This window comes from Lepus europaeus (genome assembly GCF_033115175.1).
Source record: "Lepus europaeus isolate LE1 chromosome 21 unlocalized genomic scaffold, mLepTim1.pri SUPER_21_unloc_6, whole genome shotgun sequence".
NCBI lineage: Eukaryota > Metazoa > Chordata > Mammalia > Lagomorpha > Leporidae > Lepus > Lepus europaeus.
The window spans coordinates 1-229,000 of NW_026909011.1; the positions used below are offsets into that span (position 1 = coordinate 1).

Here is a 229,000-nt window from a genome sequence, read left to right on the forward strand (position 1 = left end):
TGCAGGCATTTGGAAAGTGGACCAGCAGATGAAGAGATTTTTGTCTCTGCCTTTCAAATATGTAAAAATAAAATAGCATGTTTTTAAGTCCCCCCCCAAAAAAAAGGAGCAAAGGACACCACGAACTTGGCATGTTGGGGGGTGCAAGCCTGCCCCGCTTCCATTCGGCAAACATTCCCCACACGCTTCTTACAGGGAAGGACTTGAGCCAGGCACGGAGGGGTAAAGAGTTGCATAAATAAGTGAATCATCCCACTGCAGGGCAGAGGGTACCCGGAGAGAAAGGCTGGGCTGGGAAGACGGACAGGAGCCATAGGCCAGCCCAGCCCAGCCTACCCGGGACCCGAGCCGAGCCTTGGATCTTTACCTTTCTTGGTCTTACAGGGCCCACATTCAGGGTGAATCTCTTGCAAGGGAAGAGACACGACCTTGGCGAGTCCGGCATTCAGCATGTATTGGTACAGGCGCTTAAACGTCCTTTCACACAGCCCCTGCCAAGACAAAAGCGACTGTCAGGCGCAAGCGAGGAATCCGAAACCACTGGGAGCTGCGGACGTGAGCCAGTGCAGGACCTGAGCTACTGGGCTCTCGAGTGGAGAAACGCTGGAGGCACTGCCCAGCAAACACAGCCAAGGAATGCTCTCAAGGAATAAAACGAGGCCCAGAGCCCTGGTTTCCAAACACCACCTTCTGAGGCCAAGACGGGGACAGGTGTCTGCCTAATGAGATCCCCAAGGGGACCACAGGGTGGGAATGAGGCAGGTGGCCACAGAGATGGAAGCAGACTTTCCACATGGGCCCTTGCACAGTGTGTGGATCTTTTTAACCATGTAAGAATATTAATTAATCATTAATAAATACACACATACATCTCCTACAGGTAGGGGAACAAATAGGAGAAAATATATCTTAAAATGCCTTTTGGGATGTTTTTAAGAAAGTCGTTCAGCTATGAAGTTACAACAAAACGATGAGGGTACATCCAGGGTACTGCTCCTACTTCTGCCCAGGAGGAGAGGACCACAACGATCGCATTCACTGTCTCACCGCAGGGGCCGTCAAAGGCACGCCTTTCCCTCTACGTGTTTATGTATTGATTCGAAAGGCAGAGACAAAGAGGGAGCAAGTCAAAGACAGGGACAGAGGACGGTGCTCCTGTCCACTGATTCACTCCCCAAATGCCTGCAACAGATGGCGGCGGGGCCAGGCCAAAGCCAGGAGCCAGGAACCCCATCCAGATCTCCCATGTGGGCGGTAGAGCCCCAGGTACTGGAGCCATCCCCAGCTCAGGAAGCGGGAATTGATAGTGGCACTGGGATTTGAATCCAGGCCCTCCAATATGGGATGTGGACATCCTAACTAGCGTCTCACTTGCTCTGCCAAATGCCCACGGCTGCGTGTTTCTGAAAAAAGTAATTCACTTCCCAACATCAGGGTGGAAGATTTCATATCAGGGGGACAAAAAACCAGAAACCAGATTCTGGTTTCCCTTAAGATGTAAGATCTGGCAAGCAGTGCCAGAAGTGCAGCTGCCCGAGCCCCCACTGCCCCCGGAGTTGGCGCGAGCCGAGGACCGGCTGCTTCCGTTCAGCAGGACATGCTGTCCCCAGGGCCGCGGCCTTCATGCTCCCTATCAGAACCGCGGATGGTGAAACCGAAGGTCAGCTGCTGTTTATTCCCATTTCTGGGCTGCTTTTCTGTAGCTGTCATTGAGAGGAAAGGGCATTTCCTAAGGCGACCGCTATCACAGCGTTGTCCTACACTGGGCCCATCTGGCTCCTGTGTCCCACCCTCCTGACCACTGCTGCTATTGGATTGTGTAGCACCTGGAAGAGAAAGGCAAGGTGCCACTGCTCTAAGGTAGACTGGACCGGAGGAGGCACGCAGGACTGAGGGCTGCTCTGTGCCTCTCCTAGGCTTCCTCTTACCCTCCAAGAGAGAGGCAGTGAGCAGACAGACGCCTGGGGCGGCTTCCTCCACACAGGTGGACGCTCAGCAGAACATATGGGCACCCAAAACCACAGATGACTCCCACGGGGCCCATTCAGACGCAGTGGCTTGTAAATGGCATCCATCGTTAATCTAGCCGGGCCCCCAGCATCACAGAAAGACCCTATGGAAACTTATCCATCAATCCCCCAGCCCTCAACATATGGCACGAGGCCTGGACCACCCTAAGTGAGCAAGGATGATGTAATCCTGCCTTCCAGGGGCTGTCATCAAGGACTCGTACCATCTGCCCAGCAAAGAGAGGGAGCAGCAGCAGGAGCCTCCTCACTCTTCAAGAGACAGCACCCAAGTTCATGGCCCCAGCCTCATCCCAGACTGACTCTTCACCAAACCCCTCTCAGCCTTCTCTGACTCCTGCTGCTGACAGCCATGGCCAGCAGAATGTCCCAGAAGATCTGCACACTCAATAAATCTTAAAATCAAAATTGTCAGGCCAGTGCTGTGGCGTAGCGGGTAAAGCCTCTGCCTGCAGTGCTGGCATCCCATATGGGCGCCGATTCGAGTCCCAGTTGCTCCACTTCTGATCCAGCTCTCTGCTGTGGCTGAAGAAAGCCATTGAAGATGGCCCAAGTCCTTGGGCCCCTGCACCCATGTGGGAGACCCGGAAGAAGTTCCTGGCTCCTGGCTTGGAATGAATCAGCCTAGATCCGCCCCTTGCGGCCTTTTGGGGATTGAACCAGCAGATGGAAGACCTCTCTCTCTCTCTCTCTCTCTCTCTCTCTGCCTCTCTGTAATGCTGCCTTTCAAATAAATAAATACATCTTTAAAAAAAAAAATCAAATCGTCCTGTGCCTCCTTCTCTCCCAACTGCTGTGTGCTTCATTCATGCATCCATCTGACAAACATCCACCAGGCCGCAACACGGCCAGGCACTGTCCTCTCCGAGGAGCTTCGGCCGAGACCAAACTCCCAGGCACCTTGGCCAGCAGCACCCGCTCTGACCATGGAAGCTACATGGACTTCATCTTCAGGTCCTTCTGCTTCCTGCGCCTCGACATCCTGGCTCAACCACTCACCGGTTCGTTTCACCCCTAAAATGCTTCTCAAAACAGTTCAGGCCTCCCTGGCCACGGCTGCCACCCCCACCCATTTCAATGGCCCTCCCTTGGCCTGTCCATCTTCCCTAAACACTCAGCAGTGCTTTGGCCCAAGGACCAGCATCATAGGTCCCCTTTCTTTTCCAGCCATCCCCCCAGCACCCCAGCATCAGCCACCCCCAGTGACCTCTACAAACGTCCCATGGGCTCCCCAATTCCGGGCCTCTGCGTGAGCTGCTCTCCTCGGCTGAAATGCCAATGCACCTGTCCGCCTGGGCAAGGGCCCCCCTGGAGTGTCACTTGCCCTGTGAAGCTGTCCCCGGCCTCTGTCACTGAGCTCGGAGGCATTCTTCGCCTGCCCCTCCATTAGAACAGCTCTGTGACACAGACCCGTCACCCTGGTTCGCTGTTGCCCTCTTAGGGTGGAGCACGGTTCTGACTCAAAGGAGACACCTGCTACGGTGTTTGTTGAATGGATAAGTGAAAGAATGGCCTGCAGCAGTCAACTCTTGTCTCTCATGCAGTCCACAGTGCTGACCCCAGGGCACAGCAGCCCCAGCTCCCTGCCCCAGCGACTCCAGGGCAGAAGTCTCCAATCTCCGAAGTCAGCCAGGGCCAGTGTGGGGGGTCGGGACTTCCTTCACCTCTGCTAGGGTCTCCTGAGAGAGGCCTTCTCAAGCGGCCTTTTATTTCCTACTTTTGTTAGTCAGCTAGAAAGCACAGTGCACGTGATCACAGATGGCGCTGACGCTTGGCCTCGGGGTCTGAGGGTCACACAAAGGAGGGGGCTGGGGGCGGGGGCTGCCCAGTGCACACCTAGCTCCAGCTCACTGTTGTCAGGACAGGCTGCAGGCTCAGAGCTGCGGATTTTTCAAGAGAAGCTGGAGAAAGGAAAATGGAGGTTTTTTTTTCCCCAAATACACACCTAGGTGTGTATATGAAATCTCCATTTTCAAAAAAAAGAAAAAGCTAAGTCAAATTGATTTTTCACAAGCCAGGTGTGACCCACAAGCCTCTGGTTTATAACCTTGGCTTTGAAGATACTTGGGTGTGCAGTGACCCTGCAGCGAGTTCTGATTTCCGAACGAGGAAATCGGAGACCAGAGCTGCACCAGTGTGGCACAGGAGGACCAGTGGCAACGACAGTCCTCGTGGCTGTGATATGTGACCACAGAGCAGGTCCCCACGAACCTTCACCTCACATGCGACGCTCTGTGCTCCAACCTCCAGGGCTGTCTTGGCGCCCTCCTGTTCCTGACGTGCACTCCTGCAAGGAGCAGCACCCCACCCCCCTTCTGCTCTTCCTCTCGTGCTCACTCTGTGACTCAGTCACTGCTCCTGGACCAGAGATGAGGCAGGGCCGAGGTGCTCTGGGCCCTGTCCTCTCCTCTTCTGCTCCGTCATCGCAGCCTAAGCCCGCTGGGGACAATCACGGGAGGAAGTATAAACCTGAGGATTTACCACTCTCCGTGTGAACCTTGACAGCTGGGCCAAGAGCGACGGCTGGGAGGGCAGGGAAATCGGGCCCTGGCATTGAGCCTTTTCTCACCCTCCAAAAGGGAAGACAGCCCGATCCTTTGGGGTGCACCGCAGGGCTCAGGGCTGCAATTCCTTGTCTAGGCTGAGGCAGCTCGCCAGGCTGGGCACAGGTCAGGGTCAGCCTGGCACCCTGGGCCCCCCCCCCCCCCCCAGCTCACCAGTTCCTCCCTCAGCCTGCCCAGTGTCTCGATGCGGTTACTCCGTGCGCTCAGCATCACCGACAGCTTCTCCATGAGGATGTCGTATTTGCTCCTCCTGCGAGAGACACCACACAGTTGACTTCCTCAAACTCACCGTCTGGCCCAGGCTCAAGGTCTCAACCATCATCCAGGTTGGAAGTGGAGCAGCCGGGACAAGAACCAGCACCCATATGGAACGCCAGTGTTCCAAGTGGTGGCTCAACATGCTCTATGCACCACAATGTGAGCCCTGAGCCCTGACATTTTTATAACACTTTGAAGTCTAGGAAGCTTTTCTTACAACATTTCCTTATAAATCACCCAGCAAAGAAAGATGGAGATAATTACATCAAGAAGTGAATCAGCTTTTTCCAAACTTCAGGTCCAAGACGCTAGCCTGAGTCTTCCTTCCCTAAACCCAGTGCTTACTTCACGCCCTCCTGACACTTCGCTCAATCTGGAGCTGCTTTCCACCTGACTTCACAGCGTGCCCGATTCCACCTGTCAGCTCATTTCTATAATGAAGCGGATGTTACAATAAATACTTCCAAGCTCATGGTCACCAAAAGACTCAACTGAAGAGCTCAGGGCTCCTGGCTGCGTGTGCCCTGGGGAGCCCGGAGCAGGGACACAGGTCAGCCACATGAGGGCAGCTTGGCCTGACTCACATCCAAGGGGAAGGAAGAGCACACGGATGAGACCTCAACATTGCACCCACTTCTCAATCGGTGAAAGAATGGATGAAGGGGCAGATATGTACAGCACATGAACTACCATGCGTAGGAGCACTGAGTCATGGCCATCTTACACAGAAGAAACCACAGTCCGTAGTGGTCAGCACCTTTGTCCAAGGGAAAGGCAGTAACTGGAGTACAGTGCCTGACTTGATCCAGGGCTTCCTCCCCTTCCCCAGGATTCTCACCCTACGTTCTTTGTAGATTACAGGCCGCCCACCAACTACAAGTGCAGTAACAGCATCATGTAACTAATGGATGGTGTGACTAATTAGAAATCAGAAACCAATTCACCAAACAGAATTCTCTTCAATGCAGGTTTCCAAAACAGAGACTGAAAGATAAACTAGGAGTCTGGGACATTTTGATGGTGGGTGTGCTTGAAGGCGAGTCAGGACTACCAGACACGTGACCGGAGCACAGGGGCAGCTTTTGTTCCTGGAGGTTTGGAGTCAGGACAAGCTGCACATAAGTATCACTTATCCCAGTGGGTGGATTATCACGGTTGTGTTGCAAAAACCTCCAATCTGAAATGGACATAATCCAACCACAACTCTGCCACCACAGCAACTCAAGTTTGATGTTTTTTTTTTTTTTACACCTTTGGTTCTCACCTTTAATGAGAACTAAAAAAGTTCTCGCCAAAATGATAAAAGTTCCCATTGTTGAGCTACAGAGTAGCAGGCATTTTTTTTTTTTTTGTCCTTTTCTAATTTCCAGGCTTTCTAAGTGAGCAGGACTTATTTTCAACAGAAACAGACAACTAAATGTCTTCTTTGGAAAGCCACAGTCATATTCTCATTTGGCCTCTAATGATTTTTGAAAGCATCATGCTCGTGGCTGCAGTACAAGTCGCCGAAGGCTCTGTTCCCTCCAAGTGTACCTGTCCACGTGAAAGCGGTTGAGGAGGAGGAGGATCGAGTGCTGCTGGGCTCCAGTGGGCAGCCGGATCACGTGGGACTGCATTGTGATGAGCCCGTTTTTGTTCAGGATTTTCCTGTGATAGTGAAGCTTCCCAGCATCGACCCTGGAGGAGGAGGAGGGGGAAGGGGAGGAGGGTGTGGGTCACGTCGTTTTGGTTTGCTGGTAGTTTTAGCCCCACAGTGTAGGGAGTCTCTCCCTCAGACGTACGCACCGACACACACTGACCCAGCCAACCCAAGAGAACAGTCAGAGATTTTTAAAAATCCCCAGGGAAGACAAGGCAGCAGCCCCTGCATTTGGGAGGCAGGTTGTGGTGGTCAGTGAGCCCCACATGCAAATCCTCCCCCTTACTTGAAGGCACTGCTGTGCAGGTCTCGCTGCAGCTCCCCCTGCCACCTGGACCGGCCCAGTCGCTCCAGGATGCAGTAGGAGAAGTCGGGGAGCTTCAGGTCAGGATCCCCCTCCTGGCCTATCAGGGCCCGGTAACGCATGGCCTGGGAGGCAACGATGATCAGCTTCTTCCCCCACCTGCAAGTCAGAAACACCCACGTGAAGAAACAGGTCGAAGCGATTTTATGAAAATGGAAATCTGAAAAAGCAGATTTAGAACTATCGTTTTCTGGGTTCCCAGAAGGCCATCATGTTCCGAAGTGGGTCTGCCATCCTAGAACCCCACAGTGTGCTGAATGAACAGGGCTGACCTGTTACTTCCTGGCTGATGCCCTGCAGGGCTCGCCAAGGCACTCAGACCAAATCCACACCTTTGCCCCGGCCTGGAAGGCCCCCCCTGCCTCGCTCACTTCATCTTCACCCACAGGGGCCTTCTTGTGCCAGTAAGAAGTGTCAGGGTCACTGTCCTGGCTCTTCCGTCTGCCTAGCTGCTGCCCTGTCCCCGATCCTAAGACAGCTGATTCCTTCCCATCACCCAGGCCTTCCAGAAAACGTCAGCCAGAGCTCCAGTCCCACTCAACCATTCCCAGGCTCTTCACAGCACCTAGCACTCACAAACAGCCAAGGGGGGAGAGGGGGGCGGGCAACATTCTCGTCCATCCTCCTTAATTCAAACACAGGCACACCCCCAACTTGTTCATAAGGATATCCTGAGTGCCTAGAATGAGCTGGGCACAGGGTGGGTGCTCAGCAAGTGTACTTAAGTGAATGACCATGCCAAGTGCACTGGACTGATAGACCTTCAGAGTCAGCAACACCCAACTGTGCTGTCAGTGACTTCTCTCTGCTGGACAACAGATCTGATGGGTCAAAGATAATGTCCAGAAAGAAGTAAAAAGTTTGCAAGCAAGGTGCTGCAAGACGCCTCATTCCCATGCAGGGGCCCACAGTCCAAGCTGTCCACCGCTCCCACTGATAGCTGAAGCTCTACCTCCAGCAGAGGCTGGCCTGAGTTAGGCTCATGCCTGGGGCAGAGCGACCCTCCCCATGCACACTCTAGGAGCCCAGCCCTGGCCCTGCATCAGGGAGTTGTACAGGAGGTGCTGTGGAGAGCACGCCCCTTGCTCACCACGTGGTATCATGTTACTGGACCAGAGGCCTCCCTTTCCTGGGTGAAGGAGTCACCAAGGGTCCACATGCCACAGCTCATGGGCTGCCAAGCCCTCGCCTCTCCCTTCTTCCCGGCCCTAGCCTGGCCACACCGCCCAGACCTGTCTAGCCTGATGGCTTTCCTTCCCCCTGATTCCACCACCACGCAGACAAAAAGAAAAAGGAAGAAGCTGTGTCAATACACTGTTTGGGCCTATAATGAGTTGTCTGTGTAAGTCAGCGAGGACCGTATGGCCTGTCTTCCAAGTGGATGCTAACACATAGTAAACAGAGTCCACATGACGCTCAGGGTGACAAACTCAGGATCCTTTTTCTCAAAACCCTCACTAAGTTAAATTCTAAGAGGTCACTTGGGAGAAAGTTTGAACGCAGTGGAGTGGCTTTGCTGCTCTTTGTTTTCTTCCCCAGATGGCTTTCCTAGCCCACACCATTGTAATTCCAATGACTCTGGACATCATTGGCAATTATCTGGCTCAGTGACTCCTGCTGGTTCTGGTTTGCTGACTGTGACATCAGATACTGCCCAAGCATTGCGCCAAGTGCCAGAACGCTACGATAAACACAGCCGGTCTCTACCTTCAAGAGGCTGACCTCCTGAGGACTTGCACAGGGATGGCTCTGCGGCCCAGGGCCCAGCTAGGACAAGAGAACAAAAAGGCAACTTCCAAATGTCAGCTGCCTGCCGCAACCATGCACACAAACAGAGGGACAGATAGGAGCCCTGACCTCAATCAGCCCAGCTGCAGTGGGGTGAAGCGGGCTGAGAGCTGGCTTAGAGCAGGGTTGGCAACCTCCAAGAGACGCTGGGGCCAAAGACCCGAGCCGAGTGCTCTGACCACACCCCTGACGTGAGGGGTTCCTGACGGGGGTGAACCAGTTACCTGTCAAAGGCTTCCACCATCGTACAACGCGGCTGCAGAGACTTGGTCCTGATGTCGCTGGTGATGTTCTTCCTCTCCTTAAAGTACCGACACGAGCCCTGGATGCCATCCTTGTTCTCTAAGATCATGTGAATGGGGTAGACATCCTCCAGAGGGACCGGGTCCCTCCTGGACTCCAAAATGCCAGTTTCCAAGTCAATCTCCTCGTACCTAGGGGGAAAAGCACAGGCGGCAAACCCAGCTGAGCTTCGGCAATGACGCCTGCGCAGTGAGTGCCTCTGACAGGCTCTAGCCGAGATCAGAGAGAAAGAGCTGAGACTGCAGTGTCCCTACTGCAAGATGCAAACAGCCTTGACAAGCAGGGTCCTGCCTTTTAACAACAGAGAAGAGAGAATGCGGACCTTCCCAGGGTCTCCCAAGCTGGCCCCAGAAGTTGGGTGCTGGGGCCGGCGCCGTGGCTTAACAGGCTAATCCTCCGCCTTGCGGCGCCGGCACACCGGGTTCTAGTCCCGGTCGGGGCACCGATCCTGTCCCGGTTGTCCCTCTTCCAGGCCAGCTCTCTGCTGTGGCCAGGGAGTGCAGTGGAGGATGGCCCAAGTTCTTGGGCCCTGCACCCCATGGGAGACCAGGAGAAGCACCTGGCTCCTGCCATCGGATCAGCGCGGTGCGCCGGCCGCAGCGCGCCTACCGCGGCGGCCATTGGAGGGTGAACCAACGGCAAAGGAAGACCTTTCTCTCTGGCTCCCTCTACTGTCCACTCTGCCTGTCCAAAAAAAAAAAAAAAAAAAAGAAGTTGGGTGCTGGGACCCAAACTGCCTTACTGGCCCCAGTCACGGCTCCCTTTGGTTTCCCTCCAAACGTGGTTGTGGGACTCCAGGCCACCACATTGGGACTGAGCGATTCAGGGCATTCCTCCCCTAAGACATCATCTGTCCATCTCTTGGGTACCCTTATCTACTTCCATGGTGTTAACCATCACGCTCATGTGAACCATTCTCACCTCTGAACCCTCAGTCCTGTCTGTGCAATGTCTCCAGTTGTCTATCAAATCCAAGGTTGTGAGTGCCCCTCCCCCCTCCAATCAAGTACCTCCCTGGTGCGACACTGTCCCTTGGCCTCAGCATCTCTGACACGTGCTTTCTCTCCTAGCCAGTCAGCCCCGTAGAGTGAGCTTTCCTTTGAAATCTCATTCACACCCTGCACCAGTCTAGCTGAGGCTTGGTCCACATCCACTTTTCAAGCCTTTTCTTGCCCCCTCTGGGACCTTTGTGCTCTTCTATTTTTGTTGTTGTTGTTGTTTACTTTTATTTATTTGAAAGGTAGAGTTAGAGAGAGGGAGACAGAGAGAGAGGTCTTCCATCCGCTGGTCCATTCCCCAAACAGCTGCCAACAGCCGGGACTGGGCTAGGCCAAGACCAGGAGCCAGGAGCTTCCTCTAGGTCTCCCACGTGGGAGCAGGGGTCTAAGCACTTGGGCCACCCCCTGCAGAACCTCACAGCCGCACCAGCAGGTGGACACGAACCGGTGTCCATGCATGATGCCCTGCTACACCACAGCGCCGGCCCCCCTCTGCGTTCTCAAATCCCGACTTCTCCCCAGCTCCCAGGTAACCACTCTGGCCAGACTGCCCGGCCCCTCTGCAGTGACGCCTTTCTGTCTTCTGTTGAAGCTCCTCATCCTCCACTCTGTCTGCAATGTCCACGCACCTCAGAGCTCCGCTGAAGGCCGCCGACCAGGACACAGTCCCCACCACGTGCTGCTTTCACTTTTGACCTCGTGCAAAAGTCAACCCGCACACAACCACCCTGCTTGTCACTGCAGTACAGCATTCCATAAACGCCTTACTGCACACCGGGCTTGTGCTGATGATTCTGCCCAGTTGTAAGGTAAAGTGTCCTGAGCACGGTCAGGGTGGCTTGGCTAAGCCACGGTGCCAGGCCGGGTAAGTGGCCTGGATGCACTTCTAACCTAGCCTGGGTTCACTGGGACACAGACCTAACGCAAGCCCAGGAGCACTGGCCCCGCTCTCTCCTAGGGATCATCTCAGCCAACGGCTTTCATCACCAAGGACAGGGGATGACTCACCGACGTCTGGCTCGGTCCCTCCCTCTGACCTGCTTTAGCTCCCGTGAGGCCAGATGTTCACTAAACAGAGCTTGCACTTGGACAACCTGAAGGAGCCTCATCCCAACCCCCAGCCGTGTGCCCCCACCAGACGCACACCTCAAGGCTGCTCAGCTGTGTTCCCTGCCTCAGGGGAGGGTATCGGGATTCACTCAGGGGCCCAACATCCTCCTAGAATCCTGTCTCTCCTCACAGCCGATCAGCCACCAATCCTCTGGACTCCGCCGTTGTGGCTGTCTCGATCCTTTTTCCTTAGCCTCTGTTCCACACCTACGATGGCAAGCTGGCCCCTGCCTCGCTGCTATGACCAGACTGCAAAGAGGCTCTCAGCTTCACTCTTTGTCCGTGTCTGACCCTCCCTTGGGTGGCTTCCCACTGTCCTTTTGATAAGGGAGAAACTCTAGAAATGGGAATAAAGGATGGTTGATTAGCTTCTCCAGTGCAAGGCAGAGTGGATTCTGGACCTAGAATTTCTGCATTCAAATTCTGGGTTCTGTTCTTCCTTATTTATTTATTTAAGAGGCAGAATTACAGCCAGAGAGAGGGAGAGATAGAGAGAGAGGTCTTCCATCCTCTGGTTCACTCCTGAAATGGCCACAACAGCCAGAGCTGGGCCAATGCGTAGCCAGGCACCAGTTCTTCTGGGTCTTCCATGTGGGTGCAGGGGCTCAAACACTTGGGCCATCTTCTGCTGCTTTCCTAGGCCATAGCAGAGAGTTGGATCGGAAGTGGAGCAGCCAGGACTTGAACCGATGCCATGTGGGATACAGGCACTGCAGGTGGATACTTAACCTACTACACCACAGCGCTGGCCCTGTGGGTTCTGCTCTTGCTAGTTGATGACCTTGAACAAGTCATTTTGTGCCTTGATGTTCTTTTCAGGAAAACAGGGGTAACATTACCCACCTCTTAAGGTTGTTGTAAAAATGAAACAACTTACTATATGTAAGAAACTTAGAACAGGGACTGGTATTGTGGTGCAGTGGGTTAAGGTGCTGTCTGTGACACTGGTAGATGCCAGCTCTACTTCCAATCCAGCTCCCCACTAATGCACCTGGGAAAACAATGGAAGATGACCAAGTGCTTAGGCCCCCCGCACCCACCAGATGAAGCTCCTGGCTTTGGCCTGGCCCAGTCCTGGCCGTTGTAGCCACTTGGAGTGTGAACCAGCAAATGGAACACCTCTCTGTCTCTCTATGTAATTCTGCCTTTCAAATAAATAAATACATCTTAAAAAAATAAATAAATAAAAGAATCTTAGGGGGTGAGCCCTGTGGCACAGTGGGTTAAGCCTGGGTCTGCAAACCAGCATCCCATATGGGTACCAACTGGAGTCTTGTCTGCCCCACTTTCCATCCAGCTCCCTGCTAATGCACCTGGGAAAGCAACAGAGGAGGGTCCAAGCCCTTGGGGCCCTGCACCTACATGGAAGACCTGGAAGAAGCTCCTGGCTCCTGGCTTTGGCCTGGCTCAGTCTTGGTTATTGTGGCCATTTGTGGGGAGTGAACCAGTGGATGGAAGACCTCTCTCTGTCTCTCCTTATCTCTCTATAACTCTGCCTTTCAAATAAATAAAAATTTTTTTAAAGAAAAGCAAAATTTATTTAAGACAGAAACCTCCAGCCAGAGTGGCCTGGAGGGGAGCCCCAAGAGAGGCAAAATTCCAATAAATATATCTTAAAAAAAAAAAAAGAATCGGGGCTAGCAGTGTGGCATAGCAGGTAAAGCCACTGCATGAAGTGCTGTTGCAGCCAATTGGGGAGCGAACCAGATGAAAGACCTCCCTTTCTCTCTCTGCCTCTCCTCCTCTCTCTAACTCTGACTTTCAAATAAATAAATAAATCTTTAAAACAAATTAAGCTTCTAAGGGCCGATGCCATGGTGCAGGGAGTTAAGCCTCTTGCCTGCAGCATCAGCATCCCATATGGGCACCAGTTTGAGTCCTGGCTGCTCCACTTCCAATCCAGCTCTCTGCTCTCTGGGAAAGCAGTAGGAGATGGCCCAAGTCCTTGGGCCCCTGCACCGATGTGGGAGACCTGGAAAAAAAATGTTCCTGGTTCGGATTGGCACAGCTCTGGCCATTGCCGCCAATTGGGGAGTGAACCAGCGGATGGAAGACCTCTCTCTCTCTCTGTGTAACTCTTTCAAATGAATAAATAAATCTTAAAAAAACAAAGAATCTTAGAACAGTACCAACTCCTAACATGCATCTGTGTGCCAACCCTTATTCCTTGTTCTGTCCTTCTACCCTACACTCCAGCCAAACTTAGTTCTCTTCCTTCGGCCTTTCACATTCCCGCTCTCTGTCCACCGTTCTCTTTGCCAACCGGCTGCCTAAATCCAACTTCCAAGCCTTGTCTTGGGTATCACCTCTGGGGACTGCCCCCACCCTCACAATATGGCAGAAGAGCACAGACTCTGGGGGCCGGCACTTGGTTCAGGGATAAAGACACCACCAGGCCTGCATTCCACATGGAAGTCCCCAGGGCTCCTGCTTGCCTCAGCTTCCAGTCCAGCTTCCTGCCAATGCACACCCTGGGAGGCAGCCGATGGCTCAAGTACTTGAGGCCCTGCCACCCACGTGGGAGATCCAGATGGAGTTCCAGGCTCTAGGCTTTGGCTAGCCCAGCAGGCCCAGCTGTTGCGGGCATTTGGGGAGTGAGCAAGCAGATGGCAGCCCGCTGTTTCTGTCTCTTGTCTTTCAAATCAATGAAAAGAAAGAAAAAAGACTCCGGAGACATACAGAGTTCAAATCAATGCTCCTTGCTTATCCCCTGTGCACGCCTCAGTTTACACCCCTGTAAAGTGGGACAGACGACAGCACCTACTTCCAGGGGGTCACGGTGTGGACCGACCTCCCCAAGCTCCTAAAACGGAACTGCAGAGTCGTACCTGGTCCGTGCTCGGGTTATCAGCGCGATTCCTAAACTGGCTGCTGTGCGCACTTGCCCTGGTCCAACCCTGAGCGTTCCACAGGAACTGCCTTCCTGCTCCCGTCCTACGTCCAATTTCATGGAAATACTCTCTGAATGCAGCCCGCCCGGATATAACGGGGTTACCATCAGATGATCCCCAGCTCCTGGGCCCCACCTGGTCCCCACATCAGGTGCTGCCCACCACACTCCGGGTCTGGGTTTCTCCCGCCCCGGGTTCGCTCCATTCCCTGCCCCCTCCCCAACCCCATCAGGACCCGGGCCCTGCGCCCGCCCGCAGGCCCAGGCCGCTCACCGATCCTGGAGCTGGAGGTCTGGTCGCTCCCGAGGCTCCTCATAGAAGCTGATTCCTGGGTGCGTGGCAAGGGCCCGCCACAGAAACTCCTGCGTGTAGGGCTCCAACGGCAAAGGGAAAGGCGGCACGCGCGTTTCCAGGCGGCTCCACAGCGCGGGCAGACATAGGCCATCGAGCCCCTCCAGGGCCACCTCGTCCAACAAAGACTCCAAGCCGTCCATTGCCGCTTCACTTAGCAGCCCCCGCGGCGCCTGCGCACCGCGGCGCCAGGCGGCCTTTCCCAGCGCGCCTGCGCACAAGGATCTGTGGCCACCGGAGGCGGGTCGCACCCCGGGATCTGAGGAGGCGTTCTAGCGCGCCTCCGTGACGTCACTCGCTTTGGAGGCGGGCTCAGCAAGCGGCGCTCCACCGCCATTGGTCGGGAGCCCTGCAGTAACCAGGGGAACTGCAAACAGTGTAGGGGCAGCTTCCGGTTCGAGCACCCGTAACCGCCGTAACCGCCGTAACCGCCGCCTTTAAGGATGGACGGTGAGTGTCTAAGGGCCCCTCCGGGAGGGCGGGCAGTTACTCTTCAACATTCCTGAGTCTTCTTCAGACAAGGGCCTAGGCCGTAGACTCCTGGACCGCCAATTCCTGACTCAAGGCGGTCTCCGATCTGAGGGAAAGGGAGAGTTAGTGGTCCGGGTTGGGGAGAAGCGGCTGGGGGAGTGGTCAGCGGTACCGAACCTGTGGTCGTGTGGGAACCCAGGACTGGCCAGGGTCTCCGGGAAAGGAGAAGTAGAGGGCCGAGGAGGACCTTGCGTGTCCCGGGAGGTTGGAGCTGTGGGATCTGGGAGTTTGGGTAGAGGTAAGTGTGACTGTGGGTAGCTCAGTCGTCGCTCCTGGGAAGGGACTTAGCACGGGAGTGTGCAGTCTAGTGTTAGCAACAGCCCACGAGCACCTCTCTAAGCTTCCTAGCAGCCGTGTGAGGTCAAGGTTATCCCATTTTACAGCGAGGAAAACGGAGGCTCCCGGAAGTTCAGTAACTCCCGAAAGTTGGACAGCCAGCAAGCGGCAGAGTGAGCGGGGAACCCGGGCACTCTGACTCTGGAGCTGGATCACGGAGTCTGAGATGTGGTGTTGGACCTCTCAGTTGCAGAGATGCCCACTTGCTCGGGAGGACGCCCAAAGATCCAGACCAGTTGATGCAAAAAGCACGAGGTTTTTATTGAACGTTTGCGCAAACGGGCCCCCACCTCAGGCAGTGAGGAGCCCTGAGCGGCAGTTTCACACAGGTTATATAGGCAACGAATTAGCATATGGAATGCAGAGGTGGCACGGGATTGGCTGGTTCGGAGGGACAATTAGCATACCGGAGAGTGCTGAGGAGAGTGCTGAGGGAACCAGCTGAGGAGAGTGCTGAGGAGAGTGCTGAGGGAACCAGCTGAGGAGAGTGCTGAGGAGAGTGCTGAGGAGAGTGCTGAGGGAACCAGCTGAGGAGAGTGCTGAGGAGAGTGCTGAGGAGAGTGCTGAGGGAACCAGCTGAGGAGAGTGCTGAGGAGAGTGCTGAGACTTTCCGAAGGGGAGTGGCAACTCTGCTCTGGGCATGCCTAGAGGTTCTCTGAAGGGGATTGACTTTTCCTTCCCAGAGAACGTCCTGCCCGCTGGACTCTGGGGAACATCTAACCTCTTAAGAAGCCCCTGATATCTGCCCAGGCCTAGTTTCTTGTCCCTCTCCCCCATAAGGGTCCTTCAGTGGCAGGGTTTTCGGGGAGCCCTTGAGTCCAGAGGCTAACAAACGCGAGTGTCTGCAAGGATGAGGCTCCTGGGTTTGGGGCTGTGAACCGGAAGCTGGTCAGGCAGCTTCCAAGCCAGTTGTAGGGTGTTTCTCAAAATACCCAGTTGGCCCACCCGTCTGAAGGCCAGAGGTGGTCTGTGGGCCACCATTCAGGGATCCTTGATTGGAATCATGGCCTTGACCACGGGAAAGAACATGAATGTAAAGTGCAGTGTTATTTGACTTCGCAGATAGATGGGCCCGACTCATGCCTTAGAGTGAGCGCTAGATTCTTTTTATGCCACTGCCCCTGGCGTCTCTGGAATTTGTCCCTGAAGAAATTGCCTGCCTTTGATACACACTGAACACAGCCTGGAAGAGTGCTTTTACTGGAACGTTCTGGCTTGAGCTGTCAAGATACCTTTGCCCTTTGCCCTTTGCCCTTTGCCCTTCAGAGGTGCTCTAGAATGTCTCTCACCAGTTTGCTCCTTGGAAAGGACAACCCACTGTTGCTACCAAACAATACTCAATCCTTCCGGCCTCAGAAAGCCTTTATGCTCCTGCCTCCAAAGGGCTTTGCTTACATGTTTTACATCTGTGACATTTGCCATGTCAGAAATTGAAACAGAATTGCAACACGTTCATTTATGGATTCACTTAAACAGGTCAAGAATAAACCTGTTACATCCGAATATAGATACTATCTTTAATGGACAAGTAGTTGCATTTCCGCTAAAAATTTAGTAAGAAAAATGACTTTTTTTTTCTTTTTTAAGATTTATTTATTTGAGAGGCAGAGTTACAGACAGAGGGAGAGAGAGAGAGAGAGAGAGAGAGAGAGGGAGGAGTTTTCCATCCACTGGTTCTCTCCCCAAATGGTTGCAGCATTTGGAGCTAAGCCTATCAAAAGCTTCTCTGGGTCTCCCACTTGGGTGCAAGAGCCCAAGCACTTGGGCCATTTTCCACCGCTTTCCCAGGCCATTACCAGGGAGCTGAGTCAGAAGTGGAGGAGCTGGGACTCAAACCAGAGCCCATAGGGGATGCTGGCACCGCAGGCGAAGGCTAACCTACTGCACCACAGTGCCACCCCTGACATTGTTTTGTATTTTCTCAAATCTCTGTGGTGTCTGGTTTAATAGTAAGGAGCTAGACTTGTGTCAGCTTCAGCATCCCAACTGTTTTGTCATGTTATTTGGGCTGATACAGATGAAGACATACATACGAAGAAATACACACACATATGAAGAAGTACACAAGCACTTGCACACACACATCGTCGATATATCATTGGACCAGGGAGGGATATTTTTAATTGCCTTTTTAGGTAACTGTAGACACTCTTTGATAATATAACAGAACTTAGCAAGTGGCAGTATGTTAAAGCTTAGTCACAATATCTAGACCCTTATCATTAAGCTTTTGTATTCTGTTTCAGTAAAATTTACTGTTCTATCTTGCCCTTTGAAGATTTTATTTATTTATTTGAGAGGTAGAGTTATAGTCAGTGAGAATGGTCTTCCATCTGCTGGTTCACTCCCCAACTGGCTGCAATGGCCAGAGCTGAGCTGATCCAAAGCCAGCAGTTTCTTCCAGGTCTCCCACCTGGGTGCAGGGACCAAGGACTTGGGCCATATTCAACTGCTTTCCCAGGCCACAGCAGAGAGCTGGATCGGAAGTGGAGCAGCCGGAACTAGAACCAGTGCCCATATAGGATGCTGGCACCGCACTCAGAGGATTAACCTACTGTGCCACAGCGCCGACTCCCACTCATAGGATTTTATAACATAAACTATTGGTCACTGGGAAAATGTTGGTTCACTGAAGCATGCAAATCTTCCACAAGTTAACTTTTGAAATGTCATTGCACGGAATCAAAGTCACACTTGTTAATATCATCACCTATCTCACTTTTTAAAAGAGTTTTAAGTATAGGGAAGCCATTGAACTCCTGTAATGAAAACAAGTTTTCCACTTGAATAGTTTTGATCATTGACATAGATACTGTTGTTACCTTGAAGGGACAGACTCATTTGGTTCATATTTGTGAAAATGTCTGCCCCATGCCCAGCTGTGAGTGACTGTAATTTGTGTGTTAGTTGTTCATTCAAGGAAGAATGGCATTCCATACTGAAGGTGGTTAGTTCAGCTGGCAACTCAACCACATGTCGGTTTTCTAGGATCAGCCATTGTTCTTGGCTTGTAACAGAAACGCTTTATGTGTACTTCCCATGTCTTTATGCAGAATCTCATGGGCCGAGGCTCAATAGAATCATTGCTGTTTCCTGAGGACATTCTGAAGTGAAAGTGATTTTTTGTTGTATTACGAGGTTGGGACAGTAAACAATATAATGGCTACAGGTGTAGTTTGGCTGTGCTGCCTTGATTCAAGCTACAAGCAGTTCTAACCCAGGTTACTTGGCTTTGCTTAGGGAAGAAGGATTAGAATTATGATGAGAGCAGTTTTCTCTTTGCATTCCTCTCCTCCTCCTAGGATCTGTGGAACACACTTTGAGAAACGTTGCTGTACCAGGGAAGGCCCAAGAAATTTGGTCTGTCCCCAACAAGGTAGAACTTGAAATTTAGTAGATCTAAAGCAGGCTGCTTTAGTTGGTAATTTTGTGTGGCCCATGACTGATGTTATAAATGTCCAAATGGCCTTTGGTGGCAAAGGGTTCCCCAGCCCTGGAATAGACCATTTTCAAGAAGCCTGTCCTAGAATATGCCTGTGGCCCCGTGGAGGAATCTGTTGATTTTCAGATTGCTTACAAAGGGGAATAATTTATTCTAAGAAAGTATTTACCCTGAGATTAGCTATGACCTTCAAAGAATCCCATTTTCTTTCCCAATCTTTTTTTTTTTGTAAATAAATAATTTTTAAAAGATTTTATTTATTTATTTGAGAGGTAGAGTTAGAAAGGGAGAGACAGAGAAAGAGGTTTTTTCATTTTTTAAAGAAAGATTTATTTATTTATTTGAAAGTCAGAGTTACACAGAGAGAGAAGGAGAAGGAGAAGGAGAAGGAAAGAGAGTGAGAGAGAGAGAGAGAGAGAGAGAAAGAGAGAGAGAGTTCTCCCATTGCTGGTTCACTCCCCAATTGGCTGCAGTGACTGGAGCTGCGCCGATCCAAACCCAGGAGCTAGGGGCCTCTTCCAGGTCTCCCACAAAGGTGGAGGGTCCCAAAGACTTGAGCCATCTTCTACTGCTTTCCCAGGCCATAGCAGAGAGCTGTATGGGAAGTGGAGCAGCCGGGACTTGAACTGGCACCCATAAGGGATGCCAGCACTACAGGCTGTGGCTTTACACACTATGCCACAGCGCCGGCCCCTCCAAGTCTGTAAAATTGTGATTTATGCATAGTTGTATAGGCATGTATCTATTGGGTAAAGTGAAGCAGGCCTTAAGGAATTGTGATTCTAGCCACCCAGAGAAGCTAACCCTGGCCCTCTTAGAAAGATGTTTACTTCCGGCCGGCGCCGTGGCTCACTAGGCTAATCCTCCGCCTGTGGTGTGGGCACACTGGGTTCTAGTCCTGATTGGGGCGCCAGATTCTGTCCTGGTTGCTCCTTTTCCTCTCCAGCTCTCTGCTGTGGCCAGGGAGTGCAGTGGAGGATGGCTCAAGTGCTTGGGCCCTGCACCTGCATGGGAGACCAGGAGAAGCACCTGGCTCCTGGCTTCGGATCAGCGCGGTGCACAGGCCGCAGGGCGCCACCGGAGCGGCCACTGGGGGGTGAACCAACGGAAAAAGGAAGACCTTTCTCTCTGTCTCTCTCTCTCTCTCTCACTGTCCACTCTGTCAAAAAAAAAAAAAAAAAAAAAAAAGATGTTTACTTCCCAGACTGATGAAAGCCTCCCCATGTCTAGCAGGTGCCCCCATCCGGGTTATAGTCTGATTGATTCTGCATGCCAGGATCACTACAGCTTTCTAGGACATTCTCCCTGGCCCGTCGGATTTGACTTTGAGCAGCTCCCGCCTGTCTGTCTCGGTGACACAGTGTGTGATGCGCTGAGGTCTTAGGGGCCGTGCAGCCGTGGATTTGAATCCCAGACATGTCCTTTGTCCTCTTGGAGCCTCAGTTTTTCTGTCAGTGAAATGGGGATGATGAAGAAGACCCCCGTCAGTGAAGAGTGGATGAAAGAGCGTGCGGCCCCGTCTGGTGCATAAAAACACGGTTCTACATGGCGGCGGGTGCTGTGATTGTCTGCAGCTTCCCTCCGCCATGCTCAGAGGAGACGGAGGCACTTCTGAGGAAGGTCTCTAGCAATTAGTGACCTTTGTCATTAGCTCACTCTTTGCTTAAGTCAAAACCCCATGTTTGACATTTTTTTAAATTTACATAAAGGTAATTGGCAGGACTTGAGTCTTCTTTCTGAAAATGCTCACCTTTGTGTTAAAGTCAGGTTTTCCCCAGTGCTTTTAAAGTATGAGATGGTTTAGGGGGAAAAAAAGAAGTACTCGGTCTTTGAGGAACATAATAATTAGACAGCAGTTCAGCGCATCCGTGTAATTAGGGAGGATTTTAAAGCTGTGCATTTGCTTTTGCTGGCCCCAGAGCAAATACTCAACACTTGCCTGTTTGTACTGTTCATTTGCTTAGCACACTTTCTCAGAGAATTAATAATACCAACATGAAATTTCACCCGGCTTGTCCAAATAATCCCAAACTATAAAAAAGGCGCTGGGTGATTGGTAAGGTTTGGATGCAAGTCTGTGTGTCTGGCCTGTTCTGTCTTGTGTGATATTTACCTGGGCTCCTGGTGATTTGTGTGTTTCTCTTGCTACTCAGAATAAACCAGGCAAAAACCAGACAGAATAAACCCAAGCAAACATTCAGTAGGCCAAATAAATGTGCGTTCCGCGTGGTCTGTGTGTCTGTCCTGTTGTCTTCATTGCTCCTGTCTGTCCATCTGATGCCTGTCTTTTCCTCTCGAAGTTTTTCAGCGTGCGTTCTGCCCCGCCACTTTAGCTTGCTGCTCGCCGGAACCTGGCACACTTCGTTTTGCTTGTTTTTCCCTGATGGTGTTTGTTCCGTGAGTGAATAGCATTTCAGTGCCTTCTGTGCACTGGAATCCAGAGATGCCAAAATGAGTCAGCCGGAGTCCAGGGGAAGGGGAGATAGCAGCTCGCTGTACTGTTCTTGGAACTTTTCTGTAGAGTGAATTTGTTTGAAGATACAAGTCTTTAAAAACTTTAGCCTTGGGGGCCAGGCGCTGTGGCATAATGGGTAAAGCCACCGCCTGCGGCGCTGGCATCCCATGTGGGCAGTGGTTCAAGTCCTGGCCACTCCACTTCCAGTCCAGCTCCCTGCTAATGCACCTGGGAAAGCAGTAGAAGATGGCACGAGTGCTTGGGCCCCTGCACCCGTGTGGGTGACCTGAAAGAAGCTCCTGGCTTCTGACTGGTCCAGCTCTGGCTGTTGTGGCCATTTGGGGAGTGAACCAGCAGATGGAAGATTTTTCTCTGTTTCTCCTTCTCTCTGCAACTCTGACTTTCAAATGAATAAAGAAATATTAAAAAAAAAAAAAAACTTTAGCCTTAAAAATAGAGATGTAGCCAACTTGAAAATGAACCCTTTATCTCAGATTGCAAAATAGTCATCCATGGAAGTGTTTCCTTGGCCCGTGATGATTTTTTAAATTTTGAATTAGTTTTTTAAATTAGTTGTCAACATCGAAACAGTGGCAGATTTCTCGTAAGAATCTGATTATGAGGTTTTGTTGAAAATATCGGTAAAATCTGGGGCCAGCGCTGTGGCACAGTGGGTTAAAGCCCTAGCCTGCAGCGCTGGCATCCCATAAGGGTGCTTGTTTGAGTCCCAGCTGCTCCACTTCCCATCCTGCTCTCTGCTATGGCCTGGGAAAGCAGTAGAAGATGGCCCAAGTTCTTGGGCCCCTGCACTCACGTGGGAGACCTGGAGAAGCTCCTGGCTCCTGGCTTCAGATCAGCTCAGCTCTGGCCATTGTGCTCATTTGGGGAGTGGGCTAGTAGATGGAAGACCTCTCTCTCTGGCTCTACCTCTCTCTGTAATTCTTTCAAATAAATAAATAAATCTTTAAAAAGAAAATATCAGTAAAGTCTATTAACAGAGAGTCAGAATTCTGCCCGGTAGCCACTCACCACCAGAGCTGAGCGGAGACCGCCCCCTTTAGAAGGCAGGCACTCTCTCCCAGCCCACGGCACGCCTCACTGGCCAGCTCTCTAGTCGCGACTCTGCCCTGCCTGGGCCTGCCGGCATTTGAAGTTACAAGCCTGCTGTAGTGGCAACTTTGAGAACCTTGGAAGTCCCGCTGGGCCTCGTTGTGTGCCACACTGTGCAAGGCCTGGTTTTTCTGGTCTGAAAGACAGACTGTCACTACTGCCTGTAAGAACTTCAGAATCGGGTGGGAAAAGCCAGGCATAGATAACTACAGCCCATCGTGGCAGTCCCTAGGAGATAACGTTCGTCAAGTCCCTTTATTTGTAAATAAAGCTGTACCCACTGGCATCTCGTGTCTATGGCTGTTTTCACGGCATGTTGGCCGAGGTGACTGTGGTGACAGAGACTGTCTGGCCCACGGGGCCAGAATGTTCGCTGGCTGGCCCTTTGCAAGATAAACCTGCTGACTGCTGCCATAGAGAATGTGAGTTGCATTCTTGAAACAGCTCAGTATGGTACCGTGATTGTGCCCGTTTCACACCACACGGTTAGCTAGTGGATGCAGAGCCAGGGCTCCACCCAGACAAGTGTGCACTCTGGAGTATGTCATCAAAGGCCAGTTTCTCACTCCCTGGAGGCTGTGCCCATGGGCAGGGCTTGCCCCGCGGGCTGCTGAATGAACTCCTTGACTTGCCTTGGCTCCTGCAGGGTCTGGCCCTGGGACCACTCCTCTGTTTCCAAGTAGGAGAGGCCTTACAAGGAGCAGTGGTGTTGGTTAGGAGGAGGAGCTTGGAGCTGTTTAGAGAGCACTTTATCAAAGAGTGAGAAAGTGCGGCTGCTGATGCCCCATGGGGTTTTGAACAGCCTGACCCTTGCAGTCTGAACACTTGCCCTGTGGACATAGCACCTTTCCCTGGAGACTGCTGTGGGGAAGCAGTTCCTCTTCAGCCTCCTCTTTAGACACCTGCTTCAAGCCCAGAAGTTTTATACCAGACTGCCCTGGGCCCAAAGGTGTATCTTCCCAGAGTCAGAAATAGTGCTTATAAAAATCTGAACTCTTGTGTCTCCTGATAAACAAGGTGCTTTGGCGAGTGGGCATTTAGTGTAGCAGTTAGGATGCCCATGTCCCATATCAGAGTACCTGAGTTTGATTCCTGGCTTCAGCTACCAATTCCAGCTTCCAGCTAACGCAGACCCTGGGAGGCAGCAGGTGATGGCTCAAGTAATTGGGTCCCTGCCACCCCCGTGGGAGACCTGGATTGTGTTCCTGGCATCTGGGGAGTGAACCGGTAGGTGGGAGCTCTCTGTCCCTCTGCCTTTCAGAAAAGCAAACAAGAAAGCAGAATGCTGGCCCTGAATATGTCAGTAGCCATACTTCCTCATTCTTTGATAAAGTGCTCTCTAAATAGCTCCAAGCTCCTCCTCCTAAGCAACTGGCCCTGCCGTGCCAGCATTGTCACCCAGACCTGATCCCCCAGGGCTGAACAGGGCTCACTCCTTTGACCTTGGAAACAGGCTGATGGTTTGACTCCTTGTGGCTCGTGGTGCCAGTCAGCAGGTGCTCACTTCCTGCATAAGCATACTGGCTTCCCCATAGGCCCCTGAAGCCACTTCTTGAGCACACTACATCCTTTCCCGCCTCCACACCTTGCCCAGGCTGTGTTATCTGCAAGCTGGGTCCTTCCTTGAAGTCACTCCCCCTGCCACCACCCCACCCCCTGGCTACAGATTACAGTGACCTGCGTCCCCTCCCTGACGGCAGGATCCCCTAGAATTGGACTCCATGCCCTGTTCCCTCTTTGAGGGTCAGGGCCTGCTCTTGTTCTTTTGTATGCCCGACATCTGGCACACAGCCTGGCACGTGTTTACTGGGTCGACATGGTAGCCAGGAAAGGGCTGTACCAGCTGGTCCCCTAGCACCTGGCTAGCCAGGCTCATGACAGCACACAGAAAAAAGGCCCATGCTGGCCAGCCCTGTGGCTCAATAGGTTAATCCTCCACCTGCGGCGCCGGCACCCCGGGTTCTAGTCCTGGTCGGGGCGCTGGATTCTGTCCCGGTTGCCCCTCTTCCAGTCCAGCTCTCTGTTGTGGCCCGGGAGTGCAGTGGAGGATGGCCCACGTGCTTGGGCCCTGCACCCACATAGGAGACCAGGAGAAGCACCTGGCTCCTGGCTTCGGATCAGCGCGGTGCGCTGGCCGCAGCGGCCATTGGGGGGTGAACCAACGGAAAAGGAAGACTTTCTCTCTGTCTCTCTCTCTCACTGTCCACTCTGCCTGTCAAAAAATAAATAAATAAATAAAAATAAATTTAAAAAAAGGCCCACGCTTCTGGAGACCTTTGCTGCTCCCTTTGTTTCCAGTGGACAACCGGGGTCCCCTAGATACTGTCCTTTGAATACTTGGAACCTGTCCTAGTACCACAGTCTGGCCCAGCTGCCTTTACTGAACCCACAGCCTCTCCCCCTACTTTCCAGGGGGAATTCTTACCCTCCCCCTGTTTCCAATCCCCGTGAAGTTAACTTTCACTCCCAGCTCCTGCCTCACTTTGGAACCCGCTGTGACCTTGACCACCCTTAGCTGATGGATTCCCAGACTTAATCATCTTCAGAGATGGGAAAGCTGTGGGTGAATGCAATCTGGCAGGAAATTGCCCACCTGCAGAGACTACAGCGCTTTGCTAAACTCTCTGCACTTGCCATGCATTCTCTGTGTGTTCCCTCTTCTAACAGGCCCAGGCTACCTAGATGTAGGAACACACCCATGTCCCATATTAGCGTACCTTGGTTTGATCCCAGCTTCCTGCTGTCGCATACTCTGGGAGACAGCAGGCGGTGGCTCAAGCACTTGGGTCCCTGCCACCCCCATGGGAGACCCAAATTGTGTTCCTGCCTCCTGGATTTTGGTCTTCACCCTGTAAAGGACTTGATAGTTATGGTCAGGCTCCCATTCTGGGGCCCCCAAGGTCTCTCAGAACCCTGAAGACCCCTGCAGGGATCACAATCACAACGTAGAGGCCTGCAGGGCCAGGTTGTATATGAATGACAGCCATAGCAGGGTTAATGTCATTATGCTGCTTCTGTTGGTTTTCTTCCAACACCTAATATACTTCGCATATCTAGGAATATTATTCAGTCTCATAAAGAAATCTGTTGTCTGCTCATTTCTTGAAGCATGTGGCCTCTTCCATTTTTTTCATGTGTAATTAGAGCATGAAATGTGTCAATAGATACAAAGCCCTTAGGTTTGGGCCTGGCACAGTTAGTGTTAGCTGTGGTGATGGTGGTGATAACGGTGATGGTGATGGTAGTGATAATAGTGATAGCGATGGTGATGGTGGTAATAGTAGTGATAATGGTGATGGTGACAATGATAGTGATGATGGTGATGGTGGTGGTGGTGATGATGGTGACAGTGATGGTGGTGATGGTGACAGTGATGGTGGGACTCATTTGTGCTGAAGATGTGGACACATGGATCTTCACTTTCATCTTCTCTTTGGGGGGCACCTCTCAGACTTGCTGGTGAATGGCACCCTGGACTTGACTTTGGTGGCAGGGAGACAACCAGAAGAGCTAGGGTTGGGAATCAGAGAGCACCATGCCAGCTGGTGGGCTGCCACTCTCGGTTCCCTGTGACGGGTGCCAGGCAGGAAGGCAGGCCTTGCACTGCCAGATCTTTTGATTTTTCAAGAAAATCCAGATCTCCAGATTTTAAAATGTGAGATAGTCCAAGTTTTAAATGTTGGCTGAAAAAATTAATTTTTTTTTTTTTTGACATGGAGACCAGACAGATGTGTGTGGGCTGGATTCAGTCAGTAAGGGACTTTGGAGCAAGTCTGAACACTGTCATGTGGCAGATGCAGAGGCTCAGGCCCAGGGGAGTTGAGTAGCTGCCCATGGGCAGCCTGGGCTGTGGACACAAGGCCCTGATCAGTTTCAGTCTAGTGCCTTCCACGCTGTTCTCCCCCCCCCCCCAACCCCCCCACCAGGGGCCTGTGCTGTGCAAGGCTCTGCCCCTGGCTTCCCTGCACATGGAAGTTTCATTTTTAGGCCTGAGGAAGGAAACTGAAAAACCAGGACAGCAGATGAGTTGATCCTTCTCTCCCTCTCTCCGTGGGCTTGCTGCCCAGCCCTAGCCCTCCTGGTGCTGGAGAGGAAAGGGTGGAGCTTGTGGATGGTTTGCATTCTGACTCCTCTGCCCAGCTCTGTGGCCTCAGGGGTCAGTCACGCCCTCTCTCAATGTCTAGGCCCTTCCACTGCAAGTAGAGGTTGTCAAAAGGAGCCTCCTATGGGCGGCTGTAAGGATCACAGGACATCATCTGTCTGAAGCCCTTGGAGGGGTACTGGCGCTCAGTAGGCACACAGTGAACATCGGCGGGGCAGGAGCACATCTTTTCCCTTAGGATTCTGGGAGAGCTCATGACTATATCCCATATTACTCAAGGCAGTTTGACAGATCACTGTGGTGGGGGGGCAAAAAGGCACTTTAATTTGTATCTGTGTACACATGGGGGCTACAGAAAGCTTGTGAGGAAATGGACCTAATGGAGAACGTGAGTTTTTCATGAAGCCCCTCGTCCACACCCATTTTCACAAACCCACAGTCCTCACTTGTATCCTGTGGGGAGCTGGGGTGGGTGGACGGGGCTGGTTTGGAGCGCGGTGCAGGCATGGGTTTAGGTGCTTGTGTGATGGATACAGAAGCAGACGGAAATACATTTCCGCCTGGGAAGCAGTTGTCCCATAAGCCACTGACTCGATTACAGAAGTGTGACATTTACTTATCTTTACCGTTTCAAACAGAAAGAAATCAATACTTTCCAATTATCTCCAAGGGGGTATTAGACTTCCTCTGTCATATTTTGTTTCCACATCCCAGAGGGAGCAGGGGGAAAGGGGCAGGAGGGCACACCGTGAGAGAGCATGCAGTCTCTGTTGCAGCTCCTAGGCCCGCCCCCCGGCTCTTTCCGCAGCGTCCGTTCAGAAACCCCACCATTCACCCATTCGTGCCTGCACCTGTCCAAGCACTCTTCTGGGTGTGGGCCATTCAGTGATGATAAATTCAGGCAGCTGCCTCCGATTTTGTAGCGCTGATATTTAGTGGGGGAGACAGACCACAGACACATTAATAGGAAAGAGATCAGATAAGTGCTGTGCAGAAGATGCAAGTCGGAAGGACGAGTTCGCTGCAAGGAACCGAGTCCCTCTAGCTTGGATCTGATTGCTGAGACCGAGGGAAGCGAGGGCTCCTGAACAAGGGAAAGGAGAAGGCCAGGGCCGGGAGGCGGGGAGGAATCTTGGGTGGAAGGGGCCGAAGATGGGCAGGTGGGGCTGCAGGAGCGTGCCCTCGAGGAAGGAGAGGAGAAGTCTGGATTGTGCCCTGGGCCAGGCCATGCTGAGCCTGGGCAGCCAGGGCAAGCTGTGTGGGTGTTCACAGAGGGAAGCGTTGGAGAGTCAAGCCAGCAAGTGGTATGGTCTTACTGTGCTATGGCTGCTGGAGACCTACTAGATGCCCAGTGAAAAATTCCAAGGAGGGATTCTGGGGGCTTGGAGAGTGGGAGAATGGACACCCTCAGGATATATTTGGGAGCCCAAGTTGCCTAGAACTCACGGAGAGCCTCTGATGGTCGTTTCTGGAGGAGGGGATGAGCAGCTGAGCACCTGCACTACGTAGAGCCCTGTTCTAAGTGTTTGGCATGCGCTGTCTTAACCCAGACAGCAGACTCCAGTGTTGGGTCTTAGAGGACTCCCAGGAGGGAATGAGTCCCCAGCCACACGACGTCTTCCCCAGGCTCTCATCCAATTACGAAGCCGGCCCAAGAATGCCCGGCTAAGCATTCCTCAACGAAGCAAGTGCGAGGCGCGGTGCACAGGTTATAAATAACCGTTTCTAGCTGCCAGCTGCTGTTTGGGTTTGGAAAGGGAAAAAGGATCTTAGCATGACTTGTTTATCTCAGGTAATTTGGCAGTAAACCGGGCCCTGGGAATTCTGGTTACAGCAAAAATGCAAAGGAAGAGTGACAGGGATATTTTATTTATTTTGACAGGCAGAGTGGACAGTGAGAGAGAGAGAGAGACAGAGAGAAAGGTCTTCCTTTTTGCCGTTGGTTCACCCTCTAATGGCCGCCGCGGTAGCGCGCTGCAGCCGGCGCACCGCGCTGTTCCGATGGCAGGAGCCAGGTGCTTCTCCTGGTCTCCCATGGGGTGCAGGGCCCAAACACTTGGGCCATCCTCCACTGCACTCCCGGGCCAAGCAGAGAGCTGGCCTGGAAGAGGGGCAACCGGGACAGGATCGGTGCCCCGACCGGGACTAGAACCCGGTGTGCCGGCGCCGCAAGGCGGAGGATTAGCCTGTTGAGCCACGGCGCCGGCCGAGTGACAGGGATATTGTTTCAGGCTTTCAGCAGAAAGAATGGAAATTTGGGCTTGGAACCAGTCGGGAGGCGCACGTCGGCAGTGAAGGGAAAGGTTGTGCGGCAGAGCCAGTGTTCCAACAGCCCTGCCCTCTGTCCAGCAGACTTCTGTTCTTTTCATGGGATGGCCTTAAGGAGGTTAAGGAGGTGCCCTCAGAAGAGGCCCAGGGCATCCAGGTTTAATAAATACAGTTATTCCCGGAGTTGTGGGGAAGAGGGATAAGCCGCTGCCTCCAACACCTGCGTCCCATATTGGAGTGTCCGATTCAAGTCCCAGCTAGTCTGCTTCCTATCCAGCTTCCTGTTAATGCATCCTGGGAGGCAGCAGGTGGTGGTCCAAGTACTAGGGCCCCTGCCTTCTACATGGGAGACCCAGATGGAGTTCCTGGATCCTGGCTTGGCCTGTCCCGGCCCTGGATGTTGTGGACATTTGGCGAGTGAACCAGCGGATGGAAGATCTAAGATTGTTTTTGTCCATCTGACTTCCTCATTGTGCCTAGATGAAAATAAAATAAACATAAAAAATTAGTCATTTCCTGTTATCCATGGGGGACTGGTGCTAAGGCTTCCCCCTTCCCTATGCCACAATTCAAGGATGGCCAAGTGCCTTATATACCCTGGTGCTGTGCTAGCAGACCACCTAAACACATCTCCTATGCTTTAAATCACCTGCAGGCGACTTCCATTACCTCCTACGTGTAGATGCTGTGTGAATAGTGGTTAATACCAAGACTAGAAAGAAAGGCCGTATGTTCAGTACAGATGTAGTTTTCATCTGCATATTTTAACATTTATTTTCATTTAATTTAGGAGACAGAGAGACAGATATAGATTGTTCATCCACTGGTTCACTCCCCAAATGCCAGGCTGAAGCCAGGAGCCAGGAACTCCAGCCTCTGCCATGTGGGTGGTAGAGAACCCAAGTATTCGGGCCATCATCTGCTGCCTTCCAGGGTGTACATTAGCAGGAAACTGGATCAGTAGCTGGAGCCAAGACTGAAACCTGTCAATCCAGTGTGGGAGGTGAGCATCCTAACTGCTATGCCAAGCATCAGCCCCATCAGTATTTTCAGCCCAAGGTTCGTTAAATCAGTGGATGCAGAACCTGCAGATATCGAGGGCCGGCTGTCATGGTTTTGAAAAGTGGGATATTTTCTAATCTTTTGTCTTAATTGCCTACTAGATTGAAAATGAGAAGCCTATTTGTTGAGCTTTAAATTTTTTTTTAATTACTTGTCCACATTAAACATGAGAAGCCTCTACCAACGTTGGGACACAGTGGGTTAAGCCGCCACCTGTGACGCTGACATCCCATATGGTCCACAGTTCAAGTCCTGATTGCTTCACTTCCTGTCTAGCTCCCTACTAATGTCCAGGGAAGCAGGAGAAGATGGCCAAGTGCTTGAGCCCCTGCCATTCACACATGAGATCCAGGTGGAGTTCCAGGCTTCTGGCTTCAGTCTGATCCAGCCTGGCTGTTGTGGACATTTGGGTAGTGAACCAGCACATGGAAGATCCCTCTCTTCCTTTCTATCTCTCCTTCTCTCTCTCTCTCTCTCTCTGTCACTCTGCCATTTAAATAAATAATTATCTAAGCAAATAAATAACATTAGAAGCTTTCTCAGAAGACTGGATTTACAATTTATTAAGAAAAATTGAATTCACCAAGACCAAGTCTGTTTTGTCGGGGGGAAGCTGGCAGCTGAAACTAACCAGTTATTCCCTGGATAGGGTGGGCAGCTGCCTCCTCTCCAGGCAGTCCTGTTCCCACCCTGCCACTTCTGTCTGGCGGCTACAGACGTGAGTCTCAGTAAGTGCCAGAATCTTAGTTTCAGGGAGCTTGCAGGAAGTTGGGCTGGAGCTGAGGACGTGCTAGGGTGCGGGTAGTAAGGGCAGTGGGTCCAGGGCTGCTTTTGTTCATGAACTTGGTGTGCAGACAGGAAGCAGGGTGTAGTGAGTGTCCTGAGCACAGGGTAAACCCGTGTTCTTCCCGTTCCTTGCTCTGTAACCTTGAGCAAGTTGCTTTGCCTCTCCGAGCCTTGTGGCTTTGTTGTTGCCACAAACAGGTAGGAAAGCCCAGGAGCTGTGACCCAGGAAAGGACCCTGCAGTGGCAGGTGCACACGAAGCAATCATGAAACCTGACCCAGGTGAAATCACGATTTCCAGAAAGCCCATTTGGACAGATCTTGACTTTTTTTTTTGCCCTTTGTCTTTGTTCCTTTTTTCCTTTTTCATCTTTTCCAGCCATTTCGTAAGAACATGACCCTCACCAGTAGCAGATTGGCTTAGCGAAGAAACGGTTGTTTCAATTTCCAGAAACTGTATTTTGCCATCATTTTGTTCTTATCTCTCACACATTATAGATTGATCTCTTAAAAGAAGGCAATTTGTCCTCCAAAAATAAGGTTTTCTCTTTCTGGCAAGCTGCAGTGTCCTGGGGTTCAGGGAAGCCACTCCATTTCCCTGTGCCAGGCTGCCCACCCGCTCTGGGGTCTACAGCACCTCTTATTATCTTTTTTTTTAAATTGAGTTCAGCTGTATTAGAGTTTTTCATCACTGTAACAGAACACCTGGGGCATGCTAACTTTATAGAGAAAAGAGGTTTAGTTAGGTCACAGTTTTGGTGGTCTAAGCAGCATGGTGCAGGCTCTGGTGAGGACACCCACCCTCTATTGTGCCCTTTGGCAAATTTTAGAGGCAGGTGTGTGTAGGTGAATCATGTGGCAAGAGAGGAATTAGGAGCCCACGTGGGGCTGGGAACACCAGCCAGAATTCCATGAGAAACACCTGAACCCCTTTTTATAGCATACTCCCAGTTGCCCTAAGGATTTTCTACTAGGCTCCAGCTCCCAAAGATCTACACCATCATCCAGTGCTGCCACCCTGGGAACCATGAACTTGGGGAAGGGAAGGATGCTCAAACCTTATCCAAACCATAGCATCAGCTTTTGGCTGTGTAATATTTTAAGTTTGAGTTTATGGAATAGGAAATAGATCCAAATAAGTCATTCAAAAATTTAAATAATATTAAAGTCTACATGGAGAAGTCACTTCCCGGGTAATTGTTTATACAAATAAAATCAATACGAGTATATAGTCTTCCTCACCCGGTTTCTTGGAAAAGAGGTGCATGCCCCATATACTTTCTGGCCCCCTCTTTTCTTCATTTAAAATATGGCCATCTCTTAAGGATTTATATGTGGTAGACTATAAGGAGCTTGCTTGGTTTTTCTTCCAGCTTCACGAGCTCCCGTGCCATTGTGTGGATTCACCATATTTATTCAGCAGTTCCCTACGGGGATGGATTTCTGGTTTTTTCTGTCTTTGCTATTGCAAATTATGCTGCCGTGAACACCTTGTGCATGTGCGTCTTCCTGTTTGTGGAGGTGTTTCTTCACAGCACATTCCTGGTAGCAATTTAGCTGGCTCAAAGGGAAAATGCATTTGTGCTTTTGACAGTGTTGCCAAGATACCCTCCACAGGGCTGGGCCATTTTGTGCTCCACCAGACCTTGCCAAGAATATACTGGCAAATCTCTGGATTTTTACCAATCCATCTAGGTGAGAGAAAGCAGTCCCTCCATGGGATGTGTGTCATGTAAATTAAATTTCATAGATATATCAGGTGAGTGCAGCAGGAGCCCTCCAATGTGGCCAACAAAAGGACTAAGTTGCCTCGCGTTTTGGTAACCCAGTGGCAGCATTGTCACCCCACTGGAGAGAAGCATGTTCTTTGTGACCGGAAGGTTCCAGCCTAGGCTTTCTTTGCCTATAGGATTTCCTCTGAGCCACCTTTGTTCTCCCAAGTCCAGCCTTTGCTGCCACGGTGGGAGCCAGTGTGTAATGTCAAGCCCACCTCTCCGCATTTGGCTTTGCAGGCACCTTGCTGTCTTCTTTATTTTTATTTTATTTTATTTTTGACAGGCAGAGTGGACAGTGAGAGAGAGACAGAGAGAAAGGTCTTCCTTTGCCGTTGGCTCACCCTCCAATGGCCGCCGTGGCTGGCGCGCTGCGGCCAGCGCACCGCGCTGATCCGATGGCAGGAGCCAGGTGCTTCTCCTGGTCTCCCATGCAGGTGCAGGGCCCAAGCACTTGAGCCACCCTCCACTGCACTCCCTGGCCACAGCAGAGAGCTGGACAGAAAGAGGGGCAACCGGGACAGAATCCAGCGCCCCGATCGGGACTAGAACCCGGTGTGCCGCAAGGCGGAGGATTAGCCTGTTGAGCCTTGGCGCCGGCGGGCACCTTGCTGTCTTCTAGGGCTCCTCAGGGCACCATCTGGCTGGAAGGGAACCCCAACTCCGCTGGGGAGTCATTTTCCTCAACCCCCCTTATTAACTGCTCGGGGAATCAAAGCACAGTCAAAAGGTGCAGCACAGCAGAGTTCCTTCCCACGGGCTCCCTCTCCCCGTGAACTGTTGCGACTGACTTCGTTCTTGCACTGGTCTCAGGACCAGGCTGAGAGAAGTCTAGTCTGTGGTGGTTCGCAGTGCAGGCTCAGGCCGAATTGCCCAGATGGAAAGGGAAGCTCCTCCGCTTGCCAGCTGTGTGACACCGGGTAAGTGTCCTGAACTCTTTGGACTCACTGTGTGCCTCTGACAAGTAGAATAGAGAAGAGTGCCTGTTTCACAGGGTAGCTGTGGGGAGTCAATGAGTTGATGTATTGCTCAGCCTGGAGCCCGGGTGCCTGGCCCACTGTAGATCCAGACTAAAAGTGAACTCCCATGGTGATGGCGGTGGTGGTGATGATGGCCGTGGTGATGAGGCTAACATAATGATGGTAATGACGGCAGTTAGCCGCATGCTGAGCCCTGAATCTGCATTTCTGTGACCTTCTACAAGCAGTTCAATCACTGGCCCTCAGCTTGATTCTCTCCCTCTTTGCTTTGTACCCATGAGAACAGAGCTGTGCATCTAAAACAAGAGTCGGCCAGCCACAGCCCTTGGGCCACATCTGATTTGCTGCTTGCTCTTATAAGTGAAGTTGTATTAGAACACAGCCACACCCGTTTGTTTACATGTTGCCTGTGGCTGCTTTTGGGCTCTGGTGGCAGAGCTGAGGAGTTGCATCAGAGACCTTATATCCTTATAGCCTTCACAGTCAAGAATATTTTCTATCCAGTCCTTTACAGAATAAGTGTGCTGAGTGCTGGTCTAAAGGAGTGGTGGTAAAGACGCAGGAGATGATGCCTCTGCATAGGTGCTGGCCGCAGAGTAGGTGCCCAGTATGTTGAAGCTGCATCCGCCAGGCATTCAACTTCTGTGAACTTGGTGCTGGGCCCTTGCCTGCACCCTCATCACTCTCCTCCCACCCGAAGAGGGAAGATGGAGTAGTTACAGTATGAATAGTTTAATTAAGAATACCATAAAATTATAGCTTGCATATGTATTTCTATCATGTACTATACATTTCCATATGCACCAAAATTACACATGCACATTCATCACAGCAATGGCTATAAAAAGCTGTATCCCGAAGGCTGTACTTTTCGGGAGGTGAAGGCTCTTTTTCAAAGGTAATTTTGACACTGATTTTTCCCTCGCCTGATGACTTCTGAAAGTCCTCCGAGGACGATGTGACTCCCCTCTAAATGGAAGCAGTGCTTATTACCTGTATCTACAGAAAGTAAAACTGACGCATCACAGTCTTGGGACCATTGAAAGGAAATTCTGAGTGCAGATAAAACCCTTCTAAAACCGTACGTGGGAGAATAGGATTATATTTACAAAGATTCCATGCAGTCACTTTATTTTGTTCGTTCTCTTTTCCTGCAGGCATACATCTATTCTAGAAAGTATAGTACGCACGTTTCATTTACATTCGATCTTATTTATTGCTTCCCAGCCCAAGCAGGCAGGTCACCTTGCAAAATGCAGAGGAACACCCCTTAATTTTGCAAGCGGCATATATTGATATTAATGTCACCTTCTTCCACTTCCCTGCCTGAATTGTTGTGAGAATAAATGAGATAGAAGGTAGGAAGATACTCAAAGAAGCTAAGTGCAACAGACAGGCGTAGTGTAACCTGGATGCAGCGTCTAGCTACCTGGAGCAGAGAGGCTCAGGGGTGTGGGGACTGGGCCAACCTGTCTTCCAGGGTGGTTAGGTAACAAATGCTCATAATTAGAGCGAATTATCTTCATTGGAAAGTAAGCGAATTATTTTCCAATTTCATGAGTAAAGAAGCTTCTAATGAACTCCAGTGGAGAGATTTGCGTTCAAATTTCAGTAGTTAAGCTCTGTGTTCTTTGTAGTAATATTTTGTTTTTATGGACCACCTTAATTTTTTTTTTACTGTTCTTTATTGGTGTAATAGAATTTTAGAGATGAAAAGCAAACCTAGAGATGATTCAGCCCAACTCTCATTTGAAAAAGAAAATAGAAGGAATCTATGGCCCTACAAGATCCTGTGACTTATCCAAGGTCCCACAGGGAGTCAGCTTCGGCCAGGACTGTATTCCTTGGAGCTGGTGTGATCAGGAAAGCAAGGGCATCGGCCAGACTGCAGGCGTGGCCACGTTCTTGCTTGGACTGGCTGTGTCCTTCCCACTCTCTGCCCTTGCTCTGGGCCCTGCCGGTGTCTTGCTTGCCCCTCAGCACTGCTGGAACTCTCTGGGCCACTAGCCACCCTGGCCTCCAGCCCACTTTGTCTCTGCCAGCTCAGGCCTATCTCTGGCTCCTGGCTCTGCATCGTATGGCCTATATATGGCTAGCCTGAGGACCCCCTCGGAATCCTGGGGCTGACAGCCAGAGCAGGTGTAGCCAGGGGGTTCTGGGAGCTGGCCATACTAGCTCCTGCCCATGAGCAGCAGGCGTTGGTAGGTCATGATCAAATACAACTACCAGATCTTCTGGGCCCTAAATCCTGGCCTCTTTTTTAAAAAAATTTATTTATTTCTGTTTTGTGTGTGTGTATGTGTGTGTGTACTTAATTGATGGACTGTGTTTTAGAACTTTCAGCAAAATGGAACAGAATGTTCAGAGCGGTGTTTAGGTGTTCTTCGCCGTCTTGCCATGCTTCCAGAAGCTTCTGTGCAGTCAGTGCTCAGTGAGGACTTTGCCGACTCTGGGCCTGAATGCCCACTGCAAACCTGCGTTTGCCCCTTGGTGATGTTGGTGAAACCAGGGTGTTGTTGAACCGCTGGGAGGCGAGGTTGGGAAAACTGCAGAAGCAAAAGATACCTGGGCCCTCTCCTGGAGTGCTGGAGCCCTTCCCTGTATTTTAAAATTCAAATCAGAGGCAAAGCTGTCTTCTTCCCAACTCTCTCTCTCTCAAATTTATTTTCATTTTAAGGGAAAGACAGACAGAGAGAGAGAAAAACAGAGATCATCCATCCCCTGATGCTGGGCCAGGCTGAAGACTGGAGCCTGGAACTCCATCCAGGTCTCCCACGTGGGTGGCAGGGACCCGAGCCCTTGAGTCCTCTCGAGCTGCCTGCCAGGGTGCGTGTTAGCAGGAAGCTGTGATGGGAAGTGGAGAGGCCTGGGCGCAAAGCAGGCGCTCTGACATGGGACGCGGGCTTCCCAGGCATTGTCTTAGCTGCACCCACTGCCTGGCCCCATCCCGGTTCCATGACTTGCTCTCCTACGTTCAGCTGTGGCTGGGCCCAGCGGCTCAGACCACGTCAGAGGACGCATTGCTTTCAGCTCTGCTTTTCCTCCTGTGCCCCGTGGAGTACCGGGAGTTACCAGAAGCTCCCGCTTCCGATCTGACGCCTGTTGTTGCCTTTCTTGGGTTCCCCTGAACCAGTCACCATGAACCATGCTCTGATTGACCAGGCCTGCGTCACAGCTCCGTCTGCCCCTGGGAGGGAACTCAGTTCCACTTGGATTAGCAGGCCAAGGAGTGAGGAGAGGATTTCCCAGAAGAGCAGGGTGTTTTGCTAGGACACAGGGCATTGCGTGCCAGACAGCCAGACACAGTGGTTCTATTGTTAAAATGCACCTGCTGACTCCTAAGGTGAGGGGCCAGGGGCACTGAAATTCTGCCATCTTCATAAATCCCAAGGCCCTAGTCAAGGCCGCTCCCTTTCTAGACCAAATATCAGAACCCTGCGGGAGGGGCTGGGCCCCACCCGAGGCACTGGCTGGTGCTGGGGAGTCAGGCTCCTCCTTAGACCTGGGCTCAAACCTACAGGTCCTCCCCCCTCTTCCTCACACTCTCTCCTCCTCGCCCAGAAGGCTCCTGGCATTTGGACATTGCTAGGGGTTCCTGCAGAGGAGGGGGGGGGCGCTTGTTGAACATGTCCCAGGGAGTCCATCTCAGCAGTGAAGTCAGAGTCTTTACAGCCTCATCCTGGCTGAGGCAGGGGGCCTCCAGGAGTGTCCTGGCCTGGAAGCCTCCAGGGGACCTGCGCCCTGTGAGGTGCTTCCCTCCTCAGATCTTGCTGCTGGCACTTGCTCGGCTCTGAGAGCGAGTGGGCAGAGCCCGGGAGAAAGCCACGTGTCACTTGGTGCCAGAGCCCAGGGCAGCCAAGCACGTGGTCAGGAGGGCACAGCAGAGTGGGAGGAGGTGGAGGGAACGGCACAGGGCACTCAGAGTCCAGAGGGGCTTCTGGAAGGTTCTGGAAGCAAACAGTGGTACCTTCCTTCTGTACCTCTTCTCTCTGTTCGCAAACAGAGACTTCCCAGCTGCTTTTCTAGCCCCTTGCACTCTCTCGTTCCAAGCTCTTTGCCCTGAGTCATCTGTGGCTTACCCGCTGCCTGCCTCCTGTACCTCAGATCTTCGCAGGCAATTCTCTAAGCCCGCTTGGTCTCTGCTGTCGCCAGGTGGGGCACATTTATCCCTCTTGGGCCTGCTGAGGCAGTGTCCTGTGGTGGCTTAGAACAGGGATTGGTTGGCAAACTGCAGTCCCTGGGCCGAATCCGGCCTCAGCCTGTTCTTATAAACCAAGTGTGATTGGAACCTGGCCAGCCCATTTGTTTCGGCTTTGTCTGGGGCTGTGTTCGAGCTACAGTGGGACAGTTGAGTATTACAGCAGCGAGCACACACTGGCAGGGTGTGAGATGTGTACTCTCCAGCCGTTTACAGGAAAAGCTGGCCGGTCGCGGTGGGTTGTCTGGCCTCTGGAGCCACGCCACTGGGGTTTTTAACACTAGGCTCCGCGGCTTCTTAGTGGGGTGACCTTGGATGAGCGTCTAATGTCCTTGGGCCTCATTTTCCCCTGGGGGTGTGTTGTGAGCGAATGCACCGTGGAGTATTGGGTGACGTGGCAGCTGCAGTGGCAGCACTGAGGGGAGCAGGAGGCGTGCCACAGCGTGAGCTTTGATCACTCCGTGGACGTTTGGCACAGGGGTTAAGCCACCAGCTGGGACGCTCACGTCCTGTGTTGCCATGTCTGGTTCAAGTCCCGACTCTGCTTCCCATCCAGCTTCCTCCTAATGTGCACCCTGGGTGGCAGCAGGTGTTGACCCAAGTACTTGGGTCCCTGCCACTCATGTGAGAGACCCGGATGGAGTTCTGGGCTCCTGGCTGGCCCAGCCCTGGCTATTGTGGGCATTTGGGGATTAAATCAGCAGATAGGAGATCTTTTGCTGCCTACCTCTCTACCCCTCAAATAAGTAGATTGAATGAATGAATTTGAAGAAGAAGAGAGCCCTGGCCTGAGTTGCAGGTCGTGTGGGGCCATAAGGCTCCAACATGCTACATTTCCTAAGCATGTGGGGCAGCAGAACCTCACACGGGGTGGAAGGGTCTTGCCAGGGCCTCGGGGAAAGTAACGCCTGACTTGCCTTGAACTCAGGTTCTGGAGTCAGGACTCGGGCTCTGTGTCTTCTACCACTCAGCCACAGGACCAGGACAAGCACAGGCAAGGCGCCTCGCGCAGATCTGAGGGGGTCTCATAGTCAGATTTGCATACGTGCACGTTGGCACCCAAGAGTGAGGCCATTTCCAATAGCGCCCTGGGCACCACGCTCACCCCACACCAGTCTGGGCCCTGCTCACAGCCAGATCTGCCTCCAGCCTGGGAACACACAGCAGTTTCTCCAGCTGATGAGTGGATGATGTTGTTGGCTTGCTTTTAGGGTCCGTGTTGGAGGAAATGTGTCCCCTCCTTTGGTAGGGGGAGGTCCGGGCACCTGTGCAGAGCTGTTGGCACATGAGTGGGTGCCTCTCCAGCCCCAGCCTGCTCCCTTGTGTATCATCCTCACAGCGTGAGTGCCGCTTTGGCACATGGGGAAGCTGGTGCCTGGGGTGTCAGGGGACGTGCCCTGCCTAGGTCATACAGGGAGTTAGCATCAGGGTTCTGGGAACTGAGCCAGTCTGCCTGAGGTTAGATCTCAGGCTGTTCACCAGGCATGGCCCACTGTGATACAGCCACAGGAGTGTCACTGGGCTTGAGTTCCCCTGTAAGTAACCATGACGGCTCAGACTGCCATGTGGAGGCAGGCGGCCTATAGGAGACGGGTGGTTGGTGCCGCCAGCAACCCAGGCTTCCTCTGTTTTTCCTCCGGGCCACCCTGAAATGTGGCTTTCTTCCTTGTCCTCAGGCATCTTGCCACCTCCACAGAATCAGGCAGTGGACAGCTGTTGCGTGGGCAGAGAGCGCTGTCTCCAAACTTACCTAGGATTTGGGTACGTGGAAGAGATTTGGGAGAAGAGCATTCAAATTGGGTGAACAGCATGAGCAAAGGCACAGGGGTCGGAGAGGTTAGGGCACAGGTGAGGGTCAAGACTGTCAGAAGGAACATAATTGCTATTTATGTTGGTCTAAGCCAAAGAGAAAGGGTCACTGGACTTGCTTCAGGTGCAGCTGGATCCAGGGCATCTACACAAATTCATCAGAACTCCACTTCAGCCTGTCAGCTCCTTTCCTCTCTGTGTTAGGACAGGACGGCCCTTAGCAGCTGCTGGCACACTTTATCTTACCACTCCTACAGCAGAGAGCTCCTCCCCGTGGCTCTAGCAGGAGTCCCAGGGCCATCCTCCTTGGCTGCCGTGGCTCCAGGCCCATCTCGGAATCTGCAGGCTAGGGCCTGTTGTGAGAGGTGGATGGGCTGATCAGCCAGACCTGACTCTCACTCCCACGCTTGGGCCACACATGTGTTCCGAGTCAGGAGGGGGAGGTGGAGGTATTTCCTGATGGGCGCTCCTCGGCTACGGGTGGTTCTGTTTGGCCCGATTGCCAGGCGTGCGAGTGCGTGCCCAGGAATCAGAAGTGGGGCCATGGGCTGCATCACAGAGGACTCTGCCTTTCTCCATGAGGGCACAGGCCTGGCTGCTCTCACAGCAGGGCCCCGGTCACGCAGGCTTGAGCAGCACAGAAGCTCATGTCTCTGGCAGGACACGGCTGAGGCAGGAGCAGGCAGCCCGGGGATCATGGGAGAAGCCAGGCACCAACTCTGTGCCGTGGCATCTTCCAGATGTCCCTCCCTCCCCACAGCCCCGGACAGCTCACTGCCTCCTCCACCCAGGGCCAGGGGAGCCGAGCTTCTTCCTTTTAAGGGCACAGCCTAGAACAGGCACCCATCCTGCCTCCCACCTGCACCTCGGGGCTCCTGCCCAGCCGCAGGGGATTCTGGGAACTCAGTGCAGGAGGAGAAGGGGACATGGATATTGGGTGTCAGCCCACAGCCTGCCACACCAGGTGTATTAATTCTGCTTTGTGTTGCTCTAAATAAAGCAGCCCAGAACAGTGTCTTGGGAAAGAGAAGGTTTATTTCAGCTTCTGGTTTGCAGGTTGTTGTTCAGGCTCAGGAGGCCCCATGGGCTGGCATCCACGTAGGCTGCTCGTAGGAGGTGTGGACGATGATCATGGGGGGAGCCCGGAGTGGAGAGACAAAACCTAGGCTGATCTTGAACTCACAAAATGATCTTTTTTTTAAGATTATTTATTTATTTATTTGAAAGGCAGAATTGCAGAAAAGCAGAGGCAGGAGAGAGAGAGAGAGAGAGAGAGAGAGAGAGAGAGAGATCTTCTATCTGCTGGTTCACTCCCCAAATGACCGTTAACAGCTGAGCTGATCCAAAGCCAGGAGCCAGGAGCTTCCTCGAGGTTTCCCACGTGGGTACAGGGGCCCAAGGCCACAGCAGAGAGCTGGATTGGAAGTGGAGCAGCAGGACTTGAACTGGCACCCATATGGGATGCTGGCACTGTAGGTGACAGCCTTACCTGCTACGCCAAAGTGCCGCCCCCAAAAAATGATCAAAATCACTTGCTCACAAGGCCCTTTTTGAGAAGCTGAATACTTCCCAAAGGCCTGATCATCTCAAATGGAAAGGGTTTTTTTTTTTTTTTAAAAAAAGATTTATTTTATTTATTTGAAAGAGTTACAGAGAGAGGTAGAGACAGAGAGAGAGGTCTTCCATCCACTGGTTCACTCCCCAGATGGCTGCAATGGCTGGAGCTGGGCCGATCTGAAGCCAGGAGCTTCTTCCAGGTCTTCCATGCGAGTGCAGGGGCCCAAGGACTTGGGCCATCCTCCACTTCCTTCCCAGACCATAGCAGAGAGCTGGATTGGAAGAGGAGAAGCTGGGACTAGAACCGGTGCCCATATGGGATACCAGCACTGCAGGCCAGGGCTTTAACCCACTGCGCCACAGCGCCACTGCGCCACTGCGCCACAGCGCCAGCCCCAGAAAGGTTGTTTTTAAGAACTCTGCGGCACATACTTGGGAAGTTCCAGTAAGAGGCAGTGAAGACTTCTGAGCCCAGGTGGCCCGACCCACGTGGTGCCGGCCTGTGTGAGACCCCCCAGCTGCGCCAGACTCCTGTGCTCAGCCCCTCCCATGCTAGTCCACGTCCCTGGGAGGAACACAGACGTTCACTACCCCCATCTCTGAAGCTGTCTCAATTTTTGTGCATAGAGATCGGTGCAGATCCGAACAGAAGCCGGCTCGAGGCTCCACATCGAACCCCCCGGGGACTACTCGGAAGATTTTGAGTCGACTGAGGATGCCGATGCCAAGACCATGGATGTTTCTGGGGATCGTCCACAGGTAGGGATTGGCCGTGGCCTTGTGCCCTGAGCTCAGGGCTCCGGTGGCCCTTGGGACACTTTCCATCAGTTATTCATGCCATTGTCCTCACTCGCACCTGGGTCCCTCCCTCCTGTATTCATCTCAACACACTTTGATGAGCACGTGGGCTGGGTGCTAGATGCCGGTGTCCCCAGGTCAGTGAGGCTGGGGTCTGATACCCCACATAGCCCCTCGATGGCACAGAGCAGCTGAGGAGTGAGGACAAAGCATGGGGGGAAGGGAGGAGGGGACTGGCGTCCAGGAAGGCTCCCCAGAGGGAGTGACTTCGCCCTGGGTCAGAGTTTAGTGGGGAAAGGTAGGCGGGCAGAGCTGGCACTCAGTCTGTCTATATATGTAGACGTGCACTGTTACCGCCGTAGGCAGCAGAGAACGCAAGCACAAACTGCTGTGGCTCAGGGTCCTCGTGGTCAGTGCGTGACTTTGCCAGCTGCTCACTCCCATCGTACTCAGACTGCCATATCCTCTCAACTGCAGTAGTAGGAGGGAGTCTTCCTAAGTTCATGGGAACACAGAGTAGGAAAAAAATGCAAAAAATAAGAATCTTTCAATTCAATTTTTCTATGGACTTTAAACTTTTTAAAAATTATTATTTCCTTGAGAAGCAGAGAGAGAGCTCGCTCGCATCTGCTGGTTCACACCCCAAATGCCCACAATGGCTGGGACCAGGGCCCCACTGAAGCTAATCGTAGTCTGAAGCCACGTGTGGGTGGCTTCACTTGAACCATCACCTGCTGCCCCCCGGGAAAGGTACTAGCAGGAAGCTTAGGGTCAGGAGCCAGAGGCAGGCTCAAACCCAGGCACTGCGACATGGAATGAGGGCCTCCTACGCTGTGCCTTAACCACTAGGCTAAATGCCCACCCCTCCCCAAACTTCTGCAAGTCCCCTCGTGTATCCCAGTCTTGCCTTGAGCAGGCATCTGTCGTGCACCTGTTATTGGGCTTCAGGCTCTGTCCCAGACACCAGAGACAGAGCAATGGACAGAACTGCTGAGACATTTATTCTTAAACAACTTACATTATTATTCTCCAAACGGGAGACAGACCATAAAGAAAACCAAAGGAACAAGCAGTGAGATCATTTCAGGTACTGATGTATTCTCAGGAAGGTAGGACAGTAAGATGGTATGGGAGAGAGGGAAGGAGGGCCTCTCCTAGGTATGACATTTCAGCTGAATGGTGATGGGTAAGCAGGCGCAGCTTGGGAAGCAGCAATGGGAAAAGCATTCCAGGCAGAGGGAACAGCAAGTGTAGTGGGTGTGAGGCTGGGCTTATTTGGGGAGCAGGCATAGGAGAGCAATGGGATGTGGAATGAGGTGAGGGGGTGCCTGAGGATGGTTACCTGGCATTTACCCCGAGAGCATTGCTTTTATAGTCAAGAGTATGTGAGTAGATTGTCTACCTGGTTACGCACAGGTGGAATTCTCCAGAGATGGCAAGTGATGGTCAAGTTGGTAAGCTGGCCCCTGGGCAATGGGCAGATTGCACAGCCTCACCACAGGGCCCAAGCCTCACTTCCGCCCGGCGCTTCCATGCCCCCAAACTGCTTTTACAGAATGAAAGTGGGCATCCAGGCGAGTGGCCTGTGGTCCAGGGAACATGTGTCTGCTTTCCGTGGCGTGTCTGCACTGCCGTGTCTGCTGATGATGGAGGGCCAGGCGAGAAGCGGGCCTCACCTTGTTGTTCCACGTGGGGGGTCCCAGGGGGCTGGGAGTAAATTGCAAATTTTTGTCTTCCTCAAAAACAAAGAGTCCTTGTCCTTGCCTGTGGAACGACTCCGTGTCCTTGTTTCTCTGGCCCACCGGTGAAACGGGAATTAAGCAGTAGGAAAAGCTGTGGTCTTCGTCGACTTGAAAACTCCGGCCACACAACACACACATGCACACACACACAGTATGCTTTTGTCCTCTGCTCAGAATCAGAGTGAGCAAACGGAGCCGTGCGTTTGCCTTCGTCTGTTGGGGAGGCTGATCCTCAGCCACGTTGCACCTGCCGCAGGGCCGGCCTCGCATCCATGCCCCAGTATGCGTGTGTGCCCTGCAGACAAGGGGCTGTAGCAGTCTGCCGTCGGCCAGGCATCCAGCACCTGCTGTGCGGTGAGCCCGCAGTCCCTCCTACGCAAGCTCCCAAGCTCCCTGCCCCATAAGGCTCCCTCACCTGCTCCTGGGTTCCGTTAGTGTTCCTCTGTGCACCTGCTCAGAATTGGCATGGCTGCTGCTCTGCCAGCATTTCATTTTCTTCCCTGTGAGTGCTTGATTGTATTTCTTTCTCTCCCTTTTTCCAAAAACCCCATCTTGAGGGGGCTCTCCTTAAGGCTTCACAGTCCATTTCCCCTTGGAAATTTCCTGCTAAATAAAAGAGGCAAATGGCAGCACTAGTTTTCCGGGGATGGCAGAAGCCTTCAGGGATGCAGATGGAATAGGGAAAGAAAAAGAAAGCGTGGGCACACACACTCAGCCGCCTCTCACTGTTTGCAAGCGCAGCCCACAATGGAGCAATAGGAAATGCGTGTCCGCGGAGGTACTTGTCTTCCGACCCTCGCTGTTGAAACACACCGGCCTCTTTGCCTTCAATCAGACCCTCCGTGAACTTCAATTTCCCCGTGGCTGTGCGTTCACAAACCTGTGTGCTGCAGACATGTTCTCCTGGCCTCCACCCCGCCGACCTGCACGGTGCTTTTCAAAGATGTGATTTCCTAGCTGACATTTAAGACTCAGGAGATGCTGTGTGAAAGCCTGAGCCAGGGGCTTGCGCTGAAAAATCAGAAGGCTTAGGAGCCACTTTCTTCTACGATAGCAATGAGTGGGGCTGGGGAGCGGGTGTCCCCTTGGACAGGTGTGTGTTCCCCGGTGTGCCGCAGTCCCCACCACCAAGTTCTCAACACTGCAGATAAGATGGATGATGGGGCAGGCATCTGGTACAGCTGTTAAAATGCCACTTAGGAGGGGCTGGCACTGTGGCGTAGTGGGTAAAGCCACCGCCTGCAGTGCCGGCATCCCATATGGGCACTGGTTCGAGTCCTGGCTGCTCCACTTCTGATCCAGCTCTCTGCTATGGCCTGGGAAAGCAGAAGACGGCCCAAGTGCTTGGGCCCCTGCACCCACATGGGAGGCCCGGAAGAAGCTCCTGGTTCCTAGCTTCAGATCAGTGCAGCTCTGACTGTTGCGGTCATTTGGGGAGTAAACCAGCAGATGGAAGAACCCTCTCTCTCTCTGGCTTTGCCTTTCTTTGTAACTCTTTCAAATAAATAAAATAAAACTTCAAAAAAAAAAATGCCACTTGACACCTGCATCCCACAGCAGAGTGCCTGGTCTTGAGTTCAAGCTCTGTTCCTGATTCTAGCTTTCTGCTGTCGAGCACCCTGGAAGGCGAGGGAGCAGGTGAGGACTCAAGTAGTTGGGTCCCTGCCACCCATGTGGAAGATCCAGGTGGAGTTCCTGGCTCCTGGCTTCTTTGGCCTGGCTCAGCCCCAGCTGTTGTGGGCATTGGTGTGTGTGTGTGTGTGTGTGTTGTATGTCCATATCTTCTGGGTCTCTGCCTTTCAAAATAAAAGAATTATAAAAAGATGGTAAATGAGTATAGATCAGGAGGTGGTGGGGACTTCTAAGAAAGAGAGCTGAGGTGATATCGTGGTAGAGACCATAAGAAGGGAGAGAGTGAGCCACGCAGAGCAGAGCATCCAGGCCCCTGGAGGAGCAGGTGCAGAGGCCCGAGGTGGAACGCTGGCAAGGAGGCCAGCGTGGTTACAGAGCGGGGGCACGGTGAGGAAGAGGAGGTGCGGCCAGGGAAGCAGGCATGGATCAGGTTGCACAGGGCTTGAGGGCTGGGATGATGTGGGGCTCTCACTGACTGTGAGTCAGCTGGTTTAAACCCTCCAGACTAAAAATGAAAGGTGTCCTTGCACCTAAGGAAAGTCAACCAGGGATGTCCCGGTCCCCTGATGTTCCCCCAGTGGAGTTATCCAAGAGCAAGAGAAATAAGGGGAAGGTGTGACCCCCGTCCCATGGACGTCTCCTGGAAACCTTCAGGAGTCTGTTCCCATCGTGTGGGTTCTGGAGCTGGCGGCCCAGGGGTCTTCCCACGATCACCATTCAACGTTATTACAGATGCATACAGCTCTCAGGGCCAAGCATCTGTCCCCTGTGATCAGCGCACCCCACCCCACAGGGCCCTGTAGCAAATCTCTGCAGTTGTCCTTCATCCATTTCAACAGTGATTCTTGAAAAATGCGGGATTGCTTTTTCATAATATTGTATTTATTCATCTATCTATTTAGTTTGATTTGAAAGGCGGAGACAAAGAGATCTTCCATTCACAGGTTTGCTTTCCAAATGTCTACAACAGCCAGAGCTGGGCCAAGCTGAATCCAGGGTCCCAGAACTCCCACCTGGGTTTCCCAGGTGGGTGTCAGGGATTGAGGTACTTGAGTCATCACCACTGCCTTCCAGGGTGCACATGAGCAGGAAGCTGGAATCAAAAGCAGAGTCAGGACTCGAACCCAGGACTCTGATATGGGATGTGGGCATCCCAAGCAGCAGCTTAACCACTGTGCGGGACACCTACCCCTGAGGGACCACTTTTAAGGCAGTTCCATTGCTTGGATACTTCTGCCATTTGGGACTACCATGTAATAACCCTTAACTGGGTACCTTTGTAAAAAAAAAATATTACCATAATATAAAGGGATTGTACTATCCATGCCATTTGATGATTGTACTTTATTTACTTGACAACATCCCATAGCTATCTTTCCATGCCAGCACTCCCCCAACCATCATGCAGTTCATTGGGTCAGAGCGCTGTTTTGGGAGTTGGTAGCATGAGTTTGAATCCTGGTGTTGGTATTGGCTGTGCCTGCAGTGGCGCCGGGACAGCAAGAGTGCAATCAGTTCACCTTTGGGAGTGAGAGCAGAGGGTGAGGAGACAGAGAGGGGAGGCAGGGGCCCCAAAAGAAGAATGATGCCTCCCTCATATCTTCAGGACTGTAGGCTGCTTCTACCATGCCTAGGTCTCTGTGCTTGTCTCTATGGCACCACACCCTGTGACTTTAATTTCTCCCTTCTGAACCTACAAGGGCCTGACCCTCCCAGCAGTACAGAGAAAGAATCCTTTTAACTTCTCAGGGTGTAATGGTAAGGTGGAGTCCCAGCACCCTAAGCAGGAAGTTGCCAGCACTTCTCCCATAGCCAAGTTGCTGGGGCAGAAGATGGGCCCCACGAGAGCTTCTGTGACAACCACATAGATTAACAAAAGGATTTGGCTCTAACAGAAAAAACTCTGGCCTGCCCACCAGAAGACTTAAAACACATGAATTTTTTTTTGGCAATGTTTTTTTCCCCCCAGAAACTTTTGATTTAAAGAATACAAACTTCATGCATTTCATAAATACAACTTTAGGAACATGGTGATCCTTCCAACCATACCCACCCTCCCAACCAACACTCCCACCTTTCTTCCTCCTCACTCTACTATTCCCATTCTTATTTTTTACTAAGATTTGTTTTCTTTTTAAAAAGATTTATTTATTTATTTGAAAGGCAGAGTTACAGAGAGAGAGAGAGAGAGAGAGAGAGAGGTGAGACAAAGAATCTTCCATCCATTGGTTCACTCTCCAAATGGCCTCAAGGAGCAGGGCAGGGCTGGGCTAGCAGAAGCCAGGAGCCAGGAGCTGCTTCCCAGTCTCCCATGTGAGTGCAGGGGTCCAAGGACTTGGGCCATCCTCTGCTGCTTTCTCGGGCATATTAGCAGGGAGCTGGATTGGAAGTGGAGCAGCCAGGACTCAAACTGGTGCCCATGTGGGATGCTGGTGCTGCAGGCAGCAGCTTTACCTGCTTATACCACAGTGCCGGCCTCACCAAGATCTATTTTCAATTAACTTTACGCACATACGGTTAACTCTGTACTAAGTAAAGAGTTCGACAAATAGTATGAAAAAAACTGTTCATTAACAGTTGAGACAAAGGCTATACAAAGTCATTGCATCTCAAAGTGTCAATTTCATTTCTATAGATTACCTTTTAGGTGCTCCATTAGTTATCACAGATCAGGGAGAAGAGATGGAATTTGTCCTTTTAGCACTGGCTTATTTCACTAAGTATGATGTTTTCCAGTTGCATTCATTTTGTTGCAAATGACAGGATTTCTTTTTTTTTTAACCATTGTGTAGTATTCCATGGTGTACATATCCCATAATTTCTTTATCTGATCTTCAATTGATAGGCATTCGGGTTGATTCCATGTCTTAGCTATTGCAAATTGAGCTGAAATTAACATGGGGGTACAGATCACTCTTTAATATGCTGATTTCATTTTCCTTGGATAAATTCCCAGGAGTGGGATGGCTGGGTCATATGGTAGGTTGATATTCAGATTTCTGAGTTATCTCCATACTGTCTTCCATTGTGGCTATACCAGTTTATATTCCCACCAACAGTGGATTAGGGTACCTTTTTCCTGACATCCTCACCAGCATTTGTTGTTTGTTGATTTCTGTATGAAAGTCATTCTGACTGGGGTGAGGTGAAGCCTCATTGTGGTTTTGATTTGCATTTCCCTGATAGTTTGTGATCCTGAACCTTTTTTTCATGTGTCTGTTGGGCATTTGGATTTCCTCTTTTGAAAAATGCCTATTCAAGTCCTTTCCCCATTTCTTAACTGAGTTGTTTGCTTTATTGTTTTTGAGTTTCTTGATCTCTTTATATACTCTGATTATTAATCCTTTATCAGTTGTATAGTTTACAAATAATTTCTCCTGTCAGTTGCCTTTTCTTCATGATGGTTTTAAAAATGAGAGCAAGAGCTCACAGTACATGAACGTGTACTGAGTGCTAAGCACCACATTGAGGATGTACCATCCATCACTACATCAGACCTGAGAGTTAAATGCTAACTATCAGGACAAGCATCGTGGCGTAGCAGGTTAAGCCGCTGGCCTGCCACGCTGGCATCCCATATGGGTGCCGGTTATGTCCTGGCTGCTCCACTTCTGATCCAGCTCCCTGCTAATGTGCCTGAGACAGCATTGGAGGATGGCCCAGGTACTTGGGTTCCTGTACCCACATGGGAGACCTAGAAGAAACTCCGGCTCCTGGCTTTGACCTGCCTCTGCCTTGGCTGTTGTAGCCATTTAGGAAGTAAACCAGCGGATGGAGGTTTTCTCTTTCTCTTTCTCTCTCTCTCTGTAACTCTGGCTTTCAAATAGATAAATAAAAAAAAATTTTTTTAGAAAAAAAATGCTAGGTATCTTCATTGCCATGTTACAGTTTGAAAAAATTGAAGAAGGAAGAAGTGATGTTGTTCACTCAGGCCTCAGAGAAACCCCGGGCACCACGATTCCCTGTTCCTTGGAATGAGCAGTGACAGGCTGGGAACGACCCAGGCCTGCATTTGCTTGAGGTTGTGCCACAGTCTGTTGTGAATATTATCGATCTTCTGCCTGGGGGTGAGGTGCTCAGAGGTAGCCATCCATCAGTTAGGCTTCACAGTGTTTTATTTATTTTTTTATTTTATTTATTTATTTTTTTGACAGGCAGAGTGGATAGTGAGAGAGAGAGACAGAGAGAAAGGTCTTCCTTTGCCGTTGGTTCACCCTCCAATGGCCGCTGCGGCCGGCGCACTGCGCTGATCCGATGACAGGAGCCAGGTGTTTCTCCTGGTCTCCCATGGGGTGCAGGGCCCAAGCACTTGGGCCATACTCCTCTGCACTCCTGGGCCACAGCAGAGAGCTGGCCTGGAAGAGGGGCAACCGGGACAGAATCCGGCACCCCAACTGGGACTAGAACCCGGTGTGCCGGCGCCGCAAGAAGGAGGATTAGCCTATTGAGCCACGGCGCCGGCTTCACAGTGTTTAAGCCATAACAGAGGGAACCTCTCCTTAGCCAAATAGCTCCCCAGTGAAGCCGTAGCTGAGAATGTAGATGAGAAATGTTTTTCAAAAATGAAACCCGATGAGGAAACAACCAGACAGACCCAAGTTGAAGGACAGCTTACAAACCAACTGGCCTGGGGTCTTTGCAGACACCAATGGCCTGAGACCTGAGAAAGGCTTGGGGCCGCACCCGATGAAAGGTAGGTACAGCGAGTTCACCCTCCTGCAACGTGGTCAGAGGAATTGCTCCATTGAACGGTGGTTTCCCGAAATTCACAAGGCCTTGAAAATGATACTGCATCAACATTACATTTCCTGCATACATTCATGGTACCATGGCTATATTACTCAGCTTTTGTTACTACAACCTAGAGACGTGAGAGGAGCTACTCGGGAAGGAAGAAAGCTCACTTCAGCTTGCGGTTTGGGCCATTCACAGTCCAAGATCTCAGGGCCTCATTAGTGTGGCACCTGATAGTGGTGGGACACGTATGGAGGGGGGAGCCTGTGGGGAGTGAGGAAGAGAAAGAGAAGCTAGGCTGAAGTCAGCTGATAGCCAGGCCTCTCCCAAGGCCACACCCAAAGGACCTCCTAGAAGACCCACCTTTGGACTCCAGAATTGTATCCAGTCTCCCCCCTTAATCCGTTGACCATTTACCTAAGGCTTTAGGGACCAAGCCTTCAACTCATGGGCTTCTAGGGGACCCCCAGGCTGTTGGCAAAGCCTAACGGTAGCCTTGTGACGAGTGAATGTCCTGTGCTTGGGACACTGAAGAGTGCAGGCATGAGGGGTTGTGTGGTCAGCAGCCATGCGTCAATGGGTCAGAATGAAGGTTATGTATATAACACGGAAGAGGGGAAAGCAGGGGACGAATGTGGCAACATGGTAATTGGCGAACGCAGGCTAGGGGTATCTGGGTGTTAATTATACGATCATGATCAATTTTCTGTGCTTTTACATGGTTTCAAAATAGAAAGGGAAAAAAAAGCAGGTTAGGCATTTTGCAGAGCAGTTAGGACATAGGTGAGGTTGCCTGCCTGCATCCCGTATTGTAACACCAAGAGGCGCAGCTCTGCTCTGGACTCAACGTCCTGCTAATGCAGACCTTGGGAGGCACCAGGGTGGCTCAGGTGACTGAGTTCCGGCCACCCACATGGGACTGAATTCTTGGCTTCTGGCTTCAGCCCCTGGACTGTTTGGGATTTCTCTTTCTGGCTATCTCTCTCTCTCTGTCTCTCAAATAAATAAGTAAAATTAAATACAACACTAGCAGATTAAAGAAATGAGGTATATGGCCGGCGCCATGGCTCAACAGGCTAATCCTCCGCCTTGCGGTGCCGGCACACCAGGTTCTAGTCCCGGTCGGGGTGCCGGATTCTGTCCCGGTTGCCCCTCTTCCAGGCCAGCTCTCTGCTGTGGCCAGGGAGTGCAGTGGAGGATGGCCCAAGTGCTTGGGCCCTGCACCCCATGGGAGACCAGGAAAAGCACCTGGCTCCTGCCTTTGGATCAGAGCGGTGTGCTGGCTGCGGCAGCCATTGGAGGGTGAACCAACGGCAAAAAGGAAGACCTTTCTCTCTGTCTCTCTCTCTCTCACTATCCACTCTGCCTGTCAAAAAAAAAAAAAAAAAAAAAGAGGTATATCAGTAGAAGCAGAGGCACAAGGCAAGTGAGAGGAGAGACGTAGTTTAACCACCTACTAGGAATGTGTATCAATGCCAGTTTCCCAGTTGTGATGATGTACTACTGTTGTTACAAGACATTACCCTGACAAGAAACTGGGCCGAGGATAGATGGGACCTCTCCGGATTGCTCCTTACAAACTGTGCGTGAAATGGCACAAGCAGCTCCAAATCTAGAGCAAAAAAACAATCACGGAAAACACGACCGTGCCGGGCCTGTCCCTTGGAGGTTCTGATTGGGACTCTGTCCTGTCCCTCCCACGAGTCTGGCTTTGCAGCAGTGTTCGAGAACCACGGTTAGAAGGAAAGGAGAGCGGCGGTCCTCAAGATCTGACACGCACAGGCACCACTTGGGATGTTTGCTAAAGACGAGATCTTAGGGCCTGGCATTTGGCACAGTGCTTAAGACACTGCGTGGTACCCCCACAGCCCTTACCAGAGAGTTGTGGTTCCAGTCCTGCCCCCACATCCAGTTCCACCTTCCTGCTGGTGTGCACCTGGGAGGCACCGGATGGTGATCCCTGCCACCCCCCAGGGGAGACCTACATTGAGGTCCTGGCTCCTGGCTGTGGCCTGGCCCAACCCCAGCTTTTATAGGCACTTGGGGAGTAAACCCAAGTGGATGGAAGATCTCTATGTGTCTGCCTCTCTCTCTCTCTCTCCCTCTCTCTCTCTCTCTCTCTCTGCCTTCAAATGAAATAAAAATAAATAAAAATTTTAATGTTGCATATTTTAGGCTGGTTTTTGAGCTAACAGAATTGGCGTCTAAAAGGTAACACATTTTTTGACAAAAGAGCTGCCAGGGATTTTGATCCAGCAGCCTGAAGATTAGAGCACACCTCACATGGAAGGAACATTTTCTGAGTACTTTGAACTCTGTGGCTTGGATTTGGGGAACTACAGAAGAAAGATGTTTAAAAATCAAAGTTAACAACTCTTCTGCGTCATGCCAAATTAAGATGACTAAAAAGTGTGAAAACAACACAGATCCACAGAGGTTCGCAGGGGAGGGTTGGGGGCAGGGTCTGCCCTGCTCTTTGGAACCATATCCTACACTTCTGGAAATTCAGGTGGGAGATGAAGTCACAGAAAAACATAGACAAGAAAAAAAAATTGCTGTTGACAACGTCTCACTATAGGTCAACTTCTACACAAATCACTGACCATTAGTATCAAGAAAAGACTAAATGACTTCAAGCTACAGCAATTTCCCTCTTATCTGTGGTTTCACTTTCCGTGGTTCCAGTTATCTGAGGTCAACTGAGGTGTGAAAATAATACATGGAACATTCCAGAAATAAACAGTTCATCAGTTTTCAGTTGCATGCTGTCCTGAGTAGCGGGACAAGAACTCACACTGTCCCCTTCTGTCCCGCCTGGTGGGTGGGTGGGGATCATCTCTTTGTCCACGCATCCACGCTGTCTGTGCTGCCCATCTGTTACTCCTTGGGGGCTGTCTCAGTTATCAGATTGACCATTGAGGTATAGCACATGCAAGAGAAAGCGCATTCATAGAACTGTTATTACAGCATATGGTTATAGTTGTTCTATTTGATTGTTAGTTGCTGTATTAATCTCTTATTTGTGCCTAATTTATAAATTATGCTTTATCTTGGGTATGTATGTATAAGGAGAAATATAGTGTATATAGAGTTTGGTGGTTTAAAGAGATCCACTGGGGGTCCTAGAACACATCGCCCATGTATGGGGGAACTACAGAACTTTTAAAATTTACTTATTGGGTTAGTGCTGTGGTGTAGTAGGTTAAGCCTCCATCTGTGGTGCTAGCATCCCAAATGGGTGCCGGTTCGAGTCCTGGCTGATCTTCTTCTGATCCAGCACTCTGCTGTGGCCTGGGAAATCAGTAGAAGATGGCCCAAGTGCTTGGGCCCTGCCCCAGTGTGGGTGACCCAGAAGAAGCTCTTGCTCCTGGCTTTACATCAGCCCAGCTCTGCCCATTGCGGCCATTTGGGGAATGAACCAGTAGATGGAAAAGACTTCTCTCTCTGACTCTCCCTCTCTCCCTATCTGTAACTCTGCCTTTCAAATAAATAAATACATCTTTTTAAAAGTTACTTATTTATTTAAATTTTATTTGAAAGTTAAAGAGATGGAAAGAGTGAGACAAAAATAGAGTTCTTCTGTCCACTGGTTCATTCCCCCAAATGCCTACCACAGCCAGGGATGAACCAGGCCAAAGCTAGGAGCTTGTAGCTCCATCTGATTCTCTTTTGTAAGTGGCAGGGACCCAAGTACTTGAGCCGTCGTCTGCTGCTTCCCAGGGTCCACATGAGCAGGGAGCTGGTCTGAAGCAGGGGAGGTGGGACACGAACCAGGCAGCATCCTAGCCACAATGCAAACACCCACCCTTACTGTACATTCTAGAAGGCAAGAAAGTCCTGAGATATTCCTGAGACATTTTCATATAAAATTAATCTATGTCTTTACTATTAAAAAAGGTAAACTTAGATAAATTTAAAAAAATTAATGTTGTGTCATGTGAAGGCATTAATGTGTCAGTTAATTTTTTTTTCTTTTTTAACTTTGGTCATATTCAAAATATGGCTCAAACTTGAGGGAAAATAATCCGGAGAAAATAGAGGCATGTAGGAAAGCCTTTTTAAAATTTTTAAAAAATTCTTAGGGCTTGGAAAAGATATACCGAAATACAGAAATGAGTGCTCAGTGGGAGGGGGTATGGCCACAGGGCAGGGCTCAGACCTGGACCTGGACTAACAGGGCCAGCCTCAGCCCCCAGACCTGTGAGCCATCCTGGCGGAGAGCTGAGCTCATCGCTGGTGCTGCTTTATTGCGAATTAGGAAACTTATTCTGAGCACGCGTCTCAAGTTGTCCCTGGTCTCCACGCCACCACTCCCCTGGATGTTTTATATCACCTTACATCTTCTGAAGGCATTGGACTTGCAGTTCCTACCTGGGGGAGTAGACAGCAAGTGGCCTAGACTCAGCAAGCCTGGAGACCTTGGCCAAGTCACACAGTCCTCTGGAGGTTTTGGGAGGTTAGGTTATGTTTCCTATGCCTGCCAGGTCTGAAGTCATAAATTCTGGGTCAAGTTTAAAGGAAAACCCTATTCCTGTATGATAATAGCCATAGAGTAGAGGATACATCATAGTTCATGGAGCCCTTACCCACCCAAGAGCTATTTTCTTTAAAAGATTATTTATTTCAAAGTCAGGAGAGGCAGGAGCAGAAAGAGAGAGAAAGAATCCTCCATATGCTGGTTCATTCCCCAAATGGCTGCAACAGTCAGGCTGGGCCAGGCCGAAGCCAGAAGCCAGGAGCTTCTTCCAGGTCCCCCACATGAGTGCAGGGACCCAAGCACTTGTGCCATCTTCCACTGCTTGCCTAGGCTATAGCAGAAAGTTGGATCAGAAGTAGAGCAGCCAGACTCGAACCAGTGCCCACATAGGATGCCAACACTGCAAGAGGTGGCTTCACTCACTGTACCACCATGCCCATGCCGGCACCCTGTGGTCTATTTCTGTAGGTCATTTGTAAGGTATACATTTAGGGCCTGAAACATTCCTCCCCGATCCAGATCTAAGCTTTATAGAGAACAGAGATGAGCTGCCATGTTTCTGGTCCCTAGAAAAGTGCCTGGCATAGAGGGAGTATGCAAATCTTTGTTAAGCAAATGAATTGAATAGTTGATTGATTGAATCAATGAGGGAGGGAGGGAGGGAGTTGTTGGTTAGACATCCTGGCCAGCCCACACAAGCCGAGTTCAATCATCACATCACTATGTTATAATTATAGTGACAGTATTTGCCAAACCATGAATCAGGACCCGTAAAACGACAAAGATTTTTGTGCTGCTTCTGGTAGAGGAGTCAGTTGAGAGATACATTTTGGATTCTGAAATATTGGAATTTGGGGCACATGATGATAATTTCAAAGAACCGTTTTAGGCATTTTATTTCATTTACTTGAGAGACAGAGGGAGACAGACAGAAATCTCCCATCTGCTGGTGCATTCCCCAAATGCTGGCAACAACCAGGGCCGTGCCAGGCTGAAGCTGGCTGCTGGGAACTCATTCCGAGTCTCCTACGTGGGTGACCAGGGACCCAAGTACTTGGTCCTTAGCTGCTGCCTCCCAGGGTGTGTATTGTTAGCTGGAAGCTGGAATGGGGAGCAGAACCAGGCAACAAACCCAGGCCCTCCCATGTGGGATGTGGGGGTCGGAACTGCTAGATGGAATGTCTGCCCTAAAAGACTTTTAAATCACACGAGTGGGTAAAGCCACCGCCTGCAGTGCCGGCATCCTATACGGGTGCTGATACGAGTCCCGGATGCTCCACTTCCGATCCAGCTCTCTGCTATGGTTTGGGAAAACAGTGGAAGATGGCCCGAGTCCTTGGGCCCCTGCACCCACGTGGGAGACCTGGAAGAAGCTCCTGGCTCCTGGCTTCGGATCGGCTCAGCTCTGGCCATTGTGGCCATCTGGGGAGTGAACTAGCAATGGAGTGAACTAGCAGATGGAAGACCTTTCTCTCTGTCTTTCCCTCTCTCCCTCTCTCTCTGTAACTACCTCTCAAATACATAAATAAAATCTTAAAAAAAAAAAAAAAAGCAGTTAGGTGTGTAACAAGTAACAAACCTGGCCCAGGGCATGGTCTGGTGGGCAGTGGAGAGGGCTGTGCAGGACAGTGGTAGCCAGCTGTCACCATGTAGAAATACAAGCCCCGCAGGATTAAGCGCGTTCTGGTCTTCATTAAACATTTGACTTCAGGAGCCAAGTTGCAAGGCTGAGGGTGGAGGAGAGGGTAAGGTAAAAGCAGAAATGACATGAGATAGAGCAATAGACACATGAATAAACGGATGATAAGTCATGAAGTGTGGAAAAACAGAAGGCCGGATCTGGTGGACCAGAGGGTGGAGAGAGCTTTCTGTATTTTGCTCAGTTTTCTTCTGAGTTGTTTGACTGTTTTTTTTTTAAAAAGATTTGTTTATTTTGAGAGAGGGGGAGAGAGAGAGAGAGAGAGAGAGAGAGAGAGAGAGAGAGAGGTCTTCCATCCGCTGGTTCACTCCCCAGATGACTGCAACGGCCGGAGCTGCACTGATCTGAAGCCAGCAGCCAGGAGCTTCTTCCGGGTCTCCCATGTGGGTGCAGGGGCCCAAGCACTTGAGCCATCTTCTACTGCTTTCCCAGGCCATAGCAGAGAGCTGGATCAGAAGTGGAGCAGCCAGGACTAGAACCGGCGCCCATATGGGATGCCGGTGTCACAGGCAGCAGCTTTACCTGCTATGCCACAACACCAGTCCCTTGAATATTATTAATACTTTTGTATTAGATGTTATAAAAAAGGCTACAAAATAATGTGAAACTGCCTAACAAACTATGACGTAATGACCTCTGAACTGATGTGAGAATGGAGCATCTTCTTTATGGCCTGCATGTGTAGTCTACTTAGAGTTCTTAGGCATTTTCACATCATTTTGTAGCCTTTTTAAAATAACACTCAATATGTAAATGCTTTCTTGTTAAACAATATTCACACGGCTCAGAGGAAAACTGAGTAAAATACGGGTTTAATTTCTGCTTTAATTTTAGGATTTTCCACCCTCACCCCTGTAATCCTGGTTCATAAATTATATTTATTTTCAGTCTCCTAGCGTATGAATTTTAAGGTTATACATTTTCCTCTTTGTATAGCTTTGTCCTTGCCTCACAAATTTTACTGTGTAGTGCTTTCATTGTCTTTTATTTCTAATTGGTTTGTGACTTCAGGGTTTGTTTTTCTTATCCATGTTTAGGGAAATTTTTCTAAACATTCTAAGTAAATAGTTTTTTTTTTAAATAATGATATTTATATTTATAGCATTTGTTATTTTCAGATTTTCGAATAATGTTCATTCTTTTTTTTTTTTAAATTTATTTTAGACAGGCAGAGTGGACAGTACAGGGAGACAGAGAGAAAGGTCTTCCTTTTTGCCGTTGGTTCACCCTCCAATGGCCGCCGCGGTAGGCGCGCTATGGCCGGCGCACCGCGCTGTTCCAAAGGCAGGAGCCAGGTGCTTCTCCTGGTCTCCCATGGGGTGCAGGGCCCAAGCACTTGGGCCATCCTCCACTGCACTCCTTGGCCACAGCAGAGAGCTGGCCTAGAAGAGGGGCAACCGGGACAGAATCCGGCACCCCGACCGGGACTAGAACCCGGTGTGCCGGCGCCACAAGGCGGAGGATTAGCCTACTGAGCCATGGCGCCGGCCCAGTAAATAGTTTTTGTTTGATTTTTTACTATCCTTTTGTGTTAATTTCTCATTTTTACTACATTGTAATCAGAGAATGGCCTGTTTGTATCTTCCTGGAGTTTACTAAGGCTTTTTTTTTTTTTTTAACCAATTTATTTATTTGAGAGGTAGAGTTACAGATAGAGACAGAGACAGAGAGAAAGGTCTTCCATCCACTGGTTCACTCCCCAAATGGCTGCAACGGCCAGAGCTATGCCATTCTGAAGCCAGGAGTCAGGTGCTTCTTCCGGGTCTCCCACACGGGTGCAGGGGCCCAAGCTCTCAGACCATCCTCTACTGCTCTCCCAGGCCATAGCAGAGAGTTGGATCGGAAGAGGAGCAGCCAGGACCCGAACTGGTGCCCACGTGGGATGCTGGCACTGCAGGTGGAGGATTAATGTACTGCACCACAGCGCTGGTCCCTTTCTTAAGGTTTTGTTTGTGGTCAACCAGATCATTTTTATGAATCCTCTATGATATTTTAAAAGAATAATCATTCTCTTTTGGGCACAAAGTTCTCAGCACATCTGCTAAATCAAGCCCTTAGTTATTGTTATCTAGCTTAGAGATTCTTAAAATACAGTTCCAGACCACCCATATCAGAATCGCTGGGGCTGCTTATTAAAAATGTAAATTCTCATACCCTACATACAGAAGTGGATCCGGAGGGGGCATAGAGTACTCATCTTAATCTACATTTTTAATCAGGCTCCTGCAAGTTCTTATCCTCCTTAGCAAACTACTGCAGTAGATCCTTAGCTATTTTTGTGTATGTGACCTGATCAACTCTTGTGATCTTACCCATGTTCCCTTTTTTTTTTTTTTTTTGACAGGCAGAGTGGATAGTGAGAGAGACAGAGAGAAAGGTCTTCCTTTTTGCCGTTGGTTCACCCTCCAATGGCCACTACGGCTGGTGCATCGCGCTGATCCAAAGCCAGGAGCCAGGTGCTTCTCCTGGTCTCCCATGCGGGTGCAGGGCCCAAGCACTTGGGCCATCCTCCTCTGCACTCCTGGGCCACAGCAGAGAGCTGGCCTGGAAGAGGGGCAACTGGGATAGAATCCGGTGCCCCGACCGAGACTAGAACCCGGTGTGCCGGCGCCACAAGGCAGAGGATTAGCCTGTTGAGCCACGGCGCCGGCCACCCATGTTCCCTTATAGTTCTCCATTTGTGCTTCATCTATTTCCAATCTGATAGGGTGTACCTTTGATCCACATGAATATCTCAGTATCAGTTTGTTTATTGGTTTTAGCCTGTGGGTGAGCAGCTCTGCTGCCTCTTACCTAACACAGCCAGGGAGGGTCAAGCCCTTTAGGGGCTCCCCTCCACCCTGCCGCCAGGGGCTCCCCTCCACCCTGCTGCCGCTGCCGCCGCCATTGGACGCCTCTTCACGTGCTTCCTCTCCCTTGACCTCGACTCTGGGCTCAGTACCCCGCCCCGCCATGCACACACCCCACACTCGATTGCAAATTGTCCTGCCCGTGTCCTGGTCTGGAGCTCCTCTGCATTTGGTTCTTCATGGATGTGACCCCATCTGTCTTTCAGGGATTCCTCAGAATTTGTCGTGAGCCAGTGGCCTTCCTTGCTGTTGGGTCTCTGTCTTGCCTTCCCTGTCTAACTTCCTGCTGCGTGATCCTTCCTGCAGCGCACCTGCTCTGGGCAGTCTCGGGCCATAAGACAGGGTGGTCCTGAGGGGCCTGCCCAGGAGCCTGGCAGCCAGGAAACACACAGCAGATCCCTGTGCCTCTGCCTCCTTCGTCCCTGCTCTTTTCTCTTACGGCACTGCTTTCTCAAAGACAGGGATTGAATTTTTTTTTTTTTCTTCAGTGATGCACTTTAGAGACTGAACTCCAGAGTAATTTTGCTTCGAAAGAAAATTAGCTGGTGGGTAAAGCTGCTGCCTCCAGTGCTGGCATCCCATATGGGTACCGGTTTGAGTCCTGGCTGCTCCATTTCTGATCCAGCTCTCTGCTATGGCCTGGGAAAGCAGTGGGAGATGGCCCAAGTCCTTGGGCCCTGCACCTGCATGGGAGACCTGGAAGAAGCTCCTGGCTCCTGGCTTCGGGTAGACCCAGCTCCGGCCATTGCGGCCATTTGGGGAATGAACCAGCGGATGGAAGACCTCTCTCTTTCTCTGCCTCTGCCTCTCTGTAACTCTGCCTTTCAGAAAAAAAAAAAAAAAGAAAGAAAGAAAGAAAGAAAGAAAGAAAGAAAGAAAGAAAGAAGAAGAAGAAGAAAAAAATTAGAAAAAGAAATTAGACAGTAAAAGGTATCAAAAAGCTAAAAGCATTTGCACAGGTGTTTGAAGCCTATGTGTAACTCAAATTTTCTTAGCCATAGTTCCATCAAAATTGATGTAGGAGACTATGATTTTATCCATTTATTTATTATAGATTAATTTTATTTATTTGAAAGACAGAATTACAAAGAGAGGTAGAGTCAGAGAGAGAGAGAGACAGGTCTTCCAACTGTTGGTTCACTCCCCAAATGGCTGCAACAGCTGATCCGAAGCCAGCAGCCAGGAGCTTCTTCCAGGTCTCCCATGTGGCCCAAGCAGTTGGGCCATCTACTACTGCTTTCCCAGGCGCATTAGCAGGGAGCTGGATCAGAAGTGGAGCAGTCAGGACTCAAGCTGGCACCCATATGGGATGCTGGCATCGTAGGTGGCGTCTTACCCTGCTATACCACACAGCCCCGAGACAGTGAATTTAAAATACACAGGGGTTGCAAACAAGAACGTGGTCAGGCAATTTTCCCATGCTAGAGGTGGGGGCCTGAGGCTCAGCACTTCACCTGCAGGTGAGGGTAGCTAGCGTCAGGGCCAGAACTTGAACCTGACCTGCTGTCCTTCCTAAGTGTAAGTAGAGGTCCAGTGTTCTATCCACTGATGCTTACCACACGCTTTGACACATTCAGCGGCCTCGAGGTAGCTTTGAGTATGGATGGGCAGTTTCATCAGCTCCATGCCAGTCCGCGGCCCTGTGCACCTGACTTTCATCCCGCTCCGGAGACTGCTGATTACAAGTTGGTACCAGGCAGGGAAGAAACATGGTCATGAGGCTCAGGGCCCAGACTCTGGAGTCAGCCGTTCATTTATCCAAACCCCGGCCCTCCCATTGTGAGCCGAGTGACCTTGGACTTCCACTTCAGTGCTCTCAGGAGACCTCACCATGCAGTAGTGTGGGGTGCTGACTTGAGATAACGTTCCTGCAGAGGTTAGCTCAGTGGCTGATAGGTTTCAAAGGCCCGGCTGCTGGCAGCTGTCTCTGTTGCTATTGATGTTATCGTGGTTGTTATCATATCGCAAAAATGTCCTGTTTGATGGGCGCCCGGCTCTGCTCTTTGTCTAGCCTAGCACAGGGAAGATGGGGCATTCCAGGGACTAATCCCCTGATCACCAGCCACCTGCTGCTTCCTCCAGCAGCATCTTCCAATCTCTGCCTGTGTTGGCCATCCCTCCACAGCCTCCCTGGCTCTCAGCAAAGGGGCAGATCGGCACCCAGTCCTTGTCTTCTGCTCTGTTTGCAGCCGGCCGCCATGCAGAGGGCTTTTCTGTTGTGAGGGCTTGAACTTCACGTTTTAAACACTGAACACCAAAATTGAACATAACGGGGTTTTAAAGCACAGCCATAAAGGAAGTTTTCACAGAGAAAGTTCTGGATGACCACTTCAAAGCACCTGCTACATCTCACAGCACCGTGTCCCTTTGAAGTGTGGGCAGATTGGCTTTCAAAGCGACTAGCCCAAGGTCCTCATCTCCGCAGATGGACAGGTTTTGAGCGGCCTTCTCGAGAGGGTGTTGCTGCTGAGTTCGTCTGCCGTTTGCCTCCAGAGCAGCTGCCTTTACATCACGTGAGCCTCCCGGGAGCCTGGGTTCCTGCAGTTGGCTCATTCTTACCCTTTGTGAAGGAGGTACCAGCCCTACAAAACCAAGCCTTCTCTCTTCTATGTATTTCCTAAAGACACATGGCATCAAGTTCACTTGGATTTTTTTGCATACATTTAATTGAAAAAAAAAAAAAAAGAAACCAAATCTGAAACAGGAGAGATTATGGACATTCAAATCTATTACAAGAAATGTTATTTTAAAAAAAATCTATTAGTTTAGTACACTGTGAAATAATAGTAAGAGGCTGGAGTCGTCATCTTTTTTCAACTCTATTTGGATTTGACTGACTTGATGGCAAAGAAGTCCAGGAGGCATGTGTACTTATTATGCTCTCCTGGTTTTCCTGCCTAAACCGAGGGTTTAGGTTCATAACATGCATAACTTGGAGCCAACATTGTAGCACAGGAAGTTAAGCTGTCGCTGGCATCCCATTTCTGGGTGCTGATTCAAGTCCCAACTGGTCCACTTCTGACTCAGCTCCCAGTTAATGCACCTAGGAGAGCAACGGAAGATGGCCCAAATACTTGGGTCCCTGCTACCCACGTGGGAGACCCAGATGGAGTTCCTGGCTCTTGGCTTTGGCCTGGTCCAGCCTTGGCTGATGTGGCCATTTGTAGAGTGAACCAGCAGATAGAAAATCTCTCTAACTTCCTGTCTCTGTCATTCTGCCTTTCAAATAAATATTTTAAATAAGTAACCTAATGTGCATCCATACCTAGAATTTGTTCAGTCTCAGAATGGTGTTAGTGGTCACTTTTACTACAACTTCTCCATGGCTATATGTGTGTGTGTGTGTGTGTGTATTTTACTTTATACAAATTTTCTTAAAATTTGTAAAAATTTTTTCAAAAAGAAAAATTCATTTTATTTGTAAGATGGGAGACAGAGAGGGAGAGAGGGAACACTCTTTGATTCCCTGGTTTACTCTCCAAAAGCCCAAAACAGTCAGGTCTGGGCCAGGCCAAAGCCAGGAGGCAGGAATTCCATATGAGTCCCTCCTGTGGGTGCCGGGTGCCCAAGGACTTGAGCCATCATCTGCGGCCTTCCAGGGTGCGCGTGAGCAGGAAGCAGCAGGGACTCCGAGCAGACACTCCCACCTGGGACGCGGGGGGTGTTTCAAGCAGTATCAACCACGGACTTGTATCATAATTTTGATCTCTCCTTGTCTGGCCTTTCCCGCTTGGAACTTTTTTCAGGAGGGACTCATGGGAGCTATGTTTCCAGGGTTTCTTCTTTGAGATCGGTGCCCTGCTGCTTTTGAACTTGAACGTGTTAGCTGGATATGCTGTTCAGGAGTTGGTGGCTGCCCTGTTGTCTCCCACCATCGAGTGTGGCTGCTCACTGCCATTGCAGTGACTCTTCTGGGAACTGGATGTGTTCCAAGGGCAGTGAGGCGGCATTTTGCAGACCCCTGGCTGCCCAGGGTCCTCCACACCTCCATTCCCCACCTCTCCTATGGAGAATGTATGTGTAGGAGTGAAAGAATTTAAACATATATGTAAATGCATCCCACTTTTCTAATTACCAAATTGTGTCCATGCTAGTTCAGGTTGAGTGGCCCTTGTGGAACAAGATTGCGAGCAGGAGGGTTTCCAGATGGTGGAACGTTTGCATGGATTCTGCCAGTTGAACATCCGTGAACTGAAATGCTCCAGGGTCTCACTTTGAGCCGACATGTATTGAATTTAGAATTTTGGAGATTTTGGATTTTAGGTTTGGGGAACCTATCAAAAAAAAAAAAAAAAAAGTAGAGGGGCAAGCACTGTTGCACAGTGGGTAAAGCCATATGTGTGCCAGTTCAAGTCCCGGCTGCTCCAATTCCAAACCATCTCTCTGCTGTGGCCTGGGAAAGCAGTAGAAGATGGCCCAAGTGCTTGGGCCCCTGCACCCGCATGGGAGACCCGGAAGAAGCTCCTGGCTCCTGGCTTCAGATCGGCACAGCTCTGGCCATTGTGGCCATTTGGGGAGTGAGACAGCAAACAGAACCCCTTTCTCTCTCTAACTCTGCCTTTCAAATAATTAAGTAAATCTTTAAAAAAAAAGTAAGGCAGAAAATGATGGTCCCCATAACGTGAACCTCTAAAAGAACCCTGTCACTGGCTGGTGTCTGTTTTCTCAGACTGTTTGCATGCAACTACACGCACATATGTGCGTTTTCTGACATGCTTCCTTTCCCTTAAACATGTTTCTTGATATTGACCCGAGGCAGTACGAAAGTTCTACCTCATTCTTTGTAGGGGTTTCCTGGGGATCTGTGAATGCCCGTGCTATTTGTTATTTAATCCATTTATTGATCAACATTTGAATCATTCTCTCCTATAAAGGATGCCTGACTGATCTTTGCACACTTAAGAATAAAGCATAAATTCCTAAGATGGCTGGGTCCAAAGATGTCCATATTGTTAATTCCTTTTTTTTTTTAAATGATTTTTTAAAAAAAATTTATTTATTTGAGACACAGAAAGGAAGCTCCCATTCACTGGTTAACTCCCCCAAATGTCCACAATGGCCAGTCTGGGCGCTCCATCCAGGTTTCCCACGTGGGTGGCGACTACTCACACCAGCCACCACTGCTTCCCAGGCTCTGCGTAAGCAGGGGGCTGGCATCCAGCTCGGGTGCTCCAGTGTGGGATACAGGCATCCTTCCCGCTAGCCCAGATGCCTGCCCTCCCCTGTTCATTTCTAGCTAGCCATCACCTTCAAAGTACATCTTCAGGCCACCCCTGTCCCCACCTCTGCTGCCAGCACGGCCTCAGCCCAGCACACTTTCCACCCTGCCCACCTCCCACAGTGCACTGCGCATTCCAGGGCCAGCGCAGTCTCTGAAACAACAGAGATCAGAGAATGTTGACTCTGCCTGGTCCCTCCGTGGCCTCTCATGGTGCACAGAACACAATCCAGACTGCTCCACGAGGCCAGCAGAGCCCTGTCCCGCACAGGCTCTCCCTCCTGCCCGCCTTTGTCATGGGGCACGTGTGCCCTCCAGCCACTTCTGCCTCCCGGCCCCTGCTCTGCTGTTCCTGCCTGGCATGCTCTTCCTCCCCACCCACCGATGCCCCGCCTTCCTGAGCATCTTCCGCTGCGGCTCTGGAGCCCAGTCACTCTGTCCCCCCATCCAGGCTGGGGCCTGCCCTCCCAGTCCTGGCCACGTCTGGATGCCGCATTCATTTTTCTTTCTGCACCTTCTACCAATCTCCCCCACCGCCCCGAGTGCTCTGAACAGGGCAGAGGGTCTTGCCGTCCCATCCCCCACACTGTTACCTCAGCCCTTAGCACACGTGCGTGCATGAGTGCATTCACAAGGGGTGGCCGCCACGTGGCGCTGCCATTGGTGGAGCCGTGACAGTATGCAGCGAGGGCCTCAGGCATCAGGGCTCTGCCACTTACTTACTGTGAGAAGCTGGACCGGCTTAAAGGCTCATGGCCTCTGTTCCTCAAGTTTTGGGGACCCCAAAAAATTCAGTCGCTGAAATGTGGGGTTGCAACATTGTGAAGGTAATGAGGAGGCCAGCTCAGGTGTAAGAGTCTGGATACTGCCCCCTCCAGTCCTGGAACTGGAACTGGCTGTGGTCAGGGGCTCTCCAAGGCCTTCGACATCAGTGGGGACTGTTCTGGGCTCTGGGAACACCTTGGGTTTCCTAGGCCGAGGCCGGAAGCCCCTGCAGGCTGGCACCCGTCTTCTGATTTCCCCCACCCACGTGACTCAGAGAAGAGTATGGAGATGCAGAGACAGAGACTGGCCCTCTGTGGCTTCTTCACGCAGGCTCGTTTGCCCCACCCCCACAGCCCAGCAGGACTGCAGCTGACTCTCTTTGAGAACGGGGCTGGGCTAAGAACAGGAGCCACAGGGTTGTCCTGTCTCACCAGAACTCAAGTTGTGGCGGGGATTTTTCTCCCGGTCTGTCGGGCTTATTGCAAGGATGAGACAGGCACCGGTCGTATGTTTACGGAGGACCAAGCTGTGGTCTCCTCTACAGGACTGCCAGTTCTGTAATCACTGAAAGCGAGGTTGAGCTGGCTTTCCCTGGGGAGGAACAGTCACCATGTGGACCCCTCCCTGCACCTACTCACTACATTTGGACTTGGAAGGTGTGAGCCCTGACCTGAGTCTGGTTCTCATGAAGGTTTCTTGGGCCATCTCCTGCAGCCGGAACACCTCTGCTCCTCGTGGCTTTAACTAAAATAGCCGAGAGGAGCTTCTTGGGAAACAAAAGGTGTGTTTCAGCTTACGGGCCGGAGGCAGCAGTTCAGGAAAGATCGGGAAGCCCGAGAGTCCAGCACCCATGGAGGCTGGTCACTCGGCTGGTGTGGGGGCGTGATCATGTGGTGAACCCCCAAGGACAGGACGAGAACCTAGGCCAGACTTGAACTCTGGTCATCAAGCTCTTGTGAGAAGCACCCTCCAAGGGCACATCGCCAAGTGACCTACACACTTCCCACCTGTCAGGTGTCCACCCTTATCCAGCAGCTGCTCACAGAGGCATCAGAGTTTAAATGACTGCATGTGGTTTTATTTGAAAGGCAGAGTGACAGAGAGGGAGAGAGAGAGAAATCTTCCATCTAATGGTTCACTCCTCAAATGCACACAACCACCAGGGCTAGGCTAGACCAGGCTGAAGCCAGGAGCCCGGAACTCAATCTGGGTCTCCCTCGTGGGTGGCAGGGACCCACATACCTGATCCGTTACCTGCTGCTTGCCAGAGTGCACCACAAACAGGAAGCTGGAGTTGGAACGAGAGCCAGGACTTGTACCAGGCACTCCAGTATGGGATGCCGGTGTCCCAAGCAACATCTTAACCACTGTGCCAACTGTCCATCCCTTGTGTTACCTTGTAAGTATCAAATGCTGGGTATGTGCTCCTTGTCATCCTGGGTGGCTTGGCCTCAGCGCACTTGATGTTTGGAGCAGATTCCCCCTTGTTGTGCAAAGCTGCTCTGTGCATTCCAGGATGCCTAGTGGCGTCCCTGGCTTCACCTGCTGGGTACTGAGAGCACTGCCACGGCAGTTGCCACCCTAAAGGTTTTTAGTCATTGCTGTCTCCTCCAGGGAGAGTTGCAGTCATCTCTGGTTCAAGCCATTGCCTTAATAAAACTTTAAAAACAAATTTTTTAAAAATTTGCTTCTATGTATTTGAAAGGCAAAGAGAGAGACAAAGATTTCCCATTTGCTGGTTTACTCCCCAAATGCCCTCAACAGCCAGGACTGGGCCAGGCTGAAGCCAGGAACCCAGAACTCCATCCAGGTCTCCCAAGTATTGGAACCATCATCTGCTGCCCCCAAGGGACACGTTAGCAGGAAGCTGGAGTTGGATGTGGAGCCGGGATTCAAACCCAAGGACGGTGGTATGTGTTGCAGGTGCCCCAAACAGCATCTTAACTGCTGTGCCAAATGCATACCCCATTAATAAGACAATCCTGTGAGGCAGAGATTCAATTGCCCGTGTTTAAGCACGTCCAAATGCATCTCAGAGACATGAAGTCACTTTGCAAGAGTCACTGCACTGATGCCGCCTCCAGGGCGTGTGGGTGCATTTCACCCGTGCTTGCAGCCACCACTCTGTCGCTGACAGTTGCTCGGTCGTTCAGCAAATATCTACTAAGCACCTGTTATGTGCCATCAGTGTCTTAGCTGCTCACTGCTACTTGCTCTGGGGGGTGGGAGGGAGAGAACTGTAAAAGGTAAACAGGTGTATTAGTTCTTCCTGCTGCTACAAAAACACTTACCATGACCGTGAACTCAAGTGGATTTTGCTGATCTATAATCAGGTGTTGACATCTCTGTGTTCCTTTTTGAGGCTCTGGAGTAAATCCATTTTTTTTAAGCTTCTAGTCTGACCAGCTTCTTTAATTCCGTGCTTTCTTTCTCCCGGTTCAGTCCAAACCAGCGTTCTCAGTGGCCCTGTGTGACTCCTGTATCTGGCCCTCAGGTTCACCCTCTTAGACAAGAGGCTCCGCCCTGGATCACTTGGGACTGACCCAGCCTCTGTTCCTTGCATCTGCTTAGATGTCTAAGGAGATCGGTGGGCCCCGTCTATCTCTTGGACAAAGAGCCCACTATGTACTTGGACACTCTGAACTTTGGTCCCTCCTGGGATTCTAGCCACAGGTAGTGCACCACCCACTTGATTTTCTGCCAGAGCACACTTTCTGACAGCGAAGCTCCTAATCATCACATCTTTTTGCAGCCTGGACCAGCTGAGAGTCGCCCAAATCGTCAAATCCTAGTTCCTCTTCCCTTAGCAGCTCTTCCTCCAGTCTCTCTGCTCTTGCCTCCTACTCTCAGCTGGTAGAAGCAACTTCAACACCTTCCGTGGAAACCTGCTGAGTACATTTCCAGGCTCATCACTTACCAGTGTGCTTAGCCTGTAACTGCAGGCACAGTTCCGTGAGGGCTTTGCTGCCGCCTAGCAGGGTTCCCTCTCCCCCAGTTTCCGGTTCCCCGGACCTGAGCCCTCAACAGCGGCACCTTTGATGTCTGTATTTCAATTAATTATCTAATTAGTTTGAAAGGTAGAGTTACAGAGAAGCAGAGGCAGAGAGAGGGGTGGGGGGGAGAGGGAGGGAGGTCTCCCATCCACTGGTTCACTCCCCAGATGGCCACAACAGCCAGGGATGGGCAGAGCTGAAGCCAGGAGCCAGGAGCTTCATCTAGGTCACCCACATGAGTGTAGGGGTCCAAGCACTTGGGCCATCTTCTACTGCTTTCCAGGCCATAGCAGAGAGCTGGATCAGAAGTGGAGCAGCCGGGACTCAAAGCGGCACCAATATGGGAGGCTGGCACAGCAGGCAGCAGCTTTACCCCACTATACCACAGTGCCGGCCCCAATGTCTGTCTTTCTATCAAGCAGTCATTTTAGGATGATTTCCCTGACATATTTCAGGTTTTCTATATGGAGTTCACTTCCTCCTAAGCCTTCTCTGACTGACAAGTTCTAGAGATTAGAATCTAAGTATCTTTGAGGAGCCATTATTCAGCCTACCATAAATATAAAGGTTTATTGGTCAATCATCAAGCCTTCACCGATTGATTCTCATTTCTCCAGAAGTATGATAGATACGACAAGGGCTATAGGGCTAGTAGAGCTAGGGTGACTCCACGTACTGGCTCTCCCTGGCTGTTCAGTTTATCCTCTTTCATCTCATCACAAATTTAACCAAGCCTTTTTTTCCCCTTTCAGAGAAATGTCCTGGTTTGGATGCTACATTTTTCTGGTCACTCTAAGTATAGTTCTTAATGCCTGACCTACAGTCTCAGGAAGAAAAAAGAAACATAAACATTTGTTTTATCCAGCAGTTAATAGTTAAGTTCTAAAGTAAAAATCTTAACGCTTGGCCTATAATCCCAAGAAGACAAAAGCATCGTTAAAAAAAAAAAATCCGCAGGCAGTTACAGTCAAGTGGGAAATGTTCTGACATTTCACATTTAGATGCTGTGCCGCACCCTGCTAGAGGCAGGACAGCCACCAGCAGCTCCCTGCCGGCGTCTCACCGGCTGCACTTTCAGGGTCGTTTGGAGGCCCTTGGGATTTCATTTGCAGAGCTGGCTTCTGGGACCAGCAGCCTGAGCATCATTGGCTTCTTAGAAATGTAAATTCTCAGGCCCCACTGAGTTAGAGAATCTGAGGATAGGTCTCCACAATCTGTTTTGTATGAGTTTATGTTTGTATGTATGTTTGTGTTTCTAAGTATGCATTTATCTAGTTATTTTCACTTTTATTTGAAAGACACAGCGAGGTCTTCCATCTACTGGTTCACTCCCCCAGATGCTCACCACACCTGTGGCTGGGCCAGGCCAAATCCAGGAGCTTGGAACTCCATCTGGGTCTCCTGTGTGGGCGGCAGGGATCCAAGTACTTGAGCCATCACCTGCTGCCTCCCAGGGTGTGCAGTACCAGGAAGCTGGAGCAGAAGCAGAGGAGCCGAGACTCGAACCAGGCACTCCAATAGGGGATAGAGGTGTCTCAAGCAATGATATAAGCTGAGTACCAAATGCAAAAGCCCTCCCCGACAGTCTGTTTTACCAAGCCTAAGGGTCATCCCTCTTTCTCTCTCTCTCTCTCTCTCACACACACACACACACACACACACAGCATCTCAGGTATACAAACACCGCCATTGGTACTGTGAGCACTGCTCTGGCCAGAGAGTCGCTGGCTTTCCTCTGCTCTTGGTTTTGACCTTGTGGAAGGTGAGTGCGCTGGAAACAGATCTTTGGTTCAAATGACTTTCAGAAGAACGGCCCGCCAAGTGCCTTATCTCACTGTGCATCTCTCTTCCTGGCTTTTGGCAGGAGCTGAGAAGAAGCCTGGAACTCAGTGCAAACGCACAGAGGAGACAGGGGGATTGTCCCAGCGATGACTACGACTCTATCGAAGAAGACATCACCTCTGAGCCCGAGCCTGAGCCCGAGGGCTGTCCTGGAGGTGACTGCCCTCTGTCCACTGGGGACAAGGATGCTCCTGAGGACCGGGAGGCAGGTGGACGTCCCCCGCAGGGCCCGGACACCCTCGTCGTGCTGGAATTTAACCCCGCTTCTCAAAGTGAGTTCTGTCTTCCGTGGCATTTCGTTGCCTGTGGCGTCGCTGGTTCTAGCAGGAGGGCTTCGGCTTGCAACGCTGTTTTGAGTTGCGCTTCCAGGGTGGAGTTGTCCATCAGGTCCCTGTTGACTATGGAAGGAAGACTCCTGGATGCTTCCTGAGGCGCCTGAAACTCCAGGTGGCAAATGTCTGGCGAGTACTCGCGGGCGCCGTCCCAAGCCTTGGAGGGAGTGTGGCCGTGTCTCCCTTCCAGTTGGCTCACGCCGGGAAGTTAAGCCAAGGGGACTGTTGCTGGCTCAGATGACAGTAGGGCTCGTTTCTCTTCTCTTTTTTGGTGCAAAAAAAAAAAAAAAAGCATTGAAATCTACACACAATTTTTTTTTATAATATGCATTTTCAGTGAACTTTCTCATGATCCCTTGTATGCACTGATTTCAAAATGATCTGCTCCTTTAATGCCATTTTCCATGAAGATTTTGGGGTTCCCTTCACACTTAATAAATGGTAAAGACTCAGTATGCATTGACTATTATTATCATCGTCTTTTAAGGAGGCATAATAAATAAAGGATATTGTGATTTTTTTTATGCCACCCATATGTTGGGTTTGGTTACAGCAAGGCAAATCTCTTTCTCCAATATCTCAGTCTTATTTCTGCTCTTTTTTAAAAAACCATTTATTTATTTATTTATTTGAAAGGCTGAGAGAGAGAGGGAGACAGAGAGAGGTCTTGCATCTGCTGATTTGCTCCCCCGATGGTCACAACAGCCAGGGCTGGGCCAGGCTAAAGCCAGGGACCTGCAGCTCCATCAGAGTCTCCCTCGCGGGTGGCAGTGACCCAAGTGCTTGGGCCGTCATCTGCTGCCTCCCAGGGTGCACACGGGCAGGGAGCTGGACTCAGAAGCTGGACACCAACATGGGAGGCTCCGAGGCAGCGTCTTGGCCAGCACCCGCCTCTCCACCCCTTTCTGTCACTCTCAGGGATCCCTCCCGAGCCGTCCAGCCTCACTCTGCGAAAGCACTTTCTGCAATTACAAGGAGAGAGGACAGAGGGGGCCCTTGTCTAGTCCTTCTCAGATCTACTCCGGCGACGCTGTGAGATGACGGCCAGCAATGCCTCCCTGCTCTTTTCCTGGGGGACCCCCGCCCCAGCTCTGCTACAGGTGGTGGAGGGAGTGGCGATCATTAGGCACCGCCCTCATTTCTGGTGGAGAAGCCAAACAGCAGGGAGGCCTGCGTGTTCAGAGCTCACCCGTCAGGCATCAAGCTGAAGCTGGCAGCCAAGTCCTGAGTCTCGTGATCTAGGGTAAGGGCCCCACAATTCCTGGCTACAAAAACGCTAATAGTGGCCGAGACCAAGAGCGTACCATGGACCCAGTGCTGTTCCCGAGTTCCATGTGCATTCGCTGGTCTAATTCTCACAGCAGGTGCAGGACCTACTATTATTATTCCCATTGCACGAAAGGAGAAACTGAGGTGCGAGGAGGTTAAGGATTTTACTAGAGAGCACAGACATAGTATGTGATGGAGGCAGGCCCTCTAGCTCCAGGGCCCTCATGCTTTATTTCAGAGTTTATAGAAAGGAAGCCATTGATTCTGCTTGGACCCAGGAGGCAGCACCAAACCCGACAGACCTGTCCAAGCAATCGAAGAACAGCCCAGCCTCAGAAAAGCTCCTCTCGGTGGCATTCAACTTCCCAAGGGAGCAAGGCTAGGAAAGGCGTGGACCACCATGCGGAGCATGGGGATGGGCCAGGGTTTCCTCAGGTGCCTTGTTGGGAGAGGGGGGAATCATCCTGGGGGATTGTTGGCGTTCAGTTACGCTCACTGCCTTCCTGGGGTGCCAGTCACTGTTCTGTCCCTCCCAACCCTGCAGGTCACTTCCAGGAGAACCTGCAGCTCTGCGCCAGCCTGCCCCTACCATCGCACCCATTGTAACAGGGGTGAGAAAAGGCCGACATAGCCAGCTAGACTTCGGTAGGATCATCTCTGCTTTACATACACACGTGCACACGTGCACATGCACGCACACACAAGATGCATGTGTCTATGTTTCTTTACTCGATGGCAACTTGTTCTGGTTTTCCACTTCAAATCGCGATATGAAGCTTCCCTCTCAAACGTCCTTACGTAAGGCAAACATGAGTCAATGGGGAGCAACAACAACCAAACAATCCTAGCAGAACAGGAATTAATTTCTGAAGGTGACATAAAAATGGCCGAAGTCTGGGCGAGGCTAGGGCTGGGTGAGTTCTCCGCTTCTGGGCTCCATTCCAAGCCAAGAGCTTGCAGGGTCCCCACTCCACACGGGTGCACAACTCACATCAAGGTTTCTACCAGTGACGTTCCCTGGAGTCGTGCAGTGCTCAGCCTGCCCGAGTGTACACAGCAGCCATGGATATTTTTAGAGTTACAAGTATCCCAAACAGACACAGGAAGAGAGAGAGAGAGAATCTTCTGGCCGGCTGCCCTGGAGTTGGCAGCCAAAGTTCCTCACTTCAAATTGTATTATTTTCTATTCAGGATCCTCCTGTAGCCTCTCCAAGCACAGGCACCACCAGGCAGCCCAAGCAGCACTGGTCCCCAGCCTGTCCTCGGGGAGAGGAAGGGACGAAACAGGCACAGGGGATCCTCTCGGGGGAGACTCACTCCCGGGGAGCCTTCCAGGAAAATGCACAGCCAGTGAGCCCCCATTCAGGTCCCAAGGCACAGGTGGCTGTTGACAGGAGAATAAGGAAGGCAGGAGCCATCCCTTAAAAAACCAGCTGACACTGACATCCTGGTGGCTCCAGGGGGCGTGAGTCAGCTTTCCATTACTTGAACTAAAATGCCTGCAAGGTGCTCCTTAGGAAGGAAGAAGGTTTATTTCAGCTTATGTTTTTGGAGGTTCACAGTACAAGATCGGACAGACCCATTCAGCTGGTGTCTGTGCAGACAGGGACCCAACAGCAAGCCAGGAAGCAGAGAGACACAGGGTTTCGATAACCAAGCCTCTTGGGGGAACTGCCTTCTCCCAGGGTAAGCCCCAATCACCTAAACATTTCCCAGGCACCATGATTAGATCAGCTGTCCACCCTCAAGTCATCCACCAACCGTTAAACCATGACCCACTATCATAAGACTAAGGGGTTTATGTGTCTGTGGAGCCGAATCCTGATCAAATTCAGTAAAGAATAGAAACAATTCATGGTGTAAAAACACCATGGAGCCTACATCAACACACTACCAAAATTAAGCCATTGGAGGCTTCGTGGTTGTAACATCTTCATGTAAAAACCACACAAGCAGCACAACTCAGATGGGCAGACGCCAGTCACAGCGTGTTCCTTAGAAGAAATCTAATACTGGACACGCCCACTTAGAGACAGTGACAGCACAATCTCTTCCTCCTTCCAGAAAGCAGCAAAGTCCCTTAGCTAACCCAGCCAGAGCCAAAAGGACCAGACGGAACAGAATGGAGAGTAGAACTCAGGCCTGGCAGGTGAACCTAGACGTGGGACCCAGCCCCATGGGTGCTCTAACCCAGCACCACTGAAGAAGCAGCTCTCGTGCTGATTAGAATAAAGGCAACACCAGAAAATCAGCTTACACTCACCCATGCCGGCCAGTCCTGCACACCTTCCTGCCTCTCCTTGCCCCTTTCCCTCTCACACTCCTTCTCTCACACATACACACACGCATGCACACACGCACACGCATGCACACACACTCACCTCTCTCTCCAGCTCCACGGCCCCAGCCTCTCACCAGCCTCCCTGCCTCCATCAGTGGCAGGAACATCTGCAGAGCTGAGATGTGCCACCTTCCATCCGGGAGCCTCCAGTCGCCTGCCTTCCCACTGGGATGCTCCTGCCTTAACACACAGACTCCTACAGGTGCCTGTTCTCTGTGACACCGCAGTTTCGTTTCTTGGAATTCATCTGCCACGTGCGCATAATGACACAAGGTCAAGATCATTCGTCACAGCCTGATTTTAATAGCAAAGGGTTGGAAATAACCTAAATTTCCATTAATTAAATCAGAAATGTACATTCAATTTTTGGAAGATTCACCTTCATTAAAATGAACAAGACAGCTCTCTCTCTCAGAATATTAACCCAGAATATGAATAGTTATACCGAATGCTAACTCTACACAAAAGACGGGGCCCCCTACTGAAACCCAAGGCCCTCGGCTGTGGTGGACTGAATGCCCCCAGGGCCCCTCCTGTCCAGGGTGGGCTCCTGACATTCCCCCACCAGACACTGTATCCGCTGTCCACTGCCACTGTAACAACTTGTCACCAACGTGATGGCTTTGCCAATACAAAGTTTGCATCTTCAAACTCTACCGCCTCACTGGCCAGCACCAAGGATTCAGCACCACCCTGTTCCCACATGGCCGCTCCAGGGCACGTGCCACCTCCTTGCCCTTTCTGGCCGCCCCAGGCCACCCCCATTCTTTGCCTTCCTGCCTCCCCTCTGGAAGCCACCCCTGCCCATCTCTCTTCTTCACAGATGCGCCTCTTGCTCTGATGACAGCTGGGAAAGTTCTCCATGAGACAAGGACGGAGCCCATTTGGATCAGCTGGGACAGCCTCTCCATCTCAACCCCTCCATGTGGTCACCTCTGAAAAGCATCCCTCTCAACCCCGGGCAAGCAACACGGTGCCAACTCCTGGTGTTTATGATATGGACACGGTGGACAAGAGGGACGTCACTCCACCCATTACAGCTGCCCATGGCTCCAGCTACTGAAGCACCTCTCGCCTCCCATCAGACGGATCCATCCCTGTGCCCAATTCCTACCCAAACCTTCGAGGCTGACCTCCACAGCCCCCTCCTCCATGAAGTCCTCCCTGATTCTCCCAGGCAGATTCAGTGATGCTGAAGACCCTGCTTCATGACCCTTGTCACTCGGCATTTGAATTATGTGTCTCCGTACCCGTGGGGTCTTCAAAAAGTTCATGGAAAATGTGTGTTATGGAAAAACTATGCACAGGCTTCAAAACCTTTTTTGCACCAAAATAAACATTTTTAATTCCAGTTTTTGTCCCATGAACTTTTTAAAATTCCCTCATATATCTCTCAGTAGTTTGCAAACAATTTAAGAGTTAAGAACTGACTTTCTAAACCCTTCTTTCCTATCTTCAGTTGTATATCTTATAAGATGTGTTTACTTATTTGGAAGGTAGAGTGACACAGACAGAGAAACAGACAGAGAGATCTTTCATCTGCTCGGTCACTCCCCAAATGGCTGCAAACAGCCAGGGCTGAGCCAGGCCAAAGCTGGGAGCCACGAGCTCCATCCTGGTCTCCTGAGTGGGTTGCGAGAACTCAGGTACTAGGGCCTCTATGTCCTGCTTCCCAGGCACACGGCAGGCAACTGGATCGAAAGGAGAGTAGCTAGGGCCCAGTACAGCTTGCCGGCATCACAAGCAGCAGCTTACCCCAATGTGCCACAACCCCAGGCCTTATTTATTTTCATTTTTATTTGAAAGGCGGAGATAGAGATGAGAGACGGACAGACGGGCAAAGAAAGATCTTCTGTCTGCCAGTTCCCTCCCCAAACACCCACAACAGTCAGGCCTGGGCCAGACCAAAGCCAGGAGCCCAGAACTCCATCATGGTCTCCTCATGGGTGACAGAGCCCCAAGCACTTGGGCCATCCTCTGCTGCTTTCCCTGGAGCATCAGCGGGGAGCTGGACTGGGTAACTAAACCTGTGGCACCCTAATGCTGGGCACGTCCCCACCATGCACCACGATGCCTGCTGCACACCAGGGTCTAACAAACACTGGTGGAGCGAATGATTGAGTCCTTTCTATCTGACTACAGTATGCACTGGGTGCAGTGCGCAGCCCCAAGTAGGCTTTCACAAGCACTGCTAACCATCATGGCTGGCCCACGACGCGGACTGCACAAGTCAACACATTCATCCGCCTAGCTGACATTAGCAAGCATTTTCTGTAGAAGCCCCGCCTTTCTCATTTCATGTTCCACAGTAACTCTGCAGGCAGTACTGCCGTATGTGTTTGGGTAGCTCGCACTGGCTGCTGGGAGAAACAGCTCCACGTCATGGAGGCTTCTTTGTCAGCTGCCTCGTCAGCCTGCCTCTCCTCCATTCAGTGTCTCAGGGACCCAGGCCCTTTCCGTAGCATTAGCTGTGCCACACACGGGTTCCTCAAAAAGTTGGTGGGAAATGGAATTCCAAGAGACATTTATTTTGGTGCAAAGATGTTGAAACCCACAGAGCTTTTTCATAATACTCATTTCCCATGGACTTTTTGGAGATCCCTCTATGCATGGATTTCAATTTTTTTTTTCTGCACCATAATAAACTTATCTTTACATTCAATTTCCCAAGAATTGCTTAAAGTCCCTCAGATAGGAAAGCGATGCTGCAGACTCACTCACCCCAGCCCAGAAGTGACATCTATCTTCCTCTTGTACCCAACTGGTCAGTCTGGTCCAGTGGCCAATCCAAGGGCAAAGCAGCCTGGGAAACCAGAGCAATGAGTGGCTACTGTCACACAAAGCAGCCATAGCTGCAACGAGAATTTCCCCACCTTACAGCTGCAGAAACAGAGGTCGGAGGAACGGAGACCCCGCCCCAGGGCTTCCAGCTCGTGCATGCCAGGGGCAGAGTCAGCTCTCTCTCTCTCTCTCTCTTCTCTTCCCTCTCTTTCTCTATTTATTTATTTCATGTATTTGAAAGGCAGAGGAGAGAGACAGAGAGAGAGGAATCTCTCATCCACTCCCCCAAATGCTCTCAACAGCAGGGGCCTGGGCCAGGCTGAAGCCAGGAGCCTGGAACTCCATCAGGATCTCTCACGTGGGTGGCAGGGACCCAAGTACTGGAGCCATCACTTGCTGCCTTAGCAGGAAGCTGGAGCTGGGAGCAGAGCTGGGACTCGAACCGAGGCACCTAGCTAGGGGATATGGGCTTCCCGAACAGCTTCCTCACGGCGCTGCCCACCCTCACCCTGGCAAGGCAAGCTCCTGACCGCTGCTCTTGCACATCTGTGCGTACGATGCACTCACAAACTAGACCACCACGAAGACACAGCCTGGGGTCCCTGCGGCCTGGGGATGAGACAGCGCCCCCCAGCGGACAGCCCCCCCCCCCAGGAGGCAGCGTGGAGTTGGCTGGGTCTCTCCACTCCACCATCTGTTTACTGAGCCCGGTCGCTGTCAGTTTGTTCACTGGCGGCTAAATGATGGCACGAGACAACTGCTGGGTGCTGATTCTTCCCTCCAGACTGCGGTGAGAGGGGAAACAAAACCTAATTTTTTTTAAGCAAGCATCAGATGAAGCCTGAACAAAACCAATAACTCTTTGAAGACAAGCAGCTCCGGAGCCTCCCACAGACGCTCTCTGGGTGTCATTTCTGGGGTTTATTCAGCACTTGTTTACTGTTGGGAGAGAAATATTGCTCCCCTCCGGCCGCCTCGCCTCCCCTGGCCGCCACCTTCCCTAGCCAGGGGATGCCTTGGCCCTTGTGGTTGAAAATGTCATAAAAACATCCCCAAGCCTCCCAGGCCCTCAGCCCAGCCTCGGTTCTGCAGATCCAGGGTCCTCTCTCCAAACCCTGCCAAGCCCTTCTGTCTGGGCCCTGCCTTCCAGCAGCGGCTGCTCCACACTGAGACTCTCGCAGTGACAAGTCAGTTCCTCAATTGTTCAGGGTTGATTACTCATGGAGTGAACTAGTCAGGCATTTTGCGTTTGCTTTCCCCGCACACCTCCTTTCTCTGTGGGCTTCCTGCCACTCTCCACCCCCTCCACTGGCTGGCCAGCATGGAAAAGAAGTTTGCATAACTCCAGGGCTTCAAGGCCAAGTTGCTGGTGCCCCAGGTGCTCGACCAGGCCGGGGCCTGGGACTCTGGATTGCCCGTGTCTGCGCAGCCTCTTCTCTTGGCAAGGAAGCAGAATTTCCCATCCGTCTTCCGCAAAAAGACAGGGACTTTTGCCCCCAGGGCTGCCCCTGTGTGCTCGACAACAGCCTGTGTGCACGCGTGAGCGTGTGTGCGCCAGGCAAGGATGTTGTCAGCCGCCGAGTGAGGCTTGGTGGCAGGCGCTGTCTCTTCACAGCACGAAGCACGTCAAGGGACAGCCTGTGATGGCAGATCTAATAAATACAATGGCGCTTTTAAAAAACAAACCAGAGAGAGAGAGAGGAAGACGGAAGGCAAGTCACCACCCTCCCATGAAACAGTCTCCTCAATCGGCTTATCCAATGTGAGAATTGGCTTCAGACAAGGGGCCTCGTCCAGCCACAGCCCCCCACTCCCTGCAGGACTGTGAGAGCCACACACAGGCTCCTGGGCCCTCGGGACCAAGAACAGGCACTGGGCTGCTGGAAGGAGACCCGAGGGCAGCTCAGGCAGAAGCAGAGGGGCCCTGCTCTGGCCACCACCTGCTGCAGCCTGGAAGCCCGGTCCCCACCCCACTCAGCCTCCTTTAGCCTGAGACAACAGTAAGGGTCCTGGGGCCTGTGTTACCAGTGCAGTGGGTTAGGTTAAGTTGCTGCCTGCGATGCCCGTTTGACCCCTGGCTGCTCCCCTTCCCAGCCAGCTCCAGACTAATGCACCTGGGAGGGCAGCAGAACACGGTCCAAGTGCTTTGGGCCTCTGCCACCCATGTGGGAGACCTAGATGGTCCCCTGGCTTCCTCCTGGCCTAACCCTGGCTGTTGAGGCCAACTGGGGCATGAACCAGCAGAAGGGAGATCTCACCCCCACTTCCTGTAACTACGCCTTTCAGGTAAGTAAAGTCACTCTTTAAAAAAAAGAAACAGTCGGGGTCTTGCATGAGAGAATGACATCAGCTGAACTCCATGCTACCTAACCCCTTGACTTCCTTCTTGCATTCAATCAACAAACATTCATTCAGCACCACTTACAGGCTGGAGGCTCTGGGGAATCTGTAGTAAATCAGACATGAAGTTCTCGTTCCAACGTGGCAGCTAGACAGTAAACAAGCAAACAGATAAACAGCAGATGGTGATGTGCACCCCGAATGAAACAACACAGCCTGCATGATGGAGTGCCCCAGCGGACGAGGTGTCCTCCGTGAGGACAAGGCGGCCATGTGAAGATCCAAGGGCAGAACCTCCCAGGCAGGAGGCAGGTCAGGTGCAAAGGCCCTGCAGCAGCCATGAGCAGCCCCTGCCCAAGGAGCCACAGGGGCCGTGTGGGCACTGGGGCAACTGAAGGGTGGGGCGGCACTCGAGGTCTGAGCAGGCCTGGAAGCGCTCATAGGCAGGGCCGAGGAGCAGAGACATCTGGGGCTGGGGCAGCGCCCCTCGCAGCCCAACTTCACGCCTGGGTACCCAGCCAGGCCCTGTGCTGACTCCGCCCTGCAGTGCCTGATCTGCCTCAGAGTCCCAGGAGGGAGAAGCTCGGGTCACATATCCGGTTTGCGGGGCCAGTCAGAACGCCCAGAAGGGGCACGGCCAGAAAGAGCTGGGAAAAGAAAGCATGGCTGCCCGCAGTGGTGACGGCTTGAGTTGGGGAATCTGAGAAGCTAGATGGGGCTGGGAAGGGCCCTCCCAAGTGCCCGCTCCTCAGCTATGCCTTGGGGTGGTGGGCAGCGCCCAGCTTCGCTCCTCCTGCAGCTCGGGCCTCCTCTCTCAGACTGGGAAGCCATCGAGGGCAGTTTGGGCATCCTAGAACCCCCGTGTGGCTGGGCCTCGGTCAGTGCGGGGGGTGCCCTGAGAGGAGCAGGGGCTGGAGGGGAAGGGGGCGCATAGGTGGAGGAGCAGGGGAGGGGTCCTCAGGCTGCAGGGGGGAGAAGGGGGCTGAGAGAGCTGGAGGGAGGGGCAGAGACGAAGAACCCACAAAGGAGAGAGCTGGAGACCAGGCAGAGAGGGAAACCGGCCATGAGCCAAGGAGGATTGGAATCCAGCTTTGGCAGCTCTAGCCTGCGGGTTGGATTGGCTCACTAGGCTCTCCCATGATGGGCAGGGACCCAAGCACTTGGGCCATGATCTGCTGCGTTCCCTGGTGCTTTAGCAGGGAGCTGGATTGGAAGCGGAGCAGCAGGGACAAACTGGCTCTCGGATACGGGATGCAGGTGTCGTAGGCAGCGGCTTAACCCTCTGCAGCACAACGGTGGCCCCCGGAATGACTTGGTTTTAACTCAATCGCTTGTGCAAAGACCCCATGTCCAAATAAGCCACATCTGGAGGCACTGAGGGCTAAGATTCCAGCATATAAATGGGGGGGGGGGGGTAAACGCAAATCAACCCTTCACATCACCTGCCTTCTCTGTGCCTCAGTTTCGACACCTATAAAATGGGCACCTTCCGTGGCGGATCCTTCTGGGGCATAGTAAGCCTTAGTGCATGATAGTTATTATGGCACTCTAATGCCCTCCAAAAATGTCCACGCTGTACTCCTAGGAACCTATGGATATGGATGTGTTACTCTACACGGCAGAAGGGACCTTGCAGACGTGACCGGGGTTGCAGATGGAAAGATCATTCCAGAATACCCAAGTGGGCCCCACGAAATCAGGAACTACAGAGAACATCCCCTGGACTGACCCGACAGTGGGAGACACAGCCACAGCAGGACGAGGGCTTCGCCCACTGGGGCTGGCTTGGAGGATGGAGGAAGGTGAGGGCACCAGGGAGCCCGGAGAGCACCCCTCCCCCACCCCGTGCACAGCCAGCAGGGAAACAAGGACAGCAGGCCGAGCACTCCAGGGGGCTGGGTGCTTCCCAGAGCCAGGAGGCAAAGACCCCGCCTCCAGCGCTGCCTGCCAGCACTTTGGCTTGGAGATTGCACCAGACCCATGGCCTGCAGAACTGTAGGGTGATTGACAACACGAGCTCGGGGTCGCTGGGGACAGCAGCCGCAGGAAATGGGCACATTCTGAAAACACTATTGAGGTGGGAGGGGGTGATCTGATTGACCAGATGGAGGCCAAGCTGCCATGGGGTCCCAGGGAGGGGCCTGCAGCACCTGGAGGACCCTTAGGGCCAGGGCTGGAGGCTGCACGCTGGCCTTCTCCTTAGGAGTCGGCACAGTGTCTGAGCATGGAGAGGAGGGCCAGGGTGTCTCTGTGCCCACACAGGGAGATGCCTGAGGGCCCCTAGGGATTGAGGGAGCTCCCCCACATCTCCACATCACAGACCCACCCCTGCAGTCATAACCCTGACCGTGGCAAGCTGTGCTTCCCCCAGATGCGATCCTTGGCCTTCCATGGTGAAAAGAACTCCGCAGGGGGCTGGTGCCATGGCACAGTAGGTTAATCCTCCGCCTTCAGCACTGGCATCCCATATTGGCGCCAGTTCTAGTCCTGGCTGCTCCTCTTCCAATCCAGTTCTCTGCTATGGCATGGGAAAGCAGTAGAAGATGGCCCATGTCCTTAGGCCCCTGCACCCGTGCAGGAGACCCAGAGGAAGCTCCTAGGTCCTGGCTTTGGATCAGTTCAGCTCTGGCCATTGTGGCCATCTGGGGCATGAACCAGCGGACGGAAGACTCTGTCTCTTCCTCTCACTTTCTGTAACTCTGCCTCTCAAATAAATTAAAAAATCTTGAAAGAGAGAGAGAGAGAGAGAGATCTGATTAAGTTAATGATAGAGAGCGGAGGAGATCAGCTTGGATTTTCCCAGGCAGGAGGGCGAGGGTCAGAGGGAAGCAGAAAACGGGGTAACAGAGCCAGGGGGTGCATGGAGGGGCTTTGTAGATGGAGGAGAGGACCCAAGGCCCGGAGTACAGTCAGCCCCTAGCAGTTGGGAAAGGTAAGTTAACAGATCCCCACCCCCACCCTGGAAGCTTCCAGAAGGAATGCAGCCCCTGGTGACACTTTGCTTTCCGACTGCTGACCACCAGAGCCAAGCCCGGTTCCCTTGCCAGCTGCCACTGCCCGGTCAGCGGGGGCGGGGTCTCCTGGGGCCTCCCTGCCTCCACTTTCATGCCCCTTCCGTCTGCCGCAGCCTGGCTGGCAGAGGACCCCCTAGAAAGGTAAACTGGATCACACCACTCCCCTGCCTGCCCTAAGGACTTCTCATTGCACTTACACAAAAACTCGAGTCCTCACCGTGGCTTGCGGGGGTCTTAGGCAGGAGGGGCCCATCCTTGCTGTGTCACCTGGGGAGCTCTGGCCAACCAGTGCCCCCCAGGGTTGGGGTCCAGGGGACCCTAACGTGCGGCCAGGCCTAAGCTGTTGGCCCCACCCCACCCCTCTGCCTCATGTACTCCAGACCCCATAGCCACCTCGCAGCTCCCTGCACCTGTCACTTGCAGTCCAGGCTCAGGCACTGCACATGCTTGTCCGGTTTCCCAGAGGTTTTCCCAACCCTCCGTTATCAAACAGCGTCCCCATGCCCTTGATGGCGCCATGTGTGTCCCGGCAGCCCTCACCCCGCCTGTGGGAACAGATGTGTCTATGTGTGTGTGTTCATCACCTGTGTCCCCATTAGACCACCAGAAGGGCAGGTTTGTGGCTCAGCAGGTTAGACGGCTACTTGAGATGCCCATATGCCAACTGCCAATTTGTGTCCTGGCTGCTCCGCTTCTGGTCCAGCTCCCTGCTAAGGGAGAGGCAGCAGCTGATGGCTCAAGTACTTGAGCTTCTGCTTCCAACATGGGAGACCCGGATGGAGCGCCTGGCTCCTGGCTTCGGCTTGACACAGCCCTGGGGAGTGAACCAGCAAATGAAGGATCTCTCTCTTCACACCCCCCACCCTGTCACCTTCCTTCCAAATAAATAAAATAAAAAACAGCTTGGAACTCATGCACACAGAGGTCTTCACAATTTCACAGAAAATGTGTTTTCTGGAAAACAATGCATGGATTTCCAAATTGTTTTTGCACTCAAGCTCCTATTTGAATTCTGTTTCCACCACCTGTGTGAAGTCCCTCCTATCTGATTGCTGTTGTAAACCAGGGCTTTGCTGTTGCCCCCAGCCTCTGCCATCCCAGGCCAGGCTCACCACAGAAGCAAACTCAAGGCCGAGCCCCAGCAAAGGATCTCTGAGGAGGCAGAGCTGCAGCAGGAAGAGGCCTGGCTGTGAGGTCAGCAGGACTGCCCCCGAGGCTCAGGGCACACCTCCCCAGCGGGGGACCCTGGGGGAGTTGCTGCACTGCTCTCAGCCTCAGTTTCTTCATCTGTAAAATGGGCACAGTGGCCGACTTCTCAGCCCGCTACGCAGGGTGACTGAGTGAAGCGACTGTCTTGTCCTGGCTGCTGGCCCCAGGATTCCTCCCAGGGACAGAAATGACTCTGTTGAGAAAGTGTTCCATTGATGTGCCTGCACCAGAGTATCCCAGTGCGTGTGCGGGCACACACACACACACACCTGCACATGTCACACACCCCTGTGCACATGTGCGCACCTGTGCTCGTATACACACTATGCATGCCCACACTGCACATATACACACCTGTGCACACGTACACACACCTGTGCACATACACACACTGCACGCACCTATACACAAACACACGTGTGCACATGTACACACCTGTGCTCGTATACACACTGCATGCCCACACCGCACATATGCACACCTGTGCACACGTACACACACCTGTGTACATACACACACTGCACGCACCTATACACAAACACACGTGTGCACATGAACACACCTGTGCTCGTATACACACTGCATGCCCACACCGCACATATACACACCTGTGCACACGTACACACACCTGTGCACATACACACACTGCACGCACCTATACACAAACACACGTGTGCACTTATACACACCTGTGCTCGTATACACACTGCATGCCCACACTGCACATATACACACCTGTGCACACGTACACACACCTGTGCACATACACACACTGCACGCACCTATACACAAACACACGTGTGCACATGAACACACCTGTGCTCGTATACACACTGCATGCCCACACCGCACGTATACACACCTGTGCACATATACACACTGCACGCACCTATACACAAACACATGTGTGCACATGTACACACCTGTGCTCGTATACACACTGCATGCCCACACCGCACATATACACACCTGTGCACATGTGCACATACACACACACCTGTACACATATACACACTGCACACACTTGTGTACACACACCTTTGCACGTATGCACATTTGTATACACACGTACCCACACCTGCACTGAACATACACACACCTGTGCATATGTACACACATCTATGTGTACACACATACCTGTGCACGTATACACACTGCACACACACACACACCTGTGCCTATGGGGCTGCATGTCCACCGCCACAGGGAAGGCTTGGGGAGTGAGAGGGGGCTTTGCGTGAGTGAGGCAGGAACTCCTTGGGAAGCCCAGGTGGGAGGAGTGGGGCCAGCCAGGTGACAGATGCACCGTGGAGCCGGCGCTGTGGAGTGGGACCTCCCACGGACCTCCAGTGCAGTCAGCAGAATCCTCAGATGCTCTCTGAGAGGCCCTGTCACTATGGAAACCCAAAAGGGGGCAGCATCGTATTCTGATGCTCACTCCCCCGTCAGGAGGGGAGTCACCCATAAGCAACCCAGACCCCACACGCAAAGGAGGCCTCTGGGAAATCTGGGATTGGCAAGGAGGGCTGGGACCCCAGAGAGCCGGTAGTCAACAGGGAATGAGGCCACAGGTATGTGGCTCCCAGAGGCACAGAACCCATGATGGTAGCTGGGGCTCAGGTGGAGCAAACAAAATCAGAGTGCTATGGGGAAGTTTTGTACCACCACAGCCTTGAGGGTCTACCATCCCAATGCCATTTCCTGCCCACGGGGCTTCTGCGCCCGTGAGGAAGCAAGCTTGCCCATGCTCCAGGGGACTCACAGACACCTGCCCAGAACACAGACACCAGACACCCCTGTCCCACCTCACCCTGGGGTCAGAATAATGGAAATGACCACGGCGGCCAGTGCCCCTGTGCAGGAAACCATTCTTCAATGACTGGTCCCAGCAGGGATGGGGAGAACCCATGCCACAGCTCCCACGGGGCTGAAACACAAAACGCACCTGCAGCTGGGCAGGAGCGTGGCTCCCTCGTGCCTGCATCAGCCCCTTCTGGATGGCATCAGGGGTCTGAGAGCCCCACAGAGGACAGGCTGGGCACACTCCCTCCCCTCTGGGGATGCCCCAGGAAAGCAGGTGCACAAAATCCCACCCCTATTTCCAAGAAGGTTTCCTTGCAGTCCCAGGATTCTGCAGGTGACTGCACGTGCCAGGGTGGAGGAAGGAAGTGACACTTCCATCCCAATCCTGGGCTGAGACTGCCCTGAGCCAGTACTGCCTCGCGCCAGCCACTCTGCCTAAACGGGTCCCAGCTCCGTGGCCTCCAGGACATCCTTTGTTCAGGGCATGGCCGTGAACTCACGAGGGGCTGGTGTAGATGACTGATGCCAACCGCCACACAGGGTCAGGGACACAAAAGGTAGTGGCGGAGACTGCGGGAAATTGGAGAACAGCGGCCCACCCTGCGGGGCTGGAGTCCACTGTGGCCACATGCGACCAGTACTGCTGGGTTCTTCCTCCTGTCCCAGAGAAGGCAGAACCTCCTGAATTTGCAAGTTCGGCTGGGAGAAAGACTGTTCTCTGGGCACACTCAGCCCTTCTCTTTGGGGGACCGCCCATGACTTTGGCCACCTGAGACCATGTAGGCAAGGGAGATGCCTTTGGGCCGAGGTGCCTGGTTCCTTTAGATCATGCGAGAGAGAAAATCCGTGCTCCTGTGTCGTGTAAGCCTCTGTGATGTTGGGTGTTTGGCTCAGCAACTGGCCTTAAATCCATGCTAATACACTTGGCCACAAATTCCATTTTAAGATCCTGAGTGAGCCCGGCCAAGCCTGCCTGCCTGCCAGCAAGTGCCAGTTTGCAGCCCGGACCTCAGGCAAGGATCTTGACAGAACCTTCTGCTTCGCCTCACTCCTCAGCTCGCAAGTGCCTGGGAGTTCTCTCCCATCAGCCCAGCTAAGTCCAAACCCCCTGGCACCCCAGAGCGGGGGTGTCCCAGCCAGCGCTGCCTCTGGTCTCATTTCTCACGCTCCCACACATTCCCTGTAGCTGTTCCAACTTGCCCACGGTTTCTGAGCCTTCAAGGTCGCCGCCTCCTCCAGGCAGCCATCGCTCCCCCAGCCTGAGTCAGTCACACCCTCCTCTGCCCTCCCACCACCCCTTAAACATACCCTATTAATACCTCGTGAGAGCATGCACCGTGTGCTGCTCTAATTGTGCAAAGCTGTGAAGGCAAAGGCGCTCACCGGAGGCAGGCAGGCAGAGGCCCCAGTGCCCAGGCTCAGGCCCTGTGTGGGCCGAGGCCAGGGACCCAGCGCCTCCGAGCCTCAGCCTTCTCAGCTGTGAGCTGGTGACAGCGCTGCTTGGAACTTTAACAAGCACAAGACACCGTGTCTCTTGCACCCAGGCATTCTGCTAGGGCTCTGAGCAACCAGAAATGCACCTGTCATCATGGAGCTTAGAAACTCAACAGTGGTAACCGACCTGAAACTAGATTGGATGCAGGGAAAACATTACTTCATGCAGCTGTGCTAACATTTACAAAGGAGGAGTATTTGCATGGGTGAAGGGAACAGTCTACCCTGTCCGTGTCTCTTCCTAGGAAGAGACACAAAGTGGGTTCTGGCCAGGCAAGCGAAGAGGAGAGCTGGGGGGAGGGGATTCCAGGAAGCAGGAATGGCACGTGCAAGGGCCCTGAGGCATTAAGGTAATTTCCTCCTCCATGAACCCAAAGAAGAAAAAAAAATGTGTCAGGGCAGAGCAGCTGAGTGTGTCTTTGGGTCTCCATGGCCCAGAACAGAGCTTGGCATGTGGTAAATGTGACCAGATATTTGCCAGCTGAGTGAGGGACCCTGCTCGTGGCTCCACCCCTGTGCACTGGCCCTGTGTCCGGGGCTGTGCTGGACCAGGAGGAAGATGTGAGGCTGGACTTGTTCTGGATCGTGCTCTCTCAGCCTTTCCACTCCCAAAGCTGGACACACACGCGCGTGGACCCCAAACACCAGGTTAAGGCATCAGAGTTTGTGGCAAAGACCAGCCGCAGTCACCCAAAACCTGGGCCCCTTCTTCAATGGGGCTGAAGACATCCGGGCCTCCTGGGCAGTAACATGGCCCTGCACGGCTCTTGCAAATGGACAGTCCGAGTCAGGGCTGGAGACCCCGGGCAGATCTCCTTCACCCTCCTTCCCAGCTGCCCCCAGGAACTGGGGCCCTGGAAAGACTGGTGGGGTGTGGCTGTGCCACCTAGGAGAGAAACAGCCCTCTGCTCTGCCTCCCTACTGCAGGGTTGCTTTGTCTGCAGCACAGCCTTGCGTGCCTCACATGGTGTCTAGGAAAGGGACAGGGACCTTGGAGTTTGAAGCACTAAATGGCTGCGTCATGAGGCAGAATGGGGTGCGGCCTTGGCTTCTGGTGGCGCCAGGGATGGGTGGTGACTCAGAAAGGGGAGCTTGGGGCCGGCATTCTGGCATAGCGGGTGAAGCCACCTCCTGCAATGCCGGCATCCCATGTGGGTGCCGGTTTGAGTCCCGGCTGCTCCACTTCCGGTCCAGTTCCCTCCTATGGGCTAGGAAAGCAGTAGAAAATGGCCTAAGTGCTTGAGCCCCTGCACTCACATGGCAGGAGTTCTTGGCTCCTGGTTTTGGGCCTAGCTTGGCTATTGTAGCCATCTGGGGGAGTGAACCAGGAGATGGAAGCGCTCTCTCTCTCTCTCTCTCTCTGTGTTTGTGTGTGTGTGTGTGTGACTCTGTCTTTCAAATAAATCAATCTTTTTTTTTAAACTTATTTGACAGGTAGAGTTAGTGAGAGAGAGAGACAGAGAGGAAGGTCTTCCTTCTGTTGGTTCACTCCCCAAATGGCTGCTATGGCCAGTGCTGCAGCAATCTGAAGCCAGGAGCCAGGTGCTTCCTCCTGGCCTCTCATGTGGGTGCAGAGCCCAATCATCTGGGCCATCCTCCACTGCCCTCCCAGGCCACAGCAGAGAGCCGGACTGGAAGAGGAGCAACCAGGACTAGAACCGGCGCACATTGTAAGACCCCTTAAGCAGGCGTCCCACAAACCCACAAACCGGACCCCAGAAACACAGACTCCACTCCAATCGATGCAAAAGGCAAGAGGAAAGTTTATTACATTTGCAAATGGGCTGTCTCAGCAGCACCTACTGGTAAGGTGCAGAGAGAGAGAGAGCAGCCGCGAACAATAGCTTACAGAGTATTTAAAGCTTAAAACCACAGTATTAGCATACTTAATTGTGTTACAATTTTATTGGGCAAGCTACAGGATACTAGCATTTTATTGGGTAAGTTAATGGTTGCTAGGTAAGGGGCTTGGGAGGGGGGGTCACGGGCAGTTTCTTTTTCTCAGCTGAAGCAAGCAAGGACGAGGATGGCAGTACAGAACCTTATTGTAACTTTTTTCCGGACTCCTGCAAGTGTTATTGCGTGAGACCGTTACACAGACACAGAGCAGTTTCACAAGGCAGTTTCCCAAGGTTATTCTGCAGGCAGGTGGAGACACAGTTATCTTAAGAAATGGCTACTGTCAGCAGCCAAACTTTTTAACCCTTGCTAGAATTATTTTGCTAAAATTATTTTAATATTTACTTTTAGCAGGGGTCTTATATTCCCTCCTCTTCTTTTTGTACTAATTTTAATCTTAAAATTTTACAGGGCTTTTTTTAGTTTAGCCATAGAGTCTCTGATGATCCCTGAATGGATCAGTGTAGAAGTAGCACTTTTTTTTTAAGGCAGCACATAAACCCCCCTTTTTTTTAAAAAAAAAAAACAACAAGTCCATTCTCCTTCTGTTTTGCAATACTACTTTAAAGACTGTTTTAGCTTACCAATGGTCTTCTCTAGGTCCAGTATATCGTCTTCTACTGCTCTATGGAGGGCCTGATATTTTTGGCGTTGATTATTATTATTTTTTTGCAAGGGCGGCGGTGCTGTTTCCACACCTGCCGCAACCCCCTTTTTATTTAATTGAGAATGGCCTCTGTCTTAGGTTGCCCTCAGTCATTCCTGTCCTTACCCGTCATCGGTAACTCTGGCAGCTTGGCCTAGAGCCCTGTCTTAGGTTGGTACAGGATGCTGAGTGTCTTACCCGTCTTTGAGTACCATTCCAGTCTGACATTAGGTGAGAGATGAAACTTACAGCCAAATATTAATTATTTTTGATTACAAAGGAGGTTTGGTAGCAAACTTGAACCAATTTTTTTTGGCCATATTGGACAATCCAGTAGCAGTAAGATTGTTTTGGTCACTAAACATGCAAGCCTTCGCAGTCCACGGTTATTTTCAAAGGCCAGTCCAGGAACACTTACTACTGATACAGCCACGGCAAGGGCAGTGTCCTCTCCTATTAGGATGACGTTGCCATTACAGTCTTCAGGTGAAGCACGCCGCCGACATGTTCTATCCACCGCTGTAAATACAGATGTCAGCATCGGGGCCACATGGGAGCAATTGCGGAAGTTATCAGAGGCTAATGATGTAAAGGCCTATTGGCTGCATAGAAAAACCCATTTCTTAGGAGCCCGCGTCCCATTTTAGTACCGGATCAGGTCCATTCCATTGATTGGTGATAGGATTCCTCCATTTTACCATTGTTCTTTTAACATTTTGTAACTTTTTTACACCCTCTGTAACTTACTCGAACCTTTTGTAACTTACTCAAACCTTTTGTAATTTACAGTCATTTTTTTTTTTTTTACTGGCACCGATTGTAAACCTTAATAACTTGTGGAGGCTGTGCACTCCATAACTTGTCATCCCAATTTTTACTCAATCCTGAGCAGAGAGCCCATTCCTTTGCCAAAGAGGCCAACTGAGGGTCTTTCCAGCCAGGAACATTACAGGCTACATATGTAACTTCAGTTTTTTTTTTTAAAGAAAGGCATTGCTTTGTATACTTGCAGATCCTGCCAACTTTGTCAATTTGTGACAGCAAATTATTTTTTTTGTTGTCTGCTGTGCATAGACTTAGTTACTTTTAGTTTAATCTGCAAGAAATACGCTGCAAGCCTTGTAGTGCACACTAAAATTATTTAGAGGAAAGATGGTAAAGGAGCATAGATTAACAGAATGTTGCAATAAACACGGCTCCATTGCTTTAATGATACTATAGCAAGACGGTCCTCTGATCCCTGTAGGGAGGGCCCGAGGCTGGCCCCACTTCCAGTTTTCCGAACTCTGTTTTTTTAATGAATTACCTTCTTTATTAGTTTTGGAGTAACATTTATTGGCCCAATGCCTTCCCCTTTAACACCGGGGGAAAATACCAGGAGGAGCCTTATTTTGATTTTTAGAAAGTCTGTTAAAGGTACCAAGAGAACTTAGAGTATCTGGTCAAAATAGAATTCCTTAACATCCTGAAATGATAGCCATTTATTAGTTAGGGTGATTTTTACACTTTTAAACCAGATCTGATCATAATACTTAACAATGCTTTTCATTAACCTGAACTTAACAGAGACAGTAGAGTAACATGAATTCTATGTCTCTTGTTTGTCGAATAAACCAGAAATAAAAACCTTGAACATAAGGGTTTACATAATTTAGAACTATTTAACAGAGTCAAAAAGAGCTTACAGGACCTAACTCTAGAAATGGCAGAGCAACCGATTAAGCAGACACTGTTAAAATAGACATTACAGTTTTTGCAAAAACAGATTTCAAGACTTAGACCATTTCCAGATATTTACTAACATTAGTGCACTTTTTTTTTTTTAAAACCTCATTGTTGTAACAGAAGATCAGACTTTAACTTTAGGTCAATGTAATTTTGGCATTAGCACTTAAAGAAAACTCTGTAAACAATTTTAAAGTTGTAAACCTTTTAAAACTTTTTATGACTTGCTCACACCTTCTGAAACGTTATACCTGTAGTTACTTTTACATAGTCTTGAATTGTCATGTATGGACAATTTATGAGAATACATGCTAACAAACTTAAACAGTCTCTCTTATCGAATTTAAGATGTGAAAAGTACAATACATTTCCCCACATTTTGCTTAGCATTGATGCCTAGATGGCTTAAGACACTGAGTTATTAATGAATACCACACCATTATCTGAATTAAAAGTCAAAATTACATTTCCATGCTTTTAAGTAACATAAGAATAACTCCTCCTGGACAGCAAACATGGACACAACTTTGAAAAGATCTTCATCGTTAAGAGAAACATGTTTAAAGCATATCAAAGACATGTAAAACCGAGCAAGTGAGCTACCAAGCAAACCAAAGGGCTTTGGCATTAACTTAATTCTCTGAACCAATGTTAACAACATAAAGGCTTGTATACACAGAATTTACTCTTATTTTTATAAGACCACTCTAGCTGGAAAGCAAAAACATGAATACAGCATAGGTCTGACACCATTTACAACATTTTAATACATTTCACATAATCTGAATTGACTCAAGCAGCTGTTACTTTAACAAATTTTAGATTCTCATCCTTTGAGAGTTCCAGGGATCCAACTGGAAGCCCAAAGTTGGAAGACTTGGTTTAGAATTTAAGCTGTCAGAGTCAAGCGGTTTAGCCAACAATTAGTACACTTCTGATCAGTTGGGTAATCACTCAAACACTGAAAACAGATAAACAACATAAACAACTTTGCGTTACAGTTTTCCCAATCAAGACTCATAATGGCAATAGAAAAACGCGAAACCTTCAAGGCATGTGAAGGAACACTCTCATCAGATAAGTCAGGGACAGCAGCACAGAAAAGAACTAGACATCAGCATATGAACCATTGCTTAGGCTTCCATTAACTGCAAAGAGAAAAACCCATCAGGTTGGAAAGGGTTAATGGATTAAGGTTCTTGCTCTGGCTCCCTCTCAAAGCCCCAAGGACAAGGGTGGCTCATTGCTAAGATTTTAGGCAAGCATCCGTCTCGGATCTTGGCCAGAGAGCCGAGACACGAAGCATGCCCACCTGTTTATCAGAAACATTCCTTTATCCTCCTCCCCGGGAACTGGCCAGGCTCCCAAGGAGCAGGAGAAGGTCATCCGGCAGCAAAGTTACTTGTCTACCAGAGCTGAACCTAGATACAAGCCCCTTTATTTTAAAAATTTGTCCTTACATTTGGCCCTAGGGTTACATTGAGAGGTAGACATAATTAACACATTATAAGAATACAATATAAATTTTTTTTTGTAAAGCAAACCAAGCATAATCTGTTCAAGCACTCCTATTAATAATAGGGTAGAGTTAACACATAATACAAAAATAGAATGGGTAGTCCGGACACCTTGCCACCACAATTTCTCATTTCACATAGTAATATTAACTTTATAACAGATAACATTTACTTTAAATGAAATATTTAAATGCAGGGTGGGGGGTGTCCAGTGTGATCTATATTTTTTTTTACCCCGAGTGTTTCTTATCCACAACACCCTCTTCAGTAAACCAAGGACTAATTTTTTAACAGCGCTGATAAATAGCTCTATGGTTTGTTTCTTTAACCCTATCCTCTACATCTGCAATAAAGTTTTTCCAGCCTTTGTCACAGCTTGTTTTGTTTCTTTAAATGCACATTTAACTCTTTTTTGAGTACATTTTAATGTTGCTCATCCACGACTCCTTCTGCGAACCAAGGACTGACTACTCCTATGGCATCAATGAACTGTTCTATGGCTCACCTTTTTTTAATCCTATTTCCTGCATCTGTAATAGAGTCTTTATAGCCTTGACCTGTGAGATAATAGAAGAGTCAAAAGTTCCATCCCATGGCCACCCGACATTGAAGGCTGGCCAGTCGGAGGTACAGAAGACCGTCCAATTTTTCTTCCACACCTCCACAGACAAGTTTTGAGCCCACTCTCGGACCTCCTTCCAATGACCTAAAGTGAGGCTCAAAGGTGTAGTTAGACCTTGTCCCATGTTAATGACAAAAGGCAAGTAAACTATAACACAGAAAACAATCACAAGACACACAAACACACTGCGCGCGACGATGGAACGAGACAAAACTGAAACCAAAACTCCAGATGGGAGCGGCTGCCTAGCCAGCCCCTTCCCGGGGAAGGAGGAAGACGAAGTCCTTCCCTTCTTCCCAGCCAGGTGGGAGAGCGGCCTAGCCAGCCTCTCCCAGAACACCGCTGGAGCGTCCTCCAGGGCTTGAGCCAGGGGTCCTGGACACGTCTGTCCCTGCCTACTACTGGCTCTACTCTTTCGGTGCCTAGCGCCCGGACGCCTAGCGCCCGTACAGACAAACAATAGAACACACAGAAATACACAGAACAGGAAAGACTTACCTCCGATTGGGAGATGGAGGGTGGATCTGGAGTCCAATTTCCCGGCCAATGCACCAAGAAATGTAAGACCCCTTAAGCAGGCGTCCCACAAACCCACAAACCGGACCCCAGAAACACAGACTCCACTCCAATCGATGCAAAAGGCAAGAGGAAAGTTTATTACATTTGCAAATGGGCTGTCTCAGCAGCACCTACTGGTAAGGTGCAGAGAGAGAGAGAGCAGCCGCGAACAATAGCTTACAGAGTATTTAAAGCTTAAAACCACAGTATTAGCATACTTAATTGTGTTACAATTTTATTGGGCAAGCTACAGGATACTAGCATTTTATTGGGTAAGTTAATGGTTGCTAGGTAAGGGGCTTGGGAGGGGGGGTCACGGGCAGTTTCTTTTTCTCAGCTGAAGCAAGCAAGGACGAGGATGGCAGTACAGAACCTTATTGTAACTTTTTTCCGGACTCCTGCAAGTGTTATTGCGTGAGACCGTTACACAGACACAGAGCAGTTTCACAAGGCAGTTTCCCAAGGTTATTCTGCAGGCAGGTGGAGACACAGTTATCTTAAGAAATGGCTACTGTCAGCAGCCAAACTTTTTAACCCTTGCTAGAATTATTTTGCTAAAATTATTTTAATATTTACTTTTAGCAGGGGTCTTATAACATATGGGATGCCAGCGCCTCAGGCGGAGGATTAGCAAAGTGAGCCATGGCGCCGGCCCCCAATCAATCTTTTTTTAAAAAGGGGTGCTCGCCCCAAGAAAGGTGGTCAGCCAAGTCACAACCACTCCGATCGGTGACAATTCTGGTCTGGTCTGTCCTGTCACAAAGGAGAGACTGAGGCAGCTGGATGGCAGCCACAGAGCCTCCTCAGCCTGGGGCCTCTGAGCAGGATGTGGCCGTTCTGATCATTCTAGAACACGTCTTCTGGGAAGAGCTGGGTCATGAATGGATCAGGCTTGGGGCACCACAGAACCCCTGTCTCAACCACCCGGCTCGGATGCTATGGCCATGAAGCCTCCCAGGAAGGAAGCAGTGGGCGTGGCTGTGTTCCAATAAAACTTTATTTACAGACACAGGCAGGGGGGCCCCACGATGCGAGCAGGCCGAGCAGTCCGAGCTGCATACTTGCCAAAGGCTGTGTTGGGGGCGGGGCGTTGTGGCACAGCAGCTTAAGCCATTGCTCGGGACACGGGCATCCGGTGCTGGAGGGAATCCCAGCTGCTCCGCTTCTGATCCAGCTCCCTGCGGATGTGTCCTGGGAGGCAGCCAATGACAGCTCAAGTGCCTGGGTCCCTGTCACCCACTTGGGAGCCTCAGATGGCGCTCTGGGCTCCTGGCTTTGGCCTGACCCAGCCCTGGCTGTTGTGGGCATTTGGGGAGAGAACCAGCAGATGGAAGATTCTCTCTCTCTGTCTCTCTCTCTTACCCCCCCACCCGTTTCTCTGCCTTTAAATGGTTGAGATGCTAAGTTTCAGGTTATGTGCTTTTCATTGCAATTAAAAAGTAAAATTGAAGAAACAAAACAAAGCAGGATTTGCCTCCTGGGCTCCAGTTTGCCAGGCTTTGTTCCAGAACATCCAAGCCAAGAGCCCCCGCGAGGCACTGGCCGCCCAGCCACGAGGCAGGCTCTGCCGATGCAGCCGATGCCGCCTGTGAGCGGTGACTGGGAGAGGGGGGCTGAAACCATGGGGAGACTGCACAGCCACGGTCCGCCCGCACGTGAGTATTTCTAAACAGTCTGGAACAAACACAGCTGAAATGATCTTTAGCTGGGGCCGACACTGTGGCGCAGCGGGTTAAGCCACCACTTGGCGACACCGGCATCCCATATCGGAGGGCTGGTTCCAGTCCTGGATGCTCTGCTTCTAATCCAGCTCCCTGCCAACATGCCTGGGAGGCAGCAGAGGATGGCTCCAGTGTTTGGGCCCCTGCACCCACATGGGAGACCTGGAGGGAGCTCCTGGTTCCTGGTTTCAGCCTGACCCAGCCCCAGATGTTGCAGCCATTTGGGGAGTGAACCAGTGGATAGAAAATCGAGCTCTCCCCCCCCCCCTTTCTCTCTCTCTCTCTGTTTTTCTGTCTCTACTATCATCTATATCTCTGCATCAATCATCTATCCATCTATCTGTATCTCTCCTTTATATGTCTCTGCCACTCTTGTCTTTCAAGTAGATACATTTTTTATAAAGAAACCCGTACCAAGATTTAAGGAACTGAAGACAAAAGTTGGGGTCTATAGCAGCCTCAGTAGGTGCTGGTGGTGTTGGATTTGTGGCTTCAAGGACCTCTGAGCTGTCACTGGGCCCTCAGGGGATGCAGCAAGTGCAGATGGAGAAGCCACAATGCCATTCCTGCCTCTACCAAAGCCACCAACTCATGGCCCAGGCTGCCCCGGTGATCGTGTCTGGGATGTGGTTGAAAATGGGCCTGATCAGAGGCAAAGGCCCTCCAAGGAGAAAGCAGGCACCCCAGGGCTCAAGGCTGAGACGTCTGATTGACAGCACGGCAGGGAGCAAACGCTCCCCACCCAGGGTCAGCCCTGCTCACGTTTTGATGAGGATCGCTGTTGAGTCTGAGGGTGCTCGGGTGCACGCGTCCCCAGGTCTGGAGCCATCCACCCCCCTCAACTCCATTTTGCTCACAGCCTGGTTCTCGTTGGGATGAGCTTGTGGATTGCGACAACTCACAGGAGAAACGACCCCTCAGCCCCGAGGCAGCCCTGCCTGGGCAGGAACCGCTGACATTCATTCTGCCCCTACGGCATGCTGGCCTGGGCTACGTGATGCATACAAGCCCCGTCCTCAGAAGTGCCTGATGGGACCGTCCCCACGTTCAGAGAAGGGGAAATGGAAACTCGGGGCAAAGCCGTCTGCCTGAGGTCAGAGGCTGAGTCCTTACAAGTCCTCTCCCTGCCCGCCGGGGCCCAGGCTGCCTCTCCTGGGTTTGCCTCTGCCTTTGGAGATGACGACTCAAGGTGCCCAGACACAGAGAGCCCGGGACAGAAACGGGACGCTGGCCTTCTGGCAAAGCTCCTGCTGACTTCCTGGCAAACTGAGTGAGGGGCAGCTTTGATGATGGAGAACATCCAACTGGCCCCTCCCCTCCCATTAGAAACTCCAAGGGCAGCAGAACCCAAAGACGAAGGCCAGCGGTGAGGCCTCATTCCAGGGTCCCATGTCACTCGAAGCTGATCTTCTTTTTAGATTTATTGATTTGTAAGGCATAGTTACAGAAAGTGGGGGGGGGGGGGCTTCCATCTGCTGGTTCCTTCCCCAGATGACCGCCACAGCTGGAGCTGCGCTGATCTGAAGCCAGGAGTCAGGAGCTTCCTCCAGGCCTTCCATGTAGATGCAGGGGCCCAAGGACTTGGGCCATCTTTTCCTGCTTTCCCAGGCCATAGAGGAGAGCTGGATGGGAAGTGGAGCAGCCAGGACTAGAACTGGTGCCCATATGGGATGCCGGCACTGCAGGTGGTGGCTTTACCCACTATGCTACAGCATCAGCACCTAGGCTGATCATTTTTAAAAGCATGGACCTTGTGGCCCCTGCAATACCAGCATTCCACATGGGGGCACTGATTCAAGTCTCCATTGCTCCACTTCTGACGGAGCTTATCAGAAGTGCTTATATCAAAATGTGAGCACAGCCAACCCCGGACGGCATCGCTGGCTCCTGGCTTCAGCCTGGCCCAGTCCTGGTTGTTGCAGACATTTGGGGAATGAACCAGCAGACAGAAGATATTTCTCTCTCTCTTTCTCTCTCTCCCCCTCCTTCCCCTCTATGTCACTCTGCCTTTTCAAATGAATAAATCTATAAAAACATAATTCAGGCAGACATAGGTGGGAAAACTGTAAGGAACGGCAGGAAATGACTGACCCAGAATGGAGGAGCAACACCAGCCCTGGGGAGAGAACGGAGGGGCACACAGAGCATCTAAGACTCACTCACATTCTAACCCTTAGCTCAAGTAATGAGTACACAGGTCTTTCTTTATTATTCTTTAGACTATAGAGATGCATTCTGAACATTCTTTTGTATCAATGATTTTCTTTTTGAGGCTGAAAGCAGATGTTTAAGGATTGATCCTTAAATGCCCACCACCTGGGTCTTTAATAATCTGAAATTTCTCCTGGAGGCATAAGATGGCTGCTGCAGCTCCTGACATCACATTGTCACCCAACCATTTCCAAATACAGGTGTAGGGAACACCCAGTATTGTAAGGAAGACTTCACTCATCCGTCCTTGTCCTGCCTTCAGGGGAAACATTCCCCCCCCCCCAAAAAAAAAAATTCCTGCTTACATCCACCTGGCCAAAACCAGGCCACTCAACCACAAGGGAAGCTGGGAAAGCATCTTTTCCATCCATTTGTTGGACAGGAAAGAGGACTGAGAGGGAGAGGGCGTGGCCATTGGGCAGGAAGCCTGTCACAATCCACCTCCTCTTCTGGGCAGGTCAAGGGCACTGCCCCACTGTTGATGTCCTCCAGTCCATCAACAACCCTGGCTCCGTGACCCTGGAGCCTGCCCCAAATGCGCCATTGACCCTGAGTGATGCCCTGAGTTGCCTTTGACCTCTATCCCCCAGCTCATGACCGAGCACAGAAACGACAAGCCTCACCACACCAACTGGTGGACAAAGTCGGAAACCCCCCAGCCCCTGGCACAACGTGGCCTGGCTCAACTCTGCTGTGTGCTGGGCTGCCGTGCTAGAAGCATATACACTGGATGCAAATCGACCAGACAACTCCAAAGTCAAGTTCATTGCAGTGGTGAGCCAGGCTGTCACACACAGCAAGAAGGGGGTGGAAATTATGACGACACTGCCCAGTGGTCCTTGACCCAAGACGGGTGCTCCCCTGTTTGCCACAGTCCCTACCACTCCCTATTGTGCCCCCCATGACACACTCAGGGGCCAACTGCTGTGCCCACGTAGCTCCTCGCACCCCGGGCCACTTCCCAAATGTGGGTCAGTGTCTGGCATTGTGAGCTGACTTGCGTTTTGGTGCCTTGAACTCAAGCACTGAAGGCGGCCGAGTTTCCTGTGCCGAGGTGACAGTACCAAGTCTACTCTCACATCAAGGCCTCTGTCAGCTGCACTCAGGCATTGATGTCCTGAGTGATTGAAGTCAAAGACTCCCCAGGCCCGTTCCCAAAGACACGACCGCGGGGATCCCACTATCCCGCTGCCACCCTGCGGCATGGCAGACAGGAGAAGCAGCTCGGCGGGGGGCTCAAACACAGCCCCGGAGGCTCCTCCTAAACACTGCTACTCACAGCCACAGTGGGGTGTCTTTCGGGGAAGCCTGACAGAGCTACAAGGACGAAATGCAGAACGAGAACACGGGGAAGCGTGCGCCGGGGTCGGGGAGGCACCCGACTGTGTTCCTGACATGGCTGAGGTCACAGGTGTCCGTGACCCACACCAGGAGGCGTTCACCTGCACCTCCCCAGGGACTCTAGGACGCGGGTCTCAGGGTCTCTGTCTTAGAGATGCCACAGCCAGCACCTGTTGATCACAGCCTTGTGCGTCCCTGTGTGGCCAACAAGGAGGGTGCACGGCAATGGCGTGCGGCTTCCAAGGCTCCGTCATGGAAGGCAACACAGCGCCTGGCCTGGGCCTCCGGGTTGCTTGCTGTCTGGGAAGCTGGCTGTCATATTGTCAGGGGCCTCAGGAGGCCCTGCGGTTCATGTAGGGAAAAACCTGCTAGGCAGCCCCGGCTTGGCAGCCACGTGAGAGCCACCTTGGAGGGACCCTCCAGCCCCTGGACAAGGACTACAGACTTGGCAGCCTCATGAGAGACCCCTCCCCAAAGCCACCTGAAAATGGCTTCACTGGTTATTGGTGTTTTAAGCCACTATGTTTGGGGGGAGCTGGATGAGTGACAGAGGTGGTAAGGCCTGGGAAGCGAGGAAGCAGACATATGGCCTGTGGTTCAAATCCCTGCCCCCTACATCAGAGGACCTGGGTTTGACTCCTGACTCCAGCTCTTGGCTCCAGCACACCCTGGGAGGCAGCAGTGATGGCTCCAGCAACTGGGTTCCTGCCACCCACATGGGAGACCTGGGCTTGTCCCTGGCTCCCAGCTTCAGCCCAGCCCCAGCTACTGTGGGCATTTCAGGAGTGAATCAGTGGATGAGTGTCTCTCTCTCTCTCTCTCTCTCTCTCTTATACCTCAAATACATTTTCCAAAAAGAAAAAAAAAATCAAAACCCAGGAAGAGAGACAAGAATTAAGCAACGTGTCGGATGGTAGAGGGCAGGATTTGAACTCAAGCCCGGCGCTCCAGAACAGCTAGCCACTTGACCACACTGCCAGTCCCGCTGCTCCCAGAAGACTCCCTGCTGCTTGCCCGCGTCCCTCTCCTCTCAGCGAGTGCCTGCTCTGTGCTGCTTAAGCCCCCATCACACACTTCACCCTCCCAACAACTCTGGCCAGCAAGGTCTTATTTTCCCCAATTTATTCCTTCTATTAAAATGTAATCATCCAAATCACGCATCAATGCATTTCTCCCTGAGAAAAATTCAAACAGTGGCTAAGTCCCCCTAAATCTCCTTAGGATACTTCCAGCCCCGCTTGCAGGGCCATCTCCGCGATGGCCGTCATTGCCTCAGTGGGTGCCCTCCCAGACTTTCCATCCTAATAACCCTTGACGTTCCTGTTTATGTCCCCAAATACGCTACCTCGCAGGGCGTCTGCAGGGCGAAGTCCCACAAAGTGACACGGGCAAGGCGCTCTGTCCCAACAGAACCACTGATGAGGCGCTTGGTCCCAACAGAACCACCAATGAAACCGGGCAAGGTGCTGAAACCCAACAGAACCACCGATGGCACCGGGCGGGGTGCTCAAACCCAACAGCACCACCAATGACACTGGGCGAGGCGCTGGGTCCTAACAGAACCACCGATGACACCAGGCAGGGTGCTCAAACCTAACAGAACCACCGATGACACCGGGCAAGGCACTGGTTCCCAGCAGAACCATTGTGTCTATGTAGACACGACCTGCAGGGGACATGATGACACGCGTGCAGGCTCTGGTGGCGGCACCATAATGTGAATCAAAGAACTGACCACCAGAGATGCCAGGATGGCAAGCGTCCCCCATGGTTAAGGTAGCAGGGGCAGGGGTCACGGCCATGTGTCCAGGCTGGTGGCAGTCTCCTAGCTTTGCCTTTAGAGGTGGTTTCCTGAGGTTCAATCTGTCATTAGTCATTGAGCAAAGCCACATGCACATGTTAGGGCTCCCAAGTCTGAAAGATTTTTATCAGGGGGCAGGCATTCAGGGCAGTGACTGAGATGTCACTTGGACACCGGCATCCAGGATCTGAGTGCCTACGATCAAGGTCTGGATCCGCTTCTGGTCCAGCTTCCTGCTAACGGACCAGGTGGTGGCTCAAGTACTTGCGAGCCTGTCACTCACGTGGGAAACCCAGATGGAGTTTAGGGCTCCTGGCTTTGGCCTGGAGCAGCACTGGCTGTTGCAGGCATCTGAGGAACAAACCAGTGGATGGAAGATCTACATCGCTCTGCCTTTAAAATAAAATGAAAGAGGCTGGTGCTGCGGCGTAGCAGGTAAAGCTGCCACCTGGGATGCTGGCATCCCATATGGGCGCTGGTTCGAGTCCTGGCTGCTCTACTTCCAATCCAGCTCTCTGCTATGGCTTGGGAAAGTGGTAGAAGATGACCCGAGTGCTTGGGCCCCTGCATCCACGTGGCAGACCCGGAAGAAGCTCCTGGCTCCTGGCTTCAGTTTGGCTCAGCCCTGGCCATTTGGAGAGTGAACCAGCAGCTGGAAGACCTCTCTCTCTCTCTCTCTCTCTTTCTCTCTCCCTCCCTCCCTCTCTCTCTCTTTCCTGTAATTCTGCCTCTCAAACAAATAAAATATTTTAACAAAATAAAATAAATGAATAAAAATTGCTATGGTTTTTGTTTAAGAAGACACACAATCCTGTTCCCTGGGTTTATTTCAGATCAAATGTATTGTTCTACGCTTTCAGAATCTGGCACCCCAATTGGGACTAGAACCTGGGGTGCCAGCACCGCAGGCAGAGGATTAGCCTAGTGAGCTGTGGTGCCAGCAACCCCTGTCTCTTTCTTAACGCTGCTGTTTCTCAGGTGACAATAAGTCCACTTCGGCTGTCTACAGGGTCGCTCCCTTCCTGTTAGTAGCTGCAGCCTGCTCTTTGGAGAGAGGATTCCACCACTGACCGTGACGGGCACTGGGTCTGTCCACATTTCCCTCTATTTGGGGCGAGGCTGCCGTGAACGCCTTGTGCACCTGCACAGGCCTCCAGGTCGGCATCAGTCAGCAGCAGTCACAGAGGCATAGGGATGGCTGGGTGTGGTTCTAATCCACATGACCAAAATTTCCCACTGCAGCTACTCCAGGTGCTCTCCCAGCAGCCCCGGGTGGAGAGCCCCGCGTCCCCACACCCTTATCCACCTGTGCTATCCTCAAAGCACTCCTTCTGTTTTGCCATCTCAAGGAGAACAAAAAGTGCCCCATTTGTGCCCATTTCACAGGTGAAGAAGTGGAGGTTCAGAGAGCTTCAAGAATTTGCCCGAGATCACAAAGCAAGAAAGACGCAGGAAAGGGACTTGGATTCAGATCTTTGCCCCCAAAGCCAACTGCTTGCCAAGGTAGGAGGGTGTTGTTCCTCGAAGAACAAGCGTTCCTGAGCTCAACCTTCGAGGCTCACTGCTGCGGGGGCAGATGGCGACTTCACAGACCCGGGGCGCACAAGCAGAGGAAGTGTGTGGCACCCAGCTCCCGGGCCGGCAGAGATCCTGGGCGCTGAGCAGACCACCACCTCCCGGGAAAGCCTCAGGGAGGAAATGAGCCGAAATGGAATGGACAAGGTGTTGCTGCCGACTCGGAAGGTAAATTAGATCAGCGTGCCTCTGGCACGAGGCACTCAGAACCGCGCACTGCCGGGCTCTTGGCTGCTCCCAGGCAACAGCCGCTGGGAGGGGAAAATAAAACAATCTATGAGGCTGCACAACGCAATAATGAATGATAACAGGCCCCGGAACGGCAGGGGAGGATTATTGGGAAATCAGCTAAGAGCTTATGCTGATGGCAGGAGCGGGGAGAGTGGCTGAGTGTGGCCTTAAACTTGCAGGCGGAGATGTCTTGGTGGGGGTTGGCGGGTGGCTCCCGCACTTGCTGGCTGGGGACCTCCAGTTCCTGAAGCTCATGGAGACCCAGCTTCCTCGGCCGTACAACAGGAATGAAAACAGGACAAACGGGATTAAATGAGACACGGGCAGATGACACACCAGCCGGGGCCACCAAGCACAGCTGTTCCGGTTGTACATAAAACAAGGGCACTTAGAGCTGAGACTGAGAAGGGCTGCAAACCAACCCATTTTCCATGCCCAGAGCTGGGGGCTGGGGTGAGCACTGGGCGCCACAGCTGGGTCGCCACTTGGGATGCTCATGTCCCATGCCCAGAGGGCCTGGTTCAAACCCTGGCCCCTCCACTTCCCACCCAGCTTCCTGCTGATGCACCCTCTGGGAGGCAGCAGGTGATGGCCCAAGTACCCGGATGGGGCTCCTGCCTCCTGGCTTCAGCCTGGCCCAGCCCTGGGTGTTGAAGGCAACTAGGGACTGAGCCAGCAGATGGGAGACATCTCTCTCTTCCAAATTAGAAATAAACAAAGTGGGGATTTCCCAAATTTACTAAAGCCCCTTATACAGCACAGCAGCCCCCCAAAGTGCCCGACACGTGGCAGGTGCTCCCTAAGCAGGAGTGTTGTGATCCCACATTGGGGTTTGGGCTCTTCTGACCCCTGGAGCGACCGGAGCTCTCCAGTGTCCTGACAGCAACCCTCACCGGGAATGAACTGCACAGGAGCCACAGACGAAAGGCTGGGGTGGAGGGGAGCGGTCCCAAGAAGAGCAAATGAACCAAGATCATGCCCTGTGGACCACATCAACAGGCCTGGGGGTGCCAGAAGGGAAGCGAGGGAGCCCACTGTTGCTGGGGTCATGACCTTGCCTGGGAAAAGCAGCAGATGCAGGAGGATGGGAGCCCCACCTCCAGCACCTTCATTTGGGCTGGTCTCTGTCGAAGGTGCCCACCCCCCTCCCAAGCCCTCCTCCAGGAAGCCCTCCTTGGTTCCCAGAACCCTCACCATGACTACAAGGGCTGGCAGTGTCTTAGACACTTCTGCAACCTCCCCAGCAACGAGATGCAGTTTACTTTCAATACAAAGTGGATAAATGAATGAGAGAGAGAGAGAGAGAGAGAGAGAGAGGCGTGTGCCTCTTGGGCCATGTGAAAGAGCAGGGAACGCCTCCCCCAACTGACCCTTCATATACTAGGACAGGGAGGGTCTGAGACAGGAGAGGGCTACAGCTGGGTGTGACAATCCTGTTCCCTGTGGCCCAGGGACTGCGACAGGGGGAAAGGGTGACCCGCAGCCCAGGCAGAGAAGCACTAGGCAGGCACTGGGTGAGCTCTGGCAGCTGAGTCTTTGGATGAAACGAAGAACCTGCAGGGTCCCTTCACCTCGCTGGACCGTCGGCACGGTCAGGGTCATTTGCAAAGAGATGAATTGGAAGAGCAAAGGCTCTGGGTCCAAGGCTGGCCATGTTCAGCCATGCCGAGCTCCTGGGTGGGCCTGGGCGTGGGGCCACTGCAGCCTGGGGCCTCCTGCACCTTTGTCACCTGCCTGGGGCTCTGTCTTCCCATGGGCTGGGAGCCCTGGAAAGGAAAGGACAAGGGTGTGGGCAAAGCCACAGGGGCTCAGGGAACAGTGGTGACTAGATGAAGGCAGGGAGAGGAATCGGGAGAGGACCTCCCCAAATGCCACAAGCCCTCCAACTCCAGCCTGAGATAGGGCTGCAGGGAGCAGCATAGCCCGAGCCGGCAGCAGCAGCAAAGATTCCACGAGCTTTCCCACCCAGTGGCCGCTGGTCATGAGTGGAATGTGCCCGGGGCCGGTGAGGAACTCTTAATTTCACATTTTATTTGGGGCTTAATTTAAGCTTGATTTGATGTTCGTTAACTTACATTTCCAACTAATAGACGCAAGTGGCTAGAGGCTGCCATTGGATGGAACAGATAGAGACAATCTATCTAATAGAATCTTCTGTGCAGCTGGCATCGTGGCAAAATGGGTTAAGCTACCACCTCCAACACTAGCATCACGTACGGGCACCGGTTCAAGTTCCAGCTGCTCCACTCAGATCCAGCTCCCAGCTAATGCACCTGAGAAAGCAATGAGGGATGGCCCAGATGCTCAGGCCCCTGCACCCAGGTGGGAGACCTGGAAGAAGCTCTGGCTCCTGGCTTCCGCCTGGCCCAGCTCTGGCCATTGGGGCTATTTGGGGAGTGAACCAGCAGATGGAAGAGATCTCTCTCTCTCTGACTCCGCCTTTCAAAGAAAAAAAAATCTTTTGTGACATTTTGGGACTCTTTAACTAGTTGAACTTGACTCCCAGCTCGACTTTGTACTTTCATTCTTGTTGCTTAAAATACTCAGGAGTCTCCCTTAGGAGCCGAAGAGTCTGCTAATGCCAGCAGCAGCATCACCTCTACTGATTCAGCCCTACTGTGTGCTGCCAATCGCTGATCACTGTTCACACGTCATTATGTCAGTCTTTGCACATAAACCCACAGGGAGCTGGGCAGCCAGAGGCCCGGGCGTGAACCCTGCCTTCACCTGTTACAGGCTGTGGGCCTTGAGGCAACGTACGGTGCACTCACTGCCTCAGTTTCCTTATCTGGCCCTCAGCGGTGACAAGGTAGGGCTGGGCCAGGTCTCCCATGTGAGGTGCCCAGGACCAGGGCAGGCAGGGAGGAAAAGTCCCCTCCTGTCACCTGTCTTTGTGATTGCCACCTGACCCTCCAGGTATGCAAATGAGGCTGGTGGGGGCAGGGGGAGGGGTAAGTCACCATCCTGGATGCGAGAGCTAGAACTGACAGGGCTGGGGCTGGACCGAGGGCCTCTGGGGCCTGGAGGAAAGGCTTCACCGCCACGTGATCCTGCGTGTGGCTTTTAAACGCCGTCCCTGGGAGCCAGGGGCATCGTCTTCAGGAGGGCTGGCGCTCATTGTACACCCAGGAATTGACAGCCTGAGCAGTATGGCTACAGAGTGCAAGACGTTAACTCTCAGAGAAAGAAAATTACGCCCCTGTTAACACTGCTGCTGCTCCTGTCTTCATCCGCGGGAGCAAGCCTCCGCCCGCCCCGTGCTGCAGCATCTGGAACGCCTCTCGCACCTGCTAAGCGCTCCCCAAAACTGACCCTGAACTTAGACGAGGCCGGGCCTGAGAAAGCACCACGTGGTTCCAAGAACAGCTGCCAACCGCTGCCCATTTTGTTATCTGACCTGAAGGAAGTGGCTGGCACTAGGGCGCCGAGGGCTCAGCTTCCATGTCCCCTCCCTCCCTCACTCCTCGGGGGCAGGCCTCATCCTGCCCACCCCAGTCACTCACTGCCTAGGGTAGTGGCCGGCATCACACAGTCATCAACAAACATCTGTCCAAGGGGAGGATGTGGGCTTAAATGGGCAGCTGGAGGAACAGGAGTAGGGATGCGTGGAGGGAGGGAGGGTGACGGACAGATGGAAGGGGTGTGCTGGGTGCATGAACAGATGGGGGCTGAGCAGGCAGGGGAACCATGGATTCCTGGGTGATGGGTGCTTGATGGAGGGAGAGCTGGATGGGGGACAGAGGGGGACCACATCCAAGTGCTCTCTAGGATACAAGCCTTGGCCGAGACCAGACCTTGCTCTGGTACCAAATACTGACACGCAAAGCTCTCACACCACAAGGATAGTGTGAATGTGTGGGTGCACGTGTATGTGTCTGTATGTATGTGTGTGCATGCGTGTGCATGTGCGTGCCTGTGTGGCCTTGCTGGTTGTGCTGTCCTGAGGGTGAATGTGGCAGAGAACACAAGCCACAAGGAGTGGGAGTGAGGTGGGGTGATCAAACAGGAATGTATTTAAAAATGACTTTGGGGGTCTGGTGTGGTGGTGTAGCAGGTTAAGCCACCACCTGCAGCGCCGGCATCCCATAGAAGCACCAGTTCAAGACCCGCTCGCTCTGCTTCGAATGCAGCTGCCTACTAATGCACCCCTGGAAGGCAGTGGAAAATGGTCTGAGTGCTTGGGCCTCTGCCACCCACAGGGAGACCCAGATGGAGCTCCAGACTCCCAGCTTCAGCCTGACCCAACCCCAGCTGGGGATGAACCAGTAGATGGAAGATTCTCTCTCTCTCCGTGTGTGTGTGTCCCTCTCTTCTGTGTCAATCTGTCTTTCAAATAAATAAATAAATAAATAAATCTATCTTTTAAAAAGTAACAGATCTTGGGCTGGCGCCATGGCTCACTTGGTTAATCCTCCACCTGCAGCACCAGCATCCTATGTGGGTGCCTGGTTCTAGTCCCGGTTGCTCCTCTTCCAGTCCAGCTCTCTGCTGTGGCCCAGGAAGGCAGTGGAGGATGGCCAGTTTGGGATACCAGGAGGAGGCACCTGGCTCCTGGATTTGGATCAGCACAATGCGGGCCATAGCGGCCATTTGGGCGGTGAACCAATGGAAGGAAGACCTTTCTCTTTGTCTCTCTCTCTCTCTCACTAACTCTGTCTGTCAAATAAAAAAAAGTAACAGATCTTTTAAAAAAAACCAACAACTTTGGACATATGAAGAGTCCTTTACAGGGCTGGCACTGTGATGTAGTGGGTAAAGCCGCCACCTGCAGTGCCGGCATCCCATATGGGCACCAGTTCAAGTCCTGGCTGCTCCACTTCCAATTCAGCTCTCTGCTATGGCCTGAGAAAGCAGGGGAAGATGGCCCAAGTCCCTGGGCCCCTGCAGCTGTGTGGGAGACCCGGAAGAAGCTCCTGGCTCCTGGCTTTGGATCGGTGCAGCTCTGGCAGTTACAGACATTTGGGCAGTGAACCAGTGGATGGAAGACTCTCTCTCTCTCTCTCTCTCTCTCTCTCTCTCTCTCTCTCTCTCTCTCTCTCTCTCCATCTGCCTTTCAAGACAAATAAATAAATCTTAAAAAAAAAGAGTTCTTTAAAAAGTTCAGGGAGGGGCAGGCGTTGTGGTGCAGCGGTTAAGACACCACCGGGGATGGCCGCATCCACGTCCATGACACTCTGAATGCTGACCTCACCACAGGGCTGGCCCATCACGGTTCCACACTGCTCAGGCCTCAGTGGCAGGTGCAGGGCCTGGCACTGGACCCAAACCTGGTGAAAGAGAGCCTCCCCTGACTTGGGGAGACACAAACATGGAGCCATTTGGCCAGTGCCGCGACTCACTTGGCCAATCCTCCACTTGTGGCACCAGCACCCCGGGTTCTAGTCCCAGTCAGGGCGTCGGTTTTGTCCCAGTTGCTCCTCTTCCAGTCCAGCTCTCTGCTGTGGCCCAGAAAGGCAGTGGAGGATGGCCCAAGTGCTTGGGCCCTGCACTTGCATGGGAGACCAGGAGGAAGCACCTGGCTCCTGGCTTTGGATCAGCACAGCATGCCGGCTGCAGTGCCCCGGCCACAGCAGCCACTGGGGGCTGAACCAACGGTAAAGGAAGACCTTTCTCTCCATCTCTCTCTCTCACTGTGTACTCTGCCTGTCAAAAAACAAAACAAACAAACAAACAAAAAAAATGGAGCCGTTCACATCACTGCACAATCAGGGCTGTAAGCGAGCAAAATCAACAGAGATGGAGACAGACAAACAGAAAAAGGGACCAAAGGAGTTGAGACACAGAGAGAGAAGGAAACCCAGTGGCATTCTCTGAGCACCTGGATCCAGCCAAGCCTGAAGCCACACAGCCACTGTCCTCAAGGGAACTCATAAAAAATGGACCATTTTGCTTACCCTGGCTTGAGCCAGATTCTGTCACTGGGGACCGACCAAGTTTCTTCATTCATTTTCGCATTCCAGGGGCCATCCTAGGAACTCAGGACCATGGGAATGGAATGGGAAGGTACCAGACTGGACAGGATTCAGCCCCGTCCACGATGCTAACCAACCCACGCCACACTGAGACTGGGAACGCTGCTCCTTGTGCTCACCCTATGAACTTTCCCAGGGCAAAACATCCCAGAGCTCTGGGCCTGTGCAGGCTATAAACAGACAGGTGCACTTGACCGTGGAGGTGGCCTGTGGCCCTGTGACCCCAGCCTGGGCAGGGTGCTGTGCACATAAGAGGAATACACAAATGCCACCACGTGCAAATCTCAACATAAAGTCAAGACTCGCTTTCCCGGATGGGAGCAACACTGTTCGTGACAGAAGGCGGACTCCCTGCCAAGTGCCAAAAAGCAGCCACGGAGTATGGGGGCATGGCGGGGGGAGAGGAGCACTTCCCAGTGCCACGCCTGCCAGCTGAGTGGGGAGAAACACGCCCCAGGGCCCCGTGGACTCGGGTAAGCAGAGCTGGAAAACACCCAGCCGGGAGAGAGTGAGGACTTCTCAGGGAGAGGGAGCAGGATGTGTCCCGGCAAGGTGGCATCTCCTGGGGACACGGGAGCCACGGACGAGCAGGCAGTGCTGGCTCCTTGCTGGGAGGCTCCTGCCCGCTCAGCACCCCTGGCTTCCAGGCCAGAAGTAGCTGCAGGTGTGTGATGGGCGCCTTTTTTTTTTTCCTTAACGTCAACATCTGTCAGGCTTTCATTCCCAGCCTGGATTACGTGAAGTCACCAAAACACTCAGCAAAGGGGGAGGCATCTGGCTCAGCGGCCAGCCGGCCCCCTGGGACACCTGCATCCCATATCGGAGCACCTGGGTTCCAGGCCGGGCTCCAGCCTCCTGTGTGTGCCCCTGGGATGCAGCAGATGAAGGCCCAAGTGCTTGGGCCCCTGCACCCATGTGGGAGACCCAGAAGAAGCTCCTGGCTCCTGGCTTCAGATCAGTGCAGCTCTGGCCATTGTGGCCACTTGGGGAGGGAACCAATGAACCAATGGCTGGAATATTCTCTCTCTCTCTCTCTCTCTCTCTCTCTCTCTCTCTCTCCCTCTCTCTCTCTCTCTCTCCCTCTTTCTCTCTCTCTCTCTCTCTCTCCCTCTCTCTCCCTCTCTCTCTCTTCCTGTCTGCCTGCCTTTTAAATAAAATAAAAATCCGATTTAATACATACCAATCAAACAAGTAAGGAAGCCTCTAGAATCCAAATACAAGCAGCCACACAACCTCTTCACATTCACGACAGGCTGTGTCTGCTTTTGGAAATTAGAAAACTACAAAATAGGGGTCGGCGCAGTGGTGTAGAGGGTTAAGCATCCGCCTGCAGTGTTGGCATCCCATACAGGCGCTGGTTCGAGTCCCAGCTGCTCCACTTCCCATCCAGCTCTCTGCTAATGCACCTGGGAAAGCAGTAGAAGATGGCCCAAGTGCTTGGGCCCCTGCTTCCATGTGGGAGACCCAGAAGAAGCACTTGTCTCCTGGCTTCAGATCGGCGCAGCTCTGGTGTTGTGGCCATTTGGGGAGAGAACCAGTGGATAGAAGACCTCGCTCTCTCTCTCTCTCTCTGTAACTCTGCCTTTCAAATAAATAAAAATAGATCTTTTTAAAAAAGTACCAAATAAGTCACAAACATGAGTGAGAATGGCAGAGCCTGTGTGGCTAGGCTGAAACCAACAGAAACACAGTGCAGGGCGCGTCTTCCAGACTGTGGCCCCTGGCCTGGGCCCCTCTCTGGCCTCTGGGACATTTTTTTGCTGTTCCCCTGCAGACTTGACATTCTCTCAGGCTGTCCAAGGACATAACAAACTTCACACATCCAGCTCAGCACTCAAGACCCCTCTGCTCCACTACCTAACCAAACCAGAACAAAACCCACTCCCACCTCAGTCTTCCCCATCTCAGCAATGGGCACAACCTCTGAGGAGCGTCCTCAGAGCCTTTTTCCCTCACTCCACTTCCAATCTTTCAGCAGGTCCTATTGGCTCTCCTTTCAAACCATATCCTGCAGCCTTCAGGTTCCTTCCATCTGTGCCCCAGGCCAAGCCACCAGTGTGCCTCGCCCACACCACCACCTGCCCACCCTGCTCTGTCTGCCTCACCCGGTATCCCCACTCATGCAGAAGGATCTCTGATCAAGCGCAAGTCATTTCTGACCAAAGCCTTCGGAGTCCCCCCAGTGCCTTTACAAGAAAGTCCAAATTTGACACCGCAGCCCATGAGGCTCTGCACGCCAGGTCCTTCCCACGTGATGTGGTCTCTCCCGGTCTGCAGCAGCTCACGGGCCTCCTTAGAGTCCTCCAGATCTGCCCACTGGTTCCTGTCCCAGGACCTTTGCACTTGCTGCCCCATCCTATCCCACTCTTGCACCATCCTCTAGGTAACTCCAGTGTCACCGCTCCAGAGAGGCCTTCTCTGTCTGCCCCCGACAGGACAGCGGCAGAATAGAGGACAGACAGCAACACCACTTATTAACCATAGAAGCCAATGAAGGCCTGAACAATGCTACTGATGGCTGCCCCTAGGAGAGGAAGTATGTGTCTGGGCACAAGGGAGTTTTGTGCCATGCATGGTTCTGTTCCTCTGAATTTTAAACCATGTCCACTTATTATTATTCCAAAAATGCTTAATAAAACAGTAGGGGGAAGGCTACATCCCAGTAATAGTCCCGACAACCACGCCCAGCGTCTCTGCCACTCCATAGGAGCTCAGATAATAAGTGTATCTCGAGTCTTAGCCAACGTTTGCCCGGGACTGTAAATGCCAGCTCTGGGATTAGAGGCAGGATCACAGTGCAGATGGGGAGGGAAGTGACCTGGCTGGAGTCTCCAGGCTCAGAAGAGAGAAGGCTGGGAGGAGAGCCACTCCTCCCCGGCTTCCTAGGAGACCTCAGGCCCCAGAGAAAGCACCGCTAATCAGCACAGCGTCTGCTTGGGTCAGCAAACTGGGCATGTGGCCAGCAGCTGGGCGACGGAGTGGACTCTCTGGAGTGAGGCTGCAGCGGGTGGCTTAGGGAAACACAGAACAGCTTGGGAAAGTTCTTCCTCCCCACGCCCACCCACCTGCACACACCCAGCACATCTGTGGGAGGAGAAGGGCTGGGATGACGTCATCTCTCGAGTGGCCAATGCCCCTTGGAGGCTCCGGGCTCACAGAGGAGACTCAGTCTGCCGCCCTGCCAAATGGGCAGCCAGGCAGGCACCACTCATGTCACCCCATGGCCAGCTCCCAAAGTGGCCCAGGCCCTCCAATGCCACAGGTTTCTTGCTGCACAGCATGGTGCTTCCCTCTGCTCTGGTCTCAATGGATGTTGGTCCACAAAGACCCCAGCTTCATCCTGCTCTCAGTGTCCCAGGCCCTCCACAAGGACCCCCATTTCCCAGAGGGACCTGCCCAGGGATGCACACTGCATTGGCTTGCCACCCTCTCCCACCTCACTGTCCCCTCCTTCATTAGGGGTTGCTGAAGACCCACCCCCCAAGAAAACTGCTCATCAAATCCCCAAATCCTAGTTTCAGGGTCAGCTTCTGGGGCCTCCCTGGACAGAGGAGTTGAATAGCCCTGTCCAGTTGGAGCTCAGTTTCCTTTCTCCCTCTCTCTTGCAGTGATTCTGGGGTGGCAGAGGCCAAGCCAGGACCCTTTGCCGCACAGAAGCCCTTGACACACCTGAAGGCAGCCCCAGATGCTCCCAGACCGCCCCCAGGGCCATACTTCTCTTTCCCTGGTTTAAAACACTTCTCCCCCCAGCCCTGCCCCCTACCCCCTTCTGACTTTACTCCCCATGACCGTGAGTCATGTGCCTGGTTTACACTCCCTGGAAGGTGTGCAGTCAACGAGCGCAGGACCTGTCTCTGCATCTTCTTGAACATGAGAACCACAGGCTGCTAGTGGAGGAGTAAGACACAGCCTCAGTTTCCCTGTAGCTAAGTCACCCCCACCCCCGGTCCCCTCCAGAAGTCCAAGTCCCATTCACTAGCACTACTCTCAGTGGAGGGCAGCCGGGACTGAATCTAAACACCAAGAGCAGAGAGGAGAGTGTCCCCTCCCTTGTGCTACAGGTAATGGTCCTATTGATAGACCCCAAGGACACACTCTTGGTTTGTGGAAACCATTTTTGACTATTGGTGCACAAGAACAGGAGCAGGCACAGTCACAACCACAATAATATAAAAACCCAGACTCCTCTCTCTCGATCAGCTGCCAGACCCTGTTATTATTGCTGTTGCTGTTGATGATGATGACCCCAGGCCTGCCGAGTCTCACATGTTGCTGGACCCACCCACCATGCCCTGTTTGTTGTCACTTTGGTCCTGAGTACTAGGCAGGACACTGTTTCCTCTGTGTCCCACGGTGGGGTGCTCACATTTGGGATCAGACCGTTCTTGGATGTGAGGGCATCCCGTGCATTGTGGGGTGTCCGGGAGCCTCCATGGCGTCTTCTGCATGGGAACCACTGTGAAACCTCTATAGGCACGTTGGCTGCTGTCCTAGGAAGGAATGGGAAATACGGGCACAGGTGCCAGCCCCGCCCCTTCCTCGACACAGCCCGCATCCCTGACTGATTCCTACAGATCTTGGATGCTGCCTCAGGATCCTTCTTAACACAGCTGCCCAGGGACCATTGTCAATGACCAGGACTGGCAGTTAGAGGAAGCCCCTTTACTCTCCCTTTTTCTAGGAGTGGGAGAAGAACTGACTTGCAGTCAAGCCCTCAACCACGGTCCCTGCCCCTCTGGGCCTCGGTGTCCCTGCGGGTGTGCGTGGGGACCATCCGGACTGCTTCCCGGAGCTCCGACAGGGCCTTAAGTGGGAGGATCAATGAGACAATCTTGGTAACTCAGAATATTACAGAAATGCACAGCAGGATCCTCTCTCGCGGGGTGCTCTGAAGGTGAACCCGTAAATAATTAGAAGACATTGGGCTGTTATCAAGTGCCAGGTTTAATAACGGAACTAATGAAAAAGGAAGGCGCTGGGAGCGGGCGGGCAGGGTGGAAGCCCTGGCAGTCGGCTCTCGCAGGCTGCTGCCGGGAGGACGTAGCCTGACGCTCAAGGCTACGGCAGTCTGTGTGTGGTGTTTTGCTCAGGTGCAGCGTAACCATGGAGACAGACTCCCCTCCTCCCTGTGGAGTGGATTCCACCTCCCATGTGTGTCCACCTCACACGCGCACCCCATGCCCCTGCACCCCGGCTCCTTCTGGCTTGTGCAGAGGGGAGGAGACTCATGCAGGGGCAGCCTCTGGACCCCAGGGTTGTGGGTTCAAGTCCTGCCTCTGCCCCTTCCTGAGTGTGACCTCAGCTAAGCCGCGTGGCCTCTGGGAGCCTCATGCTCCTAACCTGTACACTGAAGATAAAGCACTTTCCCCCCAGCAGTGTGGGATCCGATTCCGTCAGGAGTAAGGGCCAGCTCCGGGAGGCGGAGGACCAGGCAAGAATGGCGGGAATGAAGGCTCCCTGAGCTTTGTGTTTATTCTGCCAAAAATTGGGGACGGGAAACTTCCTGTCTTTGTGAGCAGGGAAGCGTTCCGTGCCAAGCTGATGCCCGAGGCCATCGTCCCCACTCTCCTGTGAACCCTTTGCCCTGGGCCAGCCCTCCCAGAGGTCTCCGAAGGTGGCCTTGATGTTCAGTACCCTGAACTACTTTACTGCTTGCCAAGAGGGGTTGGGTTACAGGGCCCAGTCTCTCAGTGCTCCATCCTTGGTGTAGCATCCCTGTGTGTACACATCAGTCTGCTGACTAAGGCTGGTGGGGAAACTGCCTGGGCTGTTGTAACAGTGCAATGCTGTGAAGGCAGCTGGCACTGGCCACCACCCACCCAGCCATGCCCCTTTGGCTCTTCCTCTGGTCAAACCCCTCCCAACCCCTTGTCCCTACCATGGCACTCACAGGGGCGACCGACTGCTCCTGATAACAATACTCGGACCACTCGTCAGCGTGAACCAGGTCCTGGGCACTGCCCCAGCTCTCTATGACCCACGATGACCATCCTACAACCCTAGGGAGGCGCTATCATGCCCATCGTCCACGGGGTGAACGTGACACCTAGGAGCAGTGGATCTGCCAAACCCACATCCCTGAGACGGTGAGGGGCTGGGGTTTACCGGGCTGTGTGGCTCTGCAGCCTCAGGTCTAAACCTTTGATGAGGTGCACCCTGGTTCCAGGAGGGCGAGGGCACTGGGGACAGCCGAGTGGCTCAGAGGCCAGGGGCTCCAGCCTCTGCCTGAGCAGTGGTATAAGACAGCACAGGGGGGGTGGGGGGGTGGGGGGCAGACCTGGGAGGTGCAGCCCGCAGCCAGCATCATTCCTTCCTTGGGGGGCTGATGAGCCAGGAAAGGACACAGCCCCAAAGGAAACATGGGGGGAAGCGGAGCAGCGTGGCTGGCGGCTCCTGCTCTTCTCACGGTAAGGGAGCCAAGTTGCCCGCACCCTACGGCAGGCCTTGGCATCTGCCATCACTGCCATCCTGGAAGGGCGCCACAGCCTCCTCTACTGACAGCCGGGGTGGGTGTCTCAGGGGGTGCAGGGATAAACTGGGCTCCGGGGGCAGGCAGGCAGGGTTCTCAGCCCAGCTCTGCAGCCTCCTATTCCAGGGGCCCTGGGAGTCCCTGAGTGTAACACCCTTCACTTTCCGGTCAGTAAACGGGCTCACAATGACAAACGTTAGGGGCTCAGAGAGAAGGTGTGGGTAGGGAGGAACCGAGTACCTGCTGTGGGCCAGGCACCATACCAGCGCAGTGCACAACTTAACCTCTCACAAGCCTGCGGCAGGCAGGACCCTCTAGGCTCCATTTTTACAGAAGTGGAAGCTGAGGCCCAGAGTGGTAAGAGGACGGCTCAAGGCGGCAGAACTAGGATTTAAGCCCAGGCTCTCTGCCTCCAGACAAGCTTCTCAGCCACTATGAGCTCACCACACCTAGCATGGAATCGGTCCCATCTTTCTGTAGGCCAAGCCCCTTGCTGGACAGTAGTCACAGTGGCCTGGCTCCTGGACAGGAGTGGGACCTCATTCCTGCTCTGCTTCAGAGCACGGGGTTTAGGAAGACAAAGGTGGCTGAGGGTGACAGCTGAGAGCTACGAGCTGTTGCCAGCCTTCACCTCAGCCCAGGACTGACAAGGAGCACCCCACGCAGAAGAGAGCTGCAGGTGGGTCTGCTCACGCACATCTACACTGCGCCCAGTGAGGTGTGCTGATTCTGGGAGGCCTGGAGTGCTGCACCCACGGGGCAGCTGCTGAGCTTTTAAGGCCACGTGCTGTGTGGCTCTGATGTGCTGCTGTTTCCGTCAGACAAGCAAGCCCTGTTTGACTTCCCAGGCTGTGTCTGTCTTGTCACGCTGACCACGGAGCTCTCTCCCGGGGCCTCGTCGTTTGGCATCCATGGCAGCAGAGCAGTTCACGGATTGGGGTGTGAGCCCTGCCTCTGTCAGAGAGCTTGGGAGGCTGGGGGACTTCCAGCAGCCTCTACCATCTTGCCTGCAAACTGGAGCTAGTGATGGCATCCAGCCTCGTGGGGCTGCAGGGGGCACCCGGAGAGACAAAGCAGGTAAAGGAAGAACAGTGCCACCCACATGTCCTGAGTCCACAGGGCCATGCTCAGGGAGTTTCACAGCCCTCTCATCCTTCCCCACTGTCCAGAGTTGTACCAGCATTGGGTTTTCCATTTTCATGGTGAACCATTCTCGTCTGGCTCATGGGCCTGTCACTCTGAGCTGCCCCGCCACTACAAGGAAGGCCCTGGGTGGAATTGGGGCCTGCCTGGTCCCCACACAAGTTAAGGCTGGAGGGGGCAGCCAGCCACCACGCATGCTCACAGACACCTGGGGCTTTTGGCAAGACAATAGCAGAGCGGGATACATCCAGACACTCCGAAGGTGCAGAGGGGGAGAGGGGATGCAGCAAATCCTTACCGAGCGCCCAGGAAGAACCAGGCATCATGCAAGGTGCTTTTAAAACCAATTTTACCTATCATACAAACTGTGCCATGACCGCCATTTTGGGAAAAAGATGAGGTTCTGAGGGGTCGTGGGATCGGGCTTGGGTCTTGCAGGTGAGGTCACCTGGCGAGGCTACCTTCAATTTCAGTTTCTGCCAGAAAGCACCGCTCAGCATCCAGGAAAAGCCAGTGTGGCTGTGAAGGGGACCCAGCAGCCAGCGCTTCTCACATTCCCAGCGAGCATGCGCATCGGGGTGCCTAGCCAAAGGGCGTGAGTAGCCCGGGGAAGAACCAGGGCCAGATGAGAACAGAGGGACTCCAGGGTCACAGGCAGAGGCAAGGTCTGACTGGTGAGCTAGGCAGATGCCCCAGAATGCAGACAGTCATCCCCTTTTCCCTGCCCTGACACACACAGACACACACACACACACACACACACACACCGACGCAGGGCTCGGCTGGTCGGTGCTGGGAATCATTCTGACAGTCTGGGAAATGCCTACACGTGCTCCAGGGACAATCTGGAGGAGGTGACTGCTTTAGATGACTGCACAGAGACCTGATCAGAGGCCGGGAGCCCAGAAGTGAGGGTGGCACTGGAATAATGGAGGAGGGCAACACCCAAGTTAAAAGCCCGGACTCCAGGGTCAGTGTGTGGTGTGCACCTGCTTCTACCAGTCTTTGCTGGCTGTATAACCGTGGCCAAATAAAAGCAGGCAAGAAAGTAGAACTGCAGGGTCTTATTTCCTGCATGCATAGAGCTTGGAAAGGACAAAGAGACAGGCTGGGGCCAGGCAGGGGAAGGGTGAGCAGGGAGACGACATCTGGGTGGGGTATTAAAGGACATGTAACATCGGGCTAATGAGACAGAAGCAGACAGGCATTCTGGGCAGGAGGAACAGTCTGAGCAAAGGCTCAGAGGTGGAAACGGCCAGGCCTCTTGGGAAGTGGGTGGTGGGGCAGAGGGGAGGAGAGAGAAGAACGAGGAGAAAGGCAGACAGCGGAAGTTGTGCGTGCCATGCAAAGGCCACCGTATTTTTATTTTGTAGGCTTGATGTTCAGGCCTGACTGGCAGCTGTCACTGTGGTGGATGAGGACAACGGGCCGGTGGGATGGAGGCTGAAGGGAGGCCCCGCCTGCAGACTCTCAGGCCCCTGGGAGCTGTCCTCAGCCTCGCTCAGACCCCAGGCACTCCCCTGCCTGACTCCCCCTTTCTCAGGAGTCCCGCCCAGTGTCCCAGGGAGGCAGCACAGGGTGTGGACAGCTGCCAGGCTCCAGACACACACTCCACCCTCTCTGCGGCCTTTAGGCTACTGAACTGTGCCTCTGCCTTCTGAGCAGTGAGAGAAAAGAATAACCGGCAGGCTGGGCTGGTAGAAGGATTAGAGTAAAACAGAGAACACGCAGCGCAGGGCCTGCCGCAGGGTCTGCCACAGGGTCTTGATGGGCTTTCTATCCCCACTCCCTTGCCCGCCCGAGAAGGAACACAGTAGAACAGAAGAATCTGCCATTATCTCACCTTGTCCCTTCCTCTTTTAAGCAATTATGTCCCATTGTCTTATATACAGGACACCTATAAAGACTTCCACTGGGCAACAAATGTACCACTTATGGTAACTTTGTGATTGCCCCTACAGTGAGCATGGCAATGCTAACCTCTATTCTGAGAGTTTTCACAGGAAGTCACAATTCAGAAACTAGTCCCCAAGCGATTCTCAGACCCAGACAGACTGGAGTCCACCTTTGCCGTCTCAAAGGAAAGCTGGCCCTCGTCGCTGACCAATGGAAGGCAGGCCAAGCGCACTGGGAGCTACCAGAGGCCCACACCCAAGCCTACCCACACAGGGCTCAACCCAGCTTTGAATGGCAACACCCAACTGCCTTGACTCCCCCAGACTGTGCACTGGCAGCCGACTCCTTGCCCTGCACCTTGCAATAAACATCTTTTCCCACCACCCCCCTGCCAGGCATTGCCTCACTTTGCGGTAGGCAAGTGGACCCAGTTTTGCGGTTCTAAGCCAACCCCGCCAACCAGTTTTGGGGATGTCTGACAGCAAGAATCTACGGTTTTCTTCCTAATCACCTGAGCAAAGAAGGGTGCTGACAATAATCCACACGGGGGCTTGTGAAGGTTTAGGGACCTGTACGAGTCTGAACGTTTTTGGTCTAGCATTTCAGTGTCACCAGGAGACACCCTGTGCATCATCACCCCTCCAAATCCGGGGGCCGAGTTAGTGACTGACCCCAAGGACCGTAGCGGACCTTTCTCAAGGGCTCGGAGTCTAAGAAGGTAACAGCAGCCAACCACACCTCTGCTGCCAGACCTGTCACCCTGGATGGACATCCATGTGCCCACAAGGGCCTACACTTGCCTTTGGCTCCTCCTGTCTCAGGAAGCACCACTTCTCAATCCCCCTAAGCCATCAGCAGGCCACATCCTAGAAAGGTCCCTCCTGTCCCAGTCTGATCCCCGGGGATTTTTCCCAGTCCCTTCTGGCCTCCCACCTGCCCCCAGCAGGAGCTTTCCAAAGCAGTTTGGCCAAGCACGTTTTCCTGCTGAGAGGTGATAGCTCCCACTGAGGCAAGCAAGGAGGTAGCTAAGTAAGCAGCGAGGCACTAAGAGCCTGCCAGCAGCACCTGCGCTGTGGCCGCACACTGCACAGCCCCCGCCCCCTACCTGCTGATCCACACCCATTCCCCACCACGTACCAGACCCCATGACACCTTCCCTAGAGATGATGGCAGGTGTGCTCCAGCCCCTGCAGAGTTACCATGGATGCTCCTGAGATTCTCAAAGGGCCAGGGAAGTGAGCAGTACAAGCCCCACCCAAACCCCACCCCATCTGAATAGCTAATTAGGGCACACCCTCCTACCTACAGAAGCAGGATTAAGGAAGAGGAAGGAAAAGCCCAGTTCCTGACAGAGAGCTTCCCAGGTGCCCGGGCATCCTTGGGAGAGCAGGAGGGGAATGTTACACTTCCTGAGTTCCAGTTCTTACCTTTCTTTTACTTTTAAAAATGGTATTAAAATGTTCTTGTTTCTTTTACTCATTTAATTACTTACAGTAATTACTTTTTTTTTAAAGCTAATGCCACTTTTGTCACTTTTAACTTAAAGAAATTATGCTAATTTTAATTGTTTTAACCATTTCCCACTATCACCACTACTTTGAGAGGCTTTTAAAACTTCTGATCATTTTTCCCTATTCCTTTTATGTTTGTTTCACCTTTTATCCTTCTTGTTTGATTTTCAGTTTCTTTGGCTTCAAAGTGGTATAAGTCTTTACATTTTATTTCATTTCACTGTAGTCATTCATAATATGACTCATTTCTCTTTTTTCTCAGCTTGTACACTTTAATCCTATTACAGCTTTACAAATGTCCCCTTTTGCCATTTTAATGACTGTAATTTACTGCACCCTGTTCTTCACTTTGTTTTTACTTAAAAATTTAACAGTCTTATTGAATTTACCCATTTAAGGTGTACATGGCAATGGCTCTTAGTGCATTCTCAGGCTGCATTCCTCACCTGTCCCTTTTAGAACCTTTTCATTACTCCAACCCATTTAACTGTCAGTCCTCTACCCTTGAACTAGCAATCGGGGCCAGCGCTGTGGCGTAGTGGGTAAAGCCGCCACCTGCAGAGCCGGCATCCCACATGGGTGCCAATTCGAATCCCGGCTGCTCCACTTCTGATCCAGCTCTCTGCTGTGGCCTGGGAAAACAGCAGAAAATGGACCAAGTCCTTGCGCCCCTGCACCTGCGTGGGAGACCTGGAAGAAGCTCCTGGCTCCGGATCAGCACAGCTCTGGCCATTGCGGCCAACTGGGGAGTGAACCAGCAGATGGAAAACTTCTCTCTCCGCCTCTCCTTCTCTCTCTGTGTAACTCTTTCAAATAAATAAATAAATCTATAAAAACAAATAGCAATCACTAATTCCTTTCACATGTCCCTATTCTGGACTTGCCTGTAAAGTGGAACTGTTACAGAATTACCCCAAAACTAGCTGAGGGGTTGCCAAAGAACCCCCCAAACTGGGCCTGCACACCCAGAGTGCAGTAAACCAATCATGGGCATCGGGTGATTGGAAAAAAGGAGACATTTATTGCATAACACACAGCACAGAGTCAGGCAGCCAAGGCTCAACACTTGGGTTCCCCACGGGAGTCAAGGCAGTGAATCTTAGAGTTCCAAGCTGGGGAGGCACGGTGGGATCTGCTTGTGTGTGGGCCTCTGGTTGGTCCACAGTACATGTGGCCTTCCTTTGATTGGCCAGCCTGCTTCCTTTGGAATGGCAAAGGTAGACTGCAATCCATATGGCTCTAAGGGTAGACTGGATATTAGTTTGTTTGATCAGGGCTGTGAGTTCCTGAAAACATCTCGAAGTCTAACATCTGAAGTCTAACACCGGGATATCGGCTTTGGGAGAGACGGATGAACCTTAAGGCCTGCAATCCTGCCTGTGGGTTCTCGCAGAGGCTCTGATTTACAGAAGCAGCACTGAGACCTTCCTCAATCACGCCACTCCCTTAGCTTCCCAGTTAATCTTTCCAGGGGCACTGTGGGCTGAGGTTCTGGGCCTGATAAAATCCACATCAAAGGCTACCAGCGACTCCGTACAGAATCTGAATGGACCTTTGTGAGCCGTCACTCTTTCTCCAGGAAATGACCTTGCCACCCTGTGGAAATGAGCTGACTACAGACCAATGGGTTGATTTCTGGACTCTCGATTCTACTCCACTGATCTACATGTCTGTCCTTGAGCTAGACCGCACTGTTCTGCTTACTGTGACTTTACAGTGCGGGGTTGGGGAACAGTGAGCCCACAAGCCATTTGCAGCCTGCAAGACCATTTGGTCTGGCCCCGCCAAGGCAACCACAGGCAGAACTCGAAATTCAATAAATCTACAGCAAGCTAATTTTAACAAAGCTGATAATTTTGAATGGCTGGCAAATGATGTCATAACTACCCAAATGGCCCGTGGCAGAAAAAGGCTCCCCATGTCTGCTGCAGTGAGCTGTGAAAGTGAGAAGTGTGAGTTCTTCTGGTGTATTCTTTTTCAGGATTGTTTTACCTTTCTGGGTCCCTTATGATTTTCCTTATGAATTTTAATTTAGAAACAGTCTGACTGCTTCCAGAAAGGACTCAGCTTGAGATTCTGAAATGGACTGTGTGGAATCAGATTAATTTGGGGGAGAATTACCATCCTCATGATGTTAAGCCTTTCGACCTGGGAACATGGGATGTTTTTCCATTGACTTCAATTGTAAATTTCTACTCACCACGTTCTGCGGTTTTCAAGGTATACATTTTGTTCTTCTTTCGTTAAATTTATTCTTAAGTTATGGGGAACAGAATTGTTCTCCAAATTTCATTTTCAGATTGCTCATTAGTAGTATTTAGGAATAAAGTGGATTTTCAAACATCTGGTGTCCTGAGATTTTGTTGAACTTGCTTATTTTTGAAGAGTCGCTGTGATGTTGGCAAGGAGGAGCTGACACCACCAGCACTTCCCTGAAGCCTCCCCTGGGCTGTAGCCCCACCTGCGGCATCCAAACCCTCCACCCCGTCCACGTGGCAAAAAACAATGCAACTTCTGCAGTGTTTGCTGCTAGAACTGGCACTGGCTAAAAGCATCCGATACAGCTACTGGCTGCATCCCTGTGCTAACCTTCTGCTCATTATGCTAAAATGACCATGGCTGACACTCCCACTCCCATCAGGCACCTGACGCCATGACGCTTCGGCGATTTCTAGAAAAGGCTATACCCTAATCCTGCCCCAGACACACTCTGTATGCCTCTAGGTCAAATAAAGGGATGGACCCTGACCTGGTGCGGTGCAGCTGTCCTGTGAGCACGCCCACACTCCTTCCTGTTACACCCACTTTGATTGTAAATCACTCTTTAAATCTTGCTTCCTTGCTGCCTTTCATCTAAGTTACATCCTTGAATTCCTTCTGGCAATGCAGACAACAGCCAGGCCCCAGCCATCCTCACAGCAAGGCAGAACTCCACGTCATCACCAGGGGAGTGCGGACCCTCACCATCTGCCACGCACCTCGGTGCAGGACTCTCCTTGTCACCGAATGGGAGAGTCTACAAATGACAGCCGCAGGCCTCAGGCTGCAGGAGCACAATGCCCGTCAGTCACTCCCACCTGTGATCAATGCAGTTCTGCACTGCCTGATTCTACTGTGCTTCTGCGGGACTGTCACGTTCACATCTATTTCCCTGCATTCCTTCTCTACACAATTTAATAAACACAGGATGACTGGTAACACTTGCAGGGAAGAATCCCGATTTGCAAAACAGATCAGCTCAGGGTGCTTGTTTTCAAGACCAAGGTTTTTTAGCTTTGTGCAAAACCGAGCACTGCATCTCTTCACACAGTGAAATATGCATTTGGAAGGTGCCTAAACCCAAACTCTTTGTTTCAGGAATGTTCACGCGAATTCGTGTGTATTCAGGCACACCTGCAAATTTACATGACGTGATGCATCATCTTTATTTATCACTTAAGCCTTTGCTACCCCACAATGCCTAGAAGGAAGGTTTTATGTTAATCTGCAAACCAGAATGACAAGGCTCAAGGCAAAACCCCCTGTAAACTGCAGCCAACCCTTCCACCTGTGCAGGAAAAGTAACTGAAGTGGTGCTTAATTAAATCACACTGGCTACGCACCGACTTAGCGCTTGAGCTGTGCCATGGAGATACTGCACAGGCCTTATGGTTAGAAAGTACATAGGGTGCGGCTACCACCCTCGAGAAGCTCACGTCCTAGCTGGGAAAAAGCCACACAGATAAGTAACTGAGACTCCGTGTGCCAGCAGGGGTGGGTGCTGGGACCACCTGGGAATGGGCGAGCCTCTGCGTGCACGTGTGTTACTCATTCTAACCGGAGGCCTGCCCTCTTCATCACGCGAGGAGACACAGCCCCCATTCCTGGTGCTCCCAGTCATGCTGACCCTTCTTCCAGAAGTCTCCTTCTCCCATTCCCATGGATAGGTTCTATGGACAGATACCCCTCCGGGGGCCAGGCAGAGAGCAAAGGGGGTGGTGCTTCTCTGCCCAGCCAATCGCTATTAACAAACTGTCACTCAAGGTTGCCTCATGTTATTTTTACAGAGCACTTCGGGGTCAGACTTTTTGGGTGAAAATTTTTCTTAAATACCCGCAACAAACTCCATGAAAGGAGACAGTGGGAGCCTCAACAAACACACTGGGACAGCTGGCCTGCGGGCGGCCAGTGTGCGGCCCCTGTTCTGTGTACGCCGTGGCCTGTAAGCCTCACAACACCCCTGGAATACGTGTACTGTGGGGAAACTGAGGTGCCGAAGGTCACCCTGACAGGAAGTGAGGAGACGAGATCTCTGCGCACAGGGCTCTCGCGTCAGTCTGCTCAGGCGCCTGTGACCTTCAAGGGGTTCCTTGCATCTCCAGGGGCCTGCAGTCACACAGCAGCCTTCCCTGGGGCTTCTCTAGGGAACTGAACTTGCTCCTTGCTTTCTTTCCACTTTCAAGCAAAACAAACAAACAAACAAACAAAAAAACAAAGCCCAAACCAGTCTACACCGAACAACCTTTATCCTGCAGGTCAGGGAATAAGACAGGCCCCAGTGGATCAGCCCACCTCTGCGGCAGGCACTGGAGAATCCCTTAGCAGCCGTGTTCTCCAAGGCACCGCTCGGTTCCGGGAGCTTTTTCCTCCTCACCATGGGACCCAGCCCTCCCTCCTCACCTTCTCCCCACGTCAAGGCTAGCACCCCGCCCCCCGCGAGCCCGTCATTTAGTCAATCACATGTCCTCGCGGCACTGAAGGGGGTGTGAACAACCAGAGATGAAGTTCCACTCCAGGATGGCTGCCCTACCTCCCAGAGGCTTCCTTCCGTGTGCCCACCCCTGTGGCCTTGTACTACTGAGGCCCCACCATCTCCCCTACAAGACTGCTTAGCCCCAGGGAAGCTAGACAGGGTGGCCGGGAAACCAAGGGGCAGAGTTCCCATAGACCGGCACTCGCACTCTCTCAACAAATGGGGCTGCCGGCCCTGGCGAGGACACTGGTCTAAGTGTTGGGGACGCTGTGGGTTGGCCCTGGCTCAGTGCACATCCTACTGAGGACGTTGCTGGAACCAGTCTCCACCCACAAGGCCAAGCCCATGGGTCCAAAGCAGTTTTTTCTTGTATACCTTTTCCTTCTCCTTGGAGTCAGTGCCTTTGCTTTTTCATGTTTGCTTGGTTTCCTGCGTGCCATCCACTAATTCATGCTGACTCTGACAGACGAGTAGCTAACCCTAGACACACACACAGAGCCAGGCACCTGTCACTCAGGGCTTTGCTCTCCCCAGGGCCATCTCGCTAGCCACTCGCTGGCCTGGCTTCCTGCCCCTGCTTCTAGAACCCCACAGTTCCCCATCTCTTGGTGTCACCCATCGTTGCACGGTGTACATCCGCCAGGAGCCTCTAACAGGAGGCCCTGAGTACAGACATGCCTGAACTTGTCCTGGTTCCTGACCGATGGCAAGGCTCAACACCTCGAACTTCCAACTCCCCCAGCTTCGGATACCCCAGGGCCCTCGGAGGTCTCCTCTCTGGAGGCTTCTTACTCTAGGTTTTCTGAAGTTGCAGGGCGTGAATTTCTTTGTGTTCATTAGGACAGGCACTGACAGGCCTCGGGATCTGGAAACGTAGTTCTTTCAGAGCCGAGAAAACGCCTTGCGTCGTTTCTCATAACCTCCTCTTCAGTCCTAGGTGTGCTCCCTCCTCCCCACCCCCAATTATGTAGGTGGAGGGCCTCTAAGCTCAGTCTCTTCAACTTGCTTCTCCCATGTTCTATCTCTTCTGAGTTTTTGTTCTCTCTGGGAGATTTGACTTTATCTGATGGTTTTCTTCACTAAATCTATCATTGCGATTAGTCCGAATTCTTTTATTTCCAAGTGTTCTTTCTTATTTTCTGCTCATAGCCCCTTGCTCTACTTTCATGGATGCTATACCTTCTCTTTTCTGAGGATCTTTTTCTTATTTGTAAATTTTCTTCTGCTCCCCACTTTGTTTCTACTTCCTGTTTGTTATTTTCTTTCTTTTTAGATTTATTTAATTAGAGGCAGATTGACAGAGAGGGATGAAGAGAGACAGAGCTCTTCCATCTGCTGGTTCACTCCCCAAATGGCCACAATAGCCAGAGATGGACCAGGCTGAAGTCAGGAGCCAGGAACTCCATGCAGGTCTCCTATGTGGGTGGCAGGGGCCCAAGCACTTGGGCCATCTCCCTCTGCCTTCCCAGGTGCATTAGCAGTGAGTTGGATTAGACGTAGAACAGCCCGGACTGGAACCAGCACCCATATGGAATACCGGCATGGCAGGCAGTAGCTTAACCTGCTATGCCCCAACACAGGCTCCCGCCACTCTTTTAATGTTAGTTTCCACAAATATTTGGTGAAGCATTAAGATGCTGCCTAGGGGTGGGCATTTTGTCAGGTGGTTAAGATGCCCATGGGGCCTGTGCTGTGGCGCAGTGGGTTAAAGCCCTGGTCTGAAGTGTCAGCATCCCATATGGGCACCAGTTCTAGTCCCAGCTGCTCCTCTTCCGATCTAGCTCTCTGCTATGGCCTGGGAAAGCAGTAGAAGACGGTCCAAGTCCTTGGGCCCCTGCACCTGCATGGGAGACCTGGAAGAAGCTCCTGGCTTCAGATCGGTGCAGCTCTGGCTGTTGTGGCCATCTGGGTAGTAAACCAGCAGATGGAAGACCTCTCTCTCTTTCTCTACCTCTCTCTGTAACTTTTTCAAATAAATAAAAATAAAACTTTAAAATAAAAAAAGAAGATGCCCATATCCCACAGTAGAGTACCTGTTCCACCGCTCGCTAGCCTAGCTTCCTGGGACTGCCCCTCACAGTGGAGTTCAACATCCGACTCTGACTCCAGTTTGCTGCTAATGCAGACCCTGGGAGGCAGCGAGATAGCTCAGTTAACTGAGCTCCTCCCACCCACACTGGGGACCTGGACTGCATTCCTGCCTCCTGGCCCCAGTGGTTGGGGCATTTAGGGAGTGAACTAGTGGCTGGGAGATACCTTTCTCTATTTCTTTCTCTTTCTGCCTCTCAAATAAGTAAAACTATATACATATATACATAAACTAAAACACTGCCGAGGTCCTGTGTTGTGGAGTGGGGGGAGCAGGAGGAGACAGGCTGTCATCGAGTGGGCACCAGTGTGGGCTGAGCCAGCACAGGTGGCTGTTTTGCTGGGAGACCCCCAGATTTCAGTATTGGGAGGACTCTTCTCTCAGAACAGCCAGCCTCCAGCCTTGGTCTAGGGGGCTGCAGTCTGCCTGTCGGTGTCCCAGGAGTCCACATTCCCTCTTAGGAAGCTACCAGAGGATGTCACCATCAAACGACAGGAGAGACCAAGAGGCAGCGCCACTGGGAAAGGAGACTGAGGGAACTCTCACCAACAGAGACTGTCACTGTCCCCATTCTCTGCACCGCAGTGGCCCCGGCCTGGTCCTATGTCTGCCTTGGGATACCGCCAGACTTCTGTCTTTGTGGGAAAGGCTGAGCACTATAGGGAAAGGGGCCCAGGGGGACGTCTTCTCCCACAGATTGCCAACCAGTCTTCTCCCCGCCAGGCCCATCCACCCTTGCGCCTTCCAAGGTGCCTGCAACCTGCAGCTGTTCCATTTATTTCCGGTTCTGAGCCATCCATCCACACTGCCACCCTTCACAGGCGCCCAGCTCCCCCAGCTGCTCAGTCAGTCACCATCAGTCCACCTGTGTCTGACGTCAAAATCCTGTCACCAGCCCTCCCCCCGCCACTTCCTGTCCCATCTTCTCTTGCCAGTCCCTTCTCTTCACGACCGGGGTGTCTGGGTAGAGGGCAAATGAATGCATTTATTCCTCCTCTTTTACTGAAAGCTCTGACTCCCAGCTTTTAAAATGGTTCTGGCTCATCCGGACTGACAGTGATCAAGAAGGGACCCCAGGAGGTTTTAGGGCGTCCCGTCTTTCATTTCGTTGCTTTAGAAGCTTCAGATCCTATCTCTACCATACAGAGCGCTTGACCTCTCCTAAGTTACTCGGCATTTTCACTTGAATTTTCTGACATGTGAAACAGTGACAACAGCACCGGGGCCAGGCGACAAGGCCACGTGGCACAAAGAGAGGTTCTTGGAGAAGGCTGGCTGAAGAACAGAGAGGCTTAGTGGAGGCTGCACCCAGAGTAGCTGCAATGCTGCTTTCAATGACCTCTGGAGACTTGACCTAAATAGCAAAGAGTGGATCCGACCTTTGGCGTCAGATTCTGCTAATGCACACCCTGGGAGGCGGTGGTGATAAGCCAAATACTTGGATTCCTGCACCCACGTGGGAGACTGCATTGATTTCATGGTTACTAGCTTCCACCTGGCCCAACCCTGGCTGTTGCAGGCATTTGGAAAGTGGACCAGCAGATGAAGAGATTTTTGTCTCTGCCTTTCAAATATGTAAAAATAAAATAGCATGTTTTTAAGTCCCCCCCCCAAAAAAAAAGGAGCAAAGGACACCACGAACTTGGCATGTTGGGGGGTACAAGCCTGCCCCGCTTCCATTCGGCAAACATTCCCCACACGCTTCTTACAGGGAAGGACTTGAGCCAGGCACGGAGGGGTAAAGAGTTGCATAAATAAGTGAATCATCCTACTGCAGGGCAGAGGGTACCCGGAGAGAAAGGCTGGGCTGGGAAGACGGACAGGAGCCATAGGCCAGCCCAGCCCAGCCCACCCGGGACCAGAGCTGAGCCTCGGATCTTTACCTTTCTTGGTCTTACAGGGCCCACATTCAGGGTGAATCTCTTGCAAGGGAAGAGACACGACCTTGGCGAGTCCGGCATTCAGCATGTATTGGTACAGGCGCTTAAACGTCCTTTCACACAGCCCCTGCCAAGACAAAAGCAACTGTCAGGCGCAAGCGAGGAATCCGAAACCACTGGGGAGCTGCAGACGTGAGCCAGTGCAGGACCTGAGCTACTGGGCTCTCGAGTGGAGAAACGCTGGAGGCACTGCCCAGCAAACACAGCCAAGGAATGCTCTCAAGGAATAAAACGAGGCCCAGAGCCCTGGTTTCCAAACACCACCTTCTGAGGCCAAGACGTGGACAGGTGTCTGCCTAACGAGATCCCCAAGGGGACCACAGGGTGGGAATGAGGCAGGTGGCCACAGAGATGGAAGCAGACTTTCCACATGGGCCCTTGCACAGTGTGTGGATCTTTTTAACCATGTAAGAATATTAATCATACATCTCCTACAGGTAGGGGAACAAATAGGAGAAAATATATCTTAAAATGCCTTTTGGGATGTTTTTAAGAAAGTCGTTCAGCTATGAAGTTACAACAAACGATGAGGGTACATCCAGGGTACTGCTCCTACTTCTGCCCAGGAGGAGAGGACCACAACGATCGCATTCACTGTCTCACCGCAGGGGCCGTCAAAGGCACGCCTTTCCCTCTACGTGTTTATGTATTGATTCGAAAGGCAGAGACAAAGAGGGAGCAAGTCAAAGACAGGGACAGAGGACGGTGCTCCTGTCCACTGATTCACTCCCCAAATGCCTGCAACAGATGGCGGCGGGGCCAGGCCAAAGCCAGGAGCCAGGAACCCCATCCAGATCTCCCATGTGGGCGGTAGAGCCCCAGGTACTGGAGCCATCCCCAGCTTAGGAAGCAGGAATTAATAGCAGCACTGGGACTTGAACCCGGGCACGCCAATATGGGATGCAGACATCCTAACTAGCGTCTCATTTGCTCTGCCAAATGCCCACGGCTACATGTTTCTGAAAAAAGTAATTCACTTCCCAACATCAGGGTGGAAGATTTCATATCAGGGGGACAAAAAACCAGAAACCAGATTCTGGTTTCCCTTAAGATGTAAGATCTGGCAACCAGTGCCAGAAGTGCAGCTGCCCGAGCCCCCACTGCCCCTGGAGTTGGCGCGAGCTGAGGACCGGCTGCTTCCGTTCAGCAGGACATGCTGTCCCCAGGGCCGCGGCCTTCATGCTCCCTATCAGAACCACGGATGGTGAAACTGAAGGTCAGCTGCTGTTTATTCCCATTTCTGGGCTGCTTTTCTGTAGCTGTCATTGAGAGGAAAGGGCATTTCCTAAGGCGACCGCTATCACAGCGTTGTCCTACACTGGGCCCATCTGGCTCCTGTGTCCCACCCTCCTGACCACTGCTGCTATTGGATTGTGTAGCACCTGGAAGAGAAAGGCAAGGTGCCACTGCTCTAAGGTAGACTGGACCGGAGGAGGCACGCAGGACTGAGGGCTGCTCTGTGCCTCTCCTAGGCTTCCTCTTACCCTCCAAGAGAGAGGCAGTGAGCAGACAGACGCCTGGGGTGGCTTCCTCCACACAGGTGGACGCTCAGCAGAACATATGGGCACCCAAAACCACAGATGACTCCCACGGGGCCCATTCAGACCCAGTGGCTTGTAAATGGCGTCCATCGTTAATCTAGCCGGGTCCCCAGCATCACAGAAAGACCCTATGGAAACTTATCCATCAATCCCCCAGCCCTCAACATATGGCACGAGGCCTGGACCACCCTAAGTGAGCAAGGATGATGTAATCCTGCCTTCCAGGGGCTGTCATCAAGGACTCGTACCATCTGCCCAGCAAAGAGAGGGAGCAGCAGCAGGAGCCTCCTCACTCTTCAAGAGACAGCACCCAAGTTCATGGCCCCAGCCTCATCCCAGACTGACTCTTCACCAAACCCCTCTCAGCCTTCTCTGACTCCTGCTGCTGACAGCCATGGCCAGCAGAATGTCCCAGAAGATCTGCACATTCAATAAATCTTAAAATCAAAATTGTCAGGCCAGTGCTGTGGTGTAGTGGGTAAAGCCTCTGCCTGCAGTGCTGGCATCCCATATGGGCGCCGATTCGAGTCCCAGTAGCTCCACTTCTGATCCAGCTCTCTGCTGTGGCTGAAGAAAGCCAATGAAGATGGCCCAAGTCCTTGGGACCCTGCACCCATGTGGGAGACCCGGAAGAAGTTCCTGGCTCCTGGCTTGGAATGAATCAGCCTAGATCCGCCCCTTGCGGCCTTTTGGGGATTGAACCAGCAGATGGAAGACCTCTCTCTCTTTCTCTGCCTCTCTGTAATGCTGCCTTTCAAATAAATAAATACATCTTTAAAAAAAAAAATCAAATCTGTCCTGTGCCTCCTTCTCTCCCAACTGCTGTGTGCTTCATTCACGCATCCATCTGACAAACATCCACCAGGCCCCAACACGGCCAGGCACCTTGGCCAGCAGCACCCGCTCTGACCATGGAAGCTACATGGACTTCATCTTCAGGTCCTTCTGCTTCCTGCGCCTCGACATCCTGGCTCAGCCACTCACCGGTTCGTTTCACCCCTAAAATGCTTCTCAAAACAATTCAGGCCTCCCTGGCCACGGCTGCCACCCCCACCCATTTCAATGGCCCTCCCTTGGCCTGTCCATCTTCCCCAAACACTCAGCAGTGCTTTGGCCCAAGGACCAGCATCATAGGTCCCCTTTCTTTTCCAGCCATCCCCCCAGCACCCCAGCATCAGCCACCCCCAGTGACCTCTACAAACGTCCCATGGGCTCCCCAATTCCGGGCCTCTGCGTGAGCTGCTCTCCTCGGTTGAAATGCCAATGCACCTGTCCGCCTGGGCAAGGGCCCCCCTGGAGTGTCACTTGCCCTGTGAAGCTGTCCCCGGCCTCTGTCACTGAGCTCGGAGGCATTCTTCGCCTGCCCCTCCATTAGAACAGCTCTGTGACACAGACCCGTCACCCTGGTTCGCTGTTGCCCTCTTAGGGTGGAGCACGGTTCTGACTCAAAGGAGACACCTGCTACGGTGTTTGTTGAATGGATAAGTGAAAGAATGGCCTGCAGCAGTCAACTCTTGTCTCTCATGCAGCCCACAGTGCTGACCCCAGGGCACAGCAGCCCCAGCTCCCTGCCCCAGCAACTCCAGGGCAGAAGTCTCCAATCTCCGAAGTCAGCCAGGGCCAGTGTGGGGGGTCGGGACTTCCTTCACCTCTGCTAGGGTCTCCTGAGAGAGGCCTTCTCAAGCGGCCTTTTATTTCCTACTTTTGTTAGTCAGCTAGAAAGCACGGTGCACGTGATCACAGATGGCGGTGCACGTGATCACAGATGGCGCTGACGCTCGGCCTCGGGGTCTGAGGGTCACACAAAGGAGGGGGCTGGGGGCGGGGGCTGCCCAGTGCACACCTAGCTCCAGCTCACTGTTGTCAGGACAGGCTGCAGGCTCAGAGCTGCAGATTTTTCAAGGGAAGCTGGAGAAAGGAAAATGGAGGTTTTTTTTCCCCAAATACACACCTAGGTGTGTATATGAAATCTCCATTTTCAAAAAAAAGAAAAAGCTAAGTCAAATTGATTTTTCACAAGCCAGGTGTGACCCACAAGCCTCTGGTTTATAACCTTGGCTTTGAAGAGACTTGGGCGTGCAGTGACCCTGCAGCGAGTTCTGATTTCCGAACGAGGAAATCGGAGACCAGAGCTGCACCAGTGTGGCACAGGAGGACCAGTGGCAACGACAGTCCTTGTGGCTGTGATATGTGACCACAGAGCAGGTCCCCACGAACCTTCACCTCACATGCGACGCTCTGTGCTCCAACCTCCAGGGCTGTCTTGGCGCCCTCCTGTTCCTGACGTGCACTCCTGCAGGGAGCAGCACCCCCCCTCCCTTCTGCTCTTCCTCTCGTGCTCACTCTGTGACTCAGTCACTGCTCCTGGACCAGAGATGAGGCAGGGCCGAGGTGCTCTGGGCCCTGTCCTCTCCTCTTCTGCTCCGTCATCGCAGCCTAAGCCCGCTGGGGACAATCACGGGAGGAAGTATAAACCTGAGGATTTACCACTCTCCGTGTGAACCTTGACAGCTGGGCCAAGAGCAACGGCTGGGAGGGCAGGGAAATCGGGCCCTGGCATTGAGCCTTTTCTCACCCTCCAAAAGGGAAGACAGCCCGATCCTTTGGGGTGCACCGCAGGGCTCGGGGCTGCAATTCCTTGTCTAGGCTGAGGCAGCTCGCCAGGCTGGGCACAGGTCAGGGTCAGCCTGGCACCCCGGGCCCCCCCCCCACGCCCCCCCCTCCCAGCTCACCAGTTCCTCCCTCAGCCTGCCCAGTGTCTCGATGCGGTTACTCCGTGCGCTCAGCATCACCGACAGCTTCTCCATGAGGATGTCGTATTTGCTCCTCCTGCGAGAGACACCACACAGTTGACTTCTTCAAACTCACCGTCTGGCCCAGGCTCAAGGTCTCAACCATCATCCAGGTTGGAAGTGGAGCAGCTGGGACAAGAACCAGCACCCATATGGAACGCCAGTGTTCCAAGTGGTGGCTCAACATGCTCTATGCACCACAATGTGAGCCCTGAGCCCTGACATTTTTATAACACTTTGAAGTCTAGGAAGCTTTTCTTACAACATTTCCTTATAAATCACCCGGCAAAGAAAGATGGAGATAATTACATCGAGAAGTGAATCAGCTTTTTCCAAACTTCAGGTCCAAGACGCTAGCCTGAGTCTTCCTTCCCTAAACCCAGTGCTTACTTCACGCCCTCCTGACACTTCGCTCAATCTGGAGCTGCTTTCCATCTGACTTCACAGCGTGCCCGATTCCACCTGTCAGCTCATTTCTATAATGAAGCGGATGTTACAATAAATACTTCCAAGCTCATGGTCACCAAAAGACTCAACTGAAGAGCTCAGGGCTCCTGGCTGCGTGTGCCCTGGGGAGCCCGGAGCAGGGACACAGGTCAGCCACATGAGGGCAGCTTGGCCTGACTCACATCCAAGGGGAAGGCAGAGCACACGGATGAGACCTCAACATTGCACCCACTTCTCAATCGGTGAAAGAATGAATGAAGGGGCAGATATGTACAGCACATGAACTACCATGCGTAGGAGCACTGAGTCATGGCCATCTTACACAGAAGAAACCACAGTCCATAGTGGTCAGCACCTTTGCCCAAGGGAAAGGCAGTAACTGGAGTACAGTGCCTGACTTCATCCGGAGCTTCCTCCCCTTCCCCAGGATTCTCACCCTACGTTCTTTGTAGATTACAGGCCGCCCACCAACTACAAGTGCAGTAACAGCATCATGTAACTAATGGATGGTGTGACTAATTAGAAACTAGAAACCAATTCACCAAACAGAATTCTCTTCAATGCAGGTTTCCAAAACAGAGACTGAAAGATAAACTAGGAGTCTGGGACATTTTGATGGTGGGTGTGCTTGAAGGCGAGTCAGGACTACCAGACACGTGACCGGAGCACAGGGGCGGCTTTTGTTCCTGGAGGTTTGGAGTCAGGACAGGCTGCACATGAGTATCACGCACTGTCTGGGCCAAGCCCTGGGCAAGGCAGTAGGCACTGTCAACTTGAAAGGGACACTTAATCCTGACTGTTCACTCCCCTTCCTTTTGGAGGCTGGCCCTGGCCACCAGGGTCAAGGGCAGGGACTTCCTCAACCACCCTGTCCGTCTGCCCACCTCCACTCCAGGCACTGGTGGCCAGGCGTGGGCCACTCAAAGGCACCCACTTGTCCTTCACTCCCTGCACTTGGCTTCTGTTCTTCTCACTCAGGAGGGCATGGGGCTGCCAGAATTAGAGTGAGACCTCTGCGGGGTGGTGGAAGCTTTCTTTCTCCCATCGCTGTGCCAGGAAATTAGTCTCCCCAACAGCAAGGATTAACGGGTGAGAGGTAACTTACTCTCAGAGACATCCTGGTCCTCAAAAAGGAGTGTGCCTATTACAACAGCCTGTGCAATAGCACAGCCCACGCTATGATACCCAGCTAGAGTATCCTGCACTGTAAGCACTTGGCAGAACCTTGCCTTCTTATCCCAGTGGGTGGATTATCACGGTTGTGTTGCAAAAACCTCCAATCTGAAATGGACATAATCCAACCACAACTCTGCCACCACAGCAACTCAAGTTTGATGTTTTTTTTTTTTTTACACCTTTGGTTCTCACCTTTAATGAGAACTAAAAAAGTTCTCACCAAAATGATAAAAGTTCCCATTGTTGAGCTACAGAGTAGCAGGCATTTTTTTTTTTTTTTTGTCCTTTTCTAATTTCCAGGCTTTCTAAGTGAGCAGGACTTATTTTCAACAGAAACAGACAACTAAATGTCTTCTTTGGAAAGCCACAGTCATATTCTCATTTGGCCTCTAATGATTTTTGAAAGCATCACGCTCGTGGCTGCAGTACAAGTCGCCGAAGGCTTTGTTCCCTTCTAGCATACCTGTCCACGTGAAAGCGGTTGAGGAGGAGGAGGATCGAGTGCTGCTGGGCTCCAGTGGGCAGCCGGATCACGTGGGACTGCATTGTGATGAGCCCGTTTTTGTTCAGGATTTTCCTGTGATAGTGAAGCTTCCCAGCATCGACCCTGGAGGAGGAGGAGGGGGAAGGGGAGGAGGGTGTGGGTCACGTCGTTTTGGTTTGCTGGTAGTTTTAGCACCACAGTGTAGGGAGTCTCTCCCCCAGACGTACGCACCGACACACACTGACCCAGCCAACCCAAGAGAACAGTCAGAGATTTTTAAAAATCCCCAGGGAAGACAAGGCAGCAGCCCCTGCATTTGGGAGGCAGGTTGTGGTGGTCAGTGAGCCCCACATGCAAATCCTCCCCCTTACTTGAAGGCACTGCTGTGCAGGTCTCGCTGCAGCTCCCCCTGCCACCTGGACCGGCCCAGTCGCTCCAGGATGCAGTAGGAGAAGTCGGGGAGCTTCAGGTCAGGATCCCCCTCCTGGCCTATCAGGGCCCGGTAACGCATGGCCTGGGAGGCAACGATGATCAGCTTCTTCCCCCACCTGCAAGTCAGAAACACCCACGTGAAGAAACAGGTCGAAGCGATTTTATGAAAATGGAAATCTGAAAAAGCAGATTTAGAACTATCGTTTTCTGGGTTCCCAGAAGGCCATCATGTTCCGAAGTGGGTCTGCCGTCCTAGAACCCCACAGTGTGCTGAATGAACAGGGCTGACCTGTTACTTCCTGGCTGATGCCCTGCAGGGCTCGCCAAGGCACTCAGACCAAATCCACACCCTCGCCCCGGCCTGGAAGGCCCCCCCTGCCTCGCTCACTTCATCTTCACCCACAGGGGCCTTCTTGTGCCAGTAAGAAGTGTCAGGGTCACTGTCCTGGCTCTTCCGTCTGCCTAGCTGCTGCCCTGTCCCCGATCCTCAGATGGCTGATTCCTTCCCATCACCCAGGCCTTCCAGAAAACGTCAGCCAGAGCTCCAGTCCCACTCAACCATTCCCAGGCTCTTCACAGCACCTAGCACTCACAAACAGCCAAGGGGGGAGGAGGGGGCGGGCAACATTCTCATCCATCCTCCTTAATTCAAACACAGGCACACCCCCAACTTGTTCATAAGGATACCCTGAGTGCCTAGAATGAGCTGGGCACAGGGTGGGTGCTCAGCAAGTGTACTTAAGTGAATGACCATGCCAAGTGCACTGGACTGATAGACCTTCAGAGTCAGCAACACCCAACTGTGCTGTCAGTGACTTCTCTCTGCTGGACAACAGATCTGATGGGTCAAAGATAATGTCCAGAAAGAAGTAAAAAGTTTGCAAGCAAGGTGCTGCAAGACGCCTCATTCCCATGCAGGGGCCCACAGTCCAAGCTGTCCACCGCTCCCACTGATAGCTGAAGCTCTACCTCCAGCAGAGGCTGGCCTGAGTTAGGCTCATGCCTGGGGCAGAGCGACCCTCCCCATGCACACTCTAGGAGCCCAGCCCTGGCCCTGCATCAGGGAGTTGTACAGGAGGTGCTGTGGAGAGCACGCCCCTTGCTCACCACGTGGTATCATGTTACTGGACCAGAGGCCTCCCTTTCCTGGGTGAAGGAGTCACCAAGGGTCCACATGCCACAGCTCATGGGCTGCCAAGCCCTCGCCTCTCCCTTCTTCCCGGCCCTAGCCTGGCCACACCGCCCAGACCTGTCTAGCCTGATGGCTTTCCTTCCCCCTGATTCCACCACCACGCAGACAAAAAGAAAAAGGAAGAAGCTGTGTCAATACACTGTTTGGGCCTATAATGAGTTGTCTGTGTAAGTCAGCGAGGACCGTATGGCCTGTCTTCCAAGTGGATGCTAACACATAGTAAACAGAGTCCACATGACGCTCAGGGTGACAAACTCAGGATCCTTTTTCTCAAAACCCTCACTAAGTTAAATTCTAAGAGGTCACTTGGGAGAAAGTTTGAACGCAGTGGAGTGGCTTTGCTGCTCTTTGTTTTCTTCCCCAGATGGCTTTCCTAGCCCACACCATTGTAATTCCAATGACTCTGGACATCATTGGCAATTATCTGGCTCAGTGACTCCTGCTGGTTCTGGTTTGCTGACTGTGACATCAGATACTGCCCAAGCATTGCGCCAAGTGCCAGAACGCTACGATAAACACAGCCGGTCTCTACCTTCAAGAGGCTGACCTCCTGAGGACTTGCACAGGGATGGCTCTGCGGCCCAGGGCCCAGCTAGGACAAGAGAACAAAAAGGCAACTTCCAAATGTCAGCTGCCTGCCGCAACCATGCACACAAACAGAGGGACAGATAGGAGCCCTGACCTCAATCAGCCCAGCTGCAGTGGGGTGAAGCGGGCTGAGAGCTGGCTTAGAGCAGGGTTGGCAACCTCCAAGAGACGCTGGGGCCAAAGACCCGAGCCGAGTGCTCTGACCACACCCCTGACGTGAGGGGTTCCTGACGGGGGTGAACCAGTTACCTGTCAAAGGCTTCCACCATCGTACAACGCGGCTGCAGAGACTTGGTCCTGATGTCGCTGGTGATGTTCTTCCTCTCCTTAAAGTACCGACACGAGCCCTGGATGCCATCCTTGTTCTCTAAGATCATGTGAATGGGGTAGACATCCTCCAGAGGGACCGGGTCCCTCCTGGACTCCAAAATGCCAGTTTCCAAGTCAATCTCCTCGTACCTAGGGGGAAAAGCACAGGCGGCAAACCCAGCTGAGCTTCGGCAATGACGCCTGCGCAGTGAGTGCCTCTGACAGGCTCTAGCCGAGATCAGAGAGAAAGAGCTGAGACTGCAGTGTCCCTACTGCAAGATGCAAACAGCCTTGACAAGCAGGGTCCTGCCTTTTAACAACAGAGAAGAGAGAATGCGGACCTTCCCAGGGTCTCCCAAGCTGGCCCCAGAAGTTGGGTGCTGGGGCCGGCGCCGTGGCTTAACAGGCTAATCCTCCGCCTTGCGGCGCCGGCACACCGGGTTCTAGTCCCGGTCGGGGCACCGATCCTGTCCCGGTTGTCCCTCTTCCAGGCCAGCTCTCTGCTGTGGCCAGGGAGTGCAGTGGAGGATGGCCCAAGTTCTTGGGCCCTGCACCCCATGGGAGACCAGGAGAAGCACCTGGCTCCTGCCATCGGATCAGCGCGGTGCGCCGGCCGCAGCGCGCCTACCGCGGCGGCCATTGGAGGGTGAACCAACGGCAAAGGAAGACCTTTCTCTCTGGCTCCCTCTACTGTCCACTCTGCCTGTCAAAAAAAAAAAAAAAAAAAAAGAAGTTGGGTGCTGGGACCCAAACTGCCTTACTGGCCCCAGTCACGGCCCCCTTTGGTTTCCCTCCAAACGTGGTTGTGGGACTCCAGGCCACCACATTGGGACTGAGCGATTCAGGGCATTCCTCCCCTAAGACATCATCTGTCCATCTCTTGGGTACCCTTATCTACTTCCATGGTGTTAACCATCATGCTCATGTGAACCATTCTCACCTCTGAACCCTCAGTCCTGTCTGTGCAATGTCTCCAGTTGTCTATCAAATCCAAGGTTGTGAGTGCCCCTCCCCCCTCCAATCAAGTACCTCCCTGGTGCGACACTGTCCCTTGGCCTCAGCATCTCTGACACGTGCTTTCTCTCCTAGCCAGTCAGCCCCGTAGAGTGAGCTTTCCTTTGAAATCTCATTCACACCCTGCACCAGTCTAGCTGAGGCTTGGTCCACATCCACTTTTCAAGCCTTTTCTTGCCCCCTCTGGGACCTTTGTGCTCTTCTATTTTTGTTGTTGTTGTTGTTTACTTTTATTTATTTGAAAGGTAGAGTTAGAGAGAGGGAGACAGAGAGAGAGGTCTTCCATCCGCTGGTCCATTCCCCAAACAGCTGCCAACAGCCGGGACTGGGCTAGGCCGAGACCAGGAGCCAGGAGCTTCCTCTAGGTCTCCCACGTGGGAGCAGGGGTCTAAGCACTTGGGCCACCCCCTGCAGAACCTCACAGCCGCACCAGCAGGTGGACACGAACCGGTGTCCATGCATGATGCCCTGCTACACCACAGCGCCGGCCCCCCTCTGCGTTCTCAAATCCCGACTTCTCCCCAGCTCCCAGGTAACCACTCTGGCCAGACTGCCCGGCCCCTCTGCAGTGACGCCTTTCTGTCTTCTGTTGAAGCTCCTCATCCTCCACTCTGTCTGCAATGTCCATGCACCTCAGAGCTCCGCTGAAGGCCGCCGACCAGAACACAATCCCCACCACGTGCTGCTTTCACTTTTGACCTCGTGCAAAAGTCAACCCGCACACAACCACCCTGCTTGTCACTGCAGTACAGCATTCCATAAACGCCTTACTGCACACCGGGCTTGTGCTGATGATTCTGCCCAGTTGTAAGGTAAAGTGTCCTGAGCACGGTCAGGGTGGCTTGGCTAAGCCACGGTGCCAGGCCGGGTAAGTGGCCTGGATGCACTTCTAACCTAGCCTGGGTTCACTGGGACACAGACCTAACGCAAGCCCAGGAGCACTGGCCCCGCTCTCTCCTAGGGATCATCTCAGCCAACGGCTTTCATCACCAAGGACAGGGGATGACTCACCGACGTCTGGCTCGGTCCCTCCCTCTGACCTGCTTTAGCTCCCGTGAGGCCAGATGTTCACTAAACAGAGCTTGCACTTGGACAACCTGAAGGAGCCTCATCCCAACCCCCAGCTGTGTGCCCCCACCAGATGCACACCTCAAGGCTGCTCAGCTGTGTTCCCTGCCTCAGGGGAGGGTATCGGGTTCACTCAGGGGCCCAACATCCTCCTAGAATCCTGTCTCTCCTCACAGCCGATCAGCCACCAATCCTCTGGACTCCGCCGTTGTGGCTGTCTCGATCCTTTTTCCTTAGCCTCTGTTCCACACCTACGATGGCAAGCTGGCCCCTGCCTCGCTGCTATGACCAGACTGCAAAGAGGCTCTCAGCTTCACTCTTTGTCCGTGTCTGACCCTCCCTTGGGTGGCTTCCCACTGTCCTTTTGATAAGGGAGAAACTCTAGAAATGGGAATAAAGGATGGTTGATTAGCTTCTCCAGTGCAAGGCAGAGTGGATTCTGGACCTAGAATTTCTGCATTCAAATTCTGGGTTCTGTTCTTCCTTATTTATTTATTTAAGAGGCAGAATTACAGCCAGAGAGAGGGAGAGATAGAGAGAGAGGTCTTCCATCCTCTGGTTCACTCCTGAAATGGCCACAACAGCCAGAGCTGGGCCAATGCGTAGCCAGGCACCAGTTCTTCTGGGTCTTCCATGTGGGTGCAGGGGCTCAAACACTTGGGCCATCTTCTGCTGCTTTCCTAGGCCATAGCAGAGAGTTGGATCGGAAGTGGAGCAGCCAGGACTTGAACCGATGCCATGTGGGATACAGGCACTGCAGGTGGATACTTAACCTACTACACCACAGCGCTGGCCCTGTGGGTTCTGCTCTTGCTAGTTGATGACCTTGAACAAGTCATTTTGTGCCTTGATGTTCTTTTCAGGAAAACAGGGGTAACATTACCCACCTCTTAAGGTTGTTGTAAAAATGAAACAACTTACTATATGTAAGAAACTTAGAACAGGGACTGGTATTGTGGTGCAGTGGGTTAAGGTGCTGTCTGTGACACTGGTAGATGCCAGCTCTACTTCCAATCCAGCTCCCCACTAATGCACCTGGGAAAACAATGGAAGATGACCAAGTGCTTAGGCCCCCCGCACCCACCAGATGAAGCTCCTGGCTTTGGCCTGGCCCAGTCCTGGCCGTTGTAGCCACTTGGAGTGTGAACCAGCAAATGGAACACCTCTCTGTCTCTCTATGTAATTCTGCCTTTCAAATAAATAAATACATCTTAAAAAAATAAATAAATAAAAGAATCTTAGGGGGTGAGCCCTGTGGCACAGTGGGTTAAGCCTGGGTCTGTCTGCAAACCAGCATCCCATATGGGTACCAACTGGAGTCTTGTCTGCCCCACTTTCCATCCAGCTCCCTGCTAATGCACCTGGGAAAGCAACAGAGGAGGGTCCAAGCCCTTGGGGCCCTGCACCTACATGGAAGACCTGGAAGAAGCTCCTGGCTCCTGGCTTTGGCCTGGCTCAGTCTTGGTTATTGTGGCCATTTGTGGGGAGTGAACCAGTGGATGGAAGACCTCTCTCTGTCTCTCCTTATCTCTCTATAACTCTGCCTTTCAAATAAATAAAAATTTTTTTAAAGAAAAGCAAAATTTATTTAAGACAGAAACCTCCAGCCAGAGTGGCCTGGAGGGGAGCCCCAAGAGAGGCAAAATTCCAATAAATATATCTTAAAAAAAAAAAAAGAATCGGGGCTAGCAGTGTGGCATAGCAGGTAAAGCCACTGCATGAAGTGCTGTTGCAGCCAATTGGGGAGCGAACCAGATGAAAGACCCCCCTTTCTCTCTCTGCCTCTCCTCCTCTCTCTAACTCTGACTTTCAAATAAATAAATAAATCTTTAAAACAAATTAAGCTTCTAAGGGCCGATGCCATGGTGCAGGGAGTTAAGCCTCTTGCCTGCAGCATCAGCATCCCATATGGGCACCAGTTTGAGTCCTGGCTGCTCCACTTCCAATCCAGCTCTCTGCTCTCTGGGAAAGCAGTAGGAGATGGCCCAAGTCCTTGGGCCCCTGCACCGATGTGGGAGACCTGGAAAAAAAATGTTCCTGGTTCGGATTGGCACAGCTCTGGCCATTGCCGCCAATTGGGGAGTGAACCAGCGGATGGAAGACCTCTCTCTCTCTCTGTGTAACTCTTTCAAATGAATAAATAAATCTTAAAAAAACAAAGAATCTTAGAACAGTACCAACTCCTAACATGCATCTGTGTGCCAACCCTTATTCCTTGTTCTGTCCTTCTACCCTACACTCCAGCCAAACTTAGTTCTCTTCCTTCGGCCTTTCACATTCCCGCTCTCTGTCCACCGTTCTCTTTGCCAACCGGCTGCCTAAATCCAACTTCCAAGCCTTGTCTTGGGTATCACCTCTGGGGACTGCCCCCACCCTCACAATATGGCAGAAGAGCACAGACTCTGGGGGCCGGCACTTGGTTCAGGGATAAAGACACCACCAGGCCTGCATTCCACATGGAAGTCCCCAGGGCTCCTGCTTGCCTCAGCTTCCAGTCCAGCTTCCTGCCAATGCACACCCTGGGAGGCAGCCGATGGCTCAAGTACTTGAGGCCCTGCCACCCACGTGGGAGATCCAGATGGAGTTCCAGGCTCTAGGCTTTGGCTAGCCCAGCAGGCCCAGCTGTTGCGGGCATTTGGGGAGTGAGCAAGCAGATGGCAGCCCGCTGTTTCTGTCTCTTGTCTTTCAAATCAATGAAAAGAAAGAAAAAAGACTCCGGAGACATACAGAGTTCAAATCAATGCTCCTTGCTTATCCCCTGTGCACGCCTCAGTTTACACCCCTGTAAAGTGGGACAGACGACAGCACCTACTTCCAGGGGGTCACGGTGTGGACCGACCTCCCCAAGCTCCTAAAACGGAACTGCAGAGTCGTACCTGGTCCGTGCTCGGGTTATCAGCGCGATTCCTAAACTGGCTGCTGTGCGCACTTGCCCTGGTCCAACCCTGAGCGTTCCACAGGAACTGCCTTCCTGCTCCCGTCCTACGTCCAATTTCATGGAAATACTCTCTGAATGCAGCCCGCCCGGATATAACGGGGTTACCATCAGATGATCCCCAGCTCCTGGGCCCCACCTGGTCCCCACATCAGGTGCTGCCCACCACACTCCGGGTCTGGGTTTCTCCCGCCCCGGGTTCGCTCCATTCCCTGCCCCCTCCCCAACCCCATCAGGACCCGGGCCCTGCGCCCGCCCGCAGGCCCAGGCCGCTCACCGATCCTGGAGCTGGAGGTCTGGTCGCTCCCGAGGCTCCTCATAGAAGCTGATTCCTGGGTGCGTGGCAAGGGCCCGCCACAGAAACTCCTGCGTGTAGGGCTCCAACGGCAAAGGGAAAGGCGGCACGCGCGTTTCCAGGCGGCTCCACAGCGCGGGCAGACATAGGCCATCGAGCCCCTCCAGGGCCACCTCGTCCAACAAAGACTCCAAGCCGTCCATTGCCGCTTCACTTAGCAGCCCCCGCGGCGCCTGCGCACCGCGGCGCCAGGCGGCCTTTCCCAGCGCGCCTGCGCACAAGGATCTGTGGCCGCCGGAGGCGGGTCGCACCCCGGGATCTGAGGAGGCGTTCTAGCGCGCCTCCGTGACGTCACTCGCTTTGGAGGCGGGCTCAGCAAGCGGCGCTCCACCGCCATTGGTCGGGAGCCCTGCAGTAACCAGGGGAACTGCAAACAGTGTAGGGGCAGCTTCCGGTTCGAGCACCCGTAACCGCCGTAACCGCCGTAACCGCCGCCTTTAAGGATGGACGGTGAGTGTCTAAGGGCCCCTCCGGGAGGGCGGGCAGTTACTCTTCAACATTCCTGAGTCTTCTTCAGACAAGGGCCTAGGCCGTAGACTCCTGGACCGCCAATTCCTGACTCAAGGCGGTCTCCGATCTGAGGGAAAGGGAGAGTTAGTGGTCCGGGTTGGGGAGAAGCGGCTGGGGGAGTGGTCAGCGGTACCGAACCTGTGGTCGTGTGGGAACCCAGGACTGGCCAGGGTCTCCGGGAAAGGAGAAGTAGAGGGCCGAGGAGGACCTTGCGTGTCCCGGGAGGTTGGAGCTGTGGGATCTGGGAGTTTGGGTAGAGGTAAGTGTGACTGTGGGTAGCTCAGTCGTCGCTCCTGGGAAGGGACTTAGCACGGGAGTGTGCAGTCTAGTGTTAGCAACAGCCCACGAGCACCTCTCTAAGCTTCCTAGCAGCCGTGTGAGGTCAAGGTTATCCCATTTTACAGCGAGGAAAACGGAGGCTCCCGGAAGTTCAGTAACTCCCGAAAGTTGGACAGCCAGCAAGCGGCAGAGTGAGCGGGGAACCCGGGCACTCTGACTCTGGAGCTGGATCACGGAGTCTGAGATGTGGTGTTGGACCTCTCAGTTGCAGAGATGCCCACTTGCTCGGGAGGACGCCCAAAGATCCAGACCAGTTGATGCAAAAAGCACGAGGTTTTTATTGAACGTTTGCGCAAACGGGCCCCCACCTCAGGCAGTGAGGAGCCCTGAGCGGCAGTTTCACACAGGTTATATAGGCAACGAATTAGCATATGGAATGCAGAGGTGGCACGGGATTGGCTGGTTCGGAGGGACAATTAGCATACCGGAGAGTGCTGAGGAGAGTGCTGAGGGAACCAGCTGAGGAGAGTGCTGAGGAGAGTGCTGAGGGAACCAGCTGAGGAGAGTGCTGAGGAGAGTGCTGAGGAGAGTGCTGAGGGAACCAGCTGAGGAGAGTGCTGAGGAGAGTGCTGAGGAGAGTGCTGAGGGAACCAGCTGAGGAGAGTGCTGAGGAGAGTGCTGAGACTCTCCGAAGGGGAGTGGCAACTCTGCTCTGGGCATGCCTAGAGGTTCTCTGAAGGGGATTGACTTTTCCTTCCCAGAGAACGTCCTGCCCGCTGGACTCTGGGGAACATCTAACCTCTTAAGAAGCCCCTGATATCTGCCCAGGCCTAGTTTCTTGTCCCTCTCCCCCATAAGGGTCCTTCAGTGGCAGGGTTTTCGGGGAGCCCTTGAGTCCAGAGGCTAACAAACGCGAGTGTCTGCAAGGATGAGGCTCCTGGGTTTGGGGCTGTGAACCGGAAGCTGGTCAGGCAGCTTCCAAGCCAGTTGTAGGGTGTTTCTCAAAATACCCAGTTGGCCCACCCGTCTGAAGGCCAGAGGTGGTCTGTGGGCCACCATTCAGGGATCCTTGATTGGAATCATGGCCTTGACCACGGGAAAGAACATGAATGTAAAGTGCAGTGTTATTTGACTTCGCAGATAGATGGGCCCGACTCATGCCTTAGAGTGAGCGCTAGATTCTTTTTATGCCACTGCCCCTGGCGTCTCTGGAATTTGTCCCTGAAGAAATTGCCTGCCTTTGATACACACTGAACACAGCCTGGAAGAGTGCTTTTACTGGAACGTTCTGGCTTGAGCTGTCAAGATACCTTTGCCCTTTGCCCTTTGCCCTTTGCCCTTCAGAGGTGCTCTAGAATGTCTCTCACCAGTTTGCTCCTTGGAAAGGACAACCCACTGTTGCTACCAAACAATACTCAATCCTTCCGGCCTCAGAAAGCCTTTATGCTCCTGCCTCCAAAGGGCTTTGCTTACATGTTTTACATCTGTGACATTTGCCATGTCAGAAATTGAAACAGAATTGCAACACGTTCATTTATGGATTCACTTAAACAGGTCAAGAATAAACCTGTTACATCCGAATATAGATACTATCTTTAATGGACAAGTAGTTGCATTTCCGCTAAAAATTTAGTAAGAAAAATGACTTTTTTTTTCTTTTTTAAGATTTATTTATTTGAGAGGCAGAGTTACAGACAGAGGGAGAGAGAGAGAGAGAGAGAGAGAGAGAGAGAGGGAGGAGTTTTCCATCCACTGGTTCTCTCCCCAAATGGTTGCAGCATTTGGAGCTAAGCCTATCAAAAGCTTCTCTGGGTCTCCCACTTGGGTGCAAGAGCCCAAGCACTTGGGCCATTTTCCACCGCTTTCCCAGGCCATTACCAGGGAGCTGAGTCAGAAGTGGAGGAGCTGGGACTCAAACCAGAGCCCATAGGGGATGCTGGCACCGCAGGCGAAGGCTAACCTACTGCACCACAGTGCCACCCCTGACATTGTTTTGTATTTTCTCAAATCTCTGTGGTGTCTGGTTTAATAGTAAGGAGCTAGACTTGTGTCAGCTTCAGCATCCCAACTGTTTTGTCATGTTATTTGGGCTGATATGGATGAAGACATACATACGAAGAAATACACATACATACGAAGAAATACACACACATACGAAGAAATACACACACATACGAAGAAGTACACAAGCACTTGCACACACACATCGTCGATATATCATTGGACCAGGGAGGGATATTTTTAATTGCCTTTTTAGGTAACTGTAGACACTCTTTGATAATATAACAGAACTTAGCAAGTGGCAGTTTGTTAAAGCTTAGTCACAATAGGATATCTAGACCCTTATCATTAAGCTTTTGTATTCTGTTCCATTAAAATTTACTGTTCTATCTTGCCCTTTGACTGAATATTTTACTCATAGGATTTTTTTTTAAAGATTTTATTTATTTATTTGAGAAGTAGAGTTATAGACAGTGAGAATGGTCTGCCATCTGCTGGTTCACTCCCCAACTGGCCGCAATGGCCAGAGCTGAGCTGATCCAAAACCAGCAGCTTCTTCCAGGTCTCCCACCTGGGTGCAGGGACCAAGGACTTGGGCCATTTTCTACTGCTTTCCCAGGCCACAGCAGAGAGCTGGATCAGAAGTGGAGCAGCCGGAACTAGAACCAGCGCCCATATAGGATGCTGGCACCGCACTCAGAGGATTAACCTACTGTGCCACAGCGCCGACTCCCACTCATAGGATTTTATAACATAAACTATTGGTCACTGGGAAAATGTTGGTTCACTGAAGCATGCAAATCTTCCACAAGTTAACTTTTGAAATGTCATTGCACGGAATCAAAGTCACACTTGTTAATACCATCACCTATCTCACTTTTTAAAAGAGTTTTAAGTATAGGGAAGCCATTGAACTCCTGTAATGAAAACAAGTTTTCCACTTGAATAGTTTTGATCATTGACATAGATACTGTTGTTACCTTGAAGGGACAGACTCATTTGGTTCGTATTTGTGAAAATGTCTGCCCCATGCCCAGCTGTGAGTGACTGTAATTTGTGTGTTAGTTGTTCATTCAAGGAAGAATGGCATTCCATACTGAAGGTGGTTAGTTCAGCTGGCAACTCAACCACATGTCGGTTTTCTAGGATCAGCCATTGTTCTTGGCTTGTAACAGAAATGCTTTATGTATACTTCCCATGTCTTTATGCAGAATCTTATGGGCCGAGGCTCAATAGAATCATTGCTGTTTCCTGAGGACATTCTGAAGTGAAAGTGATTTTTTGTTGTATTACGAGGTTGGGACAGTAAACAATATAATGGCTACAGGTGTAGTTTGGCTGTGCTGCCTTGATTCAAGCTACAAGCAGTTCTAACCCAGGTTACTTGGCTTTGCTTAGGGAAGAAGGATTAGAATTATGATGAGAGCAGTTTTCTCTTTGCATTCCTCTCATCCTCCTAGGATCTGTGGAACACGCTTTGAGAAACATTGCTGTACCAGGGAAGGCCCAAGAAATTTGGTCTGTCCCCAACAAGGTAGAACTTGAAATTTAGTAGATCTAAAGCAGGCTGCTTTAGTTGGTAATTTTGTGTGGCCCATGACTGATGTTATAAATGTCCAAATGGCCTTTGGTGGCAAAGGGTTCCCCAGCCCTGGAATAGACCATTTTCAAGAAGCCTGTCCTAGAATATGCCTGTGGCCCCGTGGAGGAATCTGTTGATTTTCAGATTGCTTACAAAGGGGAATAATTTATTCTAAGAAAGTATTTACCCTGAGATTAGCTATGACCTTCAAAGAATCCCATTTTCTTTCCCAATCTTTTTTTTTTTTAAATAAATAATTTTTAAAAGATTTTATTTATTTATTTGAGAGGTAGAGTTAGAAAGGGAGAGACAGAGAAAGAGGTTTTTTCATTTTTTAAAGAAAGATTTATTTATTTATTTGAAAGTCAGAGTTACACAGAGAGAGAAGGAGAAGGGGAAGGAGAAGGAGAAGGAGAGAGAGTGAGAGAGAGAGAGAAAGAGAGAAAGAGAGAGAGAGGTCTCCCATTGCTGGTTCACTCCCCAATTGGCTGCAATGACTGGAGCTGCGCCGATCCAAACCCAGGAGCTAGGGGCCTCTTCCAGGTCTCCCACAAAGGTGGAGGGTCCCAAAGACTTGAGCCATCTTCTACTGCTTTCCCAGGCCATAGCAGAGAGCTGTATGGGAAGTGGAGCAGCCGGGACTTGAACTGGCACCCATAAGGGATGCCAGTACTACAGGCTGTGGCTTTACACACTATGCCACAGCGCCGGCCCCTCCAAGTCTGTAAAATTGTGATTTATGCATAGTTGTATAGGCATGTATCTATTGGGTAAAGTGAAGCAGGCCTTAAGGAATTGTGATTCTAGCCACCCAGAGAAGCTAACCCTGGCCCTCTTAGAAAGATGTTTACTTCCGGCCGGCGCCGTGGCTCACTAGGCTAATCCTCCGCCTGTGGTGTGGGCACACCGGGTTCTAGTCCTGATTGGGGCGCCGGATTCTGTCCTGGTTGCTCCTTTTCCTGTCCAGCTCTCTGCTGTGGCCAGGGAGTGCAGTGGAGGATGGCCCAAGTCCTTGGGCCCTGCACCTGCATGGGAGACCAGGAGAAGCACCTGGCTCCTGGCTTCGGATCAGCGCGGTGCACAGGCCGCAGGGCGCCACCGGAGCGGCCACTGGGGGGTGAACCAACGGAAAAAGGAAGACCTTTCTCTCTGTCTCTCTCTCTCTCTCTCTCTCACTGTCCACTCTGTCAAAAAAAAAAAAAAAAAAAAAAAAAAAAGATGTTTACTTCCCAGACTGATGAAAGCCTCCCCATGTCTAGCAGGTGCCCCCATCCGGGTTATAGTCTGATTGATTCTGCATGCCAGGATCACTACAGCTTTCTAGGACATTCTCCCTGGCCCGTCGGATTTGACTTTGAGCAGCTCCCGCCTGTCTGTCTCGGTGACACAGTGTGTGATGCGCTGAGGTCTTAGGGGCCGTGCAGCCGTGGATTTGAATCCCAGACATGTCCTTTGTCCTCTTGGAGCCTCAGTTTTTCTGTCAGTGAAATGGGGATGATGAAGAAGACCCCCGTCAGTGAAGAGTGGATGAAAGAGCGTGCGGCCCCGTCTGGTGCATAAAAACACGGTTCTACATGGCGGCGGGTGCTGTGATTGTCTGCAGCTTCCCTCCGCCATGCTCAGAGGAGACGGAGGCACTTCTGAGGAAGGTCTCTAGCAATTAGTGACCTTTGTCATTAGCTCACTCTTTGCTTAAGTCAAAACCCCATGTTTGACATTTTTTTAAATTTACATAAAGGTAATTGGCAGGACTTGAGTCTTCTTTCTGAAAATGCTCACCTTTGTGTTAAAGTCAGGTTTTCCCCAGTGCTTTTAAAGTATGAGATGGTTTAGGGGGAAAAAAAGAAGTACTCGGTCTTTGAGGAACATAATAATTAGACAGCAGTTCAGCGCATCCGTGTAATTAGGGAGGATTTTAAAGCTGTGCATTTGCTTTTGCTGGCCCCAGAGCAAATACTCAACACTTGCCTGTTTGTACTGTTCATTTGCTTAGCAAACTTTCTCAGAGAATTAATAATACCAACATGAAATTTCACCCGGCTTGTCCAAATAATCCCAAACTATAAAAAAGGCGCTGGGTGATTGGTAAGGTTTGGATGCAAGTCTGTGTGTCTGGCCTGTTCTGTCTTGTGTGATATTTACCTGGACTCCTGGTGATTTGTGTGTTTCTCTTGCTACTCAGAATAAACCAGGCAAAAACCAGACAGAATAAACCCAAGCAAACATTCAGTAGGCCAAATAAATGTGCGTTCTGCGTGGTCTGTGTGTCTGTCCCGTTGTCTTCATTGCTCCTGTCTGTCCATTTGATGCCTGTCTTTTCCTCTCGAAGTTTTTCAGCATGCGTTTTGCCCCACCACTTTAGCTCGCTGCTCGCCGGAACCTGGCACACTTCGTTTTGCTTGTTTTTCCCTGATGGCGTTTGTTCCGTGAGTGAATAGCATTTCAGTGCCTTCTGTGCACTGGAATCCAGAGATGCCAAAATGAGTCAGCCGGAGTCCAGGGGAAGGGGAGATAGCAGCTCACTGTACTGTTCTTGGAACTTTTCTGTAGAGTGAATTTGTTTAAAGATACAAGTCTTTAAAAACTTTAGCCTTGGGGGCCAGGCGCTGTGGCATAATGGGTAAAGCCACCGCCTGCGGCGCTGGCATCCCATGTGGGCAGTGGTTCAAGTCCTGGCCGCTCCACTTCCAGTCCAGCTCCCTGCTAATGCACCTGGGAAAGCAGTAGAAGATGGCACGAGTGCTTGGGCCCCTGCACCCGTGTGGGTGACCTGAAAGAAGCTCCTGGCTTCTGACTGGTCCAGCTCTGGCTGTTGTGGCCATTTGGGGAGTGAACCAGCAGATGGAAGATTTTTCTCTGTTTCTCCTTCTCTCTGCAACTCTGACTTTCAAATGAATAAAGAAATATTAAAAAAAAAAAACTTTAGCCTTAAAAATAGAGATGTAGCCAACTTGAAAATGAACCCTTTATCTCAGATTGCAAAATAGTCATCCATGGAAGTGTTTCCTTGGCCCGTGATGATTTTTTAAATTTTGAATTAGTTTTTTAAATTAGTTGTCAACATTGAAACAGTGGCATATTTCTCATAAGAATCTGATTATGAGGTTTTGTTGAAAATATCGGTAAAATCTGGGGCCAGCGCTGTGGCACAGTGGGTTAAAGCCCTAGCCTGCAGCGCTGGCATCCCATAAGGGTGCTTGTTTGAGTCCCAGCTGCTCCACTTCCCATCCTGCTCTCTGCTATGGCCTGGGAAAGCAGTAGAAGATGGCCCAAGTCCTTGGGCCCCTGCACTCACGTGGGAGACCTGGAGAAGCTCCTGGCTCCTGGCTTCAGATCAGCTCAGCTCTGGCCATTGTGCTCATTTGGGGAGTGGGCTAGTAGATGGAAGACCTCTCTCTCTGGCTCTACCTCTCTCTGTAATTCTTTCAAATAAATAAATAAATCTTTAAAAAGAAAATATCAGTAAAGTCTATTAACAGAGAGTCAGAATTCTGCCCGGTAGCCACTCACCACCAGAGCTGAGCGGAGACCGCCCCCTTTAGAAGGCAGGCACTCTCTCCCAGCCCACGGCACGCCTCACTGGCCAGCTCCCTAGTCGCGACTCTGCCCTGCCTGGGCCTGCCGGCATTTGAAGTTACAAGCCTGCTGTAGTGGCAACTTTGAGAACCTTGGAAGTCCCACTGGGCCTCGTTGTGTGCCACACTGTGCAAGGCCTGGTTTTTCTGGTCTGAAAGACAGACTGTCACTACTGCCTGTAAGAACTTCAGAATCGGGTGGGAAAAGCCAGGCATAGATAACTACAGCCCAGCGTGGCAGTCCCTAGGAGATAACGTTTGTCAAGTCCCTTTATTTGTAAATAAAGCTGTACCCACTGGCATCCCGTGTGTATGGTTGTTTTCACGGCATGTTGGCCGAGGTGACTGTGGTGATAGAGACCGTCTGGCCCACGGGGCCAGAATGTTCGCTGGCTGGCCCTTTGCAAGATAAACCTGCTGACTGCTGCCATAGAGAATGTGAGTTGCATTCTTGAAACAGCTCAGTATGGTACCGTGATTGTGCCCATTTCACACCACACGGTTAGCTAGTGGATGCAGAGCCAGGGCTCCACCCAGACAAGTGTGCACTCTGGAGTATGTCATCAAAGGCCAGTTTCTCACTCCCTGGAGGCTGTGCCCATGGGCATGGCTTGCCCCGCGGGCTGCTGAATGAACTCCTTGACTTGCCTTGGCTCCTGCAGGGTCTGGCCCTGGGACCACTCCTCTGTTTCCAAGTAGGAGAGGCCTTACAAGGAGCAGTGGTGTTGGTTAGGAGGAGGAGCTTGGAGCTGTTTAGAGAGCACTTTATCAAAGAGTGAGAAAGTGCGGCTGCTGATGCCCCATGGGGTTTTGAACAGCCTGACCCTTGCAGTCTGAACACTTGCCCTGTGGACATAGCACCTTTCCCTGGAGACTGCTGTGGGGAAGCAGTTCCTCTTCAGCCTCCTCTTTAGACACCTGCTTCAAGCCCAGAAGTTTTATACCAGACTGCCCTGGGCCCAAAGGTGTATCTTCCCAGAGTCAGAAATAGTGCTTATAAAAATCTGAACTCTTGTGTCTCCTGATAAACAAGGTGCTTTGGCGAGTGGGCATTTAGTGTAGCAGTTAGGATGCCCATGTCCCATATCAGAGTACCTGAGTTTGATTCCTGGCTTCAGCTACCAATTCCAGCTTCCAGCTAACGCAGACCCTGGGAGGCAGCAGGTGATGGCTCAAGTAATTGGGTCCCTGCCACCCACGTGGGAGACCTGGATTGTGTTCCTGGCATCTGGGGAGTGAACCGGTAGGTGGGAGCTCTCTGTCCCTCTGCCTTTCAGAAAAGCAAACAAGAAAGCAGAATGCTGGCCCTGAATATGTCAGTAGCCATACTTCCTCATTCTTTGATAAAGTGCTCTCTAAATAGCTCCAAGCTCCTCCTCCTAAGCAACTGGCCCTGCCGTGCCAGCACTGTCACCCAGACCTGATCCCCCAGGGCTGAACAGGGCTCACTCCTTTGACCTTGGAAACAGGCTGATGGTTTGACTCCTTGTGGCTCGTGGTGCCAGTCAGCAGGTGCTCACTTCCTGCATAAGCATACTGGCTTCCCCATAGGCCCCTGAAGCCACTTCTTGAGCACACTACATCCTTTCCCACCTCCACACCTTGCCCAGGCTGTGTTATCTGCAAGCTGGGTCCTTCCTTGAAGTCACTCCCCCTGCCACCGCCCCACCCCCTGGCTACAGATTACAGTGACCTGCGTCCCCTCCCTGACGGCAGGATCCCCTAGAATTGGACTCCATGCCCTGTTCCCTCTTTGAGGGTCAGGGCCCGCTCTTGTTCTTTTGTATGCCCGACATCTGGCACACAGCCTGGCACGTGTTTACTGGGTCGACATGGTAGCCAGGAAAGGGCTGTACCAGCTGGTCCCCTAGCACCTGGCTGGCCAGGCTCATGACAGCACACAGAAAAAAGGCCCATGCTGGCCAGCCCTGTGGCTCAATAGGTTAATCCTCCACCTGCGGCGCCGGCACCCCGGGTTCTAGTCCCAGTCGGGGCGCTGGATTCTGTCCCGGTTGCCCCTCTTCCAGTCCAGCTCTCTGTTGTGGCCCGGGAGTGCAGTGGAGGATGGCCCAAGTCCTTGGGTCCTGCACCCGCATGGGAGACCAGGAGAAGCACCTGGCTCCTGGCTTCGGATCAGCGCGGTGCGCTGGCCGCAGTGGCCATTGGGGGGTGAACCAATGGAAAAGGAAGACTTTCTCTCTGTCTCTCTCTCTCTCACTGTCCACTCTGCCTGTCAAAAAATAAATAAATAAATAAAAATAAATTTAAAAAAAGGCCCACGCTTCTGGAGACCTTTGCTGCTCCCTTTGTTTCCAGTGGACAACCGGGGTCCCCTAGATACTGTCCTTTGAACACTTGGAACCTGTCCTAGTACCACAGTCTGGTTCAGCTGCCTTTACTGAACCCACAGCCTCTCCCCCTACTTTCCAGGGAGAATTCTTACCCTCCCCCTGTTTCCAATCCCCGTGAAGTTAACTTTCACTCCCAGCTCCTGCCTCACTTTGGAACCCGCTGTGACCTTGACCACCCTTAGCTGATGGATTCCCAGACTTAATCATCTTCAGAGATGGGAAAGCTGTGGGTGAATGCAATCTGGCAGGAAATTGCCCACCTGCAGAGACTACAGCGCTTTGCTAAACTCTCTGCACTTGCCATGCATTCTCTGTGTGTTCCCTCTTCTAACAGGCCCAGGCTACCTAGATGTAGGAACACACCCATGTCCCATATTAGCGTACCTTGGTTTGATCCCAGCTTCCTGCTGTCGCATACTCTGGGAGACAGCAGGCGGTGGCTCAAGCACTTGGGTCCCTGCCACCCCCATGGGACACCCAAATTGTGTTCCTGCCTGCTGGATTTTGGTCTTCACCCTGTAAAGGACTTGATAGTTATGGTCAGGCTCCCATTCTGGGGCCCCCAAGGTCTCTCAGAACCCTGAAGACCCCTGCAGGGATCACAATCACAACGTAGAGGCCTGCAGGGCCAGGTTGTATATGAATGACAGCCATGGCAGGGTTAATGTCATTATGCTGCTTCTGTTGGTTTTCTTCTAACACCTAATATACTTCGCATATCTAGGAATATTATTCAGTCTCATAAAGAAATCTGTTGTCTGCTCATTTCTTGAAGCATGTGGCCTCTTCCATTTTTTTCATGTGTAATTAGAGCATGAAATGTGTCAATAGATACAAAGCCCTTAGGTTTGGGCCTGGCACAGTTAGTGTTAGCTGTGGTGATGGTGGTGATAACGGTGATGGTGATGGTAGTGATAATAGTGATAGCGATGGTGATGGTGGTAATAGTAGTGATAATGGTGATGGTGACAATGATAGTGATGATGGTGATGGTGGTGGTGGTGGTGATGGTGACAGTGATGGTGGTGATGATGGTGATGGTGACAGTGATGGTGGGACTCATTTGTGCTGAAGATGTGGACACATGGATCTTCACTTTCATCTTCTCTTTGGGGGCACCTCTCAGACTTGCTGGTGAATGGCACCCTGGACTTGACTTTGGTGGCAGGGAGACAACCAGAAGAGCTAGGGATGGGAATCAGAGAGCACCATGCCAGCTGGTGGGCTGCCACTCTCGGTTCCCTGTGACGGGTGCCAGGCAGGAAGGCAGGCCTTGCACTGCCAGATCTTTTGATTTTTCAAGAAAATCCAGATCTCCAGATTTTAAAATGTGAGATAGTCCAAGTTTTAAATGTTGGCTGAAAAAATTAATTTTTTTTTGACATGGAGACCAGACAGATGTGTGTGGGCTGGATTCAGTCAGTAAGGGACTTTGGAGCAAGTCTGAACACTGTCATGTGGCAGATGCAGAGGCTCAGGCCCAGGGGAGTTGAGTAGCTGCCCATGGGCAGCCTGGGCTGTGGACACAAGGCCCTGATCAGTTTCAGTCTAGTGCCTTCCACGCTGTTCTCCCCCCCCCCCAACCCCCCCACCAGGGGCCTGTGCTGTGCAAGGCTCTGCACATGGAAGTTTCATTTTTAGGCCTGAGGAAGGAAACTGAAAAACCAGGACAGCAGATGAGTTGATCCTTCTCTCCCTCTCTCCGCGGGCTTGCTGCCCAGCCCTAGCCCTCCTGGTGCTGGAGAGGAAAGGGTGGAGCTTGTGGATGGTTTGCATTCTGACTCCTCTGCCCAGCTCTGTGGCCTCAGGGGTCAGTCACGCCCTCTCTCAATGTCTAGGCCCTTCCACTGCAAGTGGAGGTTGTCAAAGGAGCCTCCTATGGGCGGCTGTAAGGATCACAGGACATCATCTGTCTGAAGCCCTTGGAGGGGTACTGGCGCTCAGTAGGCACACAGTGAACATCAGCAGGGCAGGAACACATCTTTTCCATTAGGATTCTGGGAGATCTCATGACTATATCCCATATTACTCAAGGCAGTTTGACAGATCACTGTGGTGGTGGGGGGGGGGCAAAAAGGCACTTTAATTTGTATCTGTGTACACATGGGGGCTACAGAAAGCTTGTGAGGAAATGGACCTAACGGAGAACGTGAGTTTTTCATGAAGCCCCTCATCCACACCCATTTTCACAAACCCACAGTCCTCACTTGTATCCTGTGGGGAGCTGGGGTGGGTGGACGGGGCTGGTTTGGAGCGCGGCGCAGGCATGGGTTTAGGTGCTTGTGTGATGGATACAGAAGCAGACGGAAATACATTTCCGCCTGGGAAGCAGTTGTCCCATAAGCCACTGACTCGATTACAGAAGTGTGACATTTACTTATCTTTACCGTTTCAAACAGAAAGAAATCAATACTTTCCAATTATCTCCAAGGGGGTATTAGACTTCCTCTGTCATATTTTGTTTCCACATCCCAGAGGGAGCAGGGGGAAAGGGGCAGGAGGGCACACTGTGAGAGAGCATGCAGTCTCTGTTGCAGCTCCTAGGCCCGCCCCCCGGCCCTTTCTGCATCGTCTGTTCAGAAACCCCACCGTTCACCCATTCGTGCCTGCACCTGTCCAAGCACTCTTCCGGGTGTGGGCCATTCAGTGATGATAAATTCAGGCAGCTGCCTCCGATTTTGCAGCGCTGATATTTAGTGGGGGAGACAGACCACAGACACATTAATAGGAAAGAGATCAGACAAGTGCTGTGCAGAAGATGAAAGTCGGAAGGACGAGTTCGCTGCAAGGAACCGAGTCCCTCTAGCTTGGATCTGATTGCTGAGACCGAGGGAAGTGAGGGCTCTAGAACAAGGGAAAGGAGAAGGCCAGGGCCGGGAGGCGGGGTGGAATCTTGGGTGGAAGGGGCCGAAGATGGGCAGGTGGGGCTGCAGGAGCGTGCCCTCGAGGAAGGAGAGGAGAAGTCTGGATTGTGCCCCGGGCCAGGCCATGCTGAGCCTGGGCAGCCAGGGCAAGCTGTGTGGGTGTTCACAGAGGGAAGCGTTGGAGAGTCAAGCCAGCAAGTGGTATGGTCTTACTGTGCTATGGCTGCTGGAGACCTACTAGATGCCCAGTGAAAAATTCCAAGGAGGGATGCTGGGGGCTTGGAGAGTGGGAGAATGGACACCCTCAGGATATATTTGGGAGCCCAAGTTGCCTAGAACTCACGGAGAGCCTCTAATGGTCGTTTCTGGAGGAGGGGATGAGCAGCTGAGCACCTGCACTACGTAGAGCCCTGTTCTAAGTGTTTGGCATGCGCTGTCTTAACCCAGACAGCAGACTCCAGTGTTGGGTCTTAGAGGACTCCCAGGCAGGGAATGAGTCCCCAGCCACACGACGTCTTCCCCAGGCTCTCATCCAATTACGAAGCCGGCCCAAGAATGCCCGGCTAAGCATTCCTCAACGAAGCAAGTGCGAGGCGCGGTGCACAGGTTATAAATAACCGTTTCTAGCTGCCAGCTGCTGTTTGGGTTTGGAAAGGGAAAAAGGATCTTAGCATGACTTGTTTATCTCAGGTAATTTGGCAGTAAACCGGGCCCTGGGAATTCTGGTTACAGCGAAAATGCAAAGGAAGAGTGACAGGGATATTGTTTCAGGCTTTCAGCAGAAGGAATGGAACTTTGGGCTCGGAACCAGCCGGGAGGCGCACGTCGGCAGTGAAGGGAAAGGTGTGCGGCAGAGCCAGTGTTCCAACAGCCCTGCCCTCTGTCCAGCAGACTTCTGTTCTTTTCATGGGATGGCCTTAAGGAGGTTAAGGAGGTGCCCTCAGAAGAGGCCCAGGGCATCCAGGTTTAATAAATACAGTTATTCCCGGAGTTGTGGGGAAGAGGGATAAGCCGCTGCCTCCAACACCTGCGTCCCATATTGGAGTGTCCGATTCAAGTCCCAGCTAGTCTGCTTCCTATCCAGCTTCCTGTTAATGCATCCTGGGAGGCAGCAGGTGGTGGTCCAAGTACTGGGGCCCCTGCCTTCTACATGGGAGACCCAGGTGGAGTTCCTGGATCCTGGCTTGGCCTGTCCCAGCCCTGGATGTTGTGGACATTTGGCGAGTGAACCAGCGGATGGAAGATCTAAGATTGTTTTTGTCCATCTGACTTCCTCATTGTGCCTAGATGAAAATAAAATAAACATAAAAAAAATTAGTCATTTCCTGTTATCCATGGGGGACTGGTGCTAAGGCTTCCCCCTTCCCTATGCCACAATTCAAGGATGGCTAAGTGCCTTATATACCCTGGTGCTGTGCTAGCAGACCACCTATACACATCTTCTCCTATGCTTTAAATCACCTGCAGATGACTTCCATTACCTCCTACGTGTAGATGCTATGTGAATAGTGGTTAATACCAAGACTAGAAAGAAAGGCTGCATGTTCAGTACAGATGTAGTTTTCATCTGCATATTTTAACATTTATTTTCATTTAATTTAGGAGACAGAGAGACAGATATAGATTGTTCATCCACTGGTTCACTCCCCAAATGCCAGGCTGAAGCCAGGAGCCAGGAACTCCAGCCTCTGCCATGTGGGTGGTAGAGAACCCAAGTATTCGGGCCATCATCTGCTGCCTTCCAGGGTGTACATTAGCAGGAAGCTGGATCAGTAGCTGGAGCCAAGACTGAAACCTGTCAATCCAGTGTGGGAGGTGAGCATCTTAACTGCTATGCCAAGCATCAGCCCCATCAGTATTTTCAGCCCAAGGTTCATTAAATCAGTGGATGCAGAACCTGCAGATATCGAGGGCCGGCTGTCATGGTTTTGAAAAGTGGGATATTTTCTAATCTTTTGTCTTAATTGCCTACTAGATTGAAAATGAGAAGCCTATTTGTTGAGCTTTAAATTTTTTTTAATTACTTGTCCACATTAAACATGAGAAGCCTCTACTAACGTTGGGACACAGTGGGTTAAGCCGCCACCTGGTGACGCTGACATCCCATATGGTCCACAGTTCAAGTCCTGATTGCTTCACTTCCTGTCTAGCTCCCTACTAATGTCCAGGGAAGCAGGAGAAGATGGCCAAGTGCTTGAGCCCCTGCCATTCACACATGAGATCTAGGTGGAGTTCCAGGCTTCTGGCTTCAGTCTGATCCAGCCTGGCTGTTGTGGACATTTGGGTAGTGAACCAGCACATGGAAGATCCCTCTCTTCCTTTCTATCTCTCCTTCTCTCTCTCTCTCTCTGTCACTCTGCCATTTAAATAAATAATTATCTAAGTAAATAACATTAGAAGCTTTCTCAGAAGACTGGATTTACAATTTATTTAGAAAAATTGAGTTCACCAAGACCAAGTCTGTTTTGTCAGGGGAAGCTGGCAGCTGAAACTAACCAGTTATTCCCTGGATAGGGTGGGCAGCTGCCTCCTCTCCAGGCAGTCCTGTTCCCACCCTGCCACTTCTGTCTGGCGGCTACAGACGTGAGTCTCAGTAAGTGCCAGAATCTTAGTTTCAGGGAGCTTGCAGGAAGTTGGGCTGGAGCTGAGGATGTGCTAGGGTGCGGGTAGTAAGGGCAGTGGGTCCAGGGCTGCTTTTGTTCATGAACTTGGTGTGCAGACAGGAAGCAGGGTGTAGTGAGTGTCCTGAGCACAGGGTAAGCCCGTGTTCTTCCCGTTCCTTGCTCTGTGACCTTGAGCAAGTTGCTTTGCCTCTCCGAGCCTTGTGGCTTTGTTGTTGCCACAAACAGGTAGGAAAGCCCAGGAGCTGTGACCCAGGAAAGGACCCTGCAGTGGCAGGTGCACACGAAGCAATCATGAAACCTGACCCAGGTGAAATCACGATTTCCAGAAAGCCCATTTGGACAGATCTTGACTTTTTTTTTTGCCCTTTGTCTTTGTTCCTTTTTTCCTTTTTCATCTTTTCCAGCCATTTCGTAAGAACATGACCCTCACCAGTAGCCGATTGGCTTAGCGAAGAAACGGTTGTTTCAATTTCCAGAAACTGTATTTTGCCATCATTTTGTTCTTATCTCTCACACATTATAGATTGATCTCTTAAAAGAAGGCAATTTGTCCTCCAAAAATAAGGTTTTCTCTTTCTGGCAAGCTGCAGTGTCCTGGGGTTCAGGGAAGCCACTCCATTTCCCTGTGCCAGGCTGCCCACCCGCTCTGGGGTCTACAGCACCTCTTATTATCTTTTTTTTTAAATTGAGTTCAGCTGTATTAGAGTTTTTCATCACTGTAACAGAACACCTGGGGCATGCTAACTTTATAGAGAAAAGAGGTTTAGTTAGGTCACAGTTTTGGTGGTCTAAGCAGCATGGTGCAGGCTCTGGTGAGGACACCCACCCTCTATTGTGCCCTTTGGCAAATTTTAGAGGCAGGTGTGTGTAGGTGAATCATGTGGCAAGAGAGGAATTAGGAGCCCACGTGGGGCTGGGAACACCAGCCAGAATTCCATGAGAAACACCTGAACCCCTTTTTATAGCACACTCCCAGTTGCCCTAAGGATTTTCTACTAGGCTCCAGCTCCCAAAGATCTACACCATCATCCAATGCTGCCACCCTGGGAACCATGAACTTGGGGAAGGGAAGGATGCTCAAACCTTATCCAAACCATAGCATCAGCTTTTGGCTGTGTAATATTTTAAGTTTGAGTTTATGGAATAGGAAATAGATCCAAATAAGTCATTCAAAAATTTAAATAATATTAAAGTCTACATGGAGAAGTCACTTCCCGGGTAATTGTTTATACAAATAAAATCAATACGAGTATATAGTCTTCCTCACCCGGTTTCTTGGAAAAGAGGTGCATGCCCCATATACTTTCTGGCCCCCTCTTTTCTTCATTTAAAATATGGCCATCTCTTAAGGATTTATATGTGGTAGACTATAAGGAGCTTGCTTGGTTTTTCTTCCAGCTTCACGAGCTCCCGTGCCATTGTGTGGATTCACCATATTTATTCAGCAGTTCCCTACGGGGATGGATTTCTGGTTTTTTCTGTCTTTGCTATTGCAAATTATGCTGCCGTGAACACCTTGTGCATGTGCGTCTTCCTGTTTGTGGAGGTGTTTCTTCACAGCACATTCCTGGTAGCAATTTAGCTGGCTCAAAGGGAAAATGCATTTGTGCTTTTGACAGTGTTGCCAAGATACCCTCCACAGGGCTGGGCCATTTTGTGCTCCACCAGACCTTGCCAAGAATATACTGGCAAATCTCTGGATTTTTACCAATCCATCTAGGTGAGAGAAAGCAGTCCCTCCATGGGATGTGTGTCATGTAAATTAAATTTCAAAGATATATCAGGTGAGTGCAGCAGGAGCCCTCCAATGTGGCCAACAAAAGGACTAAGTTTCCTCGCATTTTGGTAACCCAGTGGCAGCATTGTCACCCCACTGGAGAGAAGCATGTTCTTTGTGACCGGAAGGTTCCAGCCTAGGCTTTCTTTGCCTATAGGATTTCCTCTGAGCCACCTTTGTTCTCCCAAGTCCAGCCTTTGTTTCCATGGTGGGAGCCAGTGTGTAATGTCAAGCCCACCTCTCTGCATTTGGCTTTGCAGGCACCTTGCTGTCTTCTTTATTTTTATTTTATTTTATTTTTGACAGGCAGAGTGGACAGTGAGAGAGAGAGAGACAGAGAGAAAGGTCTTCCTTTGCTGTTGGTTCACCCTCCAATGGCCGCCGCGGCTGGCGCGCTGCAGCCGGCGCACCGCGCTGATCCGATGGCAGGAGCCAGGTGCTTCTCCTGGTCTCCCATGCAGGTGCAGGGCCCAAGCACTTGAGCCATCCTCCACTGCACTCCCTGGCCACAGCAGAGAGCTGGACAGGAAGAGGGGCAACTGGGACAGAATCCAGCGCCCCGATCGGGACTAGAACCCGGTGTGCCGCAAGGCGGAGGATTAGCCTATTGAGCCTTGGCGCCGGCGGGCACCTTGCTGTCTTCTAGGGCTCCTCAGGGCACCATCTGGCTGGAAGGGAACCCCAACTCCGCTGGGGAGTCATTTTCCTCAACCCCCCTTATTAACTGCTTGGGGAATCAAAGCACAGTCAAAAGGTGCAGCACAGCAGAGTTCCTTCCCACGGGCTCCCTCTCCCCGTGAACTGTTGCGACTGTTTCCTTCTTGCACTGGTCTCAGGACCAGGCTGAGAGAAGTCTAGTCTGTGGTGGTTCGCAGTGCAGGCTCAGGCCGAATTGCCCAGATGGAAAGGGAAGCTCCTCCGCTTGCCAGCTGTGTGACACCGGGCAAGTGTCCTGAGCTCTTTGGACTCACTGTGTGCCTCTGACAAGTAGAATAAGAATGCCTGTTTCACAGGGTAGCTGTGGGGAGTCAATGAGTTGATGTATTGCTCAGCCTGGAGCCCGGGTGCCTGGCCCACTGTAGATCCAGACTAAAAGTGAACTCCCATGGTGACGGTGATGGCGGTGGTGGTGATGATGGCCGTGGTGATGAGGCTAACATAATGATGGTAATGACGGCAGTTAGCCGCATGCTGAGCCCTGAATCTGCATTTCTGTGACCTTCTACAAGCAGTTCAATCACTGGCCCTCAGCTTGATTCTCTCCCTCTTTGCTTTGTACCCATGAGAACAGAGCTGTGCATCTAAAACAAGAGTCGGCCAGCCACAGCCCTTGGGCCACATCTGATTTGCTGCTTGCTCTTATAAGTGAAGTTGTATTAGAACACAGCCACACCCGTTTGTTTACATGTTGCCTGTGGCTGCTTTTGGGCTCTGGTGGCAGAGCTGAGGAGTTGCATCAGAGACCTTATATCCTTATAGCCTTCACAGTCAAGAATATTTTCTATCCAGTCCTTTACAGAATAAGTGTGCTGAGTGCTGGTCTAAAGGAGTGGTGGTAAAGACGCAGGAGATGATGCCTCTGCATAGGTGCTGGCCGCAGAGTAGGTGCCCAGTATGTTGAAGCTGCATCCGCCAGGCATTCAACTTCTGTGAACTTGGTGCTGGGCCCTTGCCTGCACCCTCATCACTCTCCTCCCACCCGAAGAGGGAAGATGGAGTAGTTACAGTATGAATAGTTTAATTAAGAATACCATAAAATTATAGCTTGCATATGTATTTCTATCATGTACTATACATTTCCATATGCACCAAAATTACACATGCACATTCATCACAGCAAGGGCTATAAAAAGCTGTATCCCGAAGGCTGTACTTTTCGGGAGGTGAAGGCTCTTTTTCAAAGGTAATTTTGACACTGATTTTTCCCTCGCCTGATGACTTCTGAAAGTCCTCCGAGGACGATGTGACTCCCCTCTAAATGGAAGCAGTGCTTATTACCTGTATCTACAGCAAAGTAAAACTGACGCATCACAGTCTTGGGACCATTGAAAGGAAATTCTGAGTGCAGATAAAACCCTTCTAAAACCGTACGTGGGAGAATAGGATTATATTTACAAAGATTCCATGCAGTCACTTTATTTTGTTCGTTCTCTTTTCCTGCAGGCATACATCTATTCTAGAAAGTATAGTACGCACGTTTCATTTACATTCGATCTTATTTATTGCTTCCCAGCCCAAGCAGGCAGGTCACCTTGCAAAATGCAGAGGAACACCCCTTAATTTTGCAAGCGGCATATATTGATATTAATGTCACCTTCTTCCACTTCCCTGCCTGAATTGTTGTGAGAATAAATGAGATAGAAGGTAGGAAGATACTCAAAGAAGCTAAGTGCAACAGACAGGCGTAGTGTAACCTGGATGCAGCGTCTAGCTACCTGGAGCAGAGAGGCTCAGGGGTGTGGGGACTGGGCCAACCTGTCTTCCAGGGTGGTTAGGTAACAAATGCTCATAATTAGAGCGAATTATCTTCATTGGAAAGTAAGCGAATTATTTTCCAATTTCATGAGTAAAGAAGCTTCTAATGAACTCCAGTGGAGAGATTTGCGTTCAAATTTCAGTAGTTAAGCTCTGTGTTCTTTGTAGTAATATTTTGTTTTTATGGACCACCTTAATTTTTTTTTTTACTGTTCTTTATTGGTGTAATAGAATTTTAGAGATGAAAAGCAAACCTAGAGATGATTCAGCCCAACTCATTTGAAAAAGAAAATAGGAGGAATCTATGGCCCTACAAGATCCTGTGACTTATCCAAGGTCCCACAGGGAGTCAGCTTCGTCCAGGACTGTATTCCTTGGAGCTGGTGTGATCAGGAAAGCAAGGGCATCGGCCAGACTGCAGGCGTGGCCACGTTCTTGCTTGGACTGGCTGTGTCCTTCCCACTCTCTGCCCTTGCTCTGGGCCCTGCCGGTGTCTTGCTTGCCCCTCAGCACTGCTGGAACTCTCTGGGCCACTAGCCACCCTGGCCTCCAGCCCACTTTGTCTCTGCCAGCTCAGGCCTATCTCTGGCTCCTGGCTCTGCATCGTATGGCCTATATATGGCTAGCCTGAGGACCCCCTCGGAATCCTGGGGCTGACAGCCAGAGCAGGTGTAGCCAGGGGGTTCTGGGAGCTGGCCATACTAGCTCCTGCCCATGAGCAGCAGGCATTGGTAGGTCATGATCAAATACAACTACCAGATCTTCTGGGCCCTAAATCCTGGACTCTTTTTAAAAAAAATTTATTTATTTCTGTTTTGTGTGTGTGTATGTGTGTGTGTACTTAATTGATGGACTGTGTTTTAGAACTTTCAGCAAAATGGAACAGAATGTTCAGAGCGCCCCCATGTACACCGTCCCCATATACAAACTCCCCCACCACCATGGCACGTCCTCCTGGGCTCTTTTCCTCCCCAGATCCTAGGCTCTTTGTCTTAAGAGAAAAGAAAATGCATACAGAGAGAAAATAGTTTCCAGTGGGTGCTGTGAGACACAAAGGCAGGCATGCCATCCGTTTCAGATGACTCCGTTCTGTGCCAGCATCCTGGCCTTCTCTGCTAATCTGCCCTGAGGCGGGAGGCCAGTGGCTGCTCACAGCATCAAAATTCCCCATGAGCCTGCCCTGCCTCTCTCTCTCTCTCTCTCTCAGAACCAAGTCCAAATTCCTGGGCTGGGATTCTGATCAGCTGCATTTGGGTCAGGTTTGGAGTGTGGGCTCACACACAGGGATAGCTGCCCAGGAGACCCCATCCTGTGTCTAGGGAGTCGAGGGCGAGAGAAGAGGTCTGTTTACATTGTCACTAGGAGCTGAGCAGATAACCCAACAGGTGTCTACCACACCATCATACTGTTTACCTCATGCTTTCTAAATTCTCCAGCTGCATCTTTTCTGAATCTTTTTTTTTAAGGTTTGTTTATTTATTTATTTATTTGAAAGTCAGAGTTACAGAGAGAGATCTTGCATTCACTGGTTCACTCCCCAAATGGCCTCAATGGCCAAGGCTGGTCCAGGCCAAAACCAAGAGCCAGAAACTTCATGCGTGCCTCCCATATGGGTACAGGGACCTGAGGACTTGGACCATCTTCTGCTGCTTTCCTAGGCGCATTAACAGGGAGCTGGAGGGGAAGTGGAGCAGCAAGGACTCAAACCAACACCCATATGAGATGCCAGCACTGCAGGCGGCAGCTTTACTTGCTGTGCCACAATGTTGGCCCCTTTTGAATCCTTTTCTAATTCGGCTCCAGAGTTTGGCCATTTCTAGAGGCCCATCCTTGGTTCTCTTGGAGAACGCTCATCCCTTGAGCTTGGTCATAAGCCATGCCTTCGCCTTGCCCCTCGCTCATATGTAGCCCCCTGTAAGTGACCACATCCAGAGATGAACGTCTGCCTTGGGTCTTGGTCCCTACCTGTTGACTCTCATTAAGCTGTCTCTGCCTTCTGAGTGCGCTGACCCGGCGGGACACATGGTGTGGCAGTTTGGGAGATGCACTGATGACAAGCAAGTGACTCTTGTGTCGTATTTTAAAACCAAGGCTGGCCATCAATTTTCCACCCAGGAATCCTGTGTATAGTGGACCCCTCCGTAACAGTTGGGAAAACTGCATTGGGAACAGCCTATTTAAACATGATGATATCTGGCCATTGAATTTATGCTCGCTACCTTCAAATGTTAGTCTTCTGAGTTTTCCGAGAAAGGCACCAATTGTCTCAGAAATTGCCCATTACGCAGACTGCCAGTGACGACCGCTCATTCGCGCCCGCACCAGCACGGAGGCGGGGCAGCGCCTCCGTACGCACTCATCAAAGGTTATGTGTATGCACATGGTGGAAGGCATTTTTGCGGAAGGCGTTTTGTGTAATTCCAAACAATTTAATAGAAACGTAATTCAGCTGGGAAAACTACAGTCCGTGGGCCCTTTCCGAGTGCAGATGATGTTCCAGATTAAAGGGCTGCAGGTTGGTTCATTATAGTCGAATCACATGAGTGTGCGAATTACCACTTTCCCTGCTGATGGCCCATTTCCAGAGTGTGCCATTTCCCCATTATAATAATAGGCTGCATTTTCTTAAAATCATTTGATTATGATTGGTCTCGTCTATTCAGTTTGCAAATAAAAAGCTTTCATGATCATAAACTAACGGTGGCTGCACAGTCTTCATCTCTGGTTCTGCTTTTGAACCGCTACAGGTCAGAGCCTGCGAAAGGCTGAGAGAGGCCGGTCCTGCTCCCAGGAGAAAAAGGAGGTAAATGAGTCCCTGGTGAGGGCTGGTGGGCGGCACCCCGTTTGAAAGCACCCAGGGGAGCAGGGTGGTGAGCAGATATTCCTGTGTCTCCCACTCTTTTTGTCCCTTGAGTCACGAGTTGGAATCCCAGACCTGATGGTAGTAGATAGCTTACCAACCTAGTGTCGCTTGTCCTAACAATCTCTCACTGAGTGTCTCAGTAAGCTTCGCCTCTGTGAGAAACCACTCCCAATTTGTAGTGACTTAAAACAACAGCCACGGAACATGGCTTCCAGTTCTGTGCGTCAGCACTTTGGGTTTCCGTGGCCGGTCCTCCTGGAAGTCTGGCTCTGCAGAGCTCAGCTGCAGCTCACCCACGCACATGCACTTGACCGACTGTCAGTTGGGGTGCCTCCGTGCCCCTGCACGTGTTCTCTCATCCTGCAGCAAGCTGGCCAGGGGTGACCACATGGCCGTGTTTCAGAGGTGTACTGAGGGCGGCAGCCACTTCTGAGGCCCAGGCCCGTGGCTGGCACAGTGTCACCTCTGGCTGCTTAGATAAGCTTCACATTGCAAGGTCAGCCCTGATGCAAGGGCTGGGGAAGCAGGCCTCCTCTCCTGATGGGAAAGAGGACAGAATGTAGTGGCCATTCTTGAAACCTCGCCCGCTGAGTATGCCTGCTCCGGGGCCAGGCCCCCTGGGGACTGGAACTAAGGGCTGGAGTTGGAGGAGAGGTGTAGCAGGATGGTTAGAATCAGCGTGAGAAGTGCCATCATGGAAGGATGCACAAATCCGGGCACTGCGCTCTGCCAGCAATGTCAAGCAAGGCTGACAGAAACAGGGGTGTGTAGGCTGCCCCTCAAAGGGGAGTTTTCCAGGCCAAGGAAACAGCGTGGTCAAAGTCAGATGCCACTGAGCTGAGCGTTAAGAGTCAGGACCCACAGGTTGTTAAAGTGCCTTTTTTTTTTTTTTTTGTAAAGATTTATTTATTTGAAAGGCAGAGTTACAGAGAGGCAGAGAGAAAGAGAGAGAGGGTTGGGGGGGGGGGGGGAGAGGTCTTCCATCTCGGTTCACTCCCCAGATGGCTCCAACAGCTGAAGCTGTGCTTATCCGAAGCCAGGAACCAGGAGTTTCCTCCGGGTCTCCCATGTGGGTGCAGGGGCCCAAGGACTTGGGCCATCTTCCATTGCTTTCTCAGGCCATAAGCAGAGAACTGGGTTGGAAGTGGAGCAGCTGGGACTCGAACCAGCGCACATATGGGATGCCAGCACTGCAGGTGGTGGCTTCAGCTGCTGTGCCACAGCGCCGTCCCCAAAGGGCCCTTTCAAAAAGTCCCAGGCTATTGGGGGTGTGAATTTGAGCCTTAGTGGCCCATCATAAATGTCCACCCACCAGACCTGAAATTCATCCACATCCACATACCGTTTTCATTGTGCAGTGACCTCTTCCCAGTGATTGACAAGGCAAAGGTGGCAGCAAGACTTGTTCCTTCTCTTTCTATCTCTTGGTTCCGCTTTCCTCGCCATTGCCTCCCAGGCAGCTCTGGGGAGGGACCTCGGGTTGGACTGCGAAGTGCCTGGTGCCCTTGGCAGTGACTCTCGCCCTCCTGTTGTCTCCTTTCTTGACTGTAGCCAGAACAGCCAATGCAGGTTGAGGGCAGGGAGATCATTTTGGAACTTTAATGCTGCTGGAAAGATCCAAATAGTGGCCCAAGTGGACAATCCAGAGGCTGGGCCAGAGTAGACTCTCCCAGTCCCTTGTGGGAAGGTCTGCCTTCCTGGAGGCAGAAGCAGGTATCTGACTTCCTGCAGAGCCCTTCCCGGGGACTCTCAGGCCGAGAAGCTAGCATAGGAGTGAACACAGGCCAGAGGCACAGACCAGCCCCCAAGCCAGATCGAATCGCGCAGGCCTGCCTGGGCCTTGGGCCCTTGAACAGCAGCAGCCTGTTCATCTGCATCCAGAAATTCGCTGGGACACCAAGAAGCAGGGCAGGAGGGAACTCACTGAGATGCTTTTTCTTCTCCCCCAACCCGGGATATCCCTCCCCCTCCCCCCCGCCCTCCTTGTAACAGGACTCCCCTAATTGCTGCTATCCTTGTGCTGGTCACCAGAGAGCATTTCACATCAGTCTTCTGAAAAGTGCTCAAAGTAAGGGAAAACAGGGAGGCTGCTTGTAACTCTACCCAGGTCTAACCTTGGAAGGTACTTAAAGCGGTTTCAAGCCCTCTGGAAAAGAGGATGCACTTGCTCTGTCTCTTTTGTTGGCTTTTGTTGGGTTAGAGAAACAAAAGAGAAAAGCCAATAGCGAGCCGCCAGCCCTCTCAGCCGAGAGATGGTAGCAGGCCTTTGCCACCCGCACCTCCCCTCTCGTCTTGGCATCTGGGCTTTTTGGCACGACACGCCTTCTGCAGGATGCCAGGTGTAGATCAAGCTGTGTCACGTAAAAAGCAAGGGAGGAGGCAGACTGTCTCTCCCAGAGAGGGTTGGAATAGCCAGCTGGGGACACACCACGCCTTGTGTTTCCTGGGAGATGAGGTTCTGTGGGCTGGGCCGGCCCATTCTCTGGCAGGTGAGTGTGCTGGTTCTAGCCTGGGGCAGGATTGGGTGCTTCTCTGCAGGGCTGAGGCCTGACCCACAGTGCAGGGAGGGTGGGAGTCTGCTCTAAAGACCTTGCCGAGGCCCAGCACCGTAGTGCAGTGGGTGAAGCCACTGCTTGGGACAACGGCATCCCATATTGGAGTGCCAGTTCGAGTCCCAGCTGCTCTGCTTCTGCTCCAGCTCCCTGCTAATGTGCCTGGGAAAGCAGCAGAGGATGAGCCAAGGGTTTGGGCCCCTGCCACCCACATGGGAGACCTGAATGGAGTTCTAGGCTCTTGGCTCTGGCCTAGCCCAGCTCTGGCTGTTGTGGCCATTTGGGGACTGAACCAATAGCCAGAAGATATTTTCCTTTCTCTGTCACTCTACGTTTCAAATAAATCTTTAAAAAAAGAGAAGAGACATGCAGTCCGGCGCTGTGGTGCAGTAGGTTAATCCTCCACCTGCGGCACCGGCATACCATAGGGGCACCAGTTCTAGTCCCATCTGCTCCTCTTCCAGTCCAGCTGTCTGCTATGGCCTGGGAAAGCAGCAGAAGATGGCCCAAGTGCTTGGGCCCCTGCACCCACATGGGAGACTGGAAAGAAGCTCCTAGCTCCTGGCTTCGGAATTGCGCAGCTCCAGCCATTGCGGCCATCTGGGGAGTGAACCAGCGGGAGAAAGACCTTTCTCTCTGTCTCTTCCTCTCACTATCTGTAACTCTACCTCTCAAATAAATAAATAAAATCTTAAAAAAAAAAGGAGAAGAGAAGCAAGAAAAGAGAAAGAGAGAAAGACTTTGCCAGATCAAATTCAGCCCGAGGATTTGTTTCTAACCTGTATCCTATATAATCCTATAATTTTTAAAAATTAGATGTTTGTATTTAAATGTTGGGAGATTTGTATAAAGCTGCATACTTCTGGCTTGTTTGGAAAATTGGGGGTTGCCACACTGAGTCCTTATTCCCATATGGCCACATGGATGACTGTCATTCGTAAGGCTACCCTCTTTAAACTTTGTTTTAAAATTTACTTTATTTGAAAGGCAGAGAGACGTAGAGAGCTTCTATCTACTGGTTCACTCCCCGAATTGCCCACAAAAGCCAGGGCTGGGCCAGCCATGGTCAGGAGCCTGGAACTCAATCTGGGTCTTCCACTTGGGTGGCAGAGTCTACTTGAGCCGTCATCTGCTATCTCCCAAGGGACACATTAACAGGAAAATGGGTGGGAAGTAGAGCCAGGACTTGAATCAGGCACTCTGATGTGGGATGTGGGCATCCTAAGTGGCATCTTAATTGCACCAAACACCTGCCCCTGGCTGCCCCCTGTAGATGGGGCGGGTTGCCCTCCCTGCCCTGTGGCACATGCCTGCTTCATAGGAAACAGGTATACAGTGAAGAGGCCTGTGCTGAGGTCACAAGCTCACGTTGGAATTCCACAGTGGCATTGCCTGTCCCAGTGGCCAGGCCCCTTTGCAAGGCAGCTAAGTCCAAATCTGTGGGGCTGTAACTCGGGCAGCAGGGTTTTTTCATCCCTTCCAAGTGGTTCCAAAGTGCACATGCAACCAGTGCTTTTCCATGTATTAAATAGCCCTCGCTCTTGGTCAGCTGTTGACCATACACGCCCTGCCCGGCCCCAGGTGTGCCTCCCTGCCTCGTCCCTCTCAGATGCCAGTAGGCACAAATCAAAAAAGATCAGGGAAAATCCCAGGTAGTGCCAGAGGAGGGAGGGAAGACTTCCTGGAAGAGGTGGACTGAATTGAAGCAATGGGGGAGTTATGGTCCTTGCTGAAAAATGGAGTTCTGATGGTTGGCGTGGAGTCCACAGGTACTTCCAGCTCAGCTGCTTAAAATATTCTCCGCCTCATCTCTTAGCAAGTATTCATGGTTCCTGCCTGTGGATATTGTATAGTGTTTATGGTCCTTGCTCATGAATTATTAATGATTTTGAAATTGTGGTCATTGTAGTTTGCTCAAAAATCATTAGGAAGTAAATTTATCATACAGTGTTTTTAGGAAAAGAGAGAGAGGAGAGAGAGCGGGAAAGAAAAAAAATGAAATCACAGAGGAGGAAGAAATCTTATTCATTATCTAATTCATCCCGCCAGGATCCATGCTGGTGCGCAGGCCGCAGTGGTGCTCACGGACAGGGGACAGCAGGCTGCACAGGCCACAGAAGCCCCTGCGACTCTGAATTACCTAACGTAGAGCATCTAACACTTAGCAGAGAACAGCAGGCACTTCCCAGGCACCACTGCATATCCCAAGAGGGGTGCCTCCCTACCCGCCCGCTCCAGGCGCACTTCAGGCTGAACATAGCCCCTCCACTTCCTGGCTATGTGTCCCCAGGCAAGTGGGCCAAGCAGGCCAGCTCCAGGGCCGCCATCCTTAACCACTCCGAGGGGTGATCGCCTGTCATCTTGTACAGTTTATTGGAAATTCCTCAAAATGCTGTGGACAGCCCACTCTTCTACAAAATTATTAACCTCATCCACTTAGGAGAGGTTAAGGCTTCCCCTTGCCTGCACGCACAGGTGTGTACACACACACACACACAGATGCGCAGACTCCCTGCTTTTAGCAGACTTGGTAGAAGACTAGTGACTAATTTCATTTTTCCCAAGCAAAGGAGTTGGGGGTCTCAGGACCACCACAGAGGTGGGGGACCAGGACCAAGGTGCTCTCTGGGGATCAGGTTATGTGGACAGCCGTGTCTGTCCCCGCCAAGCACCCCCATGAACAAACCTGGGCGCTGCTCTGAGTCTCTGTACCTTGTTGCCGTCTTGACGCTCTTCTCTGAGCGGGGCCGATTCTTCTCTGGAAGCCCAGCTCCGAGGCCAGAGTCTGGTCAGAAGGATCTGGGGGCGTGCAGTGCCTCAGCCCTCAATTCTTCTTTGTGGTCAGTTTCTGTGTCCTTCCAGACATACTGCACAGCTCTGCAACTGTACAGAGCATGTAGTCTGTCTCCTGTGCCCACCCATTCACAGCCTCCCCCGCTCACCACTATGTGGCATGTGGCACACGTTGTCTTGTTCCTGGACACGCCTTGGAGAGCACTCCCTGGTGGGCCATGCGGGCAGATCTTTCCATGGCTGCATAGCACTCCCTTGTGCATGTACAGGATCATGCTCCTTTATTTGGAACCAAGCAGATTTAATTTTCAGAAAGTAGCCTTATCCCAGAAGGACCAGGAGAAGCACCTTATGATCAAATACACTAATACAGGGGCTGGCCTTGTGGTGCAGTGGGCTGAGCTCTTGCTTGGTGTGCCCACATTCCACATTGGGGTGTCTGTTTCAAGTCCTGGCTACTCGGCTTTCAATCCAGCTTCCTGCTAATGCACACCCTGGGAGGCAGTAGGCGATGGCTCAAGTAACTGGGTCCCTGTCAGCTCTGTGGGAGACCCGGATGGAGTTCTGGACTCCTGGCTTCGGCCTGTGAGTCAGCAGATGGAAGAGCAGACTGGGGAGTGAATCAGCAGATAGAAGAGCACACACTCTTTTTCTCTCTGTGTTTCTTTCTCATTGCCTTTCAAGGAGATAAAAAATAAACATCAAATATACCAAGATATGTACAGCAAAATATGAATATTCACACTAAGTGAGAGAAATAAAGGCTAACCAAATGCCTGTCATGTCTATTTGGATCAGACTTTGTACTAAACAATTGCATAAATGTATTACTGGTTCCCGCTTAATGACTATCTAAGCTGTTAATGGTCTTTTGCTACTACGAGAATACTTTAAAGAATATTCTAAAGCAGATATCTTTGTGCATTTGCAGGAATAGCCAAAGGTTAAGTTCTTAAAAGTGGAATTATTGGATCAAAGGTTATGGGCTGGATTTAAACAGATGTTTCCAGTTCGTCTCCTAATGATGCGTAAGAGGGGCAGAGTTTTGATCCAGGCTACCCTACAAAGAGCTGGCCAGATTCAAGTCCGACCAACCATTTTAGCCGTCCCCTCCTGGGAACCATTCAGTGGCCACCCCTACAGTTCCCTAGTCTCCTCGTCTCCAAGAAGGTGGGAGGAGAGCGGTGCCCTCAGGGTCCTGGAAGTCATCTCAGGTGCTCCCAGCACCTGTCTTGGCTGATGGCAGGAGGCCCCAAGCATGGCGACTCTTGGTGTACGTTTCCGACTTCACTATCCAGCGAGCAAACCAGACTTCTGACTTCTCCCTCCTCTTTCTTCCTTTTCCTCAGTTGCGTCCTCAGGGTTCTCGCAACTAAAGCCTTCTGAGGAGTCAGGAGCTGCCCTTTCCGAATTTGCAGATCTCAAGTGCTTTGTTTAACACATTTTTTTTTTTTTTAAAGAAAATGCATGCTGATGAGACTATATTACAAGAGCCTGCTATGACAGTTGACATTCCAAAGTCTGTGCTTTTCCCAGAATTAGTTCATCCTTCTGGGCAGCAAAGAGCCAACTCCACTTTAGATCCAGTTGCCAAATGCTTTCCCAGTCGCGAACGCGTCATCCTTGGTCTTCCTGCTTTTGCGGGTCTTGATCTCTGGCTTTGAGAGCTCCGAGAGCGGGGCCACTGGTGACACTGACAGCTTCTGATTTATGCGGGGCGGATCAGTCCAACGGAAGGTTAAAAGCCGTGGAGCAGAGTATTGGAGCCTGTGGACCTTGGAACCAAACAGCCCGGATTCCTGGGCTGGCTGTGTCACTCAGGCAAGTGAGTTACACTCGTGTGACTCAACTTCACCCCGCTATAAGGGAGAGAGAGCATAGAACCTGCATCACAGGGTTGTGGAAAGGGTTCCAGGAGTTCCCATGTGTTGTGGCCAGTCTTGTGGTGCAGTGGGTTATGATACCAGCATCTCATATCAGAGCACTGGTTCTAACCCCAGCTGCCACACATCCAACCCAGCTGCCCGGGAAAGTGGCAGAAGATGGTTCAACATGTGAAGTGCTTCAAACAATGCTAAGGGGAAGGCATGTGCCACAGTGTTAAGACCACTTGAGATGCACATGTACCATATCAGAGGGCCTGGTGACAGACCTGGCTCCTCCAGTTCCAGCTTCCTGCTACTGCACACCCTGGGAGGCAGCAGGTGTTTGCTCAAGTAGATGAGTCCAATGTGAGAGATCCAGATGCAGTTTCTGGCTCCTGGCTTTGGCCTGACCAAATGCATTTAGGGAATGAACCAGAGGATGGAAGATCTCTCTCTCTGTTGGTTTCTCTTTGTCTCTATGCCTTTCAAATAAAATGAAAAAAAATTTTTTTTTGAAATTTAGAACAGTGGCTATTATAAAAAAGATGAGTTTATTTTGGTACCAAATATGTATTTTAATATGTATTAATTATTTGAAAGACAGGATGACAGAGAGAGAGAGAGAGAGATATCTTTCATCCACCAGTTCATTCCCCAAATGATGGCAATAGCTGGGACTGGGCTAGGCTGGGGCCAGGCTGAAGCCAGGCTCCAGGAATTCCAGGCTGGTCTCCCATGTGAGTGGAAGGCACTAAAGCACTCGCGTCATCATCTGCTTTCTTCCAGGCGCCCTAGCAGGGAGCTGGATCAGAAGCCGAGTAGCCAGGTCTCTCACTGGCACTCTGGTATGGGATGTGGTTGTCACAGAGAGTGGCTCCACCTGCTGCCCCACAATGCCCACATCATGATGCCACATACTTAGAAATCTGTGTTTACAGGGAGGTCTTCAGAAAGTTCATGCAACCTGTGGATCAGGAATAAACAGCTTGTAGATTTCAAAATGTGGGGGGCTAAAGCCGACTTAGCTTTTCATTCCATTTTCCCTGAACGTTGTGAAGTACCCTCGTGCTGGGAGCTAGTAGCCTGCTTACTAATCCCTTCAAAGTCCGAGGGGGAGGAGAAGTCAGCGCAGGATGAGGCCTGGGCGGGCGTGCCTGCCCCTTCCTCTGTCTGAAGAATGGCCGGCTTTCCTTGCCGTTCCCTTGCCTCTGAATCCGCGGCCCAGATGTAATCCGGTTGGGAGCTGCAGGTGTGTCTGCAAACGTGGTGCCCAGACCCAGGGTTAACAATGGCCAGGCCTAGCCGCGTGCCTCGGAAAGCAAGGAGAATCAGTTTCTGATAAAATGCCAGGAAGGAGATTGACACGTTTAAAACCTTCCTGATATCAGCTTAGCTTCCTGCGTGAGATTAAACTCTAGGGAAAAAAAAAAAAAAATCAGAGAGCTGCAGTTTGCGGCCGGAAAGAGAGAACGTTGACAGCTTCCCCTTCCCAAGTCTGCTGTGGATAAGCTGCGTGCCTTCAACGTAGCATCATCAAAGCTGCCTCTATCCTGAGATCTTGGGCCCGAAATTGCCTTTAAAATGTCTCCTTTTGCTTCCTCCCTCCTCGCCAAAAAAACACTCTGGGGAAGAAATACGGAACAAGTATAGAAAAGAGAACTGTGCAAAGAGAAGGCGATTCCTGCAGGTTCAACCAGCCTTGTGAGAACCGTCCCTCAGGGTGGGGTGGGGCGGCTCTGGGGGAGCAGGGCCAGGGCCACAGCAGTGCCATGGCACGCGGCCTCCAGTCCAGGCTGCCGCCCCCCACCCCGATGGTCCTCCTCTTCTCTGACGAGAGCCAGTGGTTCTATGGTGTTGACTCTGCGGAGAGTCACAGGCCACAACTCTCAGACTCTGCTCAGTAGACAGAAGCCTCCCTCACAGCAGCTGCAACCAGAAAGGGGAGATTTGTGGCCTTACCTAACTGAAAAGTGCAGGGGCGGACAACATCAGGCGTGGCTGGATCCAGGTGCTCTGACCCAGTTCCTCTGGACTCTGCCTTCTTCTCCCCCAGCCTGTTCCTTGTCGGCGGCATGGTGACTGCCAGCAGCCCCAGGCTTACCCCACAGAGGCCAGATAGTGTAGAGGGACGAGCTGCATGGCCCAAGGAGGAGTCCCACCTCATCACTTCCCCCCAAAGCATCCCTCCCACTGAGCTTCAGTCCCTTCAAATACAGAACAGGGATAGTGCCAGCCCCCGCCTCACTGGGGTGTCAGAGGTGCTTAGAAAATGTGCCTGGCACATCGAAAGCCCCTTTTTCCCCCTCTCCTTCCTGTCATTGGTATCATCCTCTCAACAGCTGCTGCAGCACGAGAGCTCCTGGGCCAGGGCAGCTGTTGAGGCAAGCCTGCGAATTGAGACGCACTAGTTAGTGTCTGGCTGCACAGCCTCCCAGGGAGAAAGGGCGGCTGGGGTCAGTCTTGAAGTAAGCGCACGGTACCGAAGGGTGCTTTCCCAAGGGAGCAATCAGGAGCCCCATTGCCAGGAGAAGGGAAGATGGATCGTGTGTAGGCAAAAAGCAACAGCTGTCAGCGTCCTGGCTGCTCCGCAGTGGGAGCGGTGCACCTGCCAGATGGCTGGTGGTTAAAAATGGCTTTCACGTCCATTGTCTCCCTCACTCCTCGTGGTCCCCTGGTGAGGTAAGCAGTGTTAGCCGCATCTTGCAAGGGAGGCCATCTAGGCTCAGCGCAGGGAGGTGCCTGCCTCGGTTGACACAGCCAGCGCCAGGCAGAGCTGGTTCCGTGGATGCTGGCAAAATGGCAGGAGCGTGGATCGCTTTTGGAGGGCGGCAGCAGAACCTTAGGCAAGTTCCTTAATCAGCCTGGGGCTCAGGCTTTTTTTTTTTTTAAACTTTTGAAAAAGATCTGTTTGCTAGTTTACTCCCCAATGCCCACAACAGCCAGGGCTGGGCCAGGCCAAAAACCAGCAGCCCCAGCGCTTGCTTTGGTAGCCCATGTACTAAAACTGGAACCATGCAGAGAGGATTAGCATGCCTCTGTGCAAGGATGACATGCAATCTCATGAAGCAGTCCATATTTTTCTGACAACATGCTCTTCTTTCCCACAAAAAAAGAAAAGGAATGAAGAGGGGGAAATAGCGAGGACTCTAGGGGTACTAGTAATATTTTGTTTCTAATTTGGGTGTTGGTTATGAGTGTGAACAGGGAACAAAAAACTCATCTGTATACTTCCATGCATGTCTTCAGTATGTATACTGCATTTCAGTAAAATGCTTAAAAAAAAAAAAGCCAGGAGCCCAGAACTCAGTCTGGGTCTCCCATGTGGGTGGCAGGGGTCCAAGCCTTTGCGCCATCATCACCTGCTGCCTCCCATGGTGTGCATTAGCAGGAAGCTGGAATTGGGGGAGAAGAGCCCCGACTTGACCCCAGGTGTTCCATTATGGGGTGAGAGCATCCCAAGTGGCATTTTGTCTGCCGTGCCCAATACGTGCTCTAGTTACTGTGTCTGTACAATGGCGCATGGCAGTGCTTCCTCCCCGAGGTGTGTGAGGACCCTGCGCGGAAGAGGAGGGAGTTAAAGGTAGGAAGCCTAGCCCTGCTTGGGACGCTGGCTGGCTGTCCTCTTGCCAGGAGCCTGCCGAGGCTCCTAACCAGACAGGAGGATCTCACGCCTAGGACTTCAGGCTTGGACAGGTGACTAGGCAGGCAGGGATAATGGAATCGGGCACGGTCTGATGCTCACCGCCCCCAACTCAGTGCAGTTAACAAGACCTGGATCCTAACTAAAGAGACTGAATACCACCTCCCCACCTGCACTGAATAATTCAAACAAAACCCATGAAGTAAGGGTAGTGAGGTTTAGCAAAGTTCTGGGCTGCTTTTACTAGGATAACTGCTTCAACTTTTTTTCTTTTTTAATATATAAAAACAACTCAGAAAATTTTCTGGGAAGTGGGGGGTACAGATGGGCATTTGGCGCAGCACTTAAGATGCCTCTTGGGATGCCCACACCCGCATATCCGAGTGCCAGTTTGAGTCCCAGTCCTGCTTTTAATTCCAGCTTCCTGCTAATGAGCACCCTGAGAGGCGGCAGGTGTGTTGGTTCAAGTACTTGGGACCCTGCCACGAACACAGGAGACCCAGGTTGAGTTTTTGGCTCCAGCCCTGGCTGTCATGGGCATGTGGGGACTGAAGCAGTAGATGGAAGATCTTTCTTTCTGTCTCTGTTTCTGCCTCCTGGCTTTTCAAATAAATAAAAATAGCTAAATCTTAAAATAAGTATCCTTTGGGCCACCCATGCTTTGTTTTTGCTCTGGGAGGTGACTGGGTACATAAGAGGTAGAACGGCAGAGTGGGCCAGGCCAGGACTAGGGTCTGGGTTAGGCGGCCTATGTTTGCTTACTTTCCAGTGTTATTTTTAATTTATTAATTTATTGATATATAATTTATGTACAATAAAATGGACAATCCTAAGCATATACTTCTAGGATTTTTATAGATAAGTACCTCTGTGTTAGCACTGTCCACATAAAAAATAGAATATTTCTTTTTTAAAAAAAGATGTATTTATTTTATTTGAAAGGCAGAGTTACAGAGAGGCAGAGGCAGAGAAAGAGAGGTCTTCCCTCTGCTGGTTCACTCTCCAGATGGCCACAACTGCCAGAGCTGTGTCAATCCAAAGCCAGAAGCCAGAAGCATCTTCCAGATCTCCCATGTGAGTGCAGGGGGCCAAGGGGTTAGGCCATCTTCTACTGCTTTCCCAGGCCATAGCAGAGAGCTGGATCAGAAGTGGAGCAGCCAAGACTTGAATCGGCGCCCTTATGGGATGCTGGCACTGCAAGCAGTGGCTTTACCCACTATGCCACAGTGCCAGTCCCTAGAATATTTCTTGCACCTCAGGGGCCTTCTGTATGTCTCTCCCAGTTAATATACCTCTTCAAAGATAACCACTATGTTTTATTTTTAAGATTTACTTATTTATTTGAAAGGCAGAGTGACAGAGAGGCAGAGGCAGAAAGAGAGAGAGAGAGAGAGGTCTTACATCTGCTGATTCACTCCCTAAAAGGCCACAACGACTGGAGCTGGACCAACCCAAAGCCAGGAGCCAGGAGCTTCTTCCAAGTCTCCCATGTGGGTGCAGGGGCCCAAGGACTTGGGCCATCTCCACTTCTTTCCCAGGCCATAGCAGAGAGCTGGATCAGAAGGGCAGCAGCCAAGACTTGAACTGGCGCCCATATGGGATGCTGGCACTGCAGGCAGTGCTTCACCTGCTTTGCCACAGCGCCAGCCCCAGTAACCACTATCTTGACTCAGGTTGCTATAAATGGAATCACAGAATAAGTACTTTTTGTGTCTTTCTTTTGCTAAACGTATCTTGAGATTCATTCACATTTTTAAATGCATCAGCAGTTTCTTCTTAGACCTGCAGTTCTTAGAAACATTAAATTGCAAATTAATTCAAGTTCATTGTCATTATTAGGTTTTCACATTTGCACATGTAAATAACCTCTCCCCTTCAAATTCTGCTCAGTCTCCTTCCTCTCCATAGAAATAACCTTTGTTACCAACTAGATGTTCATTCTTTTAGAGGTTTTTCTAGTCTTGCATCTCCATTCATTGTTTCAGTTAGGAGTCCAAGTATCAGAAAACCCAACCAATAATGGCCTAAACCAAGGGTCAGCAAGGTTTGTCTGTAAAGGACATTTGAACATTTGCGAGGTACCCACTGTATCTCACAGGCACTCAACTCCACCACTGAGCGTGAAAGCAGCCAGAGACACTATGTGAATGAGTGGGCATGGCTGTGTCCCACTAACACTTTATTACAAAAGGAGGCAGCTGGCCAGATTTGGCCTGTAACCATCATTTGCTGACCCTTGCCTTAAAAATAGGGGTTGGTTGGGTTCCTACTGCAAGAAACCTGGAAATAGCCTCATGAGGAAAGCAATTTACATCTCTACCAAAAATATTCGAGAAAGCCTATTATCTAAACCTTGCCCATAGTGAATATGGACATCGTTCCCACTTTTTGTCAGTCCTCTTTGCGTTTACTCCTGCATTTTGGGTAAATGCCTCCACCTTGTCTTCCAGAGCACCGATTTTCTCTCTATCTGTTTCTATTCAGTGTCTTTTGCTTTTTTTTGTTTTGTTATAATGATTAAATCTTTTATTTGTGATTTCTTTTTTTTTTTTTTTTTGACAGGCAGAGTGGACAGTGAGAGAGAGAGACAGAAAGGTCTTCCTTTGCCGTTGGTTCACCCTCCAATGGCCGCCGCGGCTGGCGCGCTACGGCCAGCGCACCGCGCTGATCTGATGGCAGGAGCCAGGTGCTTCTCCTGGTCTCCCATGGAGTGCAGGGCCCAAGCACTTGGGCCATCCTCCACTGCACTCCCTGGCCACAGCAGAGAGCTGGCCTGGAAGAGGGGCAACCGGGACAGAATCCGGCTCCCCAACTGGGACTAGAACCCGGTGTGCCGGCGCCACAAGGCGGAGGATTAGCCTAGTGAGCCACGGTGCCAGCTCTTATTTGTGATTCTAATTCATCCTTTTCTGTAGTGGGCTCCTCCTGCTTCGTGGTCACGATGTCTTCTCCCACCCATTTGATCATACGTGATTGTTTTAAATGCCTCCACTTGCATTGTCACCTGTTGTGTGGTTGTTAGTTTTTATACAGGTTGAATATCCTATATCCCAATTGCTTGGGTCCAGAAGCGTTTCAGATTTCAAGGATTTTTGATTTTGGAATATTTGCATACACTTTACTGTTTAAGTGTATCTTATCTAAAAGCCTTGTTTTATTTTTATTTATTTATTTTTTAGTATTGTATTCTCCTTTATTTCTCTTTCCTGTGTCTAGCACAGTGGCAAACAAATGGTGGATACCTTGTAAGTGTTTGCCAAATTAAAAGCCTTGTTTTATAAAGACTTATTTATTTATTTGAAAGGCAGAGTTATATAGAGAGAGGAGGTGACAGAGAGGGAGAGAGAGATCTTATACCTTCTGGTTCACTCCTAAATGGCCACAACAGAGTAAAAAGGAGAGGGAGGGAGAAAGAGAGAGAGAGAGAGAGAGAGAGAGAGAGAGAGAGAGAGAGATTTTCACCTGCTGGTTCATTTGCCAGGTCAAATCCAGGAGCCTGTGGCTCCATCTGGATATCCCACGTGGGTGACAGGAGCTTGGGCCATCTTCTCTTGCTTTCCCAGGCACATTAGCAAGGAGCTGGATTGGAAGTGGAGCAGCTGGGACTTGAATCAGTTCTCTAATATGGGATGCCAGTGTTACAGGTGGTGGCTTTACACTGGCTCCCAAATCTAAATATCTTTTTTTTAAAAATTTTTATTTATTTATTTATTTTTAATTTTTGACAGGCAGAGTGGACAGTAGAGGGAGACAGAGAGAAAGGTCTTCCTTTTTGCCGTTGGTTCACCCTCCAATGGCCACCGCGGTAGGCGCGCTGTGGCCGGCGCATCGCGCTGATCCGATGGCAGGAGCCAGGTGCTTCTCCTGATCTCCCATGGGGTGCAGGGCCCAAGCACTTGAGCCATCCTCCACTGCACTCCCTGGCCACAGCAGAGAGCTGGCCTGGAAGAGGGGCAACCAGGACAGAATCCAGCTCCCCAACCGGGACTAGAACCCGGTGTACCTGCGCTGCAAGGCGGAGGATTAGCCTAGTGAGCTGCGGCGTGCCGGCCTCCAGATCTAAATATCTTCGGTGCCCATGTGATGCTTAAAGAGTTTCAGCTTCTGGAACACTTTAGATTTGGGATTTCTGGTTAAGGCTGTTCAACCTGTATTTGTTAAATTGGGCCCTGTCTTCCATGGTGTTGGTATCCCTGGACCACCTGGAGCTCTTGTGTGTATTGTGACACGTGCTCTTGTGTGTACTGTGACTTCCTGTTTCCTTGTCTGTGGATGGATTGTATGCAGAGGACAGAACTAGGTAAAGAAGGGTGATGCCAGCCGTACATCTTCGGAGCTTGCTGTCTTCCTTTTCCCCTGGCCACGTCCTGCCTTTCTGTCTCACAGCACCACAGTCAGAGCTGCAAGGGCTGGATGGACCTTAAAGAGCTTCCTGCTGGTATGCCCATGAGTTTTCAACGAATCTCTTTGACCTTCAGGCTGGACCTTGTCTCCCTGGGGAATGTGCTGTCTCCCTCCTGCCTTTGTAGCAGTCCTGCCTGGCTTCTGCTTCGGCCTGTGTTTCTTTTCATTAGTCCAGTCCTGTCTGCCGGCCATTTCCCAGGGCTTCTTCAGCAGTTTTCACCAGCTGGTGACACCACATGCTGTCATAGATGTTAAGTGGTGTCATTTCTGGGCACTCGGGTAGGAGAGGCTGAGGGGTGTCCTTGCTCTGGGTCTTCCCAGCTCAGCTTGGTCTCAAGGGGACTTCTTGATAGAGTTTTCACCTTCCCGGTCACCTTCATCTGGACAAGTCCATCCATCTCCAAAAATACACTGTCTCAGGACCAAACAGAATATTCCAGCTGTGAACCGCTGAGCGCAGAATGCAGGGATGAAGGGCACATCCTAATGAGCACCGAGTTCACAGTCTGTGCTCCCTCAGTCAGGTCTCCTCACCTCCCTGAGCCTCGCCAGCCTCACCTGTCAAGTGGGGAGGACGGTGATAACGCCCACATCACAGGGCTAGCGAGTGGATCGTCCGGAACAGTGGCTGTCAGGTGTTCAGTGCAGGGCCTGGCACACAGTAGGTGCTCAAGCATGTCTGTGCCCTTCCTCTCTCTCAGTGTGAGCAAGTAGTTGTGTTGGTAGGAGTTTCTGGCAGCCACACCAGCCTGTTGGCTCATACTGAGCAAGCCCAGGAACTGGAAAAACCATCTTGCGTGTCATGAACCTTTCCCGTGCTACCTACCCCTCCCAGCAGCTCCCCTTGTATGGAACCTTTATCTTGGCAGTGACACATTTTACCAAGCTGTTCTCACTCCATCTCCAGCCTGTAGAAGTTGATCTGAACTCAGATTCCGTCACCCAGTTTTTCCCATGTGTTACTCATCTGAATATCATCCACAGACTTAATAAACAACCTTCCATAGCCAGACCCAGCCATTGATAAAATTACAGTGCTGTAGGACCAAGGACAGGGCCCCTTGGTATGCCCCGCCCCCCTTTCCAGGGAGGACTAATTTAGATGCCTGGGCGAAGTGATTCATCTGTCCCGTTCCTGTAATAGCGTGTCCTTGTGGCTTGCTTATCATAATAATATTAGAGACCGTGTATTGGTTGTTATTTACCAAGGCCAGACACTGAGGGAAGTGTTTTTCATACATTGCTTTCTTATTTCTTAGAGCCACTCTGCAAGGGATTTGTATTACTTAGGACTTGGTTAAAAAAATAATAATAATAAACTCCATCTAGTTTAGCAGAAAGGGAACTAAATTACTGCATCACAGGGCCCTGAAGAGGGGATGTGTCACAGGAGCCCAGAGCGAGGATGCATCTGGGTGTTAAGAACAAGTGAAGGGGGCAGCACTGTGGCGTCCTACGCTAAGCCTCCGCCTGTGGCGCTGGCATCTCATATGGGCACCGGTTCATGTCCTGGCTGCTTCTCTTCCAATCCAGCTCTCTGTTTATGGCCTGGGAAAGCAGTGGAGGATGGTCCAAGTGCTTAAGCCCCTGCTCTCAAGTGGAAGACCCAGAAGAAGCTCCTGGCTCCTGGCTTCAGATCGGCTCACCTCCAGCCATTGCGGCTGTTTTGGGGGTGGACCAGTGGATGGAAGACCTTTCTCTCTGTCTGTCCCTCTCTCTGTAACTCTGCCTCTCAAATAAATGAATAATTTTTTTTTAAAGCAAAAAACAAGTCAAGGCTGGCATTGTGGCACAGCAGGTTAAGCCACCACTTGCAATGCTGGTGTCCCATATCAGAGAGCCAGTTCAAGTCCTGGCTCCTCTGCTTCCAATCCAGCTTCCTACCAATGTGCCTGGAAAGCAGCAGATGATAGCCCAGGTACTTGGGCCCCTGTCATCTATGCGAGAGACCTGGACAGTTCCTGGCTCTTGTTTTGACCTGGGCCCCAGGCCTGGCTGTTGCGGGCATTTGGGGAGTAAACTAGGAGATGGAAGATCTGTCTATCTCTTCCTCTCTCTCTCTGTCTCTCTCCCTCTCTCTGTCTGCCTTTCCCTCTCTCTGTTGTTCTGCTTTCAAATAAATAAGTCTTGTGTCACTGAGGGCTGGCCAGTGACTCAAGCCAGGGAGCCACCCTGTGTCATCACCATGGTTCAGTTCTGGATCAGGGCTCTGCAATCCATGGTTGGTTGGTTGGTTGGCTGGTTTGCTTATTTCTTTGGTGGTTTGGCTCACCTCAGCCTGGCCAAGGGCTCAGAGCCAATTTCATGGAGGGACTTGATACTAAAATTTACCAGCACAGACTCGAGTCCAGCAGGGCTCGGTTCAGACACTAGCTCTGTCACCTGTCATCAGATGACGCTCTGTGCCTTGGTTTCCTTAACTGTGATATGGCGATAATAATGGCTACTTTGGCAGTTGTTGCAATGATTTAATGAAATAATGCCTGCAAGCCACTCAGCAGAATTGATGACTCAGCACAGAGCAATGGACTCTGTAAACAGTAGCATTTTAACAACTGTGCAACAACACAACGGAAAGCATGGGAGGCTAGAGGACAAAGACTTACACTTTAAAACTTATTTATTTAATTGATTTGAAAGGTAGCAAATGGTTCCCTTTCTAACTGCCTCAACAGCCAGGGCTGGGCCAGGCCAAAGCTGGGAGCTGGGAACACAGTCCTGGTCTCTCACACTGGTGGCAGGGACCCACATATTCAGTCATCACCTGCTGCCTGCCAGGCTGGACGTTAGCAGGAAGTTGGCTCAGACTCCAACCCAGGTACTCTGAAATGGGATGCAAGCACCCCAAGCATCTTGTTAAACATTGCACCAAACGCCTACTCCAAAGAGAACGTCTTTAACTCAGCCCACAGGACAAGGGGTGGGAAGTGGAGTGGCCAGAAGGTCAGGAGGAAGTGACATTGAAGCTTGCTGGTCTGGAGCTTTGGGGTAAGGTTCAGAATGATGGATAAGAAGTGGGGTGGTGGGTGGGGATGGCATTGTGACACAATGGATTAGGCTACCACCTGCAACACCAGCATCCCTATGGGCACTGGTTTGAGTCCTGCCTGCTCTGTTTTCAATCCAGCTCCCTGCTAACGTGACTGGGAAAGCAGCACAAGATAGACCCAGTACTTGGATCCCAGCACCCAAGGGGGAGACCTGGCTCCTTGTTCCTGGCTTTGGCCTGGCCCAATCCTGCCTGTTAGGGCAGATGCAGATCTCTCTCTCCCTCTCTCCCTCTCTCCCTCTCCCTCTCTCCCTCTCCCTCTCCCTCTCTCTCCTTTCAAATAAGCATATCTTTACACAAAAGAGAAGAGAGGTGGTTACATGAGCATATGTGGGAGTTCACGGGACCCCTGGGTAGTTCACTGTGGTGGAATCCAGCACGTTTGGAGCAAACGGGTCACTGAAGCTGCCAGCATTCCTCTGGGCCCTATGAAACAGGCTCTGCTCATCCACTTGGCAGCTGCCAGGTGCCAGGCACTTTGCCCACGCCTGGACATTCCCCATGAACAGCAGACACAGAGCCACACCTTCATGGACTAAATGTGAGGTATCCAGAAAGCCCACGGGTCTTCAGGAAGGCCTCACTGCAAACCTGAGCAGAGACGGCAGGCAGATGAGAGCAGCTGTGCAGATCTCTGGGAAAAGAGTGTGTTGGCAGAGTCAACAGCCAGTGCCAAAGCCCTGGGGCCCTCGGCATCTGTGTGGCTAAAGCAGAGAGGACTAGGGACAGAGGGCTCAAGGGCAGGCCGTGGAGGGCCTCATGCCCATCTGTCAGGGCTTGGGCTTCTGCTCTGTAGAGCTGGGAGCTGTGCTCCCCGCTGTGTGGGGGAACGGATGGGGCAGAGGGAGGGGTTCAAGGCAGACATTGCACAACCTGGGAGGGGTGATGGGGGCTTGTTCTGGCGGAGGGAAGCAGGTGAGGTGCTGAGAAGGGGCGGGGCCGGGGCTTGTTGGGTGGGAGAGAACAAAGGAATTCAGAAGGTGCTGAGCTTGGTGTCTGAGTGGTGACAGATTTCTGGTGTCCTGAGATGCCAAGGATTGAGGGCAGGTTGGAGGGGATGTCCGGAATTTGGAGTAAAACCCACAAAGCCCTTGAGTGGGTGATGGATAAGGAACTGGATTCAGGGGAAAGCGTGTTGAGCCGAGAGTGTCTGGAATGTGGAGCCACTGATTTTTTTCCCTTTTGGAGGAGAGACATGGGAGGGGCTGAAGTTATTACTCACACACGTGATACCAGAAAGCACCTTCCTCTGAGACGTTCTTTGTAGCCTTCTGCATAAAGCTAAAATCCCTCTGCCAATTCCCATCCCTTCCTGATCCCTTCCTGGAGGAACTGTTGCCATAAACTTGGCATGGATCCTCCCAGAACTTTCTCTGTGCATTTATATACCTGAGTATACCCATAAAATATACAAGGGAGTCTTCATGGAAAATGTATGCTATGAAAAAATTTTGCACCAAAATAAGCATCTTTTAATTCTATTTTCCACAAACTTTTTGAAATTCTCATATATATATATATATATATATATATATATATATATATATATTTAATGTGCATTTTCTTACTTTGTCATCATATTGAATGTGTTGTTTGGCAGTATGCTCCTGGAACTTGGAACTGGCCTATTCTTCTTAGACTGTGTGTCTTGAAGATTTGTCCTTGTTGTTATCTAGCCCTTTTAAAAGAACCTATTGCACAATATTCCCTGGTTGCACAGACTGTGGGTCACAGAGCTATTCCCCACTTGGAGGACTTGGGGCTTATTTCCAGCTGGCATTTGGCACATTCTTGGCCAGGCACCAGTGTGACTCTTTCCTTAGGTTGGATTGCAAGGAGCGGCATGGCTGTGTCTGAGCAGGTTGAAGCTTTGCAGGGTTTGGTTTGGTTTTGTCTTGTTTTAGGGGAGACTGCATCATGGCTCCCCTGAGCGCCTTTGTTAACTTACTTGCCCAGGCACGGGCAGGTTCTCAGTGAAGGAAGCCACCAAGCTCTGAGCAGAACACAGTGGCTGTGGGCTGGAAGGAGTGAGCAGGAAGCTGAGAGCACGTGGAATGTGTGGGCTGCTCTTCCACTCTTGGGGATCTGTGTTTGGCAGTGGGCATTTGGCACAGTGGTAAAGACTCAACTTGGGAAACTCACATCTCATATCACAGGGCCTGTATTCAAGTCCCAGGTTTGTACTGATTCCAGCTTCCTGCTAATGTGGACCCTGGGAGGGCACAGGTGATGGCTCTAGTCATTGGATCCCTGCCACCCACGTGGGAGAGCTGGATTGAGTTCCTGGCTTCTGGCTTTGGCCTGGCCCAGCCCTGACTGTTATGTACCTTTGGGGGCGTGAACAGGTGGATAATAGAGTGCTTTCTATCTCTCTGTGTGCCTTTCAAGTAAAATGAAAATAAAGGACTGGTATTGTGGCACAGCAGATTGAGCCATGCATGGCCTGCAGTGCTGGCATCCCATATGCACGCTGATTGGAGTCCTAGCTGCTCCACTTCCTATCCAGATCCCTGCTAATGCACCTGGGAAAGCAGCAGAAGATGGCCCAAGTGCTTGGACCCTGCACCCGTGTGGGAGACCTGGAAGAAGCTCCTGGCTCCTGGCTTAGCCTGGCCCAGCCCTGGCTGTTGTAGCCATTTGGGAAGTAAACCAGCAGTTGGAAGCGTGCACTCACTGTCTCTGTAACTCTGCCTTTCAAATAAATAAATCTTGTTTAAAAAAATAAAAGTAAGTAAAAATGAACAGAAAATAAAGAACATGTGTTTGGAGAGGACACAGGCCACCACGCTAGCTAAGGAGACTCTCCCAGTCCTTTGCTTCCCTCCTAAAAACAGCAGCACAGCCTGCGTGCCTGGCCTTCTTCCCCGCCTCACCAGCTTCAAGTCATCCCCTTTTGACAAACACCGGCAGAGACGTTGTCAGACTCTGTTTTCATCAGAGTAGACCAAGCCTTCTGTCACCGGGCCCCTTACTCTGCCTTGGTGTCCTGGATCCTGCCTCGTGCCACCACCTGGTACCGTTCCTTGCCTGCCATCCGCGATGACACCTTCAAGGGCTGGTGCACTAGTGAAGTGGTGATTGTCACCGCCTGGTGCCTGTTCTGAGGGTGTGATTGCAACCCCTCTCCCGGAGCCAGGCCAAATCCTACAACCAGCTGCTCTCCCAGAAACAGTTTAGCTCAGCCACTTCCTACACAGAGAAAGGGAAGTTACATCCTTAAAAAAAAGAGAGAGATGTCATTTTTTTTTTCTTTGCGTGAATTTCAGGTGGGTGTTGGCTTTGTGGTGAAAACTGCTTGCAGGGTTAGCTGAGGGAGCTGGTCTGGGATCACCTGTGAGTTTAGCATTCACCATAATTAGAAATAGTAAAAATACCCTTGCTTGCTTTATTTAAGTGGCAGAGAGGCAGTGACAGAGCCTAGAGCCCCTATCCACTGATTCACTCCCCTACATGCCCACAACAGCCAGGGCTGGGCTAGGCTGAAACTGGGAGCTGGGAATGCAGTCCTGGTCTCCTCCATGGGTAGCAGGGACTCAGGTACTTGGTGCCATCACCTGTTGACTCCCAGGGTCTGCACTGGCAGGAAGCTGGAATCAGGACCTGGAGCTGGGAATCAAACCCAGGTGCTCCTATGTGGAATGTGAGCTTATTAACCAGTGCCTAAACCACGAGGCTGGGCACCTGCCCCTAGAAACATTTCAGTGTTTCCAGTCTAGTCGTTAACATTTATCAGGCATACATTAGGGGCCAGTGCTGTGACATAGTGGGTGAAGCTGCTGCCTGCAGTGCCAGCATCCCATCCCATATGGGCTCCAGTTCGAGTTGCGGCTGTTCCACTTTCGATCCAGTTCTCTGTTATGGCCTGGGAAAGCAGTGGAAGATGGCCCGGGTCCTTGGGCCCCTGCACCTGTGTGGGAGACCCAGAAGAAGCTTCTGGCTCCTGGCTGTTGCAGCCATCTAGGGAGTGAACCAGCAGATGGAAGACCTCTCTCTCTCTCTCTCTGCCTCTGCCTCTCTGTAACTCTCCCTTTCAGATAAGTAAATAAACCTTTTTAAAAAAAAAATCATACATTATGTGCCAAAAACCATTTTATATTTATATAGTGGAGGTTTCTAATTATCATCCCATTACTTTTGCACATTTTTTTGAGATACAGTTCACATAACACAAAATTTACTTTAAAATGTACAATACTTAGTATATTCACAATGTTGTTCAGCCATCGCCACCATCTGTTTCCAGAATGTTCTCATCACTTCACACAGAAATCCTGTACCTATCAGCTGTCAGTCCCGATGCCTGCCTTCCCCATCCCTGGTGACCAGTGATCTCCTCTCTATCTCTATGGATTTGCTTGTTGTGGACATTTTGTAGAAATGCGATCATAAATATGTGACCTTCTGGGTCCCACTTCCCTCTCGGCATAACGCCTTCCATTCCCCCCGTGCTGTGGCTGATAGCAGTGCTCTCCCGCTCCCTGTGACTGCTGTGCACTGGATGTGGTTGGTTCCCAGCGTCCGTGTGGTGCTGAGAGACTGAGGGCCTAAGAGGCATCTGGATCATGAGCGAGCTGCCCTCAGGAAGGGGTTGATGCAGTTCCCATGAGAGCCGGTTGTTAGCAGAGCGAGCGTGGCTTCCTTGCCTTCCGGTCCTGCCAGGCGCTCTTCTCTCCCATACACGCCTGCTTGCTCTTCTGCCCTCCGCCCCGAGGCTCTGACCAGAAGCCAAGCACATGCCATGCTCTTGGCCCTCCAGAGCCATGAACCAGAATCAGTCTGTTTCCTTTGCACATGACCTAGCCTCAGGTGTTTTGTTATGGCAACAGAAAACAGAGCAAGACAGTGAGCAAGTAAGAGTCCACTGAATGGGCGTACCACAGCCTGTTCACCCAGTCACCTGCTGACTGACAGGTGGGGCCCTTGCACCTTTGTGGCTGTTGTGAATAGTGCTGCTATGCATCATCATGTGGTTTTGTAATTCATTTTATTTATTTATTTATAAAGTCAGAGAGAGAGAGAGAGAGAGAAAAGGGAAGTGAGAGACAGAGGAGAGAGCTGTCATCCACTGGTTCACTCCCTGAATGGCCAAGCACTGGGCCTTCTGTCCAGCTCTCCTTGCTGGGTAGCAGGGCCCACGTGGCTGAGCCAGTACCTGCTTCACCTGCTGACCCCAAGGGTGCACAGCATCAGGAAAGTGGCATTGGAAGCAGAGCTGGGACTTGAACCCTGGCCCTCCAGAATGAGATGCAGGGATCCATGCTACACGGCATCTTAACTGTGCAGCCAACGCCCACTCCCGTCATCCCCGCTATGACAGTGCAAGTGCCATTTTCCATTCCTCCTGCCAGGCCAGGGTCCGCAGGCTGAGAGCCTTTGGCATCAGTGGACTCCTCTTCCAGGTGCCATTTCTAAAGGGGCCTCAGCATCCTGACCACCCCCTCGGCTGCTCAGCTGGCAAAGGAAGACCCGGTGATTGAGGGCCCTGTGTCCCACCCCTCTACGGTGACCATAGCTCAGAATTAAAACCCGGGGCTGTGACCTGAGGAATTCATGGTGTTTTTGAGACTTGAGTCTGGCCTCTCTGAATTCAGGACTGTGTAGCAAATCCTCGCTGAGTCACGATGATCTGTCCAGTTCAGAAATGCAGGCACACGCAGCAAGTCTCAGCCCTGTCCTGGGAGCTCGTGGTCAGGGAGGAAAGATGCGCTGTCTCAGGTTCTGCAGGAGCTGTGCCTATGGGTTTCCCGGGGAGGGCTCTTGAGAATGAGACCTGTAGAGAGTGAAGGGATGCCACAGGTGCTGGTGGGGCTGGCTGGTTCTTCCCAGATATCCCCAGCTGAGGCAAGGAGCTGGGGTCTTTGTAACCTTGGCACCAGGCAGTATCCCATGGCAGGGATAACCCTGGGCATGACGGGTTTCCACCTGGGAAGGGGCCCAGCTGTGAGCCACCAGGTGCCATCCGTGCTCCGGCAGCTGGGGTGTGATGAGTCACCTGGGGCTGCACTCAGCTCAGTGCCTAAGGCCATGTCTGTGTGCCCTGGACAAGTGCTGAGCAGAGGGAGGTCTGGAAATACGTTGGGAACTCAGCTGAGGCAAGGCAGGACCCTGCCTGGGCTGGGTACTAGAAGAGAAGAAGCAGTGTGTCACTGTGCTGCAAAGGCCTGAACTCCAAATGTCCACATGGTGCCAGCCCATGGCTGCTCCCCTTGGGGGCTGTAAGGGCCCTCAGCATCAGTGGTGGCACTGCCTTCCAGTTCCACAGGCCAGAGCCAGACTCATCCGCATTACCTGCCTCCCGACCGCCACCTCTTCCCAGCCCGTCACTAGGCACTTGCCGTGGCCCTGAAAATCCCTTCTCCCTATCTCCTCCAGGCTGGGGACCCCTGCGGTCAGAGCACCTGCAGCAGCCTCCTGCCTGCTCCCAGCACCCACTCTTGGCCACCCCAACCCTTGTTCCAACTCCCACCCACCCCTCCAGTAACACAACATAGCTTCCTTAGGGTCTGGGTGTCAGGCCAGTACTCCCTGCCATGGCCACGTGATTCTTGTGGTCAGTGCTGGCTGCTCCCTTTGTCTCCTGGGCTGTAACCCCGCTGGTCTTCCTGCGCCTACTCTGATTACTCGTGCTGGTCCGTGGCCTTCACGTGGGGTCCACTTTGCTGGACTCACTCTCCTCTCTCTTCTACTTCACCTGCGCAGGCTGCAGGTTTTGGTTGTGTTGTCATCCATGGGGAGGCTTCATCTGTCCTCGTCAGGCATGTATAGTCAGGTCTCCCTTTTCATTCCACTCATATAACATGCACCTCCACCTCCGTGACGTTGGCATCATGCATTTGATGGTTGGGCGTATCGGGGGTGGACTTGTTTAAAATCCGCCTTGCTCACTCACTAGACCGCTGGCTCCATGAGGCCAGGGAGTGTGTCTTGGGACAGGATTGGAGGTGCGCCATCCGTCTGGGAGAAAGTAGGCAGCAAAGGAGCTGGGAAAAGGGAAAATTCCTTAGACCAATTAAATTCAGTAGTGTTTATTTGAGCAAAACCAAAACAATTTGAGTCAGGCAGCTCCCAGAACCAGAGCGGGTTCTGAGACACCAGCCCGGGATGTGATCAGACAGCATTTTGTAGAACAAAGAAGAGACTAGAAAACAGTTTAATTGGCCACGGCTTAGTCGACCAGTTGGCTGGTTGCAGCTTAACTAGTTCATTGTTTATAGCTTAGTTAGTAGGCCACGGGCCCTCCTGCAACAGAGCAGAGCTCTGTGATTGCAATTAAACTCTGTACCGGCTTGGTCTGTTGGACCCATGCGCAGTGCCAAGTCCAAATAAATCCGTGGCCTCCTACAATAATCTTATTTAACAGAACAGAGTCCCAGACAGTCAGGGAGGGGACGGGGGCGGTGGTGAGAGGGAACTTACATTATATTTCACGATGGACCTTATCTCACATGGCCAAAATCGTGATTGTGGGGTGTGCAAGCATGAGTCCCATCTGGGGCCCTTGAACCCCACCTAGCTGCCCTGGACTTGAGAGCGAGGTCTCCCTCAGCACCTTTGCCCTCACCGAGCCTAAAGCGGGCCCACGATGTCCAAAGCCGGGATCCAGCAGCGTTCTTTGAGCCCACTCCATCCCAGCCCCAAGCCAGGCTCCAGGGTCTCTTGCACGCTGCTTGTGCACATGCCGTTCCCTTCCTGTGTGTCTTCCTAGCCCCTCCCAGGGCCTCCTCACCCTCCAGGTGAGCCCCTTGGCACTTCAGCGCTCTGTCAGAATCCTGCACAGCCCCCGCAGAGTACAGCCAGACCCCTCAGCACAGCCACTGCCCATGTGGCTGGGAGCCTCCTCTCTGTAGCACCTCCCGCTCTGCCCTAGAGCACCAGCTTTCCCGTCTCCATGCTCTTTGAGGATGGTGACTTGGCCTTCCGCCCTGCCTTTCCTCGTGCTCCTCCTCCTTCCTTCCCATCAACAAATCCCTCATAAGCTCCTTGCAAATGCCAGGAACCCATGTGGTGCTGGGAGATGAGGAGCAAACAAGCTGGCGCTGCCCGTGGCCCCGTGCATCTGGCATCCCCATGGGGGCTTGGGGAGACCACAGACAAAGGAGGAGAGATGCTCTCAGGGCTGGGGCAATCAGGAGAGGCTCCTGGAAGAGAAGGCCCTGGGCCAAACCTGCTCACTCTTGGGTGGGTGGGGGGCATTGAAGGCTGGAGAAACAGCCTACTGGGATGGGGCCGGGGCCAGACTAAGTTCATCTCTGTCTGTAATCCTCGGCACAAGGCCCAACCAGGAGGAGCTGTAGAAAATCAGCAGGAGAAGTAGGCTCCTCCCTCTTCAGGGCCAGGGGCAACATGTGGGGATGGGCGCCATCTTGGGAAGGATATGCTGGTTGGGCAGTCCATTCCCTGAGAAGGAAAAGTTCCCTGATGCAAATCGGGTGGATGGAGACGGATTCAGCCATGGCCGCCACTCTGCCGGCAGGCGCCTGTCCTGTCCTGCAGGACTGACAGGCTGTGACAGGTGGCAGCTGCCCTCCGTCAGTGTCGCTGACAGCACCGGCCTGGCCTAGCAATGTGGAAGCAGTGCTGGCCTGCTCAGTCACTGTCACAGGCTGTGCAGCACCGACCTGGACCCTCTCCCAGCTCTCCTAAGGAGCGGGGCGGCCTCAACCCTGCTGAGCTGCTCTGGCCCTGGCCTTGGCCTTGGCCTTCACCTTAGTAACTTCAGGACTTGCATGAGACTTAGGGGAGATGAGGTCAGCTCTGCCCAAAGCCCCCAGCAGCTCCTGGGCTACCTCGGATGTGGCAGGAGTCCCAGCCCCTCTTCTGGCCACACTGGACTCTGAGCGCCTCCGAAGACATGCTGAGCACATCCCAACCTCAGCACCCTCCTAGAAACCCCCTGTGTCTGGACCCCCTCAGGGGTTCACCTCCTGCCTTCTCTGATGCCCCTGGCCGAAAACAGCCTCTCCCCTCCGTCCCACACTCCATAACACTTGGCCATGGACATGCTGTATTCGCGGTACTTACTTCTTGAAGTGTTGAGTATTTGGGAAGCAGAGAGAGACAGACTTCTCCCATGTGCTGACTCCCTTCTCAGATCATCACTAGCACACACACCCATGACCTCAGAGACCTGTGCTCCTTGTTGTCTGCATTGTCCAGATCAGGGCCTGGCCAGAGCAGGTGCTCATTAAACACTGAACAACTGTGAGAATCCCCGCCCCCCCCCCCCCCAAGGTTGTGTGAACTCGGTCCCCTGCGTGTGCTTTGCTCAGGGGGCCTGGCGGCCTTCCCTGTCTTAGCAGCTCCGTATTTATGTCTGTACTTACCTTCTATTTATGGCACGCGCTAATGATTTTCCATTTACGGCGTTAATGGAAAGTTTCCTTTTTAACGTAAACTCATTCAGGATTTACAAAGTCTTCTCTATTTGCCAGGATAAGAGAGTTGATAATACACAATTGCAATCTCGCAAGAAAACTTCCCTGAGCATAAAAAGCAATGCTGATTATTTCCCATCAGATTTGTATTGAAAATGAGTTTTTCAGGGAGCTGTGGAAGAAAACATATTCCTAAAAATACAGTGTCTTTTGTCCTGGAATCTAAGAAATAGATTCTGGGCCTCCATGTATACATTGGTAGTGGTAAAGAGAGGATCATAGCAGGAAAGGTAGTAATAAGTGTGAGGCTAAGACACTCAGAGATAACGCAGACTCCGCCTCCGACGAGCCGCCAGGCGTGTGCACAGCATGCAATATTTTGTTAGGACATAACCCACCCCCCAGACTCCGGGAATGCGAATGTTTGCTGCAGGGTTTTCTTGTCTTTCTTTCCACCTGAAGGGGGCAGTATCAGCCACCGCTTTAAGTCTCTGTTGCCTGGCTTTTGTTTGCAACATTAAGAACACTGGATACAAAGTGTTTGTGGTTGCTTTTGGGGGAAGTGTCAGCAAATGTAGTGCAAATAGGCTTAGCCTAACAGCTTTTCATTGGACTAACATTCCCTATGGACTTAGCACCCAGCACTGGGACGCAACAAAATCGCCACAACAGAGGGGCTGTCTTTCAGGGCAGGTTTTGAAGGAAGAGTAGGGGTTTGTATTGGCAGGGACGTCTGTGTTGCCTTTTACTGGGGGTAGGGCCACTGAGAGCATTCATTAAGGTGTCATTTAATCCTCTAGTAAATGCTTCTCTGGTTCCTTGGATTCCTCTGATTCGTTTAGTGCAGACACTGCTGAGTATGAGCCCCACCTCTGTGCCTCCCAGGATCAGGTCTCTCTCTCTCTCTCACACACACACGCACACGCACACGCACACGCACACGCACACATGATTCAAACCGGTTTGAGGGAAGAAATGAACATATTGGGCCATGCGCCTGAATAGTCCAGGCATGGCTGGATCCAAGTCCTGACCACTGTTGCGAGGATCAGGGTCCCTTCAGGTCTGTTTCTCACCATCCTTGACTCTGCCGCCTCTGTGTGGATGTCACTTGGGGCAATGTTTCCTCGTGGAACTAGTTATGTCAGAGGGAGACTTTACCAGCAAGCTCACCTGATGCCTGGGTTAGTCTGTTGGCTGGGCACGCACCTGGCCTGGCATGGGTCATGTGCCTGCCCTTGGAGTGTGGGCATGTTCTCCGTGTGCGCTGTGTGGGTTGAGGGTGGAGGACAGGGGTTTTCCAAAGGGAAACCAAGGTGATGTAACCAGGAGAAAAGGAACAGAAACTGAGCCGACAAAAATCATGCATCTGCTGTCTCCAGGCATGGCCTTCAGGCAATTTGCTGCAGCTTTGTAGGCCTCAGTTTTCTCCTCTGTGAAATGGGGGCGTGCTCCCAGAGCACAGGATTATTGTGGGACCTGACTAAGCACCCACAGAGAGCATATGGGCGGCCCAGAGAGCTGGGCCCCAGGAACCAGGAACATTCTCTTATTACTCATAAATCGTCCCTCAGCTAACGTGGAGCTATGTCACAGCAGATTAAGTCGCTGCTTTGGGACAGCGACATCCCACATCAGAACACTGGTTCAGGTCCCGGCTGCTCTGCTTCCGATCCAGCTCCTTGCTAATGTGACTGGGAAAGCAGTGGAGGTTGGCCCAAGGACTTAGGTCCCTGCCACCCATGATGGGAGACCAGGATGGAGTTCCTGGCTCCTGGCTTCAGCCTGACCCAGCCCTGGTTGTTGTGGCCATTTGGTTTGGGGAGTGAACCAGCAGATGGAAGACCTCTCTCTCACTCTTTGCCTTTCAAATAAATTAATTAATTTTAAAAAAAGGTGTGGAGCTGGGGGAGGGGGTGGGGTTGCTGGAACCCAGGGAGGTGAAGGGGCCCTGTGAACCCCGCCCTGGCTGCAGACGCTGCGTCTGGCAGCCTCCTTGTTAACGCACTCTGAGGTGCTGTTTTTCTCTGCCGGGGGCTGCTGCCTGCGAGGTGGAGCTACAGCGTCCGCAAGCCCTGGCTGCCGACTCTGTGCTCGCTCTCAACAACTCGTTAATGCAGCGCAGGCCTCCGCACTCACTAAATCAGCCGCGTTTAGGAGAATTCCAATATTCTGGCCTCAGAGGAATACGTGATCCCTGAAATATGGAGTCTGTTGCGCGTCTTTAAGTATAACTGATTTATGATGTTTCTTTCCAATTCAGTTTTCCCTTTTTTTTTTTCTTTTGCCCCCAGAGAGAATTAATAACATGGCCATTGATAAAATTCTACGCCTCTTCTAGGGCTAGCATTAGGGGTAACAATGACAAGGGTAGCAAGAGCGACAATGAGAATTTGCCTTCATGTCACATCTCAACTCCTTAGACTGTTCACTGGCCATAGCTCAGACCTGCTAATCCCTCCTTGGTGAAGTTGGGCACTGCCTCTGCCTGGTCGGTGAGCAACTCATGCTGTGTCTGGTCCCCAAACCCATGCAGGTGCTCGTCCTGCTGCCTGGAGGCCCTGCCCCTTGCTTGCTGCCTAGGCAACCTTTTCCACTTTCAAATCCCAGTCTGCTTTCAGACAGTACTTATCAAAGGGCCCCCCTCGTGGTCAGGTACTGTTCTGGGGGCTTGGAACACACCAGGCACAAAACAGACAGAGCTCTCTGGCATCCAAGGATTTTCATTCTAGCATAGGAACCACGCGGAGGCCTCGTACATGGAAGGTAAATTGGACGTTGTGTCAGCAGGGTTTGAAAGGCAGGTGCTGGATGTGCACAGCTTGCAGTGGTCAGGGAAGACCTCACTGAGAAGGAGGCCTTTTTGTTTCTTGTTGTGTGTGTGTGTGTGTGTGTGTGTTTGAAAGGCAGATTAACAGAGGCTGTTCATTTGCTGGTTCACTACCTCAAATTGCCACAAGCCACAAGCCAGGGCAAAGCCAGGAGCCAGAAACTCCATCCGGGTCTCCCACATGCATGGCAGGGGTCCAAGCACTTGGGCCATCTTCTGCTCCTTTCCCAGGCTCATTAGCAGAGAGCTGGATCAGAAGTGGAACAGCCGAGACTTGAACCTGTACTTCGAAATGGAATACTGGTGTCAACAGGAGGCGGCTTTACTGATTGTGTCACAACACCAGCAGGGCCAAGTCTTGAAGAAGGTCTGCAGGTGGGGCAGTTTCCTGGCAACAGAGCACTCCGAGTGGAGGGACTCATGGGTGCTGGCAGTACTGGGATGAGGAGGAGGAGTGGAGCGGTGGCAGGCAGGCCAGAGGCGGGAATTGAGATCCCGTGTACAGGGCCCTGGGAGGGCCTTGTCCTTGACTCTGAGGGGGATGAGAATCCACGTGGAGTCCTGAGCTGGAGCCACGTGATTCCGCTTTAAATCTTCTGGCCCCTGTGTGCAGTAAGGAGCGCTGACAGCAGGGACGAAGGCAGTGCAGGCGGCCAGTGTGGGAGAGGAGGCAGGGAAATGGTAGATTTTGGATAGGGTAGTTTCCCCTTATCCACGGCTTCCCTTTCTGAGTTTTGGTGAGGACTGTAAACCCTACATGGAAAGCTCCAGGAGGTCCCTGAGTGGCAGGATGAAACCCCACACCCTCCTGTTCTGTCCTGCCCAGGACGTGAATCATTCCTTGTCCAGTGTGTCCACGCTGTGTAGGCTGCCTGCCCGTAAGCCATCTCGTGTCTACTGTTGCAGTCTAGCAGGGCTTTTGTTCACAGAACCCTTATTTTACTTCATTTGGCCTCAGCGCGCAAGAGTGGTGATGCTGGCAATTCGGATAGGCCACGGAGAAGCTGCTCAGTGCGGTGTGTGTAGGGTTGGTACTCCCCCTGGGGTCTGGGACCGCGTCCTCTGTGGTTAAGGGCGGGGGTGGGGGCTGTATGCAGTAGTTTTCAGGTGGAGCTGATGGATGCAGTGTGCGGGGGGGAGGGAGGGAGGCGTTGAGAATGGCTGCAAGGATTGGGGCCTGCCTGAGCCCTCAGAGACCTGCCTTGTCCTCTCATTCTGACCGTTGCTACATTTTGTGTGTTTTGTTAGAATTATTTCTCCCCTTTTCTGGGTCACAGGTGCCTTAAGTAGGCTGATGAAGGTTCTGGACCCTGAGACTGAAACACCCTTGTGCATACCTTTATATATTTATTTAAGATTTATTTATTTGGGGGCCAGTGCTGTGGTGTACTTAGCTAAGCCTCTGCCTGCAGCACCAACATCCCATATGGGTGCTGGTTTGTGTCCCAGCTGCTCCTTTTCTGACCCAGTTCTCTGCTGTGGCCTGCAAATTCTGTGGAAAATGGCCCAAGTGCTTGGACCCCTGTACCCACGTGGGAAACCCAGAAGAAGCTCCTGATTCCTGGCTTCAGATCAGCCCAGCTCTGGCCATTGTGGCCATTTGGGGAGTGAACCAGCAGATGGAAGGCCTTTGTCTCTGTCTCTCCCTCTCTCTCTCTTTGACTCTACCTTTAAAAAAATTATTTATTTATTTGCAAGGCAGAGTGAAAGAGGAAGAGACACAGAGAGAAGAGTGATCTGCCATCTGCCGGTTAGCTCCCCAAATGATCACAACAGCCAGATCTAGGGCAGGCAGAACCAGGCCTAGAAACTCCATGAGTGGCAGGGCTCAGTTACTTGTACCATCTTCTGCTGCCTTCCTAGGAACATTAGCAGGGAGCTGGATCAGAAGTGGAGTGGCTGGGACTCTTGCCGGCATTCTGATGTGGGCTTCCTGGGTTGCAGACAGCGGCTTAGCTGTGTCACAATGCTGGCCCCTGTGCATTCCACTGAATGGGTGTTCCCAGCACTGGTAAGAGCTTGCATGCTCCATTGCAGTTGCAGCCTGCACATGCGCAGCAGAGGGAGCACTTTGCACACCATACCCGACATGCCTGGGGGTCATGCAGTGTGGCCCTGGACCATGGACCATAGGTTAAGTACTATCCACACAGGCAAGTTGGAATCTGAATATACACTAGCTCAGAGCTTCTGGTAAACCCTGCCTACATCCTTAAAGGGGTTGGCCATAGGGTATGCACTTGATAAACATTTGCTGAAAAGCAATGGTGATAAAGTTGGCATTTTGCAGAGCCGCCACCCCTCTGTTGGGTGCCTTGAATGTACATCCCTCCATTCTAGACAACAAACTAAAACCTCAGCAGAATGAAGTGTGCCAGGCTAGCGAGAGGCAGCGGCTGGTGTGTGACCTAGAGTTGTGCTGAGCCAGGTTAGGTGTGGAAAGGGTTAGTGCTGTCGACACACAGGGAATGCTTAGGCACCCTATGCAGTTAGCATCAAGAAGCCGGGCAGCAGGGAAGCTAGGCCCAGAGCCCGGGTGTCCTGGCTCCCCGTGTCATGTCCTCTCCTTCCCCATGCTACAGTCTGCCCCCGGGAGTTTGTCATCCACCTGGAGACTCAAGAAGAAGAAGGAAAAAGACCCTGTATTACCTGCACTTGTCTCGTCGTAATCTCTGTAGCAGCCCTGTGGGGGTAGAGCGGATTAAATACCCCCGTTTGACAGACGAGGACACTGAGTCTCAGGAGAGACTCACCCCCAGGCTCCAAATCCCCAGGTAATTAGGGAGCAATACAGACTGTAGTTAAGTGCTAGCAAGTTAGCACTTAATTACATACTATTTCACACCGTGTTGTATATAATTTAATACTAATTGCAGGGTTTCAGGAAGAACTGCAGTGAGTGGGGATGAGGGGAGGACTTCGTGGAGACTTTGGGGACTGAGCTGGGCCTTGGAGAGTCTGAGTGGAGAATGGAAGGGCATGGGGAGGGGTGGACTAGGACAGGGAATGGAATGGTGAAGGCACTGGGTTAGGAGCTGGCAAGGGGAAGGGCTCTAGGTAGTGCTATTCCCATGATGGAATTCTGTAAGTGCAGCTGTAACTTTATAGGGCCAGGTACCACGCTAAGTCCTTTCCACCATCACTGCATCCAATCAACAGTTAGCCCCGGCCGGCGCCGCGGCTCAATAGGCTAATCCCCCGCCTTGCAGCGCCGGCACACCAGGTTCTAGCCCTGGTCAGGGCGCCGGATTCTGTCCCGGTTGCTCCTCTTCCAGTCCAGCTCTCTGCTGTGCCCCAGGAGTGCAGAGGAGGATGGCCCAGGTCCTTGGGCCCTGCACCTGCATGGGAGACTAGGAGGGGCACCTGGCTCCTGGCTTCGGATCAGCGCGGTGCGCCGGCCGCAGCGCACTGGCTGCAGCAGCCATTAGAGGGTGGACCAACGGTAAAGGAAGACCTTTCTCTCTGTCTCTCTCTCACTGTCCACTCTGCCTGTCAAAAAAAAAAAAAAAAAAAACCACAAAAAACAGTTATCCCCATCATGGAAACAAAAGTCCAACCGGACGGCTACTGCTGTTACTCCCATTTTACAGATAAGGAAGCTAAGTGGCGGCATTGTGCCTTGGAACCATGTCTAGACTCCATGTTCTTCCTGACTCAAGTTCAGAGACAGTCTGGCTAGAGGTGAGGGTATTATCAGTAGTGGGGAGTAAGGTCAGCTAGCTCAGGGGCCTTGCTACTCAAGTGAGCCTTACCCAGGAGCTCATTGGAAGTGCAGGTGTGGGGGGCAGACGTTTAGCCTAGCAGTTAGGACTCCTGCATCCTACTTCAGAGTTCCTGGGTTCCATACCGGGCTGTGGCTCCCGACTCCAGCTTCCTGCTAATGCCAACCCTGGGAGGCAGCAGCGTGGCTCGAATGGTTGAGTTTCTGCCACTGATGTGGGGGACCTGGATTGAGCTGTCCCAGCCCTGGCTGTTGCAGGCATTTGGGGTGTGGATGGGATCTCTCTCAAATAAAATATATATATATATATATATATATATATATATATATATATATATATATAAATTCAGGCTTGGGCCCTCCCCAGAGCTACTGAGTCAGGTTCTGCATTTCCCTGCAATTCCAGGTGACTTGTATGCATGTCAGTGTTTAGGAGGCTTCTAGTCTTTCTGATGCTATCTCCATCCTGGCGGAGGAGAGATAATGCCTCCCGTGGAGGGTCTGAGGTGACAGCCCTGAGTGGCCCCTTACTGACGGACATGTCTTTGAAGTCCTGCATTTCATCTAAAAATGTCACTGGAAGTCTCATTCCACACCTTAATACATCCGTGGTCATTTTCCTATTTCAAAATGGTTATGTAAATTGCCATGGAGTAGGCTCCGTGTTCTGGAAGGCTGCGTGGATGGGTCTCCTTGTATCTCAAATGGGGTAATAATAACCACTTCAAGAGCTGCTATGAAGATCAAAGGAGAAACGTGGATACGGAAATGCCACATAAAACTGTTTGCACAGGACACATGTTGTTGTTCTGGAAGGAACCGAGAATCCTCCCTGGACTCAGTAGCCTGCAAACCACTTCTTCCCCAGGGCCAAGGTCTCCTGTGCTTGCCACAGTGCGGGGTGAGGCAGGGCTCAGTCCCAGCAGGGCCCGAGTAATCTCCGTGGGCACCTCAGAAAGCCAGGGAAAGTCACTGCTAGCTTTTTCTTTTCTTTTTTTTTTTTTTTTTTATACTTTCCTGTAACTTCATAGTACCCTCCTTCCGTATTATTGCTCATTTCCTAGTGGTCAGATCAGCCAGCAGGAAGCTCCGGGGAACTCAGGCTCCAGAGACATCAGGAGAGACAATGAGGGCACTGCATCCTGTTCCCAAAGGGAGTTAGGGTTTGAGCAGGCTTTGGTTCCCCAAACTCACGCTGACATGTAAACCCCCGTCTTAGGTTTACTGTCATTGGTTAGTGGTCAGTGGATTAGGGTGGAGGCTTCATCCAATTACGGTGTCTGTAGGTGGGACCTTTGAGAAGTGACGGAATTGGATTCAGCTGCTAGGGTGGAGCCAGTGAGCAAACCGTGATGGCTTTGTTAGGAGAGACTAAGAGGTGGTAGATGTAGAGGGTGTTTCCTATGTCTCTGCTTGAATCGCCGTGGGGTCCTCTCTCCCCATCTTCTGTCCTCTCCAGATGCCTGAACCAATGAGGCTTGCCCAGTCTTGGACTGTGAACTTCCAAAATACAAGCTTCTTCCTTCCTAGGAAGCAACTCGGGCCCAGGAGGCGGGGGGCTGGGGTGGTGGGGAAGGCGCTGTGGCACATCCCCTATGGGCGCCAGTTCAAGTCCTGGCTGCTCTACTTCCCAACCAGCTCCTGGCTTCAGCCTGGCCCAGCCCTGGTTTTTGCAACCATCTGGGGAGTGAACCAGCAGATGGACGACCTCCCTTTCTATAACTCTGCCTTTCAAAATCATAAAACTTAAAAAAAAAAAAAAAGCAGCAGCTACTCCGGGGTATTTTTTCCAGTAGTAAAAAGCTAACTAATGCGTGGGGACAGAGAGGAAGGACTCAAGGAGGAGAAGTGGAGGTGACACAGGAGGAGGGAAGCAGATGGCAATAAGCTGGGCTCATCTAGGAAATGGGAGGAGAAAGAGCAGGTTGGCTGTCCGCGCTGATGTCAGATCGACCTCTGGGTGCCCCGTCCACAGGGTCTTGTTTCCCGATCAGAGGGGGAAGCAGATAGGAAGAGACAGGCAGATGCTGACTGTCCTCACCTGGGGCAAGGATGCAAGGGCAGGCAGAGAGCTTGTGCAGTCCTGTAGACCGGGGAGGGTAAGAGGGCAGCCTGGGGAAGGGCGCCTCGGCAGTTCCCCCTGGCCTGGAGCGGTTGGAAAGGGTGGAGAGAAGAGACAATGTATGTAGCTAAGGCGATCCTGATTCAGCCTTGGGGAGTGTTCTAGTGGAATACTGGGGTTAAAGACAGATTTGGAGAAGAAAAGAATGATGGGATTGTCTTCTCCCTCCTCTCCCCCCAGCCCCCGTGTGCTGTGATAGTCATTAGAATTCCCTCACAAATTGCATTTCCGTTACAGATGTCCTACCTATCAATTAAATCCTCACCTCTTTAATTTGTGGTAACTTGTGACCCCGTACCAAGGTGATACTGTATCTTCAATCCATTTCTTGGCCAAAAGTTATTTAAGAAACAGCAGATTGCAATGCATCATTTATAGTCCGAGTTCGTTTTGTTTGAAAGCAGCTGTGTGTATTTGTGTGTAGCTGGGTATCTATGTATATTATGGATAGAAGGAAACATCCAGATGAGCCCCTATCATGTCAGTGGAGGGCTATCTTGGTGTGTGCCTGGGTCCCTTGAGATAGGCATAGTTGATTATATATATATATATATATAATATATTTTATTTGATAGGTAGAGTTATAGACAGAGACAGAGAGAAAGGTCTTCCTTCTGTTGGTTCACTCCCCAAATGGCCGCCACGGCCAGCGCTGCACCGATCCGAAGCTGGGAGCCAGGTGCTCCTTCCTGGTCTCCCATGCGGGTGCAGGGGCCAAAGCACTTGGGCCATCCTCCACTGCCCTCCCAGGCCACAGCAGAGAGCTGGACTGGAAGAGGAGCAACCGGGACTAGAACTCGGAGCCCATATGGGATTCCGGCGCCACAGGCGGAGGATTAGCCAAGTGAGCCACAGTGTCGGCCCCTTATAGTTGATTATATATTAATTATTCCTCCGTGAAGCTGTACTAAATCATAATAGGGGTTATGTCTGATGGTCAGATCTTGGTGTAGTTCCTAAAATCGTTGACTGTGGATAATAGAAACTCAGCTGAAACTTATCAAGCAATAGCTGAGTTGTCCAGATAACAAAAGGCATGGAGTGGCTCCAGGGGCTCAACTTACGTCATGAGGAATCTCTCTCGCCCTGTGTTGGATCTGCTATTTGTTTATGAAATGCAGAGAGAGAGAGAGAAAGAGGGATTGTCCATTCACTACTTCATTCCCCAAATGCCTGCAACTGTGGCCTGGCTTGCCAGGAAGTCAGTCCTATCTCCCACATGAGTAGCAAGGACCCAACAAGATGAACCATCGCCTGCTGCCTCTCAGGGTGTGCATTAGCAGGGAGCTGGGATTGGGAGCAGAGGCAGGACTTGAACCCTAGCACTGATACAGAATGTGAGCGTCCCAAGCGGTGCTTTAAACTGCTATGTCCAATGCCTGCCTCTGCTGCCTTTTTTCCCAGTTTCATTCTTGGGCAGTTCCAGGCCTGCAGCTCATCAGCTCAAGCTCCCCCAGGAGAAAGAGAGCATCTCTTTCCCAAGGGTATCCGCAGAGCCCCGGGGCTGACTTGGGTCTTGGTGGCTGGTGGGGGAGGAGTGTGTTGATTGGCAAGGCCAAGGCCATGGGGCTCCAGAGGAGAACAAAGGCACGTTCAAGGGCATGTCAGGAGGGCAGTGAGCTGCCAGAAGGTGTGGATGTTTCCTGCAGGCAATCCAGAGCCGTGCCAGGGAACCACAAACATCCCCTCCATAGGAGCCTGTGCTCTGGGGGGGCCATCTATTTCTGTAATGACTCCATGGTTTATAGTTAGCCTGAGGTTCTCTTGCAGCGGCCAGGAGAGAAGGAGCCCCCCTTTGAAACAGCTGATTCAGGTCGCATCTGGTCATAATGATTGCCATCACCAAGTGAGAAAACCATGAAGCCCCCCTCTCGTCCGAGCCGCAGTTTTTCTGGGGCACCAGGAGGGACAAACAGTAGCGACGCTGGGGACTCAACTTTCTCCTCTGTGAAGATGATGAAAGCTGTGTGCGTGTGAGACCCGCTGGGCCATCAGCTGATCTCCGGGGCTCCAGGTCGCCAGAGCGACGCGCCCAGGGAGCTGGGCCTTCATCAAGGTCGCCACTGCCGCTGGGCGCGATGCGCGGCGCCCTGGCTCCCAGCGAAGACTTCCCTGCATTCCGATGTCACACGGCTCTGTTTCTTCCTTTCAGGGTTACACTAAGGACATGGTGACAGACTTTGATGAGAAACATGATGAGTATTTAATATTGCTTCAGCAGAGAAACCGGTAAGATGAAGCCGCCCGTCGGCAGCCCTGGCTATTAGCCAAATAAAAAAAAATCTGTTTAGATTTATTAACAGCACGTAGGCTCTGCTTCATGTGGGAATGGGATGCTGGCCCACCCTCCCCTCAGAGGCTTGAGAGCATTGTCTGCCAGCCCGGCTCCGGCTCCTAGTTCCCCATTCACCGATTTAATTGCCTCTTTTGATTGAGCCATAGCAAACTGTGGGACGTGTAAGTACCACCCCCTGCCTCCCCGCCTCTGTTGGGGGAGAAGGTAAGATTGTCAGGAAAAGGAATTTGGCAGGGCCTGCACAATAGCCCAGCCTGGGATCTCACAGGCTTTGACAGTCCCTTGAAATCTGAGCCTGTAATCACGCCACCGTGTTATGTAAAGGCGGAGCCCTTTCACACCGGCATTTTGAGATAGGTGGAGATGGCATTAAAGTAAAGCGGGTGCTGGTGTTTGGAAGAGCTTGCAGCAGGTGCAGGGTGTGGTGATGGGAGGGGGGGAGGTCGCAGCAGCATCGTCTGGTTTTCCAAAGAGGCACCGTGAACATGAAAGTGGTTCCTTGGCAGAGCAGAGAGAAAGCTCGTTTTCAGGCCGCCGTGGTTTGTCTGCAGGCCTGGAAACTTGCCGTAAGTTAGCCTTGCCGACCTGGGTGCTAGGAGGGGGCCAGGCGGCCAGCGAAGAGCTCCCACAGCAGGGCCTGATCGGCTCAGGTCAGCCGTTTGTGGGAACACGGGCCTCCAGGGGGCCGGATCCTCTGAGTTTGCCAGACAAGCTGCAAATCCAAACCTGTGTTGTGAAGCCTCTGGAGTTTTCAAATGTTGGTAATGAATTCCAGTGTAGGCACAAAATAAACAGAAGAACACTGCAGGCCCACAAGACGGATCTCCAGGAGGGGGAGGCTAATTTGGGCCTTTGCGCTAGGAACATGGACTTGCGGGCTTGCAGGGAAGAGGGGAGGGCCGTCGTCCTGAGTGTGGATTCAGCTTGCCTGACTAATTGGACCACTGGTAGTTGTCAGCAGCTGCTCTGGTGGCGCATGGTGCTGGGCACGTTTTATGGCTCTAGGTAGTCCTGTGCGGTGTAGTGGAGCCTCTTTACCCAGTTCCACCCAGAGTCCTATGTTCATGGCAACATCTGCCCACATTGCCAGATGCCCCCTGGTGAGGTGGCACCACCTTCCAGGGACAAAATTCTGAGTGGGTGAACTTCCCGGGACCGGCCTGAAACGGCAGGCACTGTCCTCTGTGCCTAGGGACCCACCCTGGGGCCAGCTTGAATGTTGATGAGCCCCACGTGAGATTTTCTCGGAGAGGGGCATTTTTATTCCATTCTGACAGGCCGGGTGGTGCCACCGCACACTTGGGTGACGGCTGTAATCATGTGCATGTGACGCGTCTGGGGAGAGAGTGTCATTGTTCTTTAGGAGCAAATGGCTTCTTGTTAATGAGGGGATCGATAGATGTACAGCTAAAGAGAGACCCGCAGGTAGCATCCCGAGAATTTCCAGAGATGAGGTTGGAGCTCAAAGGCAATGAGAAATAAATCAAAACAGCTGCCATCAAATGGGATGGGGGTGGAGGTAGTTTGTGCTGTCTACAAGCAGGAACCATCTTTTTTTTTTTTTTAAGGTTTGTTTATTTATTTATTTGAAAAGCAGAATTAGAGAGAGATCTTCCGTGTGCTGGTTTACTCCCCAAATGGCTGAAGCCAGGAGCCAGGAACTTGATCCAGGTCTCCATGTGGCTAGAAGGGGTCTAAACACTTAGACCATCTTGCACTGCTTTCCCAGGCAGATTAGCCGGGAACTGGATCGGAAGCAGAGCAGCCGGGACTTGAACTGGTGCGCTCCTGTGGGATGCTGGTGTCATAAGCGGCAGCCTAACCTGCTGCACAATGCCAGCTCCAAGTGGGTGCTGTCTTGGTGGCAGGAAATTAGAAGACAGAGCTGGAACGCAGGAACTTCAAATGGAGAGCTGTGAGAGATGGGCGTGCCCCTGAGCTCTGGTCAGGGAGAGCGTGGGCCAGACACCACAGCCCGGCTTTTTATTTTATCTCCACACTGCCCAGCAGGGCAAATAGTAATCATACCCATTGTACAGAAAGGAAGTGGAGGCCCGGAACAATGAGCAACTTGCCCACGGTCTTGCAACCAGGAAATAGAGGAGCTGTTTTATTTTCATGTTGTCAGAAATACCCAAGAGGACAGAATCCTGCACAGTTGCCAGAGGGCCTCAGTGCACAAAGGAGGCGTTTATTGGGCAATAAGCTGCAGTCGACTTGGGAATGTGTAGAATCAGGCAGAAAACCAGTCTCTGAGCTTCACAGTGGGCGTCGAGGGGGCCGGAAACCCAGGCTGTGCAACCCCGGGAAAGGGTGTGCAATCACGGGGTGGGATCTTGGCAGAGGTCTGTCCATCAGGGCAGGTAACGTCAGTTCTTTGATTCAGCAAGGTCTCACTGAGGGCCCCTAAGTTCTGGCATCCCATTCCATGTAGTGGGAAGAGGGGAGTGGTGCCAGCGAGGAGCGAGAAGCGCACAGATTGCCTTATTTAGTGTTCCTTTGTTGTAAGACAGAAACCCAAAGCAAAGAACTTCAGCTGCTAGGAAACAGTTTACTGATTTTTTTTTTTTTTAAGATTTTATTTACTTGTTTGAGAGGTAGAGTTACAGACAGAAAGGGAGAGAGAGAGAGAGGTCTTCCACGCACTGGGTCACTCCCCAGATAGCCTCAATGGCCAGAGCTCTGCCAATCTAGAGCCAGGAGCCAGGAGCTTCTTCCAGGTCTCTGATGCAGGTGCAGGGACTCAAGGACTTGGGCCATCTTCCACTGCTTTCCCAGGCCATAGCAGAGAGCTGGATCGGAAGTGGAGCAGCCAGGACTCGAGCCAGCGCCCATATGGGATGCTGGCACCGCAGGAAAAAGCTTAGCCCACTATGCCACAGTGCCAGCCCTGTTTACTGGCTCTTGAAGTTAAGAAATGCAGCCTGAGACTGTGGCTTCAAGCATACCTGGATGTAAGTGCTGAAATTCCATCACCGAAGTCAGTCCTTCTGCATCTATCATCGGCGTTTTTCCAGGGGACAGGTGCTCCCCTCACAGTAGCCAGGGTAGCCAGTGGAAGCCTCTGCTTAGATCCTACCTCAGAGGGAAGCGAGTAGTTCCTCTAGTTCCTTCCTGTCGGCCGGGTGGGCTCTCACCCTGAGCCAGTCACTCCCTGAGTCCTGCTGGCTGCCCTGCTGAGTTGGGTGTTGGAGTGGGTTCCACCAAAGCATGGAGTTGGAGAAGGAGTGGCCGTGTTTCCAAAGGAGCCCTGAGCAGCTATGTTTTGAGGGAGAGCTGCTGGGCAGCAGGGAGACCAGGTGCCCGTCACCCAGCACCTGTCCCTGGGGAGCACCCTGGCCACAAGGCCACCTCTAACTACTGGAGTGATGGTGACTCTGGGGGAACACAAGGGTGGGATGGGGCAGGGGGAGGCTCTGCACAGACCCTGCTGCGTACCCCCCTCCTCCCCACGCCAGCCACATATCCCTGCAGACTCTTAGTGACTCCAGTCACTCCACCACATGCAAGCTGCAGTCACACCCAAAGCGATATCGAGGGCCACTGACAAGGTTAGGGCCCTTGCCCCCGAGGAGCTGGCGACACAGGGACCATCCCACCTCTCTCCAGGGAGTCAGTGCAGCAGGTCCAGGCACTCAGCAGTGGTCCTATCATTTGATCCTTGAGAAAGATCGATGGAGGGAAACCTATAGGGAAACATGTCCAGGAGCCGTGCGTGCTGGCCCCAGAGGAAAGTACCAAGATCTTTGCCTGCTTCCCCTCGGCCAGCGTCTACTCTGGGGTCTTCACTCGCTGTCCTTTGTGTCCTCATGGCAGCCCGTGGAGGCACAGGCTGCCTCATGCCCTTCTCAGTCTCTTTTCTTTTCTTTTATTTAAAGATTTACTTATTTATTTGAAAGGAGAGTTAACAGAGAGGGGGAGGTAGACAGAGGTCTTCCATCCACTGGTTCACTCCCCAGATGGCTGGGGCTGAGCTCTGAAGCCAAGAGCTTCCTCCAGGTCTCCGACACGGATGCAGGGGCCCAAGGACTTGGGCCATCTTCTGCTGCTTTCCAGGCCATAGCAGAGAGCTGGATCAGAAGTGGAGCAGCCAGGATTTGAACCAGTGTCCATATGGGATGCTGGCACTGCAGGTGGTGGCTTTCCCCGCTACGCCACAGCACCAGCCCCAACTGTCTCACTTGTCAAAGAGGACATGGGGTCTGGGGAGGGCTAGTGGCTCACCCAAGGTCATAGTCCTGAGCTCCGCCCTCCACATGATGCTCCCTTGGCCTCTCCAGGTGACTGCTAGAGGCTTTACGCTGCCTTCCCTCTCTTCATCCTTCAAGGCTGGCTGGAAATGGCACCACCTCCAAGAAGTCTTCAGAGGGGAGTATTTGCTCCCTCGCATGAATTGCACTTGTTTGGAGTCTCCGTGCAGTGATGCCTGGGGTTGGAGGCAAAAAAATGCCGAAGGGGCTAGGTGAGAGCACAGGCTCTGGAGCCCTGCAGGCCAGAACTCAGTTCCTGGCTCAGCTGACTGCTCTGGCCTTGGGGACGTTTATCTGTAAAGCGGGAAGAACCCATGTCTCCCGGCCACTGAAGGATGAAGTGAGACAGGTGCTGGAAGGCCGTCGGAAGCCCACCGCCAAGCCAGTGATTCCCATCACCGTCCCTCTCCTTCCACCCCCCACCCCAACCCTGAACTCTCCCATCTGCTGGCAACTCTCTCCCCACCTGCCCGCAATAGCTGAAGCTGGGCCAAGCTGAAGCCAGGAGACAGGACCTTGATCGGGGTCTCTCACTTGGGTGGCAGGGACCCAAGTACTTTGAGCCATCACCTCCTACCTCCCAGGGTATGTGTTAGCAAGAAGCTGGGATTGGAAGCAGGGCCGTGACTCGAACCCAGGCACTGTTGTATATAGTGTGGGCACCCCAAGCCGCACTGTAACTGCTGTGCCAGGTGCCTGTCCCTCCTCTTGATATTGAACCTGACTTCTCCCTGAGAAGAATCCAGAGAATCCTTGGCCTTTGGTGAACTCTCAGCTGATCTTTGGGACAACTATGTCTCAAAAAACCACGTGGCTGGTGTATGGTCCTGTGGCACCCACACCACCCAGAGCCCAGAGACAGCTCAGTTATGAAGGTGCTCACAAGTGGGCTGGCATCCCATGAGCAGCAAACACGCTGACCTGCCCTTTCGATCCCTAAGTCCTTTTCACCATCTTGAGTCCCTTCTTTGGTGGCCCGTGAGATGGGGAGTCCTCCCCAACCATCCCGGCCATGTCAGCTTGCCACCACATACCCTTATGACCCGAGGAACTCCTAAGTCAGCCTGCCTCCACTTCCCCCTCTGTGCAGCAAGAGCTCTCTGTCCAGGTAACCCCAGAGGCAACCCGGGGATCACAGGAAAGGGATGGCTGCGACGTTGGAGCCTTGGATACCCCTCCATGTTTCCTGCTAGACCTTGAGGTCCTCGGGGCCACTTGTTCCAGAAATGGGCCTCGAGGGCCTCTCCCCCTTGTCCCTCACCCTCAGCAGGCACCGTGGCTGGTGGGACAGATGCCCGTGCCCTGGGGCTCAGATTCCCGTGGGGACAGGAGGAGGAACAGCGAAGCCACAGATCAGTCGGCAGTGTAATAGCAGTCATCCGGGTGCCCTGGTGGCAGGCGCAGGCGGGCAGGGCCCCGCTTCACATAGGGCAGGGGCTGCGTCTGATTTATCTGAGTCTCCTCCACAGAGGACAACTTCTTATGCAAAGCAGGCCATCAATTAAAACAAAAACATTTTTCTTTGATGCCACCTGGATGCTACCGACACGCTCAGCGGCTAGAGAGGAGTTCCTTTAGCAATTCTTTTCACAAGCTGAATAATTATCTCCTAATTTATCAGTTTCATAAATCCACATTTTCATAAATCACTCTGCTAAAGGCGAGGCACACATGGAGTGTCAGCCTCAGATCCTGGGTAAGGCTATGGCGTAACGGCTAGTGTGGCATCAGGAGACAGAGCAGACTCCCGGAGAAAAGTCGAGGCAGGCTCTCTTCCTGGGTGATCAGACTTCCCACCCCATCGCGGGGCCTCCGCGACCCCGGTCTCCTTCCCTCTCCATGGAGATGCCGGTGCCCTCCTTGTCCGTTGTTGGCTCCTGGGAGTGAGCTCAGCGGTTGTCGTGTTTAGAAATTGCCTCTTGGTTACTTGTGTTTTCCTGTTGTTGCCCAACAATCAGGCATCTCCCCAGCTCCTAAGGCTGGCAGGAGATAAGCAGGCTGTAATAAATGCTCCTGCCGCGATGGTGGGTAAGATGGATGGCCCAGTCGTGGAGAAACATTTAAAAGTAAACAAAGAAATCACCAACAGTGCCACCGCCGTGCTTCTCCCGCCGATTGTAGCTTTGCACTCAGCACCTTCCACTCTGGGACCACAAACGCCATTCTCCAGCTTTGCATTGACTGCACTGGTGCCCCCTTTATTCTGTCCCTTCAGCCCACCGCCCCCCAGAGCCAACCCATCTCCTGTTCACCTGCGGCTTTCACAATGACAGCCATGCACTGCCCGCTGATGTCTTAGCCAATGGTGGACCGCCTATATGACGGCGGTGCCATAAGATGGTCTCAGCTGGTGACACTGGAGCTGTCTTAGTAAGCATGTCCCATGATGTCGACACAACAGACTTGCCGACGCATTGCTCAGGGACACACGACTGTGTAACATAACATCCCAGTCTCTGCTTCCCTGCTGTCAGATGTTGGGGTTATTGGCAGGGTTCTGTTATGACTGAACACTGACCATCTTCTTTTTTTAAAAAAGAAAGAAAAAAACCCCTACATATATATATTTGAAAGGCAAAGTGCAGAGAGAGAGAGATGTTCCGTCCCCTGGTTCACTCCCCAAATGCCTGCAACAGCCAGGTCTGGGCTGGGCTAAATCCAGGAACTCCATCCGGGTCTTCCATGTGGGTGGCAGGAACTCAAGGAGTTCCTCGAGCCATCATCTGCTACTTGCCAGGCACATTAGCAGGGAGCTGGATCGGAAGCAGAGTAGCCAGAATTCAAACCAGCACTCCGATACAAAATGCAGGCATCCCACGCAGTGGCTTAATCTGCTGTGCCCCAACACCCACCTCCTGCTTGTCTTCTTGACCAGAGCTGATGCTTGGGAATGTGCTTACTGGACAGAGATGGAACACGTGGCATTTTGTATGTTTTCATATTATTTCTGGATTGGGTCTGTGAGTTTCTGGCAGTGTCCAGCTTGCTGGATTCAGCATCATCTCATTACCATTAGAGGCTGTCTTTGTTGTGGTAATGCCTAACTTGGAGCCTTGCCCAGATGCCTAACTTGGCACCTTGCCCCGCTACTGTGTGACCTTGGACAACTTACCCACCCTCTCTGTGCCTCATCTGTAGGGTGGTTGTGAAAACTCATTGTCCTGACACAGTTGATCCTCCTGGGTCCCGGGTTCCCTATCTGTGACTTTGTCTGCTTGGTGGAACTTAACCTGTTACCCAGTAATCAATGTGGGCTGTGCTTTTGTGGTCACTCAGTAACCCGTGAAGAGTCCCTTGACACAGCCGAGGTGGTCCGAGGCAGTACCCTGCTCTCCTACTGTGAACAAGTGTTCTGTCTGTGCCCCATGCTTCCCAGTTGGGGGCTGTTTGCTGGTGATCTCACTGTCTTGGCCAGCCCCCTGAAAGAGTGCCCACAGCCGTCCAGAATCCCTAAGCATGAGAAGGCTGCAGTGCGCCTGATGGAAACAAATATGTGCGTTGGGTAAGCTTTGCGCAGGCGTAGACCAGAGTGCTCTTGGCCGTGAGGTCAATGCGAATGAGCCGGCAAGGTCCCAAGGTTACGCATTGATTGCTTCATGAAAATGGAAGGAGACGCTTGCAAGAAGCCACCCTGTATTGGCCCCAGGAACAGCGGTTCTGCGTTGGCTAATTAAGCATTCCCAGTGAACTACCACGCATGATGAGACTGTCATACATGCACTGCGAACGGACTTTGTCGGGCCTGCCTTTTATGTGATTCCCGCCATTGAGACATTTTGTAATGTTGCCCGTTTGGTGGGTACTTACTTCGTGACTACAGAGGACGCACACCTGTCGCCAGGTTGTTTGGTTGTCCGTGAATCGAGTTGAAGCGGGGGTGGGTACAGGTGTTTGTTAAAGACACTGGCCCGTTTGGGGTGACAGGAAGCAGTTCTGGGGAGACTGGAGAGCCACGTCAGGAAGGTGGACAGGACCACGCTGCAGGCTTGAGGTTTGGGCTTTAGGGAAAGCTAAACCGCAGCCCTGGCCACGCTCACGCTCAGCCCCTCCCAGCCGGAGTGTGATAGTCGTAAATTACTCGCAAGCCAGGGCCTGCGCTGACGCGGGTTTTGACTGCATTAGAATACAAAATAATACGGCATTTGAGAAATCAAGAGTGAGCGTTTGAAACACATGTATTCACTGACGCAAAAACATTGGCTGCCCAGTCTGACAAGGGGTGTTTCCTGATTTGTAGATGTGTTGGGTGAAATTTCTTAGAACCTGGGGCCCTAAAGCCCCTGTTAGCTACACATCAAAGTGTCGCCAAGGCCACAAAGTTGCTTTATCTTGGAAAACCCAGCTGTAGGCTCGCAGGGCCCGCTTGCTACCTGTGCCCCAGCCCTCCCGGGGCAGGGACCACATGCATTCCTGCTTGCTGATGTGCAACACCTTCCCTGCAGGGCTCTGTCCCCCGTGGGCATCGTGGGCCTGAGGAGAGACACTCAGCCATCACCACGGTGGTTCACTCCTCCCGGCTTGGGGGTGGCTTAGCAACAAGTGACGGTTTCTCTTCCAGGGTGCTGAAGCATTTGAAAGCCAAGGACCCCATGCAGCTACACCTGGAGCACTTGGAACAAGGGTTCTCTGTCTACGTCAACGGGGCCAATTCGGAACAGAAGCCATCGCCTCGGAAGGCCGTGCGCTCCGACTTCTCCAGGAGTGCCTCGCACGCCGAGGGGACCCACGGTGAGCGCAGCCCCTTCCCAGCCAAGCAGCAGCGCTGCTGCATGGAAGCAGTGAGGGGCTGTGGACCACCGCCTGTGTGCCGGTGACCCTGCCTGCAGAGGCCTTACTGCGCATGCATGCACTACACCTACTTCACCAGAGAGGGCGTGAGAGCGAGAAAGCGAAATCCTTGTTATTTTTCAAATGGGTCTTGGCCTCCGCTATCCTAGAGCAACACATTTCTAGCTTTTACATTTCCTGGTCTCCAGCGTCAGTCAGTTAAGGAAAAGTGTAGGGTCTTTTCGATTATTCCTGATGTTCGCTCGATCTGTCTTAACTTTAACCCAGATGTAATATTTGATTCATCATTCATTTTTGTATTTAGTTCATCCATACTGTGCACCCTGAAACAGATTTCACATGGCTAAGAAAAACACAGGCATCCTGCAGGTGTCGTAGGAAAGCTCCCAACTTAGTGTCTGGCCTAGTGTAGGCATCAGAAATGACTGGGGGGGGGGGGGGCGTTGTGGTGCGGTGGGTTAAACCGCCACTTGGGACACCCACATCCTGCAGAGGGCTGGGTTGAGTCCTGGCTCCTCTGCTTCCCATCCAGCTCCATGCTCATGGGTCATGGGAGGCAGCAGGTATTGGGTTAAGTACCTGGGCCCCTGCCACTCACGTGGGAGATTGGGATGGAGTTCTGGGGGCTCCTGGCTTTGACCTAGCCTAGTCCTGGCCATTGCAGGCATTTGGGGAGTGAGCCAGCAGATGGGAGGTTCCTCTCTCTCCCTCTCTCTCTCTCTCTCTCTCTGCCTTTCAAGTAGATAAAACTGAAACACTAAAACATTTTTTAAAATGATTGATAGTTGAATAAACAGAACAGCAGAGCACGTGGTATCAGGTCTTGATTGGGACATGTTACTGTGGGGAAGCCATTCAGTCTCCCTGTGCCTTTATTTGATCGTCTTTTAGAAAGATTTTTTATTTATTGAAAGGCAAAGGGGTGGGAGGAGGAGAGACAAAGAGAGGGGGGAGGGAGTAGATCTTACATCTGCTGGTTCACTCTCCAAATGCTTGCAACAGCCAAGACTGGCCCAGCCCAAAGCCTGGGGTCTGAAACTCCATCCAGGTCTCCCACATGGGTGGCAGGAACCTGAACTCTTGTGTCACCACCTGCTGCCTCCCAGGGTTGTGCATTAGCAAGGAGCTGGATCGGCAGTAGAGCACTCCAAGCAGTGGCATCTCACCTGCTGTACCTGCCCAGCGTCCACTCTGTTTGCCCGTCTTTAAAATGGAAACTAAAGAGGGTGCCTGTTCCTGGGTGCCAGGGTCCTGTAAGACGATCCTCTTTGTCTGAGTTGCTAGCGTGCTACTGAGCCACAAGAGAAGCATCTGAAACAAGACAGAACGAGATGGGAATGGACCCCGTCGCACCACGTTCTAGCTTGGACATCTCAGGCAGTCGGGTCCTGCCTGATCCTCAGTTTCCTCCCCTGGAAAATGGGAATAACTACACCCATGTTGCGGGCTGGCCAGGAAGAGGAAATGCTGTGAGAACCGTAAAGGGTGCGGCACATGGTGACCTCAGTGCGCGTTACTCTGATGCGCTGCTGCCTCACACACATGCAAGATCCCGCGCTGTTCAGAAACAGTGAAAATCACAGCCACACCAAGGGACAAGAAGAGGAAGTGGTGTTCCAGCCTGTTCCCCTGGGAGAACCAGGGCAGCTCAGCACGGCTTAGTCTGAGCTTCCTGGCTCCAAGGGCTGCAAGGGAAACCTGCGCCCCTCCTGGTCCAGGTTTCAGGGAGGAGCAGAGAGCAGGATTCACCATCCTGGGCGTGCCAGCAATATATTCATTCATTCACCAGTTAAATCTATCCTGTTTCCCTGGCTAGTTCAGCTAGTGACCTGGTGCACAAGCAGTGCCTTCCCAGGCCCCTGTATCTTGGAGATACATGGTTTGCACATCTCCATCTGCCTGATGGGACAGCACATTTTGCTTGTCGCCCTGCAGTGCTGACGTGCTGTGGCTCAGTTCCCCTGGTCGCTGGGTGGTTAGCCTGCTTCCTAACCACACACTCACACACACACACACACACACACACACCGCCACTGCACACAGCACTGCAGGGAGCGTCCTCCCATACAAGACTTTGGGGCACGCTGACACGCACCTTAGATGCCTGTTACGAAACACCCCTGGGCGCAAGCGAGCCATCAGCGCCTCACCAGTGTCCTCGCTGCCTCTGCCGCAGATTGTGCACGAAGAACCCTGCTTCGAGAAGCCGAAGACGCCTTGCGACACGGTTCACAGACGGCCCCCAGCAGAGTGCAGCGCCGAGGATGGCACCAGGTCTGTGGCCCCGGCTCCTGCTTTAAAATAGGGCGTGGGACGGTCGAGGGGCTGGAAACAGATCAGAGCGTTTCAGATCCCCCAGGGCAGCCGGTGGGTGTGGCTGGGCGCCCTAGTGGTGCCCGTTCTGGGCGCGCCGTCCTCTTTCTGCCGTGTGGTCCTCCCTTCTGGATAGGGTCATCCCGGCCCCACTCGGGAGCGTGGGGAGGTCAGACTCTGCTCCCTCGCAATGACTTAGTCTTACAGCAGATTTTTTATTGAGCACCTGCTGTATGCCATGCATGCTCCTAGACGCCAGGGGCAGAGTGAGTGAGTGGCACAAAGCCCTTGCCTCAGAGGATCCAGAGGTCAGTTTGAGTTGCTGCGGATGCGGCTCAGGTCAGCAGCCTGCCTTTCTGAGCAGCTATCCCGGGGACCAGGCGGGACCAAGCTTAGACACCACGTGTGTCTCCTCTCCTCGATCCTGCCAAGAGACCTCCAGGGTGCAGCCCAGTGCCTTCCTGCATGGGAGCTGAGGGGACAGGTGCTCTGAGAAGTTCAGCGAGCTCTTCAAGGTCACAGCTAAGACGTGGCAGGGTCAAGACTCCAACCTAGACCTTTGATGCCAAGTTTCTCGCTCTTGCCTGTGTTGTCCTTGATACCATATCCTGCCGCCACTCGTTCCATACCTGGCCTCAAGGTGGTCTCTGCCTTGACTACCTATTTGAATCCCCTGGGCAGATTTTTCAAACGTGGGTACCCAGGGGCTGGTTGAGCCTTTGCCTGCAGCGTGGGCATCCCATGTGGGTGCCAGTTTGTGTCCCAGCTGCTCCTGTTCTGATCCAGCTCTCTGCTATGGCCTGGGAAGGCACTGGAGGATGGCGCAAGTCCTTGGGTCTCTGCACCCACATGGGAGACCTGGAAGAAGCTCCTGGTTCCTGGCTTCAGAGGGGCCCAGCTCCAGCCATTGTGGCCATCTGGGGAGTGAACCAGTGGATGGAAGGCTTTTCTCTCAGTCCCTCCCTCTCTCTGTAGCTCTACTTCTCAAATAAATAAATAAAATCTTAAAAACAAACAAACAAACAAAAAAAAAAACACAGATACCCAAGCTCCCCTCCCAGAGACCTAACTTGGTGAGGCTTACACGGCAGGTTTTTAAATTATTATTATTGTTGTTGTTGTTATTGTTATGAACCTTGTGTTCACCAGCATTCAGAGCTGCATTTTGCCCTGTTGCAAAGGTAGGGGGCGATATAAAGGCATTCCTGGGCTTTCTGCACCCCTTTGTGCGGTTACCCTGAAGGTCATTGTGCTGCTGTCCAGACTCGGGTGCCTGGCTGGGATTGGAACCCTGGGCCGGGAACCCCAAAGCCGGTGTGATCTTTCTGCCTCCCGACAAGGGCACGCTCAAGTGTGTGCTTCCTGGGGGAAGGCTGTCCCTGCCTTATCTCCACACCGGTGCAGGCGGCCCTGAGGCCTGCTTCTGTCCCCAGCCATGAATGTTAATTTCTCATTAGCGAGGCCTTTTCTCCACCTCTCACTCCTGACAGTTCTTGGAGTGGTTCTGAGTGCCTTCTATTATCAGGAGCCATATTTGTGTCTTCCTGGCTGTGACTTCATGGCCGGCCCCAGACTCCGCGCCATTTAAAAGACTTGGCCTCGGATTAATTAGCGTCCTTCCCCAGCCTCTCCTTGAGGTCCTCGCTTCGCAGCACCTAATCATGCCTAATTTCCTGGCTTCCCGAGGCTCCGAGGGCTGTGATTGTCCTTCTGCACTCCATCAGTCGGGGTCACTCAGTGCCTGCCCGAAGAGACCACTCCGGCTATTTTAAGCAGAAAGGGCTGTGGTGCAGAGAATCCGGGTGCTGGCACAAGCCTTGGGCCAGCGTGAGGAGTGGGCTCTGAGCTGAGCCTGCAGGAATGATGATGGGAGGGAAGCCACTTAGCCGTCAGCTGCCTGGCGGGGACCAGAAGCAGAAGGTCTCCTGAGCTGCTGTCTGGGAATCAGGAAGCCAACCTTTGGCCTCAAGATGTCCCTGTGCCTGTGAGCACTGCCCTGGAAGGAAGACCCTGCCCACGGCCTGGCCACCTGTGCTCAGCACTGAAACAGCCTGCGTCTGTCCCCTCCTTTCCTCACTTCTGCTTTCCCTGTCTTGTGAGGCCACCTGATTGGTGACCCTAAATCATACCTGGAGCCCAAGGGAAACTGAGAAGTACCGCGTTTGGCTCTCTGATCTCTACCAATCAGCCGGGCCCCCTAGGAGGAGAGTGGCACAAAGCCTAATGCCCTTCCCCTGCCATGGGCTCTAGGCCACCCAAATGTGGCTCCCAGAGATTTAGACAAATGGGGACTGGATGGAGGGAGCATTCATTTCGTGAACAAAATCATCCACTAATTTCACCTGCCAGGGCCCAGGCACCGTGCTAGGCTCTGGAGTTACAGAAAAAAAATCAAAGAAGGCTCAGCTCCTGCCCTGGGAGTGCTGGCTGTGACCCCGTGGGGAGGCTGCCCAGCCGGGAGGAGGGTGTGACGGTTATGTAAAGCATATGGCCTGCTGGAGCCTGGAAGTCAGCAGCTTGAGGATGATGGGCACACTTGCCTCCAGATCATGCGTGGTGCCCGCAGTGTAACAAAGACCTCGGTTCCTGCCAACATTTATATTTCAAAGTTGTTGTTTAAGTTTTTTTTTTTTTTTTTTTTTAACTTTGAAAGAGTTATAGCGAGAGAGGGAGAGACAGAGAGATCTTCCATCCGCTGGTTCCTAATTCCCCAGATGGCTGTAATGGTCAGTGGTGTCTAGGCTGAAGCCAGGAGCCAGGAGTTTCATCCAAGTCTCCCATGTGAATGGCAGGGGCCCAAACACTTGGGCCATCCTCCGCTGCTTTTCCTAGGCCATTAGCAGGGAGCTGGATTGGAAGTAGAGCAGCTGGGACTAGACCGGTGCCCATATGGTATGCCAGTGTCTCAGGTCGTGGCTTTACCTGCTACACCACAACACTGGCCCCGAAAGATTTTGTATAGAAAATATCTGGAGTCCTATTTCCTTGGAAAAATGGAAGTTGTGGCTCCCAAGCTGGGCTGTCCTAGTGTTAGGCAGCCACCAGCAGTCGTCCCCTGGGAGCAGGGCACAAGGCCTCTTGTTGGCCGCAGGCCCCACCACTCCCTTAGAGCCCCGAAGCTGAGGCCTGTGGCCATTGCAGTTTATTCTCAGGCTTGGGCCGCTGCCTTTCTCCTTCCAGGTTTCCATTTCCCACTGGCTCATGGGGGCATTTGGGTTTTGGGGTCCCCAGACAGTGGGAGGGAATAGGCTTTGGACACTTATTAACTGTGTGTCCTGGAGCAGGTAACACAGCATCTCTGAGCCATGCGCCTTGCTAACCCAGCTGTGTGCCCTGTTAGGCGACACAACCTCTCTCGGCTTTGGTCCCGTGGTTGCTGTGAAGGCTGTGTGCAGTGTGCAGTGTGGGAAAGGGGTGGTCCATCAGAGAGGGACTGTCTGCAGTGTCAGGGTGGGAGCACCTGGGGCAGGTGGCACGTACACCCGAGAAATTGTCAAGAGCAGCCTGGGTTCAAGGCCGTGGCTCCACCCCCCAGTAGTTGAGCGGTCTCAGGTAAGTTGTGTCACCTTGTGCTTTGTGGAGCAGAGTCGGTAACATCGCCTGCCCTGGGTAGAGTCGCTAAGGATCGGCTGGGCCAGTGCCTCGCCAGTGCCTTGTGAATAAGAGGCCTGACCACTGCTGGATTCCATCGGGTCTGGACGGGGAGGGCAGCTGGCCTGGAGACCCCGGGGCTCCTCGCTGCAGCAGGGCCCTGTACCCACTCGGCCCTTCCCTCCGGGCTTGTCCTGGTGCCCCTCCTAAGGTTGGGGCACAGGATGGGTGCTGGGGTCGCAGCAGGCAAGTGTGGCTGGCCTGGGCCCTGCGCCCCTGGAGCTCCTGCTACAGGGAGTTGGTAGGAGGCCAAGGGCAAGCACGTTGATACACAAGGAGAGAAAACACACGCGTCTGCCGCAGCTTCGTCCCCCGGGGCCCTGGCTGCGCGGAGACTGCGCGGCAGCCCGTGGCAGCCCCAGGGAGCTACAGGGGAGTGTGCCCCAGGTAGAAGGCACAGTGGGGGGCGGGCAGTGGAAGGGGCTAGGGCAGGCAGCGGGCATGACCAGTACACTGCAGTGGAGAGGGCGCGGGGGGCTTTGGGGTCATAGATGGGCGGGGCTGGATCACACAGTACCTGGAAGACAACCACAAGGAGCTTGGATTTTAATCCAGATGTGAGGAGCTGCCCCAGAGGGTTGAAAGAGGAGGCCACGTCTGGGTGCTTCAGGGATGGTTCCCAGCTGCTGTGTGCAGGAAGCACTTTGCAGAGGGCGCTGGGAGCCAAACGCAGCTCTCTTCTCTCCACCTCCCGGCGCAGCCCCCCACTCTCCGGCCTCTGTTCTCTGGCCCCCCGCACCTGCTCCATGTCAGGTTTTCACTCCCTCAATATGCGGTAGTTGACATTTTCCAAGAGCGAGACCACCTGACTCTGCCAGCCCCTCTTCGTTCCTCGGGCGCACAGCCTGGGTGTGCTGCTCACTCCTGCGTCTGCGGCTGCAGCTGGAGCTGGGGCCAGGTTGTCCGAGGCAAAGCCCCCTGGCCCTCGAGCTGCCCGTGAAGCAGGCACTGTGGGCCCAGAGCTTCTCCCGGAGGAGACGAGAGCCAGGATGGCACAAATAGACTTGGTGTGCCCACCACGCCGATGTCACTGTCACGAGGGAGAGGGGGCTGGGCTGGTCCCTGAGAAGCAGGGTGCTGTGGGGCACATAGACAGTCTCTTTGTCCTAGCCCCTTCCTCATGGGCCCCGCCACCCTCAGAGGCAGCCAGGGGTGGGCGGAGTGGTTAGGCAGCAAAATCCCCAATGCCCAGTGACCAGTTCTCAAAAGCCACGCCCTCTGGAGAGAGACCACAGCCTTCTCCCAGTCTGGGGGCTTCTCCCAATGACAGTGCCCACCAGGAGTACCAGCAGGACTGATCACTCCATTTAGGCACAGCTGGGATGACAAGGGACACAGTGGTATGACACAGTGGTCCCAATACACAGCAAGTGCCTGGAGTCGCAGCTGTATTTCCAGCCAGCCCTGTGTTACCCACCCCTCCCAGCTCACCCTCTTCCCTCCTCTACTGGCTCCCCAGAACTCTGTGGCACCCCACATCCCAGGGTCACGGACCACACACAGTACGTTAGCCTCTTCCTGTGGCGCAGGTTTCCCTTCTGATGGTCTTGCACAGCACTAAGGGAGCCCTCTGGGGTAGAGCTGCCTCACAGGTGCCCAGGCCTAAAGGTCCCCGGATCACCAAGTCATTCAGACACCCGTGCCGCTAACACCCTTTCCCAACACCCCGATGCCAGGGCTCTGGAGGTTAATGGTGGCGGCCGTGCAGGCTTCCAGGCTGCCACTTTGGCCGTGGAATAGGCTGTGGTGATAAATGGGCTCTTGCTCCTACTGTCCTTCCCCCCCACCCCCACCCCCACCCCCACTTCCAGGCCTTAGATCTTTCTGCTGCTATCAGTGGATTAAGATTTATGGCTTCCTCAGCCTTGTAATACTTGGGTGGACAGCGGCCTAATCAACACAGCCGTCGTTTACCAAAATGCTGTCAGATTTGATGAACGTCGGCGGCGCCCAGCATTAAATTGGTAGTGAAGGGATTGGCCTTCCACAATTTACTGTGGGGTGGGCTTTCCTTAAAGGTCTCAAAAGCAAGTTCATTGCGATGATTAAAGCAGAGGCTCTGCTCCCCCTCCTCTGCCACATCCGGTTTCTTGTTGTGGCCAAGGCGGCCGAAGTACCTTCTGGAAAGCTCGCCGGTGCAAATGTGAAGCAGTGGGGGCCCTTTCCTTTGCCATCCTCTTTCTCTTTCTGAGCTGCGAAACCCCCACAGTGAGGACAATAAGCGTCGGCCTTTCCCGTGACCTTGCCCAACACAGACTGTCCGCGCAGCAAGCGCTGTTACTTGGAGGAGATCAGACAAATACGGGAAGGACAGATCAAGCGAGGCGCTCCCCACCCCAGGCCTGCCTTGGTCCCCGGTGTCAGGACCCTTCTACCTCTAGAGGGAGCCATTGACATAGCGCACAACCTGCACAACCCTACAGGGCCGCCCCCAGCTTTGCTCTTTTTTTTTTTCTTATGGTACTTGACAGTAAGCTTAGAGCCCGCTGCAGAGAGGGGCGGCAGATACAGATAACCCTGAGTGTGCACTGGGCCGAGCGTGGCCTTGGGCCGGCCAGCGGGGACGTGAGGATTTGGGTGGCAGGGTTCTGAAAGCCTCCCCCTTTGCAGACGTCTCAAGAGTCCGCCCAGGTCTGGGCGCTGCGAGTAGGCAGGAAAGAGCAGCCGCTTGGGAACGCCCACTCCTGGTGGAGCAGCGTGCCAGGCAGGGAGCCAGCCAGGATCGAAGTCACCATGCCGTGCAAGGGCGTGTGGAGGGTGGGAGGCAGGGAGAGCAGGCCTGCTCGTGCGGGCCGAGTGAGAACCTGCCTGTCTCCTCCCAGGGCCTCCCCAGGGCTGGCGGCGGGCGAGCGGGCCAGATGGTGGCTCTGTCTACTCTTCCCTCCCTCCTCAGGCACCCACTCAGCATGAGACACTCTTTCTGGACCCTGGTCATTTTTTTATATGTCGCTTCATAAGCACATTCTTCCGTTGTGGGTGCAGGGCAGGGCCTCGGTGTTTAGGTGTTCTTCGCCGTCTTGCCATGCTTCCAGAAGCTTCTGTGCAGTCAGTGCTCAGTGAGGACTTTGCCGACTCTGGGCCTGAATGCCCACTGCAAACCTGCGTTTGCCCCTTGGTGATGTTGGTGAAACCAGGGTGTTGTTGAACCGCTGGGAGGCGAGGCTGGGAAAACTGCAGAAGCAAAAGATACCTGGGCCCTCTCCTGGAGTGCTGGAGCCCTTCCCTGTATTTTAAAATTCAAATCAGAGGCAAAGCTGTCTTCTTCCCAACTCTCTCTCTCTCAAATTTATTTTCATTTTAAGGGAAAGACAGACAGAGAGAGAGAAAAACAGAGATCATCCATCCCCTGATGCTGGGCCAGGCTGAAGACTGGAGCCTGGAACTCCATCCAGGTCTCCTACGTGGGTGGCAGGGACCCGAGCCCTTGAGTCCTCTCGAGCTGCCTGCCAGGGTGCGTGTTAGCAGGAAGCTGTGATGGCAAGTGGAGAGGCCTGGGAGCAAAGCAGGCGCTCTGACATGGGACGCGGGCTTCCCAGGCATTGTCTTAGCTGCACCCACTGCCTGGCCCCATCCCGGTTCCATGACTTGCTCTCCTACGTTCAGCTGTGGCTGGGCCCAGTGGCTCAGACCACGTCAGAGGACGCATTGCTTTCAGCTCTGCTTTTCCTCCTGTGCCCCGTGGAGTACCGGGAGTTACCAGAAGCTCCCGCTTCCGATCTGACGCCTGTTGTTGCCTTTCTTGGGTTCCCCTGAACCAGTCACCATGAACCATGCTCTGATTGACCAGGCCTGCGTCACAGCTCCGTCCGCCCCTGGGAGGGAACTCAGTTCCACTTGGATTAGCAGGCCAAGGAGTGAGGAGAGGATTTCCCAGAAGAGCAGGGTGTTTTGCTAGGACACAGGGCATTGCGTGCCAGACAGCCAGACACAGTGGTTCTATTGTTAAAATGCACCTGCTGACTCCTAAGGCGAGGGGCCAGGGGCACTGAAATTCTGCCATCTTCATAAGTCCCAAGGCCCTAGTCAAGGCCGCTCCCTTTCTAGACCAAAGATCAGAACCCCGCGGGAGGGGCCGGGCCCCACCTGAGGCACTGGCTGGTGCTGGGGAGTCAGGCTCCTCCTTAGGCCTGGGCTCAAACCTACAGGCCCTCCCCCCTCTTCCTCACACTCCCCCTCCCCCAGAAGGCTCCTGGCATTTGGACATTACTAGGGGTTCCTGCAGAGGAGGGGGGGCGCTTGTTGAACATGTCCCAGGGAGTCCATCTCAGCAGTGAAGTCAGAGTCTTTACAGCCTCATCCTGGCTGAGGCAGGGTGCCTCCAGGAGTGTCCTGGCCTGGAAGCCTCCAGGGGACCTGCGCCCTGTGAGGTGCTTCCCTCCTCAGATCTTGCTGCTGGCACTTGCTCGGCTCTGAGAGCGAGTGGGCAGAGCCCGGGAGAAAGCCACGTGTCACTTGGTGCCAGAGCCCAGGGCAGCCAAGCACGTGGTCAGGAGGGCACAGCAGAGTGGGAGGAGGTGGAGGGAACGGCACAGGGCACTCAGAGTCCAGAGGGGCTTCTGGAAGGTTCTGGAAGCAAACAATGGTACCTTCCTTCTGCACCTCTTCTCTCTGTTCACAGAGACTTCCCAGCTGCTTTTCCAGCCCCTTGCACTCTCTCGTTCCAAGCTCTTTGCCCTGAGTCATCTGTGGCTTACCCGCTGCCTGCCTCCTGTACCTCAGATCTTCGCAGGCAATTCTCTAATCCCGCTTGGTCTCTGCTGTCGCCAGGTGGGGCACATTTATCCCTCTTGGGCCTGCTGAGGCAGTGTCCTATGGTGGCTTAGAACAGGGATTGGTTGGCAAACTGCAGTCCCCGGGCCGAATCCGGCCTCAGCCTGTTCTTATAAACCAAGTGTGATTGGAACCTGGCCAGCCCATTTGTTTCGGCTTTGTCTGGGGCTGTGTTCGAGCTACAGTGGGACAGTTGAGTATTACAGCAGCGAGCACACACTGGCAGGGTGTGAGATGTGTACTCTCCAGCCGTTTACAGGAAAAGCTGGCCGGTCGCGGTGGGTTGTCTGGCCTCTGGAGCCACGCCACTGGGGTTTAACACTAGGCTCCGTGGCTTCTTAGTGGGGCGACCTTGGATGAGCACCTAATGTCCTTGGGCCTCATTTTCCCCTGGGGGTGTGTCGTGAGCGAATGCACCGTGGAGTATTGGGTGACATGGCAGCTGCAGTGGCAGCACTGAGGGGAGCAGGAGGCGTGCCACAGCGTGAGCTTTGATCACTCCGTGGACGTTTGGCACAGGGGTTAAGCCACCAGCTGGGACGCTCACGTCCTGTGTTACCATGTCTGGTTCAAGTCCCAACTCTGCTTCCCATCCAGCTTCCTCCTAATGTGCACCCTGGGTGGCAGCAGGTGTTGACCCAAGTACTTGGGTCCCTGCCACTCATGTGAGAGACCCGGATGGAGTTCTGGGCTCCTGGCTGGCCCAGCCCTGGCTATTGTGGGCATTTGGGGATTAAATCAGCAGATAGGAGATCTTTTGCTGCCTACCTCTCTACCCCTAAAATAAGTAGATTAAATGAATGAATTTGAAGAAGAAGAGAGCCCTGGCCTGAGTTGCAGGTCGTGTGGGGCCATAAGGCTCCAACATGCTACATTTCCTAAGCATGTGGGGAAGCGGAACCTCACACGGGGTGGAAGGGTCTTGCCAGGGCCTCGGGGAAAGTAACGCCTGACTTGCCTTGAACTCGGGTTCTGGAGTCAGGACTCGGGCTCTGTGTCTTCTACCACTCAGCCACAGGACCAGGACAAGCACAGGCAAGGCGCCTTGCGCAGATCTGAGGGGGTCTCATAGTCAGATTTGCATACGTGCACGTTGGCACCCAAGAGTGAGGCCATTTCCAATAGCGCCCTGGGCACCACGCTCACCCCACACCAGTCTGGGCCCTGCTCACAGCCAGATCTGCCTCCAGCCTGGGAACACGCGGCAGTTTCTCCAGCTGATGAGTGGATGATGTTGTTGGCTTGCTTTTAGGGTCCATGTTGGAGGAAATGTGTCCCCTCCTTTGGTAGGGGGAGGTCCGGGCACCTGTGCAGAGCTGTTGGCACATGAGTGGGTGCCTCTCCAGCCCCAGCCTGCTCCCTTGTGTATCGTCCTCACAGCGTGAGTGCCGCTTTGGCACATGGGGAAGCTGGTGCCTGGGGTGTCAGGGGACGTGCCCTGCCTAGGTCATACAGGGAGTTAGCATCAGGGTTCCGGGAACTGAGCCAATCTGCCTGAGGTTAGATCTCAGGCTGTTCACCACGCATGGCCCACTGTGATACAGCCACAGGAGTGTCACTGGACTTGAGTTCCCCTGTAAGTAACCATGACGGCTCAGACTGCCGTGTGGAGGCAGGCAGCCTGTAGGAGACGGGTGGTTGGTGCCACCAGCAACCCAGGCTTCCTCTGTTTTTCCTCCGGGCCACCCTGAAATGTGGCTTTCTTCCTTGTCCTCAGGCATCTTGCCACCTCCACAGAATCAGGCAGTGGACAGCTGTTGTGTGGGCAGAGAGCGCTGTCTCCAAACTTACCTAGGATTTGGGTACGTGGAAGAGATTTGGGAGAAGGGCATTCAAATTGGGTGAACAGCATGAGCAAAGGCACAGGGGTCGGAGAGGTTAGGGCACAGGTGAGGGTCAAGACTGTCAGAAGGAACATAATTGCTATTTATGTTGGTCTAAGCCAAAGAGAAAGGGTCACTGGACTTGCTTCAGGTGCAGCTGGATCCAGGGCATCTACACAAATTCATCAGAACTCCACTTCAGCCTGTCAGCTCCTCTCCTCTCTGTGTTAGGACAGGACGGCCCTTAGCAGCTGCTGGCACACTTTACCACTCCTACAGCAGAGAGCTCCTCCCCGTGGCTCTAGCAGGAGTCCCAGGGCCATCCTCCTTGGCTGCCGTGGCTCCAGGCCCATCTCGGAATCTGCAGGCTAGGGCCTGTTGTGAGAGGTGGATGGGCTGATCAGCCAGACCTGACTCTCACTCCCACGCTTGGGCCACACATGTGTTCCGAGTCAGGAGGGGGAGGTGGAGGTATTTCCTGATGGGCGCTCCTCGGCTGCAGGTGGTTCTGTTTGGCCCGATTGCCAGGCGTGCGAGTGCGTGCCCAGGAATCAGAAGTGGGGCCATGGGCTGCATCACAGAGGACTCTGCCTTTCTCCATGAGGGCACAGGCCTGGCTGCTCTCACAGCAGGGCCCCGGTCACGCAGGCTTGAGCAGCACAGAAGCTCATGTCTCTGGCAGGACACGGCTGAGGCAGGAGCAGGCAGCCCGGGGATCATGGGAGAAGCCAGGCACCAACTCTGTGCCGTGGCATCTTCCAGATGTCCCTCCCTCCCCACAGCCCCGGACAGCTCACTGCCTCCTCCACCCAGGGCCAGGGGAGCCCAGCTTCTTCCTTTTAAGGGCACAGCCTAGAACAGGCACCCATCCTGCCTCCTACCTGCACCTCGGGGCTCCTGCCCAGCCGCAGGGGATTCTGGGAACTCAGTGCAGGAGGAGAAGGGGACATGGATATTGGGTGTCAGCCCACAGCCTGCCACACCAGGTGTATTAATTCTGCTTTGTGTTGCTCTAAACAAAGCAGCCCAGAACAGTGTCTTGGGAAAGAGAAGGTTTATTTCAGCTTCTGGTTTGCAGGTTGTTGTTCAGGCTCAGGAGGCCCCATGGGCTGGCATCCACGTAGGCTGCTCGTAGGAGGTGTGGACGATGATCATGGGGTGAGCCCGGAGTGGAGAGACAAAACCTAGGCTGATCTTGAACTCACAAAATGATCTTTTTTTTAAGATTATTTATTTATTTATTTGAAAGGCAGAATTACAGAAAAGCAGAGGCAGGAGAGAGAGAGAGAGAGAGAGAGAGAGAGAGAGAGAGAGAGAGGTCTTCTATCTGCTGGTTCACTCCCCAAATGACCGTTAACAGCTGAGCTGATCCAAAGCCAGGAGCCAGGAGCTTCCTCGAGGTTTCCCACGTGGGTACAGGGGCCCAAGGCCACAGCAGAGAGCTGGATTGGAAGTGGAGCAGCAGGACTTGAACTGGCACCCATATGGGATGCTGGCACTGTAGGTGACAGCCTTACCTGCTATGCCAAAAGTGCCGCCCCCAAAAAATGATCAAAATCACTTGCTCACAAGGCCCTTTTTGAGAAGCTGAATACTTCCCAAAGGCCTGATCATCTCAAATGGAAAGGGTTTTTTTTTTTAAAAAAAGATTTATTTTATTTATTTGAAAGACAGAGTTACAGAGAGAGGTAGAGACAGAGAGAGAGGTCTTCCATCCACTGGTTCACTCCCCAGATGGCTGCAATGGCTGGAGCTGGGCCGATCTGAAGCCAGGAGCTTCTTCCGGGTCTTCCATGCGAGTGCAGGGGCCCAAGGACTTGGGCCATCCTCCACTTCCTTCCCAGACCATAGCAGAGAGCTGGATTGGAAGAGGAGAAGCTGGGACTAGAACCGGTGCCCATATGGGATACCAGCACTGCAGGCCAGGGCTTTAACCCACTGCGCCACAGCGCCACTGCACCACTGTGCCACAGCGCCAGCCCCAGAAAGGTTGTTTTTAAGAATTCTGCGGCACATACTTGGGAAATTCCAATAAGAGGCAGTGAAGACTTCTAAGCCCAGGTGGCCCGACCCACATGGTGCCGGCCTGTGTGAGACCCCCCAGCTGCGCCAGACTCCTGTGCTCAGCCCCTCCCGTGCTAGTCCACGTCCCTGGGAGGAACACAGACATTCACTACCCCCATCTCTGAATCTGTCTCAATTTTTGTGCATAGAGATCGGTGCAGATCCGAACAGAAGCCGGCTCGAGGCTCCACATCGAACCCCCCGTGGACTACTCGGAAGATTTTGAGTCGACTGAGGATGCCGATGCCAAGACCATGGATGTTTCTGGGGATCGTCCACAGGTAGGGATTGGCCATGGCCTTGTGCCATGAGCTCAGGGCTCCGGTGGCCCTTGGGACACTTTCCATCAGTTATTCATGCCATTGTCCTCACTCGCACCTGGGTCCCTCCCTCCTGTATTCATCTCAACACACTTTGATGAGCACGTGGGCTGGGTGCTAGATGCCGGTGTCCCCAGGTCAGTGAGGCTGGGGTCTGATACCCCACATAGCCCCTCGATGGCACAGAGCAGCTGAGAAGTGAGGACAAAGCATGGGGGGAAGGGAGGAGGGGACTGGCGTCCAGGAAGGCTCCCCAGAGGGAGTGACTTCACCCTGGGTCAGAGTTTAGTGGGGAAAGGTAGGCAGGCAGAGCTGGCGCTCTGTCTGTCTACATATGTAGACGTGCACTGTTACTGCCGTAGGTAGCAGAGAACGCAAGCACAAACTGCTGTGGCTCAGGGTCCTCGTGGTCAGTGCGTGACTTTGCCAGCTGCTCACTCCCATCGTACTCAGACTGCCATATCCTCTCAACTGCAGTAGTAGGAGGGAGTCTTCCTAAGTTCATGGGAACACAGAGTAGGAAAAAAAAATGCAAAAAATAAGCATCTTTCAATTCAATTTTTCCATGGACTTTAAACTTTTTAATAATTATTATTTCCTTGAGAAGCAGAGAGAGAGCTCGCTCGCATCTGCTGGTTCACACCCCAAATGCCCACAATGGCTGGGACCAGGGCCCCACTGAAGCTAATCGTAGTCTGAAGCCACATGTGGGTGGCTTCACTTGAACCATCACCTGCTGCCCCCCGGGAAAGGTACTAGCAGGAAGCTTAGGGTCAGGAGCCAGAGGCAGGCTCAAACCCAGGCACTGCGACATGGAATGAGGGCCTCCTACGCTGTGCCTTAACCACTAGGCTAAATGCCCACCCCTCCCCAAACTTCTGCAAGTCCCCTCGTGTATCCCAGTCTTGCCTTGAGCAGGCATCTGTCGTGCACCTGTTATTGGGCTTCAGGCTCTGTCCCAGACACCAGAGACAGAGCAATGGACAGAACTGCTGAGACATTTATTCTTAAACAACTTACATTATTATTCTCCAAACGGGAGACAGACCATAAAGAAAACCAAAGGAACAAGCAGTGAGATCATTTCAGGTACTGATGTATTCTCAGGAAGGTAGGACAGTAAGATGGTATGGGAGAGAGGGAAGGAGGGCCTCTCCTAGGTATGACATTTCAGCTGAATGGTGATGGGTAAGCAGGCGCAGCTTGGGAAGCAGCAATGGGAAAAGCATTCCAGGCAGAGGGAACAGCAAGTGTAGTGGGTGTGAGGCTGGGCTTATTTGGGGAGCAGGCATAGGAGAGCAATGGGATGTGGAATGAGGTGAGGGGGTGCCTGAGGATGGTTACCTGGCATTTACCCCGAGAGCATTGCTTTTATAGTCAAGAGTATGTGAGTAGATTGTCTACCTGGTTACGCACAGGTGGAATTCTCCAGAGATGGCAAGTGATGGTCAAGTTGGTAAGCTGGCCCCTGGGCAATGGGCAGATTGCACAGCCTCACCACAGGGCCCAAG

General features: G+C 52.2%; 4 protein-coding genes and 1 non-coding gene across 21 annotated transcripts; 3 read left to right on the plus strand and 2 right to left on the minus strand.

Moving 5' to 3' along the window:
* Window positions 1-317: 317 nt before the first annotated feature.
* Window positions 318-14,451, minus strand: LOC133754345 (general transcription factor 3C polypeptide 1-like). The gene is made up of 6 exons (XM_062184807.1): window positions 14,216-14,451; window positions 8,865-9,074; window positions 6,775-6,951; window positions 6,383-6,526; window positions 4,745-4,841; window positions 318-491 (listed from the first exon to the last, which is right to left on the minus strand). The coding sequence occupies exons 1-6, from the start codon at window positions 14,434-14,436 to the stop codon at window positions 333-335; spliced, it is 1,008 nt and encodes a 335-aa protein (XP_062040791.1). The 5' UTR covers window positions 14,437-14,451; the 3' UTR covers window positions 318-332.
* A 102-nt stretch (window positions 14,452-14,553) lies between these two features.
* Window positions 14,554-80,424, plus strand: LOC133754348 (katanin-interacting protein-like). Of its 8 annotated transcripts, none has more exons than XM_062184822.1 (5): window positions 14,554-14,743; window positions 39,010-39,094; window positions 41,327-41,458; window positions 71,594-71,694; window positions 80,097-80,424. In XM_062184822.1, the coding sequence occupies exons 1-5, from the start codon at window positions 14,737-14,739 to the stop codon at window positions 80,237-80,239; spliced, it is 468 nt and encodes a 155-aa protein (XP_062040806.1). In that variant the 5' UTR covers window positions 14,554-14,736; the 3' UTR covers window positions 80,240-80,424. The 8 variants fall into 8 exon arrangements, 7 of the variants coding, with proteins under 7 accessions (XP_062040806.1, XP_062040807.1, XP_062040805.1 ...); XM_062184823.1 differs by lacking the exon at window positions 80,097-80,424 and adding an exon at window positions 74,214-76,020; XM_062184821.1 differs by lacking the exon at window positions 80,097-80,424 and adding an exon at window positions 73,443-74,207.
* LOC133754347 (general transcription factor 3C polypeptide 1-like) lies at window positions 43,654-142,122 on the minus strand. 8 transcript variants are annotated; one of them, XM_062184817.1, is made up of 8 exons: window positions 141,886-142,121; window positions 136,532-136,741; window positions 134,442-134,618; window positions 134,050-134,193; window positions 131,904-132,000; window positions 127,574-127,697; window positions 78,597-78,659; window positions 69,954-70,043 (listed from the first exon to the last, which is right to left on the minus strand). In XM_062184817.1, exons 1-7 carry the CDS (start codon window positions 142,104-142,106, stop codon window positions 78,628-78,630), a joined length of 1,005 nt encoding a protein of 334 aa, XP_062040801.1. In that variant the 5' UTR covers window positions 142,107-142,121; the 3' UTR covers window positions 69,954-70,043; window positions 78,597-78,627. The 8 variants fall into 8 exon arrangements, with proteins under 8 accessions (XP_062040796.1, XP_062040798.1, XP_062040801.1 ...); XM_062184812.1 differs by lacking the exons at window positions 69,954-70,043; window positions 78,597-78,659 and adding an exon at window positions 43,654-43,845 and having other exon boundaries at window positions 141,886-142,122; XM_062184814.1 differs by lacking the exon at window positions 78,597-78,659 and having other exon boundaries at window positions 69,620-70,043.
* A 116-nt stretch (window positions 142,123-142,238) lies between these two features.
* LOC133754346 (katanin-interacting protein-like) lies at window positions 142,239-227,694 on the plus strand. 3 transcript variants are annotated; one of them, XM_062184809.1, is made up of 7 exons: window positions 142,241-142,413; window positions 156,728-156,940; window positions 164,749-164,804; window positions 203,367-203,443; window positions 212,319-212,488; window positions 214,725-214,822; window positions 227,319-227,694. In XM_062184809.1, exons 4-7 carry the CDS (start codon window positions 203,382-203,384, stop codon window positions 227,478-227,480), a joined length of 492 nt encoding a protein of 163 aa, XP_062040793.1. In that variant the 5' UTR covers window positions 142,241-142,413; window positions 156,728-156,940; window positions 164,749-164,804; window positions 203,367-203,381; the 3' UTR covers window positions 227,481-227,694. The 3 variants fall into 3 exon arrangements, with proteins under 3 accessions (XP_062040792.1, XP_062040793.1, XP_062040794.1); XM_062184808.1 differs by lacking the exon at window positions 156,728-156,940 and having other exon boundaries at window positions 142,239-142,413; XM_062184810.1 differs by lacking the exons at window positions 156,728-156,940; window positions 164,749-164,804.
* LOC133754350 (U6 spliceosomal RNA) lies at window positions 175,049-175,154 on the plus strand. The gene has a single exon (XR_009865219.1). It is a non-coding gene; the product is annotated as a U6 spliceosomal RNA (small nuclear RNA).
* Window positions 227,695-229,000: the final 1,306 nt, after the last annotated feature.

Coding starts and splice junctions, on each gene's coding strand:
- LOC133754345 (XM_062184807.1), bottom strand. CDS start 14,436: ATGGACGGCTTGGAGTCTTTGTTGGACGAGGTGGCCCTGGAGGGGCTC. Junction 9,075..14,215: donor GACCTCCAGCTCCAGGATCG/GTGAGCGGCCTG, acceptor TTTTCCCCCTAG/GTACGAGGAGATTGACTTGG. Junction 492..4,744: donor GCAGGCTGAGGGAGGAACTG/GTGAGCTGGGGG, acceptor TTGTCTTGGCAG/GGGCTGTGTGAAAGGACGTT.
- LOC133754348 (XM_062184820.1), top strand. Junction 39,095..41,326: donor CAAACTTACCTAGGATTTGG/GTACGTGGAAGA, acceptor TTTTGTGCATAG/AGATCGGTGCAGATCCGAAC. Junction 41,459..71,593: donor TTTCTGGGGATCGTCCACAG/GTAGGGATTGGC, acceptor CCAACCCTGCAG/GTCACTTCCAGGAGAACCTG.
- LOC133754347 (XM_062184812.1), bottom strand. CDS start 142,106: ATGGACGGCTTGGAGTCTTTGTTGGACGAGGTGGCCCTGGAGGGGCTC. Junction 136,742..141,885: donor GACCTCCAGCTCCAGGATCG/GTGAGCGGCCTG, acceptor TTTTCCCCCTAG/GTACGAGGAGATTGACTTGG. Junction 127,698..131,903: donor GCAGGCTGAGGGAGGAACTG/GTGAGCTGGGAG, acceptor TTGTCTTGGCAG/GGGCTGTGTGAAAGGACGTT.
- LOC133754346 (XM_062184808.1), top strand. Junction 164,805..203,366: donor GCTCCCAGGAGAAAAAGGAG/GTAAATGAGTCC, acceptor TCTTCCTTTCAG/GGTTACACTAAGGACATGGT. Junction 212,489..214,724: donor GCACGCCGAGGGGACCCACG/GTGAGCGCAGCC, acceptor CCTCTGCCGCAG/ATTGTGCACGAAGAACCCTG.